The sequence below is a fragment of the Platalea leucorodia genome, assembly GCF_965183815.1.
Source record: "Platalea leucorodia genome assembly, chromosome: 3".
In the NCBI taxonomy this organism is placed as follows: Eukaryota; Metazoa; Chordata; class Aves; order Pelecaniformes; family Threskiornithidae; genus Platalea; species Platalea leucorodia.
The window spans coordinates 121,613,953-121,902,310 of record NC_138825.1 but is presented as its reverse complement, the minus strand read 5'-3'; the positions used below and the strand labels follow the sequence as shown (position 1 = coordinate 121,902,310).

The following is a 288,358-nucleotide window of genomic DNA, read 5'->3' as shown; positions in this document are numbered from 1 at the left end:
AGTTTTTGATTGATCCATTTTCAACAAATATCTTTCTGCCAGTAAATGCTGTCTATTCAAAAATGGAAGTGCTTTGCAAATGCGTGTCCCTTTTGATGACAAATAAGTGAGGCCAAGTTATGTCTGTCCAGTGCTCACAGCTACTGCTTGAGTTGTGCAAAAGCCATGTTGAAATCCATGCTCTGCTCCATTCACAGCCAGGGTTTGAACCTGCACTTTGCTATTCCTCAGGCAAGTTTCTTAACTGTTTGCTTGTGTTTTTTTCAAAGCTGCAACTTCAAGATTTTTTTACAAAAGAGTTGTATCTACCCAGCTTGAATTGCAAGGGCCTGGGGTGCCCTGCTGTTTAAGTTTCTGTGTGGAAGTTAGTCCTCCTACAACCCAACAGCTACTTACACGGCCAGCTAGGAAGCAAAAAATAACCATTAGCAAACAAGAAAATATTGAAGGATTTCATAAAAGTGAGCCAATGAACTGTATGAAATCCAGGCAAGTTCTAGTCACTTCTTCAAGGTCTGGAGGGGAATTCAAATTTGCAGATGAAACACAAGCGTGACAGCTGGGATCTCCCCGCAGATGGAGCATATAGGTGCAGTGTATGGATCTCATCAAAGACAGACGCGATCGGGAGCCTCTTTGGTTTGTCTTCATTCATGCCTTGCCAGTTCTGCTCACTTTGATGATAAAATTCCTTCTCACTGCAATTTCAAGGAAATAGGGAGAAAACACACAAAATATACTTCAGAAAATTTCACTCAGGCTTTTAGAACAATTTTCTGTTAAGGAGTCAGTGTTTTGTCTCTAAGGGGGATTTGCAGTGTTTCAACCAATACTAAATAGGAAACTAAACTAACCTGTCAGTAAAAGTAAAATGTTGACTCATGTTGACATTTGAGCTAAAACTTATAACAGGCCTTGGGAAGAACAGCTAAGATCTCTTGCATCTGCTTCCTATCTGGAGGTAGAGGTTATTAACGTTTGCTTTACTTTTGACTAAGGAAAAAAAAAGGAATTAACACCAAAAAGACGAGCCTGAATTAAAAATAATGAGTCTATTCATATTTATAGTGTCTCTCACAGAGACGTACACTCACTGGAAAACCAGCAATATTTCCATAGAATCACAATGCTCATTCTTAAAACTTTTATTAATTCCATTTGTAAGAAATGAAAGTATTCACAGTGTTAAGAGTGGTGAACTAGGGAAATACTATGAATTCTGTTCCATTAATATTCACTGTTTGCAACAGTTAAAATCCTAACACCCAAATTCACAGGCAAATCTCATATGGAGAAAATTTTCCTGTCCCTGTAACTGATGATACAGAGGACTGTAATTTCTGATAGTTGCAGATGATGCACGTCAGCTGTGTTGAGGAGATAACCTAGCAATATTAAAGACTAAAATATGCACAACAAGTGACAGGCTGGTCACTCTTCCATAAAACCTAAGACATCTCTCCAGGTAAGACTTCCAGCCTTTTAGGAAAACATCCCTCTAAGACATCTGACAGGGTAAAAAAAAAAAAGCAGCCATTTCCACCAGGTCTTGAAGGTTAGGAAATACAACAGCTCTACTAAATCCTGGAATACGTGGCCACCCAATGGTAACAAACTGTTAGTCTCTGAGCCTTAGTTTCCCAAACTCTGTTGGAGGTGACTGAGACTGAGACTCATTTCCAAAGCTTTCAGCTGGGATGTTTTATTTAATGGGTTTTGTTGTGTGGGAACTGATTAAGACCAATGATATGATAAGGTCTGCCACTTAATTGGGAAAGGGTTTGACTTAAAAAATTTGAGCTCAGCCACTGCCAAGTGCTATCGAGGGTGAAACTGATGTATCAAAAAAAAAAACCACCAAACCTTATGCTATGGAAATGAGTGGCGGGATCTGGCTGGATCATAGTCTGATGGACCTAATGTGAGAATCGCACAGTGAGGTTTTGTGGTTGGCATTATGTAGAAAGTCGGTCTAGGTGATCTGAATGGTGCCTCCTGGCCCCAGAAGATATTAAACCGAGGGATGTTTTGGTGTTTTTTCTGAGTGTGTTGTTTAAAATGGCATTTCTTGTGTCTGCTTTCACACCACAAGTGCAAGGTATTTACTTGCACTCATATTAGTGAGCTTTTAGCTGCTCTAATCAAGATCCTGCAAATGTTGTATTTGGGAATGGGGCTAAATATATTCATAAGCTTTTGCAGGAGCAGGCATTAATCAGAGCAACCCTTTTTAAAAGGACTGCATTTAATTAAATTAATTATGTTTCTTTGTATTTAATTAATCCCATGCTTCAGGGTTTCCACTGGATGCCTAGAGAGGCCAGGAAGATTTTTTTTCCCACCTTTGATGAATAACTTGGCTGGTGATTTTTGGTGTTTATTTTTTCCCTATTTTTCTCATATTCATGAGAGATTGGCGACAGCCCGACATGGGACAGGAGGTCAGGTGCACTGTTGCTTCCCTCTTGATTTCTTCTTGCTCCTGTGCTCAGCTTTAAACCACTCATGAGTTACAAGGCCAGGAAAATTTTCTCCATATCAGATTTGCAATAATTTTGTACGTTGGCTAGATTCCTTGGACATTTTCACCTGGCCAGTGTCCTGCAATCGAAGGTGCCCAAACCACTGGTGACGACTTGAGTCTCTCCTGGGCTCATCCTGTGCAATACTATGGTTTTGAGGTTGTTTTGCTTTCTTGAGCAATAGATCTCATTTTTTTTCTGAGTGTTGGGGAACGGAGCCAAGGATATTTGGATTTGTACACAGAAAAGGCCCTTGGGGGACCTCCCAGTCTTAGCATCTGTTACATCTTTACTCACAAGAGAGTAGATTAGGTTATCCAGGTGATGTCGTGCAGTCTGACATCCCTGGGACAGCTCAGCATGAAGTCAGAACTTGAAATTACTTTATGCTTATAATTCTTGGGCAACCTGCACATAAGAAAAGACAAATTATACAAATGGCAACTAGCCACAAGTTTTAAGGAGATTCGAATGCAGGTCTCAATAAAGATAGATGATATATTTATGAGATTACAGGCTCTCATTACGGTTTCTAACAGCCACCATCCTGTTCATGACTTTAACACTGATGCATGGTGCAGAGCTGTGCCTGGCTGCCGTGCTGCCAAAGGAGAGCTGGGGGCAGAGCCCAGCTCCGGGAACAAGGCTGGAGCCAGGGATGGAGGGTGGGATGTCCTCATGGCTGGCATGAAAAAAAGCTGGAGACCAATGCTTTTTGTCCCTCTAGGTGACAGAGCTGCAGTTAAGTACTTAGCTTGAAAGAAAACCTTTTGATGTTAATTGGGATAACAGGGTCCCCAGGTATGAATAGGGATTTGTGGTGATCATAATTAATTAGGACCATGACAAACTATTTTTTTCAGAAGGTACCCAAAATCCAGTTTTGCACTGGATCTAATATACAGATCATAAACCACAGCTTTATTTTTTTGAAATAAAGCATGTTATTGACCAGGGGTTTTAAGTGTGGGTTTTCTACTTTGTTTTTTCTAATGTGCACCAACACAGGGACTGATTCTTCAGAAAACCCCAGAGGAAAGGTCAACATCTAAGACCACCTTGGGCATGAAGAACACAGGAATGAGATTGCAGAAATGCCTTAAAATCTTTCTGGGTCTGTACAGGACAAGGCTTGATTTAGACTGGGGCAACTAAGACTAGAGCCAGGGCCCTTAGGCTGCGTAGCTGGTCTATGCTCTGTGATTGTCTGGGTAAGAGATGCAAGTTGAGAGTGCCATAGCTCCTCGGTGGTCCATCTTTCTGGGTTCTTCCTTGTGGAAACCCTTATTTTAGCAGGCAGGTCTTGCTTTGAGATGAGCCCAGGACCAGGGTTACTAATTCTTCCTTCTCATAATCCTTGTGCCTTCAGGTAGAGAGGACCACAGAAATGCTCTTGACACAAGTGCTCTTTGGTTCAGCTTACAAATTGGGTTGCCTTTTAAATCTGGGTTTGGGCTGGGATTGCAAATGCTGTGATGGGGCTGAAAGTGGAGTGTTACATTCTGGGGCTTGAGATCAAAGGCTGTGTATCCTTTCTGCCAGAAATACTGATCTGGGAGGAATGAGGAATTAATTCCCCAGTAATTAATAAACAGCACAAAACTCACTGTCTTCTGCTCAAATGCAAGACTTCTACCTCTGAGCTTCCTCCTTTAACACAGGACAATCAGCAAGCTCTTGAAATATTCCTTGGGAAAGCAAAATCTCCTATTGCACACACTTGTCTCCTGGGGAAAGTATGAGAAAGAGCAGACAGCAGATGACAAATGCCAGTCACATCTCTGAATGGGCTACTGGAAGACGGTCACACATTATGGTGGGGAGCCCAACACGCGAACATACAAACATACCAACATACGATCTGTCAGCACATCATCAGACAAACTTCATACCAAAGCTGGGGGGGCATTTTGCCTCAGTAACATAATGCCTCTTACTCACAGCCTCAGCATTTGTTACTTTAAAACTGTAGGCGTTTTTTGTTCGGTTGTTGCATTTAGCTTTTTCCAGTAAGTTTTAAAGGAAAAAATATACAAAAAATTCCTTCCTTTTAACAATGCTGTCTCCTTTTTTAGATTTGCAGCTGAGGAAGGGTGTGTTCAAGGAAGAGAATGCCAGTTTCTTAGGAAAGCTTTTATTTAACCAAAAAAAAAAAAAACACCAAACACGGGAAAACAGTCCAACACAACAAATCAGAAACTAAACGGTAATGTCAGTCAAATCAAAAAAAGGACCATCAGATTCTTAAGTAAAAGCTACAGATAGAGTGAGCCAGACGCCAAACTGATTTTATTATGCCTCCACTTTAGCATAAATAGGCAACTGTCAAAATACAGCATCTTGTCATTCGGCAAAGTGAAATTCTACTAAATTGAATCAAGTTGAACAGAGAGACGACTGTAGTTTAGACAGGCTCTCCCTCCCCTTCTGACATTGTGGGCCTGCTTGGCAGAGCGCTCAGGTTTCAAATGAAAGAAATGTGTTGGAATAGAGCAAGTGATGAAAAAAATGTCCTTAACAGGAACTTCATTAATTAAAACCCAAGAGGCTGACAAGCCTTGAGCTAATATCTTGCAGTGTTGGGGTGAGGGGTATATATTACTCAGAGCTACAAGCCAGGTTTATCCCCCACCCCTATTATCAGGACTGGTGGAAGTTTCTTCTGTAATTTAAACAGTATTCACTGTTGGAAAAGAAAAGAAAAGAAACACAACATCAATAAAACTGAGCACGTCGCACTTCTGCTAACCTTAGGGCAGTGTGCAGCTCTCATCATTTATAAAAATCTAGGCTATCAATTTTAGGGTGTTATACTGGTGCCCATCACCAGAGTATCTCTCAAAGCACCTAAAGTAGATTAGCCCCAGACTAGCTTCACAGCAGTATTCATGGACTTGCTGACTTCTGGCATTCGAAAATCCACCTTGGACAGGATAGTGTCTTTGTTAGTTTGTTCATGAGTTTTGAGTTTTTCTTAGCTTTCTGCAACTAGATTTGACTTTAGGCTGGCCAAGAAGGCAGGTAGAGGGGGACTGCCCAGTGGCTTTTGAGCTTCTTGCTTGCAATAGTAGAAGAGACGGTAAAGAAGGGGTTCAGCATTTCCTGAAGATCAAATGTACCTTAACTTCTGTAGGACCTATAAGGCAGATTTTAACTTCAGGTTTTCAGAGGTGTTCTGCCTGACTCAATGCTGCATGGTATTTTTCATCGTAGGACCCTGTGCTCATTTGTGTCTCTCTGAAGGTTTGTCTGAATTTTTTCCATGCCATGCACTCCCTTCAAGCTGTATTTCTCTTGAAGTGTCATCAAAATGCTTCAGTCTTGTGTAAGTACAGAGTCCACAAAAAATACTTACTTGTCATACAAAACATGAAGAGAGTAAGCTGAGGGGAGCTACGATCAGACAAGGAGCTGGAGGTCTAGTGAAAAAGAAAACCAGGAGTAATTAAAATAGGAGCTCTGGGGTGAAATGGCTTAGATGATTGTATCCTGATGGAGCCTGAAACAAGGAGACAGAAGAGAGTCACATTCCTGTGCATTATGTAGCTGCATGAACCAGGCCACATGTCTCCTTCTGCAACCTTCATCACTTTTTATCTAATTTCAGCATGTGGTGATAATGAATTTTTGTGATAATGAAGCAGGGACAGCCATCTTTTCAGTCAGGGAGTATTTATTCATTCCAGTGAATGCCTGTCCACTGACAGAGGCAATGATCCAAAAGCAGGGAAATACCACATCTGACTGGGAAATAAGAAATGGAGGGCTTTCCCTGAGGACAATGGGAAAGGAGAGGGCAGGAATTAGGGTTACCACCTAGCTCACTGTGCACTCCTTTGCAACAAAGCAAAAGAAAGGATCAATAGACCTTGCTATGAATCTCCCATTCCCCTGAGCATCTGTGAGATTAACATGAGCTGGAGAAAGAAGAAAAGAAAGATTAAAAATTGCAATATTGAAAAGGAGATTATAAAAAAACCCGGTGTGTTATCTTTCTTTTTTGACTTTGGTTTTAAATTAGGGTATTTCACACATAAGAGGGAGCATATTTTCAAATAAAACCCTCAACATCTGGAAATTTCATCTTTTCTTCATGGACTAGACAGGCCTTCCTTCCTTTCCTTCTGCTGGTCAGTCCCAGCCAAAAGCCAGAGTCCAACATCCATGCTCAATAAAGTATATGGAATAAAACATTACACATGCTACACTACCAAACAAATGGTAGTAATCAGGCTATTGAAATTAAGGGGCTAAAAGAAAAGGAGTTTGACCCATTTGCCAAAGCAATAGGAAAATGTACCCGAGCCTATTGTAAAAAAGAAGAAGAAAAAAATGCAATGAGAAAAATTTATTTTGCTAAACAGAAATTGCTTACTTATATCAAGCTCTCTTCAGGCCAGAGGAAATAGCCAGATGTCTCACTCAGGCTAATAGCACTTTTGCAGACATATTTATCTCATAGACTTTCACCTTCAGCTGTACAGCAGTTCAAGAAGTCTTAACGCAAGTGGACTGGCCATCAAATGTCTCCGGGTAACTTCTCCACCCATTAGTTCAGGCCATACGAAGGTTTGCATCCAAATCTAAATACCAGCTTATAGCCTATGCCTATCTCTGTTTGAAACTTTCCTTTGCAGCACAGAGCAAAATAGGGTTTTTTTTTCATTATTAGAAACCAGATAAGTCTCCAGTTTTGTCTGACAGGTGAAGTGAATGGCTTCTGTGTGAGATTAGGTCAATAAAACTCTCAGAAAGTCAGTGCCCGCTTTTCCATAGACCTTTCACACAAAGATTAACTTCATGCCTCAAATTTAATATAGGTAAGTGCAAAAATGTCCCCCTAGGATCAGAGGTCTGACCTAGGATCAGAGTCGGGCACTCTCTTCTTGAAAGCAATGACTCAGAAAAGGAGCTACTTCACATCGACTCCCAGGAAGACACTATTGGATAAGGACAAACTTGAAATATGAATAGAAAGGTGGTAAGCAGGAAGGCATCTTATATAAGTATTGGTGAGACCAATGCTGGAATATTTCATACATCCATTCCCAATGACTCCATATTTAAAGAAATTTTGGAAAATTGGAAGGCAAATCTCAAATTACTGGAAATGGCTTTCAATGAGAAACTCAACTTGAGTCAAAATTGTTCAGTCCATGGAGTTTATCAGGGAGATAATTGAGCAGTGATGCAATTACAGTCTGTGAAAATGTTGTCAAGGAGGAAAGACTCAGCATACAATGTCTCTTTAATCAATCAGAGAAAGGAATAATGGGAATGGAAGTCCTAAAAATTACAAATAGAACTATGACAATGGAAATGATTAATCATTACCACAAACTACAAGGAAAGCAATGAAAGATTCACCTGTGGATCTTTTCAAGGGACTATAAAAATGTCAAAGGTGTGTTTTAGCCAATACAAAATTAAGGCTTTATCAAACAAAAATTATTGGAGTCTGTAGCCAGGTTACTGTGGATAATCTGATAGGTGCACCACCATTAAATGTCTTTCCATGGCCTTTCTGGCCTTAAATTCACTGAATCAATTAGTCTACTATAGCGTCCCCATTCCAGCCTTGAGCATCTATGAAGCCACTGATCAAATCTTTGCACAATCAGCACATGGTTGTGGTGCTTTGGCACAGCCGAGGGATTATGGTGTTAATATTGGAAATGAGTTGCATGGATCTAGGTTAAAAGCTGATGCAGGCTGTGTATAGCTTGTGTACGTGGTGCCCTAAATGAGCTAAAAGGGGTTTTGACTAGTCTAGGAGGAGGCTGTTAATACCGTCAGCCCGTACAGATATTCTCTCCTAACTGAAACATGCAGAGCAAACTGCTATTTATCAGCATAAAAGTGCTGCCAAGGGAGAAAGGAAGATCTTCCCAGTCTCTCACACGGAGCCTTTGAATTCAGGCTGTCTTCACAGAAGTAATATTAAGCGATCTGAGGAGACTGCCTTATAGTCGTTCCCAGGCTTCTTTGTGGAGTAGCTGGCAGAAAAAGATGGGAGGGAAACAGCAGAGAAAGGTGGAAGATAAAAGGAAAAGTTTGAAGTGAAATGTTGCACTTATTTAGCTGACTAAAGTTCACCATCTGTGTAGAGCAGTGTCGAGAGCCAAGGAATTTGCATGTTACAGTGAACCATTTATGAAATACACAAATATGTATATAAATATATTATACTAAGTTTTCTTGTAGTTGAGGGTTTTTTTACCAGTAACAGACCCTAATTACACTAATGTTCATAACTTTACATAAATCACTTGCCATAAGGAATCAATAGATTTCTAAAAATTCCTGAGATTTCATAGACAGTTTTTCAGGATTACATGTAATATACTCTTCAACATTTACTTGAAGCTTTCATTTCACTTCCAAAATGGAGGGGTTTTTTTTCCCCCCTCTAAATACTCCCATCATCATTTTTTTCAGCCTGATTTTTAATTAATTTTTTATTGGACCATACAATGTATATTAGTATCAGCCCGGGAAGAATGTCGCAGATGAAAACTTTCCACTTTATTATGCAAAGCGACCTCTTTAATCCAGCTAAACCTTTCTAACACAAAAAGAACAAAATCTTCTCAAGTGCCAGGGCACATTGACACCTTTGCGGGTTTCAGTGAAGAAAATCACTTTCCAGCTTAACTTTGTATGTGTGAAAGGCTTTGGATTTGCAGCTCTGGAGACAAGAAGCTGGAGGCTCAGCTGCTGTAATCTAGTAGAGATTTGCACAAGATGAAGTTCTGGACCCATCTGGTCACTTAATGGCAGTGTGTGTAGGCAGAGAGAGAAACAAGAGAAGTTGGCCAGCGTTATCTTGCTCGTGTGCCTTCTTTTGCAGTAGTTGTCAGTCTATCAGCATGCACAGTTGTAAGTTATTCTGCACCCTGAACACCCACTCCAATCCTCAGTTGAACTTTCTGCATTTCTTTAAGGAGATCATGATGGTCGTTCAATGTTACTGAACTCAGTTGTTCTTCTACCTCCTCCCTGAAATTAAGCTCAGGTTTCGGCAAATAAAACATGTGGAGGGGTCTGCCCTGGCCTGGTGTTGTTCAATACTTTCACAAATGACTTGCATGATGGAGAGCATAAATGTAAAGGTATCAACAGCACAGGAGAGGCTACATGCATGCTGGAAGAATGGATTGACATCAGGATCAGCTGAACAAAGTGAAGAAATGGTCTGAAAGAACAGGGTGTAATCTAATACCAGCACATGCAAAAGTCCAGATTGGAGTAAGAATAATCAACTGCACAAATACAAGATGAGGGTGACCGACAATTCTGTTGAAAAAGTTCAAGGTGTTACAGAGGACCAGAAATTGAGTGAATGCATGTCAACACTGTCATGCTGTTGGGAAAAAAAAAAGTGAACATGACAAAGAGCAGGGTAATCCGCAAGACCATGAAGCACCCCTCCTGCTCTCTTCAGTACCAGTATGTCCCCAGCTGAGATACAGCGTCCAGTTCTGGCACCTCTCTTAAGGAAGAGTATACACTGATCAGGGAGGACAGAAGTGAAACTCACACGAGGATGGGAGAACAGCTAGAAAACCTGGCCCGGGAGGAAAAACTGAAAGAACAATTTTTAAGATGACAATAAACCCGAAACAGCTCCTGAAGGTATCTTCTATATATTCCTGTTTGCATGCAGTGCCCATGAAACACGGTCACTTTATTTCTTTAGCAAACACATGTGAATACATTTCCCTCTGCCCCGTCAGGGATGACTACCAGGCATCCATGAAGAATCCTGGGTCTCCTCACTTGGAGTCCTCCAAATTTGGGATCGACCTCCTCATCTCAAGCCTTTAGACAGCTCCAAACCTGTCAGCCAGCAGGTCAGGGTTCTCCACAGCCAACTGCCTTACAGCTTCTGGATGAAGAGTTGGCTGGTCCCTGGCTGCTGTGTACAAAATAATCTGGGTTTAAGCACCAACATGTAGATGATTTCTTCCCTCTGTGGAGCAGTGTCTTACCAGATAAATTACAAGAGCTCTTTCTTGCCTTTAACTAAGATCGCAGTAGTCAGCTATGAGCTATAAATGCAGCTCCAGGAAATGAGCTCCAGGAATGAGCTCCAGGAAATGGCAACTGCTCATCTTTAGGGCCATAAAATCAACTATAATAAAACATATACTTTCCTAAAAGGGTCTGTGTAGATAGCAGAGCTGAAATAGCATCTGTCTGAACACACAAAAGCACAGGTACTGGGATTCAGTCTCTGCTGCAGGTGTATCACTTGAACTAGATTGGTCATTGATGCTCACTGGCTATGATTACTATCTGTGATTTACAGAATTTCCTCTGCACCGCGCATTGCAATCAATCAGTGTAGTTCAAAGCGAGTCACTAGGTAAATTGCCCACACTGAAACCTGAAATTCATACAGGGTAAAACAGGTGAAGGTTGCAGGACCATGTGCACTTCCATTGCCTCATTTACTGTTGTACTGAGCTAAGGCACTAATAATAAAAGCCTAAAAAAAAAAAAAAAAAGATGCATTTTCATAGCAGAATATTTGATGTGGCAAATGCCTCAGTCAGATCTCTGACAAAGCAGGAATGTCACAGGCTGTACAAACATGTGATTGAGGCATTCATTAGAAACACCCACAAAACCACACACACACACACACAGAGGAACGCACACTTCATATAAATAAGACTTAAGGAAATAGAATTTATATTCTGATAATATTCACGCACGTTCACAATTCATCTACAGATGAAAATTTTATTTGCTTGTGTTCTGTTTACTTTTTATTAATCCAAAACATTTTAGCAAAAAAAAAAAAAAAAAAATCATTGCTGGGGATTTTCTCCACTGCTGTGAATTACAAGGAAGTCTTCTAAGAGTTTTCAAAGAAAATAATATGCATCATTAGCTATGAGTATTCGTAGCTGCATCCATTGTGCAAATAACTTTGTTTAAAGCTGTGAGTGTACAAACATGTCATGAACAGATACTCTGAACTGGGTAAATTGTGGACACTCCCACTTAAAAGCTTGGCCAGGACTGACCGCTGAGTTCAGAATCATTTGCAAAAATTATTTAATAAGTAATTATGAATATGGAATATGGAAAAAATTCAAGGGAATCATGGAATCAAAAAAAATTAAATACGACTTATTGCTTTTTTTTTTTTTTTGTCAATTATTAGCCTGCAGTCTGCACATAGCACGTACATCTTATAAAATAAACTAATTTTCCTAGAAGAGAAGTCTCAGGATGAACTTGAACTACAGCGCATCTTCCAGCTGTTCAAACTGATTATATCTCCATGAAAACAACTCAGGCCTCTGTTTATTTATTTTTTCAGTTATACTCGGTTATTACTGAATGAAAGAGCTGTGACTCCAGGTGTCATGTATATGTAACCATTTACCAATCAGATTATTAACATTCCAGTCCCCTTAGTCTTTACGCAATATCTCCAATGGAAAACTTCCTTTTGAGGTGAATGAATATTAGATCAGACCTTCAATATGTTGTGGTCATGATCAATCCATGCAACGAAGCCAAACCCAAAGGAATTGTTTTTAAAAATATGTTGAATGAATCATCTGAGGGCATTGCAAAAACTGAATAAATCATAGAATCATAGAATCACAGAATGCTTTGGGACAGAAGAGACCTTTAAAGGTCATCTAATCCATCCCCCCTGCAATGGGCAGGGGCATCTACAACCAGATCAGGTTGCTCAGAGCCCCGTCCAGCCTGGCCTTGAATGTTTCCAAGGATGGGGCATCTACCACCTCTCTGGGCAATCCGTTCCAGTGTTTCACCACCCTCATTGTGAATTTTTTTTTTCCTTGTGTTTAGTCTAAATCTACCCTCTTTTAGTTTAAAACCGTTACCCCTTGTCCTGTCAGGGGTGAAAAGGTGAAATTTGGAGAAGAAAATACATTGTCTTGTCTCGTATGTACCAAGCATATTCATCAAGCCGCTTTATGGGTAGATGTGTGCATCTACACACACACACACATGCGTACACAGAGACAGATACATGCATGCACACATCTACATGCATATAAATAGTTTTATGACGGGTGTCTCAAAATGGCAGTGTTCCCACAGAATCTCCAATTCTGTTTCTTGGCATGCAAGCAGATATTTCTGCCATGTAAAGACATGCTGTTACGAGTTTTGATTTTCTGGCTGATTGTTGACAGAAGATCATGAAATCTCAGGGCACCATGTCAACCCTGAGACTGCAAGGGAAAGTGAAGAGCCTAGGCACACTTAGGAGTTCTTAATAACTTCTTGAATTTGAACTTTTGTCAACTCTGACCTTTATTCTTTCCCTGAATCTGTGATTGGAGCTGTTTTCTGTGTTGAGACATCTTGGGAGCCAGCAAGCAGCATGAAAGGAACGATGGCTCTGCCCATCCTTGTAATCCCCTCTCTACAGGAGAGGTGCAGACATCTAAGTAAAGCAAATTGCACTTTGTATGTCACCAGACTCCTCATCCATCATGCTGCTTAGTCAAAATGTGTGGGTATATACGACCAGTAACCTACCTATGGTGGAATACATGAGTGAGCAGGAGGGATTGCCATGTCTGTCTGGTTTCTAAGAAAGCAATGGACTTCCAGCTTAGCAAAAGAAAGCATTCAGATTAGAACACCACAGATCTTTCTGATTCATTGCCTTGGAGAAGTAAGAGCAGCTCTGGCATATACCCCTGTTATTGTGTGCCAGCTATGAGAGAAGCCACACTGAGAAGCCTGGGGCCTTACACCGTAAGCAAAAAGAAAAATAAAGAAATCCACCGCGGGAATTGCTTCTTGTTAGTGCAGCTCAAACCCACAGACTGCAAAAGGTTAAGCTTTTGGTATAAAACCTAAATAGAGTTTGTCATGTTGGTCCCACATAAATACAGTACTCTACTGTTTAGTTTGTTGTTTAAATCCTCCTCTTGCCAGTGCCTGGGCCTTTTGCAGATGTCTGAACATGGGAGAAGCCTTGTGGTGCCAAATTCATTTTGAGACTAGCCATTTATTTTGCTTTGGACTATTTTTTTGTTTTGTTTTGCTGTTGCTTTTTTTTTAAATTCTTATTCTGTTCACCAGAATCATCCTTTTATGTTTGACATGCAGAAACACATGCACACACACAAATGCTCACGAAACAACATCGTGGCCACTTGCCAAGGAAAAGGTCAGGTCCTCAGGACACAAGCTGGTGGGTTTGCATAAGTGCACTTGTCTACGAGGTGAACACTTTCACCACGGGAACACACCCGAAAGTGCTATAACAGGGCTCTGGGCTCTCACCAGGACTGCCACGGAGAAGCCACAACCCCAGCATTGCCTGGGCTTTGAAATGAAAGAAGATTTCTCAAGCATTGCTAATACCTTCTCAAAAGCCTTTATGCACAATTAACTTGGGGAACTCATCACCACTAGGAAGAACTGAAACCAAGGTTATACTAATATTCAAAATATGGATGCTGAAGCACATCACAGAAACATCCAGAAGTACCTTAGCTTGCAGAATAATATGTGCATAGGGAAAGCAGCACTGAATTTACATTCTTAACAGGCAAATTTCTGTGGTCTACACTCATTAACAAATTTCCTTAAAAGGCAGTGAAACAGTTAACCCAGGCTCCCTGCAGAAACTGTGCATAAAAATGTAAAAATGTTGTTTTCTTTCTCTGTATCAGCTTGTGTCCCAATGAACTGCTATAAATTATTCTGCAATACAGATTCTGAGTAGTACAGTTAAGCTCATCTCAGATAAGAAAGGTTTGTTGTTTGCAAAGATGTCATGGTTATACCCACAGTAATAATGTATCCCTAGACACAGGAATCTCAGCCTGCTCGTGTGAATCCTCGTGACTTGCTGCAGTGGGAAAATATCAGGGTTAAAGATGGGTCAGAAGACGTCAAGTTAGTGATCAGCAATGCAGTCTCCTGAACTAACCTCTGAAAACCATTGTACCAAACTCAGAGGTGAAAGAAAAGTTCAGCTTGAGCCATTTCAGCACAACCTAAACTGTGCTGTTCAAGCTGTACAGACAGCGGGAAAGCATTTCATAGCAATTTCTGTAATTAAAAGGTATTTTCATTTAACAGACTTCAAACGGATTCTATTTTCCAATGACAATTTTTGTGAAGTACCTCATTTAAACACTTATCAGTATGACAATTAGGATATAAAGCCAACTTGGGAGTGAATGAGATCTTTAAAAGCAATTATTTTGCTAATGGTTAAGACAAGAATTTCCCTAATCATTTTAATTAAAAGTACATTGTAAAAAGTGAAATAAAACTAATAATATTGGCAATTGTGCACCCACAAAAATGTATCAGACAATTTGCCCTTCTTTAAAGTGAGCAATTTAAAGGAGTTTGTTCACCTGCTCTATTCTTTTGCTTGAAGCTATTAAACATTCAGTTACACTGATTTGAGATTGCAATCGTGTCTTCTGTGATGAAAGAAGAAAATGTGTTAGATTAGATTTACTCTGACTGTGGAGCCTGGATCAGAACTGCTTCCTATTCACTCTAGAAAGAATCTGAAATAATTCCATTAAAAATCCTTTTATGAACCTCAAACCTGATTCAAGTCTCATTTACAGGGCTTTTTACAAAGGCATATCTCCATATCTACCTGCTGTCCTGACATCCCTTCTCAGATTCATGGCTTACCACCTCTCCTGCTCTACCAACTGGCTGCCCATTAGGCTTGGTTTCATGAAGCATAGCCCATACTCTCTCTAGCATCTTTGTTGCTGGTGTCTGCTTTGGTGGTGGGTTCTGTCCCTACTTCCTCGCTCCTACCCTTCCCTTTTGTGTCTCCTCCCCCTTGTCAGGTCTGCCTTGCCACCCTCATATGGGGTTCACCCTCAACTGCTTCTCACTCACTCCTGTTGGGTGCAGAGACTCTTGTGGCAAGCCCAAGACTTGGCTGATTTCCCTCTTACCCAGTATGTCTTCCTGTAACTTTGCTGACCTTCTAGCTAATATTTTTTAGGTATTTCCAGACAACTCTACATCCTATATTACGCAACCCTTCATCACAGTTTTCCCCCACCTCACATTTGACTCACCATCATCCCTTTCATCTCCCTTTCTTCTCCCTTTCTTCTTGAACTTTCTCCAAGTCAGATCTCACAAGTGCTTTCAAAGGTGCAACACAACCTTCCTCATTTCTTTGGTGCCATTTCTCTTGCTCACGTTCTGTCTCACAGCACTCTTTTTCCTTCCTCCTGATACAAACAGGGACATTTGTGTTCCTCCTTTGACATTGATGGCCCTACTCCACGTGACATCTCCACAGATCCTGTCCCTCATTCCTCTGAATTTTTCACTTTCTTCTCATTCTTACTGCATTTTCCTCTTTCATACCCCTCCTTAAAACATCGTTCTCCCGTTGCACCTCCAAAGATACTGGTGAGGATTTGGGGTGCCAGCATACTTTGTCTACTGATTGTCCCATGGAGTAGCAGTTGTCTCCTTCCCTTGCCATTGCTGTCCACAGCCATCTGTTGTTTCTTGCCTCACACCTACTGCTGCGGTACAAGATCTTGTTATCAACACCTGGAGAGTCACTGGGACCCGCTGAGTCACCAGGAGGGCCCGTGTGTAAGCCATTAGCCCTCGGCAAACACAATGTAAGACAGCTTAGGTGGTAACTTTATTAACACAGGGTCTGTATTTATACAGCTCCTTGTTGGGGACCTGACCCTAGAGTTCAGGTCTCCCAGGGGGTAAGATACTATGACTAATAATAATACTAATCCCACGAATATCAGCAAGGGAATGTTTTTGATTACAATACAGATGCCTATGTTTGAACAAGGGGTTTCAAAATGTGCTTGCATTGTAATTTAAAAGAAATGGTTATGCTGTGGAAGGCCCTTTGACCCATCTATACTTGCTCCCAAAGTGATGTGAAATTCATCCCCTGCAGAAAGGCAGCGCAATGAGCCAATTAGACCCCCAAGACCCACAAAGGGTGAGTTATGCCCAAAGAGCACCTACATGTTATGAAAGTATATTGCCGCAAAAAAAGTACCCTAACTCTGTAACAGTCTCTTTGAACACAATATAAATGCTACTGTGGACCACAGGGGTTAATCCATTACAACAAGGCAATTAGATTTAGTGACTGTTTGGAAGATAAAAGCAGCGAGTCATAATCAATCCTGAGAACCCAGACATGATAAATTTCTATAATTTCCTCTTACTTCATAGATCTGAGCATGACAAAGAGAGTTAGGGTAGAGTGGTTACAGTCCCATGTCAAAAATGCAAGAGGAATTTTATTTTTATTAAACAAGTTACTTGCGAAAAAGGAGTCTTTCTCTCGCTCTCTTTTGGGCAATCCCATTCCAGATGGTGATATGTTTAGCCCTCAAACATTTTGTAGATGCCTCTTGCTAAGCTTTGAATGTCAGCTTCTGGAGGCCGATGGGAACAAAGGGGTTTTTTCCTGATTCTTCTACAGCCAGGCGACTTCAAATTGAAAGCCTCATTCCCCATCTTCTGTCTAAATCCTGCCCAGAATACTTATGCTCTGCTTACAGCTTGTTTCATCCACAGTGGCTAGTGGGAGAACATGTTTTCAGTCTTGTGTAGAGGTGGTATGTAGCATTATGTGCAGCCAGAGCCTTCCCAAGCTGAATTTCGGTAGTGGATCAAATGATTTCTACAGCAGAGAGCGGCAAGACCCCCATCATTAGGCTGTCCACAAAGCCAAACCCCAGGCCAGTATGAAAGACTTGCTAAAAGGAGAGCCACCATGGTAGTTTGAATTGTGCATGTGTCGGTGCACTCTGCAGCACAAGCCATCTAACCTGGCAGAAGGATCCTGGCTCTCTGACAATGTCCTCCAGCAACCTGTGTGTTGGCATAAATTAGATACGCGAGGTTGGATGCCTGCTTGGCGTAACTCCGCCGATCTCACTGCATTGTGATATGCCTGCAAAGCAAAAGATCTTGTTCTCACAGGATATGTGTATCAAGGCGATGCCCTGGAAATGCTGATCTCGGTGCAGAGTCACAGCTCAAACTTTCCCTGGAGACTTGAGTTAGAGAACCAGCAGTGCAAGTGCAAGGCACTGCCGCCCCACGCAGCACAGCTCCTCTTGGCATGGGCTAGCTGGAGCCTGATAGCAGCTGGTGGGGCTGAGATTTGATCACAGATAGTGGGACTTAGCTCACCTGCTTCTGGCTTTCCAAAAAAAATGTGACCTAACCCAGGTCACTAGTCATGGAGATTCCCTCTGCACTCAGGAAGAAAAGATCAGGGAGGGATTAAGATCAGGAGTAGGGAAAGACTATCAAGGGCTAAAGTATCCCTGAGTAAGGGGGAATCAATGCCCTGTGAAGATGCTAACCATACAGAGAGACTAAACAATTTGTTTAGACAAGATGTTTAGCTTTTAGAGAGCTAAAGTTAGGTGAGATTAACCTGACCCTTTAAATCTGTGCAAAGCTAGAGGTAAAAAATAAGTTCACGTACTTGAAATGGTCTGATACTCCCATCAGCTATTAATTAGCCTCATGCTCCCCTTTTTCCCTTTTTCCCTTTTTCCTAGCAAAAGCCCCAAACTAAGCAGGTTGGGCAGCACCCAGGCAATGTCCTGGCCCTTTGTAGGGGTGTAAGTTCAGAAACATCACATAGGAGTTCTCAGGAAGAAAAACTGTCCCTGGTGGGACAACCCTACCTTTTCCTGGAAGAATATTGGTGAGTTGTCTTCTTCAGTGAGCTCATCCATGGCTCAGCATCGCAGGAGTAGAGCACCAACCAAAAAGGTGACACAACTCTAAGAGTAAATAAGCTGCACCCCCCTCTGCTCCCCACCCACCCATCGCACCCAGCGATGTGCATCTGCTGGTGGCATTTGGGTCAGGAGAACTGGGCTTGAGCCACCTCAGTGGCTGCAGCGTCATTCAGTGCCTTAAGTGACACATAATCCCCTGTTTGACCACTGGCCTGCATATCTGTGGTGATGTGACCAGCAGTTCAAGCATTCCTCTTCTGTGTATGCAGTTTATTAGGGCTTTCAGTATTTTTTTTATTAATATAAGAATATGTGAGGAGGAAGAAAATGGTAGCAATTAAGTGCAGCCATGAATTTTATGAACAGTTTGCTGGAAACCACATTAATGACTTCATCAAGGCTAAGTGCACACATCAGCCCAGCGATATTTACTTTTTAAAATAAATTTAGTGCCCAGGAAAGATGCCTAGTTGACAGCCTTGGCGACTGAAGCCCTCTCCTATCCACAGAAAAGATATAGTGAAAGCAGTAGTGGGATATACCTCACCGCATTGCCATGCACATATGGGCCTCCAGCCTGTTTCAGAAGGATCACCTCTAGACTGGCAGAATAACTCAACATTACATCTTTTTCTGCTTATCTGTATTTGGAAGAGGTTCCCGTTTACGCCAGCAGTAATAGTATCTTTAGTGCTACAGTAACCAGAGCCTGGATACTCTTCCAAACTGCAGCTGAAGAAATCAAATTACAGGTCTCCAAGAGTCAGGATTGTTTCGGTGTATCTCTGCCTAGTGGGAACTGGAAGCTCTGAGCCGCCTATGAAGCTAATCAGTGTTGTCTATTTGCTATTTTTTTCTGGCACACACCTTCATGCATTTTTCTAAGCTGTCCCTTGAGTTTGGAAGAAGTTTCCCATAAATATCTGTAAACGTACCATATTTTTGCTTCTTTGGTTCCCTTCTTAAACATCTCCTTTGTCATACTGTCTAAAGATGACCAACTTGAAAAAAAATCATATCCCAGTCCCTATCATACTGACCAGAAATGACTTGGTGACTTTTACTCTGGGGCTATCTCTTGGCTTATTCTGATGCAGCTGGTGGCTCATGGTCAGCTCTATCCCGCTGGATGATTTATTCCAGCCCCCAGCCCCCAGACACCTCCCACTGCATCGGTACACCTAAGAGGTGGACAGTCTCAGACTAGTCTGATGAATGGTTGGCTTTTGAATGCAGAAAAGTTAGATTTTTTTAGACTGTCGGCTTTTTAATGGAAGAAGCCACTTTTAATGGAGTTTGTGCAGAGAGCTCAGTGAGGTCCAGGTCTCCCGCAAAAACAACAACAACAAATATTTCAGACAACCCCAACCACAAAATTCATATCCAATTCAGGATTCAAACACCCATAAATTTTGTTCCTGGTTATGAAATTCAGCTCAGATTCTCATTACAAATGATTTCTAAGGTCAGTGTCATAACTGGACCCAGGCCATTCCCTGCTAGGAACTGAATCACTGCACATTGAAAACTGGAAAATTCTCAAGTGAAAAGAAAAACACTGCAAAAAATGTTAATAGACAACTCTTTCAGCAAAAGGCTGTTACCTGGGTACTCCATTCATAGCACTTAAGGATACTTCACCCTATTTTTTTCACACTTTTATTCCAACGTTAGCAAAATTTATCACATGCTGGTTTTGCATAGGTATTATTTCATAAGAAGATATTTGAGATAGGCAAAAAAAAGTTTTCCTATTTCCTCTACCTCACAGTGTAAGAATTAAAAGAATAAAGAAAATGGAAAGGAAGCTCTTTCAAACACATGAGAGGAAAGAAATTTTTAACACACTGGATAGTGAGCCTGTGAAATTCATTACTTTTAGATAAGATTACCAAATATACCTGAGGACCTAAACCAAATAACTGATTTGAAAGCAATCTTATGTATGAGCAGAGCAGGTTTTTAATTTTTGGAACAAAGACCATCATTTCATTTCTCTCTAAACTTTTATGAAGTTTTATGAAGTTAAGCAAAATGAGGAAATCATTCATCAGATAACTCCAAATAACTGTGTTCTCTTCAACAGAATTGCAAAATCACAGAACTGCTGAGTCTGGAAGGCACCTCTGGAGATCACCTAATCCAAGCCCCTGCTCAAAGCAGGGTCACCTACAGCAGGTTGCCCAGGACTGTGTCCGGTTGGGTTTTGAATATGTCCAAGGACAGAGATTCCACAACCTCGACAGAGACTCCACAACCTCCCTGCAGAACCTGTTCCAGTGCCTGACCACTCACCCAGCGAAAAAGCTTTTTCTTATGTTTAAGTGGAATTTGCTGCATTTCAGTTTGTGCCCACTGGCTTTTCTTCTTTTACTGGACTCCACTGAGATGAGTCTGGCTCCTTCTTCTTTTCCCCTGCCCCCTCCAACCAAGTACTTATACACAGTGGTAAGAAAGATCCCTCTGAGCCTTCTCTTCCTCAGGCTGAACAATCCCAGGTCTCTCAGCCTCTCCTTCTGTGACAGATGCTGCAGCATGTCTATGCCCAGCACTGGGACACAGCATTCCAAGCGTGGCCTCACCAGTGCAGAGGGGAAGGATCACCTCCCTCGACTTGCTGGCAATGCTTTTCGTAATGCAGCCCAGGGTGCTGTTGAACGCAAATGCTCATTTCTGACTCGTGTTCAACTTGGTGTCCACCAGGACCCCAGATCTCCAAAGCTGCTTTCCACTCAGATGGCCCCCAGCCTGTACTGGTACATGGGGTTGTTCCTCCTCAGGGGCAGGACATCCGTCTGGTCTACCAGCCCCTCGTCCTGGTTTTGTATCATCTGCAGACTTGCTGATGGTCCTCTCTGTTCCATCAACCAGGTCACTAATGAAGACGATAAACACTGTTGGCCCCAGTATAAACCCCTGGTGCAAACCACTAGTGACTGGCTTCCAGATGTATTCATGCCATTGATCACAACCCTTTAAGTCTGACTTATTGCATATACATTATTATTTCCTCACCTAGATTCTGTATCATCACATGATCCTGCAAATGGTTTTATATATACATATATATATATATACACAAACATATATATATGTATATGCGAGTATGTGGCTGAATTTAAAACTGCATATAGTCCTGAGCATTTTAGAGTTACTCTTGTGTGCAAGCCTGTATAGGATCAGAACTTTTAAAATAACCTATTTGGATCCAAACAAGAAATATGCATCTGACCTCAGAATGCCGGGCATCTCACAAACATAGCTGAGAATTATGTGTGTCAGGAAACTTACAGGGAGAAAGATTAGAAATGGAAACTATGAATATTTAAGTGTCTCTTTGGGTTTTTTTAATGTAAATTTCACTGAGGCCAATCTCTTCAGTCCATGTTTTTTTTAAACATTTCCATACCTCTCAAAGTATCTAAGGTATGTTAATAACCAGCTTTTATGCAACGCAAGCAAAACTACACCATTTCAAGTTATCGGAGTTCCTGCTTTGCAAAAATGTCACCTTCACAAGGTTTTGCACTTATTTTTGTGGAGAAGCAAGGTTTCTTCCTGCATCTTTTCTGAATTCAAAAAGGGAGGGCAAAGGTGGGTGATGAAACATGCTGTGAAGCATAGTTATATATGAGGATCCATGCATGTAATGTGTATTTTCATAACATTTCCAGCAGCAGCCGAACTTCCACTTCAGAAGAGCTAGCCTTTCACATTTCTTTTTTTCTATGGGACCGAAGATTTCCAGCACTTCTGTGTTTAGTTTCCATATCATGCTTTTGCTGGAAATGTCCTCTTTCCATACAGTACTTCTGACTCACGGCTCAATGGGAACGCTGACTATAATCTCCTCTTGACATTAAGATGTTGCTGAGCGACTAGAGGATATTTCAAGCAGTGGAATTCATGTTCAGCCACATGTTTGGGCTGACAACCAGTTAAACCTTGCTAGAGCAATATTTTTCTATGCCGTTAGTTTTTATACCAAACAAGGTCTGTAGTAACTGGATGCCCCAGTTGAGCAAAACTGTTTACAAGAAATAAATCACTCCTGGCATTAAGAAAACACAAGGCCAATGACTCGCAAGCACAGCATCATTCAGATCTTTATTTCTCATAAACCTAACCTCCAAACGTGTATTCTCATACACTGTGACTTGCGCTTTGAGTTGTGGTCAGTGCATTTCCATAACCCTTTATTATCATGCTTACCTAATCTTGTAGCCATATTTAACTGCAAATGCATAAGACACCATTTCACTGCTCACAAAGAAAAAAAAAAAAATGCAGCTGAAGACGTGACACAAGGTAGGCATTTTATTTACTTAATACCAAACCTTAATTCCAATGCAAAACTCCCAGTGATGCATGAGGACCAAAATTTGGCCCTGAGAATAGTGTGTGGCTTGTGCAAGCCACTGGTGCGCCTGAGTTTCAGGTCCTCTTTTTACTGGCCTGCAGCGGATATGAGTTATCACAACTTCTAGCTTAGCTTTCCGGTCTGGAGGTTCCTGAGTTGCACCATGACGTGTCAGGTAAGCGGGACTCGTCTATCACTTGCGAGGCAGTCAGACCTCGGTGCTGCAGATGAGCTTCCTCTGAGCAGAGGAGGAGTGCAATCCCCTGATGGCTTGGAGCTTGGGTTTTCAGACAAATTTCAGACCAGAAGGTGGTTGTTCCATTTCGTTTATGGAGCAGAACCCTCTGTTTTGCAAGCCCCAGAGGGACGCTGCTGAAAGCAGAGAGCACTGAGAAAACCGTTTGGAAGAAAAAAAGGAAACAGAGCCCAGCACCTTGCTTGCTTCCCTCTCCGTCACAGAAGGATGCAAGCAGACTGCAGGACTAGAACTGGCTGTTGACCTCAAAGCCACAAGATGACATCCCTGCCAGTGTCCATTTTTGCATCAAACTGTCCAAGCTACAGTGACTGGATACAATCGCAAGGCCATCTACATCCCTCTGCCTTGCAATGCAATATCAGACCCTGCTGGGGAGGCTACAGAGACTGATACTGTTTGGAACAGATTTTTTTCCAAGCTGCAAATTTCTTATCTCATCTCAGATAAAATCGATATTCAATCCTGTGCGTGATGCATGTAGTTGTTAGTTCCTCTTTTGTAACATAAGGAAAACAGTACTTACATTTTAATGCTCGTAATCTCATCTCTCCAGACAGTTATCTTGTAGCACCAGAACCTGCTTCTTCCTCTCTTTCTGTACAACATGTAGTATAAGAAGACCTTGATTTTTGACTCAGACCTCTCATTTCCTCACTGTAGAACAGCAAAAAAAAACAAGTTATTTTGAGACTTTAATTAAGTTCTCATGCTACAGAACTTCAGAATTTTTTTTCTCATATGGGTATTAAAATGGTATCAAAAGCAGATAGTTACTGCTCAAACATAAAGTGTTTTACTTAAAATATGTGTGTTACATGGTTCATTGGTTTATGTGCATTGACTTTTAAATACTTTGTCAAATGTCTTAGTGATTCTCAGCCCGTTTTACTAACCCTGTGGATACCCACTGAAATCAGCAAAAATATTTTTTCTTAGCTTTTAATGGAAATGATGATGAAAACTCTCACTTCTGCAGACAAATTAACAAAAATATTTGTCAGGCAATCTCAAGACTGTGTGTGCAGAAATTTTGGTTACTGTAGGGAAGGTGATTGACTAGATTTTAACTGTGATACTTCTGGTTCTAAAAGCATGGGTTACATCCACGAGAGACAATTTTCTGTATCATTTTCAGTTACTTAGTTAATTTTAAACTATTTGCTAATTTTCCCATCCTGGAAATGGCTCTTTAAAGATGTACGTTACCAGAGAGGCCAAAGGATCCTGCCCAGAACAGCTACATTTACAAAAATAAATTAAATGGGGTCAGGCCCCTTTCTCTGGTCCTGAGGGCAAATGGCACAGCATAGATCATGTCCATGTCTTCTCCCTCATTCCCAAAAACCCCAATATGTCGTTGTCTGCACTGCTTACCAGGAACACCATGCGGTAGCCGGCTGGTATAGACCAGGTGAGTGCTTACTGGCGTCCATCAAAAGCGTGACAGAGAGCACTTTTGATCATACGATCCTGCGCCTGATGGGGTGGAGTTTAAATCAGGCCCATGATATTAATGACCTTGTTTTCTCATCTAAATAATAATTTTTATGGACAGAATTTTAAGGAAGAGTTGCTCCATCAGACTTCCACTAAGCTGTGCTTATCTTTTTTTAAAAAAGACCAATCTGATGTAATATTTGCAGTAACATACACATAACACAGGCTAAGTTTGAGTGCAGAGGTTTAGCAGAGGTTAGTTTTCCAGCTTTTGGAGATTTGTGCTTGTTTATATTATTGAATAAAATATAATCCTAAAGAGATAAACCAGAGAGCCTCCTTTTTTATACTTTGGCTCTGGCCCTGTCCATCTCTGCACAGACGCAAAAAATTCCACTTTTGAGCCAATTAATGGAAGCAAAGTTGAACATTGCTGTCCCAGGCTCACTCCCATGAATGCAGGAGCTGGGCTCCCTGTGTGGGCGCAGGTTTCAGCTCGATGGGCAGATTTCCAGGCTCGGTGGCAAGTGCAGCAGGTAGGTCTCGTGAGATTCACGACGGGAAACTCTATGGCTACCAAGTGCTTTAAGATGTCTTTGAAGTCTCAGCTGTGAATAATCATAACATTTCCACAAAATTGACATAAATTCTATGGTGATTATACTCTGTTCACCTTAAGTGTGGAGTCAGAGGTATAAAGCTGTGGCACCGAGTGGCAAGTGTGCTCATGAAATTGGATAGCCCACGCTGTAATTTGTAAAACTGGAGCGTGTGTTTAGCCGTTGGATAAAATTGGAACAGCTTAACTTTGTGTCATCAGTCCTAATAATATTAATAACACTTTTTTCCTAGATGGTCATTTTTGCCTATAATCCTCAAAGTATTTTACAAAGCTGACAAGTATAATTAACTCTAGTTTATAGGATAATAATTTGAGGCACAGAGAAGTGAAATTTCTAGTATGAGGACTCACAGTCCGTTTTGCACGCCCTGCACACCAGACTGCTTTCTTCGTGGTGTTAGATCCACATTTTGGACCAGCAGATTCTGAATTCATGTCTTTTTCTACCCCTATGCCCTTTCAATATTGTATGATATCTGTCTGTAAAGGACTTAGGCTGGTTGCTAAAAAAACACAATTTGTTGTTATTGGAATATTGTTTTACTTCCAAAGCCCTGTGAGAAAAGAAAGCAGGTGAAAAGAAAGCAGGACAGCTTTGGAAATGAAGCAGTATCTCTTGTGGGGTCAATTTGCCTTTTCTAAACTGTCCAACTGTCCCAAGAACTGTTGTTCTTCAAAGATAATGAAATAGGAAAACACAGCACATTGGCATAAACCCCTTAGACAGATAAATGAACAAAAGCAATTAGCAGGTATGAAACAGCCAGCCAGCTCTGCTCTTTCTCTAAGCTCAAGCGTTGCTTTCACCCTCTCACATAGCAGTAAGTAGGAACAGACAGACATACTGGGTTTAAAGGTTCAAACACTTCCTCCTCCCTGCCCAACAAAGAAGAGAGACATCCAAAATATTTCCAAAGCAAATTATAATAGAGCCAACCACAAGAATGTCCTGCCATTTCACAGTGGCTTGTACCAAGCCGGTCTCACTCTTTTCCCAGTGGAGTGGAGCAGAAGAGTCACAGCGTGCTGCACTTCGACCTCAGCTCCGTCAGCCCTTTCCAGCCTCAGGAATCTCAGGGTAATTTATGACCAGCTACCCTCTGCCTCTGTGGCCATCTAGGTAATTAGCAGGTAATTACTGGGGGGACTTGCTAATGGGTGAGAGCCGTGCACTTTGGATCACCCTCCATCACGGATGCACAGATCTCTTGGAGTGCTTGGTGCCGAGTTTGTGGGTGGACATGTCATCTGCATGGCACTGCTCCATCTTTGAAACGCACCACTAGAAATCCAGGAGGACTACACCAGCGTTTGCTCTTCCTTTCTGACAGCTCGGCTTTCTCTAGAGTTTTTCAAGACCTTTCTCTTGGCTTTGTTAAAAGTGGTTTCCAGTTCAAACATCCCATTTTTAACAATATCCTTCATTGCACAGCTTTTGGGGGATTAGCAGAGATTAGACAGGAAGGGCAAGAGCCACAAGGGGTCTTGGGTGCTTAACTTGTCCTCACTATCCCTCTAAGCTCCTATGAAACCCAAATTCCTGCCTTACTCCCACATAACCTTGGAGATGCCTCCAAGGCACCACCAGCTGTGTTCCCTAAGTTTGCCACAAATCCTTGCTCCTGACACTGCTAAAGAGCAAAGAGCCTAACCCATGCTGCATCTCTAAATCCTTCCAATCTTCTTTTAAGTGTACGTCTGTATCTACCCAGGAATACACTTACCAGTGGGGAGGAGAGGAGATTAAGGGAAGTCTAGCTCTCCTTTAACACAGCTTGGTGTGGCACATACCTTCTGTGGCAGCACTGGGAAGAAGCTGGCAGGAGCACAGATCCTCAACTGCAGAAGAAATGCATGAGCCCTTAGCTCTATACCATTATTTATAGGACATTGTCCTATAGCACATACGTGGCTTTTGTATCCTGGCCTATAGTAAAGGAAGCCTGTACTTCCTCCCACTATGACACTCTTTTTATAGCTCTTCATAACTTTGTAAATTTAACCATTTGGGCTGAAATTTTACAAATGTGGTTCACCTGTTGCCAAAACAGAGCCCAAGAAAAAAAATCCATTGTTTTACAATATAAAACACAACAAAACCCAAATAGGTGTTTCATTAAAAAAGTTCTACTATCCCTCTTCTCTGGAGCAAAGATTTGGAATTCAGCAAGGGGCTTACCCTAATGTCAGAGACATGCCTTTTCCTGTGAAAACCTTCTCCGGTGAAATTATCCTACGAAATGAGCCTTTGGGAACTCTGAGGTCGCACACACTCCACAGAGACTTTTTTTCAAGTTTAACAGCTTTGGAGTTTCCTCCAGCCCTGAGCCAAATATGAGTTTCCAGATAATTTGCTGCTCTTGGCTGTGGAAGGGGCGCTGGTAATGCTGGGGGAGCTGGGAGATGGGGGAGGCCTCTCGTGTGCTCCCATTGCTCCTCCTGCTGGAGCCGAGCAGCATGAGGGAGGCTGCTGGGGAGGGAGATGGGCAACCCGGCAGTCAGGTGGGAGATGGATATAAGCAGGGCAAGGGAAAAGCCAGCCCCTCGAATATGGGGTTTGACCCGGTCATTGTTGCTGGGGTTGTCTGTTAAGGCTTTTCCCACAATTACCAGAGTTGGCAATTTATATAGTTTTTAAATTAAAAATGAGCTTTCTGTGCAAGCTTTACATACTGTCAGCTGGAAGAAAAGAAGTAATTCTAATTACCAGGGGAGATACAAGCACAAGTCTTCGCAGCACCAAGAGCAGGAATCACAGCAAGAAAGCAGATGGGGCCTCTTACACCACTCTTTTCTGCCCCTATAGTCCCCTAGTCCCTTTTCCCACATCCTCACATGAGGCATGGTACTGCCATGTGGCAGATCCTGGGTCTCTATGCTTCTCATTTACCCTCAAGACTAATGATCCCGAGTACTGGATAAGATTTCGTGGAAGAGATAGGATGTGATCATTTCATTCGAGACATTATCATGGGTCTTCTGCACATGGAAAGAAAACTGAGGTTGCAAAGGCTACCTAAACAGTGGCTTTTCCTAATTTCTTGCTTGACTTTGTCACCTACAGCTCTTGAAGCATAAAGGGGTGTGTGCATGCATGTGTATGTAATATACATTTTTCCCCAGCTAATCTGTGTCTGCGTTAAGACAGACATCAGACTGTCTAGTGTGAAAATATAAAACACACTAGGTAAAAATGGAGTCAGAAACTGCCATTTTGCTATGGGTTGCAAAGCTGAGAGACACCACAAATAGGATAACAAGGAGAGTTTCATGAATCCAGTTGCTCAATAACCTAATGCAGCTTTTTCAAAGCCTCAGTGGTGGATTCCTGTCTCCAGGCTCTCTTGTGGTCAAGGAAGTGTGAGGAGCCACAAATGACAGCATGTTCTTGGCAGCAGCAGGCCAGCTTTGCAAGTCTTGTAGAATTCTGCCACTTCAGGACCTTCAGTTTTCATTCACTGCAGAAGTAAAAAGGCACATGCCTGAATTTTCTGATTTTTTTTCTGTCTCCTGCACTTCATGCACACCCTCTGGTTTGTATGTGCGCGAGTCTGAGAATGAAAAGGAAACGGATGGATTTATCTATTTCACATCACTTTGCAGTAATGTTATTGGATGGAAAATAAAAAAAAAATGAAAACCCGTCAAGCAATAGAAAAGCGTTTTTAGAAATTGAAATAGCGGACAGAACTGAAAGTAGCTGCCTTTAAGATGGCATCAAATTTGGTATGGACATATTTGAAATTTCTCAGCAAATATGGAAGGGAACACATTTACTCTATGTAGTTGTGACAGAGGGTGGTAGGTGCTGGATATTCACTTTGAGTTTCACTACAGCAGTTTTCTAGGCAAGTATCTCTCACCACAAGAAGTAGTCAATGTCTGAAGTCCTTTCTAATTGTAAAGACAAAAGCTTTTATTTTGGACACTGTGTGAGAAAAACTTGCCTATTGAGAACCTTGGTGAAAGAAAGTATTCAGAAATTACTCTTGGTGAATGGGTAGAGGACTACAGCACAGTTCCCTCACCACAAGAGCAACTCTTCACTGTGCTGCGGGTGGCTGCTCTTTGAGACACTGGTGAGGACAAGCTCCTCCAGAGCTGGATAATGCCAGAGTTTCCTCTAGAGCTGGCTCAACGCAAGAAAACCAGGGTTAAAAAAAAAAATACTCAAAGATCAAACTGAAAATCCTATTCCTTTCACCGTGTCTTCCTAGACAGTAATACCTAACTGAAGTTAAAACTTCCTTTGGGAGACAAGAGGGATTCAAAACTCTCCTTTGGACAGTTCAGAATTTTCATGGGCTTGGACACACAAAGCGCACACAAAGAGCAAGGGAAGGTGAACAAGAAGTAATGAGCTTAAAATTCAGCAAGAACAATTTAGGTTTGACAAGAGGACAAACTTTTTAAGGCTAAGACAACATATTGCTTGCGAATTTGAGTGTGTCATCACGAGGTGTTTTTTAGAACAGGCAAATGTGTCAAGAACAGCATGGATCAGCCTTGTCTTCAATGTCTTCTTGAAGTCTTTTCCAGACTTCCAGACTTATATTCCTCTAATTCTGAGATGCCACATGCACACACATAAAACTACATCAGAAAGCCATCAGTAAGATTACAGGCTTCAAAATGTTCGTAAAACCCAGACTTTACGCTTCTCTGTGTAATTTTCCTATCTTTAGCCCCCTGCACACATGCATGATGAGACAACCAGTAGCATTATTATTGCTTGTCTGCCATTTTCAGCAGTAGCACTAGCATTGGGGCTCGTTTTGTACCCAGATGTTTCACTCCTAAGTCTTTTTTCTGTTCTTTACTAATATTCATCAGACAGACTTACAAGGAAGGATTCGGCTTGTCCTGAATGTCCATATTTTGGCCGCAGACATCCTCCTGTGGCAAGCAGTCCTGCTTAGACACCCAACATCACCTGCCCCAGCAGTGTGTCTGACACAGAGGAGAACTATCAGGAGGACTTCAGAGTTGGGGAGGCTGCTGTGGGATACAGCCTGAGCTTTTCTATACAGAACTACAAATTCACACCCAGAATCTGGTGTAGGTAACAGTGGTGGGAATATCCAAGCTGTCTGTCTTTGATAATAAGTGAGTGTCTGAAATTCATATCCACACAGGGAGAGGAGGAATTACAATAGCACAGTGTACAGACATGGGGGCTAGATATACCTACTCCAGACCTAAGTGATGATAGGGTAAACTGACCTTTGCACTGCATTGTCAGTGACCGGTCTGGATTTGCTACCAAAACAGATTAATTTATCCATCAGTCTCAGGCTTGTTCTGTTAGCTGTTGTGGTGGGATGGATTTAAAACCAGTTTTGGAGTAGATACAAATGTAATCATGTTTCACCTCCTTACTGCTAATGGTGAGACTAAAGGTGTTTGAATGATACAAAGAAACTGAAGAGATGTTGTAGATCTTTTGCTGAGGTGATCTTTGATTTGGGTCTCCTGTGGAGCTTGGACAAAGACCATCAGTTCTACCATGAACGTGCTTGCCTTGTGACAGGTCAAGAAGACCACTTATGTCCATGACTTGTATGTGTAAGCACACAGCTTTGCTTGATTGTCTGTAACAAAAATGCCCTCTGAGATAGAAGAACTTTTATTTGCCTTTTCTACAAGCAAGAGAGGAATTAATGAGATTACAGAAACTAGAAGGACTGCCCAGTTTGCTGGAAAAAGTCTTTGAAGGATTTACTCATATATGTATCAGCATTGTTTCAGTGAAACCAGTAAAGGTACAATAGCAATTCTGGTATGTCTCTACAAATTTTCTAAATTTTTATGGGTGTGAAGATTGTATCTATGGTTTCACAACCAGCTAGAATCTGCAATGTCTCAGAGGAACCACTTTGTCAAAGTGATGACTGCTTAGATGATTGGTTATAATCTGAGTCAACACTTCCCCAGATACAGAGATTAAGAAGACACTACAGTAATTGTCAAAAATTTATGGTCTCAAAATTAGTGGTTTAACTCCCCTTTTGCAGCTATTAGCTCCTTTTTTGCAGCTCTGTTTTTACACTCAGCTCTGCTTCATATGGTGCAAACTTAATAGGCAACTCTTCCATATCTTTTTCTGCTACTCATTGTTATATGTGCATTAATAGCGATAGGAGCCTTGAGGAAAAAACTGTATGTGATGAGATAGATAACTAAAGACTGTGTCATAATTTACAATGCCAGAAGGCAATGTTTTGAAGTTGATTGACGTCCTTAATTCTGGCATTTATCAGCTTTTAAGTACTTGATTCTACAACTATAAAATGTTCTTTCAGGTTGGTTGGATTATTTATTTATTTATTTTAAATGTAATATCCTAGGTCTCAAAAAACCCCCGCTCTCCCTTCTGCCTCCATGATTCATCAGGTGCCAGCATGCTGGCATTCACCTGGGTCAGGGGAAGGACTGGACTCTATTGATGAAGACTATGGAGCAACCACTTTTAAAGCTAAAAGAGAAAGCAGCAGTGGGAGTAAACTGTCATCTTCTACTAGAGCTAGGTAGAGGTGAGAAAACTTCACCAATAATTTTCACAGACATTTACTGACTTCAAAGGAATAATGAGCAATAAAAATGCTGGGAGTCATCCAGACTGCAATAGGCACAAAACCAGGGCTCATTCCTTCTTCCCCTTCCTCTCTGACTTCTCCCAGTCTCTTTCCTACTTCTGACACTTTCCCTAATCCCATCCTTCTCCCTGAGACAGTCTCGAATACAGCTGCTCAACACACAGCAGAAAACTATCTGGTGTCAAATTATGCATGTGGGCATTTAATGATTCCCTGGATGGACAGACTGAAGAACAGCAAGACAGACAGACAAATAGATAAAGGGTCCTAAATAGGTGGACCAGCACAAGCAGAGGTATGCTTTTCTTTGACCTGTTAAATATCTGATAACAGGTTTCATATTCTCACTGTGTTCAAAAACGACATTAAAAATATTTAGGGACACATTATACTACATTTACAAAATCTAGAGTCAGCACTTGTTCACAGACATCAAAGCCCCATATAAACATGGGCACATTTGACTCCATAGTGCAGATGCTAATGACTTTTTTTTCTGTAGATGTTTTCTTTTTGGTGACTCCTGTGGTGGAGAAGATAATTTTCAAGAAGCACAGTAAGTAAATTCAGTAAGACCCAAGGAAGTGGGTATTATCATCTGTTAACTACCATGTTGAGCTTTGAAGTTAGGAGAAGCCACAGTGCTCACCACACCACCATGGACAATTTTTGAGTGGTAATGTCTTCCTCCAGATGTCATTATGTCAACCACTGTAATAATGTGCTCTCTCTCTAGCTTTGAAGGTTTTTTTCCGATCAGTGTCTAGGATTTTATCGGAAGAGTCATGGACCTTAGGGGAACAACTGCCAAAAACTCATTGTGAAATTTTGCAGGATCAGATTACTGTGGTGGAGAAAGGGTGAGAGTCCAAGACAACTTTAGACAAATCTGTCTAACTCAGTTTATTTGACACAGGTTGTCTGATTGCACAAAGCCTTATTTCCCCATCAATAAGAAAATATTGCTTCTTAATAGCAAGACAATTATATGGCTATATTCCAGCTCAACAGAATGGACCTTGTAGCAAAATCATTTTCTTCCCTTAAGAGAGTAATTTTCTATTAATATGAAGGTACAGCATAAAAAAATCTTTGTACGAATGATGCTTTATGAATGACTAAATGTTCGTCAGCTATATTGTACTCAGATATCACGTATGGACAAGACATCATGGCTTGTGCTCTAATGCTTTTTATTCTTTATCTCTTTGACCTCTTTATCCTTTGAGTAACTCCCTTTCTGTGGAAAGAAAGACTCTTTCAGGTCTGTTATGGTTGTGAAATGAAAATTATCTCACTTAGATACTCATTTTCTCAACTAAAATATGACCCAGAGCTAGCGAAAACCCCTGTCTAGCGTCCATTAGTATATTTATTTATTTTAACAGGGCCAATAGCGATAGGACAAGGGGTAATGGTTTTAAACTAAAAGAAGGTAGATTCAGACTAGATATAAGGAAGAAATTTTTTACAATGAGGGTGGTGAAACACTGGAACGGGTTGCCAGAGAGGTGGTAGATGCCCCATCGCTGGAAACATTCAAGGCCAGGCTGGATGGGGCTCTGAGCAACCTGATCTGGTTGTAGATGTCCCTGCCCATTGCAGGGGGGATGGACTGGATGGCCTTTAAAGGTCCCTTCCATCCCAAAGCATTCTGTGATTCTATGATATTACCCTTACAGTGCTACTTACCCACAGTCAAGCAGGAAGACTCTGAGATGACCAGAAACTGAGTTTATGTATTCTATACCCAGCTCCAGTGCCTTAACCGCAACACCATCCTTCTCTTAAATCAGTCACATTTGGTTTTGGTTATCCAAAATCTAATTGATGAGGTTTTGCATAAACAGAGAAGTGCCAACATTGGGCTAAAACTAGCAGTCAGCTGGACTATTCCAATCCTAATGGCTTCTGTGGGCTTGAATTGGTATTAATGAGGGCAGGATTTGCCCTTCTATTGCTTGGCCTACAAAAGGATTTCAGTATGAAGTGCTTGAGAGGTATGGATAAGTAGAGAAAAATGGTCAAGGCAAGTCAGCTGCTTTGTCTTTTTGTTCAGTTTTTTTTCAGGTGGTAAAATCTCATGGTCAGTCATTCCTCAGATATATTGATCTTGCTTCAGCTTTTTTCAGGATAAGAATAGCTGCATATTGTTAACAGCAATTCATGTGTAGTCATATGTTTCAGTCAAGGTTTGTACGAAGCCCATATAAAGACGTTCTCCTTGAACTCAGGTGACTGTAGTCTGTAGGTGGGGACAGAGTCTGGCTTCCAGCCTAACTGCCTTCAGGAAACATGCTCTGGCAATCTATGGGGAATGAACGATTTTTAGTTCACCAAATCTTGGTAATTTGCACCTAAGAACTACCTGAAAGAGATTTTGGTGAGTTGATACCTATTTTTATAACTGTAGAAGCTCAGGAGAATTCCAGAAGAAAGATCGAAACTGATGTGCAGGTTTTCAAGGCAGAAAAGTGAGATGATGCAGATAGCTAACCAGATAGCGAAGACTTATATGATTTCAATTCATGGCAAAATTCAAGGAATGCAGAGAAGTGATTCAATAAATGAAGAATTTAGAAATAAGGTGCAATTGGGGCTACTCAGTAAGTTCAAATTAACCTGATTCTCTTTTGAAACAACATATTCGGTCTATAATAATATCTTCTGAGATATATGCAGTATATGGGCTTTTGTAAGGTCATTTGTCTGTACCGCCATTCTCCTTCAACCGTGAGCATTGCACAGTCTCAACAGCACATATGTGAAATGGATTAAGAAATTATTAGCTAGCAGAGCTCAGAAATAGGAATGTCAACAGGAAATTAGTTTTGAATATGGTGCATCCACTGGGCTCCTACAGGGACTGGTGTAATGTGTCGTGTCATGTCATTCAGTGCTTTGATCATTATTCTGAAAACAAGTATAAAAATTGCTGCTCATAAAATTTTCAGAATACACAAAGTTTTCCAGGTGGCTAAATAATAAATGAAGACAGAGCCTCAATACTGAGTGATTTGGATCATTTCGTAACCTCATGCGAGTCAAACAAAAGATGGTTTAGCAGATACAGATGTAAGTATAGCTCTAGAAATAAGTAGTGCAGACTGTGCACAAGATCTTCAGACCAGTGACAGATGCTTTTCTGGAAAATATGGGTATTTACATGAAAGTTATGTTTTGGCCAGGCAAGACGTGACCCAGGACAGGGGTAATGAAGTAAACTGTAACAGTCTGTTATGTACAGTGGGTAAGATCACATTATTACAAAGTTTTCAGTTTTAGACCACAAAGACCAAGTTCATCTGACCACAGATATACACTTAAAATATAGACCTCTGCATAGAAATAGTCACTCTGGACTCTCTTTATAGTCACAGAATCATAGAATTATAGAATCATGGAATGGTTTGAGTTGGAACCCAAGACCATCCAGACCAATCAAAGATCATCCAGACCAATGCCCCTGGCATGGGCTGGGACATCTTCCACTAGATTCAATTGCTCAAAGCCCAATCCAGCCTGATCTTGAACACTTTCAATGATGGGGCATCGAATTCCTTCCTTATGTCTAATCTAAATCTACCCTCTTTCAGTTTAAAACCATTGTCCTGTCACTACAGGCACTGGTAAAAAGTTTTCCTCCGCCTTTCTTATAAGCCCTCTTCACATATTGAAAGGCCTCAATAAGGTCTCCCTGGAGCCTTCTCTTCCCTTGGCTGAACAACCCCAATTCTCTCAACAGTCAATAAGGAGAAATTCAGTTTAAAGTCTTCCAAATACAGATAACAAAAATAAGCTAGATGAAGCAATCACCAAGAGATCCTATTTCTTTCCTCTGCTTATAGAAGATGGCTGGGGTGACTATCCTAGCTGTAGATATCCTCGCTGTAGCTTTCTAAAGTTATAGAAGATGAATCCCACTTCAAGTGACAACAAAGGAAAGAAATTCCCTTGAAGTCAGGAGACATTAACATATCTCTTACTAAATTATACCTTCAGAACAGTGTATATCAGGAATAACTCAATTCACTGTTAAAGAATCTCAAATTCAACTGACAATTTATTTTGGAAGATAGTCTGAGAAATGATGAAAGGACCCAGTTTTCAGAAACAGTTTGTCCCCATTTCACAGTGCACTTTTTGAATCACAGACTGCCCTTCAGGTGAGGTTTACATAATCAGTAGCAACCTTCAAAGTCTCATATTTCATTTATATCATGATATTGCAGATTGAGTGAAATGGTGTTTTTGTGGTATTAATGCCATTAGTTTTCTCTTAAAATCTATTCTTCAAAGTGAAATTCTACAATAACATCAATGCATTCTGATTGGTGGAGACTTCAGGGTGTCTTTATCACAAACTCAACCGCATCTGTCCTTCAAGCCAGTCTACTGACATTTCCAATGATGAGGAAGGGAGAACGGCAGGCCTGTTCACCCCTACGTGTCTGGCTTGCCTCCCTGACGTGACATCATTGCTCATGCCCTACTCCAGCATAATCGAGCAGGTCAGTAGTTATTCCAAGCTTCACCCATTCCAGATTCCACCCTTAACCCTCCAAAATGAGTCTTTTATAGTTAAATGATTCACTTATTAGGTAAAATAAACATGAAAATAATGTCAAATTAAAATAAAGCAAAGTAGCATGAAGTTAAATTCAGACTGACATTGAGCAAACAGTCTGGTTGGAATCATTATACCCTTTTGGAAACAGGCACGGATATCGGAGCATGGATCCAATTAGTTTCAACTGGGAGGACCCTTCCTGTTCCTGGCTCCCTGAAGCTTAAATCTCACAGTTTAGATGTTAATTTAGAGTTGGGGACAACTCTCCTGCAGTTGCCGTCTGCAGGAACTCAAGAAACCTACAAACTGGGTTCTGAGGCCAAAACAACAAAAGAAAAATATTGAAAAGTGTGTAGTTTATTGTTTGTAAAGATCTTTAAGACTTTGGTCATGTAAATGCTCAGCAGGCCTTGGCTCCTATGAAAGCTTGGAGAGAGAGCCAAACCCAAGCCAAGTTCACCAAGTCCAAGCACTGGTCTTCATATCTGGCGCCAACAGGCAGGCCAACATACACAGAAGAAAAATGAGTGGAAAGGGATGTGTGAGGGCTGCTCTGCAACTGCTGAAGAGAAGTGCTAGACTGCTCTCTCTGGCCTACTGTTATTAATTGGGCTCCACAAGTGATTTAGTTAGATGCACTACCAGACCACTGCTACAACCACTCATTGGCTTTCCTGCTACTGCCCCTTACCTCAGTCCAGCAGATACAAAACAATATGCAAAGTGGTACGGAAGAGCAAGTAAGCAGTATGGAGTAAGCTTTTGGCTGTAGGCAACTTTCTGCCTTTCAGACATAAGCTCCCCTGTTGAAGTTGTGGTATCATGTAGGGAGAAAACAAAAACACAAAATTAACTCAGTGATGCCACTTCAGGATCCAGCTGGACATGGGATCTGTCACTGGGCACAGCTACTACTGGTGCCACCCAAATACAAACCTCAGAAGAGTGAAAGCACATTTTCCAGCTAAGATAAGCTTGGCCGAGCTCAGTGAGGAGAAGACATCTTTCAGGCTCACTTGGAAGAAGAATTCTCAGCAAAGCTTGTAGATTTTAAACCACTATTTCAAACATATCCAGGGTGTGTATAATATGAGGTACATCCCTACTTGTTTGCAAACATATCCACCATCCTGAGAACTGGCAATGCTCCTCAGCTGTATGACAAGGGGTGATATTTTAATATCCTGACTTGACAGAAACCAGCACAATCTCAGCAGCTACCTGTCATGAGGCAACCATGAGCATCACAGATCAGATTTGGGCAGTTCTTGATTTTGCATGCCGTGAGAATCAAGAAGAGTGTCAGGATGTTATTTCAAATATTTGGCTCTTTATTTATATATTGTGGGGAAAATAAGGACATTAAATAATTTTTTCTTTCAATTTCTTTGAAAAATCTCAAAGCAAGTGGAGTCATAGTATTTCTGCTGGTACACCCATACTGTTCTTCTGAATTCTGTGTATTTGGCGGCAAACAGTTTTCAGCTTGCTCTCTCTGCTACCCCTTAAATCATCAACGCACATAAGGGTATTATGCGTACAATTAAATTCCCTTTCAGCCCAATGAAAACCATACATGTATTTTTAATTATCAAACTGTTGACTTTGAATATTGGGCAACAGTCATTTAAAAAAAAAAAAAGAATCAAAGCTGATATCACCATCTCTGCCAAGTGAGAGTGATCCAATCAAAACTTGGCATAATCAAGTGGTATGAATTCTTCCAAGCAGTCATTACAATCTTTAAAACAATCCTTCATCCAAAAGGCTGATACAGCATCAGTCATCACTCCAAGGAAGCATTAACAAAATAGGTAAGAGAAAAGAAAAAAAAAAAGTAAAAAGCTTTTATTAAAAATTATGCAAATCTGGCAAGGAATGTCTTAACTTTGTTTTTATTACACTCGCTTCTCAAATATGACAGCCCATGTTGTCTACTTTTGCACATCATCTGTGTGGGTTGAGTATTCTCTGGATCGGGACATCAACTTTTCTGCAGAACTCTTTACGCACTAGCAGTGTGTCACAGGGTTATGGCCACACAAAAAAAGGCCATGTCTACATTATTCTTGAGAAAATAAAACCAGCAAGATGACACCTCTGTAGAATTTCTCCCTTACTGCCCCTGGGGAGGCTGAAGATCTCTGCCAGCGTCTGGTAGCTCCAGGGCAAAACCGCAAGTACAAACGAAGAAAAGGTGGAAGTTATGCTTGGCTGGGGAGAGCCTCTGCAGCCTCCACCACTATGAGGGAAAGGCATCCTTGGTGCCAGCCCCAGCCTCCCAGCATGCCTTTCTGCAAGACCAGCCACCTTCCCATCACGCCCTTTGGTGACAGCCTGGCCCTGTGGTTAATATGGCCACTGCTGCCCACAGAAAAGTGGGCCTCGACCTGCTCACGCACCCCAAGCAGAGCCAGCTGCCTGGGTCTTCTCCCAGAACACAAATAGACACTTGCAGCCTCTTTCTCCAAGACACACTTCGTCTGCCCCAGAAGTCTGTCATGGCGGTCCAACCCTGGCACAATACACTGCTATCCCCCTGTCCTCTCTCCACAGTCTTCAAGGACCAAAACACCCTCTATCAAGAAGACATTATAACATAGTCAGCCTGTTGGAGTATTTCTGCTTTGGAAAGGTTGCCAATTAACCAACGGCAAATGCCCACCTACGAACTGAAAGAAATGTTTTTGTGGGTTTATGCACATAAACATCTTGTTTACAGTACTAGGAAAGAGAAATGGCTGGAGTGAACTATGAGCCCCAGAACCATTGCTGCTGATGACTAGAGCCAAAGCGTTACATCCAAGACTGCTCTCCAAGTCCAGCTTGATCTACTCATACCTCATAAAACCAGAAAGTGAGGCACAGAATTAGAGGCCAGCTGCTGCTTTAGGACTTCTCTGCCCCATTCACTATGATGTCTGTCATCTGAATCAAACCTGCAGAGCTTGACCTCTTGAAATGCCATGGGAGTAACTACTTGTTCTCCTACATGATCCATATTTTCCAACCAAGTCCACAGACTGCAAGCACAACTGGCAATAATGACCAATGTCCCTCACCAGTCTGTACCAAGGGGAGACAGTACAATCATTTACCACTATTTGTTCCCTGTGGAACTACAAATCTTCCTGTGATTCTCTTATCTTTACACTTAAAAAATACAGATGAGAGGCTGCAAAAAGCACTCAGCTTTTACTAGTACATAAGAGCATGTAGAAGTGTTTATAAATTGATAGGCTCAGGGAAGTGGTACTATGATGCAGACAAAGTATCATAGAGTAGTAGTAGCTAGCATAGTGCTGGCTTCCAAATCCATCTCTCACCACCTTTCAGACAACCCTTTGGACTCAGCAGGTGTCAAGTGTTAAGTAATAAATCCCTGAAGAAATGTTGAAGAACTATAAGAAAGTATTTGCTGACTGCAAGCCTAATGCCACCGTTTTATTAGATTTCAGATGAGAAACCTGGGAGTATTGTATGGAGCAGAAGATTCAGCATCTCAGCACAAGATTAAAATCCTACCAAAAGGAGGTTCTTAAACAGAAGGTATTTAGCAAGAAAACAATGGATGATTGAAGGGATTGCCTTCATGGTCCCTTTTATGATGGATGATCTAAGGACATTCATCCTAGGAGCCGATGGTGAAGACTGTAGTCTGGCTCCTATCAACCCAGATGTTTATATAAGCAAATCAATGTGCCTCTGCATCATTCCTCTCCTCCATTTTTATCTCACAACAACATTGGAGCAACTTCAAAATCAGCTTCATTTTTTGTAACACAAATATTGCCAGTCACTATTTTATACAATACAGCATTTCATCTATTTTAGTACTAAGAACGTGTTATAATTAAAAACATAAGACCTATTTTCTGTGTCAAGATGTTGCAAGCTAGTTGAGCAGACACTACGGAAGTAGGCGGTAATGCTCTCATTGACCTCACAGAAATCAGAGAAAGGCTAATAAGAAATGGTTCTGGAAACACCATCTTGAAGAGACCCATGAAGAAAAAAATTGCTCATCTTGATCTCAGTAACACATTTCCATAGCTTGCCCTGGTGCAAGGCAAAAGGCACAAATTGCAGTACCTCCTGATGTCTGCTTTACAACAAGAGATTGTGGCCACTCTGGCTCCTTGAATTTTATAAACTGTGCAGTCCCAGTACACTGGCTACTGTTTTCTATATTAAATTGTTGGGGGGGTGGTATCAATAAACAGCTGCACAGTCAAATTCATATTGTTTACTGTCAAATTAACAAGGAAAGTGATACTTTCTGCTCTTTGTTTATAACTCTGCACAGTGGGCCCCGGCACCAGGAAGACTAAATGAAAATGGACAGCTCCCAATGGTAGATGCTCTCCTAGATCAAACAGAAGGGAAATTTTGTTTGTCTTATAAAATAAACAGTATCTTTTCAGGTTCATGTGCTCAGAATAACAGCTATTCAGTTGCACCAGCTGTTTTTTATTTCACTGCTAATTGTATGTCTCATTCCTCAACTGACTTGCAGGTCATTGTTTCCTTGCTGATGCTCACTCAGGGAAAGGCAATGGGAGTCCAGCACACAAATGTGTGCATGAGGTAGAAGAATGGGGAGATGTTTAAATGCCCAGATGAAAGTTGTGTACATTTGTAGGCCTGTGTTGTATTGAGCTTTAGAAGATACACCCTGGCCTTTCAGCACAAGAGCTTCGTTCTTGGAGAGATGGTATGAAAGGGATGCCAAAAGCTTGCAACAGTTATATGAAACTGAGCATAGACTGAGGGTGCTTTTTTCCCCCCCAAATGCCCCCAAAGTCTACAAACAGTCCTTAAAGATATATTCTGAGCTCTTCAGTCAAAATATAAATAGGGAAAACTTAATTTATTCCAACTGAGCCTCATTTTTAGGTGTGGTCTAGGCTACTTGCACTGGGAAAACGTTATCTCTACATACTGTGCTTCTTGCCATTCACTCTTCCGACTTTCTTCCTTCACCTCTCCATTCATTAGAATTTCTCTTATACTCACTTATTTTCTAAAATCCCATGCACTCAGACAGAAATATATAAAGGCTGTCACCACACAACAAAATAAAAAGAAATTTGCTCACACAACGTGTGCACAAGCTTTGCTTATGATTGATAGATTTCCCCCTAATTTTACACCATTTGCATTATAGTCACTTCAAGACAGGTTTTTGCAAAACACTTGATGTTGGTGTATCTTTCTCCTTAAATCCAATAATAATTTTACTATTTATTTACAAGGGTATACTTAGAAGAGTTGCATGGAGAGCTTTCTAGAGCTGTATTTCTTATCACAGAAAGCAAAAATTGGAGAAAGTAAATACACAGACCATCATAGTTCACTGCTTGCATCGTTTGCTAAATGCTCAGAAACTATGTGAATGAGGGTGACATAAATGCTTGGATGCATTAAAACCAAAAGCCAGCTCTTCTCTGTCTCCAGTTAAAAGGCTTTTGTGGTGATATCATGTTGATAAGGACTTTGAAATGTTATAAATAGGTAGATATGATCTCTAAAGGATGTGTTTGAGGTCATTCTAACTCATTCATCTCAAGAAAAAATTCACCACAGGCAACTTTTGCCGATTACATAAAGTTTGATAGACAGTTATAACAGTGAGAGTTGGTCATTTCTCCAGAGTAGCTTACAGATCAGTATTACAGTTGGGACTCCTCATCTAAATGGTTTATTTATAAGTTAAACATGAAGAATGGGATAAGTCATGCCCAGAGAGCTTTCAGAACACCTCTACATGTGTGCTGGGCATCCAGATCCCTGTTATAGTCAGTGGAGGTTTAATCCCAGCAGCCAGTGACATTTAGACTGAAGTTCATCTTGCTGTAGACACCTACATCTGGTCAGATGATCTGTGCCCCGATTCCACTAACCATACCAATAAGATTTTAACTGTAATGGGAGTCAAGACAACTAGTGCACAAGCAGATATCTACATCTATAAACACCTGAAGTTATAAATTAAGGTGACATCTAAGTTACTTGCCTAGGTTTCCTGTATCAATGATGGAGAGGAGTGGGAACTCTCACCATGTTCCTTATTCCATCCTAAGAGACAACTGTAAAATAATGGGTGGGATGTCATATTCCATTAGCTTCTGAGGAACGCTAGATGAGTGATTTAAGCTACCCACACAGCTTTAGAGGACTGAAATTCAATGAGATGTTATAAAGAGAAAGAGAGAGAAAAGGGGGGGGGGGGAGGGGGGAGGGAAGAAGGGCAGGGGGGGAGAGAAAGAAAGAAAAAGAAGGAAAGAAGAAGAAAAGAACAAAAGAGAAAGAAGAATGATTTATCTTTTTTTGTTAGAAAATAGCATCATTTACTGAGAAATTATATGGTCATCTTTACTGGCATTTTTAAAGAACAAATTCTGACTTGCTATAAAGCAAGATGTCAAATCAGGATCTTTCTTACCCATTGAAATTTTCGCTGTGCTTTCATCTGGATGTTTAATGATATACTTCTGATCCAAAAACCTCTGCAATATTATTCCTTCAATAAGACACTTCACAAATGACTAAACTTCAAAGGTAAGTGAAGCTATTTCGGAACCTTCTGGACATTTGCAGGCTGAGGAAAATTAGAATAACACAACAGCAAAAGGTGCCCAAGTAATACACAACATACTTTATTTAACAGCATTTCTGTTGTGTGATGCCAACTAACGCAGGGCAACTCTAAAGCCAAAGAAGGTAAAGGAAACAACTTTTTGCAAATCTGTGCCAGACCCTTTCAAAAAACAACTAGGAATGTAGCAAAAGTGATCAAAGGCAAAAGAGCCTGCCAGGCTTTATTTACTCTCTACTCCCTGTCTGTTGGGGATTGACATTTTTTATATTTTTATTTCTTTTTTAAAAACAATAGTTTAGACAAATGTGTCTAGACTGATGGTAGAGCAAATGTGACATTAATTATGGATTCCTACACAGTGGCTGAGTGTATGTGGGCAGTTGCCAGTTCCCAGGGAAACAAAAATTGCCAAGCTGCCAAACTGGAAATAGCTGCTCATCTTACCATGGTCACGTCTCTGAGCGTGACTATTATCAGATGCTTCAGGAGAGGTTGCTGGCATGCTGAAGTGGACGATTGTAGGGCAGCAGCACTGGAAAGGTGCTGCTGCATTTCCAGCAAACAGTGTTAGCAGAGAGGAGCCTACAAGGAGATTTGTTTTCATAGCTCTGCAGGAGCTACAGCAGGTCCAGTCACCTGCCAGGTGAAAGCTAATTTGGCTTGAAGAAAGTTTTCTGCAAATGTGGTGAGGCTGTTCCTGCACCCCAACCTAGCCCATTTGGTGCTACCCCTTAGTCTGCTCTCACAGGGTTGATTTGCTCAGGCTTGTCCAGACAACAACGGGTACCCAAAAGGTAGGCAATATTGCAGATCTTTGGCAATTGTGTTAAAACATCTTCTTTGCTGCACATGTCCTCTACCCTGGGAAAACTTTTGTGTTATTCTGGTTCCATTACATTGGTGGCTCTGAATAAATGTGTTATCAGCTAATACACTAATGTCTTTCCCATCTCAGTTGCTTCCAGTTGATGGCTCTGATATTCCAGCAAAAATTCCCATTATTAATTCTAAAGTGAAATCTTTGCATTTTGTTCTATTGAATATCATCCTATTTCTGCTTTTCTCACCCTCAGGACATCAGTTCTCCCTGCACGATACCCCAGTCCTTCTCTTTGTGTCATCAGCAAATCTCAACAGCCTTTTGTGCTAGAGTGACTAATGACCATATTAAATATGCTCATTCTTAAGAAATGGTTAATGACAAGCATAATTCTTGAAAAAACTGATCTAGTAACCTCCTTCCAGCCAAATACATAATTTCTTTCATCACACTCTTTTTTGCTTTCTGTTGAGCTGATTCCTTACACATCTTCCTGTTAATTCATATTTGATCACTGATGGGCAATCACATATATTCTAATATCTTGCGGGGCTTTTGGAGGGCAGAGTGAGATATAAATACACTATGATAATAGGGCAATGTCACTCTAGTGTAGAACATACTGCCGACCATACCCTTCTCAGTTTATACATGAAAGTCTGTATGGTACCAGTGTCCCAGACTGGGTTGTCAGCTTCTGCACAAGTTTACAGGTAATGTCTTTAGCAAGAAAAGTTCTTTTTAATATTTGGGCCCATGGCTGAACCTAAAAAAATTTAAAAAAAACTACTAAAAAAAAAAAAAAAGAAAAAAAAAAAGTAGGCAAAATGGTTTTGTCTTTTAATAAAGACTCAGCAGTATAATTTTTAGAACTTGCCAGTGACACAACCCATTATTGGTTTGTCCATATTAAAAACTTCCTGGTTTTATTTTTAATTAAAAATAGCTCTGACTGGCAGAAGTGCTGAAGGCTGTAACCTTCTGGTTATCCACAAAACTAGAATAACAAGGGCAACGGGGCAACCTCTCCTCACCCTGCCTCTTCACGCTGTCTCTGTTCTCCCAGCGGGTCTAACTCTTCCCACTCAGTCTAGGGCTGTTTTGCTGAGTCTGACACCAAAACTGTGGAGCTGAATTTCCTGTAGGGATGCCAGGGACAAAACCAGAGTCAATGTGTAGCCACAAAAAATCCCTTAAAACTTAAGACTCAGAAAAATGACTCAGACTGGCTGAGGAAGCCAATTCATACAGATAACTACTCTCTGTAGCATTCAGGCTCGGGTGAAAGAGGTGGGTGAAAACTCCTGCCCTGTTATTAAAAAAGCAATTTCCCTGAATTCTCCCTGAACTTAATTCTCCATTGCCTTGAGTGATCTGCTGGTGAAAGTGTGGCAGTCAGCTCCGCTGGTGCCAGAACCACAGGCGCTGTGCATTGCTAGAGCATCACGCTTTCTCTCTGGAGGCAACACACCTCCCAGGTTTTTTAGTTCCCCACTTTTTTGAGGAGTGTGAATGTGGAGCCGCTGAGAGGCGAGTGGGTGGGAGTGGACTGTGCACTTCTGTGCTGCTCCTGATCCATCAAGGATCTGAGCCGAATTGTTGTGACATATTCATAGATAGCTTTAACATCACATTTAATGGCCAAGAGGCAATCAGCACGCTTGCACATAGTGTGGCTACGTCCTCCTGAGCTGAATGAATGATTTGGGCGTTTTGACTCTTTTCACTGGTGCAAGTGGGCAAGGCAGGTAGAAGGAGCTGGAAAACTAGGGCTGCAAGAGACATGCTAGTGGGAATGCCACCTCCTGTGGTCAGTATCACCTCCACCTTAGCCTCCACCCAACAGCTAGTGTCCAATGAACTTTCTGCCTCCTCAGCTCTATCATATCCCTGCGCATTAACTGATGCTGCTGGTGTTTGCATGAAGACACCAGTCCGTGAGTAGAAGGGCAGGGTAGTGACCCCCAACAGAGAGGCAGCGTGGGCAGCTGGGAACGATCGCACCTGGACCCATCTCTGCCAATTCCGCCAGCACTGTTTGTCGAACTCCTGCCTCCCCATGCTGCCCTCTTTTTCATGTGGTTTGGCTTTCAAGGCAGAACATTTTTATTCAAATCAGCTCCCTGATACCAGGAGGGTGAAAAAAATATTCCTTTTAACTCAGACTTCACCAATGAAATGTTTCCTTTCTACAAAAAGAAAGCAGTCTTTGAAAGAACTGCTCCTAGCAAATATGTACCCTGAAGAGAAACTTTTACAGACGTGACACACAGAAGAAATTGGAAAGCCCTTGAAATTGTATATCAAGAAGGGGTTTCTAAAGGGCAATTAAAAATGCAGGCTTATTTTACCCAAGGCAGCCCACGGAGCATTGCCATAGCTGCCAAAGTGACCACACGCAGGAACAGCAGCAGGAGCAGAGAGGCGCGGAGATGAGGTAGCGTATGGGGCCAGGGCATTTGTTCCCAGCATGAACATCAATTCATGGTTCTTGTTTCCCTCAAGAGAAAATCAAAATGTACAACCTTTTTTTGGAGGGTTCATGCTGTAAAGGCACTAAGTTCATTAAAAACTTTTATTTCATAAAAATCAGGCAAACATGCCTGGTGTAGTAGAAACTGCCAACCTGGGGTAGAGTAAGGTCTACCAAGTGACACTGAAAGACTGTATGACATTTTGGGCTTCCTAAGCCACCAAGTCCCCCTAAAGTGTTTCTCCACATTTAGACTAGCTGAAAGCTTTGACGCTGTCCACATTTTAAATTTTAAAAAAAATTTCTAGAAGAATATTCATTTTCCGTTAAATCTGGGACAAAGAAAAATACCTCTTTCTAACTGAATCCGTAAGTGACAACAATGCATGGATTACGGAAACAAATGCACTGCTTTGCTCTACCCGCTGTGCACAGTTTTACTAGTTTATTTACACTTGTTCGGCTTCTGCCAGTAGTCAAATCCATAACACCAGTGCACAACAGGAGACCAGTGACTTTTGATCTACTTCCATTTGCACTATGTATCTTTAAACACAATCTAAATTTAAATAGGTGGTATTGTCCCATACAAAACTCATTAGCAAAGAAGCTGGAGATATGCTCTAGATACTCTGTATTCCAGTACTTGTCTTGTTAATGTCTCCCTGTGCCTCAGTTCCCTTACCCTTAAAAGACCATTAATATATCCTGAAGTACTATGGATGCAAGGTAGTACAGTAAAACTAACCAGTCTTGTTTATTTAGGAAATTCTGAAACAGAAGTAATTTAAAATATTAGTAAATATGCATATAAGTCTAATTTTAGTCTTCCAGAATGCCCCGAAAGAGTAAAGTTCTGCAAAATCGTTGATTGGACGTTGCTCAAAAAAGAATTAAAGAAAACTATTTTCTTCTTTTCCCTTTGATTTTCAACCATCTTTTTCCAACCTTTTATAATTTTCTAGTAATTTTCCTGGTTTATTTTTTCCTATTCTTTTCGTTGAATATTGTCCATGTGTTGGGTTGACTGTCTTGGGTTTGGTTTGGTTTTCCCTTTCTAGTATTTTTTTGTTGAATTGGTCACTTCTCATAGGAAGTGCTGATCTTTCCCTATCCTCACTGTGATAAGAAATGGCTATGAAACTACTGGAAAAAAAAGCATTTTTCCTATCTTTTTTCATAATTGGACTTTTGGAACAGAAAATCCCTTAAAATAAGTAGGATGAAACCTCAGAATAAGTTTTTTGTATTGTACTAAAACTTGATTTCTTCATGTGGGCTAATCTGAGGCTGTTGCAATGAATTATATGTTCCCAGCATCCAAAGATTTTGAATGCTTACTGCCAAATGCCAGGAGTTACTATTAATAGTAAGCTTTTGACTACTCCCTACCCCTACTGTTTCTGATACAGAATGGGCTCATGCTTGGCAACATATGCACATGACTGTACATTCATGAAATACACGTGTTCCCTATGAAAACATGGGCCAAGACACAATAGAAAAGAGGAAGGGGAGATGGGAATACTTTATAGGCTGTGAGAGGAAAGAGAAAAGGCAATACACAACAAATGGACCTGCTAAACGGGGAGTTCCAGGTGAGGAGGGTGTGTAAGCCTGTGTGCAGGATCTCACCAGCATCAATGGGATATTCATGGGCCAGGCTCAAGTCCCACTGAGACCCTTGGAGATCCCTCCCATTACCTTTTTTGTGGTGCTGGATCCCGTGTCCCTCTCCTTCTGTCCTGGCCTTGCAGCTCTTGCCCCAGGCCTTCTTTGTTGACTCTTTGCTGAGTTAATTCAGCTCGTTAAAGTGACAGAAGATTTATCCAACAAACAAAAAAGTGTGAAGCATGCCATTTGCTGCCGTTTTACAGAGGTGACTCAGCTTACGTAGGGGCCGGACACGCAGCAGAGCCAGCCCAGCAGAGGGGCAGGACTGCAGGACCCTGCTGCTCAGCTGTCCAATGAATTCCCACGCCAACACGTTCCAGAATCTGCCTCTAGTTGTTTATGATAGATATATGTTTAAATATTTTACTTTATTTTGACCACGAACACATGGACAGTATCTATATCAGTACATTAAACATGGGAGCAGCCCTTCACTGGATGTCCATGTCCACACTGCTAACTACTCTCCCAAAACTGGGCAGCTGCATTCAAACTGCTACTGGGAAAGGTTCCTGTTCTCTGCTAGCTCCCAGCTCGCAACTGGGCCCTGCTGGGATCAGGCCAGAGCATGCTGGGGAAAATCCCGACAATTTAACAGTAGAGACAACCAAGGGGCTGCACCTGAAAATGCTCCTTGACGTGGTTTAATCTGTCAGCATAGGTGAAGACATGATGTCTCAGGTCAAAAAAAAAAAAAAAAGACGACAGCAGCAGCAGCAACATAAAGACATGGTTCAGCCAAAGTAGTCAAACCACTATTGCTCTACCAAGTCGCTGCATTCTCTATTCACATTTTGCTTTCAAAGCCCCTCCTAACAAGATGCCTTGAGTCAACAAGGTATTTACTTACTTATTTATTCTATATTTATCCCAGGGTTGAGTAACCAGTCTTTTATTGATTTCCTTCCTTTCTTGAGAGTTTTGTTCCTTCCCTCTGCCTCTTTGTCTCTGTCTCAGATGATGACCCCATCATATAAATGCTTCCCAAACACTCCCAGCATGTGGACCTCAAGTTGTCACTTCTTCAGAGCAGGGCTCAGGGCTCATTTTTAATGCATATTGAGCGGGTGGGGAAAGGAGAGAGGAGGGGAAACATACAGAGTGAATTTAGTTCTTTTTTTGCACTAGAACAAATCCAGATTAATTCCAGTTGTGCTGATGAAAGAGAAATTTGTCTTTGTGCTGCCCAGCAGGGATCTTGTAGGCTACAGAATATTCCCCTCCCTGGTTGTAATCCAACACAACCTTACAGTGCACAGGGTTCTCTCTTCACAGCCCTCGTCTGGTTCAGCCCTGATTTGCAGAGATGTCAATAAGAGCTTTTCCCCTGGCTCCAGTGGGGGATGTCTACGGCTCTTGCCTGGTTTGCTTCTTACTCATAACATTTTGCTGGCAGCTACCTCTGCTGTTGGAGGGACAAACGTTCTCAGTTATGTATCTCCTAATGGCTGACCTATGGCACTGCAATGAGAAGAGCCTTTCTTGGACTGGAGCGGAATTTGTCCCTTTCAGAGGTGTGGTTCAGTGAATGTAACTGCAGACAATCTTGAGGGTTGGTTATAGCAGCTGCTGATTGCCCAATCCAGCAAAGAGTGCGAGCCCAGTGCTTCAGTTCAGGCCACCTGTAGTCCCATTCATCTCTACATGAGATTATTCTCACCTGTCTTCAGCCATCCTAAAGATAAATGTGTAGTCTGAGATGGTCCTCTGGAAGAGAATGGGGTTCCTCCCATCCTAAGAGAGGTGTCTACAGCCAGCAAGGTAAACAGCTTTGTGGAGGTGCTCATCTCACGTCACTGGTGGCAGAAACACCTTGGTCTGAGGCCAAAGTTAGCTGAGGACAAGCCCACCTGAAGGGTTTGGTGTGAGCCCCTGACTTTGCACTGAGCTCTGCAGAGGCAACAGGTACCCCTCACTGATACAGCAGTTCCTGAAGATAAATAAAAATCTCAGCTCCCTCCCGCTCCGCATCACCATCAGCTAATTGAGCCTTACAGTTCACAGTCAGATAAATAAATAAGCAGACTTGTGATTCACGGCAGACAGGTTTCTAAGAGGATTTAATGTCTTTGTGAGCGAAGCTTTTTGCAGAGTGGGGTACCAGCGTCCCGGTGGGAGTCACCCAGTGCTGCTGCCTGAATACGTTCAAAAATCTGGCCCAGCCTGTAGACACCAAATGGGAAGAAATCCAGCTCCTGGCTCTTTAGGAAACCTGGCCCCTTGCATTTCACATGGTTCCTTGTTTATCTTCTCCACAGCTGTCTCCTCTTGCAGTCCTACAAGGAGACAGAAGCAATTCAGTGCTAGAAAACAGTAAATAAAGAAATACAGAGTATTGCAAAGATAGCACTGGCAGGCATGATTGTAAATCATGTTCATCTTCACATGTACTGCAGACATGGCATAAATTTGCAGCTCTCTGGGACCCAGCACTTGCTATTCACAAATGTGGGACAACCACCTGATCCCCCGCCCACTGTGTGTGTGTAACCTAGATGCCTGGGAGGTTTTTGGTAGAAACTGCAATCACTACCAGTTTGTGCAACTCCAGGCTGAGAAGCCAGACATCTCCTTGCAATGCTTCTGTCACGGTGACGGCAAGCACCAGGAAAGGGTTGGCCACCCGGGTACCGCCACTGAGCCATGGCTTGGCTGGAGAGGTGGCAGCAGAAGGCGGGCTTCAGCTCAGGTGGGGTTGGACACGCGAGGTCAGATGTCCAGTCTGAACCAGGACCTTGGTCTCTCTCTGCCTAGAGAGCATGTGGGCATGCACCGCATTTGAGTGACTGAGCAGATGCTTAAAATAAGGAGAAAACGCTTTGAAAATGTCATCTCCGCCACTGCCTTTGGTGCCCACAACTATGTTTGCACAAATATATCAGGGGTATCAAGAATTTTATAATGATACTCCCTCACCCATGGTTCCACTTAAAACCACTGTAATAAACAAAACATACAGAGCACATCACTGGCACCAGAGGCTATAATTTTCTCTGAGCAGAAATATTACCAAAAAAAAAAAAAAAAAGAAAAAAAAAAGGCAGGACTTCATCCAATTTAGGAAGAAATCTATGCAGATCTTTCCTTTCATTAAACTTCTCAACTATTATTAAAGGAAAATCAGTAGCCAAAAATTCTTTGATGATGACATTGAATCATTTGATGACAGAGTGTTTCGGGAAAGGCTACAGATGCAGATCACTGGTAAAAACCTTGAGTCCCAGGAAGAAAAATCTTTCAAATGTCACAATGCTTTCCCTTTTGCAGGGGAACACTTTAAACCCTCAAGTGAGCTCTACATTTTCTCTTCAGTTCTGCAGCTATGAGGAAAATAATATACGACACGTTTTCTTCTGAAGCTGCAGAAGATCTTGACTGATGGCAAAGAGAAAGCAAGTACCAAGGCAAGAAATCTTGGTTCCGCAGAATATGAAACAAGAAATGCTCAAGCACACTTGCAGCAAAGGTGTTTATTTTCTTATTTTCCTGCTTAAGACATTTCATAATACCGTAAGGAAAACGTGGGTTACATAGTGAATAATTCATCACTGTGTAGCTCCTCCAAATTCTATTGTCTACACATCTTTATGTTTCACATATCCCTACTGATTTATGTTTCACTAGTTTTTAGTGCCTGTCTGTGGACAATTTAAAGAAGCCCTGACTTTTAAAGGTGCTGATCAATGTTGTTCAGAGGCTGGAGCTATTTGAAGGTGCTTCTCTTGCTATGTCACCCCCATCCAGTGACATTGACCTTCTCCCTTATCTTGGCTTTTTTTTTTTAATCAATCACTCTCTCTTTAAACTTAGTGGAAATGTTCCCATTCAGTAAACCAAATGAGCATGTCTTTAAGCACACGCTAAACTCTATCCCAGATCAACAGACCATATAATCCCCTTGACTTCAACCCTGGATTTAAGGATAGGTATGTGACCATGCATTTTTTCAAGTGGGAGTCAAAGAAACAAAAGATCCCATCCAAGCTGCATCTGGCCAGCTTTGAGCGCCCACGAAAAGAAGCTGGGGCCTGCCTGCGCCCACCCCTCTGAGACTGAGGCAAAAATCGTTTCTTCATCCTCTTCCTTCATATTAAATCACTAGTAAATTGTGGGTCCCCTGTGTTTTGTGCCACGGTACACACAAATGAAGATGTTTGCCCAGCTCATGTGTCAGAGGACAGCAGATGAGTAAAGCAGGCAAGGGGAACACAAGGTGACAATGACTGGCATCCAAAAATTGCCCACTTCAGTGCACTGGAAGGGACAGTTCCCTCTGAGATGCCATCTTATTTAAAAATGTAATTTCATTTCCAAGTACTGACTTTAGATGAGATATTTAACCTTAGTATCTTGGTTAGTAAATGAAGATTAATTGTTTTGGTGGGGATTTGAGTGTGTGCCCAAACCAGCAATTCTACATGAAAAGTTTTACTAGATTATGGTTTTTAATGTGAATTTCATTTTGGCTGAAAAATGGTTTTCATCTTGGATAGACATTGCTCAGAAGAGCCCCTAACTGAGGAGTCACATGCAGAAAACCTATGAGCTGTGCATTCAAATTTTCCAAACCTCATGATAAAAATGAGTTGTGCCCCTGGGACCCCAAGTCACCAGCTCAGCAACAAGTTCCTGGTCAGGTCCCTGTGGGTGATGAGCCACCCTCACAGCTCTTGGGGTGCTCCTGGGAGACATCAGGGTTTCACCAGTCTCACTAAGGAGTGGATAAAGGCAGGAGAGGAGCAGATCTGTGATGTCCATTCCTGTCTGCTATAGTGGTGGTGGCACTGAGGAGTTAAGGGTTTTTTGGTCAGTATTATTTATCAAATGCATTTTTAGACCCAATGCTGAGCATGGTGGACCTCAACCACCTACATGAGATGGGAGGTCAAGAACTAGCATGGGTCATGGCACAGATAGATGGGGCAAACAGAGCAGGGAGGAAGAAATAGCAATGAGATTGTCATGGTTATTCAGTCTCTGGTGTCCTACATGTTCCCAGAAATAACTGAAGAAAGGGACACTTGGGGACTCAGAAAGGAGCCTTTCAGAGCATGGTCTGGCTATACTTTTCTGTAGACCCAGCAGATGACAAAAAGGCCCTAAGGAAACACCGTTCCTTCTTGGCTCTGGCTTTCTCTCCCCAGCCCGCTGTCTCTAGGTTTCTCTTGTAACTCACCACCACCCTTTTCCTCTCCCCTTCCTTTCCATGGAGGAGAAAACGCTCCTGCAAACCCCTCTATTTATGCCAGTAATGGGAAGGCACTGATGATCCTGTGCTTCATACATTACTGTCCAGAGGATGAGGGCCGAACTACTAACCTGGCCATTTGGGTGATGAGTGAACATCTTTCTTTGGACAATCCTCCCTCTGCAAATGGAGGCTCCAGTAAGACATCTTTATCCCACTTGGATTGCAAATTTGTGGGAACAGCATAGTCACTTCAAGCACTTCTTATATTATTGACACAGAGTGTTACATGTTTTCATTATTATATAGCTACATTAATATAATAGGATGTCAGGATGTGTGGAAAACCTCTTCCAAAGCTTCCTGTGCCAAACAATGCTGGTGTTACCCATTCACTATTTGTCACCATCCCTTATGCTTCCCTGTAGTTTTTCCAGAGGAAGGGATTAACCAAGTGCTCTGCCATCAGCTCCTGACAGAGCCAGGCAGGCTTGTGCACAGCCATCCTCACTGCTCATTCAAACTACTCCAGACAACCACCGCCATTGACTTAAGGAGTGCTCAGGCAACCCCTTGCCCGTGGGCAGAGTCGTGGAGGTTGTAGCAAACACCTGAGACAAGGACATCTTCCAGGGGCTCAGTTGTTTGCTTAGCAAACTGCCATCCCTGGTTAGTTAGTTAGTTGTTAGTTACAGCACCCAGGTGCTATGTAGATAAAACAGGTCTGATGTACTGGGTGGAGAATGGAGGATTCGTGAAGGAGGATCACAGCTGTCTCAACCATGGTCCCACTTGGCCACTGTGGCTTGTGGCTACTGGGCGGTGCAGTCAATTTAAATCAGGCTGTGCCTGTCCCCAAAAAGTAATGGTAAAAGCACATTAAAATGTGATTTTTTGAATGGCAACCAACAGAATGAAACTTCCCAGACAGCTGCTTTTCCCCAGCGCGCCCTTTCCGACAGGCAGCTGGAACCGATAAAGCCGTAATTGCCCCTTCTACTTCAGAGAGCATCGCGGGGAGGGGTGCACAGAAAGTGGCCTCTTTCTTACCTGGTGGGCACAAGAGTCTTGTGCAAAGCAGACCTTTGAGTGGAACTGGTGCAGGGATGTAGAGAATTTTTTTTTTTTTTTTTTTTTTTTTTTTTACAACAGCAAATATCACATCATCTAAATCCCTTGGTCCCTCTGCCTCTTCCCAGCCCCAGTCCTGCCTGTAGGACCCTGGTAGAGGGGAGGAAGCAGAGCCCCATGTTGCTCCTCCATGCATGGCGCAGATGCTAGGCAGCCAGTGGTTTGGCTGCCAGACGAGCCCCAGCATCAGGCTGGTCTCCATAGGAAACAATGGCATTGTTGCCACTGGAATAAACATCCTGGTGGCCCATTTGTGTTTATCTGGTATTTCCATTCTCTGCTGATTAACCCAGCCAAGCGAGGTCTTCATGTGGTAATTACAGCACAGCTCATTTGTGTGTGTTTTACAATGGTGTTGATATAATCCCACTAGAGCACCCCAAGCATGTGCAAGGAGTTCCCACCAGAAATCTAAATAACGCCCCAGCGCTGCTGACAGCTTAATAACATGACAAAGTTCAGTCTCGCTGGATGTCAGGGACAGGAATGTGGCTCAGGCTGCTCTGACCTGGAGCTTTCAAAATACTATACAGTTGAGGCTGAGCGTTTGACAAATAACCTTTTCTTTGCCTGCTCAAATCCATCAGACGTTACCAGGTGCCATGGAGAGGCCACATGCCACTGTTAAAATGTTAAATTGAGTGGCACGGCCATCGAAAGCTCTGGGGAGGGACATTTATCTTTATTATTATTGTTATTAATAATGCAGATATTGCTGTGCGTTGCATTCCAAGGTATTTTTGCAGCACTAAATCATCCAAACGCCCATCGACGGCCCTGATAAATCACACAATAAACCAAAATTCAATACAGCTGTCAGCCCAGACCCCAAGTAAAATCTCAGTGAGCTTAATTATAAAGTTCAGGCAGGGACTGAGTCTTTTTGCAAGGGGATGAGCAGCAGCATGGCACTGCCATTTCAGGCGCTCGGGAAAGGCTGTATCAGCCCTCTCCTCCTGCTCCTCAGCATCTCAGTGCTGTCGCAAGCAGTGCCATGGGAATGACTGCTTGTGACAATAGTTCTCATTGTTTTCCTCTTTCTGCTTTTTTTACACTGTTTCTTTACTTCTTCCTATTTATTTAAAGCTGTTTCTCTCAGTTTGTATTATTTCTACTTTTCCTTTTGCTCCTCTCTTTTCCTCCCATTCTTTCCCTCCCCTCATCACTTGCCTTCTATCTCACCATCCCTTTTTTGCTCTTTCCCTCTTCTTCCCCTCCCGATCCCCCCATCAAAGCAAAGAAACCATAACCCAAAGGAAGAACAAGAATTGAACCTGTGCCAATGCAATGGGCCAAGAGGCTACATATGGAACCAGCAAATCACAGAGCCATGAAGGATGTTAGTGATTTAAAGTTATGTATATTGAAGTCTGGATCTTAAAATGAATCCATAATGGTAGAGGTAACTAATGGAGAGACTTAACTGACAGCAAGCAGAGTTTTTTCTTTAACATTGTTATGTTCCCACAAACTCCTCTTTTCCGGTCCCCACCCTTCCCCTGCTCCCCTTTCTGATTAGTTCAACATCCACGTTGACAATGAAAAGCTAAAGCTGCTGCTTTATGAATAAAGATTTAAGCCCATACACCATAAATATGAGTGCTACTCTGGTTGGATGCAGAGCAAAGCATGCAACTGGCTCTGACAGCCGCGGGGCTCTCCCTGGGGAATCGTGCCCCATGGCAAGGGGTAGTGAATGTTCCCGGCCAAACGGGCATGGCGGCACGACTCTCGCTGCGGTGTGATAAATAACCTCCCTAGGACGTGGGCTTCAGCGGAGACGCGGTGCAAAAGCCAGCCGGTCCCCTGTGGTGGCTCAAAAACCAACTGCATCGATTTTCTGTGATCATTACAGATACTCAGAATTAAAATGCTGCTCTGAGGGAAGGATGCCACTATAGATGTATACACACAAGTATAAATGTATGTATGTGTGTGTGCATACATACGCGCACACACACACAAGACATTATATAAGGAAAAAACTATCTTAAGACATCACCACACTTGCAAAGTCAAACACTCCGAACTTAGGAAAGACCAAATACTGTTCATCAGAGCCAGATTTGGCTGCTTTTTATGGTGGCACTGAGACCTGAGGTGGCAACAGCTGGGGTGCAGGAGCTCTGAGCGCTCCCAGCTGCACTCGAAAGCAGTGGGAACATAACCCAAATACCTGCCTTTACTACTTAGTGTATATACATACATATACACCATATATATATGTATATGTATCTATATCTAGATTTTGAGACCTCTCTTGGCTGAGGCCACCTAGGACCCTCCCAAACTACTCTGTCCCCAACATCATTTGGAAGTTCATTTGTCCAGGGTCTGTTTCTAATAAGCAGTTTGCAGGCAGCCATCCAGTTTAGGAAGGTAAAACCAGTACGGACAAGAGCCATTTTGTGCCAGTTTGTGCCAGACATTGGGAGTTTTCCCAGCACATTGAATTTATTGGTACAGCAGTACCATGAAATCGCTGTGCAGTGCAATGTACTGCGAAAAATCATGTGAAATAGGTGAAACGGAGTATTCGAAGTGAAGAGAAAACTCATGTCTGAAGTTCTCAGTCTTGGTTCCCACGCTGTGAAACATCATCCTTTCCCCCTTAGGGATACATGAAGTGATCTAATCAATGTCTGTGAAGCAGTTACAAACAACACTGCTGTAGAAAGCACATGATACCATGACTATTTTAAAGAGCTTCCTAACAGGCTGAGTAATAAGGACTAAAGAAGGCCCAGCACCCCACATGGCCAAGAAAACAAATTGCATCACCCGTTCAGGGCGCCGAACGGGGCAGGACCTGCGCAGGATGTGGTACACGAGCAGATGAAAACTGGTACCGCAACCCATCCGCACAAGGGGGTGAATGAGGCTTACAGGGGTGACCTGAAGTCCAGCGGGTTTTTAAAAGTCCTTCTCATGGCACCAGTAATGTTAATGTTGTTTTAACAAAGGACTGAGGGAAGGGGGACTTCTTGCAATAAATTCTTTCTCACACTTCTCAACGAATATACTTCCATCCAGCTTTTCCCAAAACCTGTGGCTTTCCTATGCAAGGAAACTAGAAGAAATCCCCTCTGTTATTATCACTGCCCTAGAAATCAGGAGCATAAGGCTTACTTAAGCACTAAAGAAAACACCCTTTCTTTTTGGCAATTTAGGGTTTCCAGACTGCTGCACCTTCTTCCCTATGGCATGAAATTCCTCTTTGCATTCCGCAATGCTGATTTAAAGAGAAACTTAAACAGATTAAAGCCCCTGGAGTGTACACACAACACACGGGAGAGAAGGGCTGTGTTTCCCTCTAGTTGCTGAACAACAGGGTGGACTGGAGACTGGCCACCAGCTCCTGGCATTGCCACGTTCGGCCCTGGGATGATGGTGCTGGAGGAGCCGGCTGCAGTCCTGCTGCGGAGTGACTAGACTGCAGGTTTTTTCTTTTCCTCCAGGCTTCACCAGAGAAAGGCTAGATGCTGTTAGCGGTGCCTGAATATTGGCCAGATTATGGGGCATGTGGGTATAGCCTATATTTATTTTTTTTAAGTATATATTTGTTTGATGTTTTGCAAGCATCTGCTTAAGATTTCTGTGCTTATCTAACGGGAGGAATGAGCCCATTCTTCCCAAAGCCAGTTCAGTGCAAGAAAATGTCATAACACTGCTGGGCCCCTTTGTTTCATCCTTTGCCAGAGGGACTCCATAGTTCCCCTGCTACTGCTTGGGAAGCCAAGCGCAGTGGCTGGCAATTAAAGGCATCTGCTGGGCTCATGAAAGGAAAGGCATGCATGAGATATGAAGGATGGATGACACCTGAAATGTCTAAACTCTTGCCTGGCGCAGACGGGACTGATTGCAGCGTGTCTAGCGGGATGTGTAGAGTGTTACAGCAGGTATTGAGATAAAAAAGAAAAACCAAACTAAACCCTCCTTGACAAAGCTCCCCCCCATCCCATCCCTGAAGGAAGAGGTGCCAGCAGCTCCGTGGAGTCCGCCAAGGACTCTATTTTTCACGTGGCAAGCAGGGAGAGACAGCAGTACAAATCCCCATCAGATAGAGCGATAAGCTGGGTAGAAGCGATACTTCAGAGACCAAATGACCAAAAAAATGACCAGGAGCATAGAGACACGGCTGCGGAAAGGGGAAACTTCTGGCTTGTTCAGAGCAGATGCATAAGGAATGATAAACTAAAGACAGGAAAAATGATGAGTGATCCAGGTGGTTACTCACCCCATTTTTCATCATTCAGGTCTGCAATCACAATCACTCACGCACAGAAATCTCTTATTTTACACAGTGCCTAATGGATCTGATGGTCTCTCTACTGTAAAATATCATCTAGACCAGTGTCTGGAGAACCTGAGACCAGCGTCAGGTTTGGTTGTACAATGAGAGGAGCCAGAGCTATAGGTACTATTTTTAATGAAATAAACACTAGAAAAGCCCCACCAGTGTGGAACATGTATTATGTCTGGTCAGTATGATAAACCCCAAGTGCTGGGGCTCCTGGCACCACCCTTTGAAGCACTCAGTACCGGCCACTCTCAGAGATGCTCACCTGGATAGCGTAGTCTCACACATGTGGTTCTGGCAATGCAGTGACACACTGGGGCTAGGCAAGGTGTGGGTTTCTATGAGAAAATGCATGGCAGTGTTACCAATCACCCATAGCAGTGCTGGCCATGGTCAACCCTTATGCAGTTGAGTGACCAAACAGCGAAGCTGTGCTTCCATTCAGGACTAGTTACAAATTGGGCAAAAAGGGGATCGTACTACCTTATTTATTCAGCATTTGATATGCCCTGTGGTGAGTTTTGCAGGTATCCTGATTTTCCTCCATGCTGCCATGATCAGAGAGAAGGGAAAGACCACGTCTGCTATGAAGGTGCACCTCAGTGCTTGCACATTGAGGGCTTAGTCCAAAAGCAGTGAGCAAAGGCCCTGGACTTCTACAGTTCTGCACAACTGAATACGTACTTCAGCACTAGTTAAAGCAGAAACATCAGGCTGACACTTACCAACTTGGGTTTGAAGACTTTGAAACAAGTTCTCATTTTTATATCACACATCACATCAAGAGAGATGTGGTGCTAGAGAGATGTGGCCCAAAGGGTGCAGTCTTTGGTGACCAGAAGAAAAGTTGAAACATAAGCTGGAAGGAATCCTATTTGTTCCTCTCCAGTTACAGCTGTCGGATGATGAACTCCTGTTAATTCAGGTGGATGGTGATTCCCTGTCAGTTGCTGTGAGAGGAACTCCAAGCCTCTGTCTCTAATGCCTCTCTGGAAGTGGTTTGCTTTGGGGAAGCTAAAATCAAAGTTTTGTGGGGCAATAAAATTTACAATACTTCACATTTGTGTATCATAATATCAGAAAGGCCATCCTGGAGCTGAGCCACCCAGCCCTACCTCAGCTGTGTCTAATCTCTCGCAGCAGAAGCAATATAAGGAATAAGGCAAGTGGAAACCTACTTCTCTCTGGACTCTCTCCCAGCTCTGGTATTTAGGGACTTCTTGACCTGGAAATTGCATCTAAACTTTCATGTTTAACAACATTGATGGATCTGTTCTTCATGAAGTTATCGTATCCATATTTGAACCCCATATTCCTTTCGATCTGCACAGCATCCTCTGGTACAGGGCTCCAAAGTTTAATTATACACTGTGTAAAAAGGCACTTCTTTCTGTTTGCTTTAAACTTCCTGCTTGATTATTTCATTAGGAACACGTAACCTGTGATATGAGAAATACTGAATAATCATTCCCCCTTTCACCCCAGCCATTATTTTCAGACCCATTTTATAACCCCACCCGTTCTCATATCCAGCGTGCTGCGCTTCGACACTGCCTTGGAGAGTGCTGTCCGGTCCAGGCCACCACGGTCCCACCAGCTGCCCTAGCCATATTGCACCAACATCGGGGGGACAGTGCGTGAGTAATACCCCGGCCATGTTTCTTCTTCTAGCACAAATGCAGCTTACTTGTCCTTGCTGTCTTTCCCTTGATTTCTGTTAAATTGATGGTTAGATCCAGTGACGAGTATACCTGTATTCAAGCTGTGAGCGCACTTTTTTTTTCTTGCAGCCAAGGGAATGTTGCCTATGTAAAAAAAAACAATTAACAAATTAAACAAAAGTTCAGGAATAACCCAATGAGAAAATAAACCACTTTTATTCAAATTATCAGGTGTTAATCACTCTTGGAATATAAGATTATAAACAGCTCCAATTCAGGAAGGTGGATTTCTTCATTTAACACATTTATTTGAAGGATACAAAAGAAATGTTTGCTTATTTATCCAAAAGCTTAAAATGAAACAATGAGCAGATGCCTTTTTGCTTTTAAAAATCAAATTTAACTCTTCCTTCAATAATAAAATACACTACCTATTATACAAAAAGGACATTAATTTTATTCACAATTGACAGAATACAGCTGCACAATCATAATATTAATGACATTTTAATTATATTATTCCTATTATTATATATTATGAGGGTTAGAGCAGCACACAAAGGGTCTAATCAGGCTCCTGTTGTGTTAGGAGCTGCACATACAGAGAAGAAATATATAGTTTCTACCTCAAAAGGTTACAGTCTAATCTAAAATTACCCATTAATAGAAGATGTGCCTCAACTGAAAATCACAAATATGCAAAGGGATTTACCCTGTCTTTCTTATCTGATGGAGACCCCTAGATGCACAGTTACTTTTCACTGTCAACCACTATAAAATAGTTGTTTACAAATAAATTACTTTTCTTTGAAGTTTACCAGGTCCAAGTTTAAAGATCATTCCTGCTTTCTCCGTAAGAGTTACCAATTTTGCTTTTACCCCAGCAGATCACGTGGTGACAACCCCAACAGCCATTAGGTGTTTCTGAGATTAATGACATTTTGGTGGAGAAAATCCAGCCCTGGACTTGGTTCCGGGCCAGTACCTAAAAATTTGAGTGCCCTTTCAAATGAGATATTTTTTGCCTAGATAACACGCCGAAGAGGTACCGTGCCTGATCATCACGTCATTGCTCATATCCCCGATTTTGCTTTTTCAGGTCATTGCAATTTTTAAGCAACTGTGGGTTAGTTTAGGGCCATTCAGATCTCAGTACAGGTTGCTTTCACACTAAAGATGGAAAACATGTCCATATACCTCTTAGGACTTCCAGATTGGTTCCTGCTATCCTCTCTCTGTGGGACAGTAACATGTACAGTGGGCTCCCCTTCCTCTCTTTCAACATCAGACCCCCCTCTAAGTAACCATGATTGTGCCCCAAATGAGTCAGAATTTGTAAATGAGTGGTTTTTGAGGAAAAAAAACGTTTCTGTTCGCCCCCAAATCTCACTATGCAACTTGGTTTTGATCTTCAGGCTTTAGAACTGAAAACAGTCAGACTACAAAAATAAATCTATCGATCGCTAGATCATAAATTTCTAAGCAATACAGAGAATGACTCTTAATTTAAAAAAAAAGAAAAAAAGGAAAAAAAGGAGGGGTGTACCATCATAGCTACAAGGATTTGCAGAGATGAAGACCTGTTCTCCAGAAACCAAGGCAAGTAGGGAATCGATACACAGCCTCTGAAAATACAGTCGCATGCATAAGCAGCCAGTTTTGCACTAGGAAAGAGGCTTCAACTGGGGTTTGCAGTTTTTCACCCCAGTTTCTTATGGTTAATAATGCCCAGTAATTTCCACCACTAAACAGCGCAATATACTCCTGGTTTATTTGAAACCCAGGGCTTAGACACAAAATGGCATTGGAAATGAGAAGTGAGGCAGCGTGGCAGCTCAGCACACTTCAGGGAGCGTTTTTAAGCCATTTAGCAGGAGTTTATTGCTTCAGCACAGGAGTCTTTGAGCATTCAAGCACGACAGGGTGTGCATTGTTGTGCCAGAATTGCCCGCCTTGGGTGTGCATGGTGTGCGGCAAGGGGCCAAAGGCTGTGTTTAAATGCACCCGCACGAGAAATGCGATTTAGGCAGAACAAAGCACACTCCTGTTGTGCCTCCCCGTGATTATAAAATAGATCTGTGTCATTATAAATAGAAAATGACTGGTGACAAAGATGCTGCTTTGACTCACTTCTGAGGCCGAGCTCTTACGCTGCGGTTCCTGATGTCAGACCAATTTAGAGGCTGCGCTGCAGGCAAATGTGTCTGGTTCAGGGTTAGCCAGTCCACATCTCATGATGGCTTAATCTCATTTTTACAACAGCAGGGGGTTCGCTGTGGTCCTTCGCAAGCAACGCTATCCGTTCACCCAAGGACGGTCCTGGATGCCTTCTGAAATGCGCTGTGCCCACTGCAAGACTCAGATTGCTAAACAGCAAATTACCCTGTCCTCCACAGAGACTGCCAGACTATCTGGATCTGTGAAGGTGAGATCCTGCTTCTACACAACTAAATGGTGCAGTTCTTGTTTATTCCAGTGGGAACAAAATCAAAGACACGGTAATAATAGTGCTGTTTCAGGAGTGTAAGTTTTCCTCTTTATGCCACCTTCCATCCCAACACACTTGACAGCATTATTGAATTAAATAATGCGGTTAAATAAAGTGAATATATATATATTTTGTTTCTATGTTGTACAATCAGTAACAAAAAAAAAAAAAAACAACAATGGAGATTGGAACTGAATCTTCACTCCCTATTGCAATATCTGGATTATTCTGTTTGTTTAGTCCTAAGCATGTTCCTTAAAACAAACTGTAATCTTCCTGCTTAGATTATTTAATCAGAATCACACTTCTATATATATTTTATACCACAGTTTATTCCCAAAGCTGGGGATAACCTCTCATTTCCTGAAAACTCCTAAAAACTTCCTTAATTAAAAAGCAGAGAAATCTGCTGTTTGCAAATGCTATTTACTTGTCATTTACTTCCAAACTAAAGTAGTTAATTTAATGAAAGGGGAGAAAAAAGTGAAAAAGAAACAAATTAATGTGGTGCCCATAGCCATTTCCAAAATTCTTCAGAGTTTATAGACCTAGGGAGACAGGGAAAGAGCAACTTCTCAGCAGTGCAGCAGAATAGGCTGAAATGACCCTGTGAAACCCAAGTGATTCTGGGAATTAAAGGATGTTCACTCCTGCTACGGTTCTACACTGCAAACTGCTTTTAGGGCTCCCAGTAGTACCCATTAGCAATAGCCAAGCTTTTCTGTTTTAATTTAATTTAATTTAATTTCCACCAACAAATTCCACCCTGTGGTGAGAATTGACAGTATCATGTTGAGAACCATTAAAGCATATTTGGATTGTTTTTACTCCATGTATATATAAAAAAAATTCCCCCACCCTTAGTTTTCTTTAGACAAGCCACTTCATAATAAGAGTGAGGCAGACACAATGGAGGCATCGTTACCCTGTGGGATACCGCCGTAGGGAGTGTGGCTGGAGATACAGCAGAACATGCCTTGGCATTACACTGCTAGCGTGACCTGGTCCCAGCTCTGCTCTGAACCTCCCCATGATAAACCAGAATGAAGCCTGACAGCACTGGTGGTGTCCTTCCAGTTACCACCGGGACAGAGCTGGTGTCCTTCTTCTGTAATAGGACCCTAGATATCACTGCTGCTTCCTTTTCTCCTTGAGTGTTTTCTGTTCTTTAAGGACATCTTCACGCTTGAAACATCTTCGTGCTCATGTAGCCTTGGGCTCTACTGGGAATTCCTATTGGGAATTCCCCCACTGGGAATTCTGCCACTGGATTTCAAAGGAAAGAGAATAATAATGCTGTTCATTAATATAGGCTTTTCTGTCATGACTTTTAGGCCCCTATCCAGGCAAGCAGGCAAGCACATGTTTAACATTAAACACATGAGTAGTCTCTATTCACATGCTGCAGGCTAGAAATGCTCATTAGCGCTGGATCATGGCCCCAGCTGAGCTGCTAACACACTTCAGCTAGGGAGCCGGGCTGGAGAAAAGGTGGCACTGAAACCTTTCATCGTGGTTGCACCATCGCTGGCTGAGCAGCTTCGGCGTTTCCCACCCGAGCGCCGCTACTCCAACGGGCGACGGTCTGTCCGTTTGGCAGCAGAGGCACGACCTGCTGAGCTGCGACAATGTCATCATTCAGAGCTGGTTAGTTGATGAGCACAGCTCAAAATACATCACATTCAAGTGCATCCTCTGGAGTATTTTCAGCTTTAGCATCTCTCCAATGGTGAAAGGGGAATGATTTGAGGCAACAGGGGAATAACACGATTGCTGCGGTCTCTGTAATGCTGCCGAGTCCTGTAACGCTGCGTGGTGAGTGCCTGAGGAGTTACACGGGGCTCTTCAGACCTTTAGGTCAAATGTTAAAACATTAACTGATCAAGCTTCGAAAACTAGCGTTGGATGGGATTCCTGTGCTTTCCGAAGGCTGGAGTGTTGCTTGGGATGTGGGGCAAGGAAATAAAAGAGATTAATGCTTTCTGCTTTCCCTGCACGTGAGCTAGAAGGGAACAGAAGGCAATAGGACCTCTATTTTCACTGCCTAGCACTGAGTTAGTGGGCTGTCATAGTTCAGTGCCAATACAAACCAGCAGATCCCTCCTGACCAAGGAAATGGGAAATTTTGTGACTCAGAGGGAACATCTCCATGTATCCTGGGGAAATCCCTAGGCAAAGCCGCTTTAAACATGGTGGCTTACTCAGATCTGTGCTGAAAATCACAGTCCAGGCTAAACAGTCTATCACTCTTGGTTAAAGTATCCCAGATGAAAAGACACATTTTTAAAAAATGCTCTTAATACTGTTTTCTCCAAAAAAATCATTACCTCCTTCAACTTCTCAACAAGTATAAGCCTCACAGCTTTCCTGCCTCCTCTGGAATTACTAGGTCATTGCAGACATCAAAATTAATGAAGAGATGAAAGATTCAGCAGAAAGGCAAAATCTTACTGAAAAAATATTTCTTAATATCAAAAGCAACTCAAGAATAATGAATATATCTAGCAGAATAATAAACAAATGCAAACTTCCTGATGCTTAAAAGAATACACATGAAGGAGGACATAAGACTTTGGGGTCATTTTTTTCGTTAAAACACCAATTCATTTAAAAAAGTGAATGTTTCCATGTGCTTCTGGGGCTTTACATAAGTGGGATTTCCACTGCCTAAATTTTTGCAATACCTTAAACTCAGCTAATTAGCCAAACCCAGTCAGTGCAGAAAGTGGGCGCTCTCTGCTTCATCCCACAAGACGGATGGGTTATGCTACAACGTGCTTTCCCGTGTGCCCATCCATGAGCACCCTGCTACTTAGCACTGAGGAAATGGCAGAATGGTTATGGCTAACTTGGAGTTGACTTTGAGCAGGGACGAGAGAGGAGGAAAGGTGGCTAGGGGTTCAAAGAAAATAAATACATATTCAAAATAAATGCTATGTCCAATTCAGCTGAACTTCCCTGTAGGAAAAAAAGATTTCTAGCTTCTTTGTGATATAGACTGTCATTCCTCCCTGGCAGTGGCTTTTCAGCTCATGCAAACATAGGAGAAGAGCTTGTAACCTGTACCTCTATGTTCCACACTAGTCCTGGTAAAGCAATATGATTCTTTCTATTGGAAAAAAAAGTTTGTCAGAAGCCCTCGTTTAAAGTCTTGACACAGATACTTCTTTAGTCTTACCTGCACAGTAAGATGACCTCTTGGCAATTCAAATAGTCTAACAGAAAATAAGAGTAATGAATATACGGGATCCTCTAACACTCCCATACCACTGCTAATAGAAGAAAAATCAATATTAGTTCCAATATGAATGGAGTGTTGGATTGACTGAACAGGGAGCTTTGAAATAAATATCTAAGAAATGTTTGGATGAAATGGACATCTTTACAGACATTTGGTCTGCATTTCTGAAATGTAGATGATTAAATCCACATTGTTGGCTTCTTCCCCCTCTGCACTATGTCTTTCTTTACATCTTGCAAAAAATTTATGAACAAAGTTATTGTAAATCTGCAATGTCTGTCTTGTCACTTAGATTCTTTTCAGAAATGCTGCCTTGCCAGTGTAGATATACAATCCTGTATGATTAATATTTATTACTTATAATTCTAAATACAATGGAAGGTCACCAAAAATACCCTGCCTAAAGGAGTCTGGAGCCCTTTAAAATCTCACTGGTGATGGATCCTGAGTCTTGAGAACTGAGCTCAAAAATCTTAGGAAAACACTTTTGTATGTAGGATTTTCAGTATTTGCTGCTTCTGGCTATGGCTAAAGCCAAAAAGCACAAAGGTGAGCAAAAGGTACAGATCTGAACACACGAGCATGGATTTCAAACCCAAACAAAGGTCAGGGAATGCCTGAACCTGTCCATAGTCTTGGATCAGCGTATAATAGTGCTATGAGTAAGATGCAAAGTTAGGATGCAGAGTGAGACTTGAATTCACACAGAACAGGCATGGTAGCTGAAAACTGTTTAATTTTCCTCTTATTCTTTCTCATATCCATCAGTACATTATATCTACATTTTTTGGGGGTGTTATTACAAAAATGAAAATATTTCAGGATTTTTTTATTATTAATTAAAAGGAAGGTACCTTGGGGATTTTCAGGCTGTATAATGAAATCCTAAAAAGATTTTAAGAACATGGAAATCATCTTACAAAAAGCTTGTTTTGGTTTTGGTATAAGCCCAACCATTTTTAAACATAATTTTTTAAAAACAGATGCAATTTGAAGTCACTGAGATCAACTGTGTTTTGGCCCTCTCCTAGCAAAACTAAAGACATATTAGAACATTTCAGAACCACGGGATTCAGCAAATTGGTGAAGATTCACAGAGACGGAAGAAATCATGACAGACCCTGAACTGGTTCGCTTACCCTGCCTGAGATCTGCTGCATGTTTGGACAATCTTCTTTAAGGAGCTAAATATAATAAACACAGAGCAAGAATCTGCATCTGCCTCTGTGTCTTCATTCAAAGATTCACTACAACTGTGACTAAGCAAAGACACTAATTGAAGTACAAACCTGGAAAAAGACAACTGAGAAAAATGTAGATGCTGTTGATCGGCATGCTCCTAGCCAAATCATACTGAAAGTAAAAAAGTCCCAGTGACCGTTAATCAGACAGAAGACTTTTGATTAGAAACGAATTTGAGGAGCATTGCTAATAATACTTTTCTAAACAGACAGAGCCATCTTGACCAGCGTGCTGAGTGAAAACAAAACCAGAAAGACAGACGGAAAGGACTGAGTCAATTAAAATAAATAAATAAATAAATAATTGCCTTAATTTAAAAAAAAAATCACAAATAACTCCAATCTCATGAAGAAATGTTTTTAACAAGCCACATGTGCTTCCACAGACACTTCTAATCTCATTAGATTTTTCTGGCTGCTATTAGTGTTCTCTGAGCCAACTGATTTCTCAGCAATATTTTAAAGAGTGCGAGCCTTTGCCCTCCAGTCTAGCTGTTGTTAAAATAGCCCATTCTAGGGGAAGACTTGGGAGTTCATGGGTTTTCTTCCAAGGTTTTGGAAAGTTCAGAACAAATTGACCATTGCATGTGAAACAATAGTCAACCACAAACTATCTTCACAGTCAACGAGCAACATTCTGCTCCCAGCTGGGTTAGTGTGAAAAGTGGAATAATCCCACCAAAGCAACTGGATGGCTTCAGATTGTCATTGGCGTCACACGGCAGAGGCTGGTTTTTGATGCTGTCTCCAGTCCTCCAGCTCTCTGGCTGCAAACAAGCCTGCTGCGAGGTTCTCCTCGGTTACAGCTCACCAGCTTGGGGTTCCCCTCAAATCAGTGCAGCTCTCTGCAGCTCTGATCAGAAGGGGAGCCACATTGGGTTACAGATCAGCTTTATTTTGTCTTTGAAATCAACAATAAATCCCCCCAAATTGAAAATCAAGAGCCATGTGCACTGTTGTACATATCAGGGCACGTAAGTTTCATGCAAAAGAGCCGTCATTCTGAATTTGCTACAGTAACATGCAAATAATCACTAGTGTAAAGCAGATTGTGTCAGGCAGATGCTACAGATGATAGAACAAAATAATTGGTTTAAGAAAACAATCCTAATTCAGAATCGTGTAACCTGGATCAGTAAACCCTGGCAGAGTTGGACTAAGGCGTTACACATGGATTTCTGCTAGCATACTTGCCGAATTTCTGGCTGGAAATGTGCCTCTCTCTGTTTTAGCCTGCCTTCTTTGAGGCTCTCGGAGCGAACTTCTCCTGGGGTGAGATGTTGAGTGCTTGAAAGTGACCCATCTGGAGCCTAATGCGAAGAAAGCGCTTCCCCTGCCTGGAATTTGTGTGCAACGACAGCTTTCTCCTGCCTATCCAAGTTTCCCAAGATAGCAATTATAAAGGAACTGGCAACCATACAGTCAAGACGACAATATCCTACGTGGTTTGGTTAGCTGTGCCAATTCCCTCTATTTGCTGGAGCCAATATGCTGCCCCCGTTATTGCTGTGTCTGAGTGTCTCTACCAACTAGCAGATCCACTGGGCATTTTGGCACAAGCCCTGCTCTTCCAAGGGCTGCCTGCTCAATTGCTCATTCACTCTCTTTTGCTTTAAACATTCGAATCCAACAACATCATGCAAATTTTATGCAAAATAGCATCTGCAAGTCTGACATATTCACTCAGGCTTCCCCCTCTTGTGCCAAGTTAAAAATAAATACCCTATAAACTCTTGGGCCTGCTAAGACAGAATATGCATTCAGAGAGTTTTTTTAAATATAACTGCATTTCTCCTTTAGGGTCAAACTCTTTTTTTTTCCCCTCTCTCTCTCGTATTTTGCTCCTGCCTCAAGGATCTCAATAGCACTGGGGGAAAAAGCATCCTTGAAATAACCTACAGAAGAACCAGTTCTATATGTTCCTAACTCTCTTACTTGAAATTTCAGCTAATATCCTATTTTTAAAATCTCCAAAGAATACAGGTAGTGATATACCCCCAACAGGAAACAAGAAACTAGTAAAGTGGACTTATTTCCAATACTGATTGCAAATAATACTAGTTGAGCTAGATCTTAGGTTCAAATTTCAAAGGGTTTCCATGCCCCACACTAGAGCTGCCTCCTCTTTTCTCCAGGGAGAAGCAGATTTGTCCCTGACCAATACACTTGAACAGGTGAAGTCATGGGAATGCCAACCACATAGCATAATGATAAGGTATATCTTAAGGCAACAAGGAGAAGAGTCTATAAAAGGGGATATTGAGCCACCGCTGAGGTCAGTTAGGACTTGCTGAGTCGCTTGGCCACGTCTGCGTAGGCTTGCTCAATTTCTTTGTCTGCCGCGCAGGTGTTGGTGAATTCATCCCTGGCATACGCATTCTTCAGGTACCGCCACAGCCCCGTCATCTCTGTCGGGAACTCAAAGTTGCGGTATTTCTTTGCCACAATCTAAACCAAAGATAAAAGAGGGAAAAAAAGCATTCTGTTGGTGATATATCTCCAGATTCCTTTTTAGAGAGCTTCTTACTCTTTCTTGTCACATAATTAATAGCAAAAGAGAGAAACGTTTGGACAATTAGGGTCTTATAATATAAAAGCCTGAAAAGTGACCATTGGTCGTCCCCTATCTTGCAAGGATGCTACTTGGCCTAACGACACTCTAATGCAATGACCTGGCAACTATCCCCAAATTATGACTTTTATGATACCTAAAGTTCATTAATTTTACCGTATTGGTGTTTAGTGTTTTTTACCACTTATGTACATCACTTCTTAAAGTTGAGATGCCAAATAAGAAAGAGCTGATTAGCTGAATCATAAAAAGGAAGATAGACTGAAGGGAAAGTCATTGTAACAATTAATATATAACATATTTTAATATTAATTATTATATTTGCATTTAACCTATTCAATTATTATATTTATATTTAACATAATATATATTTAACATATATTTTATATATATTATATTTCTATTTATAATACATGTAATATATTTCGCCTGGCCAACGATGTCAGAGGATGTAACCACCTACAGCTGTTGGAAGGCTGTATCCATGTTCATGCAAAGGAAAAATTCAGGATGGTATGGGTACCGTGACTGAGTAACCAAGATGATTTAGCAGACATTAGAAACAGGAGTATTAGGATAAACTGGGGGAGAAAATGGTTATTTCAAGACTTGTTAGACTAGGAAATTGTCTATCAAGGGAAATTTTTGATTTTTAAAAACACTCAGGCCCTTATTCAGGAAAATAGTTAAGTGCATACTTAATTTTAAGCACCTGTATAGTCCCATTGAAGTCAATGGGACTAATCTGTGCTTAAAGCTAGTTGGTTGGTTAAGTAGCTTACTGGATTGGGATATTTCAGTTTTCCTGTAAGAATATACCATATAGAATAATCCTGTGGTGACAGAATGAACTAGCTGATAGGAAGGGATGGATTAGCTGATTTAATGAGTGCTTCCAATCTCTAATTTTTCTGACAGTATAAAATTGTTCCTGGGCATAAATTACATACATATGTGCCACTGAGTTCCCCTTTATTTTTAAAGCACATGGTAGAGCTGTTTTCCATCTCAGATTTCTTAGGACAGTCATATTCTCAGAAATGACTGTGATTTGTGTTTATTACCAGGATCCACTTGGTATATGCAAGTCCAAATCCTGTCCTAAACTGCATTTAATTAAGCATTCTTGCCTTCAATGATGCTTCACACACACATGGGGAAGATAAAACCTGCTGGGCAACTTAAGTCAAGATTTTCACAATTTCCAGCACACATCTTCCATCAAATGAAAAAATAATTTACCCTTTTCTTCCATCTGTAAAATGCTTTTCAGGCAATATCCTATGGCTATGCTTGTCTGAGAAAGATTTTAATTCTCTTTTGACTTCTTTCATTTCATCCCAAGGAGACAGGAACCAGTAAGGGGCCACACATTCATTTTGCATTGTCTGACTCCAACGTCACCAATGAAGACGAGCCAAAGAAAGAGCTAAACCTGTGAGGATATTTCTTATGCACATTTTTTTTTTTTTTTTTTTTTTTTGCATGTGTGCAGTCAGCTCCTATGCTCAGTTTATGTTTTGGCTCATGGAGCCAAATTAGATGCATGACTTGGCTTTAATTCCTAGCTTTCTTGCTTGCCAAGGTCTGCCAGGTACTTGCTTTATTCTAAAGAAACATGTCATCTGATAAATTAAATAAATGCAACATTTAGAAGTCAAGATGATGTACACCATTTGCACTATACCAGCGACCACTGTACATCTTAAATCCTGGACCTCAGCAGTGACTTTGATTTGTTAACTTCTCTGCGTGAAATACCAGCTGGAACAAATATTCCCCCAAAAGAGGGACTGCGGCTCTTACGTTACAAATGGGTGAGAACGGGGTAAAGTTTTGACGTCTCTCTTAAGAATAATGGGAACTAATTAATATGAAAGACTGCTGTTACTTGCAGCAGGGTAGAAATAAAGAGACAGCATACTGAGATCTTAATATTGTCTTTGCCCCTAACTAGTGATGGGACAATTTCCCCATGTACTAGATACAAAGTTACTTAAGTTAACCTATAGGAAATATTGAGGAGCAAAAGTGTGTTTCAAACTCTGCTCTTCAAGAACTTAAGATATCTTTGCTGAAATACGTGTTGGGTTTAGCACTTGGCTGTTGGAGCAGGGCACTTCACTGCCAGACAAGGCTTCTTTGACTATCTCATGACACCTTTTACCTTGACAACATGGAGTTTGGGCAGAAGGTTGCAGTCAGCAAGAGTCAGGTCATCTCCATCCAGAAACTTGCGTTTAGACACTTTCTCTTCTTCAGTGCTGTCTGCATCAATCTCCTCTGGCAGAGGGGTTCTCAGATAGTCATCCAGCTTCTTCAGAGCCTTCACCAAGCCCCTTTCAAGAGCTTTGCCAAAAATCAATGAATAAGTTATTAGGGCAGCGTAAGAATTATTTAGAAACACTCATCGTCAATGGCTATGGCAGTATGTAGAAAAAAAAGCCAAGAACCATTTCTTTGTTGTTAATTTGTACTCCAATGCCTACACAATCTGATGACAAAGTAGCCCAGCAAGGTCTGCCTGAGGGTAAAGCTCATCCTGCAATGGAAAAAGGGGACACAGGAAACTGGTGTGCCACGTCGTCTGACCAGCACAAAAAAAAATAGTGAAAGAGATCATGGAAGGAAAAAACAGCTTGTCAGTATGATATACGAATAAAACACATATACCCTTTGATATTTTTCTGGTCTGTTGAGGCCATTGCACAGTAGATTGGAGATCTGTACGCCACTGTTGTATTTCTAAGCAGCCAGGTAGGACTGTAATGAAGGGGAATTTTCTAGCATTACTTCAGCTCTAAAAACTTGTAGTTTTACTACTTTTAAACCCCTTCCAGAATAATTAAAGTCAATAGCAATAATTCCAGAGATGCTAACCAGAGCTCTACAGAGCTGGAAGATACACTGCAACTGAAATGAAAGTAATATAACAATAATTAAATGTAATGCTACACACAAGAGATGAGATATTCAGCTACTGTTAAGATTGCCCTCACTTCAGGTTCAACTTAAGTGCAAATTCTGTTTTTCATATGTCTCAAATGGGGTGTCACAATGGAGAGGAGACTCTGGACCTCTCACTGCAGTTACTAAAGACCATGTCCCACACTACTGCTGGTTCCAAGAAATTCTAGGCCTAAAAGGCCAATTAGATATAATATACAGCAGAGTGCAAATTTTTTACTTAAAAATATCAACCCGGGCACAGAATTTGTGTTCTTATGCTTTACCGGCAGGATAATAGAAAAATTTGATTGCAATAGTGCACTTACAGAAAGCTGAATGACTGTACACATGTTTACATGTTATTTAAACTGCAAATGCTCTGAGGCAAGAAGGGTCTTTTGCATCTCTGTTCGAAGGGTGACAAGCATGATGGGGTCCTGGCCCCTGACAAGTGCCCCAAAGTGTTAAAGCAATATAAACAGCAAGAATTTACAATGTGAAAAAATAACAACATGACTCATGGGCTTAGGGCCAGAATTTCAGCTGGTGAAAATTACCTGCAGTGATTTATACCTGCTGCAGATCTGGCCTGGAGTCAGCATTTAAGGCCTAATCCTATAAAATCTTATATCTCTGAGTAACTTACTGCCATTTAACTTAGGGGAGACCACTCAATGCGTCAAGTTACTCAGGCGGTGTAGCACTACAAGGCCTATGGAGATAAATATATTTATGGAGCACGACGCAAGCTTCAAAAGGCTGCAGCGATCGCCCTGCATAGAGCAGCTTGCTGGCACAGGTAGCTCCGCTGGCTCTGCTGTCAGCCGCCCTGTGTTTTTGGCACGGAGAGAAAGGCGGCGCGTACAGGGCCACTGAGAGAGCAGGAGCTGAACACCACAGAACATGATTTCTCTGCTGCCCTAACATCCATTAAACCTTGTGCCAGTGGTGGAAGTCAGATTAAGCTGCCTGATGTCTTGCTCCCACTGAAGCCTCTTGGCCAAGCACCAGGGAACCATACCAGCTCTTTTGTGGCTGACTCTTAGACACGGTGGCAAATCTTGGCTTAATTGATTGACTGGAGAAATGACTGTGATCCAACTGAAAACACCCCAACAAACATAGCAGGGAGGGAAAGAACTTTATTTCTGAAAGCAGAGCATCTAAAGCGACTGAAGTGCTGCCATCCATAAAACAGAAGTGTTGCCATTCCTTATTTAATCAATTCAAATTGAATTTTGACACTGACATTCTGCTGTCAGATCCTGGCAGTGGTGCCTTTAATCATCTGCAGCTGTGCTCTGCCGCACAACTACTGAAGGGCAATAACTGCATAGCTTGTAATATACCCTCATGTGGCAACACTCAAAAGATTTAGCAATCTCTTTTTGGTTTGACCCATAACACCTGTTGAATAGACAGTTCTTCTCCTGGTCAGCCTCAGACTACATCCTCTGACAATGAATTCATTTAGAGACAATGGAATTAAACTACTGTGATTTAATTCAATTTTCCCCATTCAGATTTTAGAGAACTGGCGTCATGCTGAGCATTTTCCAGTATCCCCTTTACCCAGTAGGATTGTCGGTTCTCTGAGTCTTCTGTGCAATATTTCCATATCAGTACTACATTAGATGCTTCGTGCTGGCCCATGGGGTCAGTTAGGTGTGTGTACGAAGACAGGAGCATCAGGTGGGATGTGTTTATGTAACTTTTCTGGAACTTATTAGGGTTGGGGTTTTTTTTTGCTCTTATTGATATATCAAAGTGCGTCATGGCTGTCTCAAAAACAATGCCTGGAGTAAAGCCTACTTGTGACAGTGGGAAAAACATCTATCTGAATTCATACTTGGCACTTGCATATGACAGCTTTAGGCCAGAAATAAGCGTATGTTCAGGGTTCAACGCATCTGTGATTTAATTCACAGGCTCTGCTTGAACCCACAGGATCCTGAGATCTCCCAGTGAAATCACCACAAGGTCAGGACCATCTCATATCCTGATAGTCAAGAACTGGACCACTACTTGTAACTCCAATGACCCTATTTAATTAATCAAAACTCTTCTGATCTAGTAAATCTCTCAGAACACCCATGAAAGTGGAAGCGTAGCGAACAAGGGAGAACTGCCTTTCTTCCAACTGAACAGTGACAGAATTTTGAAAAGCTAAAAGAATTAAGATCCTAAAATTGCCACTTCAAATGGAGTTTAGGTGCACAGGGTCAGGTTTTTAAAGCCCATCAATGATGCAAATATCCATGTTGCAAATCCTAATTTCTAGGTGCCCTGACACATGCAGATTTATCTATACGATTTGAAGTCTTAGGTTCCTTGAGAAGGTGCTCAGGGAAATCCCCACTCAAAGTAGGAGGATGTGTAAAAGAATCTCAAAAATATTTAAGCAAGAGACTTCTAAGCCCCACATCTCAGGGAGAGCCAAGTGTCTAAAGCTGGAATGGGTGGGAGAACCCACCTTATGTTTGAATTCACCAGTGAGCCCCCAGAAGACAGAGGTATCAAAAGTAGGTCAGTTTTTTCTTTCTTACAAAAATTTTTGGTGGAAGTGCTGTGATTTTACCAGTGGTATAGGGAGAGCATTTTCCTGGAAAGTGGAAGACTGAGTTTCAAATGCCTTTTCAACGTGATGTCAGCCCAGATCTGCCAGATGAGACTCCACCAGTGGAGTATCAGGTAATTTGCATGGCTCTCCTCTTGAACTGTTTCATTTTCCATAAATAACTCAACATTCAGTGAATCATGACTAAAGGCTGACACCTCAGGTAAAAGAAAAACTAACTCTCTCATTTTCTTTCTTATTTGGTTGATATTTAAGCATTATGTGAAAGGTGAAAAAATGTGAACAGAGTCCAAGAAATAACCTCTTCAGAATATCCTACAGCTCTGAAGGTTTTGGGACTCTTGCTGACAAAAGAGCTGTCTGGGTTCATATTACTGAGCAAATCCAGCACAAGAAAGATGATTGAATTCTAAACCTCCCATACTATGGCCGTTTTGTGAAAATCTGGATGACTCTATCTATATACATTGTCTCCACTGAGAACATAGGGGACAGCGGGCACTCTCCAGGGCAGGCGTCTAGTGAATACCAGTCACAGCACTAGACTGAATGAGGACATTTAAAAAGATGTGACTAACTAAAAAGTGACTAATTCGCCATTTGTGAATGTACTACCCACAATGAATTTCAGAAGTGGCTAAGCAGCTAATTCCCTTGGCAACTCATTCTCTTGGAAACATCATTAAATAACTAAATAGTTTTGCTGATAACAGCTGAGGCTCCATTGCAAGTCAATGGGTGGGATTAACCTTCCCTGGAGTAAATTACATGAGTAGGTTTGAATTAAACACCCTGAGCTTCCTCTGTAGTCAGTGGAGTCTTCTCTTCTACACTTGGTTTAGGTGACCCCTAAATCAGCTGTCTGGAGAACTTGTCCTGAAGAGTCTAATCCCAGCCTTGCATTGTCTTGGTAATGTCAGGGTGGAGGATTCAATATTACAACACCAAGTGGAACTATGCCTGAGAATGTGGCTCTGTGCTGCTTTTGAAATTTCTACCTCCAATTGCTTCTCCACCCAGCAGACTTTCAGTATGAACTTAGAGATCCCAAATGTGACCACCTCTGCGAGAGGAGCCCTGTCATCAGGTTACCCTTGCAACAGCTGCAATGTCTGAACTCCTGGAAACCATCTTTCTGGACAGTGAAATCACCGAGCACAAAGGCACCAGCATCATATTGCCTCCACAGTGATGCATTTAATATAACTTCAAATTCCAAGAAGTTCTGCCTGCTTATATACAAAATCCATGGTGGAATGATCTCTCTCACCCTTCACTACTCCGCTCTGAGCTACTTACGCAGCCAAAAGCAACTTCGAGCAATCACAGTCCTGCCATGTCATTCTCCCAATAGTAAGCAACAATATTAATAAAAACACCTCACGAGCTTTTTGTGATTTTTCCTTCTCCCTTCAAAACTATGCTTTTATACAATTTTACTTAAGAATCCTGAGTTAGAAGCCAGAAAAATAGCACTTTCCAACCTCAAAGCAACCACAGAACATTTAATGAATATATTACCATCTGTCAAATGCACAGGGTGAGGTTCAATTTAGCTGATGATACCTAATTCACAATGACGCTCTGTTTTCAGCAAAAGGTTACTTGATGTTGAACAATGAGATTAACAAATCCTGACACGCACAGAAATACAAATAATGTAACAAAAGCTAATAATTTGCAAAATTGTGCTCTCAGTTACACTGACATAAAAGAGGAGTAACTCCACATTGTCAACAAGCTATTCCATATTTACTCCAGTTCAACCAAGAACAGACTTTGGCTCTGTTACTCAACTCTTCAAGCAAAAGCTTCCTTAAACTATTAGCCTGTGCAACTATTTCCAGGGGACAAAGAGAAATCTTTGTGTCTTGAAGTATTTATACCACAACTGAACAAAACATTGGAAAATGTAATGCATGGAGCAATCCTGCAAGTCAAGGGGAGGGCCAGATGACAAAGATTCATTACTAGGTACTCAGGGTGAAATTTTGGCCATATTGAAGCCCGTGGAAGTTTTGCTGTTGACTTCAGTGGGGTTAGGATTTCTCCAGGAGTTTTTAAAGCCAAAAGGGACTATTATAATCAGTTAATCTGACCTCCTAAATAATACCAGCCATAAAACTTCCAGCATCATCGGTTGTTTCCACCTCTATTTTCTGTGGGTCAAATAAGGCTGAAGCAAAATGGAAAGTAACTAGAAAGTAGTAAAAGAAAAATGGTTCGGAAAAAGTAAAACTGATTCAGACTGCCCACACCCACAGCATTTTCAGAGGTCAGACAAGGACTCTTCTTCCCCTTCCTTGAACTCCAAATATTTCCTTCCTTGTTTAATGCTGGGGCGAGAAGAAATAGCAAAGCAGACAAAGCACGTAAACGCCAATCTCTGTGGCCTAAAGGAGCCACTGGAAGGCAAATCATTCCTTCCTAAAATAGTAGCCTAGGAAAAGCTGAATTGCCACCAGAGGAGCCTCTCTCTCTCTTTTGAGAACAGGCAGACTGGCTACCTAAATTTAAAATAGCTAAAATTAGGTGAGATGACTCCTATTTTATGTGCCTGAGTGGAACCATTTGCAAGATGAGGATTTTACTTGATAGTTATGATGGGAAGAGATGCAAAGCATAGAGGACACAAGAAAAGCACTAAGAACAATTAATTCTTTGGCCAAATTGAACGTTAAAACTATTTCATTTATGTTAAAAGACAGCAAAACTAGTTAATTTTTTTAAACTAACTTAAAGCAAAATAACATAAGAATTCCAAACAAACATGAAAACAAAAAGAAAGCCGTGTTTTGGGATGGTTGGTTAAGTCAGTCATGCCTAGACATTCAATCATTTTCACATCACTTTTAAAATGTTGGTAATCTTCAAAATTAACATGTCATTTCCAAAGTAAAAAGAGAATAAGCTTTTGTTTCAAAAAGTTTAAGAGAAAATATTTTTACTTTTCAAAACAAGTCGTTATTCACCAAATTCAACCCACATTTGCCAATAACTCAGGTTACTCACACCCCCCATGGCATTTTTTGTCAAATAAACATTTTGTCACTAAATATTTTCTCCAAGCCAAAGTAAAATATATGTGGCCCTCTTCATAAGTGAATACCACGGAAAGCACAGTGACAACAAGGCTTCAAAGTCATCGAAGCCCAGCAACATAACGGCTTTTGTAGCCATCATCTGAAACCACCTGAGACTGACCTCAGCAGGACTGAGAGTTTCTTAATTGTCAAGCCCAGGCAAGTTCAACAAACAACGATCCATGTACAAAAATGAACAACGATTCCTGCTGCTACCCTGGATCACTGATTGATGCTTTTCCTTTTTACTGCTTTCTTCCACTGCCCTCCGGTAAGATTTATCCTGTAACACACGCAAATGAACTTGGTGAAATACGCAATGAGGGAAAAGGGGGAACAGTACATAAATATTCACAGTCTCACACAAACAATCTGAGATTTATTTTTCCTTTAAAAAAACAAACCACCTTTCCTGATCACTTCCAGATTCACAGAGTTTGATATTATATGAGACCCAATACTGTTTTCTGGTAGGAGAGAGAAACCAGCTAAGAAACAGCAATTTAAGGTAAGAAAATAATATCATTCTACTAGTCTGACAGTCTGATTAAAGACCAAGGATTCATATTTTCACTCTCTTTTTTTCTCCATCCTGCTCATTTTTTTCAGGCAGGCTCAACAGAGTATTGTAACTTTAATCTGTATAGATTAATCCTTCTCACATGGAGGAGCTGTGACTGCAATATGCGTGCCACTGTATTACAGATTGAACAGTTTATCTCCCCCCCTATGATTTCAATATAACCCTTGAGATTTGAGTGCCTCCTCGATTTCTTCTGTTTAGCCCTTTAAGAGTCAGGTGTCTTGTCTAAGCTGGTTATGTAGGTTCCCTCTCTGCTCAGAGGTCCGAAGCATCTCCAGAGGGCAATTCCTTCCAACTGCCTGAGACACCTGATTTAAACTTGGTGTGACTCACTCCACACATGCCCTTCTCGCTGCGTGAATTACAGATGAAGCCTAAAGTACTAGCTCATAGACACCTAACTTTCAGGGAGGTGAAGTTAGGCGAGATGAATCCTACCCTTTGAATATAATTTCACAGTTCACCTAAGTGATGTAGGATAATACCTTCCCTTTTTTTTTTAAGTTACTTAAATATTACGGCTTACTCCCCAAAGGGTGAATACATTGCCAGTTTGAGCATTGCAACATTCTTTCCAGGCATGTTTCTGCCTTGTAAAATCCTCAGCTCTGAGCAGTGTCTATATTGACAGGCAAATGAGTGGGCAGTCACTAAGAGAGCCATTGGACATGCAGAGGAGAAGGATGGAGGTTGTATGCTCCCATGCATCCAAGGCATTTAGATGCCTAACTCTGGGCCAAAGGGAGTTTCTGGGGTGAGTCACCTCTCCTATTAAAGATGTTCCACTCTAGAGAAATAATTCAATATTCACTGGAACAGAGACTTGAGCATGTTCCCACAATGAAGGTAAATGCCCATACAACCATGCTGAAAATTTGCGATCTGTCTGTTTCTACTCACTCAATGAACCGACAAATACCTAGTTGTGTACACAGAAGAGAAATAGATTAGTGTCTCTTATTCCTCAACTCTACTTTCCTGGTTAGGGGTTTCTCTTAGGGGACAGGGGTTCATATGCATCCTCCAGATCAGTCAGAGTTGGGACTTGAAAAGGGATTTTTACTCCTGGTCAGCGTTCGGGTGAGCATACACCGGGAGTGGGAGAAGTCACACGGACACAGGTGCACACATGCAAACAGCCACACAACTTTGGCCATAGGCTGCCTTTCAGACATGGTCTAAACCAGGCATAAATAGGTACATATTCTCCATATATGTTGGCGCGTATGTTCTGTGTATGTCCAGTGAGAGAAACAGAGGTGCTAAACTCCAGGAGCACTTCAGCCAAGACTCAGAGGAACATGGAGCTGAAATACAGACATTAGATACCCAAAGCAACTTTAGGAACTCAGACTCACAAAAAATCTATTGATTTACTTATGGATAAGATTCACCTTGTCTAATTTTAGCCATTTAAGTGTTAAGTAATTAGTCCAACCTAGTTGTCCAAGTCTCCTTTATAGATAGCAATGAAGACAGGCACCTCTAAAGGAAGTTCTCCCAGCTTTAGGTCCCTATTTTAAGACAAATCAAACTGTGTTTTAGAAATGGATTTTTGTCCCTCTTCATTGATCACAAAAGAAGCCAGGATTATTGAATGTATAACTTTTAGACAAACTTAGGTGAGACGATCCCTCCCTTATCACCCCTCTTCCCTTCCCATCTACAAACCCTTGATGACGTGGATTGATCGATTAGAGCTTCATCCCAAAAGTTTGGGATATTTTGACAGACTTGTCTCAAAAACTCCACAGAAGGTATGTCTCAGCCTCTCTGAGGCTCTGATTCCCCAGGTACCCTTTCCCAAGCCAGAGCATGATGATCCAAGGGTTAAGAGGTTACCTGGATTTAGGAGACTTAAGTCTCTTTTTCCCAAGATTTTCTACATGACTGTATATAAATGAATTTTAAATTCTCTGCCTTCCAACTTCTTATATACAAAATAAGGATAATAACACTCTTCACCCACAAACTTTACATTAGTAAAAGCAGTAATGCACCAGCCATGGACGTATGTTTCAGGCTGAGGGAGATAAACTGTAAATATAACAAAAAAAGAGGCCTCATCCTATTTTTGTGATACCATCTGTCCTACTCCCAAATTAAACCCAGGGAAACAGGTGAATCGATAATGTCTTTAAAAAGAAAATTAAACACATAATTTTCAAGCATCTAGGAAATTTGTTTTGACTTGTTTCTAGTTTTAGACTAAAAGCTCAGGTTTCTTCCTTTCCTTTTCTTATTCGGTTTTACAGTAGAGGCAAGAAATAAATGTAATACTTGTAACATTATCATGAAGAATGCAACTGGAGCACCTTCAAATGCTGTTTTTTAAGAAAAAAACCCAGGTGTTCAAATGACACCAAAAGAAGGGTTCATTTCCAAGTCTCATAGGAGTCCAAGTGACCCTGAGGGCAGGAAGCAAGTGAATGTAAAACTACTGGCCTACAAGTGCCCCAGGAAGAACAGTACCTAACTTGCATTTCACAAATCATCGTAACTGTAGCAGCAAGTTAAGTGACAAGCATAATTTCTAGAGCACGTCCCCGAGCGCCTAATCCTGACCCCTGCGATGCTAGTCTTGTGCAGGTGTCCCTAAACCAACTGCAGACAAGCAGCAGCTGATTTGCATCAGAAACCTGAAAAAAAAAAAAACCACCATCAAGCTCTGCAGATTATAAAAACACATATTTGTAGTATGAGATTATCACTCCGATATCTGGATTTTTAGGATGCTGTGTGTTTACTCGGAGTTTAAAGTTTTGTTTTACTACCAAAGAGCAGACAAGATGATTCTGGGACTAACAAAGAAAAACTAACTACATATTTCTGCTTTAAAATAAGAGTAAAGTTAGCTTCTGGTAGAGAGTGCAACTGGGCTTTAGTGACAGTGCTGTGGGGACCCCTTGTGTTCTAATATTTAAGCAAAGAAGATTGTTCCTCGCCAGGCTGTTGATGCTTGCACCTTTACTATCAATTTCTTTCAATCCCAGGCATGTAGAGGAATAAAGTCTGCTTTTGTTTACACCAGGATAGTCCCAATTGCACTCCACTGATTTCAGCTAAATTATTTCATTTCAGAAGTGGTGGAGTGAACACACGTGAGAGGGGAACACAGCAATGCCTAGCTAGCAGCAGAAGATGAAGTTTTAAAGCTTATTGAGTTCCAGATCCCTCAGTTCACTTACCAAATCTCAGTCTCAAACTGTTTTATTTTAATGTTTCCAGTATTTTCTGCTCTTTGTGTTCAAAACTTGTTACTCAGATACAAAAAAACATGAGACGAAGAGATTTACAAATGACTCACTTCTTAATTCTTTTCCATTGTTTCTCTGCTTTTGAGATTTTTTTTGTTTCAAGCCCCATGAAATGACTTAGGGGTCATCATGATTATGCCTCAACTTAACCTCTCTGAAAGGAGCAGAAGGAAGAAAAGTTACAATTATGTCGGGATGTATGAAAAATTTTCAAGTATTAGTAGGGAGGTCATATTCCCTCTGTTGCAACTGTACTGTTGCAACAAGTATTAAGAACATTTTTCCCAGTTCTGGTGTCCCCACTTAAAAAAGGCTTTGAAAATTCGAGCAAGAAGTCAAAGAAGAACAATAATATGGCGCTCAAGGACTGGAAACAAGCCTCAAAATGTCAGGTTTGAAGTCTATTTGTTCAGCTTATCGGAGAGAAGGCTGAGAGGCCAATGTGCACAGATGCTCACCCAAGGACAAAACATCTGGGAAGTGTGAGGGAGCTCTTCAGCCTTGCTGACAAAGGCATGAAAAGGTCTAATGGTTGTAAGGCGGACAAATTCCGTTTCCAGATTGCCAAAGCAATGAACTATCTAAGGAACAAACAAGGAGGGAGGGGAGGTGGACTTACTTCTTGGGGTGTTTATAAGGAGATTAAGAAAAGGCAGGCTTTAATCCAGTTCCGGCAGAAATGTGAGAAACTGGGCTGGAGGGGGATAGAGTTGCATGGGCAGGTCATGGCACTTTAAAGTCCCTAATATCATCATTTAGGTCTTGGAACAAGAACCAAGGTAAGTTGCCCGCACCACCCTCAATGTCACAGAGAATTTTCGACTCAACATTAAGACAATGACTGTATTTAAACATCATGCTTCAAGACTTAAGAAGCTTGGAAATGTTACAGTATCTTTTCTCCCAGTATGCAATTAATCAGATGTGTTATGGGGCTTATCCATGGCCATCTGGTCATTCTCTTCTAGAGATGGTAACAGTTGGACCAACGCCTTGGAGTGGTGCAGAAAGTCTTGCTGAGTAGATGCCTTCCTCACACATTCAGAGTCATCCTGATTCCAGATTAAGGTCCAGGAAATCTTTGTTTTTCAGCTTTGACTGGCTGAATCACCATGATTCACCTTCCTCTGCAGTGCAGAATATGGACCAGCTATTGCCATCAGCTGGGCATCTATCATCCAGTAAATTCTGCCCCCCCTTAGAGGGGCATTGTGCATCGAAGACCCTTCAGTTTCTCCTGTTCTCTGCTCTGATGCAAAATAACTTATACTCTAAAGGCTGAAGTAATAACATGTTTGCTCAATGGCCAAAACTGACTGGGATGTGATTTGCAGGAGATCGTAGTAAATAACCTAAAGTTCCTTAGAGCCTCAAACTCCATGAAATTCTGTTGTTGTTTTTTTTTTTTTTTTCCCTGCAGTCAGAAGAATCAGGATATTTAGAAAAGAATTATGTCTCCAGTTCCCAATTAGTCACCTTATTCCAAGGACTGTTTTCAAGCTAAAGGTCAACTATTTAAGATCTGATCTAATAAAGAAAATTAGCAACACTGATTTTCAGTTATGTCTCATTCTTCTCTTCCCTGTTATTTGATGAAGAACATTTGCATGCATAAAACAAAAAATATGTTTTGGGAAAAACAGATTCTGGGCCAACCCTTCTCCCTTTGAAGTCACCAACAGTTTTGCAAACTGACTTCCAGGAGCCAGTCAGTGGGCTCTCTATCATGTGATAATCTTGCTCTCCAACTGCTAAATATAAGCCTGTGAACAATCCTCTTGGGATAATAAGACCAGTTGGGTGCTTAAATCTGGACATTTTCTTATATAAGATTTGGACACTTTACTGAGTAAGGCCATAACTTCATCTAAGTCCTTGCTGTGGGGAACATACTTAAGATGCACCAAGTGTATCGCAAGGAGGGGAGTTACCCACCAGTGCGAAACCATAGAACAATGAAGTTAAAACTCAATTCTAAATAATAATAATGTAATTTAGGCCTCCCATTCTAGCAGCGAGGTGCTTAATTCCTCCCAGGACTGCTGCTGCCAGATTGCTCTAATCCACTTCCAGCTGTGCTGCTGCTCCTGTGTGCAAGCATGGGAGCTCAGCTGGGAAACAGAACAAAGCATCCCAGTAAAGCCAGCAGCACTTGGAGGAATATTCAAACACACAGGGGAAATAATTCCCTCTTAAAGAAAAGCATCTGCCAACTACTGTTCCCGTTGCAAGTATTTTAGTCTAGGGCTGGCCTGTGCATATAGGCCCCGCTTCAACAAAGGCTTGAGAACGTGCCTTAATTTGAGCATATCATTAACCTCTTTGACTGCAGTATATATTGTCAACTGTTTTTTAGGGTTTTGCATATTCTCTGTCTTGAACTTATATAAATATAGATATTTTTTCATTTTTTTCTGTCCCTCCCTACAGTATGCTATGGTTTTAAAGGTACTTCGGCATAGACGTGTCAGAAAACTATGCCTGCTAGTTTATTAATTTATTAATTGTAAATATTTACTGTTCCCAGAACGGCTGCATCTAAGACTGCTAATCAGGCATACCAAGCTCCTGCCTTGGAGGGCTTGCAGTCTGATCACATTTGGACTTACACAGAATTTTAGTTTTAGTTTTGTATTGTTTGCAAGTAGTATTTTTCACATTTCTGTCAGGTATTCTTCATACCTTATTTAGCAAGGTCTTAGAAGAAGGAAAAAACCTAAATGATAGGAAAGTTCAGAAACATTCCCTAGTAAGGTACATATTTCCAAGGTTAAGATGATGGTTTGTTATAATTTTAGAAAACTGAAAACCTCTTCCTTCCAATGGCATAAATTTTCAGTTCTTAGTTTTGGCAGGTCAAAAGATATTGGTCCTTAAAACTGTCACTGGTACCAGACAGAATATTGATGGCTCTGGGCCTCCAGCCAGCATGATTTTGAGAAGTTTCAAAAAGTTATTTGTCAGGCAAACTTATTTTGCAAACCGCTGTTTCTGAGCAGTTTAGAATCAGTCTTTGATTACTGGGCAGAAAGCAGATAAAGCAATTTAGGACAGATGATAAATGCAACTTGCAGCACTACTTAACAAGTTCGCACACAGCTATCACCGCTGTTTTAGTGGTCTTTGTATGTGTGTTTTTATAAAGACACAGAGTGGAGAACAGTTTTATTAACATATCACGAGTGAGTTATATGGGTCATCCCAAATGAATGGCAATAAAAGCTTTATATCACACTCACCAACATATATTTGGTACTTTATGTGCCACAAATGTTGCAGAAAAGCTATTTTACATATGTTTTAAAGACTGGGTATTTTTTATATTAGGGCTGGTTTTGTAAAGCTGCCAGGCACTTTAGCTACCGCGAGCCCAACAGTACTCAGCTCAGAGGGAGCCATAAAAACTTGTTTAAAATGTTCTGAAATAGCTTTTTTGTGCTTCAAAATGCCAAAATTAAAGATCTGTCATCCTGATGTGTTCCATCACAAAGCAAGTCCTTCTCTCTAAAACAATTTTAAAAGCTATTTCTAGTCCTTCCTGGTTGCATGACAGAGAAAACTTAATATTGCCACAGCATAGGACAAAGTGTGGCTCGTGCTGGGCCTTGGACAGGTGTGGGGTTTTGTAGTGGAAAAGGGAAATTCTGCAACTAAAGAGGAAGAAGGAAAGAATTTTAATGGCAAGTTGATACACAGACATCACACCCACACATGTGTATATCTCTCTCTATATATATTTATATGGCACTTTGAAAATCTATGTAAAAAGCGTAAAGCATTAATGTGGGTCCTGAATTAGAGCCTGATCCAAGATCCCTGTCACAGGAAACTCCCCATCAATTCAAGAGCATCCAAACAGCTTTTTAAACTCGCTCTGTTAAAGTCAAGAGGAGCTTTGTCAGGTACTTTGCCTTCAGGCACAGAATAGGCCAGAAGGATCAAAGGCTCAGGACAAGCCATGTCACGTTTACCGTTATAATCTGACCCCTTTGGATGTGAGAAGCCAGGCTGGAAGGAAGAGGGGTGACCTCCAGCCCTTCCCCACCAAGCGTGGAGATGCTTTGGGGACAGATGTTTTGGTGCTGGAGACCAGACCAGACCACGCTTGTCAGGGTGACACAGGCTGACCCACGACATCACGAAGCTCCTGTCCCAGCTAGGTACATCAGCTCAGGTGCCACAAAGGGTCTGCACCACAGAGCTGTTATTACTGTAAATATTCTACGTAGGGTTTTGGCGTGAACTGATTTTCTGCTTATTTAAGGAGGCATGTGATGGCTTCTAGAAAGGATCAGAGCACGCCCTCCAGCCTGTGCATTTACCAATACTGTGGGTCTGACTCTCTTCCCAGCAGGAGTAACTCCACAGAGTCAAAGCTGCCTAAAACTGAGGTAGGCCAGTTTTAATTCCAGTCCTATATGCGTCTGTGCAGATCTACCGCGCACACACATACACAGCACATGAAGAGAGGCATTTCCCACCTCACGCACTTAACCACAAAGTGTGATGTAGCTACTGAAAGAGGTGAATGGCATTTAATCACATGTAAGTTAATGATTTAAATGCGCTTTTATTTTTGGTCTCTTGATGTAAATCCAAACCAGACAAGCGGAGTCCTCTGGTCAGACGGCTGGAAATTCCTCTGCATGAAGTCATGTTGGTGGTCTCCCGGCTCAGCGCCTTCTGAAGAGCCGTACAGTGAAATATCCTTCCGTACCACTAATGAATGCGCCCACCCACACTGGAGCTGGTGCCCCCTAAGAACTCAGTTCAAGAACAACTTTTTAAACTCATAAATGAAATCAAAGGGCTCATTCTATGAGCCAAAGAACTTACAATTTCAGGCGGGAGAGTTAATGGGTAGTTACTATAGGTTGTCCTCTTGGTTTGCAGTATATAGTCTCGCAAGAAAAAATACTAAGCAGGGTACTGAACATGTACACAGCATTCCAATTAATTAAATTTCATCCTCCTCCAATGAATGCAGAAATTGTTGCTACCCTGGTTACTGTACAGAGCTTGAGTGACATCAATGAAAGGAACCAAAGTAAACTCTCAAGATCTTGGTTTACTTTCCTGTGCTCAGACAAGATCTCCTTCTAGATAATAAACAATCACTAAGCAACCAAAAACTCTCCAATTGGCAAAAAAAAAACTTGAGCAAGAGCATCCAGGAAATAATTTTTAAGACTATCGCCACTCAACTCTCCCAAGGTCTCCTGTTCTTGTGTGAACGAGTACTTGTCATTTCAAGTACAAGCGGCAAAGCCTGGTGGCAACGGCCGGAGGACTGAATAACCCAGTTGTGCTATCGAAGCTAGGCGCAGATCTGATCCCATGATGAGGAGATGACTCCTTCAGAGAGGCCTGTTATAAAATTATCGAGTGACATGGGGGGTGGAAGGAATCAAGCCCGTTGTAATTGAACTGACTTGAAATAATAAATGCACACACTTTCTTTAAACACAGCTTGCCACATCCTGAGAATCTGGAATCAATTCCTTCCCTTTCAAGAAGCTTAAAAGTGTGATATGGCATGAGCATGTTTGCTTCTGGGCTTACAGCCCTCACCAGCCCGTTCCAAACCTTTCAACGTTTTTATATTATAAGACAGAAAAGTTAGGAAAACAAAGATGGAAAAAAAGAATCAGAAATTCAGGGAACTATTAAATCAGGGCAGCCTAGCTGCCAAATACCTTTGGTAAGTAAATGAATCATGATCAATAACATATTGCCATACAGACGTACAGCAGAAGGTTATCACTTGCTTCTGTGCCAGGCATAAAACATAACGGCGTGGGGCTAATGAAGTACCGCATGAATCCAGAAAAAAGCACTATTTTTCTGTGTAACGTTAAAGCATTTTACTTCAAAGTAATTTTAACTCATCCAGAAAAAACATTATTTTTTCCATGAAAACTTTGTCAAAATCGATAGGTTACTATGAAACACTTCTCTTTTGATGATGTTGCATTTATAAGAGGAAACTGTCTTGATAGAAGGAAACCTATTTTCTTAAAGGGATGTTTCAGCCCTGATTGTAAAACTGATTGCTTTATATATTCACATATTTGCCAGCAGAGGGTATCACAATCTTAGAAACAGACAGACATATGTATCATTGTGTCTTCATTTGCATGCAAGAATTCAGGCACACACTAAACCAAGAAATTACAAATCTTGTTTTCTTCAGTAACTTTTCCACTATCAGAAGAAGAAGAAAAAAAAAACATTTAGCTACTTAAAGGCTACAGACTCTGTTATCAGTTCCATCTCACCACCTCTCTCAGGATAGGAAATATTGCAATGATATGGCCAAGTGATGGCATCACCTAAAGTCTGAAATTGTTGCATAACCCTGGCTGCAAACCCTCCTTTGAAGAACAGCTTGGGCTTATCTTTGGCATGCATTAGGTTCTCATTATTTCTCACATCCAGTATCCTCATACTGCATAAATCTCATTAATCATCCCAACCACTTCACGCCACTTTTCCGCAAAGATTTAATAGCCACAGGCTGTAGTGAGGGCTCACGTTACGTAGACCTCATGATCTCTGCTAAACCAGTATGCTATGAAGAATGATCATATATAATTACACCTAACCCACACTTCTCGCAGCTAGAGATAGGCTGATGCTACAAATTCCCAGCCTGATATCCCATGCATTAATGAATGCACATCCCTGACTCACAAGTTAAGAGAACATAATTTAAACAACCTGAAGTTTGGTGCTTCAGCTTACTTGGTATACAGCACTCCGCTATTCCCAACTAAAATAATTTATTTTTTTTTATATATATAACAGTCTGGTTTGCCCATTCTATTTTGGATTTATTAACAAGTCTTTTTCTATTTGTGTATTTTGATCATGTGCAACTGATGTCCCGGTCACTGGTGTGGCTTTCCGGATTAACCCAAGCACCTGAGTCAGCTGGAGTTAGGAGCCAATATAGAGGATGACTGAGAGACAGGTATTACCTTTATCTGAGAGCTGGGCTATATAGGAACCATTAAGATAACCACAAGCAACAATCTCTGTTCTTTTTGGATCTCACCTGCTCATATGGAGACAGGGAAAGGGACATTATCCTAAGTAATTACATTTATGTTTATAAAATGCTTTTTATTATTACGGAACTATATACAACTACTTCTACTGTTACACAGGGAAGATAATGCATCAGAACCTGCTGCAAAATGACATGTATCACATCAGAGCTAGGGCCCCAGATCTTTTTTTGATTGCTGTTGCAATTTTAAAAAATACCAATCAAAAAGAAATAGGTTCATTAGGAAATATGTATATCGTGGTGCTGTCCTTTCCTGTTTGCACAGTCTTTTCACTGCTCAAGAAATCTAACACAACTACCTTTTAATTAACTCATTACCTGCCATCTGAACCAGCCTTCAGAATAACTGCTGTAGGTTCAGATGAACTGGATAGGAAAGTGAGGAAAACGTCCCTGGGATAAGGGAAAAGCTATTCTTGCTTAGCCCTTGAAAACTGAGTCAATTCAACTCTGCTGAAATTGAGGTCTACTTCCCAGATGGCATAAATCTGCACTGATAGGACTCCGAGGTCCTCAGGTACTTTACTCAGTTGATAGAAAGAACATGTAGGTACTACGTATACTCTGCTCATCTCTGCTTTATTCTCCTTGCACTGCAGCACTCCAGCTGTAAAAAATTAAGCTAAAAACTTTTCTCTACTTCAAAGAGGAAAGTTGAGTATCAGTATGTTCAGAGGTTGCAATGTGCCTGGGTATCACAAGAGCACGAACCAGCCAACAAAATGGAGTGAGGATGTTTGCAGAGAACAAAGATTGTTGCTCTCCTGCAGCTTAACATCTCTTTTCTCTAGAACCTTGGTGTGCTTAATTGCCATTGGGAAGCATTGTCCTTTTATTTTCAAGAGTACCTAAACCAAGAGTTTGTTAGGCAGAACTAGGGAAAGCTCCCATTAATCACGCTGCAGCTAGTAAATATGTGGAGACCCGGTGACGAGCACTTTGTGGGGTTAGATTCCTTATCTCACAGTAATGGATATCCGACCTTGAATTCCAGCTCTGGTCATAGCCAGATGCAGACACCTCTAGCACAGCCATTTATTACTGGCTGGAGCTGCCAGCCCTTATGAGTCCAGGGATCTGCATATTGCAGAGTCACTGAGGACGCGTTGGGATTATGCATGTGGACAGATACCCGTGGCTGTTTTAGAATGCAAGGGGCAGCACAGCTGAGTTTAAGATTTACAGTTGCAGAGCAGACCATAAAAATTCCTTGTAAATGGCCAAGATATTTTATTTTCACTGTAACATCTATTTAGTCTAACTCTTAATTTATCTTCCTTTTACAACTTCCTACAGAGGTTAGCTGAGCATCCCATTAGCATTAGACAAAAAAATAACTTTTTAGCATCCCTGAGAAGTGAAGCACTATAATTATTTCCTTCTGTTAACAACATAAAAATATTAAGGAGCAGATTGTTATCTGACATAAATCATCATTTACCCATTTTCATCTCATGGGTCAGCCTCAGGCAGTGAAATATAATTGCACAGATGGAATCTGTGGCAGAGCTGGAACCTGAAAAAATCTAGTCTTCTCTGAATGATATGATATGATATGACATGATATGATATGATATGATACGAGCGCATGGTGTTTAACATGCCTTAGGTCTCTGTCTGTGAAACTAGTAATATAAGGTAAGATGTACAGCAGTGAGTGACTGCAGATAGTCTACTAGATCATCTCAAGGGATGTGGCAGCATAAATCCATTAGCTTTCATGGAGCAACAGGAGCTTAGACTGAAGTCTTGCCTCTCTGAAGGGAAAGGAATGTGAAGAACAAAAACAATTTCATTATGAAGACAGTGTAGGATGCGTGTAAATATGCATGGCATCCTGCTTCTGGGCGGGCATTCTGACACACAAACATGTGAGGGAAGGTCTGGAGCTTACAGAGTGCAATTACATTTCTTAAAGCCACTTCTTTAATTTAATTACTTTATGTTTGATATCTTGACATAACTCAGTTTATATGAGCAAATTAGCTACAACAGCATAATATAATCATGAGATAAGCAGTCCAAGAGTCTGATGGCCACACCTAACAAATTATGAAGGGTCAGGGCATGGGTTGCTCTCACCCAGTCATTCACTGCTAAATTTTTAGTACTAGCATGGGTTTGGGTCCAGTCAATTAGCACTCCTCTAAGCAGTGCCGGGGCAGAGTAGAGGAGGTAGCACAGGCTGCCAGCCACTTCCAGTAAGCAGTATGGGATCCTGTTCTGGTGAGGATGCTGGGCTGTAGGGACAGGAGCCATGTCATGGCAATTGGTAAAGGGGCTACTGAATGCACTGCAGACTGTTTTATCTACGAGTATAAATGTAGTCAATTCAGCCGTGGACATGTGAATTGAGTCCACTGAACCTACCATCTCAAGTTGATCAGCAGCGGTACCTGGTGTCATCTGAACAGACTTTACAATAAAATGTTGGGAGAATGGCAAAATTATTCCCATTCCACATACACAAACTCCCTGGCACATTTGGTAATGATCCTACTCACCAGCATTATCCTGCTGCTTGGTATTTTTGATGTATGCAGAAAATTTGGAGAAGATATCGATTCCAGCAGTGTTTGATTCCCGGTGCTTAGCAGCCAGCTTGGGGTACCTGAAAAGGGAGAAGCAGTGTGGAGATAACATCTCGTTACCAGCAACATAGTGATGATTACAAATAAAATTTACAAGAAGAAAGAAAAAAGCCCTGTAGGAGGAACTGTAATTAACACTGTCATTTATCTCAAAACAACAGCTTGGCAAGTCCCTCTTAGTAATATCCGTGTCTGTCAAGGCAGGCGTTTGGATAGTTGCACAAGGATGGCTTCATGGCAAAGGTAATTGCACTGGTGCTTTATGTGACCATGATCCAAGATACAGTGGCCTTAAATCAGAAAGAAGCATAAATTTCCAGAAAGGTGCAGGGGAGTCTGGCAGTCAGCTCGCTCTATTATGAATGGCAGTCGTGCCTAATTCCCTACACTGAAAATGTACTCCAGGATGTAATAGCAAGGCATGTTAGTATTACCCAGATGAAGGAACATAAAGTTTTCAGTCTCTGAATTCTTTTATAGACATCTGGTGCAAAGGAATATATCGATTTGAAAGACCAACACAAACTAATGACTCCTACTCATTTCAGTGGTCTTGGACCAGAGTATAGAAAATTTAAATATCTGATCTCTTCCCTCAGGACTGGCCTATAGCTGCTGATTCAGTTGGAGGTAAAACACTCCATAAGGAACTGAGCAAATTTTCATTGATTCATAGATTTTAAAGTCCAAAACACAAGCCAACAATTTTTTTCCCATTATCCTTCTATTAAGTCCAAAACGTTTGACTAACTAAGGCATATCTGGTGAATCTAAACCTTTCCTTCGTAGCTTGTTCCAATGGTTAATCATCCATACTGAGAAAATCTGTGCCTTGTTTCTAATCCAAATTAGTTTGGTTATAACTTCCAGTCATGGGCTCTTGTCATTTCTTGACTAGAATAATGAGCACTTTTCTGCCTTCAGAACCTCTCGTACTCTGTAATCAGTTCCCCTTCCAACCTTTCTAATACACCATACAGCTCAGAAACCTCGAGTTTTTTGCTGTAAAATGCTTTTCCTGGCACAGATATTTTGTGTGGCAATTCTCGGCATCTATTCCAGGTTATTTTTAGCTTTGTAAAATGTGGACACCAGACCCCTACAAAATTTTTCTAGTATTGGTCTCCTTAATTCTGCATACAAGGGCATCCTGAAATGTGTACAGAGAAAACATTCTGCAGTTATTAGTCATACAAGTAACCTTCACACATGGAAGTCATCTCACTGAAGCCAGCAAGTTTCATAAATAAATATTACTCCTGTAAGTAAAGATTGTAGGAGGGAGTGCTTTTTAGGAACTCCTCTTAGGACATCTTTCATTCCTAGGAAATGGAATATTGACTGAAAAAATCCCAAGTTCTTACTTTGGAGGTGCAAGAATCTCTTCCAAGAATTCCTCAATCTTGTTAACATCTGTCTTGACTTCTCCATTAAAAGTCAAGAAAGGTGGGTGGGTCCCAGGAGCCAGATTGTGTAGGTCAGCTGGCTTTCTGCAGAGAGAAAAAGTCATGAAATCAGTAATCTTTATGGTCAGGTAGTTGCACAGATATTTATAGTTCCTACAAAATCGGCTTCCCCTTCTTTTTTTTTTTTCTGTAGCTTGTGGTTAGAAGACTTTGAAACTACCCCAAGCACCCTGTTAAATACAAAACATTCCACAAGTGAAAAAAAAAAAAACGCTAAACCTGAATCCCAACTATTTTGTTGTGCACCACAGACTGTCTAGGCTAGATACAAATCTGATTGAACTTGGTGGGGCCTTTCTATAGGGCAAACACTGGATCGTATAACTATTTTCAATTAAATTGAACATTTTTTACCTTTTCAGGTCAACAGTGGTGACGTTGAACACAACTCCTTTGAGCCACAAGATCATGAAGAGACGCTGGGAGAACGGGCAGTTCCCAATGCTTTCTCCATCTATACCGGCCTGAGGGATGGAAAGAGAAGGAAAATAGATTTCAGACTTGTTAGTCACTTACGTCCCTCAAGATGGAAAACTGAATGTTGAAAGAAAAATAACCAGTTTAAAAATAACTGAGAGTGCCCGTTATTTGATATAGTTTATCATCAACACAAGAATGGAGTTACTCCAGGATTCAGCCTTTGTCAGGAGCTTGAGAAAGCAATCTGGTGCCTCTCCTGAGGGCAGCTCTGGGTAAAGCTGATGGCAAGCAACATCCAGGAGACTGGACATTCTTTCAATTACTCTCATCCCTACAGCACTCCCTGCTTCATGGACATGCTAGAAAACTCAGGACAGGTTTTCTGCTCTATTTAAGTCTGTGGACTGCAGCTTATACCAGCCTAAGATCTGCTTCACTGTTGTACTATCCAAAATGTGGACTTTCAGATCTAGATTTAAACCCAAGCTCTCCGGACATTCACTCGTTCTTGTTCACATCCAGTAAAGCAACAGCCTCAGACACAACCAACCAGATCCAGACAGAAATCTCCATCCGAATCCTTCCAAGGTTCAAGGCATATTTCAACCACCGCATTCGGTCTGTTCCTATCTCTAGTACCTAATGAGTTGCCTAAAAACCCACTACAAAACAATAAAAAACTGCTAGTGTTAGCATTGAGGAAACAGCCTGTTTTTTCCTCTAAAAATTTATGGTCCTTAGCCATGCAAATTCTGACTTTGAGCCATGGAGGGATACAAATAACACTAGACGAACTGAGCCAAAGCTGCGTCCAAGGACAACATCCTTCTACAATAATTATGCTTGTGGCCAAAGCTTTCAGGACGATAATGGTTTTGATAGATTTCCATTTTAATTTGTGGTACCATTGTGTTTAAAAGATTCTTATAATCCTGGTGAAGCAACCAACCTTCCGTTGTTGACCCACATGGGTTGCATAACTGTATTTTACGCACACAGTGTGTGTCCGAAAACAGCTGATGAAAGAGCTAAGGAAATACATGCCCTTTTCCTTTGGAGAAAATATTATGTTACTCTGTTTGCTCTCATAAATTTTATCTTATTAATATTCAAGCTGTGAGGTACCATTTCGCTGTCTTAAAGAAGGAATCACTTCTAGTTATTGCAGTTCTGTGAAACGTTCACAGCACAACAAGAAACATTTTGCGATGTGTCCAGTTGCTACAAATACAGGCCTTGCATGTGAAATGTTTAGCTGAAAGGTTTTCTGCTAGGCGTCGTGAATCTTTCTCATGTCTTCAATGCAGCTTTTGATGATTCTGGGTTTAAAAACAAATTCCAGATTTCCCATCCACCAGAATATGGAGTGAGTGTGGATTCAAGCCTTGGAGACAACCCGTCGTAAAGTTTAGGGCTATGTAAAGAGTTTTTCTCTGGGTTCAGATTCGGTTCCAAACACTCAGACTCCAGAGGTATTTGGATATGGGGGTACAGCTTGGCTGCACTTTTACCAGAAATTATGGATCTGCAATATGCCTGGCACATGGCATATGCAAGAATCAGCAAATAACGTGGGTGAAAGAGGGGTATGGCATGAGGATGAGCAAGAGAAGATGCATTTTCCCATCTGCCTGAGGTGTGAGTAGCCTAGATTTGCAAAATTTTATTAATTAAATAGTTAGCTCTGTTCTGCAAATTTCATGGCAAAACAATGACATGTTACCATGGGAATACCAGGCACCACCATATTGCATACAGTAATTACTGCAAGTCACATTTGTTGCTTTGGCTTTGGCTTGTTAAACCATTGCCAAGAACTTTTAACTTCTTATCCTTCCTGAAAAGAGGCAAATGTTATAGGAGAAAACAGCGATATGACACCAAATTTTCCCTTGGCTTTTTCACCCATCATAATCATATCCTTCATAATTGAGTTGGCTAACTGATTCTACGAACAATATATTACAAATCTAAAATTTGAAGAAAAACAGATCGACGACTGAATTAGAGGGCAAAAGAATGCAGACAGAAGGGCTGATTCTCATCTTACCTTCTCTGGATTTACTTTGGCTTATAACTCCATTGAGTCTGATTCACTCTTCACCTGACTCCCTTCAAAGGGAGTGTAAAACCCTGGTTTGCCAAGTCCTGCAAATAGCTTGCGAGCAAAGGGGTCCTGTCTCACAATAGCATGCAAAGCTCCAGCCCTCCTGCAGGTCTCCATCCTGCATGGAGGCAATCTGCTGCCCGTCCTCATCCCCCACTTCTTGTGCTGCAAGTAACAGTTTCATCTTTTTCAGGAAAGAGACTCAGGGAGACCATTTCCCTGCTCTCTCCAATTATATATTCTCATACAAAGGTTAAGTGCTACCCAGATCTGCATCTTTTTACATGTTCTCCTTCCTGCAAGGCAATGGTGAAAAACCCTCTCGAGACCAGAGAGGTTTATCAGGGGAACAAAGCCAATGAATGGCAACGAAGACACAGAAGTGATGGGCCACGTGAGGTTAAGGGATGCACAAGTCATTGGGGACAGGAGAAAGATGAGGAGTATGGAAGAAATAAGATTCACTTAGACATCAAAAATAAAATTAATTGTGGAGGTCAAACAAGGCCTCCAACTGCCCCAAATGGTCAAAATATCTTCCCAACATTTCCAGAAGAGTGGGAAACATTAATTGCTAGAGACACATTGGGAATAGACAGAGGAAATTCCAGAAAAGAAAGATAAACTAAAGAAAAAGTACGGTATGATCTCTGTTCAAAGCTCCTGGATCTGGAAGCCAGGCTCATGATTTGGGTGGAGTCTGACTCATGGGTTTTGATCTCATGTGACTGGCATAACTGAAAACGCTACCACAAATCACAAGGCAAACTGGTGACAGAGGAGGGAACAGAATCAAAATCTCCCCATCAACACAATTTATCCATTAAATTCAGCTCTTTTTCTGCAGAAATTATAGGCAAGGCTTTGTCGGTTTTGTGAATCCTTCCTCATTGCTTCTAACAGCAGTCAGTAATTCAATGTTCAGCACTCAGAAAGAGCAAAACCTTAGTAGGTAATAACTTCAAAGGCTTAACACAATGTCTCGAGATCCCTTGTGAAGTCTATTAACTACCAGGAGGAGATGAGGAAGAACAGAGAACTTCCCGGGCTTAGTCACTCTTCACTTCAAAGAAAAACAGCTTGCTTAAACCACCCTGGTAGTGCCTAAATACAAGCCTATTATGTATCTGTCCAAGATTAAGGGCTCAGAAATGAAGGAATTAAATAATACCTTCATCAAGATCAAGAACTCAAACAGTGGATGGAAAGAAAAGAACAAATAATTGACAAGCTGGAGAAACACCATTTATCCCTGCTGTTATCCACAAATGAGCACAAAAGCTTTCTCACATAGCTTCCCTGAAGCACAGCAAAAGTGATCAACCACTTATAAAAAGGAGCAATTTGATGATATACGCGCTCTCCCTGCCAGTAATACCAGATATTTCTGATTTAATGATTGCAACAAGGATAGACTTGAGGCTTTGTGGGCACTAGGATCAAGGAAACAGAGGTTTTAAAGCACGCTGTAACTCCCAAAGCTGTGAAAGGGTTTCAGAGCCACCTTCTCTCTGCAGATGAGCAGCCCCTCCTGTTCCCTACAGGGAAGGACCTCACCTGAAAAGGCAAATTCCCAGAGTGACTGTGGAAGAGTAAAAGAGCTGAGGATTCGCTGGGTGAGACTCTTTGGACAATGTTCATCCCACTGAAGTTTAACTGAGGTGCCTAAGGGAAGGTCTCCTGTGCGGGCAAGGCCGGGATGCACATCCAAAAGGTGAATCTGGCCACTTTTCACTTTGACTGAATCCGATAAGCATCTGAATTTAGGTGAGATAAATGTGGACCCCGGTAATAGGTAAGCCTGGAATCTGTGGAGGCCTAACTGCTAGAGAATTATTTTACTCCATCTTGGAAACATCACTTTCTGCTCCTGTTGCTTCACACAAACTTACTCTTATTAGTTTAACTACTAAAAAAAGACGCTTTTCTACTTAACCTCCAGCCATTTAGGTACTTCACACCAATTGATGCAAGGTCCTGCCCTGGAACTTGGTATAATCACATCAGGTATAATCAACCTCACCGTCATACCAGCTGCTTGTCTCTATCTGAGTAATGGCAAGAATGAACAAGACGTTCTCCGTTATTATTTATGAGGTACTCCTCCTTAAATACTATTTTTAATGAATTAATTAAACCTTAAAGACATTTGTGTGCACAAGTGGGGGATGTATGCCATGCTATCAAGGAAAAAAAATAAGAGGGTTTCGGGGCGGGAGGAAAAATGTCTCAGTGATGTTATGAGCTTTTGCCAAATACTTTTGTGAAGTAGCGGTAGTACCGAGAGCCTCCAACGACTGCACAGCACAGCTGAATGACACGAACAGGGAGCTCTTCTCAAGTTCAAGCTACTACTTTGCTATAAATGAAATAACTGGAATAAACTTCCTCACTTGTTCCAAAAATACTCCAACTGGTACATGCACAGTGACTGCAATGCACACAGACAACTGTATATTATTTTAACTCACCTTAAAGGGGGAAAAAAAGCAAGTTTCATTTTCAGTTATTCCCAAAATACAGCAGCTTTAAAAAATACACCATCATTAATAATAACGAAGCATCTAGCTTAAAAATGGTGGCGCTGGAAAGTGTTGCATATCAGAAAGCACTACGTTTTTTCCAGGAAAATAATATATTTGGGTTTATCTATTCTCCTTCTTTTTTTAGTTTTCCTTGTATTGAGGCCATTCTGCACACTGGTGCAGTGCTCTCTTAGACTCTGTGGTAACGTAGGCAGATAATTTTGATGACACTAAACCACCCTTCTTTTTCAAAAGGATTTTAACAAGTTAACAAAAGCAGGCAGGCTAATGTACCTCAATGTTTCCCAGTAAGGATTAAGGAGGGATTTGATTTCATCATCCCTACAATCAAAATCTAGATTCACATTACACATGGTTACACCCTCTCTGTTTTAAAATTGGGAAAGCGCCTGCCTTTTGACACTTACTCTCCTTACGCTCAGAACCCAAAGGGGAAGTGAAAATCCTATTCGAAACGCAGAGCAGGCCAGGAAATATCCTATTTATTGTGCCATTAAAAAAAAAAAATCTGTCTTAGTAATTATACCACACACACAATAGCACAAATCTCCATTGTAGGGAAAAATCATTGGCTGCAACATGAGATCAGACATGCCAAGGTATTGCTTTAGTAAGGATCATTTTTTTCCAGTTTCTCGTCTCTTTTCTTTCACAACTTCTCGTCCAAATGTAAAAGCCAGTAAGCTATTTGGAGTGCCACCAAGAGAGAGGCAAGCTAAGAAGTGTATATTCATAGAGCAGCCCTGGTAGGTCTCAAGTAAGAAGTAAATCTTATAGCACAAGTCCAGTGTATCACAGGACACTCTTGTTGACTGTGGCTCTGGTTCAGGAAAGCATTTAAGCATGTGCTGAAATACATCCCAATTCAGAGGAAGTATATCTTTGACTTTAAGCATGTTCTTAAGTCCTGACGATTTCAATGGGACTTAAGCACATACTTAAGTACTTTCCTGAATGGGGGCCTATAACAACAATAATAAATTTGCTGTGCGGCATTTTAACTTCGTTGGACTTTTTCCGAGATTTCATTTTGCTAGGAGAAACTCTTAGCAGCAGCCGTCCAAGGGAGGGCAAGATAGAGCAGGAACATATTCCCAAGCACACACACACGGAAACAGACCGTGTGCATATATGTCAAATAAAAATAGAGCATTTGCTAGAAAGACTGTCAGGGTAGTAACAAAACAAAAAGGAAGTGGTGAAATTCTTTAGCCAGCTCCCCAAAAGCCAGCCAAAATGTTGTCCAAGTTTGGCATAGATACAGACATATATTATAGATGCACATAAGCTTAACTTGGTCTGCGCTGCCGGCCAATTTGAAGGGAGCTGGCTTGTTACGCTCGGTTCAAACCGGCCGAGCAGCATGTCAGTAGAGTTGAGGATCTCCAAGGAGCTGCCATTGCACTTCTCAGATCTCCGCAGTTTTGGGACAGATGCGTTTGTACTCTTGAGACATTCAGGATTTTCAGGAGATGGAATTGCAGGTTGGAGACCTCATGGGCATCAGTAGTTAAGACATGACAAGTATTTTCTTTAGGTTTGGTAAATCATTATTTTCCAGCTTTTCTGTTCAGATGAATGGCAGGCTGGGCAGGGAGGGATCAGTCACATAGGTCAGCTTCTTCCTAGGGATCCTTTCATGATGGCTTAGGGTGTTCATACTTGAAGATCAGTTGACTCAAGCTGGTCCATGCACCTGGTGCAGAGCAGATTCATCTGCCACATCAGCTGAGGTCCTGGTGGCATAATAGCTATAGGCACAGTGATCAGGCTGTACACATAGGTCCTGGTTTTCCTCAAGGGCTTTGTTAGAGCCACTGGCCACTGCATATGTTCTGCATGAAATACGTTTTGCTTTGAAATAAACTTTGAGATGCCTAAGAACTCCAATCAATCAGTCATGTACAGTCTGGATTTAGGAAACTACAGACTAGTCACAGGCAGATAGACGCAGCATGTAAAAATGATTCATGCTATTCCATCACCTCTTCCGCTTTCTTTAAAGAACTAAAGGCCCATGACTTGATGGATGACAAGAGTAGAAAAGCACAGGCTGGTCCGACACCCTGGTCCAAGAAATTATTTTGTTCTCATTTATATTTTTAGATCCCTTACTTATCATTGCATGCATTCAACTTAATGAGATATTGATAGTAAATAATTAAAGGAAGTAGGAACGGTAATGAAACTTTCTACACCAAAATATATACAGCAATTCCTGAATTAAGGATAGGACCAAAATATTTTTTTTCTAGGAGATCGTGTTCCATCATGCTTTGCTGTGAGGAATTTCTGCATACCAAATCTGACTCTCACATGGTGATGTATAAGGGAAAATCCCCCAGAAGAGTGAAAGTCATTAAGTAACATCAGCGGTATCATAGAGACAAACCGCATATTGCACATCTTTCATTTATAAGGATCCTTTCGATGTTAGCAAAATCCCAGCTAAAGGATGGGTGGTAAATGCAGGCTGACATTTTCATAGTGGCTATGAGACAATCTGAAGGCGGCTGACTTCTCACAAGTATCAGCTCTCCACACTTGGAAAATCAGGCCAGGAGCCACCCAGAAGAAATAGCTGTTTTTAAAAGTCTTAGTAAGAATTTTCTAGATCTGCTTTGGGAGTATCCCTGACTGTGAGCTTCTTGTGCAACTAGGCAAAAAAATAATATGAGAGTGTTGAAAAAAAAAATCTCCATTGGAAGAATACTCTTTTGAGGGGCACACTTGGAATTCGACAAATACCTGGTGGACATGTGCCATGGCTTTGGCCATACCACCTTGGAAATATGCCTGGAGTCCCAGTCTTTGGCTACCCCCCGCAGTCCTGCCAGAGGATGGGCAGGTGCTGGGACCCCGCAAAGCCGTAAAAGCACGGGGTCCCAACGTGCCGCTCAGCCAGGACTCGCAGAGCTCCTGGCTGCCCAGCAGCCCACCCACCAGCCAAAAGTTCCTTTCAAAATTACTGAGACTCTTTCAATTTCCCTTCTCACAGAAAACCCACAGCTTCTGTTCAATAACACTGCGAATGTTTTAAAATGTGTTTTTTAGACTTAGAGCAATTTAGAGCAAAATCTTGAAATTCTTCAAAACCCAAAATTGCCATTCCCATCACAGCTCTCCTTAGCAGATTATGCACAAAGGTCATGTGCTTCTGGACATAGTGGACTGGATATATATGTTTCTTTCTTGGCTTGATGGACAAATAACAACCATCCTTTACACTTCTTCCTCAGCCTTTTCCAACCTAATAAAGCAGTTGTGCTCCCATCACTTACCAGTAGCATGGCACAGGGTCCTGTGTACCCACATTAGCCACTGGGTGTAACCACAGATGATACAGCTTTTAAAAGCTTTGCTTTTTGGGGACCCATCAATAATTCATTGTGTGTGAGACGCCATAGGAACAAGAAAAAAACTCAAGAAATCACACCTATACAAGCTTAACATATAGAAAGATACTGGAACAAATGATTAAACAGTAAGCTCACAAGCACATGTGGAGATGTAAAGTTGATAAGAAAAGGCAATAAGGACTTACCAGGAGCAAATCACATTAAATTAATCAAATTTTGTTCTCTGACAGGGTATCCAGCACAGTGGGTAGGAAGGAAGCAGCAGGTAGCAGCAGGTATCTAGAAGCTGACTTCCGTAAGGCTTCTGACATAAGCTCCAGATTGTATTTTCATGAACAAAGTAGGGAAGTAGGACCTGTATGAAATCTCTGCTAAGTGCTTGTATGAGTGGCTGAAAAAGTACTTACGGAGTAGTAATAATCAAGTTTTCTGTTACTCTAGGAACACCTAACAAACAGAGGTACCATAAAGGTCTACAACAGGACGAGTCATACTTGATATTTCCATTAGCAAAATGGAGGAAGCAATAGACAGAACCCTACAAAATTTCCTGACAGCAACAAGCATGAAGAAGTCACTGGTATTTCCCAGGAGAGAAGTAGACTCCAAAATGATGCTAAGAAGATGGAACAAAGTGTCTAAAATCATTTAAATGGAATTTAGGAAAGTAAACCCCAAGATATAAGATGTCAAAAGAACAAAATCTAATGTACAAATACAGGATGGGGAATAGCTGGTGAGGCTGCGAGGATGAAGCAAAGGAGGTTTTACGTCAATCACAAACAATATGAATCATCAGCATATGCATCTACAAGCAACAGCAACAAGATAATGTGATGTACATGCGATGTTCCACCACTCCATAACACTCCTCAAGCATGCAGAAGACTGTTTTACAAAGAGGATGATGATCCATTGTTGTTCATGCCCACAGAGGATAGGATTAAGTATTTCACTTACAGTTTGCAACAATAAAGCTTTAGGGGAAAAAAAATCCAGTGTAATTATAGGAATAATGAAACACAAAGCAGGCTTTCTAAGGAGGTTGTGTAATCTGCATTAGTGGCGGCTTTGAAGAAATCAAAAGAAAAAAAAGTTGGTAAAACTGGTCTTGATTTATTTCATCCTGCTGCGGAGGGGAGAGGGTGCATAGGATGTTTTAAAATCCTTTCTAACAGTATATATTAGTGACTCTGACAACAAAGCTGTTCTTGCTGTCAGTGCTAGATGCTTGGTGGCACAGACTTTTGCTTTCCTCTGACCTGCATAGGATGAAGTCTGGCCCTGGTGAAGTCAATGGGAATTTTGCCCGTGACTTTGATGGGACCAGAATTTCACTCATAGGTTTAATGGCCAGAAGGGACAATTATAGTAATTTTTCCTGACCTTTTGCGTAATACAAACCATAGATTTCACTCAGCCTGTAGCCAACATCTTGTGGTTGCACTAGAACATATGTTTTGAAAGGTTTTTCAGGATAGACATCTGCTAGACATAGAGTGGTAGTAAAATCCCCTCTAGTGGTGTATGTTTGCATTGCAGGGTGAAGTTCTTACTCCCAGGGAAGTCGGCCACAAACATCCTCTTTGTAGGGTTTTGCTAAAGGCAGCTAATTTACCCCATTGATTATCTATGTAATTTTTTTCTATAAGTTGCATTGCTGTATGTGAGTTAAACTGGAGGAAGGAAGCTTAGTCACAGGGTTTGGGGAGTCAGGCCCCGGCAGTACTCAGAAAATCGTCACAATTTTAAAGTCAATAGAGATGCTCAAGCATCAGCTACTGCGTGGTTATCTGGGCTACGTCTGTGTATCTCATAGGAAGAGGTAAGGATGTTGAACAAGAAAGCCACAAATCCTTTTTTAAGACAAATAAACTTGTCCTGCAACGGATTGATACTGGATGGCTGTTCGTGCTCTGCACATACAGAATGCAGCTCCTACATTTTGGCAGCTTATGCCTATAGGGTGATATTCTGGGTTTGGCCTTTTGGTGCCACAGCTATTAATAGATTATACTCTAATACACTTGGTCTTGTTCTTCTTCCATAGCAGTCAATATTTGTACAAAATATTCCCACTAATGACAAATATTCCACCGACTTCGGTGAGAGCACAGTCATATTTTGGATTCACTAGTTTCTTTCCAATAAGTGATTAAAATTTCAAGTGGTTTTATGGGCTGTGGAAAAAGAATCTGGGAATGAATCTGTTTTAGCTGTTCACAAAGCACCAATGATAATCATTTCAAATATTGATGATTCTATATCCTGAGAGCTGATTAAATATGTAAAAAATTCATTCCCCCAGGAAAGCTGCAGAAAATAAAATGAGATGGATCATTGTCAAAAGGTGTCACAGGCAATGCAAATTACAGTCAAATTATTCCTGTTTCTAGTAGAGATCAGGTGCAAATAAAGGAGTCGTTTCTCCAAAGCAAGCTCTATGCAGAGCTCCAGTTCCCATTACAGTACCAGAATCCTGCACACAGTTTTTCTTGTATGAATTAAATCTGTGCACATCTGGAATTTGAATGTCTGTTAAAAATCTCTGGGCCAGGGACAGTAATCTGGTCATATAGTATATTCTGCAAATGTTGATGGATTGCAGCCAAATTTCCATGCCTCTAAGCAGCATATCGGACTAACAAATAATAACAGCAGCCAGGTGCTGTAAGTTAATGCTGAACCTGAAATCAGACCCAGGGCTGAATTATTTATTGAAATTCCATGACTTTATTTGCACTATTAGAAGAGAGAGTCACTTGCAGGCACTGCAAATAAAGGTCTGAATGGGGGGGTGTCGCTCATAAGGGCATTTACCACCAGCGCAGGCCATAATCTGCCCTCAATGGTCTCATTTTGTATCTTATTTAACGTCTTATAAATACTGTCCATCGGTGACTTCCGATGGACATTTAAGATGAAAGAGCAATCAGTAACTCTCAGGGGGTATCCTGCAGCGGGCAGGACTTGGTCTTTCTACCTCCTTTTGCATCTCCAAAGTTGACGGCACTGCACAGGGGATGAGAGAAGCTTCATCCCGAGATGCGATGACTGCTTACGACTTTCACTGAAAGCAGATCAAGTTGCATTGCAAAGGAGCAGCACGTCGCAGCCTCAAACTAGTCTTTGGTTTGATGTTTGCATCTCAGTATGACTTCCCAATGCAACCCACAATACCTTCAGTAAAATAATTACTTAGCAATATAATATTACCAGCATTTGGACCAAGCCTTACTGCTATGAGAATACAAATGCAATATAGACAGATTTTCAGATTCCCAGCTACTCACAGAGAAATCATTACAGAATTTAGTGTTGAGAGGATATTTTTTCACCTTCAATATTTTCTTACCTGCCAAAACTGCTGTATTTGTTTATCTGATCATTTACACAGACATACAGTCAAATTTAGCCATTAAAGTGGGTGTTACACTACAAGGTAGTCTTTTCTGATAGCCATCTACAAAGGAGGGGAATGCAATTCTCTCTGAATATTTCATTAAACAAGAAACAGAGAGCAAGTTCTGAGTTTGTAAATGTAAATACCTGTGACGAAAACAAGAGTCTAAGATGTACACACAAACAGCAAGCAAACATTCCTTGTGACTCATCTAAAAGCAAAACAATTTGCGTTTTCAATATCAAATGCTCAAGAAAAAAAAACAGTGATGCTTTCCAAAAGCTACTGAGAAATTTTCAGTAAGTGTGTATACCGGTAGAAGTACAATTTACAAGTATTTTATGGTACAGACTTCTGAAACTAATGTATGATATATCTTGTAAATAGAAAAAACAGTTGGATCAGTGAGTGGAGTTTGAATCATATTTCTTGTCTACTCGCCATCTCAGTGCAGGATGAGTTCTTAAATCTCTGTGTCTATACTGTTTGGCGCAGTTTGAAATGCTCCAGTGATGCTACTTTACAAACTTCCCATAGGAAACGGTTTTGACAATTTTCTCAAAACACGTTTTGACTTGATGCTCAGACTGAATTTCCTCTAATTTCATTTTATCCTGTTATCCTGCATAAAAAAAACCCTTAATTAAGTTTAATTCAATGCTATTTATTAAAATAATTCTTACTTTTCTTCCCTTTATACAAAATCTTAATTATGCCATTGCAATTTCCCTAGCACCTCTTCACCTCTTACTGTCCTCTTGCTTCTGGCATCCTTGACCATGCTGTCTGTTCCCAATATCATCTTTTTTTTTATTCTCATCCCTCCTGAGTCCCTCTCTCGCCCAGGCCCCTCATGCTCCAAGTGGACCACTCTCCAAGAAGACCAGCAGTGACCCCAGCATGGTCGTACAGCAAAACTCATCTCCAGTCTGGTCTTTCCTACCGTACCTGGCTCAGAAGCAATCAGTAACCTCCTCCCCAAACTTCTCTTGCTCACTCTCTTCCGGCCCACAAAAATAAACACTTTCTTGATTTTCTTTCATTTTATGCCCCTCACCTTTCAGCCACATACTCTGTTCACTGGCTTCACCAACCAAGTTGGTGACAGCGACATTGAAATCTGCCCCCACCTCCCATCCCTTCCCCTGCCTGTCCACTCTACTTCTCTGACATTGTCACTCACCTGCCTTATTCAAATTAAACAAATCCCATTTGATGTGGTAGAAATGGAGCGTGACATGGGGTTCAAGCCCTGTAAATTCCTTCGCCCCTTTATCATTAAGGTCATAGCCCGGAGCCACCTTCTCTTCCTCTGAAGGCAGTCTCCAACCACACTCTGTAAGTCAAATCTTTATTCTGTTTTCCTCTGGTTGCCTCATTTTCATGATCCTTTCCTGACCTGCAACACTGCAGACCTAATCACTGTTTGGCACTCTTACAAACAAGCTCTTTCTCACAGTTTTTTCCTCTCTCAAGCTTAACAAAATAGACACAAAATCTCATCTGCACCTTCTTCCTATTGTCAGTTGTACAGGAGAATGTTCACTAAAATTTGTCGCTACAGTTTAATGTGAACACTCAGGTTTGGGCTGATAGAGCTGGATATATAAAGCAGTGCAACCAGGCCATCATACTTCTTATGCTTTGCTTGTGCTTTGGACCTAGATTTCATTCTAGATGGATTAGACCGATATTTCATTCTATCAGTCTACAGTCTTTCTAGTCTTCTACACTACTTCTATATATTTTATATTTACAGTTTTATATTTTGTCCTTTATAAAAATTATTATATAATTTGTATTCTATATTTAATTTATATTTATTAGATATTATATTATGTATTTATATTACATATGTTTATTATATTATTTCTTTTATATTTTATAGTTCCAGTTTGTCGTGCAATCTGTTAACAGGCATGGTTAATCTGTTTCCCAGCATGGTTAACCAATTATAATTCATACCTTACCACTTTCTGGTGCTGTACTCTTAAACAGGTAATGGGGCCTAACCATCACATCTAGAGAAGGGCTGAATCTCACCCTGCTTCATTTAAGAAGTTTCCCTGGCAGCATTTTGTTTTATCCTGCGCTCCTGCTTGAAGAAGGCAGCAGTTCCCAATGGCAGTCGGAGAGCTGTTAGCCTGAACAACTGCCATCTGCAGAATGCCATTTGGAGTCCATACACCACACACCCGCCAAAAAAAGCTGATTGGAACATCCATGTTAATGAGGTAATTGAGTAACTAGCATTTGGCAAGAGAAGTTCTGAACATTTTATATACATTTTTGTACAGCTAGGCCCAATTCACTCAAGTACCTAAATAAGCTCTGAAGAATTAGCTATTTTTTCTTGTTTACTTATAATTCTCTGTGAAATGGGGATTTTTTTATTATTGTGAACTGCTAAGCACACAGGTTGTTCTTGAAAATTAAGAAATATAGAGAAATCCTATAAATTCACATTTCCAATGAATAGCCAAACATCAGCCAATACAAAAACCCTCTGTCAGACAACATGATTACTACTGGCTGCACTCTCAAAGGTCCTGGATATGGCTTTTAAAATAAATTTTAAATAAATAGTTAAATAAGATTTTAAATAAATATTTAAATAAAATTTTAAATAAATAAAAAAAAAAGTAAATGCTTGGCCCACAGGAGCTAATTAGGAAAAAACCCCTTGCCCATAGGAGCTGCAGCAAGGCGCTGCCACACGTGCAGACAGGGCTGGGAGCGGTGGCCAAGGTCGGGGGAACAGGCTTTTCCTTCCCCCGGAGAAGAAAATCACCATTTCAGGGTTTGTCTCTTTGTTAGGGGAGTGGGACGGCGCTTCCTCTAAGTTTCCGTCCCGGTCACATCCTTCCCAGGCTCTCCAAGGTTGGACCTGAGTAGCTGTCTACAATCAGCACTTTTAAAAATTATTGTTATTATTATTATTATTATTATTATTATTATTATTATTATTATTATTATTATTATTATTATTATTTTATTATTATTATTATTATAGAATCATCTCTTTTGAGATAAACATCGGACCATCAGGCCATCAGGCAGAGGTCCTGCTCAGCCCAGGAAGAGGATGATGTCCACCCTGCAGATGCATATCCAAGGGTGGTGGGTTCAGCGTACCAGGATGGGCAGGTAGATACTTCCTAATCTGAAACAAGTCTTCCTGCATGCATGTTCAACCGCCTTTTTTACAGACTGAATAGTGAGAAGTAAGACTTACAGAGTGTTCAGAGAAATGCGTACTTGGAGATCAACCAAACCCCAAAAGATTACGTTCACACACTGAGGAGATCCTCGTGGCTCCATCTTGGAGCAGGGTGAATGCTTAATGCGGAGGAAGCAACAGATTGCTTCTGAACCTCAAACAAGACCCAGCTCTAGCACCGGGTCTCGAGCTTAACTGGGGGACTCAGATATATTGGCTTTAAAAAGAAAACAAAACCAAAAATCCAAAGTTAGAGCACCTCAGTACAAGAAAGGGCAACTCAGTAAATCAAGGCAAAAATACCATTCCTTGTCAAACTGCATGTGCAAGTCAACAGTCAGAGAAGATAAGAAAATTAAAATCACCCAAACGATAGTGAAAGTCTGAAAAAGAAGGCTTATTAATGAAGGGGTTTGGAGCACTGGATCCTCTTGGCATGTCCTGAACATTTAAAAGAACTGGGCACAGACAAACGACTAAAACTGCCATTCTGAGAGATCCTATAACCTGCAAGAATATTCCATGATTCAGCCCCTCTTCATCCAGGAACAGTTTTTTAAAAAATGCTATAAATAAAATAAACAAATGAAACAGGTCTCCAGTTGCACACTGAATCAGCAGCGATGGTTCATCACAAAACACAGGGCAGTGAAAGAAAATAATTTCCTCCCATGATAAGCACTCGTATCTGTTTGAAGCTGCCCATTCAGCAGCTAAAAGCAAAAGGAAAGCAGTAACACAACGTGCCTGTTGACCCACACAAATTGAATCACAATCTAGAAAAACACCAGCAACAATAGCGATGATCCATCGGGGCGCCGGTTCCTCTGAATCCCACTTGTTTTGGACAATACACAGGTACAGACACGCACCAGCACCCAAAACAACAATAGCTATATGCGGAGGGTGCCAAGGTTCAGGATGTTTATTTGGGTGTTGAAATGTTACGGGAAGGACAAGCTTGGCAACTGATATAGAGAAGCACCTGCCCGACCTGAGAATTAAGTCAATATTTTCTGAGGAGTTAAACCACAATGCTTGAAAAGCTTTTACAGTCATTCTTCTAGGTAAAGAGAAAAGAAGGAAAGCAATTTTAGCTGGAGAAGCTACTGGGCTACACAGATATGAAAATGAATGTTGGTGCAAATGTTTCACAGGACATGAAGCCAAGGCACAGGGATGTGGCATGACTTAGGCTATGGCTCCATGACAGACAGAAAGGGAATTCAGCTGTTGTATCTCCCAGTTTAGCTCTTCTTTCGTCTCAGCCACAAGGTCTGACCCGTACCAACACAGCATTCAGAGCCCTGCCCAAGCCAGCACCTGCTTCAGCCTTTGGAGCTCCTTCCAAAGTCTGGCCCTTGCATATCCAGACAAAGATAAGCAATTACATATTTAGCCACTACCTGAACTAATTCCATCCCATTATCACACCCAGGACACCAAGAGATATTTTAAGACACGCAAGCAGCCTCCGAACATAATTTCTGTCAGACTGGCTTCAACCAAATTTGTACTATCTTTCAGAGACATGGAAATCCAAGATTTCTTCTGTGCTTGAACCAAGCCCTGTTCTGGCTTGCCAAGATGTCCTCCATTGCAATGCCTTCCTGGTTTGTAGGTTTTATGGCTTGTTTATTCTTTTATCAACTCTAACTATACGTGCTTCATTAAAGCATATCTAGTCCTGATCTTAACCAGAAGAAGAAAGGGCATGACTTCTTTGGTGGTTCATTCCAATGGTTAATCACCTTTACAGTTACTATTAAGCTTATTTCTAACTTGACTGTATCTGACCTTAACTGTTAATATTTCTTGTTATACTAGTTACCACTATATTAAAAACCCCCCTACAGATACATTTAATATTGCCGTCAAGTGACATTTGGTCTTTTATTTAAATGAGAAAGACTGCCTTAAGGATGGCAATCTTAGGTATATTTTTAAGCCTTAAAATTATTATTCTCTAAATCTTTTCCAATGTCAATACACATTAGTTCTGTGTGCATTTAAAATAGCCAGACAAAAGATAACCTAAACCTTGACTCTTCCCTACTAATAGCAACGGAAAAAAATAAAAAAGCATAGTTGTGACTAGTATAATTTGTGTATTTATTATTGGAATATTTACTGTGAATTACTAAGCAGGTGTGGCACACGAATACTGATTCAGTGGTGCTAAGTGCTGTACAAAACCCAAAAGACGCAAGAGCTACGCCTAAAGGACGGAGCACAGGACCAGCGTGGTGTTCTTGCTGGACCTCCTGACACAAGGCAACCACTTCTCAGCTTCTACACCCATAAAGTGCTGACCATGAGTGTAAAGTGCTTCAGAATTGCTCTAAAAAGGCCTCTGTATTTTTTATCTCAGGGACTGGGTTTTGCAAAGAGAATCATGTTCAGAGACAGCTGCCAAAGCACGGAGCAGCCTGTGTGGCCTCCTTTGCAGAACTGGGGTCTAAGTACGCTTAATAGGTATCAGCACCCGGGAAGGTTATAGACCTTCTATTATCACCTTGTGTTTTATAACTAAGGTGGTTTTTTTGGTTTTTTTGGGTTTTTTTAGAAAAAGCAACTGATGAACATTTAAAATGTATGCTAAACTATCTTTTCTGAATTTCAGACAGTTGTTGAGCTTAGCTGTCAAATGCTTTTTGAGATGGAACATACATCTCCATGCATTAGCTCATCATACTTCGAAGTCCACTGCTAGCCTGCAGCAGCACACCCTCTTTGGAGCTGCAGAACTTCATGAAGTTCAACAAGGCAAAGTGCAAGGTCCTGCACATGGGTCGGGGCAATTCCAAGCACAAACACAGGCTGGGTGGAGAATGGGTTGAGAGCAGCCCTGAGGAGAAGGACTTGGGGGTGTTGGTTGATGAGAAACTCAACATGACCCAGAAATGTGCGCATGCCACACAGAAAGCCAACTGTAACCTGGGCTGCATCAAAAGAAGCGTGGCCAGCAGGTCGAGGGAGGTGATTCTCCCCCTCTACTCCACTCTCATGAGGACCCACCTGGAGTGCTGCGTCCAGCTCTGGGGCCCCCAACACAAGAAGGACATGGACCTGTTGGAGCGAGTCCAGAGGAGGGCCACAAAGATGATCAGGGGGCTGGAGCACCTCTCCTGTGAAGACAGGCTGAGAGAGCTGGGGTTGTTCAGCCTGGAGAAGAGAAGGCTGCGGGGAGACCTTATTGCAGCCTTACTGTACCTGAAGGGGGCCTACAAGAAAGCTGGAAAGGGACTTTTTGCAAGGACACATAGTGGTAGGACAAGGGATAATGGCTTTAAACTGAAAGAGGGTAGATGTAGATTAGATATATGGAAGAAATTCTTCACTATGAGGGTGGTGAGACACTGGAACAGGTTGCCCAGAGAAGCCGTGGATGCCCCATTCCTGGAAGTGTTGAAGGCCAGGTTGGATGGGGCTTTGAGCAACCTGGTCTAGTGGAAGGTGTCCCTGCCCATGGTGGGGGGGTTGGAACCAGATGATCTTTAAGGTCCCTTCCAACCCAAACCATTCTATGATTCTGTGATTCTATGATCAGCCCTTTTCCAAACAGTAGAGCATTATACTTATATGTCTTTAGTAGCAGCAGAAGTTAGAAAATTTTATATCTGCTTTGGCATCTTCATGGTTAACAGAAAGGGAAACTAAAGCCATACCTAAATCAAGCAAACTTCCTTCTGTGTATAAACTCCATTCCCAGTATCATGAACAGGTATTAACACCTAAAATACTGGTGAATGGAGAATTGCATCATCATTTTTTTTCTTAGTCCAGAGGAAACCAAGAAATGCAAGAGAAGCAACAAAAATAGTCAAAAAATGGCTTTTTTACAGCCTGACTTACATAAGGAGGGAAAAAGAACACTATTCCCATATATAATCTTTGCAAGTTTTAAATGTGTGAAATTCGAGTTTTATAGAATTTGAAGTAAATGAAAATCAGCTTTGGCCTTGAATATTAGGCTTTGAACATTCTTGTTACATTTTGCATCAAGCATACGCAGGTAAATGCCACAGGCTTCTGTCATCTGCTCTGCACACAGAATTAGTGACTATCAAGAATGAGGATTTAGAAGAGCAAACTATCGCTATCTGAGCAACTTCATCCTTAACGTAATGTAATTTATGCCAAAATAGCTACAGCAGGGATAGGTTTGACTTCTAGTGTCCTACAGAGGCATTAATAAGTTATTACAACACAACCCTCCTGAAATACATTTCAATTAATGCTTTATCTCAGTCTTATGCAGAGTTGCCAGAAATACATATAAAGGAGTTATTTCAATGTCTTTTGGCAATCAGGTGCATGGGGAAAAAAGTAAAGAAGCATCCGAGCTCCAGATATACAATACCTCTTAGGCAGAAGTTAAACCAGGGTACCCTGGGGACCAACATAGAAATCATGGGGATTAGGACACTGGTATAAATTTATGAGTCTGAATGCCTGTGAGAACAAGCAGAAAAAACAGAGAAGCTGAAAAAGAAAGCACTACAGATGATACAAGACCCTGAGAAGGAAAAAGGAGGTCAGGGAAGAGTGGACAGGGTGCCAGCAGAAAGGAGCTTTGGCTCAACATCTGTGGGAGGCAGCTCAGACTGAGCTCCCCACCGCACCACTGCCTGGCTGGGCACAGCGCGGTGCTAACACGGCTGCACGAACTCTGGGCTAGAGCTCAGGTCCAGACACTTAATAAAGCACCCAACAGCCTGTACCTGAGAGCAGACAAATGTCCAGTTTCCTCTGGTTTGATTTCTTCTATGTCCAGGAAATTGAGATTTTCAATATACTTTGTCAGGAGACAGTTTTATGTCAAAGACCTGATCCCATCATGTATTTCTCTTCTATTTTAAGTGGTGTTCAGGATGTCATGCCGAGGATAAGGGTGAAGAATGGTCCCTGCTCCCACAATGAGTCCACATCTGGTGGAGAAGGACTGGTATCAGCATTTTATCAAGGTGAGGAGAGCCTGAATAACTCACCTTGGGTTGCTGAAGGAGGCAGAAGAGCAAAAAAGTAAATAAAGCCTCCCAAGAACTTGGGTGGTAACCCAGCAATATTACTGAGCTTAATGTGTTGCAGAATTTGCATGGCAGGACCTTTTCATATTTTGATTAGAGCTAGACAAAAAAAAAAAAAAAAAAAAAAAATCAGAGGAGCTGTGGCTGTTGCTCTGTATTGAGATAAAGCACTGAAACACTGGGTGGAAAGTAAAACCGTGTTGATTTCAGTTTCGACAACACTTGGGGCCATTTTAATATGCCAAAACTTTGCTATGGTGTGTTACAGAACGGTATCTCAGGTACTTTTTGTCCCTGTCTCTTTTGCAGCACATCTTCTCTTATGACACTGTAGCCACGCAATTTCTGTGGTACACCAGCGTCGCTGAATCGAAGAGGAATCTGTGTTATATCATGGAAGATCTACCTCAGACAGTGACCACTCTCATTAAAAAAGGATACACGTAGAAGGGTGAAATCATAAACACTCTAAAAGATAAGTTATGAAATTATTATAGAGAGGGACAGAATAATACTCATTTACAAAGAGTCATTTGATTTAACACAGTCAGAGAAAACAACCTATGGACCTGTTCTACATGTATGCGTGAACTGGCAATCGAGTTGCGCAGCAAACAGCAATGACATGCTGTAAACGTAATCAGTTACGGAAAGTTCTACCCTTAGGTATTATTAGATAAAATTACTGGTTTGGATCTTCAAAACACAACTGAATACATTTTGAATGACTTTTGTTCCACTGTAATAATTTCCAACTCTTAAGTCTAATATAAAAAATCATGCCAGGAATACATGATGCTGATTAAACACATCAGACCTACAAAAATCAAACATTTTTTTAACTCATAGCTCCAGATGTACATATATATCACTGTTATCACATCTAGATGGGTTTTACTGCATGTCAGCAATACAGAAGTGCAAACAAATGGGGAGAGCAAGGAGCAAGGAAGGAAAGGGCAGAAGGATCTATTTTGGACTTTGTCAGCGTTAAACTTTACTGTGCCAAACAGACCACTTGAAGCTATTTTCAAAGTACCTACTATAGCACTTTAGGTACCTGCTCTGATTTCCTAGTTCACGTAAGATTTATGGGTTTGAATACAATATGAATCCAGCACAAAACCAACCCTTCCTTATGCCGTCTGATTCTCCCTATGACTTTGACTCAGCCTGGAAAAAAAAAAAAAGTATCATTGAAACCTTCTTTTATTCATGTATAAAACTAACACGCAAACTCACAGACCTTTAGCATCTGTCTGACTCTACTAAAAAAGAGTAATTTGAAAAATCTTCTACCAGAGCTTTTACCTGCAAAATGGAAATACTAGCGTTTACGTTACCTCTTTGCAGTATTACTGGGATTATGTTGCTGATATCTGCCAGATTTTGAAGAATTAGGTGTCATACAGGCACTAAGTAATATTGCTGCTGTCATGATCAATATGTTATTCTAAATGATCCTTATACAGCCTTCCATCAAAATATATTTGACATAGCCAGGTGAACTGATACTAACATTTAACTTTGGAGCACAGGCAGACGTACTTCCTACCGGCTCTCTTGGAAGGGATCCCTGTGTATTTTTGGGATGCTATGTCAAACGATCTCTGTGACATTTGCTGTTCTGGAATAGCGGCAGCAGAGCCATATATTGCCGATAAAAGTTTCCTGGGGACACTTACTGGAGCTTCACTGTCATTGCTGAACCATGACACAACAACCTGGGAGCCTGACGAGACGCGTGCTGCCAGAGATGGAAAAAGAGCTATCTGCAGCTAAACATAGAGCACCCAAAGCATACCAGTGGCGATGTCTAAGGACAAGCAATAATAATTATGAATATCACCAGTTCTTCACGGGAGAATTAAAATACTGCATTTACCTGATTTGACTATGTGGCTCAGAAAAGCTGGAGTAAATAAAGGAGTTAGTAGGTGGAGTTTAAACAACATCTCAAATACACTTAAGCTGGCCTAACTCTGCTGCCATTGAACTCAGCAGTACAAACCTGACTGGCTTTTATGGCCATGGGATATGACCCATCCTGAATCTTTCTGAAGTCTTATCCATTTGAATTATGGATCCAATTTATAAAGGCATTTAAAGAAGTAGAGTTATGCATATTAAACAAAGCATTTGAATATGTTCCATTTCAATCAGATGTTTTGATCACAATTAACATATATAACATATATGCCATCAAACATCAATAAAAAGCAAGTAGTCACAGCCATTTATATGAGGGAAAAAACCCCAAACCATGGCAGATAAGGGTGTCACTCACCTCTAGCCATAAACTAATGGTTAGGTCATGAACTTAGGCAGAAGGAGTCATAGTCAAAAATCCCTCCTTAACTTGAGATCGTTTCCAAGCAATCCTAAAAGCATTCCAGACTAGGTTCAAGGTGGCAGGAATGGTCATTATATAATCACAAGTCCTTTTAGAAATTTGGCATGCTTAAGCTATTCGCTGCCCATCTCTGATATTCCCACCAATGAGGCACTTGTCTTGATGCAAAACAAAGCCTGCGAATGCTCAGAGGGAAAACAGACCCGCAGACATAGAGACTCTGGGTTGTATAACTCAGGCTAAAGCTTCTTTAGAGTATTGTTTTTCTTCATCACAAGGAAAAACAAGCAACTTGTAATTTTAAAACATTTGCTAGGCAGCTATTTGTTAATTTATTGAATTATTTTCATTTAACAATATAAGATTAAAGCAAAATTAGATCTTGCCAAGATGGATGTTTTTCCCTTGACTATTCTTTTTATTACTGTATTGAAAATACTTAATAAAAAGAGCAGAGAAGTAACTGTCAGTCCAGGTAGCATTTCCCTGATTTAACTGGGTCTGTAGTGGGCTACTATTAAGCTTCTTGTGTAAACAGTGTGATTCAAATTTAGGAGGCCTGACTCTCTTCTTGTGCCCATTTTATGTACACATAAACTCTGTGGGCTTCAATGGAGGCGCTCCTGATTTGAAAAGAACTGAGCAAGATAGGAACTGAGCCAGAACTACACTGAAACATCGGAGTCTGCCTGCATGGAGCTTATGAAACATGTTTCTAGATGTTTGAACAAACCTTGTAAAACTATTTTCCTCCCAGTACGTACGCTGGTGTCCGGACTACCAGGAAACCTTGTAAGTTTGGTAACTTTAACACTGATCACAAGGCCAGTGCACTAGAAGAGGAGACTTAGGCTGCTGTTCATACATTGCCTCACCAAAATAAGTTTGGAAGAGACATGAACCGTGGTGCCCATCATCTGCTCGACAGCTCTGAATGGGTCAACAATACAAGATCCATGAGAAACCCCCATGCTCAAGCCACTTCCAGGGTGACAGCTGAAAAATGCCAGAGACTGCACGCGCTGTACGTGTCTGCTTTGTAGGGTGTCTAAGTCTCTCTCAAAATGTGAAAGCCTTGGCCAACCACATGAACAAGGATCCAAAAAAATGTTATTGTCGGTCTTGGAGCACCAGACAGCTTGAATCAGATGTTTCAGTATCATCATTCTTCCTTGTGCTTTTCTCTCTTTACTGTTTCCTCTTTACCTAGAAAGTTTCGCTGAAGTTCATCATACCCAGTAAAATACTTCAACTTCTCAAGAAACAGAAACAAACTTTGTACCTTCCAGATATGATTGTGTTTTCTACTCATCATCAAAATACTTCTTGAGGGCAGCCTACGAATCAAATAAATTACAGAGCCTGTATTGTTATAATGGGTTAAAAGGTTCCCGTCAAGTCCTCTCTCCCAGTTTGTAAAGCCATTACTGGTTTTGATAACCCTTAAATTCTGAAACTGTAATCAGTTTTCTTATCAGAGTGACTCTCTTACCTTAAAACCACAAAAGCCTTAATAGCAGGGAATGATTATTTGTACCAGGAGTAATATTTTTATTTATATCTTCTTTATAGCTACTTTGCAGCAGTTCACCAAACTGCAAACCAGGGTGAGTTTGAAATCACCCTTCATCAGAGATAACTTTAAAAAAAAAAAAATCCAAAAAATGCACAAAAAGAAACCCCAGAGTGCATAAAAATCTTGCACCTCCCTGGGATAACTTCTGGGACAAGTCTGTCCAAAGGAGGGGAGAAGGGCAGCCATGCCCTCCCAAGAGAGCAACCCCTGGGCTTTTGACAGAGCACACTAAATCAGCAGGACGACTGCTTTGGCCTGGACGGCCGGGCTCTCTGACCCATTCATTCGGGGCCAGTAAGTTTGGTTCCAAATCTTGCCATCGCTTTTAAACATACTCCTAACAGACACCTAAAACTATCAGAAATGAAACCGCTGGAGATGACAAAGGGCTCACAGGTTCCTTGCACATCTGTCTGCTGCTCCAGGAGACGGTGAGCATCCCAGGACTAACCTCTTTTCCTTGTGATAATCCTCTATCACGAAATGACTGCAAGGGGCCCTACAAATACTTGGACACCGTTAGTCCTTGAACCTTGCCTTGGCTGGTGCCGTATCCCTGCGACACTGCAAACACACCATCACGGTGCCTGGTCACGCACAACACTCAGCTCCTCATGGGAGGAAGGGGCTGAGAGCGTTCGGTGCATCTTACGCCTTTATGCCTTCCGCTGGCAGACGGGAATACGTTCGATGTATGAGTCAGTGAGTGTGCAAGCTCAAGGCCTTTGAGAGGTCTCTTTTGCTTCTTACATTTGCAAGCACCTTCATGTTTTCTCTAGATGGGTGGTCGGTGTGACTGTGGCTGAACGCTTTGTGAAGTAAAGCCTTACACCTTTTAAGCCAAAGTTCTTGCACCCCTGAGCTGATGAACATATCCAGAACATTAATCACTCAATACCACAACGACTCCTTGCAGAAGTAACTGTCTGCCAGTTCACCACTCATTCTCCTACTACCATGATGATACTACCGCCTTTTGATTGCCCAAAACATGCATTATTATATATCTTGTTACAGAGTATTTCTAAAGCAGGAAGATTTTTTTAAATCAAATGTACTTTGGACCGTTTGTGTCATTTGTTTTCTAGACTGCACTCATCCTGACCAGTGCACATAGACAGTTGTACGCTCAAGTCTTGTTTCTACCGTGCTTTGTTTTCCATGTATACAATGTATCTCCCTTCAAATTAACTTTCTGGATATCAGGCACCACTCTAGTTCTGAAGCACAAGGAATGTACATCCAAACACCTGTTTCCACTGCAAACAGAAAGAAACCATAAAAGTTCTGTGATCCTCCCATATGGATTTTAATAGTCCGCATGTAAAAAGAGCACCATTTCAGTGTAGTCATTATGTTCAAGTATACAGCTGCAAGACTGCCAGAAAAAGCTAAATATACCTTCCATCAGGGTGTCATTTATACAGAAGCACTTTGCTTCTCCAGCACACAAAGAATTAAAATTAACCTGAGTTACAACAAGCTGGGTTAAGCACAGAGCAAGCGCTACCTCCCGATGCTCACTTCCCCGACGCCGCTGCTGCCAGCGTCTCGCGCTACCCCACATCGAGCTTTTTTCCCTGGCAGCCTCTTCCAACTCCTTGTCAAACAAGTTTAGAGGGGGAATTGCTGCCGGAGAGTTTCAGCGTTCACAAAAGGCCCGCTTAAACGAACTGCAGATCTGATTAAGGCAGCATTATCTGCTCGGCGGACCGCACCGCTCCTCAGCTCTGCCCGTTCTCACCATCAGTCTGCCTGTGTCCCGCCCCAGATTTGGGGGGGTTACTCTCAAATAAGCATCTTGCAAGAACAAACACTCGTTCGCAAAAAAAAAAAAAAAAAAATCTCACAGATCCAGGTTAGGGAACCGTTAGAAAAAGAGCAAAATCAGTGGGGATGATAACAAGTAGGTGCGATAACCTGTGCCATAGCGGTTGAGCTGTGTCCTGTGGTGCCCAGCCTACCTGCCCAGCTCCGGAGACAGCTCACCTGCATTGGGTTACAGCACGGCTCTTTCGTTTACAATCATCTCTCTACTTGTCTTTCTAAGGCTCCTGCTCTCCTGATTGTTAAATAGAAAAAGGAAATAGAGCAATTGTGTAACGCCTTTCTTTTTTTAACCTGAGACAGAAACTGCTTTTATTAGAGACTCTATGGCTGGTGAAAAACAGCCCTTTCTGGTTTATTTGTGCTTATGGAGGATACAGTATTCTCCAGGCCACATCTGCTGTCCTACATTTTTCTCACTGATCTCTGCATTTTCTGGCTGTGTGTTCATTCGAGGATGCAGGACAGAACTCTTTTCCTCGAATGAAGTATTAGCTCCACAAAAATCAAATGATGAAATGCTCGTTGACCCCAACATCTCCTGCTATTAGAACTTGCCTCAAGCGTGGTCTGGTGTATTTAGATTTGCCACGTGTCCCAGTATCTCATACTCATCCAGAAGCTGCCACCTTTCTGGTCTTCTTTCCAGCCTTAAAACAGAGTAAGTGCCTTCTCCTTTGCAGGTTCTCTCCTGGATCAGCCTTCCTGTTTATCTCCCCTCACTAATATCCTATTCTTTTAAATTTCACGCTCCAGGAAAGTTTTCACCTGTTCATATTTCTCTTATATGCTCCTGTTTTTCAACTTTTAGCTCATCTCTTGTTTGGATGTTCTGCTCTTTTTTATTTTCAACGTCTGAGCTGTATAATTTAATATTCTGGTTACACGCTTTACTGTACAACTTTTTAGACTTCTAATTAAATGAATGGCACCTTTCCAAAACATCAAGAATTGCAATTTTTCAACCTAAATGGAAAGTCTTCAGGAAGATACCAATTAATTCTTTTGCTCCAGCTCTGCAAATTATGAGTTTTATGTGAGAGTCTCTATGCAATTCTGTACCATGCATTATGCAGGAAGTCACATTACTAAAAATGTTCTTTCTGGAGTTATAAATCTTCAGGTGATGGCACGGCTCAGTTGAATGCAGTGCAAATTTTGTCCAGTAACTTATGGATCCAGAAGTTCAGACAATGAATCTGGGCAATGACCTTCACTTTAACAGCTGATGCAGTCAAAGAACCATATATCACAAACATCCGTACCAGCCTCAATAAAATAGTGTGGGCACTAAAACAAATCTGTAGCTAAAGGTTTGTATTCCACAATACATTTGTGATGACAGAGTGCCAGACAATCCCTCTAAGCTATTTTTTAGCCCACAAACTTCTCCATTACACTCACTTTGGTAGAAACAACTTGTAAGAGGCAAGGTATCTGGATGTATGGACCCATGTAGGTCCAGTTTAATACATTAAGCTCTGCACAAAGGAGCTACTGAGCATTTATGAACCAGAAATTCCTGTAGAATCTGTTTGCTAGGGATAAAGACCTCAACGCTGGCTCGGTCAGAAAGGCTGCATCTGAACTGACTGGTTTTGGAAGATGCGTGAAGAGGCCATGTATACACATCATGGATGTGGCTGACATTTCAACTTACAGCCCAAAATACCCATCAGGGAGTACAAAGCAATTATACACCTTCAACTTGACAGAAGGGAGGGGTTGGAATTTGCTTTCCCAGTCATTCAGTACTCTGTTTGCAAAGGGTCTGATGTAACTCCCGCATATTAATAATAATCTTATCGATTTACAGGGATGGTTCGGGCTCGGAGAGACCAAACACCTGCACTTTATATGGACATAGTGGATTTCAGCCTCGACGTACGTACAGGCTTTGAAACAGGCTCTGAACATCAAAAAATCTGAGCTCTTCACTGGGACAGAGTTTGCGTGAAGTTTGCTATTAATAAGGTTGTATGTGTAATGGGTTTGAACTGTGCCACTGCGTTTAATGGTAAGATTTTCATAGCCCAAGACCAACAGACGTACCCAAATTGGAAACATTCTGAAATCCTACCATATAACAGGTGTACTTATTTTTCTAGATTTTCATTTAATCAGTTTCTGTTCTCAGTTACCCTGGTGTAAAATCAGAATGAGCTTCGGGCTGAGGAAACTGAGAGTAAATACTGATTCCGTTTTCATTTTTTTAGGAAAAAAAAAAAAGTATTGCAGGAAATAACCAGAAGACTGCCAGCTTATTTCAGTCCTTTTTGGTTTATCATCTATTAGTGTTTCAGACCTGACAGCCTCTGCCGAGGTACCAAATCATGGTACCCCTCAGCTCTTCGTGCTCTCTTCCCAAAAATGGAGAAGGAAGTCAGGATTCTTAGTGAAAAACCTAAAGGCTAAAGCCTAAAGTTAGGACACAGTACATTGCAGGCAGCAGGCTGAGAATAACAGAACAAACTCGCCAGGAGAGAAATAACAATGAAATGCAGGAACTCTGACTCTCCCTCCACAACGTTACCTAATTCTAATGTCACAAAGAAGAAAGCAGTGCCAACATGTGTGCAAGAGATAACGGGCTGTCAAAGCACCGCTTCTGCTCAGCGCCAGAAAATTAAAGTTGGATTATTCAGTAGAAGCCGAGCTGATCCGAGAGTCACACCAGTGTCCAGTTCACAGTGCAACTTACCTTCACAAAGAGCTCAATTTCAGGGTCCTTTCCTTCCCCATTCGCAGGAACAGAGTCTGTCATTTTTCACCCCCAAGGCTACCAGCTGATCTCCCGCTATTAAGTGGCAAAAGGAGGTTTCAACTGCACAGCGGGGAGGTTTGCCTTCCGAACAGCTCTCACAAAGCTTTTAAAACATCATTTGTAATGATAAAGCTCGAAACCAGTGGAGAAAACAAGTTTGCAGGTTAATAAATAAATAATAACCATAAAAAAAAAAAGGCAGGCGGCAGAGAAGCAGTCCCTGTTACGGCTGTGTAGTTTCCTTCAGAGCAACAAGTGCTGCTGTGCCCTGGTACGGTATCCTCATCTGTCAGAGCTGCAGTTCTCACTGCCTGCCCAAAATAGCCCAGAGCATAAAAAAAGAGGGTGGGGTTAACTCACAGGGGAGGGGACAAGCTCCTGGTACCTACGGCAGGATCCGTCTCTGAGCAAATAACTCTGCTCGTTTTCAGCGTTTCTGTTGTTCCCTCCCTTATTCTACGGCTGGGAGCACCAGTGACGGGAAGAGGGAAGGTCCGCAGCAGGCTGGTTTCATTGCTTTAAGCAACAGTGATGTTTTTTCCTTCTTTTCTGAAGGGTGTGTGTCCTGCTTCTAGCTGTTCAAAGTCCTCATATTGTTATTGCCAAGAATGGTAAGGACAAAAGAGCCTAATTTCTTCACCCTGTGCATTGGCCGCTGCATCGGTGCAAGGAGTGTGCAGAAAAGCAGAGCTCTGCCTCGGCGAAAACCCCTGTGTGAGGTACAAAGTGGTACAGAAGCTGAAACTGAATATTCTTGGGTGAGAAAAGCACCCATCGTGCCACCACTCCTGATGGAGTTCAGGAGCAGAGGAACGGGAATGGGGTTACGCAGGAGAACGAAGAGCCTCTGGGCCCTGGGAAAATAAAATATTTGGGTCCCATAACTATTTCTCAGGGTGCTGGTTGTAGAGGGGGGCCAGGAGAGTGATGATACGCTGGGGTGGAGTATGGAAGAAAAGTTTCAAGGGTCTCAGCCTGCTATTGACATGCTGTCGTCATCTCTACTCCCTTCCTTCACCCTGCATTCCTTGCGTGACTCGGAGGTCGCCGCACAGCAGCCCTAAGCGAGAGGTGGCACACGACGGAAAGGCCTGACACAGCTAGAAGGCACGGAGGAAGGGAGTGCTGGCACGGGAGAGGGGAGCGGACGAAGGCAAAGGGGTCGGATGGGACCTCCTCTTCATTGCCATCATTGCCTGGAGGGACTGGCTACCTCCGTGCCCTCCTGCCCTTGCAAAGTCCCTTCCTTCACCTCTGCTCCCCCACCCTCTGCTCCCGTTTCGGGACTGCCGCAGCTCCCGCTCGCAGGCTGGCGGCAGCTCCCGCGGCCAGACACGAGCACTTTTACCTTCCCCTTCTGACACAGAGAAGCCTTTTGGGTATGGTTTTGACATGATCAAACACTCGTCTTTCCTGAAAGTGTTCTTAGCTGTGTGCTTTCGTGATGATCTTTAATTCCCTGCTGTGACCCCTAGGCATTTGACACGGGTCCAGAGCAGTGGCAGCCAACATCTCCGTGGCTCTTTGGGTAAGCTCTACGGGAATTTCCCACAGCAGCCGTTTCGTGTGCGCTCCATGAAGCACTGAAATGGTTAACAAGTAAATCTCATTATGCTGTTGCAACTGTAATTACAACATAATCAACATTATAATTAGTGTAAAAGTGTACTTATGGTTTTTAGATCTAATTAGCACTCATTCAAATAACTGGAAGGTTAACTATAAGAGAATTAAGTGTTATTACTGCTTTGATTTCAAATTTTTACATGTAATTTTTGGACCAGGTACATTAATTACCAAACATTTATAGTATAATTATTCCTAGGCCTACAGGCAATCTTCCAAGGACATGGGCTAAGTGTACTTACATGTAGCAAAAAGAATCATTGCATTCTAATTATATATTACAGTTATAAAAGTCTGCCAAAAACATAAGTATAGTCACTGTATCTCTAAAATGCATCCCTAAATGACATATTATCAACTACATGATTATAAGCTTTTGTTTTTGCTGAAAAAATGTTTTGCTTTAGCACCTCAAGTGACGACGTAATTTCCCTTTAATGAGGGCTCCTGGAAACAAGGGGAAGTGGGTCATCTTGACTGAGGTTACCTGTAGCTCCAGCCTCATTTAAAACACTGTTTTGATATAGGCAAGTGCTTTGAACAATTTATATCACAGGAGCGTACATATCAGCACTGGAAGAGACAACACTGCCAGCTATGAGAACAGTAAGGAGGTAATGCTGCTAATGCTAAACCAAAATGTTTAAATAAAATCAGCATTCAAGATACCAGCACTTATAAGATGTGATGCACGTGACCTATTTAAATATCTATTTTAGAATGAAAAAATGTGCCCTAGAAGTGCCTACTTTTTTCCACTGGTAATAAAGGGAGCTCAGGGTAACAAGCTCAGATAAAGACATTATAATGGTCAGACAAATCCTGCTGTAATTATTAAGTAAAAGAAATCTGTGGCTTTAGTGCCTGATTTCTATGCATGTGTCATCTCCCACTTCAGAAGTTGTGCATGCCTTGCGCTTCTGAAAGTTAAACTCTAGATGTAGCAATTTCGGTAGAGACTCAACGTCTCAAAACATTTAAATCCTTCCTTCCCAATTACCGCCTGGGTTTAGTGGTGTATTATAATTAGTTTGCAAGACGAAGATTATTGTGCTGAGGCTCAGCAAAGGAGAAGGGAAACTGTACAATACAGAGAAAGGGAGCTAAGATGCCCTGAAGCCATTTCCACCCTGCCCCAGATATAAATTACTGCAGGAACGGGCCAGACTCCATCTGGTTCAGGGTGCTCCCGGGCAGCAGCGCCCCTGGAAGGTTCCCTTCCCCATCCGCTTTCACCCATGAGGCACCACCTTGAACTCATCCCCTGCCCCAGGACTTGGTATGGGGTGCGCGGAGGCTACAGAAGCTGTAGTGTGAGCACCACATGTCTGGTATTCCAGCTGTGCTTGTAGGTATCCACAGAGAGAATAACCCAGCCCGCCTCAAAAAACCTCTGATTTTCAAAAATCTCCCTATGGAACCCCTAGAAGAGACCAAGCAAAACAGAGTCCTTGTTCATATAAAAGCTGTGGTTTTTAAAATAGATTCTGAAAGCTTAATTTAAGATAAATATTGAAGGAGGAAATTATATATATATGTACTACTTCAGGAACCTATTTACTGCTTTGCTGTCATATAAAACTGACTTATCGCTTACATCTGGGTGGGACCTTTTTTGCTATAATGGTTATTATTGCCTACACAGCTCTGTTTTGTGTTATGAAATCAGCTCTTTCTTCAGCCAAATTAAGGGTACGATACTGATAAATAATTAGTACACTCTCATTTTACTGCAAAGAATGAATCGCTTAGTTTGGCCTATCATTTTCTCACAAGTCAGAAGTAGCAGAGGCTTTGAGTTACGTACAAGAACATTAGGCACTGAATTATGAACTCTTCATAAGCCAAGTCATTATAGTTTGAGGTTTATGAGATATATAAATGAATATGAGTGCGTCATCCCATTAATAAAAGAAGAGGACAGCTTCAGAAAAGGAACTGCCACATCTCCACAGAAGACCTCTATTGTAGGTGAACTGGGACGCACTATCAGCTTTCACAGGCCTGATCCAAGCTTCGCTTCCAGCAAAGATTTGTCCCGAGGGGGTGAATCAGAGGCCAAGCATCCAGAATGTAACTCTATCGTGGAGTTCTCCAGCAGACCGCTAAGTTACCAAGAAGGATCAGGGCACAGAGCGCATCCGTCCCCCGGTGCTGCTGCCCAACTCGTTCTGTGAGAGCGGGGCATTACAAGTTTTACACGACACAGGTAACATTTTTCATGTTGTGAATAAACTTCTATTATGGATGAAAAGAAGAAGTAAAATCTTGCTGGAGCTGCAGTAAATGGTATTTGGAGCTATGGTCTTACCTGGGAATTATTTAACCGCTTAGTTGCCTAAAAAAACACAATTAAGCAGCAACCAGGTACTAAACCAGCATGTTTGAATGGATTCTGAAAATATATTTTCCAGGGACAGTTCTGAATTACTGGTCATTTGCAACTGCATTTATTGCATTATGGTAGCTTCAACATGCTACTTATTTAACAAGTTAATAAATGCAAGAAATCAATAGTTTTAATTTCCTTTTGAATTACAATGCATCACTATCAAGTTCTTGTTTGATCTTCAGAAAAAGCAAAAGGGATTTGTCTCAGATATTTGGGGTCAGACTGCACGTTTCCCTCCCAAGACATGCAAGGATGTACAAAGCTCTTCTCATTAGCCTCGTGCCAAGGCTGGGTGAGCAGATATTTCCCCTTAACTCCAGAGATGTACAGTGCCTCAGAACTTGTTGGTTTGATGGAGGAATTGTGATTTTGTTGCTTCTTATAAATTGTCCCACACTCACGGGCATGGAACAGAAGACATCAAGTGATACAACAGGCGTACAGCCTGAATGTCCCAAGAAACGGGATGAGATGGCAAAATCTAGGCCAGAAAACTTTGCACTCCCCTTAACAGGCAAGTTTTAGATAGCTTGCTCTACATCCATCTCCCAGACATTATGAGTCTGTCATAGCCAAGAGCTACAGGAGCTCTCCTTTACCGTATGAAAATGCATTATTTTGGCTCTAAAGGTCTCTGGATGAAACTCAGCTGTTTAACGGAATGGTAGATCACTAGAATCAGCTCAGACAGGAGTTTGGCAAAGTACCTTCTAGTCCAAAGGCATGAAATTATTTTTATGTATAATTAGGTTTTCACAGAGATGCAGTATCAAACTTTGCTGTAACATGAATAAGCATTAACAACTTCAAGAGAAAAACCCGCTGCTGTTCAGTGTGAAGAGGGATTTCATTATGGATAATTATCTCAGCGCTCGTGTTGAGACAGCCACAGCTAACCTTTCACAGGGAAGTGGCACTTAAAAGGTACACAATCATCTCCTAACACCGCGTTCAGTAGAGAGGCTTCTAGAGGGCAGCGGTTTCTTCCTTTATTCCTTTATTCCTTTATTTTACTATCATTCCAAAACCGTCATTTCCATTAAAAACAAAAGATACTTCCAAATGGGACTGAGACTGCTCTGGAAAGTGGTATTGTAGGGGATACAATTGAGGGCATTACAGACTGTCCCGAACTGCGGGCCACTGGATACCATAGCTGATGAAAGGAGGAATGTAGATACCCTCAGCCCTTGTTTTCCAAAATAAATCCTCCATACTGTTAGGTGTTATGAAGAAAAACACCACCAGGTAAGTGTGATGTACCCATTGCTGTTGACTCACTGCTGTCACAGAACTAAATTTATGTGATTTTACTTACAAGTCCACAACAGAGTAATGCATATCCCCGTCTTAATTTACAAGTGTTCTTAGCGCAAGTCCCTATTTAGACTATTTCTGTTCATTTCTTGGTATGCTTCATTGTCATAAATTAAGTCTAAATTAATTAGGATTTGAAGTATGTACATGTAAACGAGGATTAAATCCCTCCAAGCAAAAGACCATCACACAACACACTACTCCAATCGCAATTTATGAATTATTATTTACAGAAAGTGTTCAAAATGGCATGTACATCTCATGCAGATCTCAGGCTAGGTTTCAATTTCCTCCAGTAAATAAGGCCCAAAGAATGCACAATTGCTGCTGATTTCATTGGATACATTTGTGTTTCACTCTGTTGTTTAGCAAACAATTTGGCTGAAAGCAGAAATTACTTTCTATGTTCTGATGCACATTATTCCTAAAAGATGAAGCCTTCAACAACTCAGTCTGAAATTACTCGTGACTCAAACTAGTTCCCATGGGTTCAAATGTTGGCATCAGTGACATTTAGCTGTGCCAGATTAAGCCATAAAGTACCCGCACAGCAGGTTATGTGTGTGGATCTGCACAGTGGATGACAGGATCCTCTGAGGTGTACGTACCATTTGGCTTAAGAAAAGGGCTTCTGGCTTTTGGCTCCTTGATAAATCCATGCTTGTTCAGTATGAAATAGCAGGGATCAATGCCTTTACATCTCTCTTTATGGCAGTAAAGTTTAACCTCTGCATACTTTATGGTCCACCCCATCAGTGGCAGTGCTGTATGCCTGGGCTAATGCCGCTGGCCGACCTTCAGCCTCACAGTGAACTCTAGAACTCTTCCATTCTCCTTAGAAAATTGCCCTCATTCATTTTTCATTTCACCTTTTGGTACTTCTGTGATAAAGTTTCCACCAAGTTTGCCAGTGAACAAGCTCACTTTCCTTCGGGCATCACCTCACGCTGTTATTAAATGAATGGTGCGTTGGTTGTTTGGTTTTTTTTCCTTCTTTCTTCAATGTAAGAGTTCAACGTCTTGAAGCACCTGATGTTGACTTGGTGATATCTCATTTTAGTTTTTCTTTGCCTGAGGACCCTTTTTGCTGCAGAGTTAATGCAGACAACCAGGACGAATCGGAGCAATGTGGTTAAGCACAGATGTGAACCTCTCTGCTGTAGCTACGCTTTCAAGTTAGTAGATTTTCACAAGTGACCGCATTGTGCAGGTTTTTAGGACTTTGGAGACTGTGTCACGCATCTTTAAATGAAAAAGGGTGGTGGCAATTCTTAAAGAAGAGCTTAGCTTAACACTGAAAGTAAATCTTTGTATGAAATTCAGCTCTGAGCACGGAGTCTGAATAGCAATGGTGCCTCAATTAAGTCTGTCAGAACTAGAAATACTGGGTAGTCTAACTAGAAAAATGGAAGATTTTTTTCCTCTTAAATGGAAGATTTTCCAAAAATTTTTCATCTTTTCCTGAACATAGTGCATGTGGCAGGTATAACTTTTACAAGGAAGGTGAGGGCCCTTGGTCACCGGCCGCAATACCTGGAAGCAACCTCATAGATATATCGAAATGTCAAAGCACAGAGCCGTCTTTGCAGTCTCACTGCTCTGACCTTGATGACAATTATGATACAACTGTAGAAAATGGAGCAGGTTTTCCTGGGAGACCTACATCAGTTAGAAAAGTGCTGATGAGATATGGAGCCCTTTACTCATTATTAGCAATTTCTACCCATTCCTACCCAAGCAACAAGTGAGCCTTGATGCCAGTCTAATTCATAAATACATATATAAAGGTATCTCATGATGTTGAGAGAAAGCCTAAATCCCCCTGCAGAGGACGGCACCGATAAGAGACTCCCAGGTTCTCTCTTGGCTACAGGTTTACACAGAAAATTGACTTTCAGAGAGGAAAGGTGAAGAGTTCAGAAGGGTGACATAGGTGTGCTGTAAGGAGTGACTCCTCTCAGCTCTGTATCTCGACTAGGTGGAAGCCACTGTGTGGCAGTTTCTACCACCACTGCTCACACTGGGTCTCCTGACCAGAAGATGACTTTAGTCTACAGAACTACCAAACCAATATCCTCTGCAAGTATCTCGTTTGCCATAAGAGATCTCTCAATTAAAAAATAAACTAAAAGGTAATTGAATGTTCTTGTGAAAGGGAAAATGGCTAAGCAGTTATAAGTGACCTTTTCAGAAAATTAAGTGTATCGCATCAAAATGGGAGGCAAGTTAGCCAGGTCTTCTGTCAACCTTGCAGTATATTATTATAAACCAGAAAAAAAGTTAAAATACTATAACTAAACTGAAAGGACATCCAGCCATACAAATTCCATAGTGAAAAGCTTCATAAAATCAAAGAGGAGGACTCAGAGCAACTGAAATGAATACAGGAGGGAATAGTTTACTATTGACAGGGCTGATACTGCCACCTATTTTTAAGGCTTCCTAATGCTTTCCCTGATTACACCCTGTTCTCAATTCAGTGTAACTATTGCCAGACTTTAAAAGGGGAGCTCTTCAACGCAGGTGTCTGCCTCCTTTATTCATCCAAAGCACTTCAGACATCCAAAGGTTTATCTCGCAATGCAATTAACCACTGAAGACACTGTTCCCCCAAAGTCTACAGTTTAAAACAGAAGGCAGGCAGAGCTTGAAAGGGAACAGCAATGCAAGGAAGTGACCTGATTTCCCCAGAAGCAACAGCAAGGCTAAGAATAGATTCCTGAACTCCTCAATGCCAGCTTAGTCAAACCATTGTCAAATAAAAACACATTTGTTTTTCCAAGTATTCAGAATTCCATCGTCGCAGAGGATGCTCCCTATACAAGCGATTACGTGAGTATATGTACAACATCCTTGTACGTAAAAATACAGATATTCTGCAGGCCCGCTTCCAAAGACATTCCACCAGCCCACCTGCCACACTCTGCTTGGAAAACCTGCTTGGAAAATCTGGCCTTCAGTTTGTGTGTGGGGTTGTTTTTTTTTTTAAAGTAGAACTTGATTGCTTCCCCCATGAGTCAGAGAGTCCAGTGTGCGCCTTTATTTGACAGGTTAATTGCTAAGTGGAATTAAGCAGCAGAATGTTCTTTGGTCACATATTTGCCGGGACTTGGAGAACACCGTCTCCTCCCTCGCTGGCAGTGAGGAGGGAATGCCAGGGCAGCTGTGCTGCTCGCCGGGCTTTTATACCCGTGCTATTTTTAGCTGTTATCAGCCACGGTGCCCAGGGCCAATCAGCGCCTGATGCCTGCAAGAAACTCTGCTCCCGTCCAAACTTCATCCTCTGCAATCTCACAGGGAGGAGCCAAATGACTGCGAATTTGCTGCTCTAAACTTCTGCTGTTCGTTATACGGGCTCATTAGCACACAGCGCTAGCACAACGAAAGTACACGAATAGTTAGGACCAGGGTGAACTTACTGATTCCACAGATAAGCACCCTGCCTACATTTGGTGAAAATACGTACATTTAAGATGACTCATAAAGTCTATTAAAGTATGCAGTCCTGCAGTATGATACATACATAAAACAATGTGTGGTTTTTACAAAGGTGTTCTTTTTTATGTCACCTTGTAACTATGCACTATGTAACTAGAAACTACTGATTGCTGCTTATTTACAAATCCATGTGGTCACCAAAGAAAGGGAAGAAAGACTGGTGCCTCTTCAAAACAGGCCACATGGTATATAACAAATTTTTGATACTGGACCTTTGTCCAGTATATTTGTTTAGCATCTCTTCACAGAAATATCACCTTGTAGTAACTTAAGGCTTTGAGAAATCGATGGTGGGGTTAGACTGCTCAGACATAGCCCTTCAGGGCCATGTTAGATGCCCTGGGGTGTCCTGCCCAGCCTCCAGCAGTTGCTTTTCACGGGATCAGACCTCTTACATGTTACAGCAGCTGAATCACTTCAAAAAGCTGCTCTTTCTCAGTTGGTACTTGGGCAGATGTGATCAGAGTTCCCCATTAGTTGATCTACAACTTAATGACTGACCTCCAAGAAATTTAGACTGGACGAATTCCTTAAGACGGTCTATTTAAATCAAATAGATTTGAGGTTTGTGAACTGCTATTTCTAGCCCAAGTCAGAATTACTCCTTCTCCATATTCAACTTCTATTCCACCATGGAAACAACAGAGAAAAGCAAGCAGCTCAGACCGATGTTCAAGCAATTTTATATCTGACAGACAATCATTAAAACAGACTTCATAAATTTTACACAGATGGATCCCCAAATCCAAGAAATATTCAAACTGCATGTACAGAGTATGCATCGAAGTATTTTGAGTAATATCCTGTCTGCACTAAATCAGTCCTATACTCTTATTAATTTCAGCACAGTTTACATTTTCAGCCTGAGCACGCTACTATTTAGAAGTATCCCTGAAATCTCACCAAGACCCACTGAGCAGACAGCATATTAACTGTGATCCACACTGAATTGCTTGATTAAAAATACTGGCCCTATAGCCCTTTATAATATTCATCTGAACTGACAAGTTTAATTTTCTTTAGTCCCCAAAATGACACAGAGACTGAAACATTAATTGTTATATTTTCATTTTGGTATCTAGTTTCTTATAGTTTCATACCCTACATCTAAATTTATCTATGATTTCTCTATATGATAACATTTTAAATTAATTAACCTCTCTACCTTCATAAAGCAAAGGATGGGATTTTAGTGTTGTCCACTGAACTTCCTCTTCCTTAAAAACTATGATTCTTCTCTAAAGGTTCATCAGCTTTTTAAAAAAAGTCCTGCTTTTCATTCTTCCTTTTCCCAAAGCACTGAAGCATTTAAGTAGAAACATAATTTTATTAATTTAAAATGATTGAGAAAAATGTGAATGAAAGTTTCTATATCCTAAAACATCAGGCATGTGTTTTATACTTTTTATGGATAACCATCAGAGCATTCAGCATGCTGCAGCACTGAGCTCCTGGATAATTATTTTTAAACAACAGGGATATAAGTGCAGTCTTCATTCTTAATGGGCCTCCTTGATGGCCTGTGAAAAAGCCCATAATATGTACAAGAAAGGTTACCTTCCATGCCCAAATCACAGCACGATATTAAAAAAAAAAAAGAAAAAAAAAAAAAGAAAAAAAAAGGACTCTTAGGTCAACAAGTCTACTCTATGAAATTCAGGATTCCTGATTTATTTTCTCCAGCACTTATCTGGAAAGTTCTAGCTAATAGACATTAAAATTAGGAAAACTTTCTAGAGACATTAAGAAATAAAACTTTATAAGTTTAAGTTATTTCTCCTGGTATTTCTATTTAATGAGGACTTGCCAGTATTATTTAGACACCTCACCAACCAGTCACATGCCAGTTTTGGCTAACAGAGGCCCTCTTGCAACAGGGAGCCACCAAAGTATCAGTGTCACAGGTAAGGATGCACATATTTATAGAGCAAGTATAAATGATCCATTCTGTGGGGCAAGCATAACACACTTCTGCTGGCCAGATTTTTAATCAAATACATTTTAAAATAAACCAAAAAATGATACAAATACACATGAGCAGAGGTCAGAAGAGAGATTAAATACCTACATATTCAGATGCAAAGCTTCCACTCTTTCCATTTGCTTCTCAACCAGTCCTCAAACTACGGGCATATGGTGTCGAGCTTCAGATGCTCAGATTTCCCAAAGAGCAGTAACATAGACAAGAGAACAACTCCATCAAAATGTCAGTTAAGGATCCAGAGAGAAGCCCTTCAAAGCTCTTGAACTTAAGACTCAGGACTGGTACCTGCGAGCACTCTTAATGCCAATGGGACAGTGGGAATTACGCCCTGCTGGTGCTCTGCAGGCAGGCTAGGGAACCTTACCATGATGCTAGAAAACATTATTGTTGCCGAAAGGAAAATAGGTGTCAGGATAAGTCAAAAACTGTGAAAGGCACAAAGAAATTAATGAAGCTATTTCTGACTGACTCTAATGTGTTTATATCAGGATATTTCACCTCAAATAGAATGATGTGTTTACTTAAACAACGGTGGGTATCTTAAACCAGCAAGTTATTAAAAGAATCTTTTTTGCTGCTTGTTTAGTCTAGCTATAAAAGTAGCAGCAACCTGAGACAGGATGCAGCTGTGAAAAAAAGGCATCTTTGTGGAAAGAAGATATGCACAGAAGGGAATTACTGTGACGACTGGAAGAAATGGAGACAAAAAGGATTGGCTAGTTTAGCCCAAAAACATCTGAGGATGTCTAAGCCTAAACTGATTTAAAAAAAAGCACTAAATGAAAGAATGAATGCTAATGGACGATGCTGGCACAAGAACAAGGATGTATTAGCTGCACATGAATAAATGTCATTTGGAAATTAGAGTAAGGTGTCAAACCATCAGAGCAGTGATGTTCTGAAACAGATTTCCAAAATTAATAGTAATGGCCACTTAGTTTTTAGATCAACCTTGATCGGTTTATGAGTTATGCATTATGTGATGAGGCTGTCTGTGACAGAAAAGGACTCTATTTCATGTCCCAAAAGGTCACTCCAGTCTCATGAAATTTTTCTCAGATTACCAGGAACTGAAAAAAAAAAAAAATAATCTTGGTGAGTGTGCCAAGATCTCTACTTTTCTGTGCCTCATTTTTAATAAACACATGAGCAGGAAAATATTGTTTTTCTCTCGGAAGATGTGTTCTCAACTTTTACTTCATTAACACTTGTAGAGTGCTTCGAGGTGACTGCATGGAGGCTGCAACAGAAAATCAATTAACTCACGAATCAAAATCCTGGTTTCAAACACTGCTTGCCTGTACTGAAACCAGACCTGTGCACTAACCAATTCACTTCTCCTCTGTTCCTAATTGTATCACTATAACTTCATGAAGGTCACTGATGTTTTACAACATTATCAGAGATGTACCAACAGTAAAAAGTCAACCATAATTGTACCATTAATTGATATGAAAAGGATCGTCTAGAGGTCTAAGTATAAAAATCACACCTGCAGATAACAAATCAATGACTAAAATTAGTGACATGCCACCTCCTTTTTTTTTTTTTTCCCCTACAGAAGATAGTTTCATACAGGTTCATAACATTTGCCATTAAGCAATTGTAAGTATTTAAAAAATCGCCACTGATATAGAAAAATATTCAGGTGTTCCTTTTCAGCCACAATCACAGCGTATGACAGAACACTGAAAATATTTCTAATGGACCAGTAAATACAGTTGCAGAATAGTGGAAAATTCCCTCCAACATGGGGTCTTATGACCCAAAGAAACAAAGCAGATTTTCTTTTCACAATTAAAATCTTAAGCTGTGTTTGAACGGGTACCTAGGAATTCAAACCTAGTAAATTCAGTTGGCTTTTCTTTTCTACTATGGTGTCTAAAATAAAAAGTAACTACAAAACAAATATAGTCGAAAGAAATGTATATAGAGGTTGCTGTTAAGTGAAGGATAAGGGTTGACTTAAGTTAAAGAAAGTGCTGGTTCTCAGTCTTGGAAAGATGCTAAGATGTATCGGAGATTATTTTATCTGATTAATTAGATAGTCCAGTGAACAGCCAAACTGTCCAACAGTGCACAGTTGCACTTCAGCTGTTGCTGAGTGCGGACACTGAAAGAAATAGGAAAATTAAATAGCCTGGTCAGGGGGGCGAAATATGTCTGGAGTTTGTTTCCAGATACCATCATCAGAACTAGCTTCCAGTCTAATCTAGTAATCCAGGCTTTTTATTTAAACTGTCACTGGTGGCATTCAGTTTATTTAACTTCAAGTGACCATGCCATTGTATGCAGTGAAAGTTTATGGCTTGATTCAGTTGCCTAAACCTTGATCCCCAGCAGCATTCGAGAGGCCCTAGGATAGCTGAGGAACTCTGTAACCACATACGAGAAACGATCTATGGGAGACCCGTGGCCTTCTGCAGAGGCAGCTGGAGGCCAGGAGGGAAGCCTTAAGGCATCTAAAGCAGCACTGGATGCCTATGGTTGGAGAACTGAATTAGGCCCCTACTCAATACAACTAATGAGTCCACAGAACAACTAACCTCACCCTACAGCTGACGCTTACACTTGGCCACATGAATTACCCTCCCATTGCGCTATTTCAGACAGCTTTTTGCTGCAAAATGGCCTAAATATCCTGCAGAGATGTAGTTAATACAGCTTACAGACACACCTTAAGTCGGGTGAGCCAAATCCAACCCCTGTTTCCAAAGAAAACAAAAAGCAGAGCAGAAAAGCAGCTTTCCTCTTGCAGATTCCAAAATAATTTACATATATCATTACCAGTCACTTTGCAGGGACTATCTACTACTTTGTGTTTGTAAAACACCAGCCTCAGTAGAGCTGCTCTTTAGGTACTTCTCCGATAAACAATTAAAAATAATACAAGTCCCCCTATATTGGACAGAAACCATTTAACAGCTGACAGTACTGCTACATAGATAAGTTGTCAGGGACAGCAAAAAAGTAATCAATCCACAAATCCAAACATTTTCCTCTCCTAAAATGTAACAAAAGGAACTGAGATGTTTCAAAAGAAAAACAAACAAACAAACAAAAAAACCCGCAGGCTGGGATAACAGTTTTATTTTCAGAACATCAAAGAGGGGGTCACAAAAAGAAAATTGTAAGAAAAAGAAACAAGTAAATAAACCCCATTTTAATTTTCTCTCAGTATGACCCATGTATTTACATTGTATTTGCTATTGCTGCAATCACTGTGCAGTAACAATTTCCTAGACAATACGGATCCGTATTTTGAAGCTGTTGCTACGCTACTGCGCTATACCCAGCCACAGTCGCTGCTGGAGCCAAAAGCTGCAGGTGGCACAGGAGTGTCAGCTGAAAATTGATTCATGGACCTTTCCGGAGGCAGAAAAGGTGCACGAGCAAGGCACAGACTCAGCAGAGGTCAGAACCAAGACCTTTTACCCTTTGTATCCAAAAGATTAAGCAAACTGCTATGCCCTGCTGCTAAAGCACATGTTCTGTTCATGACTGATAGCCGGACAACTGGATGTTATCTGTAACAGAACTGCCATTCGCTAATCTTTTCACACACACACACAGAGTAATTCAGATAAGCATAAATCATGCTATGAGGAGACCCGCAACACAGTTTTCCTCCTCAGAAATAAGGGCTACATAGCTACTAGGTTTATACGTTAAGACTTAAGAGATTACCAGTCTCCTATCCATGATAGGGTCTAGGAGGCAGCCATAAAGCCATGCTTTGTCTGCAGAGTACGGTGCAGAGATATTACAGGTGTACCTCTGTTTCCTGAGTTGGTAGAGCAAAAGCATTGGTGACAGTGTGTTCCACATGGGATTTATATCAGAGCAACTCTCTGGCTTCAAAACCATACTGTTTTCAGTGATGGGTGATCAGAGTCTGATCACATTCACTCGGAGAAACCTAATGCTCCTGAAGTCAAATGGCAGGCGCAAACTGTGCAATAGTACTGCATTACAGCTGCTTGCAAACAGGCAAGTAATAAATGGTTGAGACCATTACAGAAGCATTTATTGGGAAAATACCAGGGCTAGAAGATGAACTTTGTAATCCTAAACAAAATGTTAAAGGATACACAAATATGCTAAAATACAGCAGATAAAGTGTCCCAACTAGAGGGTTGGACAGATGATGAATTAAAGAGGCACTTGCAGTAGTAATTTTTATTGCTAAATACACTACCTGTACCTGAAAACCAGAGCTTAAGAAACATATAAATTAACTAGGGAGAAACTGGAAAAGGTCAAAAAAAACCCTAAAACAAACAAAAATCCCCTACAACTCACCAAACTACTCAAAGTTTGGAATTGATGACTCAAGCTTGAAGGCAGGCTGAAGGAATTGAATTTGTTTAGACCAGAAAAGCAAAGACTGAAGGAAATTTTATATCTGTCTTCTAATACATAAAGAACCTATCTACTAAAAAGAAAAATAGCATAATTCAGAGCAACAGAATTTTAATAAAGGAAAATATTTGTCTCAGGAAAATAATTAAACATTGACAGAGACTAATTGGTATAAGTGCGGAATCTGCGTCACTGAACATTTTCAAAGAAGCATCTGTTAGGGATATTCCAGACTTGTATTTCTATACTTAATTATAAACTATCTTAAATAAGACTATTTGCAGCAAAAACCATCCATTAATTTCATTAAAATTATCAAAAAAGGTATCATGTTAGGATATTGGCTTCCCATTAGTCATTTCTTGCTGTGAACATATTAACTGCAGCACATTGCATCTTGGACTGCAAATCTGCCATGACTGGGCAACTCTGAAAATAGTTCTTGGATATTTTCCTTGCTGAAGTTGCTCAGTTAACACTATTTAAAAGGTGGATTATGAATCATTTAACCTTTTTCTAAGCTTATTCATAAGACCGAAATAATATTTGCTTACTTTCATTACATTTACTATAAAAAATATTTTTAAAAGTTAAAATGTCATAAAAAGCCAAATTACTATAATTTTATGTACATTTTGAAAGTTACACCTGCCACCTGGCTTCAGCCAGAACTCCTTTTACTACCTGCAAACCTCGGTGGAGAAGATACAGTTTAACACCAGCCTTATGTGCTATATTGGAGTCAATTAAAAGACTACCCGGCTTGCATTGCTAAAAGGTATTTGGACACCCAATTATGCTTGCAAAGACCTACCACCCCAAAACTGTGAGTACAGTTGTTTTACTCTGTAGACTATGAGTGTAGTAAGAAATAAGCAGCTGAAAATTTGAAAAACTGATATTCTCATTAATGTCGATATCCATCCCTTAATTTGAACCCCCCTGCAGGACTTCCTACTGAAAGCTACAAATGTTCACCTACGCTGGGTACTCTTTTACTTTCCATCTGCTTCAACAGAATGCTCAGCTCTGCTCAGCAAAGCACCAGCATAACCACTAACTTAGGACTGGGCATCCACGTGGTTACATTACAATTTGGTTCTGCTCTTCTCAAATAATACATGCTAAAAATTAGCTATGTCCTCTAACTTCACGTTCTAAACCATTAATTCACATTTTGAAACAAAACTTTCTCAACAGATACCACTATGCTTTGTAAAACAACAGAAAATCCAACTCAATGGGAAGAAGCATGATTTTTGCAGGGATACAAGCGATTAACCTCACTGTCCCTGTCAGAACATGGTCTGTCATTCATAAGAGTTCAGCTCAACTTTGTGAGTCAGCAGGGAGCTAGCACAGGGTTGTGCCATCAAGTTAGAGCCCTCAGACCTTCCTGACTTGGAAACAAAGGACTGGGAATCATTTTGCGGGAAAAACAGAAATATCCTTTCTTTCCCAGCTACTGACTTAAAGAAAGTTTATTAAAGGATGCAATAATCCCAATGGAAACAGCTAGAAGTTTAAGTTCTGATGTACAGAGAAGTTAAAAGCAGTATCTTTCTTAAAACAGCATTCTTAAATATAAGCACTGGTATCCAGTGAAAGGCCAGGAGGCAACAGGCACAAATTGAGATACACAAAATTCCATTTAAACATAGGAAAACACATTTTTACCATGAGGGTAGGACACTGGAATGGTTGCACAGAGAAGTTGTGGATTCTTTGTCTTTGGAAATATTCAAAACCCAACCAGACATGGCCCTGACCCTGCTCTGAGTAAGGGCTTGGACGAGGTGATCTCCGGAGGTGCCTTCCAGCAGCATCCATAACTCTGTTACCCCAGTGCAGTGATCCAACACGTGTGCTCACGATGCTAAACCGCTGTATTAAATTTGTATTGTTTGTATAACATGAGGTGTTTGTTGCTCAGGGTAAAGAGTTACCTTCCTTCTTTTGAGAACTGTGCTCCTATGGCACAAATGTGTATAGAAAGGGTATAATGTGTAGCCCGTCTCGTGTCGTCAATAAACCAGAAGGGCAATAATTTCCTTCTGAAAAGAAAATAGAGGGACTATTCTTTAAATAACAACTCAAACTTCAGGAAAACAAAAAGTTAAAATTTTCAAAGAAACTCACCCTTCAGAACAAACACGCTGCTAAACAGGGAAATACAGCATACAAGTGAAAAGGCTGGACCTCTGAGCAACAGCTACAATTCGGTCAAGCTGTCCCATACACTCAGTAACTTAGCTCATGTGTCAGTCATATTTCTGTTCAAATTTCAAAGGCTTTTGTTTGAAGAAATTACAATGTTATTGAAAGGGCACTAAGGTGGCCCTGACAAGCCTGGACATGCTGGATTCACACAAACATCTCCATGGTGGTACATGCTGTATTCTGCTATTAAAGGTACAGGCAACTCCTTGATGAAAGGCAAAAATTTTTACCTTATGGCACATCCTGAGATAGTCCACTTACGATGACATAGTTACCAAGTACTGATAATGAGTGAAAGATGAGTTAATGGGCTTTAAACATTTTCTCAGTGTCTAATAACACAGAATGGACTACAGAAAAGATTATCCAGTCTGACTGAAAATATGGTCCTAATGCAGCAGCACTTAAAATATTCTGATGAAGTTAAATTTCTAGTCTAGGCAGTGCACTGCAACTAAGCCACCTAGACTGTAAGTTAGATACCATTTAATCCTCCCACTTTCTCTGGTTTTCGGCCAGCAGCAACCTCTGTCTGACAATGACGTTTCCAGCCACTCAGAGATTTATTAGTGCTACAAACAAAGGAAAGAGTAAATAGTGGCAGGATTGTCATTACCGCTATTGTCCCACAGCAAAAGGTCCTGTTGTCACTGTTAATGTCTGCAGAAAAGAGCAAATCCAGAAGATGAACCCAATTTCAGGGCAACACTCGCCTCAGATGAACTAGAGACCATACCAGAAAGGAACTGTCTATGAATAATGGCCATTGACACAACTGAGAGATTTGGTTCCTACGTGCAAGAAGTGATAGCCCTCAGGTATTTCACAATTCTTGTTATATATTACCCTATGACCTTCCATTTTGTAGGCTGACTTTTGCTATCTAGATAATTAAAGACAGCAAAGCTGGCTCTGCACTCCATGGAGTTAGTGCTTTATTACCTCAGTACCAGAAAGAAAGAAAGAAAGCAAAAATCCAAAAATGAAACGTCATCAGTTTCTCAAGGAACAAAATGCTGAGTAGGAGTTTGGTTCAGCCACCCACACAGAAGCATCCAGTGCCCTGCCCACCGGGCCTCCAGCCCCTGCTGGAGGAGAATCGCAGTACGGATCACGTGAAAGCCTCACATCTCATCTTCCAGCCAGGTAGGGACGTCCTGGGGCTCAAGGACATCTCAAATGGCACCAGGCTTTTCTGTTTAGGCAACTGAATTGGGTCCAAAGTTTGTGCTTCTCTCTAGACTAGCTGATAAGCCCCTTTATGGGATACTCTGCTATGCTGCACAACAAAAGCAAGGAAAAGGACTTCCTCAATCCCTTCTCCATGATAGTTATTTTCAAAAAGCCCCTCTTCTCACTTTTCAGAAATTCGAGTTAACCCCACCATCTCTGTTTGAATAGGAGCATCTGCACGCATTTTCTTTTTTCACGCATGGAAGACAGGACACCAGTATCTTGAAACAAGACCAAGGTGAAAGAATAAGGACTAAAGAGAGATTATTTTAAAGTCAAAATACAACATTCATGTTGCTAACACCATGAAGTTACTAACAAACAAAATATACCAAATTGTTGCAATTTCTGGTACATGTATGCAGGACTACAAGCAGAGATATGAACTAGAAACACCACCATAGGTATTACTTTGCCCCTATAATTAATATATTTTTAGCAACGACCATGATCCAGTCACAGAAATAGGACAGCTGCCGCTTCAAAGAGCCGTGCAGTGTAAGTACTATGAAGGTAATGAAAAGGCCAAGCGCCCTCACACATGGCTCTCGTAGCCCACTTCTACAGAAATCAGTAGCAAAAACCCCTTCTGGCAGTACGCACAGACCCAGAACGATTCACGACCCAGCAGTCAGTAGATACTCCCTCTCCTGAAGGACACACACATTTTTAGAAGAGATGCTGCAATTATATTGAAATTCAAGAGAAGTGGCTGATGTTTTATGGTTTATCTTATGCAGAATAGGACTAAGTAACCCAATAGCCATTCCTGGTTTGGTTGGTTCATTGTTTTGTTTTGTTTTTTTTTTTTTTTCTGTTTCTCAATAACTGAAATGATCTCTCTTTATACAAAAATGAGAAAAGCAATCACAAAGGATTGTCACATAGAGACAGGAGACATGAAAAGGGAAAAACCTCAAGTTTTCATCTACAGGAAGACATGACACAAAGAAAAAATACTTAAATCATAACTTTCTTAATGTATTCAAAAGAATCTCAAGATTGTGTTGACACTTTATGGAAGTGATCCCCTTTATCCTACACATACATGCGGGGTAACTTTTTAACTAACTCATTTTTCCAAGAAATCCAAGATTTATAACAGAAACCAAATGAAGTATTAGAAGAGTCCATCAAACCATTTGATCTTCCCTAGCTCATACAAGATAATCAGTATCTCACACCAATGCAAAGGTTATAGCGTGTTCTTGCTTAAATAAACTAAATTAATGAAATACAGACATTGCTGAAACCATTTCTCACTATGTGTGGTAACAAAATCTCTTATCCTACTTTCAAAGCACCTGTGGAACTGAGGAACAGCTTCTGATAATCTTATTTATGGTGAAAAGTGACAAACTTCACAAGACTTCTGCTGAAATAACGAAGTATTACACTCACGGTGTATGGTCCTATTCAAGGGAAACAAGAACTTGAAAATTTCTCTCTTATGTAGTTAAAAAGAAGGAACTGTCAGGTCTGTGTTACGGCCTAATAAATATTGAGAAAGGTTGAATACAAGAGCTTTTATGAAGGGTAGTGTTTATTCAAGAACACAGGTGTTTATGGTTTAGAAATTTAAGTAATACTTTACAAGGTTAGGGAAAGTGTGAAAGTCCCTTCAGTAATTTAAAGCTAACTTGAAATTAATGAAAAATACATGTTAAAATTATCACAGAAATACGTTAATCTAAATATGGAAAGAAATAAAAGAAAGACCTCTTTCAGGGATGAGTATTTGTGGAAATTTTATTGCCATCATTTAAACTATATATTTAGTTTTCTTTATAGCATTAATAACTATCACCTTTGAGCTATTAGCTACTAGATAGGTAGTAAAACACAGGGATAGCTCAACTAGCTTAACTAAACCAGCTGAAGTAGTAATGCAGCAGGGAGATACCACAGAATAAATGAATTGCAGCAACAATGAGAATGCTTTCACCATACTCATATTTCCACTTGAAATGAAGAAATCCCAGGCATCTCCACACAACACGAATCTTCCCTTTCTGTGCCTTAAGATATAAGAGGTCTTATGGCTTGGCGCCCTGCAGCAGACAGGCAACAATGTTGGGAACAAAGCAGCAGGTAGCTGTATTTTACTGATTTGGAGGACGCAGATTTATTTGGGGTTTAAAACTACTGTATTCTTAGAAGCACCCAAGCTCTTACCTTTACAAACATGAAAATCTCATAATCTTCGTGAAAGTTGTCGGTTTCTCCGAAGTTATTGTTAAGGGGGAACTTGAGGGAAGTTGAAGAGTTGGAAGAAGTGCTCTGGCTCCGACGCAACTGGAAATCCAGAGGAAAACGTATGTTGCTCTCAAACATCATGCCCTCTTCGTGTTTATCTTCCAGAGTTGGGCTCATCAGATCCTGGTATGGGTGGTCTTCTTCAGCATCATGGTGAGATGAAGAAGAACCATCATCCCCATCATCCCCGTGCTGAGAGGCCACAGAATTACTACAGCTGTCTTCTGAGCATTCTTGACTACTAACCATGATCTCTGGGATAGTGATAGAAGAAGGAGATGCTGGATCTTCATGGACATGATCATAAAGATTATTCTCTTTGTCTTCCTCAGATTCTGGAATGTCATAGATATTGCTGGTGTTAACATTTTGATAAACATTGGTGAAGACCTGATCTTCCATAACTGCTGGCTGGTGAGTTTTGCCTGCTTTCTGGTACCTTAAAAGACTGCAATTAAAGTGAGATGTTGACAGACAAACGCTCTGTAGGAGGAAGCAGAGTCTGTGGTATGCTTTCTGAATGCTCTGCTACACATGGCAGATCTCCAACAATCATTTACAGAGAGCTTTAAATCAACAACTACACTTGCACCGAAGTAAAAGACAGGGCTGTCTCACTTTTAACCCTTTTGTCGATCTGACTGCTGGTAACCGTATCTTAAGAGCTGTAATCACTTTTTCTTCTTCCAGATACAGCCTGACCAAGTACAGTGTAAAACAGCTGAAGCACCTACCAGTACTAGAAAGCTATGGTACAAAATATGTGTTCTTTCACAGGAAGTCAAAAACAGTTTTACTGGAAATCTTATGTACATTTTGTGTAAAGAGGTAGAAATGCAGACATTTACTCATATTTTCAACACACAAAAGCCTAGCCTCCAGGAAAAGCAAGGCAAAGCTGCCTGAACGATACAAGCAACCGTCTGCAACATTTCAGTAGTTACTTACAACATCATTAACAAATTATGATCATTTATAAAAAACAACAAATAAAAAAAAATATAAAGTGGAATACCCAAAATAAAAAGGCATCAGACCTGAACTCTTTCCAGTTTTGCCACTGGTTCACTTTAGGACCTTGAACCAGTCACTTCATATGTAGAGACTTCATCTTCTCATCTATAAACTAGGGCCAAAACTGTAAGAAGTCTTGTGAGCTGCCTTGGAAAATAGGAAAAGCAAGCACTGAATTAACTATTATTATGTATACTTAATATATCAATTATTTATAATCACATTTAGGTTATATATCTCCATGTCATAAGACACAGACCCAAGTTTCCAAAGTTGTGTTAATGCCGCTTGACTTTAGCAATCTAGTTAGCCACCTTGTCTATACAGCTCCTTTTCTCTAAAGAATGGAGAGACACACAAAACTCGACAGAACCTAAAGCAGGTGAATACTCCCAGCTTTAGCATAAAATGAACTGCCCTCTTAAAGACAGATACACATTCTAGAGCATCTGAAATCAATGGAGCTGAAACTCATTAAAGATCCAAATCTGAATTTATCAAAGTTATGAGAACTTCAGACTTTATTAACTACGGACTTTTTATCTACACGTGTACTGCATCTGGATTATGTAGATTATTACAGGAATTCTTAGAATCTATTTATATTTAACCTTTGGGTTTGAGCCAAAAGGAAAAATGAAAGTGTTTCCCTCCTGACCCATCCTTGTAACTTCCTGAGAGGTAACTGCCACAGCCAGGTTGGATTTCTAAAAGAAACACAGAAGAGAGGTTCGAGAGAAAGATTGTCATTCCAGCCATCTCCAAACAGAACGACCGGGGGAACACGTGCTGTTTCACATGGTAGCGTAGCAGGTGCTGCCTCCCTGAGATTTATGATTGTAGTTTACTGTCATTATTCTTACGTTGAACATTTTAGACTACTAATAAAGTTAAATATCAAAAGCAAACCAATACTTCAGCTTATTAAACTTCATTCACCTTCTAAGGCTCCTAGACAACCCCAAAAGTGCCAAAATAATAGTCACAACCAGGTTTAATCACTGTAACAGTGAGGAAAAACACTACCGCAGAATTTCAATTCCCTACATGGAACCAGCAATACAGTACAAAGACACAGGTAACTATCAGAGATCAATGAGATCTCAGCTCATGAGTGCATTTCTGGTCTGATGCAACTCAAGGAGTGCAAGGATATGTAACTGTCGTGGTTTAACCCCAGCCGGCAGCTAAGCCCCACACAGCCGCTCGCTCACTCCCCCGCAGTGGGATGGGGGAAGAGAATCTGAAGAGTAAAAGTGAGAAAACTCATGGGTTGAGATAAAGACAGTTTAATAGGTAAAGCAAAAGCTGCACACACAAGCAAAGCAAAACAAGGAATTCATTCACTGCTTCCCATCGGCAGGCAGGTGTTCAGCCATCTCCAGGAAAGCAGGGCTCCATCACGCGTAACGGTTACATGGGAAGACAAACGCCATCACTCTGAACATCCCCCCCTTCCTTCTTCTTCCCCCAGCTCTATATGCTGAACATGACGTCATACGGTGGGGGATAGCCCTTTGGTCAGTTGGGGTCAGCTGTCCCGGCCCTGTCCCCTCCCAGCTTCTTGTGCACCCCCAGCTGCTCGCTGGTGGGGTGGGGTGAGGAGCAGAAAAGGCCTTGTCTCTCTGTAAGCACTGCTCAGCAGTAACGAAAACATGTCTGTATTATCAACACTGTTCAGCACAAATCCAAAACACAGCCCCATACCAGCTACTATAAAGAAAATTAACTCTACCCCAGCCAAAACCACCAGTTACCCATATCAAGGTCCAATTTCAACTATTACTACCCACAAATTCCTGCCTGGCACAAGTGGTCCATCAGCAAACAGAACGAAGCACGTCTCCTCTTTATATTTTCTGTATGTAACTCAGCCAAAATTCTTCATGTGCAAATCTTAAGTAAGAGATTCTGAAATGTGTGCTGTGTAATCTGCATTGCAAATTTCTAGCGTTCAAGACCAGCTATTAGGCCAACAATAAGACTGATTTAAAATCATGAGCTTAAAGTACTAAAGCTTGGGAAAACCAATGAGCCAACTAGAAACTTTTATAACTTTAATTTTTTTATGAGTACTTTTTACTTTTAAGAAAACACTTGCATTTCTTCACATTTTGTAGAAATACAAATGTATTTCTACCTGCGTCTGTTCAATTTGCTCTGAGGATGGCCTTGATAAGCAACTCCCACTGATCTTCAACCCCTTCTTACAAAGAGCGCTTGCAGGATTAAATATGCTGAGATCATAAAAATTCCCTCCTTAGTCACTCTGCTGGCAAATAACTTCAGGAAGAAAAGAGAACACAGACACGAATGCAAAACATGTTTCATGATGAGAAACAAAGAGCAAAGTCCAGTTGCATAGTATTCAATCAAATGACTGATTTTTTTTTTTCCCTTCCACGAAGAAGACATTAGCAGGATGCAGCAGCACCTGGTGGAGGGTATAAAATATCACAGGTAAAATAAGGAATAAGAGTGTAACGTATGGGTATTATTTAAAAATAAATACAGTTGAGGCGGATTTCATTAGTCAGAAATGCGAGTTACTCAAGTTCTCCTTTCCTCTGCCCCCCGCCAAGAGCAAAGTACCACTCAGCTCCAAGATCCAGACTTCACTTGAGAGAGAGCAATAAAGCCCCAGAGTAAACTTGACTGCACTTAAGAATTTATCCAGGTGAAAATCAGGTGCATTTCAAATCACATTATATGAACCCACTGCTGCTTTACAACCTTCACGCTTCATCTTCAAGGAAGACAGAAATAATTTTCGTGCCACAATTCAAATGTTATGATATAACAAATGAGATCAAAACGGAGGCGCCCACATTGTGACCTGGGACACTAGCGTCCTGGCCTGCTCCCCTGCGTCCGGGCCTGCTCCCTCCCCACTCCCCAGCCAAAAACGCTCCGCTCCAGCACAGGAACAGGGCAGAGCAGCTGTGTGCATGTGTGTCCAGTGAAATGGGACTTCTCTCCTGCAGAGAAGTGAGAAGAAAGAGGCTGGATGAGGCAGGAGAGCCGAAAAAGGTCCCGGCACCACTTTGCGCTCCATGCTCCACTGGAAAACGAAGCCGTCCGAGGAACAGTCCCAGCCCCGCAGCCACAAGAATGGAAGATTACAAAAAAGAGAGATCACCAATTTCATCCATTCCCTAAATTCCTCTGCTCTCAAATCTAGAAGGTGTTAAATTAACGGGGTAGTTAGTAATAGCAATACTTTCCGCTGTTAGTTCTGTAACTGAAGTTGTGTCACTTACCACTGCATGTACCATCCGTTCCCACGTGAGCCGTCCGGTAACACTGGTTACTTGCTCGGCAGAAATACAAATAACCACATAAACCATAAGTAGTAAAATTCATATAAGGACAAAGAACGTGAGCAACAGAACTCCTCATTTTCAAGGTTTATTTTTTACTTCTTGACTGAATTTCTGTTTTTACTGTAACCTTATTCTTTTTAAAGCAATAAATACCAGAATTAACATGACCATAACTCCGGTCAGTATACATAAGACACAAGTTACAGTCAACCAGTAAGATCTCTTAAGTCTCATTTTTAGACACTTTGTTTGTACTAAGTTTAGCTGTCTATTGTTCAGCACCTAGATTAAGCTAATCACTGATTCTTCCTACAGTCCAATGGACAGCGATGGGCATCTCAGAGTATGTGATAAAAAGAGGTGGAAAGAATTATGTCAGAAGGAGATTAAGTATATTCTGGAGATGGTGTTTATTACTGCAAAACTCAGTCATCTGAGCTCCCTAAAACAGATGCCTTTTTAGACAGCAAGGTTGGAATTCACCTACATTTAAAAGCCTACAAATGGACATCGAAACTCATGCTAGGAACCTAGATAATCGCCTGGTTCACTCCACAGAGATACACAGAGCTCAGTTCAGTAGCCCAAACACACACAGGCATTTATTGGTATTCAAGTTGTTTGCTTAGACCAACTTGATTTTACCTGAAGGACAGCAAATATAGTAAGGGCCCTGGCACACTTAGAATAGTATGTTAAAATCAGACCACTGAAGCTACTACTGAAACTTTATCTGTTCACCCTGTAACCCTTACAGAAATCAGCACCGCCAGCTTTGACTTATTTTAAAATATCAAGCAGAAGACCAGCTTGTAAAGAAATTCCTGCATGGCTAGAGTCAGTTATCCCTCACCTCCATAGCAGAAGAGAAGGGTGAAAAGAAGGAAGAGCAGCAAGAACGTCAGACCCCTAAATAGCATACCTCACGTCTTCTCGGAGATTAATAATTAAAGGCAAAAAGCCACATTACACTATTTAATTCAGATTCCCAATACAAAAAGACTGTTACCTGGGTACGCCTTTATTAAAGCCAATAACTTGCATCTTTTCTAGACATTCCACAGTACTGGAAACTTCAACTCATCCATCAGTGCCACGAGTAGCTTCGGTAGTTAATAGCCCTGCTTAGGAATAGCAACCTGTTCCTATTGGAATTTCTCGGGAGGTCGTTTCCAGTTGGTTATTGCTACGATTTTAGTGCTTTAATTAAAAAAGTCCTTCAGTTTTATTTGTTCTCCATGAAGATACTTGCACACTTTAAGCAAAGAGCCTGTAAATCTTTCTTCGTAACCTAAACAAATTGAGGTCCTTCAGTTGCTTGCTCTAAAGTATCTTTTTCCAGCCATAAGAGAAGCAAGAAAATTGAACAGTTAAAACAAAACACTCAGAGTTCTTGGAAACAGCTGAATGTGAAACTCAATGATGGTAAACAACATTTTTTTGTGTCAGTAGAAACTGAGGGATCTTAGCATCCCATAGGGTCGGGCCCTTCGTTTGCACTTAAGAGCACTCAATGCAAAAATCATGAATGTTCCCGGCCATTCAGGATGCTGGTTTTACAAAAATAACTTTTTTCTTTGTAAAGCTCAAACGTTTCCAAAGCTTTGCAACATGTAGTTCAAGTCCATTATCACAACTACCCTGTGGGCTCTGGGAGAAAGACTGTTTATGGTTTACAGACATATTACAAGGGAGTTGCAGTAAAATCATACCACTTCTTTGTTTTCACTCCTGACTGCACTAAATACCTGGATGAAATCAACTGCAAACAAACTTTCTTGCATCCTTTCCAGCCTCAGCTTTTACTTATGGTTACTTATGGTTAGCAGCGCCTCATCTCTTCACTGTTCACGAACAGTAGTGCTTTATTCACTGCCGATCTTGCACTAAACAACGTGAGGAAAAGACCTTTACCCCGCATTCAGATCTTTTAGGAAATTTCCGTGTAGAGTACTTTTCTATTTTGGCTCTGAGCTCTCGACACGAATGAGAGACTCAAGTTCCTCTACGGAGTTATTCCTACAGCCGTTAACACTCACAGACCTGCGTAACAGGCACAGTCTGTGAAAAACTGCGCTCTTCAGAGGTCCAAGCATTTGCAGATCCCCATTCTTTTTCAAAACGGGAATGATTTGGTGAGAGGAAGGAACAAGACTGTTCTGTACGGCCCTGTTCTGCTCCAGCCTTTGGATGGTCACCTCTGGACACCCAAGAGGATCACCGGAACCACGCTGCTACGAAGTGCTACCTTACGAAGGACAAGAAGCTGCACAGGTATGCTGACAGTTTTATCTGTGCTGTATATGTGCATACGGAGGTAGTTCATCTTCTGAAACACATGCTTCAGCTCAGTTTCATATTAACTGTTGACATGTGCAGCTATAGCAGTTTCTGTACTCTATTTAAGACGTAGTACGGAAAACAAAACACACAGAAAAACCATTGTAGAAGAGAGTGGTTTGGCAGGAGACTTTGATCCTCGCACCGTTTCACACAAGAGTCAGCACATCCTTGAAGCAGGCCTCCAGAAATCCGTTTGTTGCTCAACCAGGACTGACCTGGATTCTGCAGCCTGGAGGGGCTGGCTCATCAATTCAGGACCCTGCTGTAATAACGGTGATTCACCTTCACCCAGATTTTGCTACTGACTGCATAAAAGGCATATTTAAAGCCAACACATCAGTAAATTTGACTCTGCATAAGACAGACACTTGTCAGCTGGGAACTAGACATAATTATTTTGCACAGGACACTCAACTCTCATGTCATCAACAGCTTTTAGTTGTTAAAAATAATATCAGGAGTAGTCATTGTCAACAGACACTTGAAAACCTGCTTTACCTGCTGCAGGGCCTAAACAATTATTCCTGATTTGGATGTTTCAAAGCCCTTTATTTGTGGTCTTCCAGTCTCTTTTATAAAATTTTGTTTGATTTGCTCTCCAACTCCATGGTTGGAAACTCCATTAGAATATCTGAGACCCTAAGAAATATTGACTTTTTATTCACCCAACTGCTCCAAGGAAAACATTTTTGTTTACCTTTAAAATCTGGCACCATTTCAACATACCTGTTCAGAGCTTTCATCCTGTTTCATCCCTGTTTCAGAGGTACTGAAACTAAGCACCCCTAGAAAGCCCAGCAAGCTGGCTTCAAGCTTGCTTACAGCGGAGGCTCTAGCAGCCGAAATAGAGAAGGCAGAGACACCACACTACTCTGTATCACCATCCTGCAGCCTGAGGGATATCGCTCCATAGACGGTTTGAGAAACAGCACGGTTAAGAGCCCCATTTTGGTTATAGTCTCCACGTGCAACCTATTCTTCAGATTAAATGGGCACTAAAAGCTTAAAATCTAATACAGCCTACCAGCTGTTAGTCACCTAGCCCTTTTACGGTTTTATGAAACGTCTTCCTATTTTTCTTCATCTCAACTATATAAAGATGCATCAAAACACAGTAAATGATGGATTAAAAAACTACGCAGCAAAAATGACCAGAGATCTCTGTCACATGGATAAAACTGAGAAAAAACCCTGGAAAAATATAGAAAAATGTTTCTCTTTCAGTATTCAGTTATTTTAACTCTAAGTAATGAAAATGCCCTGCTTTTTCTTAAGAAAATACTTAAGTATCTGAACTATCCATGTGCAACATCTAGTTTTCATCTGAATAAACAAGGAGTTGCCTCCCCTCCACAACACTGCCAACAGGAGGGCATAGTTTCCCATCTAGAAATTAAGTGTTTTACTAAACCCAGCCAAACACTGAGAATATGTTGAGGCTGCCTACCCTTTACTTCCTGTCATTCACTAAATTCCACTGACACAAACAAACACGTGTAATGGTTCTTGAGCTGCAAATGCTCAATTCTACTACAGCAGTAAATCTGCACAGCTTCTGGCAGGATTTAGTATGGTCTAGTGCTTAAAAGAACTGCAGTCTATACAGACAAATGTGGGGTGAAATACAGTACAGAGAGAGATTAAGGTGAGGGAAGGCAAACATCTTGGTAGTTCCCAGTTTTACTTCTTTTAATGTAAGTGTACACGTAACTCACGCATTTCTTGTAGGCATACACTGTAAATGGACCCAAGATACATGTTGGCTAGCCCAGTTCAAAGTCCAGAGTTGGTATGGTATGCTACCTCTACGACGTGTCAAATTGGACACATTATATTAGGCTGGGCTCATGAATAGGTGAATACCGTGAATAGGTTTCAAAGCACACAGGTAAGGATAAACAAGAGATTACTCACACCTTTTAGGACTGAATAGCTGAGTAAGTATGTTGCCAAACTAGGTTAGCAAAAGAGCCTTGATGCTTAAAATTTGTCTGTATCTCTGCATAAAACTTGTAACAAGACCTCAATCGTAATTTGATGAAAGTGGCTAAAAGATTGCACCTGTTATATATTCCTTTGACCTCTAATTCACTCTGTGTAATAAATATTTTGAAGGAAACTATTAATAAAGTAATTCACAAAGGACATTTCCCTCCTCCGTATGATCAACTGTCACATGAATATTTACAAAGCTGAGTTAGTGTAACCAACCAAAAAAAAGAAAAACAGACAAAAAGACCTTGACTTGAACTTGACATACAACATGTGAATAGCTGTGAGAAGTCTTATCTAGCTCACCTGGCATTATTTTTTTCCTCTTTAACAATCCTGTGCTTTGCCACACGTGCTACATTCCATAAATCAAGGTGAACCAGAGGCGTGTCACTTTATTCAGCCTATTGTACCACATCTTTAGAGCCACTCCGCAGCTGGCACGCACAGGTAGCACAGCCTGCCAAACTCATACATATGTGAAAGCCATCAGGAAGAAACAAGCTCAAATCTACCCAGCGTTCGGAATAAACATGCTAGCAGGATACACAGAATGAAATTCAGATCCTTTACTTAAGTCCATCATGAAGCTGCAGACATGTCTTTTTCTCAGTTTTTATGACGAAATTTAAAATGGAGTGACGATTTCTGCTCTGTGCTATTAAAGGACACTTATTTTCTCTATTTACACAGAGCTGATTTCATTGTTATTCAGCACCGGCAACTTAACAGGTTCGGCAGAATTAATAATCCCTTCTTAAAAGGAAAACCAAGGGAATGTAAACTATTTGCCTTAGTTTATGAAGCAAACCTACACCAGGACCCAAAACACACCTCAACCCATCATACCACGCAGTGCCTTCCTAAAAGCAGCGCTGGCACTCAGAGTACTTGCATTCAACAACACACGCACTGGTTTATCCTGCATGTACTCTAAGTTTAAGGATAAACCAGTGTTGTCACAAGAGAGCACAAAAAGGTCATAGGCAGGAAAGAATATGAACAGTCAACTTCAGAGCTGTGTGGCCAAAAGGGAAGCAGGAGTCACGGAGAACAGATCTGTAGTCACGCTGACAAGAGCCATTGCCTTGCAAAGGCCACAGCCTAGGGCTGCTGCGACACCTGCAAAGGAGGCAGGTTACAGGCATCCTGGGGAAACTCAGCACAACGCCCATTAACACACCCCGTCACAGCCTCACCTCGCCTCACCCCATGGCGTCCTTCTGCAGCCACCGGTCACCCCAGCAGACCCAGCAAACAGCCTGCACCCCAAGCGAGCTCTGACCCCCTACCAGCAGGCCTCACCGTCCCACCTCGGGGGCCAACCCACCCGCATCCCAGCCCGGGGGGGCCTAACATGCCTCTCATAAAAACCCGTGCTCCCCTGCAACCCGCCACATCTGCCTGCTTGTGACAGCCGCCTCCCACAGCTCCCCTCAGCCCCTACAACCCCCTCACCTCCCCTCAGCCCCCCATGGCTCCCTACAGCTCCTCTCACCTCAGCTTTCCACAGCCCTCCCTCATCTCACCTCCCCTCAGTCCCCCATGGCTCTCCTCAGCCCTCTCTCCCCAGCTCTGCTCCCCTCATTCCCCCATGGCTCCTCTCAGCCCTCTCACCCCAGCTCTGCTCCCCTCAGTCCCCCATGGCTCCTCTCAGCCCTCTCACCCCAGCTCTGCTCCCCTCAGTCCCCCATGGCTCCTGTCAGCTCTGCTCCCCTCAGCTCCATCCCCTCATTCCCCCATAGCTCCCCTCAGCCCTCTCCCCCCAGCTCCACTCCCCTCAGCCCTCTCCCCTCAGCCCCCCATGGCTCCCCTGCAGCCCTCTCCTCTGAGCCCTCTCCCCTCAGCCCCCCCATTGCTCCCCTCAGTCCGCTCCCCTCAGCCCCCCCCCCCCCCCCCGCGCCCCTCTCCGTGTCCCACAGCGCGACGCCCACCCCGCTGGAGCCAATGGGCGCCTCCTCCGGCGGGCCCCCAGCCAATCACACCCCGGGCTCCCGCCGCTACCGCCGCCCCCCCGCCAGGGCCGTGCCTGCGCCGCCGCGGCCGCCGCTGGCAGTTGGGGCCGCGCGGGTGGCGGGCGCGCAGGCGCGGTGCTTTCCCGCCCCCCCCTCCCCCCAGTCACCTCCAGCGCGTGCCCGCCGGCGCTTCCAGCAGGAGCGGGCCCGCACGGTGGGGTCGCGGCGGCACCGCGGCGGGGAAGGGGGCGGCGGCGGGCGGGCGGGCGTGGGGAGGCGGTGGTGACTGGCGCTGCCCGAGCGCGGCAGGGCCGTGGGACACCCCCCACCCCCGGCTTCGGGGCTCGGGCTTCGTTCCGCGGGGCGGCTGCGCCTCCGCCCGCCTCGGGTGGTCGCTGAGGGGAAGGAGGCGTTGGTGGGGAGCGGGGGGGGCGCCGGGGCCCCGTGTGGGTGTGCCGCCGGGGCCCCGTGTGGGTGTGCCGCCGGGGCCCCCCGCCGCCCGGGCCCCCCGGACGGGGCCGGTCCGTTCGCCGAGCAGCCGGACCCGGGACCCGCTGCGGGTGCCCGGCCCCAAGTGCCGGCGCTGGGCTCGGTGCCGCGCCGCGGGAGCCGGCCCTGTCCGCAGGAGTCTTTTTTTTAAGTTTGTAATGACAGCGCGGCATCTCGCCGCAAGCTTTCAAGGCCAGGCTAACTCATTTCTGACTGATCTGAGCTACTGGAGACCTGAAAACCTGGCTAGGAGGTGGAGGAGAGGTTCGGGAGCGGATAGCTGTAATGCTGATGGCATTTTATAGATAGCTGTGATACAGGGTGTAAAACCACAGATGCTTAGCATCTTTGGAGTATTTCGAAGCTAATATTGAGGCCTTATGTCTTACTGCGCTATGAAAAACTCTGGTTCTGCTTTTTAAAGCACCTGACAACATGAAACGGGTTGCTGCCCATCTCATTTCTTCCTTTTTTTCCCCTCTTTAAAGGGGCTGTGTGTTACAGGTCCTCTCTATTAGGAGGTACCTTAATGCTGGTTTTGATGATCCTTTCTTCTAAAATTTGTCTTCTCAAGGAATTTTAGCTGTTGGTTGCAAGGGGGGATGATTTCCCATGCTTTGAATTCCTCTCACTGCTAAAGCTTTAGCTATCATTAAAGCTACTTATGCTTTTAAAATAATACACTCACAGTTTTAAAGAGTTTTAGGGAAATGGTTGAGCTAGGCCAGCAGATATTGCGGCAGTTAGGAAGATACCTGCTGTTCCTCCTAGAATCACCCTAGTTTGTGCAAGTGCGATAAAGGAGAAGTTTGCTGGAGCGGGGCTCTTGAGAAGTAAATATGCCGTCTAACAATATTGCGAAAGTTTTTGTGAAACCTGGAGCTTCGCTTCCTCTTTCTTAAAGGCTTATAGAATAATTCTGGACCTTCCTTCACAAAGTGCTCCTGTCATGCATAATAAGCTGCTTTTCTCCCCCCCCCCTTACAAATCATACCTTGCGTTTATAATAGTCATGAATTCCTTGGTGAGAAATACTTGCTTCACAGCTAATGTTACTAATGATTTTTTAAATTTTTTTTAGAGAGAGAGAAATACGATACATAAAGAACAGGTTTAAATACTGTTGTGGTAGGTGTACAGCAGCTTAGAAGGAAAACAGAAATAGAAGTTACTCCTGGCAGTTCCGTGTGTAGAGTAAGCAATGAGTAAATAGGAATGCTGTAAGGCTCAAAAGTCTTCCAGCAACTCAAGAGGGTGGAAACTGTGGAAAAGGAAAGGTGAGATGAAAAAGAAGAATTATAATTACAGTAGAAAACAAACTTCTGGTCTGAACAGTGATGTGTAAGCAGGATTTAGAGCTGCACAGGACTCCCAGATGTGGAGCTGGAATTTTTCAGGTGCCTGTGCTTGAACATGAGGGAAGAATACTGATTGTCTGTCTTGGAATGTAGAATTGTAATAAGACGCACAGAATGATGGAATAATTGCTTAAAAGAGAGAAAACAATTCTTCCTTTCATTTAGTCTGGAATGAAAAAAAAATCTCATTGCTCATTTGTTTTAATATATGAAAAACTATTACAATATATGGGAAACTTTTGAAGTCAGTAGGGAAATATACTGTTGACTTCAGTGGTTGTTTAGACCGGTTATTTTGGAGTTAACCTCTATAAGGAAGATGTACATAATGTATAGCTAGTTAAACTGGTTCCATTACAATTATTCTGTGTTACATGCCTTATCTTTTTAAATTTTTCAGGTGCATCTGATTAGCTGCTGGAAATACTTTGAAGTATCGACAATGAACTCAATGTTGACGTTATTTTTTTCTGGAATAGTTGCCTGTTGTGCTCACTCTGCTGGTGATTCGGTGTCCAGGTTACTCCTCGTGTCCTTTGATGGCTTCAGGGCTGATTACTTGGAAACCTATAAACTTCCTCATCTTCAGAAGTTCATTGAGGATGGCGTGCTTGTAAAACAAGTTACGAATGCTTTTATCACCAAGACTTTCCCAAACCATTATACCATAGTCACAGGTTTATATGAAGAAAGCCACGGCATTGTGGCTAATGACATGTACGATGCAGATGCCAAGAAGAAGTTTTCACAGTTCAATGATTCAGATCCCTTCTGGTGGAATGAGGCAGTTCCAATTTGGGTAACAAATCAACAGCAGGGAAATGGAGCAAGTGCTGCTGCAATGTGGCCTGGTACCGATGTAAAAATTAACGATACAACCCCTCAATTCTTTATGAAGTATAACTTTTCAGTGACATTTGAGGAGAGGGTGGAGAAAATTGTTGCGTGGCTGAACAGTTCTAATCCAGTGGTCACTTTTGCTACATTATACTGGGAAGAACCAGATGCAAGTGGGCACAAGTATGGACCAGATGACACTGAGAACATGCGCAAAGTATTAGAAGAAGTGGATAATCATATTGGTTTCCTTATTAATAAATTGAAGGCATTAGGTTTGTGGGACACTATTAACATCGTAATAACAAGTGATCACGGAATGGCCTCCTGTTCTGCAGAGAGGCTGATTATCCTGGATGACTGCATTGGTCGCAATAACTACACCCTGATAGACAAGAGTCCAGTTGCTGCAGTGCTGCCAAGGCAGAGTATGTTTTGGGTTTATTTTAAGTCATTCACTGAGAATGAAATCTTGTTTATCTTACTACTAAAAAGCGCACACTATGGTAGACCGTTCACATCTTTTGCAAAACCAGTGTAGTTCATGTTGCACAAGTTTGACATAATTTAATGAATAAGCTAAAGAATGTCTGTTTATTTAGGACTTAATTACTTTGTTTTGGTAATCAATGGGCCAAGGAGCATTTCTTGTCAAATTGCTATGGGTGGTAATGATAGTCCTGGTACAGCTTATTGAAAAAGCAGACAGGCACTTAGTATGCCTGCTCTCTTGTTGCTCACTTACTCTATGCGGTTGTAATTCAGTAAGCATGAAATAAGCCCTCAGGCTTATTCAGAATAAAAATTGGCATTGTCTAAACTTCCGATTAAAAATCTAAACCCAACTTCGATTGCTTTACCACTTCTGTTTCTGTGAACGAAACTTCAGTTTTCATACTGTGAATTCAGTTTTTGTATCTTGGAGTAGTTACTAACAGGCAGGGCTTACTGGTCTCAGTTTCCACAACTGTGGCCAGACTGAAGCAACTGTAACAAACAAAATGATTTATACAGTAACAAAATGTAATACTTACTGCTTTGGATAAATATTGACTAATTTGGTGTGTGATTGCTTTCTCTTGGTTGCTCTGCTTGAGTTTTGCCCTCCTCCCCTGCAAGCCCAGAGGGTGAGTTGAATTGTAGGTCCAAAACCACAGCCGGGAGGTGCCTGATTTAAAACTGTGAAATCCACCTTGATACATGTAGCATTTCATTAGGGAGATGGAAAAGTCCTTTTCTATCTCTCTTTTAAAAAAAAATTGTTTTGAAAAAATGGATCTTAGGTTTAATGACAGATAATTGCAGTAAATGGGACATAATTTCCAGCTGTTTCACATGCACTTTTTTTCTTGGCAGACAAGAGAGATGTGTATAACTTACTGAAGAAATGCAGCAGTCACATGAAAGTATATCTCAAAGAAGAAATTCCAGACAGATTTCATTATCGTCACAATAAGAGAATTCAACCCATAATTCTGGTTGCAGACGAAGGCTGGACAATTGTACAAAACGAGTCACTTTCAAAATGTAAGTGTGCGTTCCTCATTTGTGCTCTTGGTGGCTTATGTTGGTAAACTGTCTTGTTTTTATTCTAGCCATCTGTAGGATGGTCCCAGTTTAGCGAGTGGAGTCCTGGCACTGTGTATCTTTAGGAACATCTCAGCATTTTCTAGAACGTTCTCAGCCTGAGCCTGGAGTGTTTTAACAGATGAGGAGGAGATGGGGGATATCCCGTTGGCTAAAACACTGTCATGTTTCACTTAATAGCCTGAGGTACACTTTTAAAAGTTATCTTTGCAAGTTAGCAGTCTGTCTCACGCTTCCACCAGAGTGTGATTTAACTTTTTTGTATATAAAATATATATATGGGGAGCATAAATTGAAGAATGCAAGACACAACATTTAATGTTACAGTGCATATACTAGGAAACAAAAATAAATGAGAGGAAATACTGAAAATAATAGGAACGCAACAATAATGGTCAAAGAAGCCAGAGTTCTTCCTGTTAGGGGCATCAAATAGTGTGTTTTAAAGACAAAAAACAAAACAGATGTTACTTCACACAGTGCATTGCTAACCTATGCACTTTCATCCTGCTAGATGCTATGAATGTCAAATTATATACATGCATATATGTGTGTACATATATGTGTATGTATATATTTCCAGGTGTTTCACATGCAGGTTTTTTCTTTGCAGAAAAAGAGGCGTGTATAACTTACTGAAAAAAATGCAACAGTCACATGAAAGTACATCTCAAAGAAATTCCAGATAGATTGCATTATTGTCATAGTAAGAGAATTCAACCCATAATTCTGGTTGCAGACGAAGGCTGCGTGTGTGTGTGTGTGTGTGTATATATATGTGTGTGTGTGTATGTGTGTGTTCAGAAAGTGATTGGGCAAATTCTTGGAAGAAAAATCCATTAATAGAAATTAAATACCAACTTCCAGGAAGTTTCTGAGCAGCCAGCAGCTGGAGGCTGGTGGGTACGTCGGGGCTAACCCTGCTGGGCACTTCCCAGACTCCCTGTTGTGACCGCTGTCAGAGACAGGATGCTGGGTGGTGTCAACTCCCGGTTTCACCCAGTTTGGCTGTTCTTACTGTCTGCCCTTTGCACGTTTAAGTTCAACTTTTCTCATTATTTGTACTGCTTATAATGTAAGGTATGTTTGTATTTTAACCTGCCCACAGATTTGCTAGTCATCTTCAAACTGACAACGCTCAGCACACGTGTTCTCTAATAGAGGTCTCTTTCTTTAGAGGTCTCTTTCTTGTTTATGGTTAGATTCAATTTCATGTACCTAAAAATAGTTAATAAGTGTATATTTATAAGTTGTATCAGTTGAAGTGAATCACTTTTCGAAACAATTTTGCTAGCCAAGGCTTCCCAGAAGCAGGCAGGGAAGGTTTTAGCCTAAAAGGCTATTTAAGTGTTTATTGTACTTGTCTTCACGGACAAAGTGGCAGCGTAATGATTGGCAAGCATACCAACACCTACGCTTTATCTAGCAATGCTAGCACAGACCAGCCCTCCTACTTCAGGGGTGAAAGATGGGAAACTTCATTGGCGAGGGGACTTGGAACAGCTCTGTACAAAACAAGCAAGTAGTAGAAGGAAAAAATATGTAATCAAGAAACATAGGATTGCATTAAAACAAACAAGCAAGATGTGGTGCGGTATCTTTGTGGTAACAAACATAACGGTGGAAAACATTAAAAAGGAATATTGGAAGTATATGGAAGTGGTGAGTGTGACCTCATCAATAGGAATCTTGACATTTCACATCAGAAACGTCAACGAAGCAGCCAAGGAGACAGTTCTCAGGGAGACACATTAAACTGTTACTAAGAAATGAGCTGAAAGCTGAAATGCAGTCACTCAAATACTGTGCTGCGTGTGCTATGAGAAATTTTTGGCATCTTGGATGGATTTTTCAGGCATGTTATTAGGAAATTTGACTGTGCCTGGTTTTTAGCTATGTATATTCCACCAAAAATCGGAGTATTTCTTAAAAACCTGTCAAATGTCTGGGTCCTGGTGACCTTGTAGCCACAAATGTCTTGTTGTTTGCCTGTCATTGTGATCTTTTGATTGTTTTTGGACTTTGACAATTTGGGTATCCCGTCTCCTGAAGTACCTCATCTGATACCCATGATTTGAGGGTACTTGATGTGCTCGAACTGAACACTGTGAAGGGGAAAGTGCTTGGCTTTTAAGAAGTAATTAAAGTGTCTGCTTTGCAAGGGGGAGATGTCTTTACAGGGTCTGAGAAGAACAAATTTGCATTCCAGCTACCGACTTGTGGAGCGGCAACATCCTTTTCAGCTTTGGCATGAGGAGTGGGAAGGGGAAAACTGAAAATGTTGATGGCCGAAAGGAGACGAGATAATCGGGGGGTGGGAAGGACCACGGCTGAAGACCAGTATGGGAACAGACTTCTGGGGATTGGGGAAGCAGGAAGGAACTCTGGGTTCCTTCAGTGTTTAATCCAACAGCTGCTTTTATCTTCTGCTTTTATGTTCTGCATTAGTTTTTGGTTAAAATATATGCCTTTTGGGGGTGGGGGAGAGATAGGGAGGGAATATTTGATATGCAAACAGAAACTGCGATGTTAACCCTTAACTTTGCATTTCTCCAGTAGGCGACCACGGCTATGACAACGCTCTCCCAAGCATGCACCCGTTCCTGGCTGCTCGCGGGCCTGCTTTTCATCGGGGTTACAAGCAGAGCACGATGAACAACGTTGATATTTACCCAATGATGTGCCACATCCTGGGACTGACGCCTCGGCCACACAACGGCACTTTCAGTAACGCCAAGTGCTTGCTCACCGACCAGTGGTGCATAAATCTTCCAGAAGCTATTGGGATAGTTATTGGGGCTTTTATGATACTGACTACTTTCACCTGCATTATAATAATCTCGAAGAATAGAGTAGCTCCCCCACAGCCGTTTTCCCGACTTCAGTTACAATATGATGACGACGACCCTTTAATCGGATAGCGCGTAGGGAGCCTCGCCTCGCTTGCTAAATAGGGATTTCAGGAAGAGAGTTGTTTGAACTTGCACTGGATGGCATTCTTTGATGCACTTTAACAGTATCCGTACAAAATACTGTACAGCCACATCTTGCTAACTTGTTTGTGTGTGCTACCTGACTAGTAGTGCTGTAAAAATATTTTTCAGAACAAAATGGTGAACAGGTGGCTTTCTGCTGGAGGAGATGCTTAACATAATAAGGATGCTTAGTTTTTCATTCAAGCCTTTGAACACTTTCAAAGTGAAATTCCAGAGTATGAACTAGCCAGGATAGACTAAGTGAATTTTAACATTTGTAAATGATAATTGTTTTTTGTATTAAATTTAAATTAATGTTGACTTCTTTTACTGTTGTTGTACCTGTATTGGAAAGAAGAGCTTTTATGAGGGTTAGAATTTAGTTCTGTTTGGACGGTATATTCTTATTTGTTCTTAAATTTGGGGATAGGGGGTGTAGGAAGATCCAATACTTCTGTTTCCACCCTAAGCCAGCAATATGACAAGAAACTGGCGAGAAGGAAAACAGAAGTCAGTGAGGAAAGAATTGGTGTGTATCATCACCCCTATTTTGAGCAATAAAGTGTGCGGTTCAGCAGGTATAATGCTGGGCAGATAGCTCTGACATTTCTAGACGTGTGTCTGGGGATGACTTAGTTCCACAGTTCCTGCGCCCGGAGAGCTGGGATGGTACTACTTGCTTATCTCAAAGAAAGGTGTCGATTTAATCTGAGAATCCTTGGATTACTCAGTTTAATGCACTGTAGTAGTAAAATTACTGCTTCTAAACCCTGTGGAAAGTTTTTCAGGTGTAAACTCTGCTGAAGGTGTTTTCGTAATAAAGGTGGTTCTGCCCTGGGTACCAGCTGACAATTATCTGTTGAAGGCTGTCGTGCTAAAAAGCAACAACTGAAAGTTTGACATGCAATCATCAAGCAAGGATTCCAAAGTCTTATTTTAAACCCTGGAAATGTAAAGGGAAAAGTTAATTTATTTTTTGAGCTAGGCTCTGTTTCCTGTAGTGTCTTAAGTTGTATAGATGTAAAGTTCTGGTGAAGACCAGTGCTAATGGTTCTCTTAATTGAAACTCTTGATGCCTTGTTAATGGTCAAGTCTAGTAACTTGCTATAAAAACAAATGAATTTGATTTAGAAAGCCTTAGTGGTAACTTATCTCTTAGTGAGGAAAGAATGTGAGGTTAAATTGTTAATGCTAACCCAAAAAGAAAACTACAGTTACCAAGTCCTTTTCCTACAAGTTTGATGGTTTTAAGAACTGATAATTTGAAGTGAGAGAGCTGAGGTACCTGGTAGCATGCAACGTGCTTCCTTCTTCACAGGCTCAAGTTCAATGCAATTTGGTGTTAGCCAGAGACTAACTTTTAGTGACCCAGCTGGGAGGAAGTATGGGCTTTGGAGGGAAAGGTTACTTTTAACTGCCCACTGAAAAAATACATTTGAGTTTTAAAAATGATGTGTGGAAGTCTTACTAATTTGTTATCTTCCTCCCTGAGGATTCTGTTTTACTGATTAAAAACACAATACAAAACCTAAGCTGTTCTGCCTTTATTTCCCCCCCTTCTTAAACTACTAGTTACTACTTACTAACGCTTTACTCTGGATTAATCTGAACATGAAAGAGGCTCAGGCCCTTTGAAAAGTCTGTACTGTTACTGACAGTGTACTGGATTTTAGAGTCTCGCTATAATAGAGTGATAACTGGACTGAACACAGAAGTCACTTTTTCATCCTGCTGGAAGATTTAAAATAATTAATTACATACACTAAGAGGTCAGGTTAATGAGTAACTATGATGTGAATGTTGTGCAGGGTCAAACCTAGGCTTAGAGATGCTGTAAAAGGGAGGATGCTTGAATTCCTACAGTGGAGAGCGCTGTTATTTTCTTGTACTTTTGCACATAAAGGCTGCCATCCTCAGAGGGTGGCAGACTTGCTGGGAGATGCTTTGCATCATCTATATACGGAGAGGCTTGACTCAACTGAGTTACCTTTATCTTTCTGGCAGACTTGGTAAGACCAAACTCTGCTGTCCTCTACCTGGGAAGGTTTTTTCCCTAGATGCTAAAACTGTTGAGCACAGTATATGCGTCACTCCGTTCTTCCCTTTCTCTTCCTTCCCCTGGACAGCTGTCATACGGTGTGTGACTGACGTGCTTTCAGTTCCTCTGTGCATCACCATCGTAGGCCAGGTGTCAAGGTTACCACCAAGGTTGTAGTTACCAGAAATGTAAATGTTGACTGAAGTGCAGCGGCAGCACTAATCTGAAATACAAATACTGTTACAGATGGGGAAATCTAGGTCTCAGTACATTTCTCCTCCTAGCTCTAGGTAGCCCCTGCTGATAAGAATTGCTACAGGCAACCGTGCTCCTATGAAACCAGAAAGTGAGCGGTAGAGTATCTAGCAGAAATCCTTATTACCCTCTACTCCTCCCTTTAGTGCTGAGTCTAAGCAGTGCTGTTGTAGGAAGGGTTTAAAGAGAAATTTTAAGTATTAAGAAACTGGATAAACTATATTCCAGCTGCATTGCTAATTATTTTCAATTCCAGAGATGCAGTATAGTCTGTAAGAGGGCTGAGGGTTCTTCCTGGCGCAATTCTTTGCTGCTGGCAGGGAGGGTTTCAAAGTAGCTGTTGTACATCCAGGATTTCGTACAGATCATGCAGAAATCAAGAGAATCTAGAAAAACACCTCTTTCCCCTTAGAGATAAAGTTGATATATTTGAAGATGATTATTTTTAAAAGTGTTAGTGCCTTAAACACAATGAAATATTTCCACTAATTATGGTTTGTATGAATTACGGCTTGTGAAAGTCAGCAGCTGATTTCCTTTTGAATAGGTAATTCAAAACAAGAACATGAGAAACTGTGGCTTCCCCCTTCCTCAAAGCTGTGATAAAGGCGATATCCTACAATAGTTTGTGGCAACATTTAATGACTTGCTAAATATACACAACTCTGCAACGTTCATGCAGGGCATACTAATTTAGGGGAAGTCCTTAACACTTAAACTAGCACTGGAGTTTAGAAGGGAAGAGGGGAAGTTTGTAACGCTACTTGCCAGCAGTAAAGACTGATGTTGTTTCACTATGTTGACCGCCTCCATAAAGGAACTCTCCACACTGGGTAGAGAAGCCTTAAAACATCCAGCCCTCTGGGTTTAGATGCTTTTTGTCCGTTAGCTCCAAGGAAACAGTTCCAGAACTGAGCTGATTTCAACTAACTGTAGGTCCAAACCACTTGTTTCAGGGGGAAGTTTAACTTGCTATAAATTGAAAAGAATGGACTGCCTACGAAAATAAACCAACAGCATCACGTACCTCCAAGGATCAGACCACAGGGACAGATGCTTGCTTTAATATGCATGCTACCACCTTTTATTGCAAAAAAACAGTAATAGAGATTTGTTAACTTTTAGCATGATTCAGATTTTAATTTCATTATGAAAAGGCATTTGCAATGCTGCAGATACCACTGCTGAACGTAGCCTTTTCATGTGCTTGCAATAATTTTTGTAGTCTACCATCTAATAAATGCTTATGTTACCTTTACTGTAGTACAAACATGACATTTCTTGAAAGGTATGTACGGCAGCATAGTAGGTATGGTCAAGACAGCATCCCTGGCCATTATTTAAGCAGGGAAAATTTAGAAGTAAGCCTGTTATATTTGCGTTTTACAAAACAGCAGACTCAACAGCTGCACGTTTGTCATTCTTTCCCCACACAGCTCAAGATTGTGTTGTTCCACACGTACTTAGAATTCTAAGTCACGCTGCACAACCCTTCATCTTATAATAGGCATTTTTGCATTTGGGTTGTTTTTTTTTTTTTTTGAGACTGCATTTATTGTAAACAGCATTACTGCAGCACTTTACCAAGAAAGTCGTGAAGATTTTTTTGATAAAAGAAACTGTATTACCATTGTTGGTAACAGATAGATAGCTGTTCTTTCCATATACAGTAGCAAGGTGGAAAACAAGGTCTTTTATATAAGAGCTTTGACCTAAAATTCTTAAGTTCTATCACACTTCCAGTTATTTTTAATGAAGGCATACACTATGCAGAGTACAAGAAACATTTGGGATGTATATGAGTTAAGGCCGTTCTCCCCCAGCCGCCCCCCCCACAATTCAAGTTTTTTTTCTAGAAGTGTTTTTAAATGAAGCAAGCACTTAATGCTTGATAGCACGATAGCAAAGGTATATTTCAACTTCAACATTTCCAAACAGGAAGAAACAAAGAAAACGTTTGACATCTCGAAGTGTGCTTCACAGGTCAATAATGAAAGACAAAATCATGCACGCTTCTCAGTTTCCAAGCTTACGTTATTATACAGTGTACTCAAATCCACTTTCCAATAAACTTGTTCGTACATCATAAAAAGTATCATATACACAGAAACCAAAGCCCACATCCTTCCCAACAAAAAGGTAGTCTGAAAAAAACTCACATCAGAGAAAAAGTTGGTATTTTTCTCCAGTGGCATCATATGTGCTTTCAGGTTCGTTAAGCATACACCCAACAACTTAAAGCAGTGTTTAAACACTGGCTAGGCAAATATCCTAACAAGGTATCTATCCAAGAGGTACCTGCAAATACATCTAAGCAATAAAGGAAACATGTTTAAACCTAAACTGAAATACCTGAATGCTGAAAGATTCCCTTCAAAGTTTCATTTTACCCTCCTCAGAGAAGGGCCTTATAGTGCAATACAGAACAATGATATCAAGAAGAATTCTCATGTTCGTGTTCCCAAACTATTTCAAATATTATTGTTCCCAAACCTTTTGTTAGGGGAAACCTACTGCTCTTCCCTTTTTGCATGTTTGGGCAGGTAAGCCTAAGTCCCAGGATGGCTGAACAACACTGACTAACTTTGCCCCCTCCTTAAAATCAAGGGTCACTTTGGACGATGATAGAACTACGCCCGTCACAAATAAAAAAGTGGGAGTTTAATGAACACTTCTGAGATTACAAGCCAGTTATTTTTACATCTACCATAAGCATTGCTATGAAATTACTGCAATAAGAAGAATTTCTATTAAAGCAGCATGTTCCAAAGTGAGAAAGCGTGTAACTGAAGTAGCTACAGGTGAGGATTATAGCATCTCCAATTTTCACTGTTATTCCCTTAATCAAGCCTCTAGATCTGTCTTTAAACACACGCTAAGTTTGTGCTACAATTTGTTTTTAAGTTGCAAATAAGCAAGAAAAGGTGGACTCAATGCATCAATTTGCTATCTGCCATCCACTTCTTGGAAGGTCGCTAGGGAAGTGATTAGTAACAATTTAGAGGTTTAGGTTTTCTACTCGGCCCTCCCTAGCCTCTCTAGAAACTACCGTGAATGTCATTACTGCCTTCATCTTTCAGCCTGATAAGCCCCTGCAGCATTCTGTTTTAGCTGGTATCTGCAAATTAAATTTAAGACATACCTAACGGTCAGCTCCACCAAGAATCAGCTTTACAGTGTCAGGCACAGCTATCCCAGAATTTTTCCTTCGGGGCTTTCTTAAGAAAATGGCAACATAGGAAAACAAGGCAGTACACAGAGTAACAGTAGAATTGCAGTGATGAGTCAGATAAAGTTAGGCAAGACCATACTTATCCCCCAAATTAAGGGGCTGTCCTCCAACACATCTGCTAGTTTCCCATCTTCCTAAAGCTACTATTACAGCTAGACTTTCAGCATATACCTTAAATTGGAATATTTCATTGCCTTCCCTCTCAAGCATTCATTGCACCTAGCTGTGGTCTCTGGAAACTTTCCACATCTGTTTGCAAGACAGATTAATGCTAAGCAAGCGTCCCTGCCATCGCGGAGGAATCCAACAGCTTACTTCTGACGCAGCGAGGACCAGGCAGTTCGTAACATGGCACCGTAGAGTCATCACTGAGGCAGCGAGAAGTAAGCTCGCTTCTGAACTCGCCTAGATGTCATTCATTAAGTCTGGAATTAAGTTCAGCAACATGAGTTTTGAACGTGAGTTAGTCAGCTTGTTGCAGCTCCTCGCTAGGTCTGCTAGCAACCCTCCCAATTGCAGCACCAGACTGTTAGTCACACCCTCAGTTTGACAGAGCACATCCGAGGCCAAGACATTCCCATCTTTGCCCTCTGCCCTCTGCTGGGTGCTGTGGATAAAGCAATAAACTGCACTTCCAGAAATACCAGACCGAGTATTTGTGTGAATTCTGAAAGAGTTTATTTCGCCTTCAGGCACTGTACTCAGAAGCAAAGTGCAGAGAAATACTAACTCACACAGGGAGGGGAAAAAAAATTCAGCTTTTAAACAAGTCTGACAACTAGACAACTTTTCTCACTTCATACCACGCTTTTCATACAAATCTTAGTCAGCAGCTTCTCACCTACCATTTAAGTGAGCTCATAAAAAAACCACAATAGCAAGATGTATTGCCCCACACAAAAGAATCAGAGTAATATATAGTTTTGTTGACTGAAAATTAATAATTTTCCCTGACAGAGACCTTCCTCTGGAAGAACAAACTCCAGTCTTATATCTTTTTTCATATTAAAGTGTGCTTTTTCAGATTTAAGAATATATATGGCTTAAGATTTATACAGCTGTTCCTTAAATTGCATGTCTAATCCTACTCATCAAATTCTAAAGTCCACCCAGACATATCAGATAAAACACAAGACAGAAAGCCAAGCCCACGCCTGAGAAGAGTCTCCAGTAACAGATCTGATGTCACACCTGGTGACAAGCTTGGCAGCACTCTGAAACCAGCTTGTACATGTATGTTCCTTAACTGATTCATCTGCCTTATTCTGAAAGAACCCTCTCATCACAGAAATATAAAGACTCTATTTATGCATTGATATACAGGTGTTGTGCTTGTATGTGTCTTTAAACTGCCAGCCGTATGGAATTCCTAGAAAATTTAGTCCAGTGCACAGGAAACAATTGAAAAAGCAAAGACTTAGATTTACCTAAAATTGTAAAGACCTATACCTAAATAAAAACAAAACAAAACACAAGTAGTTTAATGCTGATTGCTAAAGGCAATACCACCTAGATTCCTATTTTGGGGCTACAAATAACACAGTAGTTTAAAGAAATATGCCTAACCCTAAACTTAGACACTTAGCGCTGCATGACCTAGCTTAACAATAATAATGTTGTTTTCTGCAGGATTTAATCCACCAAGCTATCTGTAATGGTGATCCATGCAAAAAGCTTCCTTGGGCAGGGAAGAAAAAATCCCAAAGAAGTCTAGTCACATTCAGTGACTTGTTAGAATCTAAGAGACTTAAAAACCCTCTCAAAGAAAACAAAAAAGGGGGGGGGTGTGGGAAATTACATCACCACATAATAGCCTGTGAAGTGCATCTCAGCTGATGTTATTTCCCTAAAGTAGCTCAGAATGAGGTATTCAAGGTCTATTGTCACTACATGTCTACATACATATACAGCTTTCCAGGTTTACCTAGAGTATTTTCAACCCCTGAAAGGTGAAGTGGTTGTAGGGTGAAAAAGAAACATGCTCTTTCTCTGCATACCTAGTATGTACGTACTCCAGTGTACTAATGGATCAGCATCCATTTCCTTTTACTCCACATATTTATGCTGATCCACTTCTATTAATTTTTTTTGCATAAGCTTATTTTAAGCATCAAATAGAAAATAGCACCAAGTGTTATTAATCTTGCAACAGTGGCTGGGCCGCTTCAGTATGTTGCATTTGCATAGTATTTGCTTGGGTGAGGACAAAATGCTGAACAAACACCGCAATAAAAACCATAACAAGGAAGCTGCCCAGAAAGATTCCTACAACAGTAGCATAGGTGTCTGCTCCAAAGGCTACAGGAACTTCTTCAGCGAGTATATCTTTCACAGCGTTGAATGAACCATTGTTTGGCAGTGGGTTAATACCAAGGAGATGGCACAATAAGGGATACAAGTCTGTAGCATTCATGACTTCTTTGGTGGCATTCTTTCTGAAAGCAGGCCCAACTGCCAAAAAAATTGGATGCATTTCTGGTAAGATGTTGTCATATCCATGATTACCAACTAGAAAGAAAAGATAGATAAAGGTCAATATTCTGAAGCTGCAAAACAAGCATTGAACCTTTTCCTAGAATTAGCATAATGCAGAAAAGGAACAGTCATAATTTATTCTTGCAGAGGTTTAGAAGAACCATTTTGATCAACAGCACATATGTTTCCTAGCAAATACCAAGTCTCACAACTACAAAGTTAAAAAAAAAAAAAAAGTTTTAAAAAAAGAATGGAGAGCACTACTTAAAAAAAAAAAAGAAAAAAAAAAAGGTAAGCTTGCATGGCAGTAACAGCACTGCCAATGGCATGCTATGCTACACCCAGGTTTCCTTGGTTTTCCTCAAGGAAAAACTCCAACTTTGCAACTGGACCAGATCTCTTAGGAAAAAAAAAAAAAATCCATGTAGAGACAGATTGTCTGTTTGACTCCCAGTAGCAGACAGAACTTAAGCTCTGACTGCTCTGACGCTGTCCAATTTTGTGCACTGTCGACTCGTCAACAAGGAAAAAGTTTACAGATCTCACTAGTGGGTCTCCAGTGCCCCTTCCTTACGGGGGCACTAAAAACTCTGAACAAGTCAATAAACATGCAGGCATCAAACGCTGCTCTCATCAGCTGTCAACAACTGAAAAACTTGTTAAGTCTTGCAGGTAACGCTCTTCAGCTTCATAACCAGCAGCAAAGTTTAAAAGGTTTTCAATTAAGAAACTTAAGAACTGACCATATGACACCTATATTTTTCCTCCTAGCTAACCAAAAGTTACAGTCTACTGTCTGCATTCTACCTATAATAAATCTCACAGCCCCAAGGTGAGGAACTTAGAAGTGGTTTTTTTTTTCCTCCAAATCACCTAGAATGCATCTGATCCTTATAAGGCAAATGAAAATCACGGCTGTACAGTAACACAATATTCAAAGGCTCTTTCTAGCAATAGAACAAGGTTACTGTAAGCGTAGGCATCCACAGAAGCTGAGGACTTTCAGAAAGCATTCTTGTATTTCCAACCCAACCCTTCTCCAGTAAATAAACAGTACATGATAAAACAACGCCATTCGTCATCTACTCAACAAGTTCAGTTACACTTTTTTTTTAATCTCTCAGGAAGTGCTTGTCAGTTTGCTAGATCTCGCAAGAAGACCTCAAGTATGCGGCCACTAAAACATGTGAATGATCTTATCTCACTAAGTTTAATTTTTAGAAATGGAAGTCCAGTTCCCCCTCCCCTAATAGTACAGTGCTTCCCATCCCAACAGGGAAAAAAAAAAATATATAAATTCCACACACTTAGCGTCAGAGTTTTCTCTTCCAGGCTTAAAAAAAAAATAAAATAAAAATTAACATTTGTTGAGATTGGGAGAGAAAGTACCATGTCAGGTCTCTGAGTAGGAAGATACAGAAAAACACTGTAAAGACAGAATACTTACATTGAAAACCGTCAGACTTATTATATACAATTTCCCATCCTTTATCAGCCACTGCTAAGATGGGCTGAATTTTACTGTTGTGTTTGTAACGTAATCTATCTGGAATCTGCTCCTTTTTATACACAGTCATGTTGGGATGAGCATTGGCCAAAGCTTCATATACTTCATCCAGCTTGCCTTCAAACAAACAAAAGAAACAAAAGACAAAACTTAAACATACCAATGTTTACTGAACTCATCAGTAGTTTAAATACAACTGAAAGAAGAGGGCAAAATGCACTTCCCCCAAAGCTAATTACAGCTGTAAGAGACAACAGCGGACTACAGCGTGCACAGAAGTTACTGTGAGAAATCCAGAGCGTCATTCACAGTAAGGTCACACCTGGCATCAGACTTCACAGCCTGTGCCTAAGCAGTAGGTGCCTCGCTAATTTTAGAAAAATCCCTCATTTCATAGTTATCAGAACGTTAGCAGAAGTTATCAGAAGCTTCTCACAAGAATGAGTTAGAAGGCATTCAGTTAAGTCTGACAGAAAAGAAGCCAGCTCCTCCTAGCTCCATGCAAAGCCTGAAAGCAAGAAGATAGATAGCTCCTAAACCTGTTTATGAGGTAATGTGCGCATTAAGGCCATATTCTGTCTTTCCCCCAGCTGGCTATGATGACAAGTGACACTTTCATTTATTTTAAAGCAGTTTAATTGTTAGTTGCTTTCCTTTAAAAGGCCAAAGAGAGCAGCCACTTTGTTTCTTGGCATCTCTGAAAATTTATTGCTGAGTGAACCCAACTATTTATTTCTCCTTCTACAAGATGCTCCAATAAACAGCTACATATTTGGCCTCATTTGACTCCCAGTTTTGATCTTCTACCATTTTGATGACAAGTTTAGCCAATTCAGAAAGAGTAGCTAGTTTGCTGCTACGCACCATGTAACATCATAGTATTAGCAATTCATTGCCTAGGGATAAGCAAAACAAGCTTGCACTAATCCTTCAACGGAAGCCCTCAGGTCACCGTCCAGATGCCACTAACAGGTTAGGAGCTGTACAAAGACTGCAGAGGCCGAAGCAGGGAACACAGGACAGACGTACGAAGGGACAGGCTGGACTGGCAGATGAAGCTGGCACTTTTGGTCTAAAACTGTCAGCCACTCTGTATTCCATAACGGCTAACAGCACTACCTACTCCTTTCTGTTCTTAGCGTCTACTCCTGTCCCTTCCCTGGTCATCTACTGCACAGTGAGTGTAAACCCTCAAGAGCTGTATTAACACTACCAAATAAATGGGTGTTTTCCACCCCCAATTTTTTATTTGCTTATTTCATTTCTGAGCTTTTCTTTCCAGTAAAAGTCACTGAACAAAAGCAGTTGGACAAGCTGGAACACCAGCGCACGGAAAGGAGGAACCGGGACACACAGACAGGAACACAAAAGCAAGTTCAGGAATCTACATCTGAGCAAGTTTCTTCAACCCCCCCACTCCATTTAAGCACAGATTCCTATTGAGGGCTATGTAGTGTATATAACAGACTTGTGTTATATACCAGATAACTCAGCTCCTTGACTTATTTAAGTACTTTGTGCTACACACGTGCACAATCCAGCCGGACAGCTGAGTTCTCAGCTAGCCTCTGCAGGCCAGTTTCAGCACCACAAGTTCTGAAGCAGGGTTGGAAGATGTTTACATTTTCTTTGTGGCCAACGCTGCCGTGTTTAGCAGATGAGTGGGATCTAAGCACATCCTGTCATTTTGACGTATCATTTCTCGCTAATTCTGCCTCCACCGTTAGCTGCACACCCTGCAGTGGGTGTTCCTGCGAGTCAGCTCTTCTCTGACTGTCTGTCCCAAGAAATGATTGCCTTGATGACCGCAAGAACAAGTGCTTAGTTTGACCCAAGACACCGCCTGAAGTAAACCAAGGATAAAAACCGGTCTACCATTTACAGCGTGCATGGAGTTTTGAATGTATCTCAGGGAAAAAAAGCTTAGGGGGAAGGTGCCCAGTGTCTTTAAAGAAACCATCTTCGTTTTCCTCCTCAGTTCCTGGGATCCAGTATAGAAATTCTGGAGGAAAACTGGAAAGAGATTAATGTATAATGTTTCTTATCTCAAACTGGCATAAAAAAAGAATCACTAAACTTAAGAAACACAATAAAGGTCAAGATGAGACAGCAAAAGTCCAGATATGATAGAGATAGTTACAGCAATAAGAAAAGGGACTCCAATCTAGCATTTCTAGGACTATATTAGTAACAAAATTAATTTTGTTATGCCATTTTTCTATATGGGATAACAGAGAGGAAAAGCCCCAAATACAGCAAACTATGATTTTGCACTAAATTAATTATTTGAATTAATATATTTATATTAAATGCAAGAAAAAGGCCAGCATGACCAGCTGTGCTACAGGTACCATCTTCGTGAACATATAATTAGTTCCACACACACTAGTACACTCGCATGGTTAAATAATGGCTTTAATGCATCTCTTGGGGAAGAAATATGCAGCCAAACAGTTAAAAGTAGCAGGAATCACTGTATTTTTAAGCATTCAAAATTTTTCTCAATGTCTCACTAAGTTTCACCATTGCCTTGGTTTAAGCAAGACAAATGGAATAACTGTTGAAGAATCAATCTTATGTACTTAAATATATGTTATTTCATAGCTAAACTGAGAATGAAGCTCATATTGTTTTATAATAAAAATTACAGCTGGTAACACAGAAGGAAGGAATTTTAGCTGTGCTCAAAACTAGTTCTTGTTTATTGATAGTGTGATAAATACCTGAACCTCCAGGCAAAACCAAATCCAAGCTATTTCTGAAATCCGTTGAAATGGCTTTTTTACTATTCTGTCATCTCATTGCTGCAGAGATACTGTTTCTTTTCAGCATTTAGGAGACAGGAGAATCAGGTTACGCATCTTCAAGTTCTTATTTACTGCATCAGGGGTGTTTCAGCAATAAAGTTTACTTTTACATCTCCTTTATTTGGTAATGAGAACATCCTGGTCAGCCATGTTTGTCTCCATCAGGATGGAGCTCCCAAACTCGGCTCTTCTGTCACTGCTGAGAGACACAGCGCCCAGCTACACGCACGTGCGTGTGCTCAGGCAGCAAATGACCTCAGTCTGGACATACTAACATTTTAGTCTGGAGTATTCTTCAAACTAAAAATGACACGAGACATTTGTTTACACATTTAAAAGATACTTAAGTCTTCAAAATTTCCTCCCCGCTGGGGCATAAATACGGTGCTAACCATTAGTGATGCAAATGTTACAGAAATCTTAAAAAACACCTTTTCAGAAGGCCACCTTAAAATTCAACTTCCAAATTAGCACCCCTGCCCACACAAAAAAAGTGCTGTTTTCCAGGTTAACGCATTTGCACCAAACAGTTACAGCTTTTGATCATCAAAATAAAGAGCAGCACCTCTACATCAGTGACACTAAACACACACCTGACACTTAAGCAACCCTTCAGTGACTGCAACCAGACTTCAGATTTCCATTCCAACAGTATTCTTGCCCATCATTATCACAATAAAAACGGTATGAATATAACTGGCTGGCTGTTCAGCATGGTGGGGTAAAAAAAAAAAAGTGAACTACAGCAGCTGGCAGCTAATCAAACAGCCAACACAGGCTTTCTTTTTATCAAAGGTCCCCATCTGGTTTCAGTTTACTGTCCGAGTTAGAAATCTAATTCTTCTGCTATGGCTTTAGCATCTTGATGAAAGGCAAGATATGTAACATTCAGTTGTTATCTATCTAGAATGCCATTCATCCTTGATAATGCCATTAGATTATCTTACTTCTCATAAGGACTAAAGGATATTTGGCAATATTAGTCAGCAACTGACAGATTTGCTCACTCTTCATTTCAGAAAGTTAACCCAGGCTTTTGACAGAGCTAACAAGAAGAACAAAGAAGTGATCCTGCAAGTACTCCTTGCTCGAGGATGATGTCCTACTGGCATCAGTGCTGCTACCACCACTTCAGTTAAGGAACAAAGCCTATAAAGTTTTGATACTCAAGTATTTCCTTCAGAGAATTTTACCGCTATAGCTCCTACCTTCTTTTGGCAAAATAGCTACTGCAGGAGAGTGGTCAATGACTTCATAGAGCTCTCTGTTCACATACTGATCAAGCTCAATGAGCCTTTCCGAGGAGGACTGTGACATTCCATGATCGCTTGTGATTATGACATTTATCACATCCCACAGCTTCGCCTTCTTCAGTTCAGAGATAAGATATCCCAGCTTTTTGTCAATATCACTAATTATTGGTCCCATAAGTGGGTTTTCTGGGCCCAGGATATGGCCCATCTCATCAGGCTGTTCCCAATATAGGAGACCAAAGTTTATGGGTTCTTCTGATGTAAACCAGTCAATAAGCCTAGCAACTCTGTCTTCAAAGGAAACAGATTCATTGTAGGGCATATAATATGTAGGAAAGACTCCATGTATTTTCACATCTGTTCCAGGCCACATAGCTGCTCCGGTTTTATGTCCTTCCCCCTGGTTCGTTACCCATATTGGGCTGGCTTCTTCCCAGAACTTGGAGTTATGGATATTCATTTTGTTCAGAGAGAAAGTTTCATTCAGAATAGGATCATACATCTCATTAGCAACTATACCGTGGCTTTCTGCATAGAGACCAGTCACCATTGTATAATGATTAGGATACGTTTTCGTTATAAACACATTAGTGACCTGTTTGACGTGAACACCATTCTCCATGGCATAGTGAAAACTGGGCGTTGAGACTTTATAGATGTAATCCCATCGAAATCCATCAAAAGACACTAGCAACACTCTGGGCTGGGCTGGCTGGACAGACAATGCTCTTGGAAGAAACAGTAGCAAAATTGCCAGGACTTTCCAATAACAGTTCATGGCTATTCTGGAAGGTATTCGTCCCCTCTTCTGAGGCAACATGGCATCTGTTGAGCAGAGACAGAAGATTTGTTTGCATTAACCTGTTCGTCAAAGTCATAACTTAGTTTTAAGAATGAGTAGCTGAACTATTCCTTATGTATTTACACAGCTTGCCTTACTAACACTGAGCACTACAAACACAGGAACGAGACCTTTTACCTATCAGTTATATTGATATCCCAGTTTCAGAGATGGGAAGTGAGACACTACAATTTGTTGAATGAAATGCAGTTCGCAAAGCAACTTCTTTATCCAACACCACTGCCCAACCTCTTCCTTTTTTCATCCTGCTCCCAATACAGAGGAACTCCTGCTCTTGCAATTTGAGAAGCTTTCAAGTATTTTCTGTACTCAAAGTTGTAAGAAACCGTCCTATGAGAAAGCTTCTGCTTGTTAAGATGTAAACAGGGGCAGTTCTCACCTTGAGAATAACACTGTCCACCTCCACCAGAACTTCATAACCCTCATTAAAATCTCTGGAGCATTACTTCTCTTCCGCGCAAGCGTGGCACCGAGACACCAGCACCACGTGGCAGAGCAACGACGGGAGCAGGAAGTACACGGGGGAACTGGAGGACTCTGCGCCTGCACAGCTCCCATCAGGGAAGGGGGATCAGCTAGAAACCATCACAGCTTCTCAGCCCAGATACTTGGTATGGGATTACTAAATGTGCCGAGTACAATTTCCAGTGGAGAAACTAGCAAATAAGCTTTGAATTTCATATACAGCAGTATATCCATTAAAAGGTTTTGCTGCTTAAAAGGTGTCAGATCAAGAGTTAGACAAACAAAGAGCAGGAACATCAGCTTCCCAACATTTTATCACATCTCTAACCTGATCATAGCTTCCCTACGTAACGTAGTTCTTACTGATCAACTAATTCTGACACTTACTACCAAAGGTCACTTCTAGTGTACAGACAGCTTTACCAACAAGAACGTATACAAGTCACACAAGTCAGCGTGCAGTTTAAGTTCTTCTAACACAAGGTCTCTAACACTTAGGTCTCTGAATGGATTGGAAAGAGGTGGTTGAAAGATTCAGTGATACAGTTGTGAGCCACGGGAAATACTACATCTTTCAAGCAAGCGTCATGTTGCTTGCACTCAGGTAGCAGTGGCATTTGACTGGAAAGGACAGCTGAAGTATGCAAGACACAAGGAATGTAAGGCAAATCCCGTCTGTGAACTGCATGAGATGGTGACTGCTACACACTGTACCCTTGTCGTGGTTTAACCCCAGCCAGCAACTAAGCACCACACAGCCGCTCGCTCACTCCCCCCCGGTGGGATGGGGGAGAGAATCAGAAGAGTAAAAGTGAGAAAACTCATGGGTTGAGATAAAGACAGTTTAATAGGTAAAGCAAAAGCCGCACACACAAGCAAAGCAAAGCAAGGAATTCATTCACTGCTTCCCATCGGCAGGCAGGTGTTCAGCCATCCCCAGGAAAGCAGGGCTCCATCACGCGTAACGGTTACTTGGGAAGACAAACGCCATCACTCCGAACGTCCCCCCCTTCCTTCTTCTTCCCCCAGCTTATATACTGAGCATGATGTCATATGGTATGGAATAGCCCTTTGGCCAGTCTGGGTCAGCTGTCCTAGCTATGCTCCCTCCCAGCTTCTTATGCACCTGGCAGAGCACAAGAAGCTAAAAAGTCCTTGACTAGTGTAAACTCTACTCAGTAAGAACCAAAACATCAGTGCGTTATCAACATTATTCTCATCCTAAATCCAAAACACAGCACTCTACCAGCTACTACGAAGAAAATTAACTCTATCCCAGCTGAAACCAGGACAACCCTAAAGCATGTGCTCCCTAGATAAACATTCAGCACTAATTCTGATCATATGACTCAATAATATTGACTATTCCTAGCTATGACTGGCATTCCTTATCTAATAGCATGACATAATATGACACATAATTTCATATTGCATTGGGTTGTACTCCCCTGCCCGTTTCCCTCTGCCCTTCCCAAACACTTTCTCGTTCAAAACTCAGTTACCTAACTCTAAGCAAGATCCCTGTAAGAACCCTCACGCAAGATTTCCCTATCTGTAACTGACCTAAAATTTCATGCTAATATTCCCCACTTCTTGCTCAACAGCATCGTTTAACCTCAAGACCAGATACTGTTCAATCCAATCCTGCACATGGACTGTACTGATACGACACTCCACACAGTTCCCTTTAGGTTCCCATTTTTCAGCAATCCTTTGGAACACATCACTACTGAAATTCAGCTGGAAAACAGTGATTGTGTAACCAATAAATCCGTATTAATATCCAGACTACAGAAATGTCCTAGTTAATATAAAAAGTTATAGCGTAACGAGCGTATGAATACCACTGCAATGACAGAAAGGGATTTGTCATTTTGGTAGAACACAAGGTACCTTCCATGGGAAATTTTCCTACTCCAATTCCCCAGCTAAATCTCTCATGTATATATTTACACTGGAAAACAGCATAGGTACTGTTGACTTGCACGTAGTCGTGTGTTACACTGAACTTGCATGTCTCCCAAAACTAAAACCCAGGCCTAGAGTCCTGCTAAGAATGAACTGACACTTCAGAGGCCTAATTCCCCTTTCAGCAAACACCACAGACCCAAAGGCTGCAGAATCACTCAGTGTCACCCCGTGCAGGATTTCTTTCAGCTGAATCCCCAGGAAGAAAGGGAGAACACGCTGTTCTGTCCGTCTGCACCCCCTCTGCCAAATTAAGCACAGCCCAGGGCTGAGGCATAAATTCCCCATTCTGGGGAGCGACAAGCATGAATTTAAGTCCTCTCAAGTGAAACCAGGTCTTTACTTCTGAATTTTACGCAGTTAATGTCAATGCCACCTAATCCTGTAATTGCACATTTTTAATAAATAATGTTGTTTTTTTCCAAGGCCTTCTATACTGGTCTGCACTGGATACACCCTGAGCACATCTACTGGCCCGGGTCTCTCCAGAAACCCGGCACCACAAAGCACAGCTCTGGGGTCTTGAAGGGGCTCCGGTGGGATGAAGGCGTCTCACTGCCCGGGGCAGGGAGCTGCCAGCCCGCCCGCCCGCCCAGCGCCCAGGGACCGTTCGGCAGTCAGAGGAGCTCAGCACACAGACAAATGACAAGGGCGGACCGGCATTCCCCTACACAGCAGCCTCCAACGGCGGCCGGACACCTCTGTGAAAGGTTTACCTCACCCTGAGGGGCCAACCCGAGCGACACCCGGGCTCAAGAAACCCCCGCTCCCACAGGCCGGAGACCACCTCGACACGCAGGGCAGCCCCCGCCGCGGCCCACCCGCGCCTAACGAACCGTCCCCCCGCCGCCCCCGCAGCCTTCGGCCCGGGCTGCCGCAGCTCCCACCGCCCCGCGGGGGCCTCCCCCAGCCCGGCCGCAGGCAGGAGGAGCCGCGACCCGCCATTACCTGCCGGCGGCCCAGGCGGAGCGACACCACCGCCCCGCCCCGCCCCGCCCCGCCCCGCCGGGAGAGGCCAGCGGCGCTGTCAGTCAGCGCCGGATAACGGTCACGGCGCGGGAAGGCGGGGCGGCCGCGCGGAGTCTCCTCAGGCCGCGGCCCCGCGTGTTGTCCTGGCTCGTACGAGCGCTGCGGGCGGCGGTTAACGCTTCTCCGGGCTCCCCGAGAAGGGCCCGGGCGAGGAGGCAGCTCCCGGGGGTCAGCGGGCCGCCCCCGCCGTGGAGGCGGCTCAGGGTGAGGCGGCCCGGGCGGGCGGAGCCGCCGCAGGGGCGGTTTTCTCCCGCCCTGAGGAGCGGGGGGGGGTGGCGGTGCGGCGCCCGGGCAGCTCCGGAGTGGGGCGAGGTGTAAGGGTGTCGCTGCCTTGTCACTGTCGTGGAATTGCTTTAAAGAGACAAGAAACAGGGCCCGGGCTGGGCTGTGACCTGACTGTAAAGGCAAGGAGCAAAATTCTGGGTATCTCCAAGTGCTGCTTCAGTTAAAAAAAAAATTGCTTTTGATTCAGGTGTTTTTCTGTCTGCCTTTTTTCTCCTCTTGTATTCTGAGGCTCTAAATCTGCCATTTTTGTTCAGGTGGATGATTACACTTTCCCATATTGTGATGTTCAAGACCCATAGCCGTGCCCTGGAATGAAGAGGAAAATCAGTTTATCCCTCCTCATCTCACTGGGAACTGAACTGCCGAAGGGGACAGGAGTCCGAGCTGGGTTTCCCACCTTTACTAGTTGAGGATCTGTGCTACATAAAGGTCCAGAGCCCGTGCCTTGTGTAGGTACACAAACCTTACCTCTCCTTGTGTATGTGCGCAAACCTTACCCCACCTCGTGGCAGCCTAGAAAACCATTATACTTACACTGGTGCGCAGGAACATGCTACTTATTAAATAACTTTATAGCTGGCACTGCCCAACTTACATGTCCTGGTGCAAACAAGCATTACAATGTAAAGAAAACATAACTGAAAGGTTTGGGGATTTGTTTTTTTGTTCTTTTTTTTTTTCCCTAATCCATACAGGATGAACCTGCTTTCAGGTTGATGGCAACCTACTGGAGGCTTCACTTCTCCGACATAGTACGTTACTGGTAAGAAGGTAGAAAAGGGTTACGTGTAACCTGCGTTCAGGCTGTAATCCAGGTCAGGTTCTGGCTCCCTCCCCTCCTTTTTGTGTAAAGTTACAGCTTGGCTTCTCAAGCTCGAGATGACTGAGCTGTGCAGTGAGGGACTCGCTCAAGCCAGGGGCAGTAGCAAAGTCTGGTCATTGTATTTAAATTTTTTAAGCAAGAGTGATACCTTCCTCCCCTTCACCCCGGCGCGAAGAATTATAGCAGGGGACAAGGCTCTTTTAATTGTTTTCTTAATGTCTTTTTTTTTCCCCTCCCCTTAATTAGTGTTGTTCTGTTTGTTAGAGATATGAGACTGAGACTAGTACAAAACTGAAAATACATATTGCTCCTGTGGCTGGTAGAAGCTGTGTGGATGTGGCTTTTGTACACAGGAAACTGAACTAGACCACAACTGTAGCACCAAGTTCATCATCTGATTCCTGACAGCAACCCACGCCAGAAGTTTGGGAGAAAGAGGTTAAAAGAAAAGAAAAAAGCCATTATAAAATTGCACCTGTGTGTATTGAAGTCTCTGGTTGGGTACCCTTCAACAGCAATGTGCTGTCTCACGCGAATCGTTACTCTCATTAGCTAGGAAAAATGGTGCTCACATTTACTGTTGGTTCAACTTTAATTTTGGCCTCTGGTCACTCAGATCCCGAGGTCTGGGGAACTCCGGTCGTGACCTGCACGCTTCTGCAGTGGCGGGAATTCGTCACTAGAGGGTAGAGGTGTATATGGATTTAAGGCACTGTTCTGGATAGGTGGAAATGATAATATTTGTCTTGAACGTAAGAAATGGCTCAGCTGCTTAAAACTGTTATAAAATGAAAACAAAGCATGGACAAGGAGTTTGCTAATTCCACCAAAATGTTTAATACCATAACAGATTTTCACTGAAGTACAGAGCTAATGTGAATATTTGTACAAAATATGTGGTTAAAAATAGTATTGATTTATCATATATACAGATATGTCACATCTGTGTCAGAAATGCAGACACTTGAATGAAAACATGAGTCATGTTTTTAAATCTACAACAACATACATGAAATATTTCTGCAGCTACCCACAGTAGGACAACTTGCCAAATTGACACTTAAGGATCCGTCAGTCATTACAGGTGGCATTTCTTTCGGAAGTTTCTGAACAAGAACTCTGCTCTAAAATGGATTCAAAACATCTACCTTCATTAACCGAATAGTGAAGAGAACGCATCTGTGTGACGTTAATGTAGATACAACTTTCTCATACTAGCTAAATGATCACGCACAATAATTTGTTAAAACAAGGCTGATTTTCTGGTGTATAATAATAGAGAAGTTTAATCCTTCTTGCTAGACACTCTTACTCGGGTGAGTGAGGAAGCCCCTGACTCAGGAACAGCAAATGGGCCCTTCTTAGTACAGCTCTCATTTACATGAATTTAAACCCTGAAGTCTGTCTTAAGGTGCTTAATATCTTCATTTTTCATTAACTTTGAGGCTGCTCACACTTCACAGCTTTCCCAGTCTTACTCCAGCAAGAATCTCACTAACAGATGCCCCAGATTCTAGGCTTTGTAGCTGCTGCATCGGTACTCAATCCTATATTAAAAGAATCCACGGATGACTCTTATTGTAGCCCCAGAATATCTGTGTAGCAACTGAACAAATTGACAAAAGGGGAGACACGAATTAAGTCTTTTTTTTCATGCTTTTTGAGCATCTCTGCACTCCTCGCCCTTCCATCGGGAGTGCGGCTGCTGTTCTGCCTGTAACGGTGCGGACTCCGCTCCCCTCCAAGCCAAAGCAAACACACTCAACACTTCATACAGGCGTGTGGGGAAGAGCTTTACAACGCTTCCTCCCTTGTCATTTTACCCCCGAATGCCACAGTCTATGTGTACTTAAAAAAGAGCACACCTCACATTAGAAAAAGTATCTCCTTTTAAGAGGAGCCTAGAGTGTTTGAAAGCTGCTGTACTCCCCCCAGAAGATGTGCTAAAACACAAAAAGCAATGTTTTCTTGATGTTTGGGTTTGGCTTTTTTTTTTTTTTTTTTGCTAGCATAGTTATTCAAGAGCATTGCATGAGGATGAGTATAAGCAAAGGTCTGTCTGGGATTTTAATCCATACGTGGTTTTGCTTTTTAGTAAAACAGAACTAAATATGATTTTTTGGGCAGAGGTGAATCAAAGAAATGCAAAGGTCTTAAATTCACACTAGTATGTGAGAGAAAGTCGTAAGTGGCTAAATGTTTAGTGGTAAAATGTTTACCACTGAAGAAGGAACAAAAATAAATTTCGTAAAGATTCTTTAGAGGAGGCGATCTGAATGCACTTTAATCAGGATATCCACAATAACCTGCTTAAATCCCCTCTTCCTCAGAAAGCCTGTTCCAGCTCCCCAGGTCCGTGACAGGTATTGCCTTCACTTCAGGCAAGCTCTTCCCGTAAGTCTGCCTGTAACACCACCAAACTGACTACGGATTTCATCACCGGCAGTAAAACACCGAAGGCCCCAACCCCTGCGAGTTGCTGAATCCATTTCAAGAAGCTGGGCCGATCATCAGGGAGGGAGGTGGTCACCACAGAGCCAGCTGCAGAGCTGGGGTCTGCTCTGCGCTTCCCAACACGTCCTCCTCAAATCGCCATCTCTCTTGCTTTGATTGTCACTCTTCAGGACAAAAAACACAGGGCTGCGCAAGGAACAGCAACAGCCAGACTGCAATGAAGTACGGGGAGCTTTGGCTGTGGGTTGCCAAGGCACGAGCCATGGAAGCCACAGGCCCCTGCTGCAGCTGGGAGAAACGCTCTTAACTCCCTTGAGTCGGTATCGTGCGGGGTTAGGTTGCACATTATCGCTTGCATGCACAAATGCCCAGATAAATAAATATTGCCCATTTGCATGTGCAAATTAAATGCGTGCCGAAGTCATACGCATACAGACAGTCATGTCCTCAACCACAGCCCAGTCTGAGATGCTCCGGGACACGCAGCTCCTGCCATTTACCACTGAGGCCTTGAAGCTTCTGTCCAGTGCCAAGCAAGACGGAAGAGCCGCAGTCGGCATGTAGGTAATGCGACATTTCAGTCGGATCAGATGAAGAACCTTACTGTAGTTGGGAAAGACCATTTGTTGCTCAACAGTGAAGAACAGATCAGGCCTCCTATAGTGCATTTTACCTCTGAAGGACTCCGTAAGAAGATGACTACTACTACTTTTTCTAATCAAAACACAGATGTTAAGGCCTGTCTTTTCAAAAGGAATCAGTGAGCTGAGAGCTTGCATTTCCAACAAGACTTCGTAAGCAGATCCACTTTTCAGAATAATGAACAATCATCCTTTAAGAAACTGAATGTTTTATGCCAGGCACCCAGAAAAAAAAAATCGTGTTTCCAAATGCAGTTCTGAGTGATCAAATATAAGAATTTCACAAGACAGTTAATTAGCAAACTCATCTCCTGGTTTCCAGTCCTTTGCAAGATCCAGTACAAATTGACACAAGAGACTACAAACAATGAGTTTTGATTTTTGTAATAATTAATGTTAATAGAAGCTTCTCCCCAGCCTGGATGGTAGCTGGATGCCATGTTCCTTAGGCAAGCACTCATTCCCCAGTACAACAAAAGCACAGGAAGAACCGCATCGGCTGTCGGGGATGTGCTTTCGCTCACCGGGGACTGCGCTGTATTCTTTTTTTGCATACACATAGCCAAATCCATGCAAACCAGTGCAAGTTCACATGACTCCGTGAAACTGCAGCAGTTTAAAATAGAACATGGCATATCCTGCCAACGAGAGGGCTACTTTTCCTCCCTAATTTCTACTGAAACAGAGTTCGGCCTATGTCACACATTTAAGCATTTTCAGTTCTACCAGTTAAGAGAGCAGTGGTATACACCACACTAATCAGTTTATTTATATCGCTTAACTCTTTAAACGTTGCTTTTCAAAATGCCAACGCAAGCAGAACACAAAAATACTGTTTGCCGTATTTATTTTTTAAACTAAGCTCTGAATTATACAAGTGTAAAAGTGATTAATTAGCCAATAGCTTTTTAGTACTCCTATAAAATATGACTAAATAGAATATTTCAAAAGTATGTACAATACAATGGAAATGCTAACATAATCTGTCACAGTGCTCAGACGTACCACTGTAATCAAGTCGTGCAAGATGGTTCAGCCTGTTACTCTGTACAAAGAACAGTCTGTCTCTTTGCAGAAAGCTTTTTCGCTGTTGCTGAATGGGAGGGAGGGGGCAAAAGACCAAAATAATAACAACCCACCCCTCCCACCCAATTTAGGATCAAATAAATGTTAAACAATTTATCCATGGGGCTCATTTTTATAACATAAAGCACTTTACAATAACTATGTCTGCAGTCTTGGTATGGTTGAGGAGGGGATGCTCTCGCCATGTTTTCTTGCTGAAAACAAAGTGTACTTGAGCGTGTATGTGTCTGTGTTAGGAAGGGGGGAGTTTGTACTACCTCGTCTTAATTACAAAAATCAAGGCCACAAAAATTCATTGTTCTTTTGTTCCAAAAGAGCAGATTCTAAAATACCCTTTCTCCGTGCGCTGTAAATGTTTTCATGCTTTTAACCGTGCTTAGGAAGTCATTAACATTTCGATTTCGTATCTGAAAGGTCAGAAAGGACAAGCAGGCAGCGGGCAACAGAAACAGCAACTGTATTCCCGATTTCCTTCTTTAATTTCCAGCCAGCAGCAGGAGCAAGGCCCACCCTACAGAGGGCCCCGGGGCACGGCTGCCAGCCTCCCCAGGGCTCCTGCTTCGGGAAGGAAACGAAAAGGCCATCCCGTCATCTGTGTCACTGTGCATCAGGAGCTGCAAGGTAACACAGAGGTTTTGTTCTTATCTATCTACAGTATTACAACATGAGAGAAGCTGCTTTAGCACTGCAGACACCCTGGGAAAAGTGCAAGTCAGAGGGACTAAGCTCACCAAAGAAGATTCCCGCTGAAGTGAGTAGAGGCTCTCTCTGTGAGTTAGGAATCAACTAGGCCAGTTACTCTTCCAGATGGTCAGCATTTTTTGACCAAAGCCTTTCTTCCGTGCCAGGCAAGAACCAGCCTTTAGCAAAATACTACCTTAAGAGTCACAAATGCTGTTACTTCTATGATAGGGACGTTATTCCATAATACCTGAAACATTTTTCTATGATGACCGTTATTTTAGCATATAAAGGTGATATATAAGCTTTCACCACAGTTTAAACGGGCTTCTTTGAGTTTTCAGGTTTGTAGCTGTGTTTCTATTTCTGTGCTTTAACCAATGAGCTATGTTCCAGTCCCTCCTGGGTAGTACTACATAGTTTTATAAAGACAAAGAGTAGTCATCGAATGGCGCCTGCTCTTAAATGTCTGAAAATGCACTTTGAGGAGAGACCATTTAAGATCCAATGCTTTAATTTGCAGTATAGTTTTACACCATTTGAGGCCAAAGTCGGTGGTTCAGAACCAAGTCTCTCTGAAGTCTGAGTACATGGACACAAGGACCAGATTCAGCCTCCAACACTTTTGCATGTAAAAAAATCCAGAGTATCAACTTCGATTGGAGATCTCTGATCGCTTACATCAGTTGACGATGGGACAGTAATTTATTCCATACAGGATATATTGACAAAAAATCTCAGCCGTTTAAATCTTACTCTCCCTGTTTACACTGGTCTAAAACCCACGGACCTTAGCGTTCTGTATGTCCTCAAAAAAGACAGCGGTATTACTCCTGAAATATTGCAGGTGGCCTACGACGGTGTTTTCAACAGGAACGTCAGGTCCTAGGGCAGTGAGTGACAATTTATTTATTGAAACCAATTCTAAATGCGTCACTGAAAAAATAACTGAAGTGAAATCTCTAAGGAGTTACTTTAAGACAACTTTACACAGATATCATGAGGATACTAAAGCCCCATTTTTTGTTCAGTCTTGGCTGTATTTAATGTGCTTCTATTAGTGTAACACACGCACGACGACGTCCATAATGCAGTAACAAGTATCACATCATAGGCATATGCTAAGTAAAGCACTACAGCTCAACGGGAGCAGTAGGGGGTGGTCAGCGAATGAACTACGTGAGAATGGCATCTCCTGTCTTCACCGACCGAGCAACGTGCTTTTGTCCCTGGCAGCCCTGCAGAGCCAACAGCCCAGCAAGGGGGACTTGCCTCTGCTGAAGCCTGTAGCCTCACCGCTAATCAAGGGTGGAATGGAACCCTCCCTCAGAAACCGGATCATTAGGTTTTATGACAAAAATCTTGATTACAGAACCTAAGCTGACTTTTCAGATCCCAGAATGAGCTTCCAAGACGTATTTACTTATTTGAACCTGTAAAGGATTTTAAACCGTGGAATCTCACTGTGCCATTTTATAGTCACTGTTGGGAGTACAGCTGCAGCTAATTAGCTTAAAAATCCCACCGTATCTTACACATATGCTCAGTTTTCTGCAGTATTAATTTCAGTGGAACTACTCGTGTGCATAAATTAAGCGCATGCTTAAATATATGCAAAATCTGAGCTCAAACGTCTAGAAAATATGTTCTCAAAATGACAAGTACGCATAAAAAAAAAAATCATCATGGAAGGTCTGCCAGACAGGGAATCCAGTATTTGTCTGCTGTCAGCCATGATGAAAACACAGAACGATTTTTGTAACCCAGTATACATTGCAAGTGAACGAAACATGCAGGACAGAGTGAAAAAAGGGGATTCAGTTGCATGCAGTCTAATTTCAAGTGTGTAATTATGGTCCTGTTTTCTTTGGCCTAAAAAAAGAGAAAAAAAAAAACAAACAACAAAAGAACACCAACTAACCTCTCCTCACCTCCACAAACCCAAACTGCATACAGCTCAAAATGGGCTTTAAAGCACAGGAAGTGGGGAGGGAAAAGGTCTGAATATTAGAGATGTACGAGTCATTGCTAACAGTTTCAGGGCTATTCAACACACCACTAGGAAAGCATTCAGCCTGTGTCATGACTAGAACTTACAGCTATGACAGAGAGCAATGAATCCCATCTTAAACGAGCAGTCAGTTAGCTTCTCTTTCTTCTCAAGCTCAGAGAGAAGTACCACTCATACCTTTACGGGAGAGAAAATGGCAATCCCTATTGATATTCTGGCTCCCTCCTCCTTAGAGAGACGGACTGAAAGACACCGGACCCTCCAGCAAGCTGCTGCCTCTCCCCTCAGCCCAGAGAGCTCTGTCTCCCACCCCTGCCACCATTAAGGACCAGCATGCTCCACAGCGGTTGGTGGAAGAGGGTGTTTTTCTGCCGTTTCTAAAAATGTTGCAAAGATAGTATTCCTCACAGAAAATTCCAGGGGGGTGAAAAGGCCACCAAGCTGCTAGTATATTAAAAACAACACACGCGCCCCCCTTAAAAAAAATTAAAGAAAGGGAAAACATTAAGGTCTGCTGGGGAACTGAGGAGGGTGGAGGAGCAGGCTGCTCGATGCAGGGCACTAGCAAGTATTCTGGGAGTCTGAATATCAAGCCTGATATCGGCCTAACTGCCCACCCTGAGCAATCTCTCTGGTAGTGGTGTTTAGCATGCAAATTATAGCTGTGAAAAAATCCTCAGACTGAAACCCTCCCTTGTTTCTTCAGCCTTGTTTTGTCCTTTCCAGAAAAATCTATTTGTTGGTGTGTGTGATATGGTTACATATACAAAGATCTTTTTCCTAGCCCTTTCATTACATAGGCTTGATTACTGTGAAGGGATTTCAATGAGTTTAATGTCCTGGTACTCAAAAGGCAATGGCTGCCTTTCAACAAAACAAAGCAAACAAAAAACAAGAGCTGTGTCGGAGGAGAGAAGTGCTGCTTCTGCCGGAGAGGCTCAGTTAGATACAGGCGGTGGCAGACCAGGGCGCCGAGTTTGAATGATTTTTGGCTTTGGAGAATTCTTTGGGTCCTCGTCTTCTTCCATGTCGCTGTCGCAGACATGCACTACCACACTGGGAGTGGACTCTGTTCCTGCGTGCAGCTCGTATTTCTCTCCTGGAAGCAGAGAAAAACAGTTAGATCAGCAGTCGACCGTCCGAGTAGCAGCGCAGACCACGGCACTCTTGGACTGCAGAATACTCCTGCACCTGGATAGGGCAGATGAGTGTGTGCTGCTCCTGAATATAGGCGAGGGCAAGCATGGCTAGACTTTTATCAGCTGTCACAACAGATCCTGGGGATCCTGCCCCCGGGGGGCAGCGATCATTGGTCTGTAAGGCCTTATAAAATACCCTGGTGCCTATGATGGTGTTTTGCACACATATTAGTGGCCAACAGCACTGAAAAACAAAGTACAAAGAGGAGAGAGAGCACAGAAGTTCATGGTTAAGAAGAGGGACTGGAATCCAACCTATCAAACGTTTGGCCTGAAGTCGTTTCACAGCTGTTGGGCTGGGGCTCTTCTCTTTTGTTGTGGTGGTTCTCTTTCAGCCGAGCATGGCTCCAGTCCCATCTAAAGTCCACTAGATTCTGCAACTTGTCGCCTCCAGACAGACATCAACACTTGGCCCAATTGCTCCAGAAATAAAAAAATACACATATCTGCTCCAGACGGATTTTGAGATTCAAAGCTCTTTAGCTGGGGCCGTAACAAATTCTGTCTCCACAGATGAGATTACAGAGTACAGTCTATAAATGCTCGCTAGCAGGCTAAACCCTTAAACAGCACATTAGATTTTCTAACTATGTACATTCCTTATTTAAGTCTCCACCCAGTACTCCTGCGAGGTAGGTGAATATGGCTTAGGTGGTTACCTGCAAGGGTCCACAAGCAAACAAAGGAAAATCAGGATCAGACATAGGACTTTCAGTCCTACGTCAGTCTGTTGGCACTTCTGTGTTTTGCATTATACACAGGATCTAAGTGGGTACTGGTGATTAATTAATTAAGGAATAATTTAAGACTGTAAAGAAAAAAAAGTCCCAACAGTGACATTTCTGACAGGATGACTTGGTCTTTTAGCAGTGACAAACACCCGTTATCAGCACTAAAACCTAGAAACCATTCCAGATAACGCGCTACTCCCCTTTGGACTATTTGTCCACTCTCATCTCCAAAACCCACAAGCCACAGTTAAATTCAAATAGGCTTACAGTGACCACACGCATACCTGACAGCTTGGATTTGTTTTCATAAGACTGCTCCAAACCCACTGCATATTGCCTGCAGAATACTCTGAGATGAGGAAGGTGGGGTCCCAGTACACCCAGCTGACCTGTATTCCTGGTGCAGCAGCTCCTAAATGCCTGCATCACAGGCAGAACCCGGCAGTGCTAGGTGCTGTATGATGACAGTGAAATGGCAGTCCCTACCTCAAAGCACTTGTGGTTTGCTCGTGTTACTAATTTGGATTTTTATTTATCGACAACTTTATGGCAGAGTAATTCATGTAAGGAAGGGGTTGCAGGTTTGGCCCTGCATTAGCACACGCAGTTCTGGGACTGTCATGGCATGCTCTCTGTGCTGACAAATTCTTGGTCCAAATAAGACTGGGTGGCTTAGGACTAGAGGACGTGCTGCATTTTTGCCTAAAAAAATAGGAGGCAACTAGTGAATAATAGCTATAAGTCAGGCATCTTGCTGTGAGAAATATTTTACTGCTGTGATACCATTAATGTTGACATTTAACTGCTCTATTTTTGGCAACCTTTTCTCTGAATCCAAATTGAGCAAAGCATTACAGGTCTTGCTGATAGGCTAAAATATAAAAAGAGAAATAGCTTGGTTGTGCTGCATTGAGAAATTATATGGTTTTTCTTTGCCTATTTTCCCTGCGGGCTTCAGCTAATTTCTCAGCTATGGGCTGACGTCAATGCTGCCAACCAGCACTGAAGGCTACATTGGTCACTGTCGGCTCCAGGCAGCTCTGCAGCGCTGCGCACACACAGCGCCGGGCCCCTTCCTCGTACACCAGCACCGTGAAGTAACTCAGATTCACTGCCCTCTTAAAAGGTAATAATCCCAGTTCAAATGCCACATTTTTCTACTGTTCAAATCCTTCCCAGAACGACTCTTTCCGCTGAAAAAGAACAGTGGAAATACATACAGACACAAGGAAAAATATTCAGATGCCTCTGGCACAAGTAACTGCAACAGCAATTAATGTCACTTTGCAAATCAAAATGCGATGCACTCATAAATTAGGTTTTTAAGGCATACAGTTATTTCTGAGCATAAATGAGCTGCAGACTCAGTTCTGCACTCACGATTATTCATGCCTGCAGAACTGTGGCTGAAACTGCAGAAAACCTTTTTACGGCTGAGCTAGGAACAGGACAATGGTAACTACGGGACTTTTATACAGCTGTATCTTGTTCCTAAACGTAACCGTTGTCTGCGGAAAAATACTAAGGTAATAAGTACAAAATAAAAATCCAACAGATACGGCCAGATTACCCCTTCCCTTCTCTTTTTTCCTATGTTTTTTTTTCTTTCCTCGTAAACAACACCTCCAGCACAAAAAAAAAAAATTGAGCTAAATCCGCAGCAGTTACGCTAGTGGAGTAATGGTTGAAGCACTGCAATCGAGTCCTGTTTACAAGACATAGGTTGTCCCAAGCTAAGAGTAGCAAGTCGAGTTAGCATAGTTAAGACTCACCACCTCCTGTGGTTAACATCACTGCAGCATGTGTCCGGCTACCTGACTCAGCTGGCTCTGATGCTGCCCCCTCCGTGTTCTCAGGCCCTGCGCTGCCCCACCGCTCCCGCTTCTCCCGCTTGCCTCGAGAACTCTCGCAGCTTAAGCCAAAGCGCTCCTGGGGAGGGGCGTCTTTCTCCTCCAGCAGTCTTTGGCCTATCTCTATCCCTTAATAATAAGTTGTTTAAATATTCATGTAAGCTGAGATAACAATGGAAACCCACATAAATTTACTCGGAAGAATACCACAAAATTTATCAAGTATGCTCGAACATCTAAACTCCATCTTCAGGATACAATGCAGGAAAGAATTAAGCCGTGGCACCTCCACCATATAGATTTGTCAGAAAATGTTCCTAACAGACCCCTGAAAATAGCAGCGATGTTCCTCCATTCATTTGCTTCGCATAAGAAACAAGACAGGAAATTGAAGTTTCACCATTCAACAGTGGGCCTGGCTGCTTTTCTGTCACTTGGCACTACCTTTTGTGACCACATTAACCACAAGCAAACCCACAGTCTCAGGTGATGCAACAGAGATGACCACAAGAACAGCACAAAAACAACTTAGGATATTTTAGAATTAAAAATAATGGCATGTGATTTTCTGTCCCTTTGTGAATCAGTACTATGACCTTTCATTGACGGTGTATCTCTTGTCTAATGAGGCTCTTTTGTCCAGCAAAGAGTATGTTCATACACTTAATTAATAATGAAGAAGTGGTAATGATAGTGTGCAGCTACCTCATCCCTGATTCTGACTCATGATCAAAGGTTAATGAGTTCAGAGCTGTCCATTCCGTGTTAAACGTGTCATTAGCATCATAAAAATACCTTCCACTTACAGTCCCTTCATCCAAGTGCTTTACAAATAATGTGGTACAAATAGCGGGTAGTCCTTTGTACGGGTACGCGTTCGCGTTGGAAGAGAGACAACCACCCAGCCCATATGGTAGCTGTACTGCACCCATCTGCCATATGCAAGATGGAGGAGTTGCTCCCTGGAAGCCCATTACTGATGTTGCAGGAGAAGGGCACTGTCCTTCTAGGGCCACAAAAACGATCAGAGGGCTGGAAGACCTCTGCTATGAGCAAAGGCTGAAAGAGCTGGGGTTGTTCAGCCTGGAGAAGAGAAGGCTGCGGGGAGACCTCATTGCAGCCTTTCAGTACTTAAAGGGGGCCTACAAGAAAGATGGGGATAGTCTTTTTAGCAAGGCTTGCTGGGACAGGACAAGGGGTAATGGTTTTAAACTAAAGGAGAGTAGATTTACACTGAACACAAGGAAAAAATTTGTCCTGATGAGGGTGGTGAAACACTGTCATGGGTTGCCCAGAGAGGTGGGAGATGCCCCGTCCTTGGACACATTCAAGGCCAGGCTGGATGGGGCTCTGAGCAACCTGGTCTGGTTGTTGATGTCCCTGCCCATTGCAGGGGTATGGACTAGATGGTCCCTTCCATCCCAAAGCATTCTGTGATTCTATGATTCCTCTCCTGGGCAGCAGAACAACGCAGAGGGAAAGCTTTCTGCGCCCAGCAGCTCTGTGCACCCTGCCCCTGGCAAGGGGAGGGAAGGGCAGAAGCAGGCACAGAACAGAGGAGAGAAGGACAGAGATGGAAAATTTCATGTCACCCATCTGACTGCCCCTCCAGCCCCTTTGAATCCTCTCTGGAAGTCATATGAAGTATTTACTATTTCCTCTGAATCAGTGAGAACAAACATGAGAGTTTGAAAACACCTGGGCGTAGAAAACTTGCAGTGTGAGACATGGTTTGCAATCCCTGCGTGCGGCATTTACTGGGCAGGGTCCTGCTCTTCCCTGTTTTCCCCTTCCCCGTGCAAGGCTAAGCTAAACCCAGGGCAGAGCAGGGGCAGGAGCTACACATCCTCCTCAAGAAGCCCAGCTAGAGCATGGCAGGAACAGCTACATCTTAATTGCTCAGAGACAAAAATGAAACCCGGACCCAGCCCCTCCTCTGACCACTAATCATTCGCGGACCCAGCAGCCCTGTGGCACAGACTGCTGCGGGGTCTCCTTTGTGTCCCAAGTGGTACCACTGTGGACCGGAGAGCCATCACGTGTAACACTTCAGAATGGTGCTTTCCTAACATGAAAAATGTGTTTTACATGACCTGGAGCGTAGCCCGAGGGCATTTAGGGGGTGCAAAGCCTGCTGGAATGCTGATGATGGACTGGGAAACGTGGAGAGAACTGAAACTGCTACAAATTTGTCTATATGGGCTACTGGAAGTAGTGCCCAGCCTACACTGGTTTTCAAATGGTGCCTGAAATTGTGGAAGCGAGTGCTAACTGACAGAGGGCAAAATTGCAGCAGGGAGCACATGGAGCAGTTAAGTGCTCAGGACCCTGACCTATATTGTGTGTTATTGCATCGTGCAGATCTCACCAGTGGAGCCGTGATCCCTGAATCGAAGCCATGGGAGAAGGGCAATTTGGCTGGGCAGCCGCTGTGTGGGCAGCGGGCAGGGGTTGAGATTGGCAAGGGGAGGCCAGGGTGGCACCTGGGACCCTGGGGAAAGGCGCTCTGAAGAGTGCAGACTGAGAAAGGGAGGGAGTACAGGGCAGTCTGTTGAGAAGAAATTGGGGGAACAGGTTTGAAAGAGGGGAAGGAGGGAAGAAATATGCAGGTTAGGGGGTAGATAGGGAGGGGGCAGGACTGCTTTCCAGAAAATAAGGACTTACACCACTGCCAGGAAGATGGTGATGGTTTGTAAACTGCTGCACTAATAAATGGCAGAGCAAACATAGCTGCCTTTTCTTTGAGAGGAGCAGCTCTGCTGTATGTACATAGCCTAGACCTGGAGATTCCCTCCTCCCCCTTACGAACATTTCTAATTAGAATAGAATAGAATATGATATGATACATGATATTTCTCATTTCTTCAAGGTGGTGAGGCACTGGGACAGGCTGCCCAGAGAAGCTGTGGATGCCCCATCCCTGGAAGTGTTGGAGGCCAGGTTGGATGGGGCTCTGAGCAGCCTGGTCTGGTGGAAGGTGGCTCTGCCCATGGCTGGAAGCAGATGATCTTTAAGGTCCCTTCCAACCCAAACCATTATGTGATTCTATGGTTCTAAAATTATTTCCTGTGTTCCTCAGTGGGATGAAACTAAGACCTTAGAAAACGTTACAGAAAAGACATGAGGGCCTAGACCAGCTTGGTACATTGCAAGCGTTCCTGTAGGAAAGCATTAGGTCCAAGTCAGGCCAGGCAGAGATGCAACCTGGGCCTGACAGGCAAACAGCCAAACTACCACCCTAGTTCAGTGCAATGCCTTTGTATCTTCATCAGTATTTTAAACTACTGAAGTTCTCTTGACAGTGGAAGTGTTTTTCATCAGAGATTAATGATCACACGTCTTTATTTGCAATATATTGAAAAAAGTGTAGGCTGGTGGGCAGAACCAGGCACAGACGCAGTTGCTGGCTCTGACTGGTCTACGGCATTCTGTTCATGCCTCATTTAAAGCTCAATTTCTGCATCTGCAGAAAGTGAGAATACACATCAATCAACCAGAAACTTAATTAAACGTGCCATGGTCTTCCCTAAGAAGTAAATGCACCCTTATGATCTCAATTTAATGCTGAAGGACCAAAAGCCAGCTTCCTTTTGTGCACAGCAAAAAGAAATCTTTTCCGTTAGACCCCTGAGATGCCAGTCATTGCTGCAGCCACAAGACTGCAAAAAAAAAAACCCACCTGTCCCAAAACTGAGCTTGGAAAAAGACAACACACAGCAAATCTGTTAGCTAGCTTCCAGCCTATTCATTTTACTCTGGAGCGAATCTCCCAGCCTTTGCGCCTAGGGACAGTTTTAGTCTCTAATTTTGTGGCCATGATGATTATGGCAGCGTACTGTGAAAGGAGATGACCTGTATTCAGGGAATGGGAAAGTAGCGTGGGTCTGTGTCCAAGTGGTGTATCTTACCTTCCCAGCAAAGTAGGTCAGTAAAGCTCATCTTATACTGAGGACGCACAAAGAAACTGTTCGCTACACGCTTAAATGAGTTTTTCTGGTCCTCAGATATTAATCTTACCAAATCAGTGTATTTAATATAGCAAAGATTCCTCACGGCCTAAAAGACATAGAAGTCAGGCTCTAACATTCGGAGTTCTGTAAACAACTGTGCCTGTGAGTATTGTTTGATAGCTGTTAAGCCACAGTTACATTTGTCAATTGTGTTTTTTGAATGAAAAAAGAATCTAACTTAGCTGAGGCTAACAGTGTTATTTGATGTACAGCAGTATGTTTTACTGATGTGATACTGAGAAACGAGTTTTGGTGGGATTTGTTTTTCAATGAAATTCTAAACATAGTAAATGCACAACTGAGAGCTGCAACACTATTTTAAAACCGCCACTGCAGTTAACTAAAATTGATCTCTCTAACAAGTGCTAAAAATAGAAAGAAGAGAGCACACAATGACTTTTCATATTGCTCCCTGCAGGCTCCTTAAATACGGGTGAATATGACCTTCACGCAAAGCTGTCCCAGGGTGTGGGACAATGAGTGATATTTCACATTCCACTGCTCTAGAACAGGAATTGATTTATTACCCAGCTAGCTAGGGAATTTGTTTACATGTTTCCATTTATAACACTGCTGCATCAAAGGAAAAAAAAGGAGTTTTTTGCTTTTCTTTTATTCAGCAGTTTAGAACCAAAGCATGAATTCTGGAAATAATAATATGCAATATAGTACGAAGTGTTACACCTGACAGCCCTTTTCTATGGGCTTTCCTGCTGAAGGGGAATAAAACATAGGAATCTCTGATGTTCTCCTGAGATATATTTTCCCCCTGTGAGAGATCCCATGTGAAAAAGATAAGAGATGATCCTGCAAACCTTGCAGATCACGAAACATCTCTTCCCGCACCCTGCGCACTTCAGCTCTGGGTTACTCTGGTGCAGTTACGCAAAAGCCCCAGTGATAAGATGTCTGCAATCGGAAGCTAGGCTCAGAACAAGAAAGCAGCATCTTCAGTACAGCTGGGGAGAAAAAAATTTCTCATCCCACAAGAATTTCGAAAATAAACTGTGATAAATTTTCATGAGCTCACCCTCCAATTGTTCTTAGATTGGACCTGAAGTGTTTTATTTCAATATGAAAATAATTTAACAAGCTATTTTTTCTAATGGTTTACAAATGTAAATTAGACTTAATTTCTAAATGATACTGCTTAGACCTGAAACCTTTTCCATTTTGAAAATTTTAAAAGAGGATGCTTTAACACTTTTGAAAGAAAACTATTTGTAAAGATGACTTAATTAAATCAAAAGTAATCCTCTCCTATGAAAAGTTTTGGTTTCATCAGATGAGCATTTTCTAAGGGAAAGCATTGTTTTGAAAATCCCAGCTAGCTTCAATTCCTGGCATTAGCTGAAGATGGGAAGACAGAAGAAAGTCTATGCATTATCCATTGACATCTACCTGATTTTGATAGAAGCTATAACTTATCCCATTCCTTCTGCACACAGTTTTCAACAGAAAATGGGCGGTCCCAACAGAGCAATCCTGCCAGGGTTGGGGAACGGTAGTTCTCTCTCAACAAACTTGTTAACGTGAGAGATTCTCCACTCTGCTGGAGATGCAGTGATGCCTAAACATTTGATGAGGTATTCTGCATCTTGGAAAGCAGCACCGAGCAGATGTGATTTAAAGCAAAACCTCCTCAAGTTCATGGACAAGCATTTGTCCATTCCCCACATAAACCACCAGTTGTCTCATCTAAGCACAAATCCAAGCACAATAAATTGTGTAAACAAGCTTTGATCTGCCGTTCAATCAAATAGCACTCAGGAGCTGCAGATAAGATATAATTCTGTATGTACATACGGTAAAACTTACTTTTTTGAAAGGAGCAAAGAACCAGTTGACACGTATCGACTTAAATCCAAAGCTTTACTGCAACTTACAGGCTTCACCTCGACTTCCTCTACAGTTATTCTCTATACTGCTATTTCTCGTCTGCTGCTTCTGACACATTTTCACACAAGGACCACAAGCTTACCTGGTCCTAGCTTAGAAACTGCATAAAGGAGGTCGTAGTTGATGACAGGTGTTGCATCATCTATTGGTTGCCACCCTACAGGTGGGGAGGCTGGAGGCGAGATGAGAAACTGTTTTGCAGGCTGTGGTGGTGCCAAATGAAGCTTGTCTCCATCTGTCTCAGAGGTCTGAATCTTTAAAGCATAACAAATACATTGTTTAGTATAGGATGGGTAAATGGAATGATTACGCAAATCATACACTTCTAATACCAAGTGCCACCCAGGCAGGGTTTCCGCGTCAGTCTCAGCAGAGAAGGCCTGGAGATGAATTTCATCTCAACCTTACAGATGGTTCCTCTACAGTAAATACACTGTGGGGGGCTGTTATATAGGCAAAGCTACAATGTTTGTGCCTACTGTATATGTTCTCTGAGGATAAATGCAAAGCTTTGGTATCCACAGCTGCTGGTTCAGAGATTTTTGAGGCTGAAGAGGTATTTTTGTGATCTACTGGCCTAAACTCCTAAATAAAAACAGACATTAGATGAGAAACCAGTAACTCCTGCACCAAAGCCTTATCAGTAACTTCAGAAAGGTTTCTGAAAATTTGATTTCTTCAGCTGAAGTGATAAATGAATCGGTCATGTCCCTTAGTCATTTGCAACTAATTGTTCTCATTTTATTTTCATCTTCAATTAACTAGTTTAATTCCTGCTTTTTTCTGGTATGTTAAAGGAGTCTCAACACCAATGAATTACACTACAGCCATACCTGAGCGAGTTTACAACCACCTCGGGCCCAGAAGCAATGAGCTGCATTGGCATGACAGCAAGCCTGAGACAGCGCCCTGCTGTACCACGGCGGGGTTTGCAAAGAGCCAGTTTGGGTCTCTCAACTCCATGTTCCCCAGAACTTCTAGTTCTAGAAGTACTTATTCAGTCTGGCTCAGGTCCATATAAACAGACACTGCTCCAGACACTGCGCTGCTTCCACATATTCATTCCCTGGACACAACTAATAAGCTCTTTTAAGACTGCATGTACTGGAGAGCATAGTGCAGATACCTAAATGGCTTTGCAGAAAATCAGCTTAGATATGGAGACTAATCACTACTATGCACATTTTTTCTTTTTCTTGTGTTATCCCAAGTTTCCTATTAACCTCTTGATTGTGCGGTTAGAGTGAAATCATTCTCAGATATGCTTAACAGCAGGTTTTGAAACCTTCCAGAAAAAATTCAGAGCCAGATCTGGGAGATTAAGGCATATAAAATGGGACTGAGGTAGATTGTCAACACCTAAATCCAGCTGTAAAATCTTCTGAACTCATCTAACCCATTAAGCGTATTGGCTTTTTCACAACTGTAGTTTTCCATCTTCCTGAGGGTCTGCTTCTGCCTAGGCTCCAAACAGCTCCTATTCTGTCCAGGCTGTAGAGGCTCCAAATTGAACTGCCTTTTAGGTTTGACTGAGATGTTCAAATGAGCCTGCCCTTCACCTAAGACCTCTGAAGGACCAATCTGACAGCTCAAAGCACACGTACGTTGCTTATAAGCACTAGTGACCATCCCATAAGCCGCAGTGGCCACAGCAACTTATTAAAATACATTCAGAAGAGGTGGTGGTCAGGTTCTCAACCTCCCTCACCTTTCTGTATCCTGGCTGGGGCCTAGTACTCACCCAGGCTGTGGGACATCTGGGTTCTCTCAGCCGTGGCCAAGAAGAATTGAAACCCCCACCTGACACTTCCAACAGATGGACATCATCCCCTGTGCCCCAGGCTGGAGTAATTCTTCTCCCCCTACCTTCTCCCTTTTACTTGAACTTACTGAATTCCTTTTAGAAAATTCACACATGTATTCAGTAAGAAAAAAGAAAAGGCAGGAGGAAGCCTGACTGTGGCTCAGGGTTGCAGTCAAATAAGTAATTCGGCCCTACTTTTTTTATGAACTTATAATACTTTACATTACTGCTTTTTTACGGTTAGTTTAGAGAGTTACCCACAGAAAATACCCAGTGTTGTAAATCAGTTCTAAGCTACGTAACTTCTGTGTGTTGAATAAGCAACTTGGGTCCTAAGTGGTCCTTTAAATTTTCTGCAGACCCACTGGGCAGGTACAGCTCAGGCAACGTAAGGATGTCTGAGTAATCTTTTAGCAGTAAATCTGAGTAATCTTTTTAGCATTGGGCATGGGAGGAACCTTTATTACTTCTGTTCAGTGCTACTGCACGATATTTCTGTAAAAGCTATGCACTAACATAGAAGTAGATACCAGATTTCATTACCTGTGCGAAATACAACTTCAACTTCTTCCCTCTGAACTGTGTTTCATGCAGCTCTATTCTGGCACGAGCAGCTGATTTGGGACTACTAAAATTTATCCGCACACGCCTGAAGCTTTTAAACAGCTGGAATGTCACACAGTCATCATAGGCACGGAACAAGCCTTCAAATTTTTCCTGCAAATGAAAAAGAAATAATGCTGAAGATTAACTTTGTGCTCTGTCGCATCAGTCTGTGTCAAAGGATAATCTGAAACTTGACGGCAACTGATTAACCAGCAGGTTTCAGCTTGTGGCCTTTGGGAGTGGGTGTCCATTGACTCATAAAGGCCCTGTGAAAAGAAACTAAGGAAAACACTGGTCTGGAAGCGCCGAACTCTGCAAAACGTTTGGGGGAAGGAGTCTTCAACTTGAGAGCCCAGCAGCTATTGAACTTCTCGTAAAAGTTGAGCAAAACTGTGGCAGTGACTTAGGAAATGATGCTGAAAAGGGCATATGACTGAAAATACCAGACACCTGTGGTCTCGTCTGTACCAAAGCAAACATTGTGCTGAATTACAATGGAGTCAGCAGACAAAGTCAGGCCCACTGTAACTGAGGGTTACATTCACATCAGCGCTGCAGGGTCATTTTGCACTGCATGGTATGTTCTTCTGGATGTTTTGTCATTTAAATACTTAGCACAGATATACACTCATTCCTTCAGAGTTCCTGTAGCAGCAGGGAAAAAATAAGATAACTGAAAACAGTGACTTGTCCCAAAGACAAACTTAAGGCTTAAAAATGTTTAGCTGTAGAACTCCATGTTCAAAAGCACATGACACAAATACGGATATTTTAACATTGTAAAAGAAAGGTCTGAAGCGTACCACATCTGTGGACCTAGAGATCAACAGAAATTCAAGGCACGTTAGCAGCCTTGGAGGATCAGGCTCCCTCTGCAATTTCTCTGTAAACTGTGCACACACAGAGGACTAGTTCCACATCACCAAATAAAACCAAAGTCCTGAAATCAATTCTGACATACTTGCACAGGTCTTTTCATTCACACAAGCATAGATTCATAAAATGTTAAGACTGAAAGGGAACAGTTATCATTTAGTCTAGCCTTTGTGTTTACTCAGATTTTAGACTGCTATCCAGTGAGTCTCACAGGAAGTCCCAGCATTTTAACTACTGCAACCAAGACTTGGAGTCTTAGAAGATGGTGAATCAGCCACAGCAAAGCCCCTTCTCTTAAGACTTCTTTATCCTGAAAAAAACAGTTTGAGATGATTTGCCACACCATTTCATACACTGTGGGCTATTATATCAGGTGTTTGTATAATTACAATAACCTGATGTTTTCTTTGATACATCTGCAAGTAAGCATGTTTTTACATGTTTTAAAATGTAACTTCTTTTCTTCTCATCCAGGAAAACAATTTCTTATCCCGCAGAGCGGATAACTGGTAGAGGCTGCAGAAGATGAAATAGAAAATGCAATTTATGTAATCTCATCAATACTTCAGTTCTCCTCTGTTGATCTTACAAGCAAGACAAAGAATCCAGAACTTCTTAGAAAAAATGTGTCCTGAAGCACAGTGAAGCTGCATCAGGGAGCACTAACAGCACTGCGGGAGCGCCTACTGTCTGCATGACACATTCGTTAAGGAGTTAACGAGGAAAACAAACCCGTTCCGTGGCAAGGAGTATGAGACACTAATGCGCATGTACCAGATCTCCTTTCATTCACTGCCAACTCTGTGGTCTTCTTCCCCATAACTGATATTCCACCTCTGGCACCCTTTCAAAGGAACCTCCCTGTGGTCTATTAAGCTTTCATGATTTCCATTTCATTTCGCCTGACCTCACTCACCTCTTCCTCTCACCACAGGAGATACTTTGGAGGAGGGGAGGAATAAAAAAAGAGGCAAGAGCTCAGTGGTTTGGTTGAGGGCAAATAAAGGCACACAGTAATCCCACAAACAGCGTGAAGTTGATAGGTTTGTACAAGCAAGTCTAGTCATACCACCTAACGTTTAAATTGTCAACATTTCACACCTGACTTATGTTTTTTAACTGCTTTGCTTAGAGTTTTGCAAAATTCCATTTTCCTGAGCAGAAGGCTACATCCAGTGACATTTGTGTAAAGGTCAGCCAAAAGCCGCAGTCATCTAAGTCCTGTCCTGCTTGGCATTTTGATGCTACAACCTTCACAGTGACCAGGGGAAGAGGGCTGGGGGCAGGGAAAGGGACAGGGCACCAGCGTATGGGTAAAGTAGGACTTAACGCAGTGCTCAGAAACATGCAGTACTGTGTATAATCTAAATAACAGATAATAGTGACTGACTAATTAAAGCTTATGTATTTATGTTACCTATATTACCGATTTCAGACTTCTTCAGTATTTTTTTTAAAAAGCACCTTGAAGTAAAGAAACTTAAATACATACATATATACAAGCGATATCAAGGTATTTATATTTTATTATATACACACACACATATATATATGAGATGATCAACGTATTATAACAGAAGTCACACAAGCTAAAAATAAGCAGCAAGGTGAGTCTTTCCTAGTCCCCTGTAGTAGCTCTCAGTTTCCCCACAAGTCAACAATGAGATCATTCATCTTATAAAAAAGATATTTCAACCAACCGTGGAAGAAACCATGCATGGACTAGTCTGGACACTGGGAAGTAAGTATCTATTACGACTGACTTTATTAGAAACAGATTCTCGCTGTATCGACACAGCAGTATTTTCTTGCATCGGCCAGTCCTGCGTGCCTGCCCTCTCTGTGCACAGCATACGTGACAACGTAGATCTTGGTTAGGGCCACAATGCAGAAGAAGGGAGGATGTGATTTCAGACGTGGGTCTAAGAACCGCGAGCACAAGGAATGTTCTGGGCACATTTCTGGACAATACTGAGATGCACTCTCATTAGGCACCAAAAGGGACAGATGGGAGTATCTCTAAATAAAGCTGATCAAGTACTGGACGCCAAATATAATACTGGGAGAACATTAAAGCGCTATGAACTTTATTCTGCTTACTTTTCAATTTGATACTGGTGCAGCTGTAGAGATCCAGCTTTGATTAACACTCCTAAAAACACCGTCGGGGAGGAGGGAAATCAAGCCCTCCATTTGATATTAATACGGGGCAGTCTGTCCACAGTGGGGACACATCTGCTGCACCGACTGAACCTGCATCTCCCATTAAAAAGATTCATACATCTGAATTTTTCTACATTTTCAGCTGATAATAATAATGACCTCAGCAGAGGTCATTAATCATCAGCTGCAGTTAATGGCCCTCAGCTGCATCTTGAGCCATCTCAACTCCTCCCAGCTTGATATTAATTCCCAGGAAACGCTATATGCTTTAATTGCTATAGCCTGTGACTTCTAATATCTGCTGAATGTACTTATCTGGATAAAAGTCTTTCAGAGTCATTCCAATCTATAAGAAAATGTATCATATACATTTTAAAGACCTAAGCAAATTCTCTCCCTTTCAAGTTTTGTGGATAAATTATTCAAGACTCATAACCCTCTCAATTCAGGACTTCTAAAGTGCTTTTAAGATTCAGTATTTTTAAGATGCTTTTAGAATATAAGTCTTTAAACTTTCAGAATACTTTGAAAACTCCTGAAAAAAAAATAAAGGAATGTCTGAAGTTAAGCAGCAGTGTTGCTACTCCTAAAAAGTCAGAACGCAGAAAGTCACAGTGATGCATTTATTTCTGGGATTTTGGCATGTCTTCATCCATCCCAAGTATGTGAAGGTCAGGTAAATTGTGACCCAATTAATGCTCTGGCAAATGTGAGTGGCCTTCATGTGACCAACACTGCAGAAGTTCTCACTTCTCCCTCGAGGGCTCTGTTCCCTCGCTTCATCTCGCTCTTCCTTTGCTCAACACCAGGCACCTTTCCCCAGTTCTTTGCTGTCACCTTACGTCAGCTCCCATCACCCATCATGCACCACCTCTAGCAGTTTCTAGAGTTCTTTTTTTTTTTTTTTAATTAACAAAATTAGCACAAAGTAGGAACATACTAATTAATGCTGCTGATTACTCAAGCTTGATTGTTATCATTTACGACAGCCATGCAGAGGACAAACAGAGCACCATCCAAAGAAGAAACGAGCACTGGAGTAACAGCCACAAGCTAAAAGCCTGAGTACAGAGGTAAAGCTATGCACTCCTGGACTAAAAACGATTTCTGCTACTGAATGGGAGCTCACCTGGGAACCAGGATCCTGTAAGTCACACGATAAAAGTGATCAGTGAAGTGCGGCCATAAGGAGGCAAACAAAATACATCCAGTAAAAGTATTTCCAGTAAAGCAAGGAACGTATTAACAACATTATATAGAGCGCTATTACACCTCATTAAAAAATGCAGGTTTTATTGCCTGTATCCCAGATAGATTAAGCCAAACGGGAATAGATTCAGATAAAGGCTACAGGGAATGAACAACTTCCTGAATAAGAAATGAAAATGCTTAGCTTATTTAGCAAAACAAAGCAAAGCCTGAGAGGAGATGGGACAATCATCAGTAGCTTACCAGAACCGTATAAAGACAAAGTATACTGTATAAAGACTAAAAGACTATGTTGGCATAAAACAAGTGGAAACAGTTGGCATAAACAGGGTTAGGCTAGAAGTTAAAGAAGGTTTCAAACATCAGAGTAATGATCCAGAAACAACCTTCCAATTACAGCAGCAGTGGCAAAAGATTTTTTTTTAAGATTGAAATTGGTTAGTTCAGGAGAGGGACTATGACAAAGTATCGACACAACAAGCATTGTACGACATGACTGCCTGAATTAGCAAGTGAATTGGGTTCCGACACAGCAAGTTCCTGTGATTTATTTCCAAACATTTCTTTCATGAATAGCTCCACTGGTACTGTGGCCATTCAGGACAAAAGCCAAGGCCTAATTCAAATCAATGGAAGCCTTTCCACAGACATCACTGAGCTTTGGATTAGAGCCCTAGAACTCAGAACACAAATTACATTTTATTATTCAGTATGTTTACGCTCATTATCACCCTTGTTACACATTTGATTTAGGAGATGGCTGTGAATTGAAACTTTAGTCTAATCCTTTTTCCTAGAGTTTTGCAAGCAAATAAAGCAAGCATTTTTTCCATTTTAATTTTCCTATTCGTTTATATAAACGAATATATATAGCCAAGGAACTAACTGTATACAATAGGAAAACTGAGACATAATTTACAATTATGAAATATGTTTTTCCTGAAATTAGTTCTGTACTGGAGGTAAATTTTCTTGTAAGAAATAAACTCATATCTCAGAGTCGAATGTTTTCTATTTTCACATAGCCACGCTGGTTGTAACACCGCAGATCCCTCATGCGGCACAAGAAGAAGGATGGAATTTGATAGAACATATGGAGGCCGTACACCGAAGACTCTAGGAACAAAAACATTCTACCCCCAGATTAATTCCCTGTTTATAGCAAAGAGGATGGGCATACTGGTTAATTCTAGGGGGGATAAAGGAGTCACTAAAGTGGCATACATTTAAAAAAAATAATAACACAGAAGCCTAGAAAATACCAGCTGGAAGTAATTTCAGGATTGGGATATGTCAATGCCACATGAAGGGTACTGTAATGACCTAGTCTGGATATTGTGTATGGCTCTTCTCATCCAGGATTAAGGAAGATGGAGGCAAGCTGGAAGAGCAACAGAAGACTGCAAGGATGATCAGAGAAGCAGCAAGGCTATCACAGGAGGTAAAGGTAGATGATCTCACCTTGGGAAACAGAAACTAAGGTACGATGTGTTTCCTGCTACACCTAAGTATAAGGAAATCAGTAAATGATGTGAAGGGAAAGGGATTATCCGAATTAAAATAACCAACAGTGTTGGTATGAAACAAAGACTGCCCATTAAAAGATTTAGGCTCAAATTGAGGAGGTTATTCAGCACTAGACCCGTAAAATTTCAAAATGCCATTGGCCCAGAAGTAGCAAAAAGGCGAATTACTTTCCTGAAAAGGATACAAAGGAAAGATTACAGGACAGCAGTATGCAATTCAGTAGTTCTGGACATCGGGGGGGGGGGGGGGGGGGGAAGAAAAGAAAAAGGGGCTCTGCTTTGTCTAATCATAACTTTAAAGAACTGGGTTCACCTCAAGTGCTTTTAACAATTATTTCATGAACTACAGAAAACAAGCAAGCAGCTTGATATAACTCACATGTGAAAATTCCTTAAGTGGCAAGAACCCCTGCGAGTAGCCAGTGTAAACAACAGCCTAATCAATGATCAAATTCTCTGCTTCTAAACAGGTAAAACTTACCAGGAAACTTTGGAAGCCCATATGAGAAAGCACCATTGATTCTCAGTTAAAATTCCAGGAGTGCTGTAAAGGGAGGAAATATTTTAAGCCAATTATGATGATGATCAATAGAGCTCCCATGGTCTTGTCCTCAGGCCTTTAAGAAATGGCAGGAGAATAAAATCTGAATTTATCATTCAGAGATCACCTTAAGGCACAGGTCTCCAGGTCCTAGCTTTTTATTTTACCTTTCACTGAAGGTAGCTGTAGCCAAGAGTGTGAGATCTTCCTACTCCCTCCTTACCAGTGGGACAGGGTATTATTTGAATAAAATATTCAGCCTGAATACTACTCTCTGAATGTTGGTTTGCAGAAAGTTTCGGCTGTTATCAAAGGGAATCCCTCATACAATCCCATAGGTGGAAACAGCAATGAAAAAATGCAATAGAAAAATGTGTCCTTCCACCTGTCATTCATCAGGGTACATTTTAAGATGGTAACATTTCTACATGTGAGAAATTTTGAAAGGGGGAAAAAACAGGGAACACTAGGTATTTTGTCAGGTAACCAGAATTACAAAGTACTCTGCAATGACCACTGGTTACCGTACTGTCTACAAGTGTGTTTCTCACCTTGGAACTCAGTGCAAAGTTCTGCTCATCTCTTCCTGAAGTTAGATTAGAGCATTGAGATAGGGGTGAAAAGAGCTTGGGTTTATTTATTTATATTAAACACAGCACTAATTAGCCTCTTCCAAAACTGCACAATTGCCTCAGTACATGAACAAATCAACCCAGGTTTGCTACCCCAGTTCATGCAGTTTGTTGTTCTGTGCTTGGCTTTCTGTTGTTTTTAAGGGGTGAAGGTCAGGTAAATTGTGAGCCAATGATGAAATGAAAGAGAAGAAGCCAAAATAAATTTTAAGGTTGGACTTCGAAAGGGGCAGGTTAAAAAATGCATTAAATCTTGCTCTCTGCGGTTAAATAAAGACCGATTTGCTTGCACTATTGCAATCTTGTTAATGTTAAAGGGGGTCCTAATACCTTTAAGTTTTACTACGTAAAGAATACACATTTTGTATTCCAGACATGATGCTAAGTGACCTTGTTGCTCTGCTCTTTGCAGTGAACAGCCCTGGTCCATGGCTCACGCATGCTGCCACGTTACCCTTACACACCAGGGCTGGTTTGGAGGCATCTGCATAAAACTTTTACATCCTGAAGGCTGCATCCAGAGTTTTGCCTTCATCTTGTGCCGAAATCATTCTGACAGCAGAAATAGTTGATATAATGCTTACTGCTTATAGATTCAGCGACTTGTTCCAGAGAGAGACTTTGAGAAAGTATAACAGACATTACACAATGTGGTGTAGACATTTGTAATTCATCATCTCACAAAAACGTGTGATGACAAAAATAGGTAGGGAACTGGAAGAAGCTTGATGGTTCCCCCTCACACCGGGACGGAGGCAGTAGGAGCCATCCCTCACTACCAGTCCTCCTGCATGAGGACAGTCCACCAAGGCATGATAGCACTGCAATAGCACTGCAAACCTCCTGGTGAACAAAACAAGACAGACTTGCTTCTTGAAAAATCAGCTGAACTAAATAAATTTATGTTCAGCTTCCAACTCATCAGCACAACAAAAGGTACAGAGATTATATCTGCCCCAAAGCTTAATGGAAACGGCATTCACATTTCAGAAGAGGCTGACAAATGTCAGGGGCACAGAATTTTGCTGCGTTGCCTTTTCTGTTTTTAACCAGCTCACATCCCTGTTTACCTCAATGTGACGCACATTCCTCCTGCTTAGCTCCACTGATCTGGAAACCAAAGGCTCCTTCAAGATGAAATAAATTGTTCCTGTGGCAATGCCAAGGGGGTGATTTAATATAGTTTGGAGACTTCTCAATTCAATTTCACACCCAACGATTGAGCTAAAAGAAAAATCCACACTTTACATTTCTTCTTTATATGAGCACTGCTATTTTACTGTATCACCCGCAACAGCTTTTTTGAGCACTCCGTATTTGAAATACTCCAGTTCCAGATGCCATATTAGCTCCCTGAAACGCTGGAAGCACTCTTTCAAACCGGCTGGCCAAGTGCACATTATATGACCAGACCTATTCGTTTCGCCCCCAGTGCTAGGGAGCGTTCTGTACAGACATCACGCTTTGTTCTCTGAGAAGCTACTTTTGATGCCTGTGCTGGCTACCATTTTGTGCAACATCACTCGATACTTTCTTTTTTTTCTCTTTTGCATCGTATTTGGCAGTGAAAAAAAGGCAAGAACAGGTTTGTGGAGGATTTAATGCAATTTCTGTTTTCCAAATAGCAGCCTTACATTTTGGCTTTAGAATGATAAAAGTAATGCTAGTAACAAAGACATGAAGAAAAGATTCAGACTTTCCTGAAAAGAACCTTTTTTTATTTGTTTGATTTTAAGAATTCAAACAATAAATGAGTAGATAATGTATGTAGTGAACTCCAAGGAGCTCATCCGCATTGGATTTAAGAATGTACATAGTACAATACTGGCTATCGATTTTGTCTTATTACTGCAAACATTTGAGCCCAACAATTAATTGGTAGCACAAGGAACAAACGGCTGTCTGTACATTTAACCTGTTTCATTAATTCCTAAAGTTCCTATTATCTTAATTTAGCAAACAAAGCTAAGGAAGAAAAACAACCTTAATTAGTTTTTACCAATAGTTGCTGTGTTTATATCAATAAGGTGCTCCAATAGGAGCAGATCTCTACAGCAAAACAGTTGGTGCTGAGGACTGTCTGATCAGGTGCCACAGACTGAACGCCCGTTAGCAGTTGGAGTGTATTAAGCACACTACTGGAGTGCGTCTTCTATATTAATTTCATCTGAAAGGTATCCAGTTCGTGAACTGCTCTGTGATGTGAACGAAAAGCACAGTTAATGAAGATCAAGAGGAAAGCTGCCTCATGAGGATCCCCAGCTCGGACTAAAAATGCTAACGTAGATGCAAGCCAGTATCTCTCATAAGAATAGTTAGCTGGCACCCCTGGAAAAGCCAAAAAAAAAAAAAAAAAGTGCTGGGGACAATAATAACTAAGCGACTGGTAGTCAAACTTGTGCAGGAAACTAGGATTAAAGTTACGCATTACAAGAAACTGCATGAAAAATAATCCTACTAACTGTATGAACTTAGGGACTGCAAGAAAAACTACATAAATATCCATCTTCTTATTACACTATTTTTCAGTGATCTTTGACAACTTAAGTGTCATCTCCTCAACCCTTCTGAGGTGTACCACTCTCTTCTTCTGTGTGGTGACACTGAGCTGATGACGGACTCGCTTATGGTCACAGTGCCCACTTACAGGGAACCACAGGAGTAGAACCAGTGTTTCCCTAAGTAATTCAGGAGCATCTTACTTCTATAAGCATAAACGGTCCCAGTCAGAGGATCTAGAAAGCTCAGTCTCTTAAAAATCTGTTGCCAAGCCTGTTGAAGTGTCAGGGGACACCTCCGTTGCTGTCAGTGATGCAGAATCAGGACCGCACTGAACAGAATGTTAAATGCAAGAATGAAATAGAATAAAGAGAACGCTAAGCTGAGAAACTTTATTTATACTCTTGGAGCTGTAATGTTGTGAAACAACCATAAAATACATACTATTCATTCCCTGTCTCTGTCAACCCAGTTAAACTAGAAAAATAAACAAGAAAAAGCCATGGGACAGTTTAAAATAAAGTGCTTGCCTTGCCCCTTCCTGATTTACTATTTTGCCTACAGTGATCAACATTTATAGCATTTCAGCTGTTTCTCATCACGGTCATGGGGAATGCTTTTTCCCTTCCCTCTCCCCCACAACTGCAAGCTGGACTAACATGACTAAAAATATAGTCTCAACTTGTGTGGATTTAGAAAGGACACTGACAATTTTGAAAGTGACTTTTAAAAAAAACCAAGCAAGAAAGCAGAAGAGAATCTAATCTCATGCTCCTGCATAAATGTTATTCAACCGTCGAAAAAAGGTACAAGGGGAAACTATTGACCCACCAATACACATCCTCAGAAGTTTAGTAAAAAAATCTCTGCTGAAGTGTGGCTTCAAATACAAAGGGAAAAAAAACAGTCTATGCGGAAACAAAAATGTAGAAGTCAGTTTTCACTCAAGGCATTAGTCTTACTTTGCACCTCCGCACTAAAACATGAAACAAAGAGCCTCCTACTATCCCCTCTTGCCTTTCTCCCTGCCATTGCACAATTAGTGGGCAGAATCTGCAGCACTGCGACCACTGTCTAACACCCTGCTTGTACTATTTGGCTGTTTCGTATTCTTGCCAGTCTGTCTCGACCATCTGTCATTCGCCCTCTTACACTTCATTTGCAAATTACTCAAGCAGGTCTGTTTTCTGTAGACATTCGAACAGCTCCTAGAAGCTACAGCCTCTAAGACTGGAGTCTTTTTGCGCAATAAAGATACATCAAGGACAATAATACGCTATCTCCAGTTGAGTGACTGAATGGAGTCTGTAGCAAAACTACATATAGAATCATAGAATCGTTAAGGTTGGAAAAGACCCTTAAGATCATCGAGTCCAACCGTTAACCTGTGACTGCCAAGTCATAAACTGCACGTGAATACATTTCAAGCCTAACGGTACACAAAAAAAGTTCAATAAAGGTACCTTTTATCAGAAATAAACATGTAAGAAAGAGGTAAAAAGAAAACTAAGAAAAAAATCATCATTGGGCTGGAAAAGGGCAAAGGTGTACACAGAGGAAACTTTCTGCTTTCAAATAAAAGGATATGGGAATCCCTTTCTAGGATCCGTTTCAGATGTATTCTGACCTATTCTGTCTCTTGTACATCCAGCTCAGTGTAGGTGACGGAATAGGAGCACACTGGTCACAGAGCAACACACCACAACTGAATGGATGACACATACAAGTCAAACACATTTTACCTGATGGGCTACCTAAGGATTTGGGGGTCCAGGGTCACGAGAGATGCTTACACCACACCACAGCTTTCTGCATTTTGCGCTTGGTTAATACAGCAAACCCCTTCACATCTCGCTAAACAACAGAGATCAATATAGCTTTCTTAAAATACGTTAACTTGTTCTAGTTCCTAATTTCACTTTAAAATAGAGAAGTGGTCTAAGTGGGAAAAAATAGAAAATGGAAGAGGAAAATAAGGTGAAATAAACAACCTTAAAACATAGTTCAGAAAATATGACATCTCTTTTAAATCGAGAGATCCAGAAAAAACATGTTGAGTTGCTGCAATCTCTTAAGCAAAATTATTTCCAGAAAAGGCTTTTATGATTCATGAAAATCTCCTTCTGTAGCTTGCCAATGAAAATCCATCTTCATCACCAATTCTTTATGTATATTTTCTTTTTAACCTATTTTGCTCTTTGTAGTCCTTCCTTCATGAATTGTTTATAAGAAAACATTTGAGCTTGATATATTTATTTGAAGAGAAAAAAATCTTTTTTATTATTGCATAGGTTATAGACTTTCCTCACAACAGGAACTGTGCTATCAAAAATGGAAAGACACCAGTGTATATATATAGATTTAAAAAAAAAAAAAAAAAAAAAGGGTAACTACAGGTAACAGTCTGTTCCTCCTAACTTCAAATGGCAGAACTTCCATAGACTAAAATGGCTATATTTATACTTTGTACTGAAAGAGGCAACTATAGAAGACTGCAAGTATAGCATTCTCCCACATTCACTGATTTGGTGCCCACAGAGGAGCCTCAGATGAGGTATAGTCTGCTGGCTATGACTGATCTTAATGCTGCTGTCACCCTGAAAAGTTTACCTGGGAATTTGATTTTGCAGAGCATGGCAGAAAATGGATGGAGAGTATCTACATAAACAGAGATGCTACACTCTTCCCTCCATGCTTTTTCTGTACTGTCACTGTAACACCTGTTTCACCATTGTCCGACAAAAATCTGAAGATGCTTTCCAGTTTGAATAAGCTACAGTGAAAAAAAAAAAAAATGCTTGAAATATTTTTACACTTTGAGAGGCTGTTTTCTCTCCCATCAGAGGTCACAGTCTTTGGAGGACCCCAGGATCACAAGCTGCACAGATGCTGAAATATCAAAGAAATGCCATACAGTGGTCTACCTGCCTAATTAAAAAAATTTCAACAGCATATTTTCATTTCCAGTATATACCACAATGCTTAATTAGCATCCAGAACTTTTTTGTGTTATAGTACCTAATGAAATCAAGGATTTGGCACATATCAGAAAATTGGGCTGTGCAGGCCAGAAGAGGGGTTTGGGTGGACTTGGTGAGCAGCTTCCCAGCACCCAAGAAGGAGTTACTGAGATGACAGGCCCCGGCTCTGTATCAGGTACGTAAGGGCAGAAAAAGAAGCAATGGTTTCTATTTGCCCCAACAGCCGCTAGTGCTGTCCACTACCAGACAGGATACGGAGGAGGGAATTTCAGTCTTACAGTGATATAATTGTTTTATTAGGCAGATGGAAGAAACCCCAGGGTGAAAAAGCAAATATTCCTGACCAAACTGCTCCCATGTCATTTTTCAACCAACTGGATAATTTCCAGTTGGCACAGATTTTGTTTAGAAACAAGAACTGGAAAGTAGACTAATCCTATCTTACAGCTAAAAACAGCACTGCTCTTCATCAAAATCATTTTCATTTCCTGATGTGAAAAATGTATCAGTAACAGCATGATATTAAAATGATACTGGACTGGCATTATGAAACTGAAGCCGCTCTTCACAGAAGCTGTATCCAGAGCAATCAGTATGAAGGCAACAAGCCCGGTGACTGGCAAGCAGAGTGGTAACCAAATGTAGATTTTATTCTTTTCATGAACAAGTTTGTTAAAAATAAGTAGGACATATAAGAATAATTAGTTTCCCGTAGAGTCCAGTTTCTTGCCCTGTGGCACTGTTTCACCCTGCCTCTGTGCCAAAGAAAGGTACGTGCCTCGCAAATGCCGTTACGTAAGTCCGTAATGCGTATGTCTGCAGAGGGGGAGACAAACGTGGGGACTCGAGGGAGCCTGGCTTTGAGGTCAGTGAGATTTTCAAAGCGCTAAAGTTTGGTGCAAATAGACTCTAAATGACATGAGAAGACGAGGGACTACCAATTTCGGGGGAACTAGTCAGTCAAAATAAAGGGAAGCAACCTGCTCACTACTGAGGTTACATCTTCAAATGTCAGGGGGTCTCCCAGACCCCTCAGCCTGATGTATGGACCCTACCTGCACCCAGCTGCAAATCACTGCACTGCAGAAGCAGTGTCAGCTGGAGCCTCAAGAACAGAATTTACACTTTTCAATTTCAATTGAACTGTTTACTTAATCAGTATGGGATACCAATATTTAATTAAGAAGGACAAATTATCAACTGAAAGTGAACAAGTTCATCCTACAAGTCCCTTAGTGCAGTCCACAGACTCTTTCTAAGGGGTATTTAAATCAGAAACACAGTAGATCTAGACTTGCTACATATAAACCTCAAATTTGATGGAAAACATTTAGGGGAGTATAAATCAAAAGAGGTTGAAAGCAAGGGTACCTTCCTATAGATAAGTGGTCTCAAAATAGAGTAGTTCAATATATACCAATCTGCAGCTGTTATCAACCACATACTTTATTTTACATAGACATATACACTCCCATTAATTATCATTTTACCATATATATACACATATACCAATTACTTATTCCCAAAGTGAATTCTCCTTATCCAAGACATTTTAAAACTTCTTAAAATCCATCTGCTCTGCTTCTGTTTCACTACAAAACTATATAAACTATAAAACTATATAAAACAGTTAAAGCTTAAGCAGAAATTTTAGCAAACACTGAGCCAATGACATTAAAAAAGACTCTGCATTGTTTTCTAGGATGCAGTACGCATTGAGTAATCTCCTGTTTCGGGGCCACTACTGTAAGCCAAGCAAATGTTTTTATTCAGCAATACTTGGTGACACCAAGCGCTTTCCCCTACCCCAAGGAATATCACTACTTTGGGAGTTAATATTGTGGGCAGGTAGCTTAAATCACTACAGTTTTCCAACAGTTTCAGTCTAGTTATCTGCTACAAAAGCAAGAAATAGATATCTAAACATCTTTCCTCTTTATTAATTTATTTAAAAAAATCAGACAACAATACATCTTCTTCTCAAACCTCTAAAACTTTAAGTATGCCAATAATTTATTTCTGTCTAACATAAGCAGCACACTTATTACTGTTATGGCCCAGCATTTGGCTTTGCTCCCAGCTGTCGTGATTAATAAGAATTTTTTTTAGTTCAATGATTCTCAGATTATGGTTCAAGGACTAGCAGTAGCCCGCAGAAAGCTGGCTGGTCGCAAAGCCCTGGAATTCCTCTAATATAATCAGCTGTTCTAAAAGTAAAGGTACTACCTTTCACACTTCAGTGGTTTTCTTCTTAGGATCTGTAAACAAGATAGCAACTTGAAATCTCATTTTTAGATAAAAAATGTGCATCTGAAAAGTCTAACCAGCCTGAAGAGACAAACGGCACACCTGCAATAGCAAGCTTTGACTGACCACAGAACCCAAAATAATTAACTACCACTCAACAGAATTAATGAGCTCAAGAACACCACAATATCCACAACTCGAGAGCTTTCAGTCAGCTTGACAACAGAGTCAGAAAGTACCTGGCTCTTGCAAACCACTATCCAAGCACCAAGTGGGCCTAGACTTTTATTCCGCAAAACAAGACTCCGTAACAACTTCAAGAAGTGGAATAATCTCCCCACACCAATAACTAGCTATAACAGAAGAGTGTGAGCACTGTAACGGCACCATTGGAAGGGCTGCCATCCCGGCCTCTTTGCTAAGCTTCTAACGTTCTTGCAGCTTTGCCATGTTCTCTCCAGCTCTTTAGAGCACACTCCAAACTAGCCATGGTAGCCCAGCATCAATGTACCAAAGAGAGAGACTAAGTGACATGCACTGTCTTCCGTATATCCAGAAATTACATGCAGGGAACTGTACTCTGGGCTGCATAACAAGAAACGTGGCCAGCAGGTCGAGGGAGGTGATTCTGCCCCTCTGCTCCGCTCTGGTGAGACCTCCCCGGAGTCCTGTGTCCAGCTCTGGGGACACCAGCACAAGACAGACATGGACCTGTTGGACTGGGGCCAGAGGAGGGCCATGAAAATGGTCAGAGGGCTGGAACACCTCTGCTATGAGGAAAGGCTGGGACAGGTGGGGTTGTTCAGCCTGGAGAAGAGAAGGCTCCGGGGAGACCTCATTGCAGCCTTTCAATGCTTAAAGGGGGCTTATAAGAAAAATGGGGACAGACTTTTTACCAGGACCTGTACTGACAGGACATGGGGTAACAGTTTTAAACTGAAAAAGGGTAGATTTAGCTTGGCCATAAGGAAGAAATTTTTTACAATGAAGGTGGTGAGATGCTGGAACAGGATGCCCCATCCCTGGAAGTGTTTCAAGGTCAGGCTGGACAGGTCTTTGAGCAACCTGATATATGGAAAGATGTTCCTGCCCATGGCAGGGGGGCTGGACTGGATGATCTTTAAAGGTCCCTTCCAATCCAAACCATTCTGCGATTCTGTATTTGTTTTGATTACAAAAATATGATACTGCTGACTGTTCTCTCTCTGAATCTGAATTCTCTCAGTGCCAGGAGGCACACAAGGCACGAACATCGTTCTTCCACTTCGATCGGTCTGCGGCTGCGTGCTCTGGGGTCCCAAGGGCCACAGCGCAGTCTTCTGTTGTTTTTTTCCTCAAGACATGACCGATCCAGTTCCATCTCCTCCTCCTCACTTCATTACTGATTTTCTCCATCTCCGAGTTGATGCTCGTCGTTTCTGCAACTTTTTATTTTTTTTTTTTTCTGGGAGGAGGTAGTTGGCCTCCTGCCCAACCCCCATGACTTGGAGGGCCAGTGGTTTTTCTGTCAGGGTGGCCTTCCCTTAGGCTGCGTTGGTTCACGGCACCTTCTTCAGTTTTATCTGATGCACCCTCCAGAGAGGGATCCCCTATCCACCACCCAGGGGACGCGCCTTCTAGCCGTGCAGCCCCCGCCGAAGGACTGCTGACTGTTACTCATTGCAATTCACTAGAACTCAAGAGATTTGCATCACACAACTGTTTAGACATGTGAATTTCTTTACACAGCTGTAATTTTGATTTCAAGATTTACTCCTTTGCAGTGGTCTTCACTGAATATCATCCTGTTGCTTAATTTAAGGTTGTTCAGAATTTTGACCCTGCCCCACCAGCACAGTGTCATCCACACATTTTTTTAAGGTTTTTCGCTGTTGACTAGTGTCATTACTGTCAACTTGGTTCCAGAAGAACCACGTGAGCTTGTCTACTTAAATGCCTTCACTCTTTGAGAATGAACCACTTCTGGCTTAGACATTTTTTTAAACCACTATGCACCCACTTTATGGAAATTATATTTAGACTGTAAATTACTTATGAAAATGACTTGTTGAACAGCATGAAAGCTTTAGTCAAAATATCCACCTTCCACATCTCCTTTATCCCACTTATCCAGTTGCCCTGTCAAACAAGGAATGCATATTGATTTGACATGATTTGCTCTAGACAACCCAGGCCTAGTTAATTCTGAAGTACTTACAAACTTATTTCCCCGAATCCAAGTTAGATAAAATTATCTGTAATTATCCAGGCCTTTCTCCCCCTCCTCCTTTTAAACACGAATGCTATTTCTTCCCATCTCCTATCCTCAGCAGTCTCTCTGTAACCTATGAACTCAAAGATAATTTCAAATAGTGGAGAGATTATTTCAACTATATCCTAAAGCATTCTTTGGTAGATTTTATCACATCCTGTACACTTTAGTAACTTTACCTTACCTCTGTATTTTTCACAGTTTTTCTCTGCTCTGGCCACCACTAGGTTTTTTTGTTTGTTTGTTTGTTTCTGTTAATTTAGCTGATTATCTGTCAAGTTCTTTATACAGACTGACACACAAAATCAGTCATACCTTAACCCTCCCTGCATTGTTCCTTATGTGCTGTCTTCTTGCTGTTAATGGATTTGCACATTGTTTTCCTTTTACTTTATATGCATCCCAGGAATTTCCTTGTTCTTCTTTAAATCCTCTGCTAATTGAAATTCATTTTGTGATTTTGCACATTTAGTTTTCTCTTTATATAGAAATCCTTAAACTGCTGTAAAGCAAAAGGAGTATCTGATCAAGCCATAACAGTCGCTTAATGTACGTCCCATCTGTCCTTTGCATCAGGACAGATAATCTCCATTATGCATTCAAAAGTGCCTCCTTAACTGCTAATTCTCATGCACTTCTCAGTCTCTCAGATAATCTTCTTAGAAGACACTATCTACCAGCTCCATAAGGTTGCTGAAAATTACTTTAAAAAAATTTTTTCCTTGTTCATCTGATCTCAGACTTTCTTTATTTCAAAAGCTTTCTTCAAAATACATTTTCACCAAAAGTACTTGCCATTATTAATTTCTTCCTTAATTGCTAGGATCAAAACCTATAATCAAGTACAAATTACCTCTCTCCATTTGCTGAAAGAAGTATGCCCAGAATATTCTCGTAATTTGATATATTATGTCTTACTGTATCACTGTTTGGGTACTTGAAACAATTTAGCAAGTATTGGTTTTTATTGATAGTATCATTTACCACACTGGACAACAACAAGGGAAAACACATAATTCCTTCTTACATTCCAGAAGGATGAAGCAGAAAGGAAGACAGAGACAGCGGGAATAAGATCTATGAAAAGAGAATACGGTGGTTTTTTTAGGGCTTACAAAAATATATTCTGTCCCATGCATGCATATGTAGCCTAGTCTAGCCCCATTCAATGACTTCATTTCTTGTAAGATATTTAACACCAAAGAGTTCTGAGGAGGGAGTTGAAAGGAGGGGGACAGCAGCCCAGAGTAACAGTTTGCAAAGGGATTTTTTTTACCTGGAGGCAGAATGGAGGCCTGTGGAAGGTGCTTTCAGGGAAGCAGATGAACTTTCAAGATTAATTTACGTAAGGTTTCAATGATGCTAACACCTGCTTGGTAAAAGCTTTGTCACAAAGTCCCCCTTTTTTTGACCATCACCTGGTTTCTTTTGACAGCTCGTGTCAGCTTCTGCTCTCAAAGTCCTTAAATCATTCCACTACACCATGACAAGTCAAAGTCCTCAATCAATGGTTGTTTTTTCTATCAGTTCTCCCTCCATCCTAAACTTCTCTGCCTCTGTCACCTGCTCAATAAGAAGGCCTGCCACAATCTACCTCCCTGTTCCAGCCTCCGCAAGAGTTTTCTCAGTCCTTGGTCTTGCACCACAGAGGCACTTCTGATGAGGGAAAAAAAAACAAAATACCAAAGAAAATCCCTATCATCATACTGACTTCCCTCCTCTGAAATCCTGTGCTCCCCTTCCTCATTTCAGCCACCTTTTTGAATAACCAACTGCTTTCCTCCTCCCTCAGGTTAAAACGACAGCTCAGAGGATTTCTACCTATGACCTGCTCCTTAAAGATACTTGCTTCTCTTAAATAAATGTTCCTCTTTGAGGGAGAAAAGCCATTTCTGACAGTGGGCTGTTTTTTGGGGGTTTTTTTTTGTTGTTTTTTTTTTGTTTTATCAGCACTAGCAAATAAAATAATAAGCCCCCCAAAAAATCACACACACCCCCCCAAAAAAAAAAAAACAAACCAAAAAACCAAACAGAAGGACCCCCACCAAACCAACAGCTACAGAGAAGTGGTGGTTAAAACAAATTTCTCAGTATAGTTCTAATTATTTAGACAATGAAAAAGTTTGTATCCTTACTGGTTTAGTTATTGGTTTTCTCTGAGAAACATGGAAAAGTAACCAAAACTGAATGAACCTTATCATCAGGCAAGAGAATATGAAGCAAAGGACAATAAAACTTGAGGCTGGTAAACTTGGAGTAAGACTTGTACAACAAATGAAACAATCTTCTTCTTATCTCCTCCATAAATGGAATTTCATTTCTGGAGAGGATTAGCAGTTCTTTTACCATAAGTTGTTCATCTGCCCGCACACCAGCACATCTGACCTACATGAATTAAAGGACAAATGAGATTTCTGCAAGTTTACCACTTCTCTGGCCATGACATGGGTAAAACACAGCAGAACTCACGGTGCATGATTCAGCTGTCTGAATGCCTCCACCTTTTATGGCCAACGTATCAAGATTACTCACTGCAGTATATGAAGCAGACAGATACTTCTGCAAGTGACAAATTGAGCTGAAGAAATCACCGTGTACAGCTGCCTGCTGATACTGCTCTGAGCACAGGAGGTTCATTGTGTTTCTCAGCTCCGTGACTATTATTTCAACAGATAGAACTATGCAGTGATGCAAAACTGGAGACTCTTCCATGCTGCCGTACATTTCTCCTGCTAAATATGAAACCATCCCGCAAGATAAAAGTCCATCTCTCCTTCCAGATGTTGCCAGAATCTCAGGCAGATTCTGAAAGGTAGCAAGTTTGGGCTAATTAAAAAAAAAAAAACAAAAAAAAAAAAAAACAAAAAAAAAAAAAAAAAAAAAAAAACAAAAAAAAACAACCCCAAACCAGCTATCAACTAAGCAAAGCTCCTTGCTCTCTGGAAAGCATCTAGAGCTCAAACAGCATTTGAGACTGAACTTCTACAGAACCCAATTATTAAAAACAAGGATTATTAATTACACCAGATCTGATACATTCCAAGCCAGCTTTCTAATCAGAAAATTTATTTCCTGGTTCCTTAGTTCGCCATCTGCAAACAAAAATACTTGGAGCTTTTTATCCACAACACCACTTTGAAGTTTTTCAGCAACTCCAGGAGTGCAGAAGAGAGACACACACTGCTCGGGAGATGCAAACAGCAGCCCGCAGCTGTTGCCCACAGGCCCATCTATCTGGTTTCCTATTGCGCCGTTTGCTGTGCAGACATCCTGCAAGGACAGCGGGGCTGTTTACTCCATCAGAGCTGCTGCAACCAAAGGCTTCTCCTTGATTCAGCACCAACAGAAACTCCAAATGAGGGCAGTTAAATGCATCACAAGAACACTGATGTTGTGAGAAGGTGCTCTGTGCTTTCAGGAATTAACATGAACAAAGCAGAAATCAACCTGCATTCTAGATGGAAAGCATACGCTGGAGCCAAACTTGATGGCTGCATGTGCATTTTAGAAGCATTGTCAATGAGAAAAAAAAAGGGGAGAAGCTTGCTATTTGGCCAGAAAAAATTAAATGTATAATATCCTATACTGCAGTTAGTGGAGAGAGCAGCTAAGCTGTCATGCCTCAAGCTAGCAGCAATTGAAGCTCATCTGTATGATCTACACCAAACCAAAGAGTCAAGACTCAACACTAGGAAGTCAGTAAATGCTGTTACTTCAAGGAGAGTTAGACAGTACAGTCTCAGAAGTCTCCCATGGGGAAAATTTTAATTCTGTTGGCATTCAGAAGGTGCTTATTGACACTTAGCCATATTAATGGGGGAAATTTTCAGGAAAAGCCCTTGCACACAGTCCTGGCACCACTATAAATACGTGGATGGAAACCACAAAACCCTGCAGCATCCGAGCACTGACTAGAGGCTGAGCTTGGCCAGTTTCTGGACCGTGGCAGCTTGTGAGTTAGCCAAGTGTTTGAAAAACTGCGGTACTCTTCTTGTTCAGCGTCTCTTCGCCAAGGAAGAATTCACTGCTCGAGACCACGCTGTCATGGTTGTTTGCATTCTGGCATATGATTAGATAATATCTTCCAAAGCAAATATGCTGTTCAGCCCATGAACAATCAAAACTAAGTAGATTATTTAACACCTTTGGTAGAATCACCCCTAGAATATATTAAAGGAAGAACTGTACAACCATAAAGCATATCCATTAATCTATGTGGAAAAAAATTACTGAAGAGATACACACAACAAGGTTGGTGCAGACCTTTGCCTCAAAACCTGCAACTTCTCTCAATATCGAAGCTTAGATCGTGCTAAGAAGCAGCAAACGGTGTCAGTAAAACTTGAGACAAAATGGTGCACATATACAGTACCTTCAGAGAAGAATGAGACTAGATCACTGTAGACCTGAAAACAATGTGCCCTTGAAAAAATTTTTGCAGAAAAACAGAAAGAATTTGTGTACTTCACCTCTCCAGGTTCTTCTGGGAATTCTAAGCAAAGTAATTATTTAATGAAAAATCACACTTGCATCTGTATTAAAAGTACCTCAATCTATAGCTGTACAGATTAATTCTTCAAATCTGCTAAAGCAAATCATCGTCTCTTCATTGTTCCTCACATAGGCCGGGCCATTTATCAGTATAATTGCAAGGTCCATCTTACTTCATTACCTGCCTTGGATTAATGCTGCACCTTCTAGCAACACATTCTAGCTATTATTTATTTTCTTTTGACCACAAATTGCTCATTGTCTAATTATCCTTATGAAAAGGAAATATCTTTATGTGAATTCCAACAGAAAGGAGGAGCAAAAAGAATACAAAACTCTCCGACTTGCTCTGCTGTTCACTCTGTTAATATTAAAAGCGTGAAGAATGATAAGCGGAAAGCATCTCATGTTCACAGGTGCATAAGCACCGGCAGCTGCCACTGACCTCCAGTGTAACAGCTTGACTGCCTCTGAGACAAGCAAAAAGCGAATACAAATAATTGAAGGTAAGCCTAGGGGGCACATCACAACCCTTAGAAGTCTTACCATTGTATCACTTCTTCTTTGGAAACTTCTTAAGGGTTCAGCTGCCTTCACACAGGGGCTGTTAGAAGGACAAAGGCAAAGCCTAAACTATTCCTGTAACACAGGTTACCTGCAGCACCTCAGTCTGCAGCAGCACTGGGTGCGTGAGCCCCAGGTTTGCTGGCTCGGAGTCTCTCAGCACTGCCACTGAAGCCATGCAGCAGGGTCAATGTGCTGGAAACAGCACTACCGCTTCTGGGACCTTTTGAAGAACAGAGGACAGCGCTACCGTTAAATTAGGAGTGGAAAGTATCTGTCTGGACATGTACCTGCTTATGTAGGTATTAAATATTTCTGTTGCTTTTGAAATTTTTCATATTTACCACATAACAACTAGTGTTTTATATTAAAAAATTGATTACAAACCTCTTAAAACAAAGGTGACATATTTTATCTAACTCCCTTATTTTCCATCAGTTATATCAATATTACAGCTTCTTGAACACTGTAGAAAAAGGTTGCACTTTTCTCTCCAAACCAGTCATTTTAAAAGCATTAATACAGATAGAGTAAATGAGTAAGAAAGCTAAGTGTTTTCATTCTTCCTCTTTGTTACTCTAGATGAAGACAGAGAGTAAGCAGAGATCAAAAGATGTGTATCTATTTCTCAAGCAGAACTATTGGATCTTGAAGATTTCACAGATGCAACATTAATTGCAAATAGAAAGAACTATCAGGTGCAATAAATACTAACGGAAGAAGTTATAAAGCAGTCCTTTCAAGCCATCAGGGTATTTTTGGTAGTCATACTGTTGTTTGGCTTCCTCCTTACAGCCCCAGTCTGTGCAGTCTTATGATTGTGCAACAGTCTCTTCCCACAAATCAAGCTCACATGGCTAAGGAGAATTTGAAAAAAGAAACCCTGACACTCTCCCAACAAGTCATGATTTCCGCCACTGGGCAGCGGGCGGTACCCAGAGGGGCAGCAACACTCTTCCCTTTTTCTACAGCTTTCTTCACTTGACTCTAATCTTGGACCACTTCAATTTTAAACCTCACAACATCTCTGTGAATCAGTTACTTTTACAAATGGAGAATTGAAGTGGGGAGGAAAAAACACAGGAATCTAGTATGCTTTCGCCCTCTGGACCTCAGAAGTTTAGATAAGACATTAGACTGCTAAACCTCTCAAAGGCAACTGCAGGGCAATGACTGATCTCCAAACCATCCATCCCAACCAACTAGTATTAGCAGTGTGCTTACTGGAGAGTTTGAACTGAGTAATGAGTTTACAGATTGACACAGATCCTCCTCCGATGAGGATTAATCCCCCAAAGCAATACAGTCGAAACAGTGAAACTATTTCTGCTATTTCCCTTTGCTGCCTGGCTCATGTGTGTTTTTTCCCTGCATTAAGATAATGGTCCTATCCACATTACTTTACATTAATGTCTTCAGATACAAATGCGATCAGTCTGGATCATTACCATTTATTTTCTGTTACAGTAGTGCCTCGTTGTCCCAATTGCATCTTGTTGCCTAGCGGAATGGTGCGTGTGAATGTAACTGAAGAGAGAACATGAAGAATTAATAATATAAGAATATCTTGTATAGAGTAAGAAATAAGAGTTTAAATTCTCTTCCACTGTTTCAGTGATGTCTGGAATTCCTCTATTAGAAATAAACAAGATATTCATTAGCTAATTGCTTATGTAACAAACATCATTATATAAAATTATCATCTAGAGACACCGAAAGAAGAATTTTAATTATCCAGGTGAACTTCAAAGCAGAACTGCACTTGATGATTTCTATGGTTGCCTTCTCAACTTTACTAGTTCCTGATATACAGGCACTGTACAGTCAGTAGCATGTTGATTAGCCTGGCCCAATTTTTGGTTTATAAAAGACAATTCAAAGCAGCAGCTGATCAACACTGGAAGGCCTGTTGGATGGGTTCATGGATGGTAAACCAACAGTGTCAGTGCTGCGGGCCAGCTGCCAGTTTCAGGGCATCCATACAAGCCTCTGTTTGGCGAAAGGATGAGCCACTCCAAATGCTGAAACTAAAAAGCTTTGCCTTCAGTACTAAGTAATCGCTCTCCTGTTCCAAAGGCCAAATGGAAAAAAGAGTATTTCCGAGCCTCTCTGCCAGATGCTAAGAGCATAATGCCTACAGAGTAGGGTCACTTCCATAGGTGGAAAAGCAGCAATAAGCTAAGCAGCTCACTCCACTCCAAGCCCTGTGCCCAGTAGCAGACATTGCCTCTCTGTGTAAGAATTCCCCAGCACTGAAGGGCCCATGCTCTTGAGAAGCAGCAGCTTCAAGGAGTCACGATTGCCACCTGCTGCGACAGCTCCTGCTCTACAGCCCGAACGCACACCAAGCTTTTCCACTGCAGGCCTGGCAAACAGGGCAGCTCCTGCCCACCCGCCTCTGCAGCCTGCTGGCGGCAGGCAGCCTCCCCAGTGCGTCCAACCCACATGCCACAAGCGGGACCATGATGGCTCAGAACAGCCAGCATCCTTCTCCAAAGCCTCACTTCAGTTCTAACCCTAAACTGAAATAAAGTAAGCTATGCTGCAAGCATATCCTAAAACCTTAAGCACTATCCTTGCTGACATTAGAGAACTACTACAGGACTAATAGTTCATTTTAACAAATCTCACTGAGCATCACACGTATCATGAAATCTCTGTTCTACCACTGAAGGTGCCTTCCCTTCACACAGCCAGAAGGTTCCCTACAAAAAAACTTTCCCCTACATGAAAAGCTCTATAGCAGAAGAAAACTGAAAGGACAATAGCCAAGACTTCAGTTTTCAATACTACTTGTGCCTTCCAGTCGACCTGCCGAAGGGCTGGGCAGGGGGGCGCACACAGGAGAACAGAGGAGGGGGAGGAGGCAGGATTTCTGGGCTTGCTTTTGCTCTTTTACTTCACCTTCCACACCCATCTCTTCTTAGAAACAGCCTCCTTCCTTTTTACCCTTAAAGCTTGATGTTCCCTTCATCCTATCAAAGTCAACATAAAAATGTTTATGTTGACAGTGACCATGCCATCAACAAAAAAACCCTCCTTGAAGTGAACCCCTTTTGCAGACAAAAAACCCACTTTTTTTTCTTTTTTTCCCTCCGATTCTCATGGGATCGAGCAAAGAGCAGTAGGTGTCTCCACCTTTAAAATATCAGTAGCCCTGAAACTTTCAGAGAGCAGCCTGCTGTGTAGAGAAAGACGGGGGATCAGCGCAGAGCTAGCTAGGCTTGTGCACTGGACGCAGCCTAGCTGCGGCAGCGTTGCACACAGCCTCCGACAACTGAGTTTGTTGACGACTAAGTGAAAATTAGTCTGCAGTGAGCGGTGGGTCACTGAGGACAGGCTGCTTCTAGCAGAAATGCCAGACAACTTCAAAGTAGACTTACCGTTTCTAAGCTGCAGTGCAGTCTGCAGTGCAGTCTCCATTGTAAATATACCCAAAGTCTTTGCACTCAACATTTTATTTCAGACATCAGGAAAAAAGAAAAAAAAAAGGCAGTTTCAACCAAAGCAAACAAAGTACAGAAAGTCCAAGTAACATGAAAGGGATTACAATTCCTGTAATGTCTCTGTAACCCCTTTGTTCTCTTTTATCCCATGTTCCTCAGCCACACTTTCCAGATGCTGCAGCTTAAATCAGGCTAATCTAAGTCTTACCAAAGTCAATGGAAAGCTTTCTCCTGCTTGTATGGAAGCCAAAATTTTGCTTTTTCATTGCTACTGTCATATGAATAAGGATACAAGAAGATCACTACAACTTTAATTTCTTGCATAGTCTTATGTTGAACATGGACCAGTCTCTAAAAGACAGTTGCTCCAGGTGCAAGCTCGTATCACTGCAGGTGGGATTCCTAAATTCTAAAAAAAAATATGTTCTTAAGTAAAAAAGAAGAAAAAAAAGGAATAAGCAGACAAACATTTTACTACTTCAGAACACTACAGGAAACATGTCCCAATGCAGGCAAGACTGCTCACCTGAACCATTCCTCTGAATTACTCACTATTTCATCTCTAAATCCAGTATTAAACTGTTAAGAAAAAGCTTCTTAAATTAAGAAGAATCTTTTGCTGGCAACACAAAAGCACCTGTACAAAGTATACATGATATCACTTGGTAACAAACTAACAGGGAAATAAAAATCATAATAACCTCTTGCAAATGAAAGTGGTTTTATTTCCAGATATTTCCATTGGCTTCAATGTTTGACTCAGAATTAAACAGAACAGGAATTCAAAATTTGACCTCCAATCTGTAAATCCTTTTTCCCCTGTTCCATTCTTTCAATACTAAGAACAATCAGATTAGAAACTAATGTTGTCTGTGTCTTTGTCCTTTAAATAAACTGCTGAATATCACTGTATTACATCTATGAGCTCTTTCAGATGATCTGTGAAAAGCATATTTAAAATTCCTCTTTCAAACTTAATTTGCAGTGATTTTCTTGCAGTAATATGAGAATAAATGAAAAAGATAATTGATTTCAACAGTAAGCAATTGCACACAATGACTTTTCTACAGCAGTTGTCTAATTAAGAGACTATGAGCCCAGCATATCAAGCCCGAGATTTAAGCATTGTTTTTGATGTATTCATATGATATGCAAGATGCACAACTTTTTGTATTCTGTTATATTGCAGGTGCACCAAAATACTTGCTACAAACTTTTAACCCTTCACAAAAAATTTATACTTGTATATATGATTTGGATCTGAAGAAAAGAAACAGCTACTGTTCAACTGAGTAAAAATATCTGAAGATTATCAACATTGATAAACAACATTTATGGCAAGGCTGATCTAAAAAGTGACACTGGACTAAAAATATCTCGACAAAATTAACAATGAATGATTTGTTATGAACATGAAACATGCATATGCACAGATGTCAGTTATATAACCCATTTCTTATATCATTAAAGAGTAAACACCAGCCTATTCTTTCAGCTTATCAAACACAGTGAAAAGCAGGCACATTTCTTTCCCATATTTCTCTCCCCTAATTAACAGATTTTTTTAACTGCATGTCTTTTACTACTGCAGCAGAATCTCATCTGCCTCCTTATTCTGAATTGCTACATACAAATGCCTATTGCTCCCCAAAGGCTTTTCTAAGAAGCATCTGTAACAAAAGAATTGTAGGTGCATACCTTAACCTCTTGGTTGGCAAAAATCTCCACGTCAACCCCACAGGCAACCAGAGTGGAGACATCACAGTCCATGCTACGGGCTGGCATCCCCCCCTTTTGTACACAGAGTTAGGCAACCTCAGAGTAAGAAACGATTGGAAGGGAAAAAAAAAAAAATCTTCAATTCAGTATTGCAATTGAACAGTCCAAAATTCTGTCTCAAGGCTGACAATAACTGCAAGCTTCCGACACAAGCTCTTTGCACTTAACTGAGTTGCTCCTTGCCTTTCCCTCGTACACCCACCAACTGAGCAGGCACAGCATAGTAACAGCGCTATTCCATCTCTCATGGCAATGACATCACCACAAAGACTGACATAAGCTAAATCTATTTTTTCAACCCTTTTATCTCTAGGCAGCACAGTGGATCAAATTGAACATGATTATGTGCTAAATCTGAACTCGGACTAAATCAATTCAAGCAGCGTTCACTGGCAACTGAGTCATAGCTGTTGTTTCAGCTGAGCGCTTATGTTGGCAAAAAAGATCGCCTGACACTGAAAGCTCCACTCTGAGTGTAAATTAACCCAGCATTTAAAGCCACTAAGCTCGGGTAACGTTCATTACTTTATTATACTTTAAAATCTACAGCAGAGCACTAATGAAAAAAAAAAAAAAAACACAACAACAAAAACCTCACCATTCTGCTTTTAATAGCTCTAAGTCTTATTTAATAAAGCATGCTATTTAACCCCACCCATGAGATTAGAGAACATCTAGTCCTATGTCATCAGGAGTGATCAACATACTGCAAATTCGATCCCAGTACTTAGATATACAAGTTGCACTATGACTGATCTTCAGAAAGATCAGAGGCATGTCTGTGTGTGATTGGGAAGTCAATGCTCCTTCAAAGAACAGAACATGAAAATTTGCCTTGAAATTAGGACTTCACACTAGGCAACCTTTACGCCGTCTGTCCTTAGGGTGACTTCTTCACAAATGTAACAGTATGCAACTGAAAGAAATAGATTTGATTAAAGTGAAGAAGTTTTACACCTGCTGACTCAGTGGTCTGTTTATTCTTTGCAAGTTTATTTTTTAATGATAGATACAAAATATCTACAAATTTGGGACTTCTAAAGTTGATCTTTATCCCAAACTTGCACCATTGTTTTTCCTCTAATGTTTCATTCTTGTGATCCATAAATTACTTTTAATTGTTGCAGGCCTAGAGATGACATTTATGGGTAAATCAGACTAACAGGCTGTTGTGGTTTAACCCGGCAGGCAGCTAAACACCACAGAGCCGTTTGCTCATTCCTCCCCTGCAGTGGGATAGGGCAGAGAATCAGGAAAAAAAAGTAAAATTTGTGGGTTGAGATAAAGACAGTTTAATAGGACAGAAAAGGAAAGGGGAAAAAAAAAATACAAAACAAGTGAGGCACAATGCAATTGCTCACCACCCGCCGACCGATGCCCAGCCCGTCCCCCAGCAGTGGTTGCCCCCTGCCCCAACCAACTCCCCCCAGTTTCTATACTGGGCATGATGTCATATGGTATGGAATAGCCCTTTGGCCAGTTCAGGTCAGCTGTCCTGGCTGCGCCCCCTCCCAGCTTCTCCCTGGCAGGGCACGAGAAGCTGTAAAGTCCTTGACTAGTGCTTGACTAAGCACTACTTAGCAACAACTAAAACAGTGTGTCATCAACATTATTCTCATCCTAAATCCAAACACAGCACTATACCAGCTACTAGGAAGAAAATTAACTCTATTTCAGCCAAAACCAGGACACAGGCAGAATTAAAATATTTAGCTATTGATATAAACCTAGCAGCAGCACATAGCTCAATGCAAGAGACTGTTCTGCTTACTCTGCTTCATTGACAGCTGTTGTAGCTTGGATCACGTTCTATGATGCTGCACATAGTTTGCTACTGATATTTAAACTAGGTTGTGTAACACTATCTCAGATACATGCTGAACCATGGGCAGTTTGCACTGTAGACTACCATACCCTTAATGAAATTCAAAATGAAGACACCTGGGGAAAATATACCAAGTTATATACCAGCACTGTGGATTCAGGCACCTAAAAGCAAAAGCAGCTTCAGATTAGACTCAAGCTACCCAGCTTCCTGTCTTATTCTTTCACCAGCACCGTAAATTTGGTAAGAGCAGGGAATTCCAGATTAGCCGATGACAGAACAACCCCGCTGAGAAATCCCCTCTTTACCCCTGTGAGCTGGCAGTAAGGTTAGATGCTGTTACAGAAAAGCTGAGAGCTCTTAACAGAACGTTCTTTTCCAAGTTCTGTTGAATTTTTTGCCCGCTTTTTAACTTGCATTTATAGTAGCCCCTCAGCAGTAATCACAAACTAAGACCCAGAACCAGGACAGAAACGTATCCCAGCACTGAAGATTTTACAGACCAAGACTATACCGATCAGCAGAAATGGATAGAGTAGTACAAAGCAGCAAAAGAATCAATACAGTTTATCATGATAATCAATTGTTTTGTACACCAATCACTTAATCACTGTCAAGTTTTTTCATAAACCATAGGAAAAGACTTTTAAGAAACAATATGAACTTAACATTTTTGTACATGTTTAGAGGAACTTTTATTTATATATTTAAATATCGTATATATGTGATATCATAGAAAAAAGTTATAAGGATGCCTGATTGAAGTTCTAAGCAGGCAGCAATGGAAAAATCCATGCCATCAGAAAACCGAGAAGTTAGTAAGTGGTTATCAAAGAGCTCGAAGGAAACACTGAAAGCGAAGACTAGTCATGTATATCTGCGACTAATGAAAGTTTTAACAGTATGGACCAACAGGACAAAAAACCATAACAAACAATTGACAGAGGAATAGATCAAGAATTAGACAATGCTGATCCCTAAGGTCTAGAAAGGCATCTGAAGTGAAAGTGCCTGGCCTGAGCGTGGTTTCATAGCAGTGATGGAAAAAAGATCTTGCAATACAGAGCTACACTGGCTAGTTCCGTAATAATTTATTTCCTTTTTTCATTTCTAAAACTGTCAGCTATCAATTTCAGTAGCCCATCTCCTGAATCTTATGAAAACCGGTACATGGTGTGTGAACTAACCTGTTCCACTTCATGATTATTCTTGCACTTCTACTATTCATCTCCTTTCAAAACAGAATCATTGCAATTTTTCCACTCCACCTGAGTAAGGAAACCTTACTAAGATCACAGTTACTTTCATTTCTTGTTTCTTCTTGCCTGTTCCTAAGCATAACCTATTTTTTCTCCTTAAAAACCACTCTAGCTCACTCTGGGATTTTAGTGAGCTCTTTACAGAGACAACCTAGTTGTTTTTGCTTCTTGAAAACAAAGATTACCTAACAGAAGAACTCTACAGAGCGTTTGAGTGCTTCAACTTACGTCTTTCAATATATGTCATATTCTATTTGTTACTACGCACTTCTCATTTGAAATCCTATGTAACATTTTTTTCCAGGGCACTCTACAATTCCTTATAGTCTCATCTAATGTTAATAAAAAATTTTATTATGGATAATTTAAAATTTATTAATATTGACTGCTTTTTCCAGATCAGGAGACTTGTTTTTCAATCAAATTTAAAGAAACATTCTTTCAATTTCTTTCAAAACAATTCTTAACTGTGAATCTAGATGGTCTTGCTAAATTCAATTCGGCAAACTCCCAAGAAAAAATAAAGCCGTATTTCATGCATATTTTAAAGTATCATATTTAATAAACACAAATTGATATAGACACATAATGCACTTCAGCATACTCGAAGAACTTACTCTTTCAGTAGGTTCTCCAGGTCACAAACTGCTGCTTATCCCAGCTTTTGTACTAATGTGAGCAGGAAAGCCGCTCTCTTGTTGGCGGGTGCTAAGCCAGAAGGTTCGTGGACCATATATATACACCTTAAAGCTTCACCTGAAAGTTAAAAGCTAGACAATATATGGAATATTAATACTGACCAATACAAGCAGATTGTTTTTTTCCAAGTAAAACAGTTGGTGTTGAGGACCTGACATCAACAGTATACCTATTTCAAGAGGAATTATTTTAGGCTAGCTCTAGCATGCCCTGTGGACTGGTACCCAGCAGCAGCAGAGTAGCAGCAGTCCTGGAGGCATCCTCTGGTTTAGGTTCATCTAAGGGAAGCCACATGCAGAGTGCTCTGCGATGCGAGCCAAAGCACAGAAGGTGGAAGACCATTTCAGAAGAAAATGACCTGAACTAGAATGCTAATATAAGTGCATCCAAAAGTATATAATGCTATTGCCATCCCCTACCAATTTTACATTGGGCTTAAGGCCACGACCACTAATTCTGAGAAAGGAGAGAGAGAGTTTTGAACAGTCTTTCAGAAGTTTCTCAGTTCATTTCAGGTTTGTCTGTAGTAACAATCAGGCATGGAATTAAATGGGCGCCATTCACTACGTGCGAATATTTCAGGTGAGTGAATTTAAGAGCAGTTGAGAGCCACTTGTACATCTAGGCTGAGTACAGAAATACCAAGTTTTTAGTTACATATATAGCCATGAAACAGGTTTGAGAACTCAGAATAACACTGATTAAACGTAACTCCAGGTGGTGTCGTTCCTTCACAAGAACCAATATAATCCTATAGCATCACTAGACTCTCTGATGATTAACACTTGATGATCGTGTCTTATACATGAATCAGCAATCCCCTTCAAAAAGACAAAAAGCTTCCAAAATCAGAAGGAAAATAAGTCCCTAGCCAGGGACAATCTTGTGTTCTGGATTCGTACAGTGCCTGGGACAACGCAAGCCTAGTCTACAACCTTTACTCCTGTGTGTGGAGTTTTTGTTTTTCGACAGCGTTACCATAGTTATAGCTGTGTCTCAGCCTGATACGTATAAATAGCACCTCAGATTTAAGACTTTTCGAGCTCAACTGTCAAGTCATTAAAACAACTTGTGCAAAATCTTGACCCTCCTTTTGCAAGCAAACTACTGCTGATTTACCCTTAGGGAAACTTCACTGTATCCAGACCTCACAGCCACATTGTAACCAAAAACACCAGCTAAATTCAGAAGCAAGCATGACATTTTTTGCTCATGGGATGAAGCTTCTGCTCATTATTACTAGCAATAGAGAGATTATTTCTGTAGCAGCTCTGCTTGCGGGTAACAAACCATATTAAGGTGCTGAACAATAAAAAGAAACCCTACATCACTGACCCTTTGATGCCTGAATGGAACACCGTAAATAGATTCACATTATGTCTGACTCAAATGTTTTTAGTGATGCGCATCTTTATTGATCTTGTTCAACCTACACAAGTCAGAAGTATTTAAATCGAGCTCCCTTATATACTTGTTGCTAGGAACATACTTTTACAAATATAATCCTATTTTTTAACAGAATTATAAATACTTTTAAAAACCCATAAAAATTTCACAATGTAAGAGACAGCCCTGAAAAAAAGCTCCGAAAAAACAGTTGTTCTAGTTTCTCTGTCTGCAGCAGAAGATAAGAAAGGCCAACCAGATATATTCTTCAGGAGCGAAGTTAGCTCCTTCAAAGAGGTCTTTCATAAAGACATTAAAAGAAAGTGGAATACTGAAGACTGAGTAGGATTCAGCTCAGCCATAGAAGGAAAAAGAACATGCATAATTATTATTTTTTTTGTATGACAGTGAGCATTGACTCATGCTAAAGTAGATTACCCTTAAAAGCATGGAAGTAACAGATAGATCCAGCCAGAGGAACACACCAGCAACACATCAGACCAGGAGAATCTGGGCCAAGACCTGGGAACGGAGGGAAGGAGTTCTCCTCATCTCTAGCTATGCTGCGGTTTACGCTCTGTATATGCTGAAGGGTGAACGGCTGGTGCTTTCAGGACACAATTTAGAGAGAGATGTCTGAAGTCAAGGGAGATGTGAAAGCAAATGAGATAAAATACATTACCCGATGCTATAAGCTAGCATCACCACGCTAGATGAATTCACTGTTACCTGGAAATAATATTCCCACTCTTAATTCCCAAACAGAATGGCCATCAAATGTTACTCTGTTAAATTATGCCCCTTTTAACACTGTTGTGAGGATTTTAACTCTTGACGTATACCCTTTTTAATAGACGAAAAAGCCCAAGATTCCATTAATGTCCATTAGCAAATGTCTCCAAGGATGGAGTCAACAGCTGAAACAAGAGGGTGTTAAGCCAGAGGAAGCCTATCTGCGCCCACTTACTCTTTCCCAAGTTCTAAATTACTATCAAAACTTCATGAATTTCCAGAGGCTATGGAACACAGCAATATCAAAGATATAAAACAGAGCATCTAGAGCATCTTTGAACTCCCCAAAGATGATAAATAGATGAATTATACATCGAATATATTTTAGACAGAAAATTTAACTGGCGTGTACAATAAATAAGGAACAACGAACTATCCAACAGCTACAAAACTGCTGATTTTTCCAAGATTAGTTTGACCCCCAAGCTAAAGTTTCTACAAATCCTAAATTGGCAACAATTGTGGCAAAAAAGGACTCCCACTCACCCCTTCTCATAACAAATAATCATTCCTATGGTTTGAAGATTTTTAAAGACACAGAATTTTGGCCAGAGAAAAAAAGAAAATGGAAGTTTAATTAAACTTACAATAACCCTAAATCAATAAATTCCTCCTATGTGCAGATACTCTAGAGCTTGGAAAATCCCTGGCTGAACCATGCCTCGGCTGGCCTTGATTTTTGAAAGGTAACTTTTCTGTATTATATTGTATTCTGTATTATAAGCGATACTTTGCTTTCCTGTAGGTAATAACTTCCTGTCAGTCACACTTACAGATCTCAGAACCTGAGGGTCTAAGAGTCAGAAAATAAAACACATCATAAACATTATGTAGGATTTCTCCCTCCTTTAACAGAGATAATATCAAGCAACTCAAAACCCCACATATGATAAGGTGAGAATACTTCAGTGACTAAATAAACAACTATGTCATTTAGCCAGCATCATTTTGCTGTCTCATTTAGCTACATACAAGTTTTAACTCTGAGTCAGAATTGCTCAGTTACTTTTAACATGGCGGTATCATTCATAGTCCTTAGCTTCCAAGTATACGTGGGGAGGTGTGAGGGGGTGGAAATAAGTGCATGTGTCTTCTGTCTACTGGAAATGGTTACAAATCCTTCCCTGTGCCAGATCCACGCAGGATAAGAAGTGTTACCGTTCAGATTACAGAACCCTCTTGCTCATAAAATGAGCTGCTGCAGTTCAGAAGTCAGGCTGTTCTTGATTCATTTGGGGAACAGATGACCACCCACAGAATACATAACACACACATGAATCCCTGGTAGGAAAAGAGGACCATAACCCTGCAGTGTAAGCTAAATTTATTTGCAGTCTATCTACACAGTATCATAGATAAATTGCATAGGTTTCAGTTTTAAATTAAGAGAACTAAACATAGATCTCCACATCCTGGTATATACATTGCCATTATAGGCAACAGACTTGGGACTTAATTTCAGTGCTTCAGCATGGACAGCTAGTGCAATGTGAGATGCCTTAGGGTATCCAAGACAGGGTTGACAAATGGGATGAAGGACCTCCGGAAGACCCTTCTCTTCTGCACCATCAGCCAGAGGCCCCGAGAGATTATTCAAGATATTTAAATTAGCACTAAGCACCTGTATTTGGGCAACTGAATGCTTCTTATTCAACACATCTATGGACTCTAGAGTGGGATTTTGCTGACTAGTCACTTGATATGTAGTTTAGGATGAGCTGAATTGCTCTCTAACCTCTACTGATTACTAACTAGATTTCCAGCAGCTACATCAGAAACTTAAACATATAGTGCATACGTATAAGCTGACATTTAAATTTAAGTGTTGATCTTGAACTGAATCCTACACATAACGCTACCACCATGCCTCAATTTCTTCAACAGCAAGATAGGAACGGTGATACTTATCTACTGTGTAGATGTATGGCAATGTTAATGAGCACGTGTAAAACAGATTTCCCAGGCAAATTTCTAATCAATAGATTTCTATATTTTCTTCAATTTCATAAAAGACTACAAAACAGGTGACATGCTTACATGTATTTACTCTTGCAGTACTTGAAAACAGAATTAAAACTAGATCATACATGGATTCTGTAAGAGACTGCCACATACACAAGATGCCAAGCCAAAGATCTGAGAGCTGCAAGGAACTCTGAAATCTCGGGCACCTTCTCAGTTCACATTGGGAAGATGGACGTGCTGATAGGCTGGCACAGGAGCACGATGCTGAAGAGACAGATGCAATTCTCCACAGAAGGACCTTTGTGACCTTAGACGAAGAACAGACAGGAACACACATTCAGAAGGGCTCAGAGCCCTTGTGTTTTATTTGGATTTCAAGTGCAAGCTGGGCAGGACAGGTACTCTCTATTACTAGACGTTATTTAACAGATTATGCCAGTTGGGATAGGCCTGTAATACTCCTGCCTAAAAATGTGATTTACAGTTATCCATGAACTCTGTTAACAGTTTCAAAATGTATTTTTAAATAATTTCCATTTACCCTTACTTGTCTCAGACTAGCAAGGGTATTTAACATGCCTGTATGTTTTCCTTGTCATTTGAGATGCTTCATCACAGCAAAATGCCCTTGAAAGAAGAGCCTGGAATACCAATGTTCACTGCTGTGAGAGAGACCAGAGAGACCAACCTTATCTCTCAGCTGCAGCTCTGCACAGGACATGCAGGTGAGAGATTTAATGGCTGTGCTGAGAGAAAACAGGCTTACTGCCAAGCCAGCAAAAGCAGTCCAGTTCAAAACGGGGGGGAGAAAAAGGGAAAAAAGAGTAAACTGTCAAACAGCATGCAGTCAGACAGCAAATAATGAAGAAATGAATAATAGATTTCTTACATAATTGCTATTTTATCCTGATGTTATAGGGTGGGTATTTATTTTGCTGCAACACTTTAAACCAGATAGTCTCTTCTCCTGTTAATCCCCTGATCTAACAGCAGACAAAAAATACATGTTAATACTTAAAGTTTGCCATATACAAATATCCATTCTTGTCTTCATTACTGACAGAAGACACTGTCTTCCATTTTGATAAGTTCTCTGCTATTGTTTTTTTATTTATGTTCAAAGGACAGATGGAGATTAGATAATATGGGACCCAAAAGTCAGATATAAAGCTTCTCCAGTGGCAGTAAAGTAAAATGTGAGATCTGTTAAAGAAGTTGTGTTTTTTTCCCCCTCTACAGCATACAACTGATGATCAGAAAAAAAAATTCCAAGTAATTCTTAAATATTATATTAGTGAATTTGTAATGTATTTATAAAATGGCTTTATCAGAGTCCCTCCCCACAAGGCTGATTTCATGATTTCACAAACAGAAGAAAGAGACCATAATGGCCCGTTTAAGAGCTTGTATCTTACATGAAGATACAACAGATCAGATTTAGTTTCCCCTTTTTCTTCTCCCTAAAAAACAGACTTATTTTCCCAACTAGAACTTGAGAAATAGTCTTCCATTGACCCAGCCCAGGAAAGGACCAGAACCAGTCTTTCATTCTTCTGTTTTGCACTCTCAGTTTACTCAATATTTCAGTAGTTTTTATAAAGTGTGATACAGCTCTAAATAGATATTAACAAAGATAAAAAAATCAAAACACAGCCAGTTCCCATACAGTCATCTCACACGTGACATATCAGTAGTGGTTTCAGAAGATGGGTATTCAATACAGTTCTAGATCATTTAGTCATTCTATCTGTTGGTTCACTCTCTAATAAAAGGGCATTACAATGCACTGTCAATATTAAATTGACAGTAATTAAATAGCAGATACATTAAAAAATACAAGTGAGTGACAGAAAATTCATCTTATTTCAAAGCAACTTATCTATGTTTAAACAATCAGCTTCCTTCTGAAACATGGAGTTGCAAACAATTAATCCAAATGTATGCTATTACACAAAACATTTTATAGTAGAAGAACATTTCCATACAAAAATTCTAACTCACTCTAGTTTTGATAGCCTTCAGGAAAAAAGCCTGACGTACTTCTGATTCGAGCCATCCAGATCCATGGGAATTCTTGTCTGCACTAGATATTCTGGCTAAATTAGAGCGACCACTAAAATGCCTAACAGAGAAAGCCTCTATGTCTACCAGTGCAGATTTTTCCCACTTTTGAACAACGGCATCAGCCATACTTGCAGTTGAGGCAGCAGTTCTGCATTTGCCATACAAAGTCTATGGTAGATGCAAACTGTCAGTTAAGACAAGACCTCAGGCATACATGTTATTCCTCACCACCTTACTTTGTAAAGCCTCTTAATCACATAGAAAAGCCCAGACAACAGTGACTTTTCAAGAGTTTTTCCAAAGGCAGGAAGGGGGAAGAACCCAAATATTGGCTCCAACTAACCTAGAGCAGTTCAGCTGTTACTTTAGCTTTTGGGTTTTGTTTGGTTTGGGGTTTGGGTTTTGGGGGTTTTGTTTGGTTGGTTTTTGTTTGGTTGGGTTTTTTTTTGTTTGTTTGTTTGTTTTTTCATTTAACTTTAAGTAACTTAGTTTCAATCAGAAGTCCCTGTAAAAACTTGAAAAAACAGAAACAACTGCTTCCATGAAGTTCTGTGAAGTTTCTTATTTTATTAGAAACAAGACTTTCTCAGCCTGAGATATTTATTTATTTTATAGCTTCTTACAGTTTTCTAGTTGCTTTACATGTAGGCAAACCCAGCTTATGAACTTATTTGACTTTGTGAATGCACTGGTTAATTTTTTGAAGATTTCAGATTAAGTGGCTACATACATTTGGACTTAGGACTGATTCCTAAACTGTACCTGAAGCTACACCAGTAAACTAAGTCTGCCAGGAATACTCTAAGCTTAGTTTTGACACCAGATAGCACACAACAGTCCACATCTGTGCTGGTACTGTTGGCCTACAAAACGAGAAATCTGTCTTCAGCCCACCTTTGGGGAATGTCTCAACTGCTGCGGAGCTCTACCTGTGCCAGGAACTGCTGGGAGAAAACACTACTTAGCGCAGCTAGATTCAGGCCAGTCTAGCAATTTACTAGCCACGTTTACGTAGACAAGCATGCTTGAACTTACTGTTGTAGATGCTGTTTTTAAGAATTCTCAGTTGCTCCCACTCCCAGGCAGACTTTAACAGTCAAAGATAGTTTGTAGAGTCCAATGGGCCTGTTCAATCACTTTTTTTAAAAAAAACTATGTTAAAACATTCAAATTGCAAAGGCGGGGGCAGAAAAATCGCTAGATCTCAGAAAATGCTAAGTGAAAATTCCACAAATAACTTCAATCCCAAAACATCTGCCTTTGAGTTCTGTATGTCAAGACACAAAGATGCAGGCCCATTAATCCGATGTGGAGTTGTTCTCCACAGCACAATCCATCTGTAATTTTGTCCAAGCTAGATTTAAACATCCAAGCGAGGAGACTCTAACAAAGAGTGTCTTTAAAATGATTTGTTAGGACAATATGAATTTACCTGCTACTGAATTCTGCATTTCTAATCATGACCATTTGTGCCCCAGTTATTTTCCACTCTGAATCTTGCTCACAAACCTTATCACAGCTTACTTCACCTCATAATCAAGCAATGTATATTTAGTTACTTTTATATTTCTTCACAAGTAAGCTCTTCAAATTATCTGAGAATATTTGTTGATGATTTAACTTTAATCTGCTAATCATTTTTGTAATCTGTTACCAGGAATTCAAGGTAATATTCTGTTCTAGTTATATGAATCAATTCATAGAACAGTTATGGATACAGCTCTGATACAGAATCTACAGCTTGCCCTTATACAGGAAATTAAAGTTTATCACATAGCTGTAGATCACTAAATTTTCTCTTTAGTCAGTTAAATTAGAACAATGCAAATAAGCTATGAAAAGAGAGAATGCCAGCACTGAAGCACTCAAAAATAAAAAAATTCAAACCATTAAGAGTTAATCCAACAGCCTCGATTTTCATATAATGCACAGGATCCCAGCGGGGGGGAAGTCTCACTAAAAAAGCCCACTCCTCTCTACCCTGTGCCCTTTGACATAAGGTGCTCCGGACTGACGTTTACCATAAAATATGAATTTGAGATTGTATTTGTTTGGAGGTCACTATTTGTTTCACAGCTTTCCTCTGTAAAGGAATTTTTTTCCTTGCAGCATAAAACAAGTAAGGGTTACTGTAGAAAGGTGGTTGTTTCCTCATTGTTGAAAAGACAAAAAATACAAGTATTAATTTGTAATTTAATGTGCAACTTCAAAATAGTATCTATAAATTTTAGTCATAAACTGAGCTTTTACAGTCAGAACTTCATATTCACCCCTCCAACTTAAGATGGACAAGCAAAATTCTACTTCAGTTCACTTGAGATATCACCAATTATATTACAATTTCCTCAGGCCACAGAGATAAAATTAGGCTCAAATATTACAACACACAGCAGGAGGCATCTTGGGCATACCACCTGCTCTCAAAGGAGTACTTGGAACTACTTAGTTTTATTCCGTGGCACTGGTTTCATCAACTTGAACAAGAAGAAATTCATGCTCCAAAATGCACATAACAGAGGAAGATCACAACTCTAAATTGGCTCTTAAAGGATCGCTAAAAAGTATTCTAATATTGGATGATATCAAATAATAGCAACCACTTCTCATGGAAAGAATATGCTCTGCAGCTAATACAGATTTATTCCCACTCTAAATTACTAAGCATCTCTCAAGCATGTTTATGTTTCAGTAACACAAGGAAGTAACTGAAGACAGTCACAAGCCAAGAAGCATTCCTTGAAGATAACTGAATTAGAACTTGAACAAAAAATAATTTCTTATCTTTTGGACAGAGCAACTGAGAGAGTTATATATTTCCTGTTCCGTCAATGTTCTTTTAGTATCTTAAAATATTATTGTAATGTCTGGTTGCTATTTACAAAATATTTTACATACACCAAAGAATGCAGCCAAATTTCTGAAGGGACATGTACCAGACCATATACAGTAAGCAGATTTTAAAAAGAACAAATTCCCCAGCAAAACAATTCCTAGATCAGGTTGCAGACTGTTGCAGGGCAGAGGACTGCCCCACATTAGACTGTCCTAAGAGAAGGCCGTTGAAGTCTTTAAGGCATCACATTCACTGTAGCGATGGCCATAGTACAAAAAATTCGCACATAAAAGGGAGCATCTTGCGAACCACCAAAAGACAGCCCCAGTCTACCATCTGGCTGTGCGCCAGGAAGCACAGTGGTCATGAAACAGGGACATGGTCCACACAGTCTTACACTGATCCCGCCTTGGCAGGAACATAAACCAACAGGGAGTAAAAGGCATTCATTCATAAAGATACATGTTCTGACATCCATAAAGATAGTCCCAACTTGCTGCCTTTTTCCTGTAAAGATACAAAAGAGAAGCTAGACAACAGACAGAGAAGTTTCTATATTAAGATCCATTTATATGTGGGGCTAGCTCCAAACCTGTAAAATAAATGTTCAAAAGCTACTAAATATCACAGAATCATAGGAGGGTTGGAAGAGACCTTTAAAGGTCATCTAGTCCAACTGCTCTGCAATGAGCGGGGACATCTTCAACTAGATCAGGTTGCTCAGAGCCCCCTCCAACCTGACCTTGAATGTTTCCAGGGATGGGGCAAATATCTCATGGTATTTTGAAAACACATACATAACAAAAGCTTTTCTGGAAGGCAGAGTAGTTACCAAGTACAAAATCATGCCACAAAGAATCTTCAAGGCATTGACAGGTTTGGAGTTGTATGGGGTTTTTTTTGCTTGTTTGTTTTTGCTTGGTTGAGTTTTTTTTTTTGTTTTTGTTGTTTGTTTGGGTTTTTTTTAAATGTCAATTTAAGATCTGGAAAAATTATTTAAATTCTAATGGCCTGCATATTTGACTTTTCCTCTAATACCTTTGAACCATTCCCTAGCTATGACAACTACTGTATTTCAATTTTCTTCAGTTTATTAAGATAAACACAAATAATTAATTTTACTGATTTATTTATTACTACACAAATTTCTGGAAGTAAAACATTTATGCAAGCCTAATGCACAAAAAAGTAGTTCCTTCCACCTCTCAAATGTAGAGGTGATTATAGGTTAAGAACTATTTTAGCACTACTTCTAAAACAAAAGCTGAGCAAATTAATATTTTTTTAAAAGCAAAATTTAAAAAGAGGCAGAAAAAGAGTGAGGAGATACCTTTTCCATTGTTTAAACATCAGTATCCTCAAACAGTGATTTTGTAATCCACAGGATAGTTGCATCCTGCAACTAACACAGAATAATTTATGGTTTTTAGTTTATTTTTCTGACTATAATTTTTTCTATGTAATAGTGATGGAGAATTCAGTTGTACAGAATTTGCTTCATCTGTAATTGAAATATTTCCTTTGGTGAGTGGGAAGCAGTACCAACAACTTTATAAATCAGAAAACATGTCAAATTTAGATACTACACTTGGTGCTGTCCAGAGACTCTGGGCTGGTCTTTACCTCAAGAAGCCCAGGAGGACTTATGGATACAGAGATATTCACATATTATATCATAAGTTTTGGAAGCTTAGAACTGAACTGTAGGGGACAGTCACATCTTGAAGATATACACGTTAACTCTAAAAGATTTTGTACAAAGGCTACAAGAGGACTCACAGAGACAAAACGCAGCAGAAATGCTTTCTGTTGCGTATTTCTCTACCTGGGAGCAGACCTCTTCCTTACACAACAGCAATTTTGTTCTGTGAATTTGCAATGAAGGTAGCCAATATCCCCATTAAAAGACTGGTACATACTTCAGTGCAAACCCATAATCTTGCAGGGAGGGGGAATGACCAACAACAACCACCCCCACTATCAGAGCTAGGAATCTTCTCACTCATTAAGTCTTTCAGTCTTTTAATGCAGCTGTTTGCCATAGTAGCAGATTGAGCTGAATGAAAAGACTGAGAATTTAGCTTTTTGGCCCCTCTACTACTGGGAAACTGTTCCACAACCAGATGCTGTTAGCTAGAAACTCCAGTTTTCAGACAAACTTGAGGCCAGGTTTTTCCCTCTCCCTGCTAATTTTTTTTTTAACTCCTGAATTTATAAACAGCAACAGAGTAGTTCACAGGCTTTGCTTCTGCTACATTAAAATGAGCCAAACTCTTCCACAAAATATCAATGCAAGAAGAGCTTAGAGATAAAACCAACTTAGAATTAGCTTGGCTATTTCGGCTTGGCATAGGCATCCTCCAGTTCAGATTCTAACTCGGCTCTTGAGTCAGACAGGCATCCTGCCTGTGGCCCCAACAGCTCACAGCTTCCCATGTCGTCATCTGTGACCAGAGGTCCTATTATTTTCAACATGAATTTGTTAACTAACCGAACACTGCAGAAGAGCTTATGTAAATAAAAGTGGCCTAAAGTCTGTGTAGTTTTAAATTCAAATGAAAGAACAGAAACAGATCTTCAACAGAGATTTCAGTTCTCATAATGACAGAGAACAGAGAACCAAAACCAAGCTACTTTCTTCCCACTATCTCAGACTTTCTCCATTTACGACTGTGGAGAATCTGCTGCAACCCAGGAAGCCACTGAAAACAGGTGAACTGGAAAAAGATTCCTGTGCCTCCTCTACACCCTGTTTTTGCAGAGTAAAGTTATCTAACCACTTCATCAACAGCACCAACAACAACTTTATCAACCACTTATATTACTTCTGAGATCATCATTTGCTTTCTTGTTTTAGTGCATCATTTACAAATTTTAATAAAAACATCTGAAAATTCCACCTCAAATCAAGACAGAGAGTTAGGTTAACCTCAAAATTGATCAATTTGGGGTTGCGTCACAAAGTCGTAACAAGAATAGAATAGAATAAACACAGCTTTCTTGAATATAGGTAGAAGTACAGTAGGCAAGCACAAGCTTACACAATTTCAAGAGATTTTTGGAAGAGGTTTTTAAAAAGATCATTGCAATCCATACACTTAAATGCTAAAAAAGGCAGCAACAGTTTAAAGTTAGTTTCCTTCTGAAGAGAATCTTTAATAGATTTCTGTCTATTATGGTTTACTTCAGATAAATAAATGGTGGATCGCATACAATAGATCATCTGATACAGTACTGGACAGCAAATCATTTATTAATGCAGAGAAGACAGCATTGGTATAGGAACTGCTAAGTGTAGAAGAGGATAGCACTACCTTCAGCGCCAACAGAGGAAGTACCAGACCGGGGGAAGGCTACTAATACCGCTTCTACTGAAATGGATTATTAGCAGCAATTTTATCTGGCATATTAATGACAACCCACGCACGACCCATGACAACCCACGCAACAGACAGGCACTCACAAAACTGCCAAGAGCTTAAAGTTAGAGGTGCCTTCAAAGCACAGGACGCAGACTGGCAGTGCTGGGAAGTTAACGTAATAGCATTTGGAAAAAGCCAATGCAATCCCAGGTTTCAGCAGCAGAATGCTTCAAGACAAAGACAGAAATTATTACGTCACTTCATAACACCTCAGTTCAATAATGAGTACAGTTTAAAAGCTAGAAGATGATGGTGGCATAGCAAACAAATGCACACTTGTCACAAAATAACAAGCTCCAAGATGTCTGTGGGGATACTAACCAGACAGCAAGACTGGTATTGCTTCTGGAACGAGACAGGAATAATTTGAAAGAGTTTTAAGCTAAGTATGGGAGGGAAGAAGTGCAAAGCAACAGTGGTGATAAACTTGAGACAGAACTGTAAAATAATGGCTTGAATAGGTAAGAGTGATGGTGCTGGAGAGAGGAAAAAAGGAACCTGAGTGTACTCTTATTTCATACCATCATTAGATACATCAGAATTGGAGTCACAATGATTCATAAGGAAGAAGTCTTAACAGCAGTTTTGAATAACGAAATAGCATGGGAGAAAGTGTGGGAGTCGTGAAACCCAAGCACAGGGTCAGCTCAGCTATTATTACAGCCAATACATTCCTTCAGCCATAGAAGCAGGGGGAAAGAATAGTTCTTAAAGTTGAAGTTTGCTGAGCATAGATAAAATAAGATGGATTGTCTGGGTCTGTCACCTGGAATCAGGGCAAAGATATTGCGACATATTCAGCATAAAAGAACAAAGAAGACGTCAGAAAAGGAACAGGAATTTGGTTTCAGTCATTCAAGTTTTTACATTGTCAGCAAAGCACACGCAAGTGTCCATTAAAACAGGCCAGCTGGATTTAAGGAGCCAGATAAGAATTCAGAAGCTGAATCAACTCCAGCTTTTGTGCTGAAGTCAGGTGAAAAACAGGAACAATCCAAGGCAACTTAAAGAGGGTTTCTACCAAAATAGACAGTGAAGCGCAGAGCAACAATAGGTTATGTCTCATCAGTAAATTGGGAATACAGTATCAAATCCAAGTCTAACAGGAACTCATTAATAACCTAAACTAAGAACATACTGGAAGCTATTTTAATTCCACAGATCCCAATTTTAATTTGGGTAAAAACTTCAAGAAGTGCCAGTTGAAGAAGTGCCCAAATTTGAGCAATAAAATGATTCTAATGACTGTTAAATCAGTACAAGCAATTGATCATTTTAAATTAACTGGTCTGCAATGATTAATTTAAGTGTGGGCAAACAGCAACCAGAAGAAGTCTGATACTAGCACACCAACACTCCTGCATCTACCAAGAAAATTCTGCTTCATATGGAGCTTTCATAGCAGTGCTTTATAAGAACAGTTTTAAGTCGTGACTTTTTTTTTTTATAATGGGAGAAAGACAAGTACGAATCAGGGAATAGCTGTAGCTGGAAGGCAAGTCTGGAGATCATTTAGTCCAACACCCTGCTCTGTTCAGGGTCAAACCACAGCAGGTTGCTCAGGGTTGTGCCCAGACAGGTTTTGAATATTTCCAAAGATTGAGAGTCCCCAGTTTCTCTAGGCAAGCTGTGCTAGCACTTGACCACCTTACAATAAAAACCGTTTTTTATTACTATAAACTTTTTTAAAAAATATTTAAAGGAAGTTTCCTTATTTCAGTTTGTGCCCACTGCTTCTTTTCACTGATCACCACCAAGAAGAGTCTGGCTTCATCTTCTTCACTCCTCCCCAGCAGGTATTTATACACACTGATACCCCCTGAGCCTTGCCTTCTCTTCTCCGGGCTGAACTGTCCCAGCTCTCTCAGCCTCTCCTTATATCATGCTCAAGTCTCTGAGTCACCTTCATGGCCCTTTGCTGGACTCTCTCCAGTGCATCTATCTCTCTGGTACTGGGGAGCCCAGAACTAGAACACAGCGCTCAGATCGGAGTGAGCAGAGGGAAAGGATCACCTCCCTCAAACTGCCACCACTCTTCTGAATACTGCCCAGAATGTCTTTGGCCTTCTTCACCATCAGGATGCACTGGTGGCTCACGTTCAACTTGGTATCCACCGGGACTTCAGGGCCATTTCCCTCCAGCCAGTCAGTCCCCAACACAGCATGGGGTTCTTCTCCGGGGCCACGACTTTGCATTTCACTTTGTTGAACTTCATGAGGTTCCTGTTGGCCCATTTCTCCAGCCTGTTGAGGTCCCTCTTAATGGCAGCACACTCATCTGGTCTATCAGCCACTCCTCCTCGTTTTGTATTGTCTTCAAACTTGCTGAGGGTGCACATGCTCCCATCATCTAGGTCATTAATGAAGATATTACACAATACTGGCCCTTAGTATCAACTGCTGGGGTGCACCACTAATGACTGGCCTCCAGCTGGCCTTTGTGCTGCTGATCACAACCCTTTTAGCCCAGCAGTTCAGCCACTTTTCAATCTACTTCACTGTCTACTCATCTAGTACCTACTCCATTAGTTTGTGTATGAGGATGTTACAGGAGACAGTGTCAAAAGCCTTAAAGTCAAGATAAACAACTGCTCTCCCCTCATCCATTCAGCTAGTCACATCACAGAGAACCATCAGGTTGGTCAAGCATGACTTCCCACATATTTAACATTTTACACTATAATTTTAGTAATGAACCAAAACCCATTTTAACCCTTTTTTCTCCCCCAGTTAGTTGCCTTTCTGCTCCCTCTGCTTTTTATTGTCTCTTCATTTACCTGAAATTCAACTAAACATACCCTAGCACAATAATTTACTTGCAGATGGCTGTTCAGTAGCTCCACATCACAGATATGCACAGATCAGAATATAATCCATAGTAATGGAACATTAACTTGTGTATCAAAGATGTATTTTTCTTCTAGAATTTGAGTTTACATGACACAGAATCTTGCTAATATGGCCCCACACATTCTTCATTAGCCTGTTTTAAGTCTCCCCAATCAGGTAAGAAAAGTCTCAACTTCAGTAGATTTCAGATACACAGCGGTATTTTACAGGTACATCTATATTTGCATTTAGTTCAGATCAGGATTGTGCTTTTGAAGCAAGCCTCCTGACAAGCCCCACCTATCACACTTCGTTTTATACCAGTGATCAGGCTGCGCACGCAAATTGGATTTCTTTGGACAAAACTGAAGTGGAAGAGGCACTCCAGGAGCATAATGAGCATGCTCAGCCCAGAGGACTTAAACTAGATTAAAAAGTAGCCTGAAATACCACATCCCCACATACATACAACTATTTTCCTCTACAGACCCACCCCTGCTTCGCTGTCCTGCTCTCTACCGCAGACACAGAACACCAAGATCTCAGTGCAGAGACAGTTTCATTTAGCAGAGGTTGTCAGAAAGTAAGAACTTAAGCACACAGTACTTAGCCACTATCACGGAAAAAAAAGAAAATTTTATCAACAATGCAAAAAAGATAAGGTTGGTGTTGGAATGATGCTAACCATTTTCCATCTCTTCCCAGTCATGTCGGAAGGAATGCAAAGAATGAGATCTTCTGATGTGTAATAACAACAATGCACAGAAGGGCCAGGAAGCAGTCCAAATAAAAGCATGATTTTAAGAGGCCTGCAACCAACCGTGCTCCATCTATGGCAGTTTATATGTCGAGAAGCTCTACATTTGCCAATTAGACAACAAAAAGACCAATACCAGACATATCTAGTGAATCGGTTTTCTAAAGCAGATTTGCCACAGCAGAAACAAAACTCAAACAGCAGACAAATACCCATGTACATAAAACCACATTACTTTCCAGGATACACCAATAAAGTGCCATATAAGTGTACGTCATAGGACAGTAGAATAATCTATGTTGGAAAGGACCTCTGGTGGTCATCTAGTGTAACCTCCTACTCAAGGCAGGGAGAGCTTTGAAGTTAAATCAGATTGCTCAGCCTCGTTTAAGTCAAGTTCCAAAAAATCTTCAAGGATGGAGGTTTCTCAGCCTCCTTCAGCAGCTTGATTCGGTGCTTACCCACCGTGAAAACTGTTTTTCCTTCTGTCCAGTTGGAATTTCCCACATTGCAACTTATATTTGCTGCCTTCTGTCCTTTCATTGTGCACCTGTGAGAAGGGTCAGGCTATCTCTTCTCTACAGACACTCATTCGGTGGTAGAGGATGACAACAACCAGATCCTTCCCGAGTCTTAGTCTTCTCCTCTTTAGGCTGAAGAAACACAGCCCCCACAGACAGCCTCTCCACACGTTACGTGCTTTTTCAGTGCCCTCTCCAGCCCCTCTCCAGTTTGTCTGCATCTTTTTTATATAGGAGAGCCCAAAACAGGACACGCTATTCCAGCTGTTGCTTCACAAGTAACTAAAATAAATCACCTCATTCAGCCTGCTGGGTCTGCTCTTGCTGACATAGCACATTATGCAGTTAGCTGTGACTGAAGACTAGAATTTGAATATTTTAAAATACTCAAGTCTCACAGTGAGAAAAGAGAAATGAAACACAGCTGGAAGCAAATTTACCTGTCTACTGTGTCCTAACAGATAGAAGGATTACCCTTTGCGTGGCTTTCCATCCAGCAATAACGTGGTTTTGTGCACTGCAGGAAACTCAGTACATTGCTCCCTCATTCCCCAGGAAGCCTCTTTCCAATATCTCAGCAGCTTGTGTTTCTGCTCCCAGCTCTTCCAAAAACTCTGTTGCGCTGCAGGTTTCTTCCTCTCTTAACCTTTCTCCCCTCCTACTTTGCATTCTGGAAGCCTGTCCTTCCCAGTGCTCAGTTGCTTCCAAGGAAGAAACAACATCTCTCTGACTGTCCAGCAGCTCAGGTTTCAGGGTCCAGTAGCTCACAGAAGGCAAACTGAGCTTTCTCTGTAGGCCAGTCTCAGCCATTAATAAAACAAAAATCACACATACAACAAACAACATGCTAATACTAAGCATTCAAATATAATGCAAGTATCACCTGTTTCATAACCACTGTAAAGAGCTTTGGGTAAGACTGACTTACTAAAATCCTTACCCAATGATCTCATTCATAAGCGGAGGAAGTATGGGCTGCATGAACACACTGTTGAAATGGGTTGAAAACTGGCTGAACTGACAGGCTGAAACACTAATCACCAAGTGCTCAACATCCATTTGGCAACAAGTAACAAGCAGAATAGCATAAGGGTCGGTATCAGGGCAGACACTGTTCAGTATCTTCCTAAGCACTCTGGACAGCAAGACAAATTGCAAATTTGCTGAAAGTATAAACAATAGCAAAATAGATAGTAAAATAAGGGGGTAAAGCCTTAAGTTGCAGCTTGGGAGGTCCTGCTTGGACATTAGAGAAATATTTCTTCACTTGAAGGGTAATGCAGCACAGATGCCATATACCCAAAGAGGTTGTGGAGTTTCATGGAGGTTTTCAAGAGCTGATGAAAAAGTTACAGCTGACTTTGTCTAGTCTTGGCAGCAGTCCCACTTTCAGCAAGAGTTTGGACCAGATGGCCTCCAGAGATCCCTTCCAACCAATGTTTCTAGGATTCTGTGAAGATACAATACAGGTGCTTAATGCTCAGGACAGCAATGATAATTTGGGGAACACTCCTAGGAAGAACAAAGTATATATTGAACTAAGTGGATGCACCAAATAAAATGCTTGCCATTCTGCTCAGGTAAACAGACCCCGCTTGCTCGCAGACTCAAAAAAAAAAACTCAAGTAGAGAGAAGTCAAATTCCCAATATGGTAATAATACAATACACTTTGCCTTGCCAAGAGCTTAGAAAAAACTCCCTTGCTTTTGTCTGACAATTCTCTGTCAAGCTGACTCACTGACTGCCACTTAAATGTCATTGCAAGTACACTTAAATACCTCACTACATTTACGCAAACTTTGAATTACAACGTAATTCATCACAGTGGCTTTTGAGTATACAAAGCCATCTTTTTACCTTGTTGGCCTATAGCCTATTAAGACGCATACAGAATTGAATTCCAGTTAGAGCAACTTGTTTTGCAAATAAAACAATAACTTTCACAGCAATGAGTTATCTACCTAAAAAATATTCAATGACATCTCCTCTATGCTGCTCTGCACTCGTCCAAGTTTCTTGTACTCAATTTTAGTTGCCTACGCTGCTCCAGTAACTCGTTTGTTTGAAGCCTGGCAAGCAGACTTCCTACTGGCTTGCTTAAGAGTGACCTGACTTTTCTGCTAGCCCAAGAAAAATCACAGTTAGCTTCCATATCAGAATTATTTTTCTGAAGTATGCACACACACATGTACATGCAACACAAAAAAGCAGAATAAAACCAAACTGGTAGGAAAATTTATTATCTGCCCTTACATACTCAGAATATAAGAAAAAAAGTAATTGCACTCAGTTTATGTAAATACATCAAGCTAATTCCTTCTACACACAGTAAAACCATTTTTAAATACCACCTTAGAGCAGGAAGTTTGTAATTAAATGATCTGGCTTAGCATTCACTGGAAAGTCAAAGTCGTATAAGTATGGAATAGTATCACCAAGATATTACAGAGGGACGCAAGTCCTATCTACCCAAAAAATGTTCCTGGCATCACTAGGGCTTTATTACTCATTTTGGTTGTGTTTATTCCTCTAGGGTCTAGTACATTGTTTTAGGTGCTGTACTAACAAGCATCACAAGCCTAAAGCACTTAAGATACAGTGTAAGTTACAGATAAGGAAAGTAAATCATCATGCAAAACAATGAAATAATCAGAAAATAAAGACATTAGCTTGGCATTTGTAACTTTCTAGCTGATAAATTAGGAGAAAGTTTTTCCATTGGTAAAACTTCTATTTGATATGCTAAGAGGCCATAAACTTCTAAAAGCTTCATGCAGCAGACTACCGCTACTGGAGAAAACTGCCATTCACTGTGAATATAGGGATGAAATTTAGCTCCCAGTAGAGATTTACAAAAGCAAAAAATATTTTTTCCCCAAAGTAGCTACAATTCATATCATACAATGTGCAAAAACCAGAATTTTTAAGAAAATGCTCTCATGTAGGAAGTAGTGCAGTGTCAATGGAGTAGTGATAACCCCAAATGAAATTTTTTCTTCTTCCCAGGCCCATGTACAAAACAGATTAAGTTTATGAAAACAATTTCTCTGCAGCATCTGTAAAGTGAATGCATCCCAAACTGCATGCTCATCTAGAGGTCTTATGTCACTCAGCATTAGAGTTAAATGAGCATGCAGTGGGAGGAATTAAAAATGGCAGAACTTACCATTTTCCGATAGATATAAGTAAAATTCAATAATCACGTCATTGGTCAAAGAGATCAGTCCTTCTGTTTGCAAGGCCCAAAAAAATATACTTTATGTTCAATGCATTTAAATTACTGATGTATTCAAATATTTCAGGAAGCATTCTCTTGAGTCCATTCATTTACTTAACTATCTTTATGCATTAGATAGTGACTGGATCCGTTAGTTACCAATTAGCTCTGCTAAGTGTTTTTGTGTTTTACTCTGGAGGACATCCCCCCTCCCCCCTAAAGATCAGAATACCAAAGATTTCTCCCCATGTCGCTAAACAGTCAAGTGGAGAGGACACAAGCAATATATTCTTAAATAGGAAGATACAAAGATAAAACTAGAATATTTTATCAAGTTATTTTTAACAAAAACAGTCTCCTTACCAAGGCTGAGCTATAAACAGCACAAGTACTCAAATAAATTTACAGTATGTTTTGAACAAAATGGGAAGATTAAGTAATTTACTACTGCATATTTTAGCTGAACTCATTCATCTAAGCCAGGCTGAAACTTTATCCATCTTATGCATTACCTTGCTTTCCAAGTAATCCTATATACTTCAGTAGGGCTTTGCCAAATAAGACAACAAATATGCATAAACATGGCCAGATTTTAATCACCTTAATGCAACAGTATTTCCCCTCCCCTCCTTTTCTTTTAAAAAAAAAAAAAAGCAGCCAGGGGCTACCTGTAACAGCAAGGCACGTTAAGTGCCTTAAATAATTCTCACGATACATTTATCCTAACAACGTCTCTGCTACAGTAGGTGGGATAGTAATGGAGCCCTCCGATACACATGTAAAGCAGCCTGGTCAGGACAGAAAGATAAACCTGTGAACACAATTTGGGTCCCAGGTCCCAAACAGGTCCGTAATCATTCAGTTATGCTTCCTCTCCACAGCATGGATTCCAAACTATCCACTAAGGATTGCCACTTAATACGTGTGTTGGATCATTTCCTTTGTAGGTGGAGGTACAAATATCCTTGTGTCAGCTGGTATGAAGAACAGAACTCGTACAACCCACAGCTAAACAGGTTCATGGAGGCAAACATTGACAAGGAATAGATGGGGGCTAGGAAAAAAAAAACAACACAAAAAAACCACAAAAACACCCCCAAACACACACAATCAAGAACTAGAAACAGATATCAGAAGGCTATTTTACCGATGTAGGCTTGGGTTTTTTTTCAAGTCATGGTGAGAGTAAGTGGAATCATATCCGAATACAATATTATGATTTGAATTACTGGCATACGTCAAGTGGAGAATTTAAAGTATCAGTAAGAAGCAGAAGTGTAAAGACAAAGCTCCCATGTTTCCTTTCCAAGCTTTTGAAAAGGTCCTTATCCCCACCTTCTGGTGAGTCTGTTTAGACAGATGAGAGATTCCAACCGTGAGAAGGAAAACATCCTAAAAGTTAGATAAAAGCTCACATTTACAGTATCGATGTCGAGAAGCAGAAAGCTTCTCTCACAAAAATAAGGTACTCTCTTTTTCTTAGGCTGCACAGAACCTACCGCTTACTTAAGTACATAAGGCTGAAACTACTTTCAACACAGCAGCGTAGCCATGTTCATGAGGCAAGAAAGCAAAAGAAATTTAAGCTTCTAGTTTCAAGGGGGGTGGAGGGTTGACCTTTCTTGTCATAAATAACATGACCATTAGTGACACTTTTAGGAGTACAGGAAGACTGCAAAACTAAATCTCCAGGAACAGAATCTGCCTTTGTTCCAAGTGCTTTTTTTTTGGGCCTCAGGCCTCTTTTTTTGTTATTCAAGTTTTCATGCACTGATTTCCACCATCACTCCCCATGGGCCAGATTCTAAACCCTTCCAACACATTCTAGACCTCCTTTTCTAGGCATCGTGCCACCTGCTTAAAAGGAATCAGCTACAAAATACCAACCATTCATCTCAAGTTAGAAGAACAAGATCTTTTTCTAAGCACTGAAAAATTAACTTCATCAATTTCAACTATGTAACCCAGTATTAAGTGCTTGTTCAAAAACTCACACTTCTAGATCCGGTTTACTGTTATCAGTACAGCAGTGAAGCTGTTTCATCAAAATTTAGCTAGCATAGTAGGAGACCCATAAAGGCTTGAACAAATACGAAAGTACAACGTGTATATATACACACACACACACACCCCGAGATGAAACACTGGATATTTAAAAACATATTAGGATTCTGAGCTCAGCAGACAATTAAGTAGTATTAAAAGCCATTTATTAATGTAAAGCACTGAGAAACAATCAGTTTCCCGTAGCGCTTATATCAATACTTGCTTTTTGGAAGACTCCCTTCAACACTGCAGAGCACTTAAATTTTAGTTGCATAAAATGTTCTATTCAAATCTTGCAGATAATTTCTACTCAGCTTCAGTTCTACTGCAACGTACCAGTTGGCAGTGTTTTAATTCAGAGTTTGAGTGACTGTATAAACTGTCTGAAATTTTACATAACTCAAGTTTCACGTATCCATCAAACATATTGTGGTAACGCACACCAATAACACGAACAAGCTTTTAAAAAATAGATTATCTTCTAGAAGTATGTTCTAGTAAAAGAGAATTTGAAAATTAGAACCTACATCATGAAATGACAGAATACTCACACAGCAACTCCTTCTGATTTTGTAATCTGCAAGAAGCAAGACTGTGATCCAGAGGAAAGCAAACAGCAAGAGGAACAACACAAAGGTAAAGGAACTGTATGAATTCCCATTTCAGATGTTTTCTTTAATCTTTCTCACAAAGTAGGCAGGCATCTATCTCAAGTATTTAGAAGGAGGCCATGATGAGAACTCTGTAGGGTTTTTTGTTTAGTTAAAATGGGTTTCAGTAGAAAGCCTCAGGTAATCAAGAACCAAATCCTTTGGAGGAAAAAAATACTAGTTTCTTTATAATTCAGCCATGGAAGATTCAAATGTAATTTTAAGGACAGACTGTATGCTCCTTTGAACTGAAGTCAAAGGAGGAAAACCAGCCTCAAGTTCTGTGAAAGAATCAAAAAAGCTGGAAAACGAACCTTTGTTCTTGTATCTCAAGCACATACCTTCACAGCACTTCTGTATTAGGGTTTCAGTGACCCCATTTTTAGGTTAAAGGCTTCCGAATGTTTTGCTTTTGTACTTATAAGGAAGGAAAGAAAACTGTGGAATTTTAAGTGTTTTGCTAGATGCAAATGAAGCTGGGTAGGCAATACAGGAGTCTTGATGGTATCATTCCAAGGTTTTCAACTATTATTTTCCTCTGTAGATATTATATTTCCTACTGTGGTTTGGACGATCAGGTAACAGGAAGAAAGAATGCTTATAAACTTCTTTCAATACCCATTTCTGACTTACCTGCACTTTCAAGTTCAAGCCATGACTGCTAGCCACATGTGGGTTCAGACACTAGCAAAGCACCTTCGGCACATCATCTCTGGCACTGACGTTCATCAAGGATGAAGTCGCACTACTTTCCATCAGTACCTGCCTTTGCATCCTGCTTTCAGCTATGTTGAGAGTCTCTGGAGCACCCCTTGATTTACAATAGGGTCTCAAAGAAGGTGCACCCGACCTTTGATTTTGCACAACTCTAAACGTGTTCTTTGTCCCCCACTAGGTATTTCTAGAATTATTGTCCCTATTTCATATGCAATACTTCCATGAGTAACTAGCCTAAGCCCTGACCATATGTTCAGTCATGTGATCCCAAGATATCACATGAGAAATCTCCAGTTAATCCAGCAGGCTTAGACTGGTATCAGGGCACTGGAGCTGCTTCTACATGACAGAAGGTGTCAAGGCCCATTCCCAAGTCCTGAGGACAAGTGTCAGGGAGTAGCAAGAGCAAAGCTGCTCCATGAATGAAGATTAGCTGGAAGCTGAGGGTGACCACAGCACAGGCCCCTGCTCTGTGAGGGCACTGCCTATCTGGCAGCATCTGAACATGATGGGCTGAGCAGGGTGCTGGTCACAGCACTCATCGACAGCCCTGGCCACAGAAAGCAATGGAAACAGGTCCAGGTCTATCCAGGGAGTCAGGAGGAGAAAGAAATGGGACACCAGAACCAAAACTAGAAAGGCTGCAACATAAGTCCAAGGCTACAATGTGAGTCCAAGGACAGGACTTGAGACAAGTAGACCTATGTAACTGTTCAGGCCAGGAATGAAGGCCCCATCCTGAGCTTAAATGGAGCCCCTGGACCAATAAGCAGAAGGTGAGGCTGGTCACAGTAACTGAAACCTGTTGGTGCACTTGGGGCCCTGACACAAATCGCCATGTGCTGGCCACATCTATACTATTAAGCGATAATTAAATTATTTCAAGGAGACTGTTAGCTTCTGAAATGGCTATTGGGAATGATCCCTGGGACCATGCAGACGCCCAAACTATGCCTGGAAGTTGTTCGGGGAAGTACTATTTGTCCTCAGCCAAAAGTGTGTCATGGACCATTTTAACAATTCAGTTAAAAACATTATCTCACATTATAGTGCTGGAAACCTTGCCAGAACACTATTTGATTTACAGCAGCCACACAGCCTAAGACTATAGCATTAGATATTACACTTTCATGCTTATTAGGATTGAATTTCTCCTTGGTAAATACCTACTGACATTCAGTTGAGTGACCCAAAGCAATACATCAATTTAGGTTTTCAAGAAAACCACTACAAGCAAGACAAAACAGAAGTTTCCTTTTTAAACCAATTTAATAAATAGGCTATAAACTGCTCTTGGGTCTAGCTAAACTGTACTCCTCCACTTTGCCCCTTCCCTCAGCTTTGTTACTAAATCAGGTATAGCCAACTATTTATACCACCTTGCCCGGTGGCACTGCTGCTATGTTTGCTGAGGACAACAGAATCTATTTTACCAGGTTTGCAAGCAAGCACAATAAAGAAATTATTTCAGTCTCACTTCCTAGCTATTTACAGGATAACACATACGGAATATAACAAGTGGAATGAGGAAAGAGTTCAGATATGTAAAAAAAGTTGAAAAGATGAAGTGCACAGCTAGAAGCTGAGTTCAGATAATGAGCTGCAATACACTGCAAAAATTAAGATCTAGGTTCACTGTAAGCAAAAACACTGCAAAAGAACACTGATGGTAGTAATAATAATTACTCTGTACAACTATTATGCAGGGCTGAAATAAAACTCAAATACATTTAGGGTGAACACTGTTGTTCATATTGCACAAAACCAGCAAGGATTACAAATTACATTTTGTATGTAATGTTCGAGTGGCAGGGTATTTAAAACTACATTCCTTAACATGTTATTTTTCCTTCTCTTCCCGCGGTTGTAGAGCTATGTGGTACACGAAGCAGTCAGCAGAGGGCACCCATAGCACTCGATACAACCAGAGCGCACACATTCTGATGTCCTTTAGTTCACACACAGTGGATTGTTCACAGAAAGCATGGGTTTTTTCTCTACCAGCTAGGATCTTCCTTTATACAGTGTAAATAGTCTAAGTGGGTACAAATTAAGTTTATCTTCACTATCAAGGTGACTTGCTGCATGATTATCAGGTGCAAGGAGAGATCAGAAAGAAGTGAAACAGTGCTTTGCACTTACATAATTTTAATCTCAAATTCCACAATATTGGCATTTTTACTCAGTTTTCATGAGTAATGCATCTGTGTAAGAACTGCAGTTTCAAATACTCTCCTTCACCCCACCCTACACACCCCTAAGATATGACGTCAAGAAAAAAGAAAAAACCCACATACCGATGGTGATTCAGGTGTACCATAAAGCTCAAAAACACAGAAGGCATTAAAGAGAATATAAAGTTTTCCTAAAAATCAATATCACAGAATACTAATATAACCCATGTTTTATAGGTCTGCGGTTAATAGCAGTCCATATGCCATAAGAACATGGATAAAGGATAGCTGAAGGTCCTTGAAAAGCAAAGTAAGGTAGGGAGGGCATTAACTGCTAATGCAGAAGTAGAAGCAAAAGCAAGGTAGGTAATAAACATTTCAAGGAGATGGGCCTATCCTAAAACTGTATGCAGTTTTATTACAGTATATATTTGCATTACATGTAAAACACACAAAATCTTACATGACTTTCAGCTTATGAAGAATTTTCTGAGAATCCAGTGTCTGTTAATGTTTGCATTCAGACTCCACCCCCCTCTTCAGATATACTACCAGAAAGTAGTTGGTGGTTTTTGTTGTTGTTGGGGTTTGTTTGTTTGTTTGTTTACATTGGAATAATTATCATTCAAAGTGCAAATCTGTGCAAGACCTACTAACAGGGAAAAAAAACAGAATGTGCTGGAAAAATAAGGATTGTACTGGAAGAGAAGATGTAAGATAACTCATCTTATTTTGTAATGTATTCAATAAAGGTATTGATAAGGCATACATCCATCTCTTTCTCATTTAAGACTCTGACAAATATCAGATAAGGATTTAATTCTTAGACCTGAAGTAAATACAGGAAATGCAGATACATAGTTTGGACAAGCTATTTAAAATTAGTTGTTTTCTCATCACTACATAAAGTCAATCTGATCATTTTAGATCAACAGAAAGACTACAGTGCAATAAGGTTTTGAATAGATAATCTGAACTATGCTTCAGTAAGTGACAGTTACCGCCACAAAAATTTCTCAAAATTTAAATACATATGCAGGACACACTGCATTTGCTATATGTAGATCATAAAACAGCAGGAGTCAGAAAAACTTCCGTTTCAAAACTGTAAGGCTGATAGATCAAGACAATCAGTAATGAATACAACAATTTCTTTGGGAAAGACTTATTAAAAGGTATAAGCTTTTTTACATCACTTGAAACTGGAATATAAAAAAAGGAAGACACATTATGTTCCTAAGAAGCACTCCTGTACTATTTGCACTATGTGTTTCTCCCTCTAACCACAAGACAAACAGGAGCAATTCGAATGCTCATATCAGAAGCAGCTGTATTACAGAGCACAGAGCAGATATAATGGACACTATGTTTAAAGAAACACCTGAAATGAACTGGTCATAGTAACAAGGAAGATTTGTAGTTACAGATACAAAAGATAAGGGGATTTACAGAAGGACATGGGAAGGAAGGACAACATAACACCATTCTGTGATATATTTCTGCAGTTCCTGTTGACAGCTGCAGACTTTAAAGGAATTTGGAACTGTCCGTGACCAAAACCTTTAAGTCAGATGGGGAGAAGCACTGATGCACATTTATTCAGAGGAACAGGATCACTAGCAGTTAAGAACCAAATGGGTCTAGAAGTTACTTAAGTATGTATCATTATATAACTTGAATTTTCTCTTTGCTTGTTAAACAGACATTCTTGGGAGAACCTACCCAAAAGCTTTGCAAAGGCAAGAAAGTGAAAGCAACCAGTGTCAAAGAAAGTAAACTTGCTAATGTATATTAAACATGCTTGATATGGTCCAGGAGCCAGCCTCCAGATCAGGGCCTGCGCTGCCAGTGCTCTCAGGTTGTATATGGCCCTGTCCCAGGAACTGAGGGAAAACCAAATAAAAATAACTCCATTTTCCAAACTGGCAGAAGGCTGATCTAGATAGCCCTGGGACTTGATGCAACACAATCTCGGCCATGTGAAATACCCACTCCCTTCACTTCAACATTGGTGGTATTTCAGCCTGAGTGAACTGACTATTTTCAGTCAGGGACGCCATGGACTCCAGCTGTTAAATTGTTAAATAAAATAAAAAAAAAAAAAACACAAAACAAAACACCACAACAACACCCAAAGCTTTCAACAAGTAGTATCTTGAGAAATAGATAAACAATCATCATTAAGAAGAGTCATGAAGGATAAAAACAGAAGAGACATGCATAGCACGACTTTATCATGGCTTTTAGAGGTCAGCCCCATGGTGCACACCAGTTTGTAACAGACTTTAAAACAGGGGCCAGCTCCACTCAGTAAGGGGCTGGTACTCATTTCCTCAGCATCTTAAAGTTTTCAGTTTTTTTCCTTCCCTTGTAAGCCAGCCACACACTAGAAACACAGGGATGACACTATCAGATTTCTCCACACTACTAATTCCAGTAACATTAAATGCAGAATTTCTAGATTATTGCATGCAGCAGTCTTACAATGTCTTTATGCTTTTTAGACTAACCGCAAAACCAATTAAAGACAACACATACTGATTTGAATCCACCCTGCTGCAGTGTAATAGATCCTTCATTACTCTCTTGCCAGGAATACCGTAATTTCTTTTTCCCATTCTACTGTCATCTTAACTTCCAGCTCATTAGTCTCTATTGCATGGAAAAGGTTTCTCTTATCCCTCCGAGACATACACATTACATTTACCATATCTCCAATGCCTCTGCTTCTGTATTAAGTTTCAAAGCCCCATACAAAAGTCATGTAATCTAAGCAGGGTAAAGTGTCCATAAAATGCAATCAAATTAGAGCCAAAGAACCTACATTTAAAAGTAATCACATTAGAGCAAGGCAATAAAATAGTACAAGATGATACATTATTTTTTAAACCATTCACGCACTCGTACTACACAGGAAACTAAGAATTTGAACAAATTCCTCAGCTGACAGAATGGTATAGTTTATCAGCAGATCTGTTGCCTGAGGATTGGATCTGAGAACACAGCCATAGAGAGATCCTTGCATGTGGCAGCAAATGTTAAAACTTCCATCAACCACAAAAAGAACCATGAATTTATCTGGCACAGAAGAAAACATGTTTTCAAATGCATAAAAGTAATTGATAATTCACTTCACCTTGATTCAACTCTGATTATGATCTCTCACCTTTGTGCTCAAATCTAATGCAGAATTTGTCTTAACCAATCTTAAAGCTGCTGCTTAAAGCCACAATCTTAAAGCTGCTGCCTCTTTCTTCTCCACTCTTTGTCACCTCAAATCACCTTCCAGTATCCCTCATTTTCTAAGACTACATTCCTTTTCAAGTGTTACTTTTTTCCTACCTGTATTCAGCATTATTTGATTTATTAGTTACATTAAACTCTGGTGCAGTGTTTTTAACATGTTTTGTATGAAACATTTGAGAAATTCCCTTAAATAATTGGTAATTAGAGTCATAAATTTACTTTTTCGAATGTGATTGAGCCAAAATGTAGCTTCTGAAAATGCAATGTCTTTATGCATTGGTAATGAAGGCTGACCTTCATTTAGAAGCCTTTTCCTTGGGCCAGAAAACTGATATCAGAACTTGTGGATGGATTAGGACCTCTGATGGTATTAAAATAAGGAACAGCTGCTGCCCTAACCACATTAGAATGGCTTTACTGCACTTTTTGATCACTATCAGCTAGAAAAACACTATTTTTGTTGACTTCAGAATGACAGTCTGCTGGAGGCAGAAGGGCAAAACTGTGTTTGACTATTAGCAGGTAAGAACTACTTAGTGGAACAAACACCAAAGACTTTTCTATAGACTACATAAAGGCAGCTTTTTCCTTTGAAAGATGTAGCTCTTGCTTCTGTCGGCAGATACCAGAAGGGTTGACTTCTTGCTTTAATACACACTGCGCCAGCATAAAAGTTTCAATTAGATGCAAGGAAGTTGCTGTAGAAATCATTGCTGTGGTTTATTCCAAATGTGACCTGGTGTCTGTCTTCTTGGCTTTATATTGCTTTACAAAAACATGCTACACCTTAGATGGCCAGACAAGAAAAAAAGAAAAAAAGCCAGGAGTAACACTGGTCAAGAATAGCAAGTATCACCAGTTACAATAAAACAAACCCTCTCTAGCTTGGTAAATAGGAAATGTCATAAAATTGCATGGAGAGATTGCTGCTAGGTTCTCTTGCTTATCATCCCAGAAAGCAACATATCCTGTGATCATCCTGGGAAAAAAGGCTCAGTATTCCATGTACACACAGTCAAACTCTCAAATATTTTCAAGCAGGATAATCAGAAGGAAAAAACCACCACCAACAAAACTTCTCTGTCAGCAGAGTCCTTGGTTGAACTCCGTGTCCCAGCTAACACTGGTAGCGAGTTGAGAGGAAAGGCATACTAGCCTCAATGTTCCAGGCCAGATCTCGACTTCCTCAAAGATCAAAAGGCATTTGAGTCCAGGAATTTAGTTCAACTTATTACAGGAGACAGACAACTGCAAAGTGGAATCTTAATCTAAATTTGTACAGTGTTTAGGGATATCTAAATCAGACCTACCCACAGTTTATCCTACAATGTCCATTGTGCTCAAGAAGAGAGTAATTAAGGAACGATTCTTTACTGACTTGCAGATAAGACCTCGCAATTCCCTCTGCTCCCGGAGCCTGTTTTCTCATGCCACAACAGAAGGTCCTTGTAAACCTTGGCATGGATTTACCAACACCTCTATTAAAATGTCTCATTATTCAAAACTCTGCATATCTTGACAGAACTGATAAGAAAATTATATTCCTGTACAAAAAAAATTGAAATACTTACCCTGAATGGTCCTTTCCCAGGAAAGATTTCACACCCATCCTGGTTTCTTGAGATAACGCGTTCCCTCTAGACTGCAGAGTAGAGCATGACCACAGAAAGCCAGCACTAGAAGAATTTTTCCATAGTTGCTCTTAAGCAGAAAAGTACATTTCCAAATTTAAAAAGCAATCAGTAACTGCTGTCTTGTGTGTTCTGGAAAGAATATTAATCAGTTTATTTTTGTAATTTACAAGCAACTAGTATAGTCAAATGCTTTGAAGCACTACTCCAAATTTCAGCTGCAACGAATACAAGCCTACCTTTAACCCACTTGGTCTTTTGCCAGGCACGTTCTCCCATCGAAACAAGGGCATTTGTACTACCAAGCGCCCCGTGCGTGGATGGGAAAATAAGCCCAAGTACTGTATAAATTGTTAGACAGCATCCACATTACAGACAGTGGCGCTTCAGGCCCAGAAATACTTGTTACTTTTTTTGGTTGGTTGAGGTTTTTTGTTGTTTTTTGTTTTTTTTTTTTTTTTTAAAAAAAAAAAAAAAAAAAAAAAACACCACACCACATTTTCAGAGCAGGAACTGAGCATTGACTGAATTGAGGAATATTTGGAGCTTGGCAATTCCTGGATGCCAACAGGATAATCGTGGCTAAGTATACCTTCTACTTGCATGGGATGAAGCGGGCATACACACAGATTCAACTTGACCATACTGTTACAACTGCACAATCTCAGCATGCCCTTTGTGTTTCTTCGAAGGCTATCAAATCATAAAGCTTATGCATTTTTCCAGAAAGACAGTAGAAATGCTGAAGCCTTTCAGTAACAGCCAGAACCACCTAAGAGGGAAGACAGAAGGAATGCCTGAACCAGACTAGACTAACGACTCCTTACAGTTCCATTAGAAATTCTGCAGATGACCTCGGACAAAATTAGTGTCAGAACCTATATACATAAATACATGAGCTGCCTTTAGTACCCTCAGTAAGTTGTCTTGTTAACAGCAGCAAGAGCAACCTTCAATAATCTCCTTACATATATGTATTCAAATACTGAATATGCAAACCACACCAATCAAAACTAATTCATTTTCTTCCCTGGAACTAGAATGAACACTCAATAGATCCCAAATGTCAATGAAGATAAACTTTACTACTGCCCTTTCTCCAGTAAAACCTCAGCACCTTACTGTTACTGTGGTTCTACAATCCTAGGGGGTTCCAGACACTGATATGCTCCGTGCATCTTCGTGCCAGTCATGTTTAGAGAGTTCATATGATACAGTATGCCCGACTTCATGCAGTGTCTGCTCTTGTTATCTGAGCTCCTCAACATAACTCACAACTGACCTGCAAGTAAGGCACAGAAACAACAGCTCTACAGAGGAGCTGTTATACCAGCATCCCGTCCCGCATGTCAGTACATAGTTGACTAACAAGGTCCAGCAGCTATACCACAGAAAGTTAACTAAGGTAGGTTTATGAATGACAAATATCAACAGCTCTTTCTGGTTGTAGAGAGGACTTATATAACAGGGCTGAAAAAGTTGGGATTATCACTCCAGCAGTCAGATGGGATCTCAGATGCAGAGCATGAAAGTTCATAGGTGTTTTCAGCTGAGACACTGTTTTGCACTGATATGGTTCACAGAGAAAGTATTTGAATTGAGTTATTGAATAAATGCCACGGAAAATTAATTTTTTTAGACTGCATACTCCTCAGAGCAAGAACAGCTTCCTATAGTTACATTTTAGTGCCTCCACGATCATACAAAAAAGTAGTTCTTAGATGTCTGTAAACCACCACCCAGGGAAGAGTGCAAGATAGGATTCCCAGAGGGCAGCTATGATTCATGAAGTGCTGAAGGACACTGCTCCTGCAGCCTTTCTTTGCAAGCTCTCTGCATCTAATGAAATAAAAATACATATACAGTGTACAGTAAAAACACACTTCAATTTTTACAGAATGACAGGGAATAACATTCATCCCATTTATAAAGCAGAACAAAACAAAGTAGGTAGAGATTCCACAGCGCAAGGCACAGTCTGCTTCAAGTGGCAGTTTCTGATAATGTTATCATATCAACGGACAACAACCTTAAAAGGTAGAAAAACTGAAAGTAAAACAAAGCAACAGCAAGTGTACCGGGAAGGCAGAATGAAGCCTGCATTCCTTTCCAGCCTTGGAGCGGTGACTTCATCTTAGCTAGGGTGACCTTCCACTGAGTCCAGGCTTGAATACTAATATTAGCCTAAAAAGAAGTGTGCCACCCTCTAAATATAATGATGACTCAACACCTAGAGGCTTCAGTGATGTAATATGACCAAAGAGGTTCTGACTTCACAATCTAGATTTTTAAAAATGAAGTCAAAAGGAACAGATCTTCCTCTGCAGAAACAAAGCCTGCCTTCTAGAGCATCTTCTTGAATTAGCCTGTAGGAAAAGGGAACCAAAGAAACATTTCACACATGGCAGCAGACACACCGGCTCCACTTTGTTTAAAAGGAGCACTGAACAGACACATTTCAATTATATGCTTCAGAGCCAAAGCATCAGTAGAAAGTTTCAGTTCCAGAATTAACATATAAAAGTTAAAGACAACACAGCAGATCACTGAACAGTCCGGTGTCTTTTACTGGAGCTTAAAAATAAAAATAGCAGCATGAAGATGTACTTTGTTAAGAAAGCTGAATACAAGCACAAGGAAAAAAAGCCTTTCCAAGTAAGACTACAGAGTTTTCTTAAAGCATCATCCTTGGACAAATATTCCAACACTCATTTGAGGTAGCCTTAAATCTTTTTCAAGGCCCAAGCTCAATAATACATCTTAAAAAAAAAAAAAGGGGTCAAAGAAAGCCTAATATAAGCTTCCGTAGTAAAAGCAAGTAGTCATCCAATATATGTAAATAAAGTTGTAATGTGAAAGAATCCCTCATGAAAATAGTAACTGTTTTCATAATAAAGTCCTTCCATTAAACTAGGATTATCTTATCCATTGACTTAGTTCAACTTCTTTTCTCCTCCCTTTCCCACCCCACCTCCATTAAGCTCACTGTTCAGGAAATGCATTTTTAATCACCTTCATTCCCCAGGCTTGCATTCACACCCTGACCCTCCTCATCAGAAGAATTAGGATACACTTCAACATATGTTCACAGAATGACAGCCTGGTGGAGGTTGGAAGGGACCTCTGGAGGTCATCTTGTCCAACCCCCAACCCCTGCTCAAGCAGGGCCACCTAGAGCCAGTGCTGGCAACCTGTGCCTGGGCAACCTGTGCCAGTGCTCAGTCACTCCCACAGTAAAAAAAAAAAAAAAAAAAAAAAAGGTGTTTCCTGATGTTCAGAGGGAACCTCCTGTGTTTCAGTTTGTGCCCACTGCCTCTGGTCCTGCCACTGGGCACCACTGAGAAGAGCCTGGCCCTGTCTTCTTTGCACCCTCCCTTCAGGTGTACATACACACTGATAAGATCCCCCTGAGTCTTCTCCAGGCTGAACAGTCCCAGCTCTCTCAGCCTTTCTTCATAGGAGAGATGCTCCAGTCCCTTCATCATCTTAGTGGCCCTTCGCTGGATTTTCTCCACTATGTCCATGTCTTCCTTGAAATGGGAAGTCCAGAACTGGACACGTTTGCTCACTATTTTCTCATGCAGAAATAATAATAATATTCCCTACTGGTTTGAACTACATTGGCAAGAAAAGCGCTTAATGGACTTTGGCTATCATGTCCCAGGCAGCTCCACCATAACTAAAACGCTCAGAAACTGATTAATCAATCATTCTTTATCCAAAATATAACTATCAAGTTTAATAGGTACTCCTTCCAATTTGAGCCAAAAGAGTAGAAAAAAGAGCAGGAAAAAAGAACATACAGCCTCTAAACAGCATGAAGAAACACATCCTTCCCTCACGTAAGCGTATTCTAATAGTAACAGTTTTGTGTAAGCATCTCCTGAAGCGTTACAGCATCTGAAGAAACCATCTTAAGAGACAAAGATGCTTCACTTCGACAGTGTGCTTACCAGTTTCAGCCTGAAGGAAATTACACAGTCACGTTACAGAAAGGATGGTTTTACAAAACAGTGATACATGCCTAACAAAAGCGCAACAAAAGGGTTACCATCCGGAAAGCCCGAGGGCTACGTGTAGCAATTAACTGTTAAAACGCACACATATCCACCCTTGGGAGTAATCAGAGTCATGCCCTTTGGCTCAACACCGCAATTGCTTTATCAGGAAAGATAAAAGCAGCAGCACCTCCCATTCAGTCACACTATCAGCCAAAAATAACAGTCTCAATTTGCCCTATCTTGCTCACGTAAGTAGTCCCATCAGTTTTTCCAAGAGACATGTGGCAAATCCCAGGGTTTAGGAGTAATTTTATTTTTAGCTTCTTTACAATAAGACTTCCAGGACCCAACCAAGTCAGTGCCGTACACTCCAAAACACAAAAAACGTCTGCCCCTACCATTAACGGGTTATATGCCAAAACAAATGATCAGAACACAGGACAGTGATGGGAACACAGCTGAATGTGACCCCAGCTTCACAACAGGCCTGCTGGATAATCTACTTCTCCACACCTTTGTTCTTCCTTAAAAACTAAAAAGTTCAGTATTTTCTAGTCACATTGTAGAGAAGGTACAATTTCATTTTCTGTACAAAGGAGCAGGCTGTCCATGATGGGAATGGAGATAAGCAAAACCATCTCCCTTCGGTTGCAGCAAGCTGTTAGTGCACTGACACTGCTAAGCCATCCTGTGCCTTAATGCCCCTATTATCGACCCAGCTATCCAGGGCATTCTCCTGACCTAAGTAAAGATTTCTTTCCAAGAACACAGGTCTGAAAGGTAGGGATAGATTTTTTTGACCCGATGCTCTGTTACTGTAGCAAAATCAGGTATGTGTAGTAGTACTAGTCTATATTGCCCTTTTCTTCTACCAGTGTTTAAGATCAGGCAGTCACTCCGGAGCAGCTTCCTTTAAGCCAGATGGCAACACTCTTCTTCAGATCCCAGGGTCCACAACTCTTCAGACTCACTCTATGTTGAGACCTTAGGCTGCCAGCCAGGAGAAAACTCAAGCCTGGCCCGGCACAGTCTCATCATCTGTAAAGGGCATGGCCTTCAGCTGCAAGAATTCCTCGCCTTCAGAAAATGAAGGTCCAAACTCAGGCTCCCTACAGATGCCATCATCACTTTTGGTAGGCAACACAGAATCCTTACTAAGAAGTGCTGTACAGCCACATGATACTGGTGAAAGGGTGCATCCGATACAGGACGCAGTAAGAACAAAGCAAATTGGCTGATCCACAGTGCAGGTGTACGTGCAGTGAAGTGTTCCCCCCGGGCTGCTGCAAGCACAAACTTACCCTCTCTCTGATACAGAGTAGTTAAATGCATTCAAATTAAAACAAAAATATTTAAGGCATTTGCTTTTAAAACCTTTCTTTAGTGAGTATATTGCTTAGATATTTGTGTTAGAAGTTTGAACTTGACAGTTCAGGCTCTTAGACACTTCAGGTAATGTAACTTTAAAGCTGTCAGCGTGAATTCTTTACATTAATACTGAGTGGCTATGGTATGCAACAGAAGTTTATATATTTAAATATTATGTATGCAGCAAGTTCACATGCCAAATCAAAACAACCATTTACAATGATAGGTTTCTCCGGCTTTCTTTACTAGCTAACTTGTAACTTCCAAACCAATCATACCTGCGTTTTCCTCCTAAAAGTGTAGGTCAGGAGTAAAAGTCAACTTTACTTTCTGTAGAATGGATAACACCATGAAACTACTGTAGATATAACCATTACTGTAGTATGTTCTTTAAAAAGTTTAGTGTACCACTACATATACATTGGATCAATATATAATTGAAGACATGATCTTAGCAGCATTTATTAATTGTGATTGTGTAAGATTGTAAACTTTAGCTTAGTAACTTGACAATATTTTATATTGAATTTATGTGTGCCCTTATCCTGCAGCAACAGTTAATAACAGAAAGGATTACGGGTATTAATCAACTGGGAACACAAGTACATGTTCTACAGGAATAATAAAAATCATACTCAGCTCCCCAGGTCCTTGGATGTAATGAGAAATCTGGGGGTAATCCTATCTAGTTAAATATAGACTTACAGGAGTAACTACTTACCTGCAAACAGAGCTGTTCAATCCATGTCATTGACAGATAGTTTACAGACATGCACACGGAACAGAATATCCACCTCCACAACCCAGCTGCTATTCCTAAGACACATCCCTAAGCCCTGCAAGTCTTTGGGGATCGCTATCCCACATACTTACATAATCACCCTTTCCATTTTCTAACTAAGCCATCAGCTCAATACAAGAATACAGCTCTCAAAAGGCAAAGCTCAGGAGCAAGTGGGGATAGAATCTCTGCAGGATAAAGAGAGATTCTCTAGTTCTAGGCAGACTTCTGTTCTCTTCCTTTAAAACGAGACTTTCCGACCCCTTCAACCTTAGTGAAGTTCATTACCAAAGGGTTATAAAATTCCACAAAACAGCACAACATAGATGCAAGATGCTTATTAGCAAAAGGACTTAAACGGAATAAAGTGGTGCACTGTTTTCCAAGATTGCAATTTAGAGTGTGGAATTTTTTATTTATATATAATATGATCATTTTGTTTAGTGCTGTGGTATGAACTTTTTTCTTCTTTTAATCTGTATTACTCAAACATACACAAGACACCATTACAGAAGACCAAGATGTCTAAAAAATTAAACCCAAACAATTCCATTTGTGCAGCCTTAGATACCACTTTCAGTACCTTTAACAGGAAGCCCGTATTCTTAGAAATCTTGCTTTATTTCCCTTTCATCTGGTTAATTTCCCCACTAAATACCCTTTGTCCATCCTGGCCAGCTTTGGTCCCAGTGAATATGTTCTGTAGTTTTATCTGGATACCTCATCAGCCAAAACCCACTTTACCACTGCCACCTTGTTTCCCAATTGAAAATCCTGGACAAGACACTCAAGCAGCCTCAGATGTGCCTATAACAATTAGCCTAGACTAATTTCATCAGACAATAAAGCCCCAAGCTATCCGTTTTGTATTCCTGACATCTCCATCAGGAAGAATACTAGGCTAAGAAACAGGAACTGAATACTTCCTGCAAAAGCTGATTTTTTTTTTTTTCCCCAAAATTTTAAGAGGATATTCTTGTCAATATTCTGTTTTAGACTAATTGCAGAGTTAAAAATATTATCACACAGTTCCTCTTGTCTTTGTTCTCACTATCATTCTAGATTTTCCAGATAAAATAGTATTTTAGATAACTTAAAACATTTGAGACCTTATCACTCTCTACAACTACCTGAAAGGAGGTTGTAGTGAGGTGGGGCTCAGTCTCTTTTCCCAAGTAACAAGCAACAGGAGAGAGGAAACGGCCTCAAGCTGCGCCAGGGGAGGTTTAGGTTGGATATTAGGAAGAACTTCTTCACCCAAAGGGCTGTCAGGCACTGGAACAGGCTGCCCAGGGAACTGGTTGAGTCCCCATCCCTGGAGGTATTTAAAAGACGGGTATACGTGGTGCTTAGGGCCATGGTTTAGTGGTGGGCTTGGCAGTGTCACGTTAACAGTTGGACTCTATGATCTTAAAGGTCTTTTCCAACCTAAACGATTCTATGATTCTATGAGAAAACAGAAGAAAGGCAGCCTCCCATCACAGTGGTATATGATCAGCAAGTGGGAGGAACCTTCACATGTTTAACTTTGCAACCTCCATCATTACTGCAACTATGGTTGCTATGAAGACATGTACCCACATTTCAGTATTCTGCAGATCTGAACAAAAGAAAAACATTTTTGTTCATTGCTGTTGACAAAAAGGCTTTCAAGCTCTTGAAATAAACATCATGGCAGAGCGATGTTGTCACCTTAGAAAACTCATATTTGTGATCCAGTTTCTTTGTACAAGACAGATTAAACTGTTTCATTGAAACTGCAATAAACACAAACATAAGGCATGTGTTTCTCTTACATTGAAAACATGGAAACTGACACTGTACCTTACTGTCCTCATCTTCAAACACAGACTGGTGAACATTACAAGCAAAGAGAGAATTCGGGAGATCGTTGAAGTCAATTATTTCATGAAAATCTTCCTCTGCAAAACATCTCTTTAAATCGTTGTCTCCATTTATAGAGTAGAGTAAGAACTGTCCTCCATCCTCCGGGATGCAGCCATAGTGACCGAGGCCTCGCATTCCAAAGAAGTATGAGTCTCCCCTCATCCCTGGCGGCATGGAGAAGAGAGACACAGTTACACTACACTTTTGAAAATATCACATACACAAGTTAATCCAGAAATTCTTAGTTTGGGGGCTTGGCTTGTAGAAAGTATATTTCATGCTATTTTAAGGCAACAATTGATCTATTAAACAGGGCACTAAGACTAGTTTCACCAAGGCTTAAATAGGGACTTTGCTTAAGTTTCATTTATTAGCACAGAAAAGACCTAACCATATCAGCACAAGCTGCTGAACACAACCAGAACCAAGGCATTACTTAAGTGCCCCTTGCCCTAAAAGAAAATACCCTGTTGTATTTGGGTTTAAGAGAGTCATGTTTGTTACTGGGAAAGCAGGCTGGTGTTTCTGAGCTTGCAGTCAGATAAAGTGTAATGCACTGGATAAGAAGAAAATGGAAATGACTTCAAAAATTACACCAGGCATCGATGCAAAGAAAAAAAAAAAAAAGAAAAAAGACCCTGTTGGAAAGTAACATGAACACAGAATATCAAAAAACAGTACAACTAAGACGCATCACTATTACAAAGAATAAAGCCAACATTTTCTAGTTTAAGGACAGAATGTACCCTGGTTTTCCATGTCTATTAGCAATCTCTTTGTTTGCATCTTAATCACATTAGGAAGTAAATAAAAAAAATGAAGGGAAGAGTAGACTCAAGAGATAATTCTCAGCACCTTTTAGGAACATCCTGCTGACTTTAGAGCCTTTACCCCAAATCCAGAGTAGAAAGACAATTTTAAGACATGCTGAAGGACACAGAAGTAACAAGCCCGTACATCAAACAGTATCCCTACTGTTGATACAAGAGTAAACTTCATACCAGCCGAGCAGAGTAAGTAAAGGTCCAATTAATTATCAGTGTGTTCACTAGTATAAATTCAGGTATTTGTCCTTAGTAAAGGTGTATTAAGCATCAACCTATAACCTCTACAGAGGTCCAGTAAGCTAACTAGAAGCTATGCAGAGGAGTAATTAATTCTCTTATATTTCTGTTTCTTTGAGTAAGAACACGCAATCATTGGCTGCTTTTTCTCCTCATAACATAAGGAGTTAGAGAGTTACATAAACACAGTGTGCTCATCTGTTTCAGATTTGCCCTTGCTCTGTTGTGTACTTGCTATTCTCTATAAATAGTTGTAAATATTAGTTCAAATACACTATTTAGGACTAGTGTCCAAAATTAAACCCCATAGGCTTATTTAGACTTAATCTCAGTAAATCAAAGCTAAATTATGGAGCTAATTTGCCATGCCTGTGCCTTTCATTTCTGCTGCAGCTCTGAAATGACATTTGTCCAATGACAGAGCACATCATTCCATAACCTTACGTTACAGAAATGTCAGTAACTGTTATTGCTGAAGTCTCAGGGCTAACGACAGAAGTCCTCAAGAAAACAAACTAAAGTCACACTCAAAAGTATCAGTTTGGAGCACTGAGTCCATGCTTACCGCACTCTCAGATCACACAAAAGAGAGAGATTTATTAGCCAGTACTAGTCAGAACAACTAAGGTTGGAAGGGGCCCACAGAGGTCATCTAGTCTGAACCACAATTCAGGATCTTGTCCAGAGGTAAATGTACAGCAATACCATTTGGTGCATATAATGATCTGCAGAGAGCTGGTAGGTCACAGGATCTTAGCTGTCCTCCTTTTCCAGGTACTAAAATATGTTACACAGCTAAAAACAGAATAGTTTCCTAGCCCTGTATTCTATGCATGGAATTTATGAGGGAGGGTTTTAAAACAAACAAGAATGCAGTGTTGTAAGGAAGCAGGTGTAATGTGAAAGCCTCAGGCCAATTACCTCTTTTTTACTGTGTCAACCTGAGAACAGGCTTTTAGACTAACCAAATACACACTAGTATTTTCACCAACTCAGACTGACATTAGCACAACTACCTCCAACTAATTTCAGTTTAGGAATTTAATTCTAACTGCGAAAAAAAGCCTGAATAAATAATGGAGGAGGTGGCTAGAACTTCAACAGTATACATTAGTGTATAGGAACTCAGTATCACAGCAGTATTGCCGCTGGTATTTGAACCAACTCACTTAAGCCTAGTATTACCATACATTTCAGTGTAATCACACCCAGATAAGTACTGTAAAGAAATACTCACAGCAGCCACTACTGGGGAAGAAACTTAAATTCAGAATGTAGCAGAAAATATTAATAGATCATCTACTCCAAATGCAATCATCTCTAAATGTGTTTGCCATCATGGCTAGCCTATATCAAGATTAGATTCATTGCTTTCAGGTTTATGAAAATAAACCTCAAGCCTGGTATGTTACAAAATATAACTTACATGGCAGAGCAGACTTTTGCCAGGGAGTATGAAGTATTTCCTTCACAACAGTCAAATTACTTGCAGTCAGTGAAGATACTGAGTATTTTATAGTCACACTGGGTAAACCCCTTCTGCCCCCAGAAGTATTAAGCTGAAAGAGCCCACTCAGCAGAGAGGGATGTTTCGAAGCCAACTTTACACAACAGACTCAAGAGGGTACAGATGACACAAGCTGATACTCAAAAGTTGTAGGAAATTGGATTATGAATTAACACTCAATAAGCATTCTAGTGAGAAGAGGGGAGATTACACAGAACTGGGAGTAGTGAAGTTTAAGATCTACAAGAATGTCCTAGGATATAACAAAACAGGAATCTGCTGGCTGAATGTAACTTCAAACCAAAGTAAAGTAAGAGAGGCAATAAGGTACATTGATCTGTTTTCCATACACATCTCTAGTTATAACAGCTGATTTCTTAAGCTGTACTTTTGAGTCTAATAAATAAGCTTCACTTTCACTGTAAAGTACGATAGCAATGTTAAAGATAACTTCATGGTAGCTAACTAATTTCATACATCCTGTTCCTCAATGCATAACAAAGCTATTAGAGTGTGCAGCAAAGAATCTCAATAGTATTGACAGAAGTCAGAAAAGTCTACAGGTTTCTTCACTAAACTGTTGTTTATTTTTTTCTCCTGGTAGAGCCATATCACAAGGTACTAGATAGGAAAGGAAGCTTTTAAGTGAAGAATTAACCAAAAGCACTATGACAAGCAACAAAACAGAACAGGATTTTAAGTTACAACCATGAAGTTCAGGTTTTTAACCATTTTAGTTGGTAATAAGGAAATGAGCATACACTATAGCAGGTGATTCTACAATATATAGCCTTCAAAGTTCCGTCTGAGATTAGAAATTAATAAATACTCTTACGTTATGTGGCAGTAGTTTTGCTCTGCTAGAGCTCTTTAACAGCAAAGCTTGCTCCTTTTTCCCCAGTCAATTCTTGAGACAGATTTGCTCAGTGGGGCTTGGGTATTGGCCATGTCTTCTTAAGAGAGTCACTGTCTTGCATGCCTTTTGACCATCTCTTTTCTGAGACTTGTAGGTGGTAGGTGGGTGTGGATACACACACATGCCTCTTCTACACTTAAGATATACCCAGAATTCTGATCAGTCTTCCCTTCACTAGCTAGTCAATTTACTATTAAATCCTCTGCCCAATTTAAGATGGGACCTGCACAATTAAGAACATCTGTATGGAATAACTATTGTATAGCAAAGTATAATTTGTGAAACAAGGGCCATATACTGCACAATACTAAACACAGCACCACAACTAAAATAGAAATCTCACTAATAAAACATATATGCTCCCAAAGAAAAATAAACTGCCTTTGAGCCCGAGCTCAATGATCATCAGAGGGGACAAACATACTTGAATCAACAACACTTGTTAGCACAGTTCAAGCCCTTGGGCTCTAAGTTCAGACTCTGACTGGACAAACTAGCACTTCTGCCAAAAGATGCAACATAATCTGTCACGCACCCCGGGCTGTTCACTTCCAACACCAGTCACTTCCTACACAGAGACAGGGCCCCACGCTACCTTTTGTAGTGGAGACGGCATCTCCTGCTCCAATTCATGGCACAACCACACAAACCGATTCAGTTAAAGACCAGGCCTAAAGAAAAAAGTTTGGGTTTAACTCCATTAGGTAGATAACTGACCCAATTCATTTCATGGCTGCATAAGCGTTTGTAGCAACCAGAAAAAAAGTGAGCAAAGCTTTTTGGGAGTGGACAGGCAACAGCAAAGCTTAGGATTGTACTTTTCAGCAACTAATCTACTTAAAGCATCCATGAAATTACAGTCTGTGTTTTCACAGCTCTGCATGAACTTCATAATAAGTCACTATATCAGACATTATTCAGCTAGTCACGAGCTAGAATTCTTACTTTTTCCTGCATTATTTATAGTGTTAGACATATATAAAACAAATCATAACTACATATCCTTTATTATGTCCATCAAATACCTTAAGGCTCAGGTGTGGTGATGGTGTTTTGTGGCTTCTTTGAATTTACTTAGCCACTTCGGGCAGTCCTCTGTCAAAAAATGTTCTCTTTTGAATTCTTCTACTAATTTAGAACAGAAGAATTTACATTTCAAATCTCTTAAAACAATTAATTCTAAATCACGTGTAATCCATGAACTGGATTGCCATATAAAATAAACACAATTAAAAGTCATCTTTTATGTAGCTATACTACTGGATCACATTCCTTTCTACAGCTTCTGACAAAATAAGTTAAATTCCCCCCTCTTATGGTCCCTTTTATATTATCAAAAAAACATAGAAAGACATCCACGTAAGGGTAAACCATACTCAACTTTTAAATGGTAAAGAGTTCAAGTTGAGTTGTGCCTTTGCTCCTTCCTCCCCAAATCAGGAAATTTTTCAAATACTTAAGATACCGAAGTTGTCATACAGAATTTCAACAGAAGTGGCAATGCCATAAAAATAATACAGTAACACTAAGGCATCATCCAGCACCAATACTGGTGCTAAATTCATTCACCAAGATCTTAACTGGAACCACATTAGTAAACTCCGTAGCAGGATTGTTCCCTTTAGAAGACTGAGATACTGAGACAAACAAACGTGAGCCCAAGTTCATGTAACCTCCAGATAATGCTGATTCCTTGCCACATCCGTTTATCCCCTTTAAATAAAGTTCACCCATTGCAACCTGTGTTCCTATGTTATTTCTTAATTTAGTGTAGCATTTTGACCCTAAACTTTCAAGTCAGAAAATACATTACACAGAATAGAGCACCCCAAGAGTGCAGTACTATTAACCCTTGGAAAACCATAGCAGCCACTACCCTTCCAGACCCTGGTGGAATCTCCTTGTCACTTCTTTTGTGCAATTCATATACACAATTTGCATCACTTTACACTAATGTAAGTTATTTCAAATTCCTCCTCCCGCGGTCAAGGGGTGCAAGAGCTTGTGATTTGTGGTAGTTCAAAACATGAAACAAATACCCTTCCCACTGGAACAGATCAGGTCATGTCAGTGTTCAACACTGTAGATACTGTAATCAAAAGCTCTGTAGAGATTCCAGGTGAGAGCTAAGTATTCATTCTGTTACCTCACTAGTTTTAGAGACGGTACACCTCTAATTAAAATTAACAGAGACCAGCAGAAAATTATAATCATTGGCAAATAGCACTAGCTTACTGAAGTTTCTATTTGACAAATTGTTATCAAACAGTATTGCTTTTCTAGTGCAAAACTGAAAGGGCAAATATGTATAGCTTGTTATGATGTTAGACCCCTACAGCGCAAAGAACTTCAGCTGAAATTTTGCTGAATGAAGACAACTGGAGCACATGGAGTGTTTGAACGGACTAATGCCTTATATAATCATCAGGCACGTATAGATTTATCCACTGTTTTTTATGGAAACTAATAAAGCATTTCCCTGGTGACCATTTTCCTGTCTTAAGAGTTTTTAAAAAGAGTCCCTGAGGGACATCAAGAAACAGGAACATATCTCTTGAAATTGCTAGGAAACTTTACTCTTTTTTTAATTAAACACTGCTTGCCATGACAAACAACATGACTGAAAATAGAATAAAGCAAAACAAAATGCTACAAATAGAAACTTTAAATACTACCACCATAAACTGAAGTATTACCGAGTCCTGAGTGCAAACCTGGAAACTGTAGTCTACAGGAATTAAGAAAATCTGGGGGGGAAGCAAGAAAAGTTGCAGCTTTTTTTTTTTTCTAGAAGGATCCAGAACAAGTGTAAGGATTCCATCTCTGCTCCTACTAAAAAAAAAAACCCCAAACCAGCAAGTTTTACCATAATTCAAATCCACTGGGTAAGATTTTACTGAAACAATCAGTTTTTACTTAAAATAGTCACTGACTTGGTGAAAGCAGAGTCACCAATTTCTGTAGTGTTAGCCTGAGGATACAACTCCTGCTGAAGCCAACTGGACCCACACTGAAGACTTTGGCAGAAGGCACAAGTAGAACAGGGAAGTTCAGATAGTGGTAACCTACTGAAATTTCACTCCATTCTGCAAAATGAACACTGGAGATTAGCATTATTTTTATATAGTGCTAATTCTTCACTATGGAAAGCTCCCATGGACTTAAATGTGGACATGTTACTTAATTAGAAAGAGCAGAATGGGACCTCACATGACAGGATTAATGAACTATTGCAGTCACAAAAGTAATATAGACTATAGTCACCCCCTCCCTTAACCTTCACCCCTGCATCCCCCACCTGGGCAATGACTATTCCCTTTACAGTAATAAAAATTACCGGTACAGCAAAGTCCACTCACCTTTTAACTTCAATTTGGTTACCACCACACAAAAATAGCATCAATCTCCACTATTTCCTCTTACAGGAGTGGCAGATATGAGGAAGAGGATTTTATTTTTTTTTTAAATGCTAACTGGTGCAAATCCCAAATGTTCTAATCCTTTCCATTGACATTCTAGCCGTATTAAATTTAGCCGAGACTTTGTAACTATTTTTGGAAGCTTTTAACATCCAAAGGCACTATTGACTTTTATTCATCTAAAGCAGGGCTGGCCAGTGCAAGCTGTTCAAGACCTGCGTATTGCTCAGAAGGCTCAACTGTGCCCTCCGTGCCAGGGATGCATCCTACGACCAGTGAAGGAGCTCAGTTGACATTGGCTTGCTAAGCAACCTGTGTCTCCAGCCCTGCAGAAAACAAGCCAGCAGACACTGGTATTCAACCCTACTAAGCCAAAACTCCAGCCCCATTCCACAACAGGAAGACGATACTCTGAGCAACCAATGCCAAGCGTGAAGATTTTGTGTGCTATTCTTAAGGTCAAGAAGCTGGGCTATGATAAATCAACCACTAAAGTTACCATGGTAACATTAAGGTATTCAGAGAACAAAAAACCCTTCCCAAACCCAAAGAAACCAGAACAAGCTTTCCGATTACCTTCGCTTGGCCTCTATGCTACTCTATTTAAAGCAAGCCAGTTTTATAAGGGGCACACAGTATTACAACGTCATTGGCCTTCAGCCAGATCTGTCACCTCACACAGGGGTCAGTGGAACACTCCTTTAATAGCCCTCTAGCTTGTAACATAAAATTTTTAACTATACCCCAATTCTTACCAAGACCTGCTTTCCCTTTCCCTGTTGGGAGGAAAAAAAAGGAAGAAACCATGTGTGTCAGGACTACGTTCAGTAAGAGCTGTTCACAGTGTTTAACTCCTACAAGATATTCAAGACACCATGATGACTTGGAATACAATTTCAAAGTTTCCTTGAAAAGGATTTTCTGCTAGTACACACAAGTAATTTATAACTTAAAAAACATTAGGACACCAATGTAATGACAAACATGTTTAATATAAACAACGACAAACCAAGCCACTGAATCTGAATACACACTACAATATTTGGAAGAGGACAGACAAACTAGATCACATAACTGACAGCTCCTTCTCAGAAGTTTAAGGAGAATGGGACAGTTCCTGCTGTTAAAGAAGAAAGGTATCAGTTACTAGTTAACAAAGTTGATAATGTACATAAAAATATTCTTCTGTCCTTGTTTACTGTGATGTGTTTGTAGTTTTTCTGATTGTTTTATATTCTCACAGTATTCAGACTTTCATCTGTTCAGGAATGATGTGTAACCATATAATTTAGTTTTACTGCAAGAATAAATGCAGCAGAGTTTCTTTGCAGAAATTATCTATTTTCATAGAAAAACAGTTTCCCTCTTCTACAGAACAACCATTCTAACTAGGTAAACAACACAAAGAGCAAACCAGTTTGTAAGGGCAGAACTGGAAAGCCTGACACAGAAGCTCATGTGAGGCATAACCCCAGATTAAACTACGATTCTCATCTGTATGATTCCTTTCAGCTGTATAAACCTATCATACATTTTCCTTTCAGGAAACTAGATTAAACTCCACACTCAAGCAGTAAAGGGACCAAAATATTTGGGGTGGGGGGGAGGAAGAAAAACAACCAACAGCTTTGGAGAGCTACCTGCTATAAAAGCACCAAATAACATCGGTGTGGGCTGCAGGTAACTTTACAGCAGCCCAAGAAGAGTCTCCCTCAGGGATACGGGCTTCCCTGCGTTCCTGCACTCCAGCCCTAAGTCGCAGGAGTAGCTGGGACAGGTCTGCACCACGGCAAACGTCCACCTGCTTCGAGCCGACACCCAGCGCTTCCCGCAGGGCTGCAAGCCCCCTTCCCACCTCCTCCTGCCCCAGCCGCGGGGATGCTCCCTCACCTCACCAAGCTCCTCTCCACCCCCGGCGGACGAACCACCTGCCCCAGCCGACGAGCCGCCACGGCGTTGTCCCTCACCGCACGCCTCCACCTCCGCCCACCGGCCATTTCCAGCCGCCCGCCCAGGGCTGCGCGGCGGGCACCGACCCCCGCCGGAGGGCGGGCGCCGGCGGTAGAGCCCCGGGCTCGCCCCGCAGCCCGTCCCGCATCCCTCCGCGCCCGAAAAGCCGCCGGTGAGAGGAGACCCGCGGTAACAGCGGGGCGCGGGGAGCGGGCAGGACCGCGGGCAGAGCCGGCGGGGCGGTTACATAACCCCGCCACAGCGGGCGCACGGCGCCAGGTCGGCGGGGCAGGGCTGCAAGCGGGCGGCCCCGCCGGGGAAGGAGCCCCTCACGGCCAGCGGCCCTGCCCTTACCTGCTGCGCCTCGCTCGTCCTGCGCCTCCCCTGTCGCCGCCGCCGAGCCCCGAGGACCGCGCCGCCGGCTCCTCAGCGAGCGCCCCGCACCTCTCGCCCACCCGCGCCTCTGAGGCGAAGGTGGAGGACAAGGCGGGAGGGGTGAGGGGACGCCGCAACCCAATCAGCAAACCCCTCCGCCCAAACGAGCGGGCGGGATTCACCAATAAGAATGCGAGGAGCAAACTGGCCCCGCCTCCTCATCCCCTGGCCACGCCCCTCAGCTCCCACCGCTTCGCGCCGGCTCTCGGTTACCGGAGTGGGCGGCGGGGGCGAGGGGCAGCGGCGTTCGCCGCTCCGTGTGGGGACAGGTGAGCCGGGGGAGGGTCTCACGTCGCCCCCGGCACCTAGGGAGCCGTAGGAACCAGGCACCGTTTTGTGTCCTCGTTAGTAGTGCGTGGCAAAGCTTCCCTCCCTCAGGGTGTCGGCCCCCCTGCCCTGAGGTGAGGTGGGGTAGGATGAGGTGAGAAGAGAGGTAAAGTGAGGAGAGGTGGGGTGAGGTGAGGTGAGGTGAAGTGAAGTGAGGTGAGGTGAAGTGAAGTGAAGTGAAGTGGGATGGGGGTGAGGAGGGGTGGGATGGGGTAGGGAGATGAGGGATGGGATGGGGTGAGGTGGGATGGTGTAGGGAGATGTGGGGTGGGCTGGGATGGGAATGAGGAGGGGTGGGATGGGATGAGGTAGGGTAGAGGAGAGGTTGATGGGTTGGAGAGAGGTGGGATGGACGCCCACACAGTGCCAGCACACCTCGCCATGGTTTTAGACAAACCTAATGTCCCCTGTGGTGATTTTGTAAGGGGCATAAATACCTCTGGGGGATGGAGCTCCCAACCGCCATTCCCCCACCGATAAGCAAACTGGCCCTTGAAGTGAGCTCCATCTGGAATGGATCCAGTTGTTGTTCAACTCTTTTTCAGACTAACAGGTGAATAAGGTGTATCTCCCCGTTACAGACGAGGCCAGAAGGTGCATTTGTAGGACTCTTGAGGACAGTGAGGGTTTCAGTGGAAAAAGGCTGATCGTGATCATGATTTTAAAAAGAAGAGAAAGCATGCAGATGCCCCCAAGGCATGCTTTATTAAAGGAAGGGCTATTTTCTCTCTTCCAGCTGTACGTCCGAGACTGCTAAGCATCAGAGGCTAATGCTGATTTTCTGCAGTCTCTTCTCTTTGGAATGTAATACAGAGGGATTTAATCAATAGGGTGATACAGAAATGTAAATAGGTTTCTGTAAAGATGGTTTTGAAAATCTATAGAATATAATGGAGAACTAGAAGACTCCCATATAATTATTAAATACCCTATAAAAAATCCATGGAAGGAATAAGTCTCCATTAGTTAAAAATATATAAAAAGATGTATGCCATTTATAGCAGCACTTTCCAATAATAGCAGAAAAAACTGTTGTAATGAATGAGATCAATAGTGTATCCCACCTCATCTCTGCAAATACCTAAGAGCAATGCATTGGAGATTGTGGTACTTGCAACAGAGGAGTTTCTTCCTGGTCCCATTAACTAAGGACTGACTTATGTCTTGATGCACATCTGGTTTCGACACCTTCCAGGCTTTCTTCTTTGGTTCTACCTTTATTTTTTAATATATAATAGGTAACTGATAGTAGTAATTATTTTTTCTTGTCGTTTTATCCTTGTGCCTAAAATATGAATTCCTGACCGTGATCTTACTGCTTTAAGCACTATGCAGAAGAGAAAGCAAGCTATGGAACCGAAGATGTCACAATATAAACTAATTGGGTTTTAAATCAAATTATATGCTTGTTGCTTCGGTTTTTGTTTTAAGAATTAAACCTGATAGGATATCTTCCTTTGTCTCCATTTACATGCATTCCCTTTGCATGATATCTTATTTTTATATTGAGTAGGAAGAGCATCCACTGTGCTTTTTCTGTCCCACATTTTATGTTCTACAATTTCCTTGTGTCTTCATATCCCCATACCTCTTAATTGTGTCTTGGTCAGGTAGCCAGTCTCATTTTATTCTTTTTCATATTTTCATATTGGGAAGAATATTTTCATTGTGATGAAGTTGCCCTAGCATATGCTTTCCTTGTAGTAAAACGGGAATCTCTACAGTTATGAAAGCAAGCTAATCCACGTTCAGGAAAAATCAGGAACGCCTAAGCCAGTACTTTGGCAATGCTTTTAAATGCATCCAGACATCATTGCTAAGATGAAGGGGAAAACAAAAAAAACTGAATTCCACTGTTTGTAGTAAAAATGTCCTTCAAATTAGATACTAATGAGAATGGCAGCAATTGCAGGGCTTTTAATATCCCCTGTTGTAAGCATTAAGGATTTCTATTGGGAAAGGTCACAAAGTAATATATTACTTAGACATGGAAAAAGCGGCGCTGCAAAAATAAAAGAGTAAGAGCAACCGAGAGCACGTCCTTCTTGGAGTCACACTGTTTGCTCACTTAGGCCCCAGCGCTATTCAGGCCATGCAGCCTGAGCAGGCACCCCGTGCTTCCTAAATGCTGTGAGCATCTTCCCACAACCCAAGCAGTTGTAGAGTGCGAAAACCTGGAGGAAGCTTAAATTTTGGAAAGGATACCAAAGGAGGTGATAAAACAGCTGCTACTTGCAAGATTTGCAAGCAGTGCTGTAGTCCTGCTCCCACAGCTCTGAGTGGGAGTTTTGTTACTGATATCTCCGAGCACAGGCTTAGCCCATCTCATCCAAATCCTGAGCTGCTCATTATCTTCAGTCTGCACCTGCTTCTTATCTGCAGACTTAATCTGTAAGCAAAAGTGGCCTCTCAAATGTACTGAAGCAACCACACTGAATATCAACACAAATAAAGTACTATAACCAAAAGACTGTGGCCCCCTATGTTATGCTGATTTCTGATCATCAGAATACAAACACTGACTCACTCCTGCAGCCTTTGCAGGAGCCTTGGTGACAAAGTTTTCTCTTTTCAGAAGAAATGAGTAAGTAATGTCTCCAAATCTGTAGATTCTCAAGAAGTGAACACTGCTGCTTTTACATCTCTGCTCACTGGGATAATCCCAAATTCTTTGGCCAGATATAGATTATGATTTCTTGCAAATGGCTGAGTCTGGAGATTAGAGTGGATAAAGCAAGTAAAATTAGTGTTGACTCTATCAGCATTAGCGTACCCTTGATTGTTTGTTACTTTTTTAGAATATAAAACCACAGTTGGATCCATCTAGCTCTGTATCTTGTCTCCAGCAGCCAAGACTGAATGCTTAGTAAAACAGTGTAAAAATAGACCATGTTTTCTTTTCCTATTTACCTTATAATTTTTCAGCAACTACTGAGGTAGGGACTTCTGGAACTCAGGGTTGTATCCAAGCTACTATGCTTGGTAGCTAGCAGTGGTCCTGTTCTCTAGGAGTTAAGACAAACTCTTTTTGAGCCCATTTGTGGTTTTTCTTTCCACAATGTGCTGTGCCGTGATAATTCTTCACTGTGTAAAAACAATTTCAAGTCTTATTCCTGATTGTTTTATTAAGTGTTCCTTTGTTACAGAGGCAGTAAATGAAATTTGTTTTTTGACGTTCTCACCATCATTATTTTCCAGACTTTAATTAGATTTCCCTACAGCTGTCCCTCTTTCAGGCTGATGTGGTTCTCTATTTCCAGTGTGAAACTTTATCACCATCTTCTCTATCCTTTCTAATTTTAATAGAAAACATTACTTTCTTTAAAACATCGATTCTGCTAAAATGACTGATGAATTTTGCTGGATCTGGAATAGGCAAGAGCTGTGTGGCAGAGGGACTCAGAAGAACTCTGAGCATATGAGTGATGACTCAAAGTCCTATGACTTTGGGGGTCCCCTCGTCATCTAAGGGGGGAGCTACTAATTCTTAACATTCATTTCCCCTTTTTGACCACTTCCTAGCCCCACACTAACACTTTCAGAGAGCTTTCCACTTTAGCCTCCAGATCTGCTGCAGCAGAAGTGATAGCTCGAACCAGTGTCTCATGTACGTATAGTTATATAGGGTTATTTTTTCCCATGTACATTACTTTGCACTTATCACCGCTGAATTTCATCTGCTATTTTATCACCCAGTCACTCAGTACAGTGAGACAACATTGCCTCGACACCTCTTCAGTTCCATCCTGTATGTGTGTAGCAATCGCCAAGCAGCTTAGATACAACGTATTGCAGATGTTTCTATAAAAATGTGTAAAGCAAAGGCTATCTTTTCTTTTTTTTTTTTTTTTTTCATTTATCTACAGAGCATTTTGCACAGTTCTGGGTGCAGGAAGAATGATTAATAATTGCACCAACGAAAAATTGCTGCAGAAAGGGAGAGTATCCTTTTCTTGCTGTAAAATTTCCGTGCCTGTAATGCCCTTGCACATGGCATCCCATGAGCAGGTTGATCATGGAGCAGGGCCGTTTCCTTCTTCGGGGATTTGGAGATGCAGAGAAGCACATGCTTCAGCTGGGCGCAGGGATGCCAGTTGCCTCCAAATCTGGTGTATGGGGGTCAGGCAAGTGGGGAGAACCTGTGGCAACACTCTGGGAACCCCTGAGCTCCCAGCCTTGCAGTGGGACAACCCCTGCATTTGGCTCTGTTGCTCCCTAAATCCTCTCTCTGGAATATTCACCTTGTTTCTGAGCATCTTCAGGGTCAGACAGAGGTCAGACAGGAGGCTCGTGTCTCTTAAGGCAATGAGAACAGGAACAAAGAGTCTTCACATTTTCCATCCACTTCTGAGAGTGAGAGTTGCCTGAAAAAAAGTCTTTTTGATTTGACATTGCAAAAATTCCATATCTAACATAAAGTCCCACAAAACAGAGCTTTATTATCTTACAGCTAACCCTCAGTTTTGAAGACAACAAAAATGCCATGTCCCAATTTCTGGTTAAGGAGTATTTTTAACCGAGAGATGTTTTTTTAGCCTAGATGCATGATAGATCAAGGGGAAAAATGGGTTTCATTGACTTTTAAAACAATCTCCATTTCAAGAAAGGAAAAAAAAAAAAGCCTTTTGTTCTGTAACAAATACCATCCTTAAAGTACAAGTACAGTTCTCTCAAATCTGAGATATTTATGGCCAGATTTAAATTCTCCCATTTGAAAGAAGATGCTGAAAGGCGAGGAAGTTTTCATTTTGTCGAAATATATGAGGTATTTAAAATGATTGTTTTCACCTATAGGCTGCCTGTTTCTTCTCAGCTACCATCTCTGTGCAAAATGAAGGCAGTGCTGTGTGAATTGCCGATTGTGTGTGTACCTGCTACCAAAGCTACAAGCATCTCACGTTGTGAAGTAGAGGGATGACAAACTGCAGAGGTAGGATGTTAAGGAAGCCGATTTCCGTGTTTCTTTAAAAGATTCTCTTTTCCTCCTGATGTCCTTTTCCCAGTGATCTTCTCTCTGCAGAGTCTTAGACTGTTTCTTTCATAACTGGTTCACTAAGGTCAAGGCCTGTGCAAGCTACCATGCAAATTCAAAAGCAGTCTTGGAGGTATAGTCTCAATTCAACAGCGTGACCGATAATGTCAGCTCAAATTCCTCAAGAATAAACTGTGGTTTGCTGCCATGTGTTAACAAGTAGAAGCACTTGGTTTCTAGGATTTACCCAATCAAAATACGGGAAGCTAAAACATCTGGCTTGTCAAAATGATCATAAGCTTATAGAAGGAATGACAAAGATGCCAGACAAATAAAATCCAGAAAATGAGCACAGTTTAACCAGAACATAAGTTCAGTCTCTAAACATACTCTCTTACCTTCCTGATGCACTGATTTCTATCCTTTTTCAGACTGAAATTCTCCGAGAAGGAAACTTCATGCATTTGAGGAAGTGCTAAGCATCATGATGGTATTTAGTAAGTAATTCTTACCACCTCCCTTGCTATTTCTTAGATTTGTGATGAGACTTATTAGAAGTGACTTGCCCATTGTGACCCAAATGGAAATTAAAAAAAATGCAATGAGCCATAGCTATGTGACCTCAAGCCAAACGCTTCAAACTCATGTACCTAAATATAGACACCTAAATAAATGGCCTGATTTTCAGAAGCACTGTGCAACTCTGAGACTTGTAGGTGCTCTGAAAAATCAAGATGCTTATTTAGGTATCTAAATACAGACTGAGCTTCTGAATATATTTTGTAACCTGATTCAGAATGTAAACAACTAAGAAAACAAACGTACGACAAATACTATTTTTACATGTGGTAATTAGAAGGCCAGAGAGTGTAATCAACTGCAAGACACAATTTAGTCCTATAAAGCAAATATAGTGTGGTAATTATTGTTTATTAACTGTTGAGAAGTAGAATTTAGGAGCCCTAGTTCTGAAGCAGTGCTAGACAGGTTTGATGGAGAAGTCCATTGTACTAGATTTCTTTGCCTTTTATTAATCTTTACCCATAATTACAGAGATTGACACAGAAGGGCTTTCAAAAATGTCAGACTAAGGAGTTCTGTTTATATTGAGAGATCATAAAACATTATTTATGTGTTCCATTCTCTTAAAGTGTGAGCCATAGTCTTAAGGCTTTTTGTGTTTTTCTTTTCTTTCTGAAATCTTCATTCATTATTCTGGCACTTTTAGATGACTGTTGAAGGCAGAATTGGAATATCATTGGAAGCAGAAGAGTGTGAATGATGAGTTATTAGTCAGCACATGACACTACATAACATTGAGTTAATAGAAAATAAGCAGCTCAAGCAGGTAAGTAACAACTGAGACTATATTTTTGTGCCTGAATTGTGCCTAGAAGTAAAAACCTACACACATGGCCTTTTTCAACACTTCTACTAAGACATGTTTTGTTCAGACACATTATGTTAGTGTATGCTTATATATATATTTTTTTATATATATATATTATGGCACTGATGTTCTAGAAATACATCTGTGATTGACAGTTGGCCCCTAGATGGTGCCAGTGCCTACGTACTGCCAGCCCTGGTGCAAGGTGAACACTGGAGATGGCAAAATGGCAACAGTTTTCGTGACACAGATATTCTTGGAAAGTCATAGCTTCCACGACGCTGAGTCATTGCAGCAGAGCAACCTCTGAAGAGTGTCCTTCTTCCACCTCAGCCAGAGGAAAGTCACTACCCCTTCCTCCTGCTCTCCCAGCAGTGTAACAGAGCTCCAAAAGAGAGAGCCAGTCCATCCAGGCATTATGTCCTACCAAGGCACTGATCTGCCAGTCTTACCCTTGCAGTGTTGCAGTCCAACTTTAAGCTTTTCAGATACTTGGCAGCCTGGGTATCTGAAAATCCAGGAAAAAAGGAAAGAGTTAAGCTGGGTTTACAGCTGAGCTGGGAAGGGGGAAAAAGGGCACTAGTGAAGTTCCCAGGGAGAATGGGAACAGTAAAGCGAAGTTAAAAGGGAAAGGAGAGAAGAAACAGGGCCTCTGCTCTAGATTCTGCCCTTGGGAGGCTCCAATGCCACCTCTGGAAGAAGCCAGCTGTGCTGTGAATTCATTATGTAAATCTGTTTGCAGAAAGAGCCTGTGCTGGAGATGTCCCGTTCAGACAAACAGCCCATCAAGAGATCGAGCGGCACAGCATGCTCCCAGGTTGTGAGATGCTCAGAGTCCAGAAGGTGGGACAGCCCCAGGTCCCAGCCTTCGACCCCTGTACAAAGATGCCAACGCTGGCATGTCTCCGTGTGGAGGGATAAACATATCTCGGCATGTGCAGATCAGTGCTGGCAGGTGTGGTAGCTCGGGGCAGATGCTTTAGTGATTGCAGCTTTTGCTAGGTTCTGTCACTTGGATTTGTCCTGGCTTGTGGGTACGGAGAGAACTCATTACCCAATTTGTTCCTACAGACCCATACTGGGTACCCTACAGGTACAAACTGAGCACGTCCACTAAACCTCTGAACCAGACTGCACAGACAAGGTCTGTAAGAAAAATTTAGCAAGGCTGAATATGTTGATTAAAACCCAAAGGACAGAATATAACCATCTCCCGCTGATTCGGGTCTTTTTATTATTTTAAGAAACAACCAGATCATTGTGATGAGACTGGCTTTTAACAAAGTGGTGCTTGATTTCAGTTCATGGTAAGCAAAGGCCAGTTGCCAGGTTTTCAGATAGTAAAACATTCTTTGGTTTATTTTTTCAGAAAAAGAAACTTCAAACCCCAGGTTTAATGCCTGAAAGCAGCCTTGTAATCATCCTGTTTTATCTGTGTATTATTCTAGTTCTATAAACAAGCTTAAAATAGTCAATGATAACACCAAGGTTTGGACAGAGGAAGAGCATCAAAGGCAGGATCTTGAGCTGCAATGAATTACTTAAAGAGCAGAAATCTTTAAGTATCTTGCACTGCTTATCTATTCGTTTTAACCTGGAGATCACACTCGGGCAGCCATGGCATGATACTGGAAAGCACTTGATTTTCTTTTGGTATCAAGCAAACAGAAGGACACACTTAATGCTTTTCTGAGCAATGACAGTTTTCAGAATAAAGGCCAGATAAAAGGCCAATGCCTTGAAATTGCCTCTGGATCTGTGTCAGCAGTAACAAAGACCAACACTATGAACCCACCGAAACTTTTGTGTTTAATTCAAGAGAGTCAAGTCGAGCTCCGATTGAGACCTTTGGCATGAGAAGGAGTGACAGAGCCCTGTCTTCAGCTTGGAGCGTGCTTTACCAGTGCAAGACCCCGTAGCCAGAGGAGTCTGGAAATGCAGTGCTGAAGGACAACATCCATAGAGCCTCACTTGGCTCTTATTCGGGTCAGATGTTCACAGAAATCCCTGAGCAAGGATCCAGGAAAAAGTGAATGCCAAATCTTGCCATTCCCTAGTTACACTTTGTAAAGAACACGATCCTCCTTAGCCTTAGGCTTCTCTGGCCAGCTGTGATTGCCTAATCTGACATCTTCTAAACCCTACCTTGTCTGACCAGTATCATACCCTCAGAAAAGATGTTTTCTGCATTTGTAGACTACCTAGAAGTTGCTTTATGGAAGTGGAATGCCTGCACAGAGAATTTAGGTCTTCAGACTTTTCTGATTTATGTTTTGCGGATTCCTGAAAAGTAATCAGGTTGCCTTTCCCTCCTCTCTCCACCCCAGGAGCGCACACACACCAGATCAAAAGCTTCTTTTTCAGAAAAATGTGCAATTTTGTTTTCAGGACTATTAATATAGAAATGTAATTTCAGTCCTTGGTAAAACAATTCCATTTCCCGAGCTGCATTTTTACCTCATTTCAGGTGGGAATCTGCTCGTTTTCACTTCAGTCCGCGGCAGAAAGGCACAGCGAGCTCCAAAGGCCCATCCGTTATTGAACTTCAGTATCCTCAGCCTGTTCTGAAGTCACCTCTGAGAATTCCCTTTCTTAAGCTAACCAGATTGACTCTAAGGCTCGGCAGGCTTAGCAACATTTTCATCAACTTTCTGATTCAGCTCTGATCTCTCTCAAATTTATCAACAGCCTTTTGAAATCACAGCCAGGGCGGTTACAGTGCTGTCAATGGGAGATGTAGTATCTCCTCTCCGGATCCGAAATCCATGTTATCCCCTTCAGGCATCGTATCCCACTGGAGCTCGGGGCCAGTTGTTTGCTCATTTGCCATAACTCCTTTCCTCACTTGTCCTTTTCAAAGCTGCAAAGACTTAGCAGTAATAGTTCCACTGTGCTTGTACATGAAGCTTTTTCGAGGCTTGTTACTCCAATACTCTTCCTGGTGCTTGGGAAAGATGATGTATCAAACTTCTATGCAGTAAAAGCAGTAGACGAGTAAAAAAGCCTGATACAACTTAGGACAGTTAGAGTACAGATGTAGTTCCTGTCTCACAGGTAGCTGCTAGACAGCCTTCTAGACAATGCTCCTACGCAGAGGTTGGCTTTATGAAAGGACATTGTATTTTTACGCAACAAGAAACTTGTCCATAGTCTTTAAATTCCAAGCTTTGCATTAAAAACAAAGTATTTCTGAGGAGTCTGGCATACAGCTGTTTCATCAGCATCTTAAAAAGTGTGAACTAAGAGATTTAAAATATTTCTTTTGAATATTTTGACTGTAACTCTGCAAGTAATGTAATTTACCAGTAACACAAATATGACAGTTCCAATTCAGGAAAGCATGTAGCTTATCCAAAGTCTTACAGACGTCCACTGCTAGCAATAGGCAGGCTTGAGTGCTCTGATGCGTGTGAGCAACACTTACAGCTTTTAATCCACAGAGACTTTGCAGCAGCGGGTAATTATCATTATTACCCCACCGTATAGATGAGGAAACTGAGTCACTTGAGGCATGAAGTGATTCGCCCAAAGAGCAGAGTGAGTCAATGGGAGCGCTGGGAATAGCACGCAGAATTCCCTGCGTTATCCATTGGAGTCGTCCGATAATATCATTTTATAAATGCTCTATCTTTGTAAAGACTTCAGTGCTATAATTATCTTCCGAGGACTCTCACGGAAACAAGATATTTATAACTCCATTAAGCCTTTCCTAGTAATTTTACGATCAAAGTGAAAAAAATAAATAATGCTGTGCCGATCAGTCGCATGTCCAATGTCATTCAGAATGGCTACATGATGAAAGCTTCTCCTTGGTTGTTTCAATTAAACACTTGCTATCTTTTGAATGCCTTTCTTGCGTCCAGTTCCCCTTCCACTGCATACCGGTGGAGAGGAAATATTTTTTGCCATGTGATGAGCCACGCATTTAGAATGTACCAAATAACTGGGAAAGATGCTTGCTGCCAATAAAGCCTACTGGTTCATGCTATAAATGTGACCGTTTAAAAAAAATATTTTTCCTAAAAGCCCTCACTGTTTGCCAGGTTCACCTAAAATGAGCAAAGCTACCTCAGTGTTTCCACTAACCCTTGTACATCTTTAAAATTGCAACACAGATGCCAAGGCTAACTGTAAACAACGGGCTAGCAACTGAGGCATTTGGACCCTGGTTCAGCAAAGCACTTTTAAGCGTGTGCTTAAATTGAAATCCATTCTTATTCTGCAAATCCATTTTGTTTGCTTAAAGCAAAACACATGCTTAAGTCGAGTTTTGCTTGGCACAGTGCTTAGGCACAGCACAGAGCTAGGGCCTTAGAATTAATTTCTTTCGAAAGGAAGTAATTATTTTTAGCTTAGCTCTCAATGGCTACAGCCGTATCTTTTAGTCCCCAGATAGCTATTTTCAGGAGGTATACGTGCTAAGCCTAAACTTCTGGTTTCTGTGACAATCAGTGGCACAGAAAAGATATCGAATACCGTTACTAGCGTAAAGAAAGAGACCACTTGAAATACTTGACTGCTAAGTACAGATGAGAGGGGCCTTCAGCGAGGCTCATTAAAGGGAAGACATAAAAGAAGCTGTGATTATTCTTGGAGGTGGCTGCTGATACCACGGGTTATCTTTTCACCGTGCTGACTGGATGAGATTGACTTGCAGTAGGTCAACAATTTTAACTCA

At 41.2% G+C, this 288,358-nt stretch overlaps 4 protein-coding genes across 6 annotated transcripts; 1 reads left to right on the top strand and 3 right to left on the bottom strand.

The window, feature by feature from the left end:
- Positions 1 to 69,216: 69,216 nt before the first annotated feature.
- Positions 69,217 to 142,982, bottom strand: CLIC5 (chloride intracellular channel 5; the record flags this gene model as incomplete). 2 transcript variants are annotated; one of them, XM_082307292.1, is made up of 6 exons in its annotated part: positions 69,217 to 69,384; positions 71,676 to 71,857; positions 91,535 to 91,641; positions 92,986 to 93,111; positions 93,442 to 93,551; positions 142,500 to 142,982. In XM_082307292.1, 6 exons carry the CDS (start codon positions 142,980 to 142,982, stop codon positions 69,217 to 69,219), a joined length of 1,176 nt encoding a protein of 391 aa, XP_082163418.1. The 2 variants fall into 2 exon arrangements, with proteins under 2 accessions (XP_082163418.1, XP_082163419.1); XM_082307293.1 differs by lacking the exon at positions 142,500 to 142,982 and adding an exon at positions 121,630 to 121,734.
- Positions 142,983 to 153,369: 10,387 nt separating this feature from the next.
- ENPP4 (ectonucleotide pyrophosphatase/phosphodiesterase 4) lies at positions 153,370 to 161,946 on the top strand. Its single transcript, XM_082305908.1, has 4 exons — positions 153,370 to 153,421; positions 155,455 to 156,319; positions 157,248 to 157,418; positions 160,035 to 161,946. The coding sequence occupies exons 2-4, from the start codon at positions 155,497 to 155,499 to the stop codon at positions 160,397 to 160,399; spliced, it is 1,359 nt and encodes a 452-aa protein (XP_082162034.1). The 5' UTR covers positions 153,370 to 153,421; positions 155,455 to 155,496; the 3' UTR covers positions 160,400 to 161,946.
- A 2,669-nt stretch (positions 161,947 to 164,615) lies between these two features.
- On the bottom strand, positions 164,616 to 178,306 carry ENPP5 (ectonucleotide pyrophosphatase/phosphodiesterase family member 5). The gene is made up of 4 exons (XM_082306681.1): positions 178,264 to 178,306; positions 173,976 to 174,845; positions 169,901 to 170,077; positions 164,616 to 168,486 (listed from the first exon to the last, which is right to left on the bottom strand). Exons 2-4 carry the CDS (start codon positions 174,838 to 174,840, stop codon positions 168,116 to 168,118), a joined length of 1,413 nt encoding a protein of 470 aa, XP_082162807.1. The 5' UTR covers positions 174,841 to 174,845; positions 178,264 to 178,306; the 3' UTR covers positions 164,616 to 168,115.
- An 8,957-nt stretch (positions 178,307 to 187,263) lies between these two features.
- Positions 187,264 to 276,946, bottom strand: RCAN2 (regulator of calcineurin 2; the record flags this gene model as incomplete). Of its 2 annotated transcripts, XM_082305232.1 has the most annotated exons (5): positions 187,264 to 187,424; positions 196,097 to 196,268; positions 198,362 to 198,535; positions 267,638 to 267,864; positions 276,911 to 276,946. In XM_082305232.1, the coding sequence occupies 4 exons, from the start codon at positions 267,860 to 267,862 to the stop codon at positions 187,264 to 187,266; spliced, it is 732 nt and encodes a 243-aa protein (XP_082161358.1). The 2 variants fall into 2 exon arrangements, with proteins under 2 accessions (XP_082161358.1, XP_082161359.1); XM_082305233.1 differs by lacking the exons at positions 267,638 to 267,864; positions 276,911 to 276,946 and adding an exon at positions 225,549 to 225,635.
- Between the last annotated feature and the right edge of the window lie 11,412 nt (positions 276,947 to 288,358).

Excerpts from the sequence above, each read along its gene's own strand:
- ENPP5 (XM_082306681.1), bottom strand. The coding sequence starts at position 174,840 with ATGTTGCCTCAGAAGAGGGGACGAATACCTTCCAGAATAGCCATGAAC. Across the intron at positions 170,078-173,975 it reads AGCTATTTTGCCAAAAGAAG|GCAAGCTGGATGAAGTATAT; the intron begins GTAGGAGCTATA and ends GTTTGTTTGAAG. Across the intron at positions 168,487-169,900 it reads TAAGTCTGACGGTTTTCAAT|TTGGTAATCATGGATATGAC; the intron begins GTAAGTATTCTG and ends TTTTCTTTCTAG.
- ENPP4 (XM_082305908.1), top strand. The coding sequence starts at position 155,497 with ATGAACTCAATGTTGACGTTATTTTTTTCTGGAATAGTTGCCTGTTGT. Across the intron at positions 156,320-157,247 it reads TGCAGTGCTGCCAAGGCAGA|ACAAGAGAGATGTGTATAAC; the intron begins GTATGTTTTGGG and ends TTTTCTTGGCAG. Across the intron at positions 157,419-160,034 it reads AAACGAGTCACTTTCAAAAT|TAGGCGACCACGGCTATGAC; the intron begins GTAAGTGTGCGT and ends GCATTTCTCCAG.